At 41.2% G+C, this 288358-nt stretch overlaps 3 protein-coding genes and 1 long non-coding RNA gene across 20 annotated transcripts; 1 reads left to right on the top strand and 3 right to left on the bottom strand.

Moving 5' to 3' along the window:
* Positions 1-71921: 71921 nt before the first annotated feature.
* On the bottom strand, positions 71922-111988 carry LOC310709458. Of its 2 annotated transcripts, XR_014527532.1 has the most exons (4): positions 111909-111988; positions 75835-75988; positions 74065-74282; positions 71922-72181 (listed from the first exon to the last, which is right to left on the bottom strand). It is a non-coding gene; the product is annotated as an uncharacterized lncRNA (long non-coding RNA). The 2 variants fall into 2 exon arrangements; XR_014527533.1 differs by lacking the exon at positions 71922-72181 and having other exon boundaries at positions 73971-74282.
* On the top strand, positions 111711-221885 carry MAGI3 (membrane associated guanylate kinase, WW and PDZ domain containing 3). Of its 4 annotated transcripts, none has more exons than XM_083508753.1 (22): positions 111711-112110; positions 155172-155288; positions 160248-160367; positions 163230-163439; positions 167100-167280; positions 168688-168767; positions 169960-170017; positions 176248-176342; positions 177651-177839; positions 181277-181885; positions 183958-184004; positions 188230-188386; positions 192870-192961; positions 195065-195257; positions 197036-197224; positions 201707-201892; positions 208377-208479; positions 210365-210467; positions 212797-212940; positions 214195-214333; positions 215635-215723; positions 216885-221885. In XM_083508753.1, exons 1-21 carry the CDS (start codon positions 111777-111779, stop codon positions 215682-215684), a joined length of 3396 nt encoding a protein of 1131 aa, XP_083364879.1. In that variant the 5' UTR covers positions 111711-111776; the 3' UTR covers positions 215685-215723; positions 216885-221885. The 4 variants fall into 4 exon arrangements, with proteins under 4 accessions (XP_083364879.1, XP_083364878.1, XP_083364877.1 ...); XM_083508752.1 differs by having other exon boundaries at positions 111712-112110; positions 197033-197224; XM_083508751.1 differs by lacking the exon at positions 215635-215723 and having other exon boundaries at positions 111713-112110.
* Positions 219963-247150, bottom strand: PHTF1 (putative homeodomain transcription factor 1). Of its 13 annotated transcripts, none has more exons than XR_014527477.1 (20): positions 246952-247121; positions 246067-246142; positions 244672-244728; positions 242797-242866; positions 240876-241034; positions 238896-239061; positions 237614-237757; positions 236495-236633; positions 234954-235124; positions 233627-233704; positions 231700-231918; positions 230624-230752; positions 229923-230195; positions 228268-228399; positions 227617-227703; positions 226323-226478; positions 224739-224834; positions 224310-224435; positions 223812-223917; positions 219963-222375 (listed from the first exon to the last, which is right to left on the bottom strand). XR_014527477.1 is itself a non-coding variant. In XM_083508855.1 (19 exons), exons 2-19 carry the CDS (start codon positions 246109-246111, stop codon positions 223897-223899), a joined length of 2268 nt encoding a protein of 755 aa, XP_083364981.1. In that variant the 5' UTR covers positions 246112-246142; positions 246952-247150; the 3' UTR covers positions 222419-223896. The 13 variants fall into 13 exon arrangements, 11 of the variants coding, with proteins under 11 accessions (XP_083364981.1, XP_083364982.1, XP_083364983.1 ...); XR_014527478.1 differs by lacking the exon at positions 219963-222375 and adding an exon at positions 222419-223241; XM_083508855.1 differs by lacking the exon at positions 219963-222375 and having other exon boundaries at positions 222419-223917; positions 246952-247150.
* Positions 247151-248695: 1545 nt separating this feature from the next.
* On the bottom strand, positions 248696-280656 carry RSBN1 (round spermatid basic protein 1). The gene is made up of 7 exons (XM_083508928.1): positions 280150-280656; positions 263873-264543; positions 259086-259223; positions 258331-258473; positions 257246-257413; positions 256077-256185; positions 248696-254644 (listed from the first exon to the last, which is right to left on the bottom strand). Exons 1-7 carry the CDS (start codon positions 280595-280597, stop codon positions 254282-254284), a joined length of 2040 nt encoding a protein of 679 aa, XP_083365054.1. The 5' UTR covers positions 280598-280656; the 3' UTR covers positions 248696-254281.
* Positions 280657-288358: the final 7702 nt, after the last annotated feature.

The raw sequence follows: 288358 nt of genomic DNA, 5'->3' as shown, positions 1-288358 counted from the left end.
ATTTCCCCTGCGGTTCATCATTGTGGAACAAAAACATAAAGCATACTTTGTACATGTTTTTCATGTGTAACCTTTGGAAGTACTTCTTGTAAACTGCAACCTATAATGTTTGGTATGTTTAAGGTACATTACCACTCTCTTAAGAGCTGAGAAACATTGCATAGTGGGCTTTTCCACATTGTGATGCATCTTTTAACAAAAGCTTAACTGTTTCATATTTTACACTTGGCGAATAGCACAAATCATAATCTTCGCCTGGAATTTGTTGAAAACCCTTAGCAACTAGTCTTGCTTTGTACCTTACAACTTCATTTTTGTCATTCATTTTAACTATAAACCCATTTTGAATCAATAAGTCTCATATCTGGGGTTTGTGGTACGAGAGACCAAGTGTTATGCTCTTTTAAAGAAGCTATCTCAGAGTTCATAGCTTTATACCAATTTACAGCTTGGTGCTTAGGTAAATTCTGAACATCATTGTAGCTTTTTGGCTCAAAAACCACCTTATTGGCATACACAGTATTAAAATGTTCATCTGCAAAACGTTGTGGCTTCTGCCTCTTTCTATCTGAACGTCTCAGTCCGGAAGGAGAGTCAGACTCCTCAGACTTAATGGGACTCAGTGAACTACTAGTTTCAGGTTGTAAATTATCACTGTCAGACTGAAGAGGTGCCTGTAGGCTAAGCTCACGGTCAGAAAACTCAAGAGAATCTAACCTCCCCTCAGATGCCTGTGACTTTAAATCATCAAACAAATTATCAGATTCAACAGGCTTTTTGTCTTTTTCTATTAATTCAGAATCACCATTTCCTCCTGCTGCTGCTTCCTCTTCTTCCTCAGTATCATTTATACCATCAGTATCTTGGAAAACAGCAACCCCATTCCAATTTACAGTTTGTATGGTGCTTCTGGTAATATGAAATTTGCCAGTTGCTGGTATGTAAATTCTGTACGCCCCCTGCTGGTAGCCCATTAATTTTCCCTGAACACTACGTTCACCCAATTTCTGCTTAGCGGGATAATGCATAATTACATCTGAACCCCAAATGCGTAGGTATTTCAGATTAGGGCGTTTTTTAAACAACTTCTCATAGGGGGTGACATCTAAACCAGAATGATAACTGCGATTTCTAACATAACAAAAAGCATGGAGTGCTTCAGCCCCAAACGCTTTGGGCAGATTAGCATCGTGCAGATAAGTTTTAACCCCTGCCTGCAAGTCACGCTGCACAACTTCAACAAGCCCATTTTGCCAGGGACTTCGGGGGCAAGATAACTCATGAGTAGTCCCCTGCGCTTCCAGGAATTTCTCAAAATCCTCAGAAACAAATTCCCCGCCCCGGTCAGAAAACAGGTTCTTAATTGGTTTGTTAAAGTGCGTTTTTACCCAGTTGCAAAAAACCTTGTACTTCTCAAATGCTTGGGACTTCTCAGCTATTGCATAAGTCCAACAATATCTACTATACTGGTCTATCAGAGTAAGCCAGTACTTAGAACCTCCTAATGATGGTGGGAGTGGCCCAACTAAATCACAGTGTACACGCTCAAATGCCTCAGTTACTTTTCTATCTGAGCACCTGCCCTTGCGTGCAACCTTAATCTTATTCTTGCAACAGGATAGACACTGCATAAAGAATTTGCATGGTTTTAAGTTGAGGCCATTGACAATATTCTTTGTCTTAATTACATCAGCAAAATTCAGGTGTCCCAGAATTCTGTGCGCCACGTGGATACACCCAGAAGGTGGCCTTACATTCCTCAACTCCTGGCTTGACTGTGCTGCTCTGCAATTTATAGGCGATTGGGAGTAGGTGCGAAAATACAGTCTATATAAACCATCAGATTCCCGGGCATACAATAGACGTTTGTTCCCCTCAAAAAACTCACACATTGACTTTAAGAAACGCACAGTTATCCCTTGATGAGCAAAGCACCTTACTGATAATAAATTGTCCACTGACGGGCAGTAAATGCAGTTCGCTATTGTAATGTTCAAAGAGTCAAGTTTAACGGTACCCCTGCCAAGCGACTGCAGGACTTGTGAATTGGCTAAATGTACATTACCAATTTCCTCTTCGAAAGAAATAAACAAGCTTCGATCATTGCAGATATTTTGCGATGCTCCTGAGTCGATAACAAAAGACTTCCACTTGGCGTCTTTAATTCTTTTACGATCTTTAGAACGAGCGTGAAAAGCTCGCGGCTCGTTTCTGTCTCTACTATACGATGCCTGCTGCTGGGCTGACGACCGTGATTGACTAACAGAAACAGACTTGGGAGTACTTTTCTTTCTTTTGGATCTGCAGTCCCTTGCAAAATGTCCTTGCTTATTGCAGAACCAACAACGCTTTGCAGCTTTAAATGCAGTTGTATCACCACAGGTTTGCATATGGTGTTCCTCATTCTTTCTGGAAACAGGAGTGCTTATGGCACAAGCCTCCCTTCTATCCAACTCGCCCATTAATCTTGCCGTTACCCCTTCCACAGTTAATTGTGCTGGTGGAACGGCAGATATCTGGCTAGCTATACCATCAAAGTCCTCATTAAGGGAACAAAGGATGATAAAAACATACTGAATATCAGGTACCTCCATGTCCCTTCGAATTAATTCGCCGCGTATTGCCTCCAGACGTCTCAAGTGTGCTGCCAAATCTCCACCAGGCTGCAACTTCGTCTGGTACAACTGCTTGAAAAACGTCAATGCAGACGCTGACTCTTTTCTAACATGCACTGCTGCAAGACTGTCCCACATTTCTTTGGCAGTTTTCTTATTTCTTATATAGACTACTTGCTGGTCGCTGACTGCCAAAATAATTATCGCCCTGGCTTTTGCATCTCCTTTCGACCAAGCATTTGTTACAGGGTTAGGAGGGTCATCAGTTACATAGGTCCATACTTCTCTAGAGGTCAAAAGCGCCTCCACCCGAAAAGACCATAAACTATAGTTCTCATCTGTTAGCTGTGGGAAGACCAGAGCCTTCTCAGCTTCAGGAACCCGGTCAACCATTCTGGAACTCTTCCAGACCCACAAAAACTACGCTAACAGGAGAAGGAGTTTTCAAACCTTTCTCAGAGTCCAAAAATATGCAGTCATCCACTCAGCAGCTGGGCCCATAACCAAAGATGTTGGCTTTTTTGCAGTATGGTAGCGCTGCAGAGAGCTTGCTGGGGAGATCATGCATTAAAAAGAAAGGACTCAAAAATAACTTAAAGAAGGTTTTAATAAGAAAAACAAAAACTCCATTTACACTAAATACATTAACAAACAAACATGACCCAACCACCAACCCATCCCCCAGGGTAATGGGAGAGCTAGATGCTGCTCCTTATATACTCTACCCAAATGCTGACACACCTTAATCAAATACAACTCAGCAGCACCTGCTATGTTACACAGCTGTAAAGCTGGGTCTCGTTATCTTGCTCTGGCCCTTGCTCTGGCCCCTTAAAGACATACACATGGAGTGGAACAATGATGAACCTTTACATTTAAAGAAACCATTCAACACCATCTACCTATGGTAACTAAGGAATTATAATGCAGTGCATGTTGGCTCACTAATTGAACTTCTGATATCTCTGAACTTGGACTTTTTATTCCTGGGGTTTGTTGTTTTGTTTTTACAAGTTTTTACAATTCAATAAGCTTTCTCCCACTAGTTCACACAGTCGGAGAGGTCGCCTTAGCGGCAGATTTTTTTTAAAAGTCAGTACCGGTTACAGTTCTGTCTTACTAGCTCCTGGGAATTAAAATAACAGGCAGCCTTGTAGAGGAGCCACTGTAGTGTGAAATGCACAAGGCCAACCCATAATAAAACAGTGCTTTTCTCCAGCAACTGTGAACAAGAATAAGCAGACCCTTGCAACTCTTCAGAGCAATCACATGACAAGGCAGAGCAGCTTTTTGAATGAGGATGAAACCAGCCAGCTTCCCCCATGGAAGGATGACCTTTAAAGGTTCAGCGTGAATGGCAACAGTATAGAATGGCTTCTGACTCCAAGGAACTGACGGGGCGAGGCATTCGTCAGGGGTTAGTTGCCAGCAGCCACTCCATTACAGAAAAGTCATAATGCAATGCAGCATTCTGACTTCAGCTGCTCCAGGGAAGGCAATTTCTTGACATTTCAGGGCAGCAAGAAAGCAGTCTTCATCCTTGCAGACTTTGCCAGCATTGCTTTCATCTCCGTTTTCCCAGCTTCACAAAGGCAGTGCTTAATTTCTGAAATAAAAGGAGGCAGTGCTTGAGGCTGCCTGGAAGGAAGGTGGTCATCCATCATCTATAAAAAGCACACACTTTCCCCACAATGTGATGGCACAGGTATAATGCCAAACCATATTTTGGTGCTAGGCAGATCAGCCTGGCAGATTGCCAGGCTGCCTCTCCTTCATGTGTGTCAGTTGCCCTCTTCTTTCCTTTCCTAGTTTGAGGGAGACCACAATTTACCATATCATCTGAGCTGGCAAAATATTGTTCACAAACCATGATCAAACCTTGGTTTACAGGGCCGGTGCAAACCAGTTTGCCAGCTAGATTAAATGACAAATTGTGGCTAGATTCAAAACAGAAAGGGAGGGAGGGGATTGCTGGAGGGCAGATGAAGTGGAGAGTGTGCAAGCTTAAGACTTAGGTATGTAATGTCTAACCATGGTTTGTTGTTACATCAGAACCATCCCTCAGAATGTAATAATAATAATAATAATAATAATAATAATAATAATAATAATAATAATTTATTATTTATACCCCGCCCATCTGGCTGGGCCTCCCCAGCCACTCTGGGCGGCTTCCATAGAAACCAAAAATACAGTAAAATATCACACGTTAAAAACTTCCCTGAACAGGGCTGCCTTAAGATGTCTTCTGAATGTCAGGTAGTTGTTTATCGCTTTGACATCTGCTGGAAGGGCGTTCCACAAGGCGGGCGCCACTACCGAGAAGGCCCTCCGCCTGGTTCCCTGTAGCTTTGCTTCTCGCAATGAGGGAACCGCCAGAAGGTCCTCGGCGCTGGACCTCAGTGTCTGGGCATAACGATGGGGGTGGAGACGCTCCTTCAGGTATACTGGACCGAGGCCGTTTAGGGCTTTAAAGGTCAGCACCAACACTTTGAATTGTGCTCGGAAACGTACTGGGAGCCAATGTAGGTCTTTTAGGACTGGTGTTATATGGTCTCGGCGGCCGCCCCCAGTTACCAGTCTAGCTGCCGCATTCTGGATTAGTTGTAGTTTCCGAGTCACCTTCAAAGGTAGCCCCACGTAGAGTGCATTGCAGTAGTCCAAGCGGGAGATAACCAGAGCATGCACCACTCTGGCGAGACAGTCCGCAGGCAGATAGGGTCTCAGCCTACGTACCAGATGGAGCAGGTAAACAGCTGCCCTGGACACAGATTTGACCTGTTCAGCAGCAATATACTTCATTCAGCCTTTCAACTTCAATGCATGCAAGTTTAACAGCAAGTTAGGATTCTTTTCTTTTACAATGCTGTCTTACAACAGCAAAATTGTGTGCATATTTGAAGAGCCTTCATTTAAGCATGAAGTCACTGATACCACATCAGTGACTTTGATACTGCCAGGCACCAGTGAGAGTAAATAAAATCTTGTCTAAACCATGTCTGCTTCAATGTAGGTTATATTAATTTTTTTCAAAGCGCCTTAGCTCTCAGAAATTTAATATTGTGATGTCACTTGTAAGACAAGTAATTGGATAGGGAGATAGCTGTACAGAAAATAAGATTAAAGGAAGAATTTGATATAACGTAGGCTCTTTATTTCCTTTTCATCGTGAATCTGGCTCAGGAGGCTTGGCAAGTTGTGGTGACGTTTAAGCTCCTGCCTCTCCCCCCCCCCCCCACAGAGGGAGGGGGGGCTGGTCAAGGAAATGAATCTCGCAGAGCACCTAAAGGAAGAAAGGGCAAAAAAAGAATAGAGGGAAAAGCCCTCTTTGTTAAAATAAAACAGTAAGTCACAGGGGGGTTGTTTGGTTTGTGTTTGTTTTTCAGGCAAACTCCTCAAATCCCAAATCTTCTGAGGTCTCAGTAGCTTCCAGAGGAGAGGAATGAAAAGCCTTTGATGAGATAAGAAAGGAGCATATAGTAGCACATGTTTGAAGCGGCTGCCTTGTTCTGCTGTTAAATATTCTATAGAACCTCTTCTTAAATGCAGAAGGCAGGCTGTCAAAGCAGCAAAAAAAAGGGGGGGGAGAGTAATACTCTGGACACTGGAAAAAAAAAAGATGTTTTATCCATTTCTGTGTGAAATTTCATTAAGCCGGAAATGGCTTGGGAGAGGCTTGAACTAACTTTTTCTTCTTATGAGGGGGTTAACTGCCCTGGGTGCTGATGACAAATGAAATGCCCAGCATTCATAATCCTTCTTCCTGTCAGCCTGGAACACATCCTGTCACACATTCTGCAACATTTACAGCAGGGAGAACCCTTTCATATTGAGTGCTACCAGTAATATGTAGTAAGTAATATTACTTTTATTTTTGATTGATTATACCCTGCATTTTTACCAACAGCTACGTTTGGCAGCCTATGCAAAATCAGTGTAATATAAAGCAAGATGAAAACACAACCTTTAAGCCCAAAAGCATGGTTGAAGCGCTGTGGCCCTTTCCCACTCTTGCTCCCTAGCAACTGTGATATCCAGCAGGCTAAACTTTCTCACCTTGTGGTAGGGTAGCAGTCAACAGAACACAAACTATCCAAATTTAACTGCTTATACTAGAGGTTTTCAACATTTTTGGTCCACAGCTCCCTTGGCCAACTTCATTCTTTATGCGGCACCCCTGTGGGGCTCGGGAGCCTAGTTATCTCACCCCTTGCCTACAGAGCTGGCAGCCTCTCACCCTTTTTCAAACGTCCTGCCTTGTGGAGTATTCCCTCAGCCTCCTCTTCTCTCCCCTCTCCTTGAGAGTCCTCTGGGCAGCCGCAGTTGCCCCCCCCCCGGTCTCTGAGCTGCCTCCCCACCCCAAAGAAAGGTGCAACCTCAAACTGCCCTACACGGGCCTGGGAAGCATCCCCTGGCCAGCCCCAGAGGTACCATTTGCGTGGTGATCTTGTAGCCACGGCTGCTGCAACAAACAGCTATGCAAGCCTTTGGGAGGCAGAGACACATGAGGGTATCAGAGGAGGGAAGGAAGGCAAGAGGGCCAGAGGCAAACTAAGGCCTGGGGGGCGGATCCGGCCCAATCGCCTTCTAAATCTGGCCCGCGGATGGTCCAGGAATCGGTGTGTTTTTACATGAGTAGAATGTGTCCTTTTATTTAAAATGCATTTCTGGGTTATTTGTGGCACCTGCCTGTTGTTTTTGCATGAGTAGAATGTGTGCTTTTATTTAAAATGCATCTCTGGGTTATTTTTGGGGCACAGGAATTTGTTCATTCCCCCCCCCAATATAATCCGGCCCCCCACAAGGTCTGAGGGTCAGTGGACCACCCCCCTGCTGAAAACGTTTGCTGACCACTGGTTTAGAAGGCTGTGGCCATTCAAGAATATTTTAAAGATGAAGAAAGGTCCCGGGTGCAGATTCTTTGGGGTGCTGTCCAGCCCTATAGAGCCTTACTGTTTTCCTGTGTGTGCTAAGCTTAAATACATAGTGTGAAAGAAATGCATTGTCTGGTTTCATAATATACTGTTTTGTATTAGCAAGAAATATACACCTGATGTATATGTTTGTAGCTGAGATTTACCACCCTAACTTGGGGATTGCAAGTCACCTGGCCAGAGGTTATATCTGCTCAGTAACTTGCTTTGGCTTCCAAATCAGGGAAGGATTTCACACAAAGGATGAACAGATCAAGGTATGATCTCAGGATACAAAGGGAACGTCCTTATACAGTTATAACTAAAGGTAGGGGAAGTAGATTGTGTTTATTGCTAAGTTTGTTTTGACTGATGTTTTGCTCCATGCAAAAATTGCTCGTATACTAGTAACCTTCCTGTGTCTTTTGAAGAACCTTTTTTGTTTATAAAAAGAATTCAGTACACTTTTATCTTCATTTCATTAAAATGCTTGTGGTCTCCAATTGTACACCACCCATATTTGAAGCCAAGTCCCAAAGCTTCTGTGCTGTTTGGTGGGAGGCGGGGTGCAGGAAAACAAAGAATTTCCACTTAGTAGCAACATGTTCTTAAATGGAGAGCGTGGGCAAGCAGAGGAGCGCACACTTTTGTGGCTGGATCTCCCTCCCCATTGCAACACAGGACCCAGGGAAGCTGGTGTATTGTGACACATAGTAAACATCCCTGTAGTTACACACTGCAAGGAAAAGTTAGTAATGGTGGACTAGGAGTCTTTTATTATTTGTTTGCAGGGAGAGTATATGACATTGGCTAGTTAAGGAACATTCAGTTCAAATTGTTGGTGTGGAGGTTAGATGATGGTATGTTAAATCACGGGTTCTCCCACACTTTTCACTGCATTTCCCCCTCACTTTTCTTACTGCAAAAAGACTGATCTTTTGGAGAAGCTGATTTTGCACAAGACCTCCCAAGCAACTATAATTACACAACCTGGTAAAGTATATTTTGGACTCCTACCTTTGAAAAAAACAGCATTCAGAAAGTGCCCCAAGCTTTTTCTTTTCAAAAGAAGCTTGTCTGACATTACTGGTCTTCTCACCAAGCAACCCCAGTAAGCTTCTGAGGAATTAGATACTTCCCCAGAACACAGTATAAAAATAACTGGCCTATAAAATATGACTGCGGTATCCTTAGCAGGCTTTTAAAACAGTGGTTTTATGCAGCATTCATTTGTTTATTTTATTTCATCAATGGATGACTTCCCACTCAACATCTCAAATAGATGTTAACAAGAAAAACATCAACAATAAAACTGTATATAGAATAATTTCATAGATAAAAATGTTTTATTACATTGATTATATAAAAACAATTTCTAATCAACTACAGATACAGGCAAGAATAAAAACAATCTCTATCTTAAAGGGTTGTTGAAAAAGGAAGCTCTTCAATAGGCATCGAAAATAGAGACAGCACCTGCCTGGCAGGTAATGGAACAAACTGTCCCACAAACACATTTTAAAAGCCATAGAATGTTAATCAGCTGAACGTCTGGTTGAAGAGAAATGTTTTCACCTGGTGCCTAAAGATATGTAATAAAGGTGCAGGCAAGTCTCCCTGGGGAGAGCATTCCACAAACGGGGAACCACTGCCACCCTCTGAACCTCTCATGAAGGAGGCCCACAAAGAAGGGCCTCAGATTATCATTACAGGGTCCGGGTCAGTTCTTAAGGGGAGAGCCCACACCTTCAAAAGCCCATTTTGTGATACCAGAGGAATAAATTCAGAGGATGGCAGAACTATAATATTCAAAATATCTTTGTTTACATGCCTGCTACCTTTTTAAGGCACAGGTATGAAATGTTTGAGGCATGCGCCTTAAAAACACATGATGTTGAATCTGTCCTCAGAGCTGCAATATTAAGATAGATGGATAGAATCCACTGCTCTTCTCCGCTAATGCTGTTTTCATGTAAACTGCTTAATATGGTTTTTGATTACTTCTGGGCGGATTTTATTTTGTGGGATTAGAGGTGGTAAGGGCACTTTTGCCCATTATTCTTCCTCTTCTTGGTATAAATTATTTTTACCCTGTGCTCACATATCTCTCATCTTTTTGAATGCCAACAATATGTCTGTGCCAGGAAGAGTAACTCTAGATCTCTGATTATATTCTGGTCAGTGAGTGGGATGGCTTAATCTGCCTGAGCAGTTTATAGCATTGGGCATTAAACGTGCTATACGCCCACATGATGCTATTTTGAAGACAAACTCCCTTATCCTGACAAGGACCTGATTTTCGCACAGCCAGAACAGAAATTGGTTCCAACTATCCCAAGAACCTCAGAGCTGCTGTGTTTTCAGAACACAGCAGCTCTTCCTTCTGGGGGAACTTTTGCGGATGGTCTATTCTGTGAACCTCCCTGAAATCAGTAAATGTTTATGTGCCATATTAAGCCATATTTTCCAAATAAGGGGACACTTTGGATTAGCAGAGACTAAGAAACTAGGAAAAGACTCCTGTACCCACAAGGATAGGATTAAATTCATAGCTTAATCCCTGAATTTGTTTTCTATACAGGGGCTCAAATCCAAAACACAAAAATTAGCAATAAAGGTTGAAATAGTTCCAGCTGTGTGCAGGATGTCATTTCCTCAGCCAGTTTTCCCCTTCATCTGGATTTACGATGTATATAGGCAACCTGGCTGGAGGGTATCTTCTCATTTAAGAAATTAATTAAGAAATTAAGGCTGCAATCCTATGCCCACTTATTAGCAAGTAAATCTCCCACTGAACTGAGGAGTAATATTTTGAGTAAACATACATAGGATTGCAGTGTAAATACAGGATTTGGCAATCCATAAAATCTGAATGAATGGGTATGGAACTCCCTGCCAGATTGAGGAAGTGGGAAAAGGAGAGTCCTACACTCCCATGGATTATTTCTCTCTGCTGTAGTTTCTGCCTGTGCAGAAGAGATCATAACTTGCCTGCCCATGAAAAAGGGATTGAGGTATTAAAAATGCATTCAGAATCGTGAGATGCTTGGATTGCTGCAGCAACAGAGACCAGATAAGTCTATCTAGGTGTAGAGAAGCCTGCTGAGAGCTCTACTGATGCTCTGATAGTAATCCAGGCAGCTGCGTATCTTCAAAAGGTTGAACTCTATATGAGAAGCTTTTGCTTCAGCAGGAGACAAGACAGGCATGGACAGAATGAAGGTGCTGGCAGGTCACAAATGCTCATTTTGAAGGGGGGAAACCACCAAGAGCAGCTTTCCCACCCCCACCCACTCTATATACACACACTTCTTTTTTCTCTTCTGCTTTTGGTTCAGAGCCTTGAGGGCAAATAATGTGCTTTTCTCTTTCTCTGCTTCCAGTCATGTGCTCCTCTTTTTAAAATTAATGCTAGAGAGAATCGGGCTTTTATTAACAATGTCCCTACTTCAGAATTCAATGGAACATTGAATGTGTCTGTTTCTAGTTTAAACACTAGCAAAAATGGAGATAAGCAAAGCAGCAGCATGGGAAAGAGTTCTCCGATTTGCCTTACCTTCTGCCTACCTTGTACACCCATGTGAGACATTCTCTGTTCTCATAAGCACAACACTGCAATAGAACACCCAGATTCCTACCTCACCCAGATTCCAGAAGCTTTAGATGGAAGTGCATATATCTGTGAGTGCTGTGGGAAACTGCAGTCCTATATACACTTACCTGGGAGTAAGTCCCAATGATCATGTTGTGAGTTTGCTGGATTTCATCTTCTATTGCGCCTCGTTGCTCCTGCGGTTTTAATATTTATCATTACATTAGTATTGCTTTGATGTGTTCTGCCCTGAGAGTTTTTAACTGAAGGGTAACACACACATATCCAAAAAATAAATAAATGAAGGATCCCTATGAAATTAGGGCCTCTTCGAATGCAGACAGAATGCCATGAAAATAATGCAACTGTACAGGTGCTGTCAATCATGTGAGCCTTTCCCACCCAATCACTGCTTCCCTGGGAGAGTAACTATTAAGTGAGAAAGATTCGTGTAAATTAGCCTGGACTCTGCCCATGTGATGGCTTTATTTACACTACACACAGGCATTGGATCACATTATGAGAAAGCAGCACTTATGATGCTGATAGTTTAATGAACGTGTGCATGAGAGAGAGAGAGAGAGAGAGAGAGAGAGAGAGAGAGAGAGAGAGAGAGCATATAGAGCAGGGGTGACCGACTGTGACTCTCCAGGTGCTACTGAACTACAACTTCCACCAGCCAAAGTCAACATGGCCGATGGCTAGGGATGATGGGAGTTATAGGCCAGCAATATCTGAAAGGAGGGATAGACTTCTGGTCTAACAGTAAGCAGCACCCCTTAATTAGAAACATTTTTATTTATATCAATTGTACCCATCAGTGCAAGGCTTTCCACTTGTGCAATGGAATCCCCCCCCATCTTCTCCCCCTGTTAACCTGCTAAATCAGTTTTCCCAACCCTCTGGAGAACATTTTGGGAGGGTCAGGGGAGTATGAGGGGAAAATGAGAGGGGACGTTCTGTTGCACAAGCAGAAATCCTTGCACTCCAACAGGTTAGTTGGAGACTACCCTTCTTTTTGCTGAATCATTCATAGCGCTCCTTCTCTGCATTATGCTTTCACTTTCATACTCCTCACTTTGCTGGAAACCTTTTCTGCGCTTGTCGGGTCTCTAACGACCAGACTGCCTCTCTGCATAAGCTCCATGTGTACATATCCTCCATCTCTTCTGTTCTTCACAGCCAGCTACAATAATAGCTCAGCTGAGGACCTTAGCAAAGCGGAGCTCTTTGTATTCCAATGGGAAACATAAGCTGTTTGATATTTATTACCAAAGCTCCAGCTGAGGAGGTGCAGCCTGATCAGTGTGGGCCATTCTGCTTTATGTCAGATGAATATGGAAATGTTGAATTTTCTCTGCAAGGGTTTGGGTTTTATTGGAAATTATTAGGCATTTATTACAATGTTCAAGATTTTGTTTTCCTGCAAGAACCTTAAAAGGTCATTTAAAATGGAGAACCTTTGTCGCAAGTAGAAGCTAATGTTCTAGTGAAGGCTAGTTCTAATAAGCCTTATTAAATAAGGGCTCTGGCTTGGTGAAGAAGAGCCTGGCTAATGAATAAGCTGTAGCTAAAACACCCAGAAGCAGCCATTACAACAAAGCCTTTCCTCTTATTTCGAATAGTTTTCATGCTTTAGGACAGGGGTGGCTACTCTGTGGCCCTCCAGATGTTATTCATTTTATCCAGTTACTCATGGCAGGAAATTCACAAACAATGAAACATCTAAAACATGTAAACACCTAAAAACATGTTGCTGAATTACAACCCTCATCAGCTGCAGATTGCATGGCCAATGGGCAGGGATTTTGGGAATTGTAGTTCAGTCACAGCCTTCCAGAGCAGGGGTAGGCAACCTAAGGTCTGTGGGCTAGATGCCGCCCAATCGCCTTCTAAATCTGGCCCGCAGACGGTCTAGGAATCAGTGTGTTTTTAGATGAGTAGAATGTGTCCTTTTACAGTGGTGCCTCGGGTTAAGTTCTTAATTCGTTCCGGAGGTCCGTTCTTAACCTGAAACTGTTCTTAACCTGGTTCCAGTTACAGATAGGTAGCCGTGTTGGTCTGCCATAGTCAAAATAAAAAAATTCCTTCCAGTAGCACCTTAAAGACCAACTAAGTTAGTTCTTGGTATGAGCTTTCGTGTGCATGCACACTTCTTCAGATACCTGAAGAAGTATCTGAAGAAGTGTGCATGCACACGAAAGCTCATACCAAGAACTAACTTAGTTGGTCTTTAAGGTGCTACTGGAAGGAATTTTTTTATTTTGTTCTTAAGCTGTAGCACCACTTTAGATAATGGGGCCTCCTGCTGCTGCCGTGCCGCCGGACCACGATTTCTGTTCTCATCCTGAAGCAAAGTTCTTAACCCGAGGTACTATTTCTGAGTTAGCGGAGTCTGTAACCTGAAGCGTATGTAACTTGAAGCGTATGTAACCTGAGGTACCATTGTATTTAAAATGCATCTCTGGGTTGTTTGTGGGACATAGGAATTCGTTCACCCCACCCCCCAAAATATATAGTCTGGCCCACCACATGGTCTGAGGGACAGTGGACCTGCCCACAGCTGAAAAAGGTTGCTGACACCTGTTCCAGAGGGCCACAGTTTAGCCACCACTCGTTTAGAAATATATCTACTTTTAATGCCCAAGTAGAAGCCACATTTTTCTGAGGGTTCAGTGGATGGTGTTCTGTAGCCACCTTCCTATTACTGCTTCATTGATTCCTTTTGTTTCTTAAATGCAGTTCAATATTTTCTCCTCAGAGCAGTAGAACGATTCTTTGCTTAGTTCATTACAGATACTAGAGAAGTGCCTGTCATTTCCCCAGTTAAGTGCATCTCCCAGGGTGTGGGAGAACAGCAGGCTACCAAAAACATTGATTTCATAAACTCATGACTTTTATTTTAGTTTCTTCACTGAATGAAGTACTTAGTGATGTACAAAACAAAGTAATTCATGCCAGTTGACCCAACTATATAAGCATATCTAAACTCCAAACTTGTATATTGGTTTTATACCACTTTCGCCATCATGGCTTCCCCCAGAGAATCCTGGGGACTGTAGTTTGACACAAGATTTGAAAATTATGTAAGAGATCTCTAGGCTTCTCCCTTGCAGAACTACAATTCCCAAGATTCCAGAGAAAATGGCTGTTAGATAAATTTAAATCTCTAGTCTGGACATACTCAAAAGGCACTTCCAGACCATCATGGTTTGGGAGATGGGATTGAAACACATACTGGCAAGTTGGGTTGCACAATTAAAGTGGCTATGGCACTTTTGCCCAACAAACCTTCTTGCAAAAATATCACACTTGTTACAGAAAGTGATGGGGAAAAGCAGTGCAATAAAAATTGCTAGAGGCAGCATCATATGCCCTCTGCAAACAAATCATAATGAATCCTAAATAAACAGAGGACATTGAATAACCTTCCTGCATAATTTGTGCAAACAAATCAAAATTATTGCTCAATAAAGAGATTGTCTGGAAGTGAGGACAGTCACATGCTAAGTGCAGCTATTAGGGGCTTAGTTGTATGATGGAAAAGTTAAGAAGACACCAGTCAGATATACAGAAAATAATTCTCAAACAAGAACAGAACAGCAACAGGAAGCTTCTGACTCTACCCAGATACAATTAAAGTCCAACGCAACTTTGTGGCTAAGACATGTAAATGACACCTTGGTAGGACTTCTACGTACAAAGGGCATAGTCATCTTTGGCCTATGTTGATCATGTGATTTGAGCTTGAACTATACAGTGGTACCTCGGGTTAAGTACTTAATTCGTTCCAGAGATCCGTACTTAACCTGAAACTGTTCTTAACCTGAAGCACCACTTTAGCTAATGGGGCTTCCTGCTGCTGCCGTGCCGCTGGAGCACATATTCTGTTCTCATCCTAAAGCAAAGTTCTTAACCCGAGGTAATATTTCTGGGTTAGCGGAGTCTGTAACCTGAAGCGTATGTAACCCGAGGTACCACTGTACTGGTGCAGCAGTTAGGAATATGTGTCAACCTGATTGAATTTGTGTAATCCTGATGTATTGCACTTTTAAGTTTAAAAAAGGGAAAGGAGGAGCCTGGAGTTCATATGCTCGGTGGTCGTGGGCTATTTGTTCTTTTTTGGGGGGGTGTTCTGGTTTCTATTTTGCACATTTAATTAGTGATAGAGGTGCAGACCTCTCCCCCCCTCCCCCGTGGGACAACCCAGAATGAGTGTGCCTGCAGTATTATCTTGTAACTTTAGATTGGAGGAAGTTTATGCATATGTATTGCTTTAACAGATAACAGCTATGTATATAAAGCAGGCCCCACCCTTTTGGGCTTTGCTCAGCTTTTGGAGAGTGATTCCACTGAGACTTTATTGCTAGCAATAAAAACCCCTTTGTTAATCCTCAACACTGCTGGAGTTTTTCCTTTCAGCCCAGAGATTTATTTTGCTACAAGCTAAGCCAAGGTTTGGCTGAGCACATTGTCCAAAGACAGGCTCATGCTTAAACTCTCTCCTTGCTACCATGAGCTGTAGCCAAGGTTTGTTAGGAAAGAGAACGCTTAACCATGAACCCAGGATTGGACAACACACTAAGCCAAATCTTGTCTTCACTCAGCACAGGGCAGAAGTAAAAACAAACAAATAAGGGAGTAGCAAAATGGCTGCATTCTCCCCTCTGGGAGCCCCCATATGACTGTACAATCCTGGTAAACCATACAGTGGTATCTCGGGTTAAGTACTTAATTCGTTTCGGAGGTCCGTACTTAACCTGAAACTGTTTTTAACCTGAAGCACCACTTTAGCTAATGGGGCCTCCTGCTGCTGCTGCGCCGCCGGAGCACAATTTCTGTTCTCATCCTGAAGCAAAGTTCTTAACCTGAAGCACTATTGCTGGGTTAGCGGCATCTGTAACCTGAACCGTATGTAACCTGAAGCGTATGTAACCCGAGGTACCACTGTAGTTCCTTTTGTGAGAGGAAAATATATGAATTCCAATGGAACCACGTGTGGCAGTGAAGAACAGAAGAATTGGCTGGGTGCCTGGATTCAAAATGTGGGGCTTGCACCCACAGAGCCCCAGCAGCAGAGTATTAAACTCACAAAAATAAGCAAGACAGTAAAGTGCTAGGAATATAGGTCCCTTAAAACTATTTATCCTGTTCAGCTGAACACAGCAGCTCACCTCTTTCTGCCCCTCTTGCAATGAGCAGACCACACATTGTTGTGGTAAGAATTTACTTCTAAACCACCTCTTAATGATTCATGCTAAAATGAGGGTAAAGCACCTTAAAGAAAAACTCAACCAAGAGAGATATACAAGCTCAGCGTCCAATAGGGACCCAATTTATTGAGAGATAAGCAACAGTGACAGCTACCCCAAACCAGGTGTTCAATGAACCACCAGTTAGGAGAACTGCCCTGAAGGCACATTTTAACAAAGCTTTTATAGGGTCTTTTAAACATCATACATCATAATAGCTCATTATCTCATAGAATGCATACATCAAGAGAGGGCACAGGTCAAGGGGTGAGAAGTGTCTTCCTCTCCTTCATTATCTTCTTCCCTTCGTTTAGCTTGTGAATCTCCAGACTCTGGCCCTTCAGATATCATGCTTAACCCACTTATCTTCTATTTTCTTTGACAACCAGACCTTCAGAATTAACCTTAACCTTGCATTCCTATAGCTTCCCACATCTTGAGGAATCTCAAAGAGGGTACAGCCTGTAGCCTAAACATCCTAGCCATTTGTGCCCTTCAGCTATGCACGCAGTATGCAGAAAGAGATAGACCAGGAATTTAGCAGTTCAGACGTTCACAGAGTATAGAAATACAGGAATAAAAGAATCAAACCATTCACTGATACATAGCTTATATAGAGAGAATAAATGCATTTTCTAAAAGATATATAATTCTACTAAGTGGCTACAGCAAAATTCTATAATATTGTTAAGCAAGTTTAAAATGATTTACTTAAGAGATTCAGTGTTTCAGACATGCATGTTCCATGCAGCAGCAAGTATAAGTTCCAAACTTACATGTGTAAGCTCAGGAGCAAGCTTACACATGTCCTCCATGATGGAGAGAGGGAGACCGGGGCTTAAACTAATTGAGTCTTTTGGGGGGGGGGATTTGATATCCCGCCTTTCACTCCCTTTAAGGAGTCTCAAAGTGGCTAACATTGCCCTTTCCCTTCCTCCCCCACAACAAACACTCTGTGAGGTGAGTGGGGCTGAGAGACTTCAAAGAAGTGTGACTGGCCCAAGGTCACCCAGCAGCTGCATGTGGAGGAGCGGATTGCTCTTAACCACTACACCACACTGGCTCTCTAATTGAGTCTTTCTAGTGATACAGCTCCATGGTCCTTAACCCCTTCATGCACTAGCTAGCAGTTGTGCATAGTTATCTCCCACAACTTTATCATCTGCAATCTCCCACAACTTTATCATCTGCAATCTCCCACAACTTTATCATCTGAATCAGGCCCATCTAAGCAAAAGGAGTGTCTGTAAGGTTGTTCTCACCACCTATAGAAAGCATAGAGTGTCTATGTGTGTGAAAGAGGGTGTGCATGTTTCTTTCCAAAACAAGAGCTCTGTACACATGATCTGTGTATTTTAAATTTTCCTAACACTGCAAGGCAAACTACTAGGTACTTACGTAGATAATTATCCTGCTGTGTTTTGCTTGAAACTCTATTTTGGTGTTTATTCTTGGGTGCTAGTTCATTTAGGAATCCATAGTGAGACTGTTTCTCTTTTCACCCCACCCCTACAAGAAGATTTCCAAAGATTACAGTGGTACCTCGGGTTAAGAACTTAATTCGTTCCGAAAGTCCGTTCTTAACCTGAAACTGTTCTTAACCTGAGGTACCACTTTAGCTAATGGGGCCTCCTGCTCCTCCTGCTGCCACTGCGCTGCCACTGCATAATTTCTGTTCTCATCCTGAAGCAAAGTTCTTAACCCGAGGTACTGTTTCTGTGTTAGCGGAGTCTGTAACCTGAAGCATCTATAACCCGAGGTACCACTGTACTTGAGTTGAAGTGCTGAAGTAAAGAAAAGCACCTTCCCATCTATATATAGAAGTATCTGCTCTACTCTTGGCATTCTTGACTAATTACTCAAAACATGTTCCAAAATGCACAATGCAAATAAATAAGGTAGCCTGGAAAGGTCTAATTCAATACTAAGATACAAAATATGCCTACCTGCTCATGCTACCAATTGTCATTGTTATGTCCTATTGGGGAAGAAGAATACATTGTTTTGCCATCCAAATGAAGTGCTAGAGCTGGTTGCTGATAATTTGGTGGACTGTTGTGCTAATGAGTTGCTGTCTTTAATAACAATTCTCCATGAAACGATAACCAGTCACCATGTTTTGTTCATCCCCCACCCATTTTTTTTAAAAATCCAAAGAACAAATAAGTATATTGGGTTGTATTTAATGTAGTGCTAAACAAAATCTCTCAGTGCAAGTATTTCTGCTTGCATGATGGAATGTTCTTCCCCTCTCTTCTCACTGTGTGCCCTCTAAACCTGTTCTAAAGCTTCCCCCAAACCTCTGGAGCAGATTTGGGGATGGTATGGGGTGCATGCAGGGGGAGGAGACATTGTACTAATGCTAATCCTTGCACTAGCACTGTGGTAGGACCATCAGATTGACTCCAACTCACATAGAGATCCTCCACTAATACCCAAGCCTACTTGTTACAGAAGTTCCCTATGAGTATAGGAAGAAGCTGGAGGGGGTGCTATGTCTCAGGGGATGAGGCTAAAGTCGTTTATGCACAGTCCTGTTTTACTTAGGTCCCCTCTTCAAGTAATAAAACCTGAAGACTGCTGAACACACACAAAGACATTGGGCAACTGGAACTCTCTAAGTAAGGGGTCTATCAGATTAGCAGCAGCAAAAAGAGGATGTAATTAATGAGGTGGAAACCAGGAGGAACAGACGTCAAAAGGGGTTGGGGTAGTGATAAAGAACACCCACACCTCTAGACTTTGTGCTACTGTTCCATTTCCTTTTTAAATAAATGCATTGCAAAATAGGTAAGGGATAAAATTCTACAGTAGCGTGGGAAATGCAGGCTGATTAAAGCAAGGCAGGTGGCGTCATGCTGAGCCCCCATAAAATGTGAGGTAATGAGACATGGCCTCCCACTTTAACTATCTGGAAGAATCCTGCGTGTGTTCCAGGATTGCTCCACACCAGCACAGAATTTAGTGCTTAGGAACAGAGGTCAACATTCTAAGGGTTCTTCCAGACTGACTATTTTTGGGTGGGATTCAGTCGCATTCCAGCAAATTCAGGTTGTGCCATTATAGTTGGCAGGTCTTGCACAACAAACTCACTTCCCCAAAAGAACAGACTTTTTGCAAAATGGAAAGTGATGGGAAGATGCACTGGGAAGTGTGGGATAACACTTGCTATGATGCAGTCATCTAATCTCCCTGAAACAAATCAGAATGAGCAGGTTGTCTTGAACTTCCTTCAGTGTTTCAGATTTCAGACAGTAGGGGATGGAGACAAATTCCTAGCACACATAAGGCTTGAAAATATGTTGTTAAAATCTAGAGCAGACAAGAGGGAGTAGAGCTTGTTGCGTTGCTGTTCATCATTATCTGCTTCTCCCAATTGTTACCAGAAAGGAGAATCATTTAAGTACACATTCCCAACTTAAAATGCAGCTACGGCTTTCTTTTTCTCAATTTGGATCAAAGCTGGCTTGGGGAAAAACACATCAAAATGCAGTATTTCATAAGAAATAACAGGATAGAAAGAGGATAGATATAGATTGTGGCTACTGTCCTTTGTACACCACTTCCCAAACCAGGGCTGGATGCACAATAAATAGGAATGTGTACACAGCCTAAGTGAATAAATGCAGATTTCCTTTATGCGCATGGAATCTGGATTATTTCCTTCGAACATGACTTATTTTTATTCTATTTCTTTAAAGATCATCTCTGTTTCAGGGCTCCCAAGCATGAGAGTTAAAATTGGTACAATTTATTGTATGCAAGGGAGTTCCTGGCTATCGTTGCATGAAGACGAAAGTTGAGACTGAATAATAATTTGTGCTCTTTATTGGTGTATCTGCATGGGCTGTCTAGATCTTGTGAGATCATAGAATCTTAGAGTTTGAAGGGACCCAAGGGTCATCTAGTCCTGACACAGGCTTTCCTCTAGAACAGAGAGAGAGAGAGAGAGGCCAGCAAACTCAAGAACTTGTAGTTTGAGAAAGAGAAGAGAGGAGTGGGTGGGGATAGGGAGCTTTGTCACTGGTCCATGAAAAGATAGGCAAGAAGAAATTTTGCTATGGCCCAGTAAGGACAACTCATGCAAAACGTTTCTGTCACTATAATGAATTGGAAATCTTGATAATCACAACTAAACATCTGGAGTGCATTGCATTTGATTATGGGATGAAGGATGACCATATGTCGATTTTTCAGCATGACTTTAAATTTGGTTAGAAAGATGGAAGAGAGAAGTCTTTTCTGGTTGAATATGTAGTAATAGTACCTACAGGATACTAGACACTGCACATATAAAAACATTTATGAAATTCAGGATGAGACCTCTGAAATGTCGGCCTTTGAGATCTTGCAACAATTATTGTAGGAACACACAGTGACAGGGCTGGTGGTACTGTCAGCCTGTCACCTGCTCCTTTGTGTTAATTCATTAGATCATCACTATGTGCAGCTGTTTATAACAACAGCCTCTAGATCTCTTGCTTGAAGGCTTCTTTTTCCTAAGCTGCGAAATATTTTATGTACTCCATTCAGTACAGAAAAGGTATTTCTGTACTAAGCTTCTCCTTCTCTTTCTTCTTTAATAACTTCAAGAGGTCAAATAACACCCAGATTCCCAGTCATATCTAAGATTCTGCGGTTGAAATTGCCCAGACCCTCATCTACTACTACACAATGGAAACTGGATATTTAATAGCTCCAGGCAGCTCTGAGCCAAGGTCTTGTTGCTTCAACATACACAAGATTCGGCTGCCGGCATCAGCGACTGAGCAGCTGGAGGGATGCTCTTTTCCTCAGCATGACATTGATAAATGACTTGCAGGAATGCTTAACTAGGTTTGGAGTATTTGTCTTGTGATCTGGACTTTATGCACAGCAATTCTGCATGGATTCTAGCAAGCAGCATTAAATACGTACGATTGATTGATTGATTGATTGATTGATTGATTCCCCACCTTTCCCCCTGATGGGACTCAAGGCAGCTTGCAGATAAAAACTAGATTTGCTAAAACGTAACAACAAAAAACCCTATCATTAAAAATGATTAAACTTTAATAGAATTAAACTATATACATATATAGGTAAGGGAAAGGTACATATACATATACATATACATATACATATACATATACATATACATAATCTATTTAAATCTATTTAAAACATACAAGTAAATCTAATTAAAACATACAAGTAAAAACAGCACAGCACTAACTCTTTAATTAAAAGCATTTGATTCGCAAAAGCCTGTTCGAACCTGCCTGCGGAAGGACAAGGAGGGAGCCAGGGTAGCTTCTCCAGGGAGGGAGTTCCAGAATCTGGGAGCAGCCACCAATAAGGCTCCCTGCATCCCCTAACTGTGCCTGTGAGGGTGGTGGGACCGAGAGAAGGGCCTCCCCGAAGATCTCAAAACCTGGCCAAGTTCATACAAGGGAATACAATCTTTCAGATAGCTTAGACCTAAGCCATGTAGGGGTTTATAGGTCATAACCAGCACTTTGAATTGTGCCTAGAAACAGACCAATAGCCACTGCCAGTGGGGCTATTCTAATAAGGGAGTCATATGCTCCCTATAACCAGCCCCAGTCAGCAATTTGGCTGCAGCTCTTTGAGCCAGTTGAAGTTTCTGAGCACTTTTCAAAGTTAGCTGCGCATAGAACACATTACAGTAATCCAAACATAATGTAACTAAGGCATGTATCACTGTGGCTGGATGCGTACAAACACACACAATAAGGAAGCTTTATTGTATCCAACTTAGATACTACAGTGGACATGGGGCTAACCCCAAATTAAAATTTGCAGCAGAGGTCTTGCAAAATCATAATATTTGCTTTGTTGAATGGTGAGAATTCTAGATCAGTTCTGTTTTTATAATAATATGCCACTAGGTTCTAAAGCCATATCCGTTCTTCCCCTTCCCTGAAGTAAACAGCATGTCCTTAGAGTACCACCTTAGGGTGCTTCTTGGTGGCCAGGTACAAAGAAGTATTCAACATCTGTTGTCTTCACTGCTTTCACTCCAATGACAACAGTGCTGCTGTTCAACTCCTACACAATCAAGGTGTTGGCAGTACAGGGCTCACTGCTGAAGGCCATTCCTCAGGACAAGCAAATGTTGATGCCCATGTGTTTGAAACTCTTAGAGAACTGTTCCTCCTCACTCCCAGGTAGATGAACTCCAGACTGGTCCAATTGTCCTCCCAGTTCTGTGCAGTTTTCAGGAGAGAGTATGAATGAGAGTGTTTTGAATATACATATATTGTCTCCTGTCCTCCTAAATATGGTTCAGTGAATTTCTCTAAAATATGACTGCATGCATTCTACCTATATGTGTATTTGAGGAATAGTCATGTGTAACGTGGGCCTTTCAAATGAGGTAATCAGTTGCTAAGAGAGACACAAACTACTCCACAACAACTTGTCAAGGGGATGGAGGCAGGATGTTTTCCTCCAGCTGTTGCAGTGTTGATTGATGCTGTTGGGAGCCAGTGCAATACCTTCCTGCTGTCCCTTCAGCTCACTTGTCACATGTCATGGTCTATTTCCTCTTTCCTTCTTTTGCTGTTTCTGTCTTCCAACCTAGAATGAGTCCTTCCAGTTGAAGTGCAAGCCTTTATGTTTTCACTAACTGCACAACACTCAAAGCCCCTTTCCCCCACCACCTTTGATTTAGGACTGCTTTCCAAAGAGACCCACTTGGTCAGAGTTTTGGGGGAGGGGCAGGTTACAGGCTGGGGTGTTGTTGTTTTTTAAAGAAGGCATTAGCAGTCCAGGATTTGAATGATGGCCTGTGTCAACAGATGCTATTGATGCCCTGGGACACAGATTCTTAAGTACAAGTTCATATGACTGTTCTAAAATATATCTTCAAAAGGATTGCATCAGAAATTCTTTTGGCATTAGAGCTGCTTCAATGCAGATGAATGTTCCCAGTGTATCCCACATAATGGATAGCATGTGTGCAAAGCTTTTCATACCTTCCTCTCTCTGGGATAAAAAAAGGAGAAGAAGATACAACATAAAAGAATTACCCTTTTATTTATGCTCTGCAAAATCTGCATCAGCACTATTGCTATAGGCTCCTCTGCACGGACAAATGTATTCTTTTCCCGAGAAGGGAATGACTCGAATCTTTTCTTGACTGGAACAATTTACCTTTTGTGCAATTTGGAAATGGCTGCAAGGAGGACATTAGTTAAAATGGTCAAATTATGATGCTCTGCTTTCCCGAAGCCTTTCATAAGGTACCATTACTTCTCCAGCCTAGGTATTGGCAAGGGGCTGAGAGCAGCAGGAAGGAGAACAGAGGAATAGTGGTCTCCAGCTGAATAAGCAGATACGGTGAATGAATGTAAGAGCCCTGGTGGAACAAACCAAAGTCCCATACGGTCCAACATTCTGTTCAAACAGTGGCCAACTGGATGATGTCCTCAGGAAGTCCACAAATGTGACATGCAGACAATAGCCAGTGTGGTGTAGTGGTTAAGAGTGGTAGTCACGTAGTCTGGGGAACCGGGTTTGCGTCTCCGCTCCTCCACATGCAGCTGCTGGGTGACCTTGGGCCAGTCACACTTCTCTGAAGTCTCTCAGCCCCACTCACCTCACAGAGTGTTTGTTGTGGGGGAGGAAGGGAAAGGAGAATGTTAGCCGCTTTGAGACTCCTGAAGGGGAGTGAAAGGCGGGATATCAAATCCAAACTCCTCCTCTTCTTCTTCTTCTTCTTCTTCTTCTTCTTCTTCTTCTTCGCATGCTATTTCTGATCATGGAGGTAGTATAAAACCATAATGGCTAGTAGCCATTGAGCCATAGACATCTTCTATAAATTTGTCCAACTTTATTTTAAAGCCATCTAAGCTATTGGCCATCACTGCTGGCAGGAACAGCCTAAAGCAGGAGGTGAGGATATGTATGGGGCTGGAAACAAGGTTGGCCGAATTACAAAAGCAACTCAAACCATCATTTTCAGTTACAGTATTTTGGAGAGAGATTCCACTGAAGCAGCATGCCTCCTGGAGTTGCATTCCAGCATCCCTTGAAACACTCCAATACATCACAGGGTATATAGATATTTTTTTTGCAGAGAGGAGGCAACGAACTATACTGGACCAAGACTGAATGTGTATCTGTAAAGGCTGGCCACTTTGGCAAAGAGCTCAGCCCAAAATGTTTTTCAACAGGCCTGCTGCCATGGGGAATCATGCTCCTTGCTTGAGGGGGGGAAAAGGTTATAAGAGAGATCTGGTATTTGTATCACTATCATGGGATAGTCTCCATTTATTCAAGATTTGTGTATGTCACATGACCACATGGTAGCTATTGAAGTGGGAAATATAGCTGGTGGTGCAGAATTCAGCTGTCTGAGAACTTCAGTCTTTGATATTTAAATAAAAATGAAGTTTGTAGCTCTCATGCCTTCCTGGGGCTTTTTGAATAAGGAGGTCATGTCAGTGAATAATATGAGGTTTCTAAAAGTACCCCACTGTCCAGAAATGTTGTTATTCACAATATTCTGGGTGCTATTCAGAAATTCTACCATTCATGGAAAGTCTCAGCCAGCATTACCATATGAAAACTCTCAATTAAAAAAAAAACCTCATAGAAATATTCTGATGTCCTTTTTCTAGTTTAAGAAAGACATTGAAATATTAATGGCCTGCAGTCTCTTTGTGAATTACTCTTACATTCTACTAAAATACATTGTTCTGCTTATAATAGAAGAACAAAGGGAAATCATAAGAAATCTATCTTGATGCTTTTAGAATGTACCGGTAATCAAAGAATAAATATCTGGGGTTTATTTTTATTTTTTTACTTCAACTGAAGTGCAAGATTGTGCCAGAAAGGTTTGGGGCAATCCCATTACCAACCAGAAAATCTGTCTGTGATTGATGGGCATGAAACAGGAGCATAAACCTTTTATGGGCCATCTGTAGCCATGAAATCTCCACAGTGTTACCTGAAGATGAATGCAGAACTCAATGTGTGGGGTTCAGAACTGCTGCATGCTAAAATTTGCAGGGTGAAGAGGGTGCACAAACACAGAGAGACATCTTGTCAAGTAACTCCCTCTCAAATCCTTGCTTGGGTGAGGGTCTCTTGTTGCAGACTTTGCATCCATCCGTGCCCTTTAACTGACTCCAATATTTCCACAACCTAAGCTGTGCCGGTCCCTCTGTACCACAGTTAATCTGTGCCTTATGGCATCTAATTCTCTTGGTATAAATAGACACAAGTGAGAGTCATTTCTCAAAAGTAGAGGCTTGGTGATAAATGTCTGTTATACACTAGGTTATAAGTTGCATATGGAAGCTGTACAGCCATATCCTGCCCACGTTCACTTAAACCATGCTTATATTCCACCATATTCAGTGGGGTTTGCTCCCAAGTATGTGCGCATAGGATTGCAGTCTTGATACATTTACACATTTATAGACTGGATGCATAGAGGAGTACATGGGAAGATCCACTGATGGTCTGCTCTCTTCTAAATAGTATGTGTGTTAAGGCATGCTGTAGGCATGGCCCCATGGGTCTTGGCCAACATGGGTCTTGGCCAACATGGCTCTCACCTTTTGTAATGTAGAGAACGAATGGTGTAGGCAGGCATAATAGCTTCATCAACATGGAACTATAGGGTCTTTCAATGACATTGTATTTTCTCTGTCTAAAATTTACTTAGGAACAAATCCCCCCCCCTTCAATGTTCTCTCATTATTTCCCCCTTCCTTCTCTCAACCCTATATTTCAAGTGTAGAAGCATTTCCCTTCCCTATGTTCTGAAGTGGCAGTGACTGACCAATAACCTAACCATCACAGTAGATAGGTGGATTAAGCTATTGACCCAGTGTGCAACAACTGTGAAAATGGTGAATTCTGTGTTAAGGATCATTAGGGAAATGATTGAAAATAAGACTGTCAATATCATAATGCCATTGTACAGATCTATGTCGAGACGGCACCTGGTATTCTGTGTATGGTTCTGGCTGTCTCACCTTTAAAATGATATCGTTGAGATGGGGACAGCTAAGAAAAGAACAACCAACTCCCCTATGAGGAAAGGTTACAGCATTTACTACCAGACATTACTGAAACCTAGTGTGATGAGATGTGGAAATTGAGGGGTACAACCTGCTCAGAAGGAACAGATCAGACGTGGAAGGGGGGAGAGAGAGTAGCATTAAAGATTTGTACATTTGTGAAGAGATCCATGGCTTGCAGGCTAAATACAGATTGAGGGTATATGGGTAAAAACTTTAGGAGATAGAAACAACAGGGACCCTACTCTGCGTGTCTGCTACAGATCTCCAAGCCAGACTCAGGACTTGGATGATGCATTCCTAGAGCCAGTGGCGGAGCATATCTAAATAGCACCTGGGTTGGGCCTTAGGGCGCAACCCCAAAAGGAGTGGGGCACAGAGGGAGCCTGCTGCAGAACGTGTGCAGGGGCACATGCATGCCCCAGTCCAGGAGAGTGGGCGGCAGCATTGCCATCCACTCTCCGCCAGAGCTGCCATCCGGCTGCAGGAAAGCAGGAACTTCCTCGCACACCACAGCCTCTCTCCACCCCTGGTCAGCCTTGACCCAGGGAAAGAGGAGCCTTGGCCAGGTGCATCGCAACCGCTCTCCTTCCTTGGATTGACCTAGGGAAGGAGGAACTTCGGCCGGGCTCACTGGGCACCGCAGCCGCATCTGCCCCCAGGTCAGCCTTGACCCAGGGAAGGAGTAGCCTCAGCCAGGTGCGCCACAGCCGCTCTCCAGAGTTGCAGCTGGGCATGCTGGGTGCTGCAGCTGTTCTCCGCCCCTGGGTCAGGATTGGGCATGCCAGGTGGGGGCAGAACACGAAGAGGGTGATCTTCACCCTCCATGCTCTCCAGCCCCCACCACTGGCAGGGGGGGCTCTGTGGGGGGGGCGCCTCCCCAGATTGTGCGCCCTGGGAAACAGCCCCCATGGCCCCCCCATGCTACACCACTGCCTAGAGCACATTACCAAACATTCAAAAAGGTAGTAGGGGACTTCAACTACCCTGATATCTGTTGGAACTCTAAATCTGCCAAGAATGTAAAGTCCAACAAATTCCTCATTATAAATGAGTGGCCAACAGTTGCAAGGAGAAGGTGAGGCAGGCCAAGCTCAGACTGAAGTCAGGCTTGCAAGAGAGGTTTAAAATAATCAAAAGGTTTGTTTGGCAATGTTCGAAACAAGAAGAAGGGGCAAGTAGTAAGTCCCTTGCATGGAGAAGGTGGAGAGATGCTGTTTGGGGGCAGGAGGGGGAGAGACCCAAGTAATGACTGGTAAGTTTGACATTGATATCAGGAAAGGTCCTAGAGCAGATGATTAAACAGATGGTCTGTGAGCACTTAGAAAAGGATTCTGTGATTACCAAGGCCCAGCATGGCTTCCTCAAAACAAGTCATGCCAGAAGAATCTCATTTCTTTTTTCGATAGAGTTACAAGCTTGGTGGATCATGGGAATGCTGTGGATGTAGCATATCTATTATCTGAGGCTTTTCTGTTGGTGTAAAAAAATTAAATGCATGGTGTGGAGAAAATGAATCATTTGTCTCCCTCTTTCGTAGCACTGTTGGGTGCCATCCAGTGAAGCTGAATGTTAGAAGAGTCACGACAGACCAAACTTTGTGGGTGTCTTTAACCTCCTGCTCTTTCCATAGCAGTCCATTATACTACATAAAAAGGTAAAGGGACCCCTGACCATTAGGTCCAGTCGTGGCTGACTCTGGGGTTGTGGCACTCATCTCGCTTTATTGGCCGAGGGAGCTTGCGTACAGCTTCCGGGTCATGTGGCCAGCATGACTAAGCCACTTCTCGTAAACCAGAGCAGCGCACGGAAACGCCGTTTACCTTCCCACCGGAGCGCTACCTATTTATCTACTTGCACTTTGACGTGCTTTCGAACTGCTAGGTGGGCAGGAGCTGGGACAGAGCAACGGGAGCTCACCCCGTCACGGGGATTCGAACCGCCAACCTTCTGATTGGCAAGTCCTAGGCTCTGTGGTTTAACCCACAGCGCCACCCACTTCCCATTATACTACATACTAGCACTCAATTCTAGTACTTATATGTGGATACTTATCCTCACACAAGAGAGCTTTATCAGCAGAGGGAAGCCTAAAATTTGCAGAGTTAACAAAACATATTTGGGAGGAGGGGAGCTATCCCCAAAACAGTTCAGTGAGAATTGAGTATGCCCAGTGGGCATGGAATGCTGGCTGAGCTTTTGTGGGTACAGATGTGTGTGGAATGGAATATCCTGGAAAGGGGCATGGCTGGCTGGAATCCCAAACAGAAGGACACCCCACTGCAACCTTTTGCTTCATGTCCCACATTGTTATCTGACTTAAAAGTCTTCTAGCCTTCCCATACCAATGATTCTTTTATATACAGTATACCTGTATCCTGCTCCCACAGCTTGTTTACTTCTGGCCTGCCACCCTCCTTTGTCAGAGCCTGCTAGATTTTTAGTCTCCTTATCCACACACAAAAAAACACACACACAAAATAAGCCTTGAATTGTTGCACAGTTAGAGAACTCCAGCTCCCAGAGTGATGTAGATTGCCATGAGAATTGCAATCCTCTTTTGAGATGCTCCGGCAGAGAAATCAGTAAAGAGATTTCAAGGCCGTACCCTCGGCTCCACACACACTTTCATAAGAAGGATGGATGCTGTGTGTGTGTGTGTGTGTGTGTGTGTGTGTGTGTGTGTGTGCGCCTGCGTATCCATCTGTTGGCACCCAGTAGTAACAGACTAAAGCAAGCAAGCACTTTTTGTACATCTTTTTTTCTAAAGATAAGGGCTAAGTTTGCAATAAGCACTGTTTTTCAGCATGGCAGAATTCTGTAGCTCTCTGTAGATTGTGGTTAAGTAACTGTGAAGATAAGGACAGCTAAACCAGAGAATGAAATACAAGACACACCAAGTCCAGAGTACATGGAGGACAAAAGGTGGAGGAGCCAGATTTCAAGAGATCTGTTGCAAGAAGGGGAGTGACTTTCTGAATGGAATGGAATTTGCCATGTTTTGTATTATGGTATGTGGGTATCAGACCCTAACAAGCACCAATGATCCTCCTAGAACAGGCATAGGCAACATCAGCCCTCCAGATGTTTTGGGGACTACAATTCCCATCATCCCTGACCACTGGTTCTGCTAGCTAGGGATCATGGGAGTTGTAGGCCAAAAACATCTGGAGGGCCGAGGTTGCCTATGCCTGTACTAGAATCTCTCCTCGAGCACTGGTGTGACAGTGGGATAGGCACTGCTCCAGAATTCTGCTCCAGAATTCAACCAACAAGCCTCAACTTACTGGGAAAAGAACACTGCCGTCCTATGAATAGTTGTTCTGGATCACTGAAATCCATATGATAGTTCAAAAGGAAGCGACAATCGCTTGAAAAAATAGCATAGCTCCTTAAATTAGAATTTTAATTAAGGTGGCACACTTAAACTTACATACTTAGATTTAAATCTCATTGAAGTCCATTTAGCATTGGGGGGGGGGGTAAGTTTCAGATCATCATATATGTGAAATATAGAAATGTTTTTATTTGGAAAGATTTAATATGTGAGACCAAGAGCTTGCCCTTCTCTTTCATTCCTACATACATTTATATAGCTATCCCTATTTGTAGGACTGCTACTGTTTAGAACACCAGAATGAGGATTAGTTCCATCTGCTCAATAAGCCTAAGACCTGGTGCCCTCCATATGTTTCAGACTAAATCATGGGAGCATCAGCTCCAGCCATGACCAGCCCCTGGACCATCCAAAAGTGCTCTGCAGAATGGCTCTTTGAGATTGCAGTGGAGCCATAAAGTAGTTATTTCCCATCTTTACCAGTGCTTGGTTATGTAACCTAACAAGTGTTCAGTCAACTTCGGAATGACTTGACACCTGCACTCTAGCCATCTCCCAGCCTCCTACGTTGTCTGCAAGCAACAGCGAGAGCTGTGCAACACTGGAGAGGATCTTGAGGAGCAATCATGTTGATAGCCCTCCTCATCTCACCGGCCAAAATGTGAGACCAAGGCTTTGACAAAATCACTGTTTCTATCCACTGGAAAATCCCCCAGGGTGGAAAATCAATTAGTCTCCAGGGTGGTCCCCCACTCCTGCAAGGTGGGGCTGCTACCAAATGTCCAAACTTTACTAGGAAGTGATCCAGTTTTGGCAATGGGGTAGAGAGACACCCCCTCCCATTATATTCAGGCCACCCTTTTCCTCTTTAGTCATGCCAGGCAAGAATCAAGAGAACTGATGGTAGGTCAGATACTTGATTTCAAAAACCAGGACAAGATGGTGCTCTGGACACCTCCAGATTTGCATAAAATGTGGTGTTGAGGTCATTGGGGGTAGGAGTAATTTTGCTCACAAAGTGTTTTGCAAATTTGTCACAACAGGTTTCTGAGGATGCAGACATTACCTTCAGGCCTTCACTACCCTTGACAGCTAGCCACAAAGTAATCTTTTCTTCACCGCCACCACATGGTAGGTACAATTATGCTCTTACCAATGCTCAGTTGTACTCACTTCAGTTTTGCTTCAGCTGCCATCTGGTCTGCTCCAGCATTTGGAACTTAGCAGAAAAGAATTCAAGTGGACAGGGCACTCAGGGGTTATTGTGTCAATAGCCCTCTCCATCTTGCAGTTCTAAAGGAGAAGTCAGATACCTCAGTGTTCAGAAATCTCTTGTAGATGCATCAGAATCATGAGGCTAGATTCAAAAGAGAACAGTGCCCCTGTTGTGCAGAAGAGGGCTTTATAGCAGGTGTCGTTTGTATGAGAAGCCACACCGGCCAAATTTCTCCCCTCTGTACAACTATTAAAGGTGCAGAGAAGCTCTGTCATTTGGCATTTAGATATCATTTTTTAAAAATAATGTAAGCATTTTGTAATTGAGATTTTGTATGTCATAATTTCCAAACTCTTCACAGCTTTAAGGGGGGGAAACCTTTTGAAAAATGGAAAGAAAAGCTGGTTCTCTTATTGACTTGAGTGGAACAGATATAGTTGGTGAAACTAACTTTTTTAAAAACTGCAGAAGGTGCATGGGCAATGTGTTTATTGTTAATTATGACCTTGGCAATGTTGTTTAAATGCAACCCTGATATCTAGACTTAGTATTAAAGCTACATCACAGCTCATGTGACTCTACATACATTTGTATGCTTTTTCTCAGATCTACTCATTAATGTTCCTATTAACTATGCACAAGTACTACCAGGTGCGGCTATCATTATAAGTTGCCATTTACATATGTTTTTATTTCAGCTGTGACTTGCCATTAAAAGCCTATAATTAAGATAATTAGTACAAAAAGATTTATCTTGTAAGCAGCCTACATTTCAATTAGTTTTTTTTTTAAATTTGCAGATGAAAATTTTAAACTTAAGCTACAATTTGTATATAGAATGACAAAATGTTACTAGTGCCAAGTGTTTAGCTATCCAATTAATTTAAGGGATTTGCAGGAGAGCCTCCCCCGCCCCCATCCCTTAATCCACTCAGTTGGTGATCCTGCTGAAGCATTCTGGAGCAGCAGTATAAATTCCCCAGCTGTGGAAGCTCACAGTTGCTGGGGCCCTCCAGAGAGTATATTGGACTCTGTAGAAGCCAGTGCCCTTCAGGATACTCAGCAAACAGAAAGGATGAGCTATGTTGCTGTAGCAACGGGGTTGTTAAGTGCTAAATCACACTTGTCAGGACCGTCCTGATAAAACCAACACGTAGATTCCTTGCAAGGCTGTTGCTCTGCCATGCTATCTTGATTCAATCATTCAAACTCTTCCTAGTAATGTGCAGAAGACAGTTATTGCTTTAGGAAATGATTCCTTACTGCATCAGCAGTGGGGGTTTCTCCATTAGGGTGAATGAGGCACTGATCCACCACCCTTGGTCTGCCCTCAGCCAGCCCCACATGACTACCTTATTTCTTATAACCCCTCCAGAGGGTGGCACTGCCTGTTAGCTTCCTCCTTAGTCTCAGTTTTGCCCTGGTAGTATTCAGCAGAGAGGAGGACAAAACTACAATTAGTTGGTTCTGCCTGTCATTGGTTCTGGCGCCACTTACTGATGGTTTCTCTGCCTTCTACCCTACTGGTCCAATGGGCACCAGCCTCACTGTCAGCAGGGTAAGCACAAGTGGTCTGTTTTTCGTGGTGGTACATATGGGCATTATTTTGCATCACAATCATTTTGTTCTTTTGTTCCCTGAGTATCATCAGGCATTATTTTCTTGAGCCTGATATGGAGTGAGCCTCTGGAGTTCGATCATGTACAGTGGTACCTCGGGTTAAGTACTTAATTCGTTCCAGAGCTCTGTTCTTAACCTGAAACTGTTCTTAACCTGAAGCACCACTTTAGCTAATGGGGCCTCCTGCTGCCGCCGCACCGTTGGAGCTTGATTTCTGTTCTCATCCTGAAGCAAAGTTCTTAACCTGAAGCACTATTTCTGGGTTAGCGGAGTCTGTAACCTGAAGCGTATGTAACCTGAAGCGTATGTAACCCAAGGTATCACTGTATTTGGGAGATGTTGAGTTCAGAATAAGTTTGGCCCAACTCATAGCCACGGACATGCCTTAGACCTGGTGTTTACCTCTACGGATGTTGGTGATCTGACACTAAGCAAAAGCGAAACAAAAGAAGTGCCGTGGTCAGATCACTCCCTGGTATAACTGGACTTCTCCGCGACCCTTCCCCTCTGCAGGGAGGTGGCGGGGTATAAATAATAAATTATTATTATTATTATTATTAATATTATTATTATTAGAACATAAAGCTGGTGGTCAGCTGGGTGAAACACAATGCTTTTTTATGTGGCAAGAGGAAGACAAAGAAGTGTGGAAGGTGGAGGAAGAGCACACAATGCTCCATTTCTCATATAGAGCTCACAGATGGGAGACTACCTGGGAACTACACCTATGTCACCTTCCGTACCATAACAGAAGAAGGTTGGGTTGTAAATATAACATTAACCATGCCCCATTCTGGCATCCATTTTGCCAAAGGATGCATATTCACCATCATCCATATCATCAATACATCTAGATCATGGGTAGGCAAACTAAGGCTCGGGGGTCTGATCCGGCCCAATCGCCTTCTAAATCCAGTCCACTGACAGTCCGGGAATCAGTGTGTTTTTACATCAGTAGAATGTGTCCTTTTATTTACAATGCATCTCCGGCTTATTTGTGGGGCCTGCCTGGTATTTTTATATGAGTAGAATGTGTGCTTTTATTTAAAATGCACCTCGGGTTATTTGTGGGGCATAGGAATTCATTCATATATATTTTTTTTTCAAAATATAGTCCGGCCCCCCACAAGGTCTGAGGGACAGTGGACTGGCCCCCTGCTGAAAAAGTTTGCTGACCCCTGATCTAGATTGTGCTGAATTGTGGTGACTGTAATTTGATCCATCTGGAGTCACAAATTTCATGAGAAAAAATAACCCTCGGGTAAATACTGCTGCAGTTTTTAAGTAACAGCTAATGGGACTTTGGTGTGTTTGAAAATTATCTCTTAATATCTTGGCATTGGATAATGTATTGGGGTTTTCTATGCAGCATTCTTCTTTCACACATCTGGTTCCAAGCGTGGCAAATCCGTTTTTCCAGGCCCCGCACACTTTGATGGGCTACAGGCAATTTGCAAAAAGCTGTCTTCTATTTAATGCTTCGGAAGGCCATTTAGTTAATTTTACAACACATTGGGGAAGGCTGCTAGCTCAGCTGCAAAGATGCAACACATTTCACAACGCTACTGGACCAGAAAGAAGGAAGAAAGCCAAGCCACTTCCTGGAATGATGTTTCATGCCGTCCCAAAGCTTTCACTATTGTTTTTATCTGTTCTGAGGTGGTTATTAGTTTATTTTTTAAAATCCGGTCTGCCCTGGCCAGAAACATTTGAGAAAAGTTTAATGCAGTATTTGTCAAATATTTGTACTCTTGATCTGTGAGCTGTTATAGAAGTGATTTATCCCAAATTGTAAATCAGAACCCATCCCAGATGGATGATCCAGGCAAAGTTCTAGAATTCTGTAACAGATCTAGTTTGGGCTGTTTCCTGCAGGTAGAAGAATCTTTGTCTGTTCTTATTTCTCAACCTTTCAAGGTAGCATTCCTTGATATCTCTTGGGGATAAGCTGCCCTTTAACTCTCAGATTTTAAAATATCAGTAGGATTCCTTAAACAGACTTGCAGTCCCCAGGGCAAAGTAGAAGTTAAAATTATAAACACAACCAGCTATTTCCAGAAGTAGGTTGCGTAACTCTAGTATAAAACCAAGGATCTAATTTTTGTGCTGAAATTAGTAATCGGGCATTAGCTTGCATTAGCCAGTTGTGAAGTCCAGTCCCTTTGTGATAGTGAAAATCTTATTACAGTATATGCATTTATTAACACTAATTTGTTTGATAAAATTTGCTGAAGTTATGTAATTCAGGCATTATGTAGGTTGATGAACGCATGGGTATTTTTTTAAAAAAACACCTTTTAGCTTATGATTAATTCTACCAGTTTTGACCTTTTTAAAAAACCTCTTCACAGCATGCTTTGCTGTGTTGACTCTCTGTCAATGAGAAGCTGTAGTGCTGCCCCTCCGCCTGGTCCTGCCGCCCATATTAAGACTCTGAACAAACCAATATCTGGCTTTTCATTTACCACCTTCAAAGGCAACTGAAAAACAGAACAGAAAACATTGTAGGATGTATTGTTATGAGTTGTGGGTGCCAGGGTTTGTGAGTGCCAGATTCCCCTAAATTGCTGGGTGTGTTAGAATTTAATCAGCACTTGACGTGTTAATGCTGTGATCCCCTCTGTCATAGGCTTGGGTTGTATATACAGTCATACCTCGGGTTGAATGTGCTTCAGGTTGAGCGTTTTCGGGTTGCGCTCCGCGGCAACCTGGAAGTAACAGAGCATGTTACTTCCGGGTTTCGCCGCTTGTGCATGCGCAGACACTCAAAATGACATCATGCTCATGCGCGGAAGCGGCAAAATGCGACACGCGCAGACGCGCCATCACGCCTTACGTTCCACTCAGGATGCGAACGGGGCTCCAGAATGGATCCCGTTCGCATCCCGAGGTACCACTGTATATGTAAATAAATCATGTACACTAACAATACCGCATTCTCCACTGTGCCTCATTTCCAAAGGAAACACAAACTCTGGGTAAGCCTAGGAACCCATGGAATATCACACTGCTTGGGCAGTGGGATGACTGTGATATGCAACATAGCATGACTACACACACACACACACAGAGAGAGAGAGAGAGAGAGAGAGAGAGAGAGAGAGAGAGAGGTACCTCTAGTTACGAACTTAATTCGTTCCGGAAGTGCATTCTTAACCTGAAATTGTTCTTAACTAGAGCCGTGCTTTCGCTAATGGGGCCTCGTGCTGCCGCTGCATCACCGGCACATGATTTCCATTCTCATACTGGAGCAAAGTTCTCAACTTGAGATATCTCTTGCAGGTTAGCGGAGTTTGTAACCTGAAGTGTTTGTAACCTGAGGCGTTTGTAACTCGAAGTACCACTGTATTACCCTGCCTAGGCTGCACTCAGGAAAAGGGCCCCTGTTGCCCTGCCGTAGTTATATTACAGAACAGCAGGCTAGTGGTGCAACCTTAAATTGTATAGTTAGTTAAATTATCTTAAGGCTCATGTTAAGCATAGCCTCACAGAGCCATCCGGCATGGAAGAAACCCACACAAGGCTCTCCAGAAATGTAGAGTTTGTATCTGAGGATAGCTTTCCACACATCTGATATTCACTGTTGCAGTAAAGAGCAGTTTTAATCACCCCTCTGGCAAAGTCCATTTTCTCGAGCCGGAAGCATAACTATATTCTAATTGAGAACCAATTTATTAATTTGTAGCATATTGCAGTGGATTGCACTTGCTTATTCAAATTGTAATTGCACGAGACATTCACAGGTTCTGCTGTTTAGTTTATGGTTGCACAAACAAAATGGCAATAGTGTACATAATTTAATTTAACTCTGATCATCCAGCTTGGTTTGCCAGAATATGCTGAGAGATGCCTCTCTAGAATCCCCTGCAGCATTGCAAAGAATACTGGGCCACTGTGTCCTGCGGTAATTTGTGGTGCTCCAGTCAGACTGAAAAGGAGCAGGTGGTTAATGCAGCATGGAGAAGGCGCAAATGTAGAGCAAAGTAGTTTTGAGAAAATAGGGTAGAAGCACCTTAACAATATTGCAGTATATCACGGGGCACTACTTCCTATTACAGAGGAGGTATCAAAGCCTGTCCAGTCTAGAATCAGATAGCACCAACTTTAGGTCATTCATACTGATGACACTCGTATCAGATAGGATGTTAATATACCCATTGTACAGACTTAAGCCAAGACTGAATGATGTGCCCAAAGAAAACAAACCAGAAAAATGTGTTTCTGCCTATTACATTTATATGTCACCCATTAACTCTTTCATTAATTCATGCTTCCTGCTTTCCCGGACCAGTAAAAACCATCTAGGGCAGAAAGCCTTTTCCTGGATCATTTTCCTTGGCAGGAAAGAGTATCAATTTAAAACCAGCACAAAACCTGTTAGGGGAAAATAAACTAGGTGCAAGAGTTTAAAAAAATCTGGGTGACATTCAACTCTATCTGTCAGGTTGCAGAACTTTGGGGTTTTCTTCTCCCTCCCTTCCCCCACCCTGTTGTGCTTCCCCAAATCTACTTTGAACAGTCCTCCAACCCTCCAGAGAATATTTGGGAGGCATGTAGGGGGCTGCAGTGGGGTGGAGAGGAAGGAGAAATCCTGTGGTGTGAGCTGGTGCCCTGTGCCTATTGTCACAATTTTACATAAACTACTTTGTGAGGCCTGCCTGGAAAATGGTGTATTAAATACCATGAATAGAATTAACTAAAAGGTACTGTAAATTAAAAGATCCTAGACATGTGAGGTAAAAGGAAAACGATTAACATTAAATGCATTGCTTAATTACGTGTGGTGTAGAAGGCATAATGTAAGTTGTGTGACAAGCGGCAAAGTTCTCAAATGACCCTGTGTTGCCCCCCATTGTTCTATGGTTTTCTGCCCATGTGGATGGTGCTGAGGTTGTCTCTTCAATTCCCTGAGCTTTGTGTTTTGTGTTTTTGTGGCACAGTTTAATCTGGGAACATGTGAAGTAACAATTAAGGCAGGTTCCTCTAACTACGGCAGGGCACATTTTATTCACTGTTGCAAGCACAACCTTGTCTCCAGTCCACACACAGTTTGGATTAGGGAGCAAGTGTTCCAAGAAGGACTGACTTCTAACATCTCTCTTCTGGAAACTATCCAGTTCTGGGGAGACGCAGCTTCCATTCATATTAGCAGATGAACAATCTAATTTTACAAGGCTTCGCTTCATTTTTGTTGTTGCTGGTTATTGATATACAGGCATGTCGATCCAAAGCTTTAGTTTCTCAAAGGAAATGTAGCGTTGCTGTGCCAAATTGGGAAATGACACTTTCTAGCACTTCCCTCCCCAGCACCACCTTCTATCATCTTTCTTTGAATTCTCCAGGATGTGTAATTAGCACATCTGCCTTGAGAGAACAACCTAGGCTATTAGCTACGATGTGCCAAGTGCATCCACTTATATGAGAGTGGAGGGAGAAGAGACTTTTTAATCTGCTTATAGAAGGAAAACTTGGCTCTTTCACAGTAGATTTTGCCAACCAAATCTCAGGTTATTCTGGCTGCCTCTGCCTTCATAAACACTCACACATTAGCAATTGCAAAGTTTTTTATCCACTGCTAAAAGGGCATGAATTATGCAGCAGCAAGATACATTAGTTAGCAGTGTGTTGGACAGTGTTGCCTAGCTCAGGGGTATCTCTTTTAAAAATGAAATCTAGCTTTCAGTGTTCCTGTACAAGGCTGGCATAGCTTCACAGAGCCTTCCAGCAGGGAAGAAACCCACACAAGGCTCTCCAGAAATTTAGAGTTTGTATTTGTGCAACTCCCCTTGTGAGTGATTGTATTTGAGATTTATTGTGCTGTGTCTCCAATTTTCCTTGTATTTTCCTTCAGTAATGCTTTGGACACCTTCCTTTTCAAATTACAGAGGGTAACAGTTTCCTGAATGTCCAGTGGTGCTCCTAGGTTCTCCATTAAGGTGGAGCAGCATTGGAAACATCTACAGCAGGGTTGGAACATCTGAAGGGAAAAGGCGGATTTCATGATAGGGATCAGTAGGAAAGGGACTGAAAATAACGCTGCCAATATCACAAGGTCATTATAAAAATCTCTGGTGAAGTCATCACACTTGGGACAGTATGTACAATTCTGCTTACTGCACCTCAAAAAGGATATTATAAAGTTAGAAGATGTTCAGAAAGGGGCAACCAGAATTATTAAGGAACTGAGGCAACTCCTCTTTGAGGAAAGGTTACAACATTTGAGGGGTTAGGTTTGGGGAAGGAAGGCAAGTAAGTGGTGGCATGATAGAGGTGTGTAAAATTATGCATGATGTGGAGAACATGGCTAGAGAGGTTTTCTCCCTTTCCCATAATACTGTTCCTTTTAAAGGAAGGGGCTGGCGCTGTTGATATTTTTATGGTAATTATCAGTATGTTTTAATAGATATTATATACTGTTTGAATCCTATTAATGTTTAATTGTTTTTTCATGATTTTTTTTTACTCTGTTTTTAGCTGCTCCTTTCTTACCTGTGAATTGCCTTGGGTCTCTGACAGGGAAAAAGGCAGAGTACAAATAAACATGATATCAATAATGTTAGGATGCCATAGAATTGTAGAGTTGGAAGGGACCATGAGGTCATCTGGTCCAACTCCCTGCAATGCAAGAATCTCTTGCCCAAGCTGGGGCTCAAATCCACAACCCTGACTGAGATGATGAATGAATGAATGAATGAATGAATGAATGAATGAATGAATAAAAGAACCAGAGGATATCTGATGAAGCTGAATGCTGGAAGATTCAGGACACACAAAATAAAATTCTTCTTCAGTAATTCACTGCCACAAGTTGTAGATATGGCCATGCATTTGAATGGCTTTAAAAATGGCTTTAGACATAATTATGGAGGATAAGACCATTAATGACTACTAGTCATGCTGTCCATGTGGTAATTTTAGTATCAGAGGCAGTATTCCTCTGAATACCAGTTGTTCATCATCGTGGGTACAGAGAGCGCTGTTGCCCTTAGGTCTTGCTTAGGGGCTTCTCATAGGGATCTGGTTGACCACTGTGGGAACAGAAGCCTGGATCAGCTGGACCCTTGGCCTGATCCTGCAGGGCACTTCTTGTGGCTAAAACTACCGGTAATTCAAAATGCAGGAATCTTGCATAGATGTACTTTTTGCCATCTCAGTTCATCATCATTCAGGGTATCCCTTGTGTGTCTTTCCTATGGAATATTTCCCCATACATTGTTGCTGAAATATATGAGAAGAGCTCACAGAAATTGCTTCCCAAGTGATTACCATTCTATAGGATCTTTTAATAAGAGCTATTCCGGTAACTCCAAGTGGAGGTGGTAACTGATGTGTAGAAGCTAAGATTCCTATTAAGTGCATCTTTCGTGGAGCATCATTTATCAGGTTAAGGAAAGGAAGCAAGATGACTCCATTTCTGTCGCTCCCTTCTGGTTTCTATAAACTGTAGTAGTAGGTTATAAATGAGCAGCTGGGAAAGAATTTTACATAGTTTTATTTTCTTTTAGTGCTACCCTGATCTATGAGCCATCACAAGCAAAGCCCTTCCCAAGAAGCTATAATAAATCATAAATATTTATGGCATTTAATCACAAAGCAGCAATGGTGCAGGAGAAATAATATTCAATCCTGTTATGATGCAGTCGGCATACAGCCCAGCTAGATTGGAACTGCTTTTTTTATATTCTCGGCTTTGAATAGGTCTTCCATAGTCCTTGCCTCCAAGACATCTAATCCCTCTTTGCAAATAAGGAATATGTAGTGGAAGTCTGTCAAACAAAGAAAATGAGTATGTGCTGCAGTGTGGAAAAGGGAGAGTCCCTTTAGGAGTGGTGGACAGAACTTGGAATGCAAGACACCAATGAATCTCACCTCCATTTAAAAAACAGAGCTGTGACTGCCATATCTAGAAGGTGTCTAGCATAAAATAAAATGAAATACTATTAATAAACATTTCAGCATCTGGCAAGCAGGTATTCCCCCACCCATTTTTCAAGACTAAGTGAAAATGATGCACTTTGTTAGTGGTGAAAAGCTTTTTTAGGTACAGCTAGTAGCATCATAAGTCAGGTGATCCCATCAATCCCATCAAAAGCATTTCAGTTCCATCTCATAGTAGTCAAAAGGCTGAGTCAAAGTGACAAAAGAGTTCAGTAAGGGATTATTGAAGTTTAGCAGGAAATGTCTGTGCGTCATTGTAGAGCTGAAGGCATTTTGAATTTATAAAATAGGGGGTGGAGGAACTTTCCAGATCTGCCAAAATAGAAAACAGCATTTCATTCTTTCAGGCCCAATGCAGTCCGTAGGGAAAATATTTATTTCTTTATTTTATATCCCGACTTTCTCCCAGTGAAGGACCCAAAGCAACTCACAGCACAGACTAAAACAAATGCAACTAAAAGCAAACAATATGAATATGTTTTTTTAAAAAAACAAAACTAAATACGTAACCCTATCAAAAACAGCACTCAAAACACTTAAAATCATGAAAAAGTACACACAGACACATAAAGGCCTAAAGGAAACACCAGAATTACTACACAGAAGAGCATATATAACACATCTTAGGCACAAGCCCCAATTTGTGGGCTGCAAGCACAAGTGAAAGCTGTGTGTCCTGTAATGGACGATTCCAGTCCCCTCTTTGGGTTGCCTAAGAGGAACAAGGCCAATCAAGGAAGAGGAAGGAAAGGAGGTGCCCACGTCGAATCTAAAAATCTGTGTGCATGCGCTCTCTTTCTCTCCCAGCCTAAGGGCTGATCAGCAGTTCTGGAAGCTGAGAATGCAAACTCCTAGCTGGATTATTGCAGGGTGAGGAACCACAGACCAGGACGCTAAGCCCCTTTTCCTGGACCGTAAGGCTCTCCCCAGGCAACCCCCCCTCACTGGTTGTGCCTTGCACCCCAAGTGTTTTTTGCCTGACTGGAATGTGTCCTTGAACTCTTATTGTTTCTTGCTTGTTTGGATGGAGGTTAGAGCAGAGTGTGTGACCCTATGTAGAAAATAGCCTACTGTATAACAGTTTAAAATTTAACTTTTTACTTTTCCTACTACTATTACATCTGGACTCACCCACCACAAGCATGTAGCCCTCAGAAGGTTGCAACCCTCAGGCTGAAAACTTCCCCACCGCTGGTTTATTGCAATTTGTTTGCCCTGTATGTGATGCTGTGAAGGCACTTGTACTCTTGACTGCAAAGTCCTACTGTGACAAAATCTGAACACCACTGTAGCTTCTTCTGACTTAATGCCATGGGACTCATAGCCCTGTGTTTGTACTGTGGAAGGGACTTGTGCAGATAAATGCATTTAAGTCTGAGAAGTGCCAGGAAGCTAAGGAGATGGGAACAACAGGAGATGCCTTGGGGTCATCCAGAAGAGTGGAAAGGGACACGTTTTAAATGCTTGTTAGACAATAAAAAGTCAGACTGCACCAGGGAACCTGTCAGCCCTGAAACAGGTGTCTGAAAAATCAGCTGTTGCAATATCACAGCTAGATTCAGTCTGATGTTTGTGCATTTTCAGGCAGCACAATGTGAAGCTTGGGGCATTTCATTCATCTCATGTAAATAGCAGTTCATCAGATTAAAATATCTGTGGGAAAGTTTTTTGAAACCCAAAGTACATTTCTTCCGCATCGCAAGAGCAGAATTCTTAATCCTGTTTTCCTCTCTTGGCAGGGCATCTCTTGTTAGTGACTTAGCCTAGCATACAAGATCACAATCAACATGTCATCCTTTCATCTTCAGAAGGAGGGTCTTGTTTAGAGAATACCCACCCATGATGAGTGTTTCGTTAGGGCTGTGTATAGACACCTGTGACTGCAACCCTACAGTCGCGGCACACCAACCAGTGTGCCGCATCCTCCAAGCCAGTCTACCACCTTCTGGTGTGGTGGAGGATGCCATCCCTTCACCAGTGTTCAACTGCATGTTCAGTCAGGCTGCACATGGAAATGGGGAGGAGAACCACCATCTTGTCTTTTGCCTTAGTATTGTTCTGGTCCTGGGCATAAGGCAGCTGAATAGAGGACACTGAAAGCTAATTTATACTGAGTCAGACCACTGGCCTATCTAGCTCAGCATGGTCTACTTTGACTACTAGTGGCTATCTAGGGTTTCAGACAGGGAGCCTTTCCCATCCCTACTTGGAGATGCATGGGATTGAACTCACAACTGCCTGTATGCAAAGGAATTGTTCTACCATTAAGTTAACACCCCTTCCCGTGACATTGAGGCCACAACTTCAAAAGGGAGTTACAGTGGTACCTCGGGTTAAGAACTTAATTTGTTCTGGAGGTCCGTTCTTAACCTGAAACTGTTCTTAACCTGAGGTACCACTTTAGCTAATGGGGCCTCCCACTGCCGCATGATTTCTGTTCTCATCCTGAAGCAAAGTTCTTAACCCGAGGTACTATTTCTGGGTTGGTGGAGTCTGTAACCTGAAGCGTCTGTAACCTGAAGTGTCTGTAACCCGAGGTACCACTGTAGACCCATTTAAGAGGGAGTTGGATAAATCCATGAAAGTTGGGTCTATCAATCGCTGTTAGTTATAATGGTGATATGGAACCTCCAGAATCAAAGGAAGAACCCTGAATACCAGTCACTAGTGGGGCTGGCCCTGCCATTAGGCAAGAGTGAGGCAGTTGCCTCAGATAGCAGATGCTGGACAGTGGGAGGCAGTGACAGCTCTCCCCACCCTACCGCCATTGCTTTTGTTTTGTTTTTTAATCATATTTATTAAAATTTCCAATAATAACAGAATAGAAAAGATAGAAAAGATAAAGAAAAGAAAGAAATAAAGAGGCCAACTTTAAACCCTTGTTTTCATAACCTTCTTTCTGGGACTCCCTCCTCCCCCTCCCGACTGTATTCCCCTTTCCCTAAGTTGGTTCCACAAGCTCTCATTCCCAATTTAAACCTAATGTGTTGTACCTATTAGCCAATTTAAATTACAATCTTAACATCACTTAACAAAATAGAAAAAGAAAAAAGATTTCCCCCCCAAGATCTACCCCGTTTCCTTCCACGAATTCCCCCTTTTTTTCCAAAACATGTTAAATCAAAATACCAAAATTATATAGAAAGATAAAAGATAGAAGAAAATTCAAAAAATTGGTTACATAGCTTTTGGATTCTAGAATTCCCCCTCCCTTCCCCGGTTTAGATTCCCCATGTCCATCAGTCTATATGTTGTCGGCCTGGAGGTCTCAAGTCCACAGCCAAGTTTTTCTCAATCTATCTTGCCGGTTTTCTTTAAATTTGCTTGTTTTAATGATGTTTAACTTCAAAAATCCAGTCTGATAGAGGCCTTTAGTTTTCCTTGGTCCTTGTTGCTCCTCCCATTGTTCTTTCCGTGACGTAGTTGGTCCTTTGCTCTTTTGTTTCTTGCTTTCTCAGGTTTCTGTCTTGTTCAGCTGCAAAACCATTCTTATTCCGAAATCTAGTATCTCTACAGAGGTTTGTTATTCAGGAACAAAAACTTACGTCCAGTTCCTTCCTTGCTTCAATAGAAAAATTCTATTGTATTGTGATCACCTCTGTAGACAAAATAATATTTCAGTTTTGCTGCTTTCCCAGGAGATAAGACCTGTGCACATCCCGGAGTAGTTTTCCACATACGCCACTTGTAATGTCACGAAACCCCTCTAGGGGGGTTGCAGTAACTTTGTGTCCTCTAATCCAAAAGTCAAGTTGTTGTTTCTTTCCCCCCCCCCGACATTTTGTATCCATATTTATGTCCAATTGTAACAGAATTAACCAGCAGAATACTTGTAACAAAGTCCTCTTTATATTCTCAAGATTTGACAGCTACTTTGACAGCTGTCAAATTCTCCGTCTCTCCCACCAGGTTCTCCGAATCGCCCCGGTTCCCAGGGGGGGGGTTGCCTTTTCCCTCTCACCCTCGACTTTTCTCCTCCAGCACAATTCTTATAGTATCCCATCGTGGAATTGATCATTTTTGTCAGCAATAAACTTCTGAAACGATCTTGGTTTCCCAGTCCTTGTTTTAGCGTGTTTACAATCAGGGGGGGGACTGACTTCCTTTTTAGATCCCCCCCGCTTGTACCGAATCCGAAAAAAAAAATATCTTTTTTTTCTCCTTTTATGCCCGGTTACCCAATTACTCACGGGTTGTTGTTAAATGTCCGAATTTCCAATGGAAGAAGCCAGCGCTCTCCAACGAATGGCATGCGGCTGCGCTCGGCAGGGGAAGCGATAGACTCACAGTACCACGCCACTCCCCGGCACCCGATCTGTAGCCTTTAAAAAGGCTCCTTCACGAGTCGGGAGGGCGCTAACGGTACCAGCCGAGTCCCCATGTCCACGGGCTCCGTGCCCGTGGTTTTTAAGGGTCCCCGCGTCGCCGGCGCGGTAGGACCCAGCCCCTGCCGAGCAGACTCCCTCCGGAGCTCGGAGGGAGTCCGCCATTCGGCGATGGCGCCAACCCGGAAGTTTGCCTACCGCCATTGCTTTTGAACCAACTGCCCCTTCTCTTCTGTTGGGCGACAGAGCTATGTTTGCTTTGCATCCAGCCCTGTGCTCCCTCATAGCTGTCAATTTTTCCCTTTTCTTGCGAGGAATCCTATTCGGAATAAGGGAATTTCCCTTTTAAAAAGGGAAACATTGACAGCTATGTGCTCCCTGGCATCCTCAAGTGCAGTGGAGGGTGTTGTCCCATTTCCAGTGTTAGAGTGAATTATTTTATTAAACCTGTATCCCACCCTTCCTCCTAAAAAGCCCAGGATGCCAAACATCAAAACTGTACTATATATATATATATATGAATTTAAATCAATTTACAAACATGTAAAAGCAGTTACTTGCCCCTACAATTATTAATTTAATGGTTGCCACAGCCAGTTTCTATCAGCCATAAAATGTCTGGGGTGAACAAGAATGTTTTTAAATTTATCCTGAATGGCAATAATGAGAGAGACAGATGCATCTCACCAGGGTGGGCTTTCCACAAATAGGGAATCACCACCAAAGGCAGCACCACCAACAGGGTCTCTCCTGCAGAAGGCCTGAGATGGTTGATGTTGGGGAAGTTGCTCCTTTAGATACTTGGGTCCTAAGCCATTTAGGGCAGGCTTCCTCAACCTTGGCCCTCCAGATGTTTTGAGAATACAATTCCCATTATCCCTGACTACTGGTCCTGCTAGCTAGGGATCATAGGAGTTGTAGGCCAAAAACATCTGGAGGGCCAAGGTTGAGGAAGCCTGATTTAGGGCTTTGAATGCTAGTATTAATATCCTAACTTGGCTCAGTAGCTCACTCGGAGCCAGTACAGACTTTTCAGGAGTGGTGACACAAGGTCCCATCAGCCTGCCCAACTTGCCAACATCGCAGCTGCATTCTCCACTGATGCCTGCCTCCAGACTGCCTTCAAGGGCAGCCCTAAATACATCACCGTAGTCTCAGCAAGAGGTCATTGGATCTTGGACAACTGAGGCCAGGCTGTAGACTGAGGTTCAGTCTGGTAAAGTTCTATATGTGCAATAGGCATGTCCCATTTTGTCTTTTGCTTCAGGCAACAATGTCTATCAACAAATGAGAAGTCTTGCTGTCATGCATTACTTATGGGCTTTCCAGAGTCAATGAGCCTGGATAGCTCAATTGGTTAGAGTATGGTGCTGATAACACCAGTGTTGCAGATTTGATCCCCATATGGGACAGCTGCGTATTCCTGCATTGCAGGGGGTTGGACGTTGTTGGACTACAACTCCCATCATCCCTGAGCTCTGGCTTGATGGGAGTGATGGGAGTTGTAGTTCAACAACATCTGGGGACCCATAGGCTGAGAAAGGCTGGACTAGAGGATCCTCATAGTCCCTTCCAACTCTAAAATTCTATAATTCTATGTGATATGGCTGCTATGAGAAACAAGATGCTGCGATTTATGGACCAGAATCCAACCTGGTTGCTTTTATTTTCTTATCAAAAACTTTTGATAGAGAAGGTGAGCGAGAGGTCAAAGTGTGCCCAGAATAGTGGATTAAATTCCTGTTCCCTTACAGCTTTGGGAAACTCCTTTTCAGCTTCCCTCCTATTCCAGCAACTCCGTTTTTGGCTTTGAAATCTTTTGCTACAGTACAAACTGGAAACCCTGGCAAGTGAGTATTGCTCGCCAGGGATAGTGATCTGAGTAAAGCTAAAAGTAAAGCAGCTCCTCTCTGAGCTGATGCCCAAAGACATTTTCCGAGCGGTATGATTGCTGCCAATTTGGGAAAGCCTGCATCACTGTAGAAAGCAATTTGCTTTTAAATTTACGATGCATTGCATTATGATGCCAAGTAATGGAATGTGAAATAAGTTTCTTAAAAACCTTTTCTTTTCCGTGCACATGCGTGCAAGAATGCAGGAAGGGAAAATACAATACATTTGGGTAATTATCTGAGTCAGAATGTTCTTGTTGTTGGCAGGTTCGAGGGAAACAGGCTGGTGGCTCCTTTCCAAAATATTTGGCTCTGCCGCATGTTTGGGAAGGCAGGGAAGGGAAGGGATGGAGAAAAGACACTTTCCAGGCATTGCAGAAACTCACCGAATCTACTGGCCACTCCAAGCCAAGTGACTACAATATGCTTAGAGGCTAAACCTCCAATACTGGGATACCCCAAAAAGTCTGTTGTCAACTATAGATGTGTGCTGCTGTAAGCACCACAAACCAAAATTACATAAAATAGAAGTGAGTTAGGATGCAATGAAGACGTGCCTGCCTTTTGCCAAACGAGGGCCTTGGAGATCCTCGTTCTAAGTAGCCATTGCTGATTATCTTGCTGTCAGATCTCTGCTCACTCAAATAGGCCATGGCAGAGCTTGGCCACTGGGCTGCTGACTGCATCAAGAGTCACTTATCCCCAGACACAGTGATCACTCAGTTTGATCCATCCTGAGATTAATTATCTTCTCTTTGCCAACCTTATTTAATGGTTGGGATTAAACAACCTGGTCGGAATTGAACAGCCTTTTTAACTGTGGGGTCTAGAGAACATTTTAGTATGAAACGGGAAAGGGGACAAACATACGAAGAGATACAAATGCTTTTAAAGACCTGATGCCCCAAATGAACGTTATTATTGTCACGCTGATGCTCGAGTTTGCCTCTGTGCAGCTGAAACTGTAACCCACCACTTCAAATCCAAGGTGCTTTATGATGCAAGCACAAACAAAATACAGCAGTATTCAAATTCACACCATGCAAACCAGAGAGTGATGGATGAATAGACTGTAATCCAAGAAATTCCTTTCATCTTCTTAAAAAAAAATCTCCAGATTGATGCATGTACACTGTTTCATTTAAGACACAGCACTTGCAGGCTTTGGAATAGAGTTAATATCTTTATTGAGTTCTGTGGACTTACATGCCAGTCTGCTCTGGGCAAGTTGCAAAGAGAGCACAGTCAGTCTATTTTCCTTCAAGGTACTGAGAAGGGATGGAAGGATCTGCCAATTTCAGTCCTTTCAGTTTCTCATTTTTCTAATCTCAAATTCAGCTCACGTTTCTGCAGCAATTGTGATTTATTTTTTTAGAAACCTCATGAAAATTATTCAGCATGTTAATTTCTCCTAATAAACACGTTTTAATGTGCAGTTTTGACAAATGTACACATTTTTGCATAAGTTTCTCTAATAAAATGCGTTTTTGTGTTATCATCACTAATATATTTTTGTAAAACATTTTTGTAAACATACATATTCTTGTAAAACATTTTTGTAAACATTTGTTGGGGAATGCATCACAAAATTTGGAAAAGTGCAAATTTTGAAGGATGACTGTTTAGGTAAGTGCAAATTTGATAAATTCGGCTTTAAATGCAAATAGAATCAAATTTCTCCCCCCATCCCTATTCCTGAGTTTCTCTCTACTTAGTTATACTGCTTATTGTACAACTTTCCTCTCTCTTTTTTCCACTAGTGTTTTTCAGACTGTGTTCTGTGGAAATCTGGATTCTATGGACATGTGTCTCAGGGAGATCAGTAATGGTGGATAAACTTCTCAACATAATATATGCATCAGCAACTAAATATCTGGCATATGTCCCCTTGGAGAAAAGCAGCTAGGCTTTCCAGAGCGATGCAGACTTCCACAAATTGGCAGCAATCATGCTACTTAGAAAATGTATTTGAGCATCAGCTCTGAGAGGAGCTGCTTTACTTTGAGCTTTTCTCAGATCACCATCCCCGGCTCACCTGCCAGAGTTTCCAGTTTATACATTAGCAAAAGATTTCAAAGCCAAAGATAGAAGAGCGGGAACAGGAAGGAAGCTGAACAGAAGTTTGCCAAAGCTGTAAGGGAACAGGAATTTAGTCCAGTATTCTGGGCGCACATTGACCTCTCACCCAGGAGGCCAACTCCTGGAGAGCTGACTCAGAGGTGTGGTTGGACTGGAGATGTTTTTATGCAGGCTTCCAGGCATCATCAGAAATAAAGTTTGTTAACCATTAACTCATCTTGTAGTAAGTTTCTACTTAAACAGCGAAAAGCAACACACCCAAAACAGCAGCTTGCCCGCTATAGCTGGTCTTGCCCTGCAATGTGCAACCATAGGGAAATGTTGTGTGGATTCTGGGATGTGCACTCAGGATTACAGTGGTACCTCGGGTTACATACACTTCAGGTTACAGACTCTGCTAACCCAGAAATAGTGCTTCAGATTAAGAACTTTGCTTCAGGATGAGAACTGAAATCGTGCTCCGGTGGCGGCAGTGGGAGGCCTCAGGTTAAGAACCTGAGTACCTCAGGTTAAGAACAGTTTCAGGTTAAGAACGGACCTCCAGAACGAATTAAGTTCTTAACCCGAGGTAGCACTGTAGCTGCACATTCCAATCCAGAGCATGTCCTCTACAATGTGCGACTTAGCGGGCTGGTATGGAAAAGGCCTCTTGAAGGGAGAAAGTTTGAAAATCAGTGATTTTCACGTGTTGGATTGGGAGTCATCTGTCAGTTCTAAAAGGTCTGGGGATGCTCATCAGGCAGTTGTATAACTAAACTAATGCGAAAAGCATAGAGAAAGTGAGCCTTGTGTTGGGTGTCAAGAAAACGGGTGGGAGATCAGCTTGTGTTTATGTACCATACTGTTTATTCATGTGTCACTAATGAGAGCAGGCAAAAAAACTTGTGGCTCTCCGATTAACCAACTTTTGGGGTCTGCACACTTGTAATATTTTCTTTGTAACCTGAGAAATTTAGGAAAGCTACTTGGTGCTTTGAAAGACAAGCACAGATGAAGAGAATTACATTCCCAACAAATCCCATCTTCTTTGTCCCAACCCCATTTTTATATACTAGTATAAAATCTGATATCAAAATTGTCCCGTATTTAGCACACTCTGGACTGTTGTAGTGCCTATAGAATTAGGAAATAGCTCCTTCATGATCACTGTTGACTCCCCAGATTTTCGCTCCTGTGTACAAAGTTGGAAGCAAACAAATGCACAATTGCAGATACCCCTTGATTTTATCTGCCTCATATTCAAGTACCTGTGCAGTACATTTTCCACTTATCACACTGGCTGTTCTAAATTCTCTTGATAGAAACACTGACTTTATTTCTGTCACACAGTAATGGAACAGTGACCATGTTCTGAACTCCAGGGAACTTCTTTGTGCAGGGAGCAAGATGGATGTACTCTTCAAATTTAAGAAACTCACAGACATCCCATAGCAGAGAGCCAGACTTGGCTGGAGGCTTGTTCTGGGTCTAGGATTGTCTTTATACACACACATATATATATATATATATATATATATATATATATATATATATATATATATATATATATATATTTGCTTTCGTAGATTTTCACGGGTACAGGAATGCAGGTTTTGGTGTCTTCGGGTGTCTTCCCGTGTAAGAGTTGGGGTGTCTAGGCGACGTTTCGACGAGGTCTCACTCGTCATCTTCAGGCTGGTGCTTTCGGCTTCTTGTTACTGGAACAGAGCAGGATCTCAGTGTTTGAGTTCCTATAAATACTGTTGAGGGGGTGTGGTGTATAGCCTCCAACGTTCTGGGCAGAGAGGAAGTTCCCAGGTTAGTGTGCCTTTTCTTCTTTTGTTCATTAATTACTTGAGGGATATCTTGAGTGATTTCTTGAGTGATATTCTGAGTACCACTTAGGAGGGTCATTAGGTGTGGATTAGTTGCTAAAGCTTTCGTGTCTTGACCTCTTGAGCTTGTGAAGAGTTTTTCTGAGAAGATGGCTGTACTGCACTTAGTTGTGCTCTGGCTTGGCTTCGTGTATAGGGGCGAGCTGTGGTTTTGTGCCCTGTGCCAGCCAGATCTGTGTAGGGATTGCAGGGGGGTGCAGCATCCGGAGGTGCCACTATGGTTTGGCTACTGGATGGTGTCTGTAATTTATCTGTGGAGAGGGTCTGGGTTTGGGTCTGGTGTGGTTGATTGGAGATGGCGTTCTGTGTGCCTCTGGTTCTGGTGTCGGTTTTTGTGGGGAGGGCTAATTTCCAGATGTCTGGCAGGCGGGACGTGTCGTCACGCTTGTTCATGTTGTGAGGGTGTTTCTCTATCTCGATGGCTTCCATGATTATTCTCTTGTGGTGATGTTCCATGTTAAAGAGCAATTTGGAATCTGCAAAATTAATTTCGTGTCCTGTTTCTTTCATGTGTTGGTAAAGAGAGGAAGTTTTTTCTTCTTTTTTGACGGCATTCTTGTGTTCTGCGATACGTGCATTTATCCTCAGAAACCCCAAAGATAAAATCCAGTTAGAAAACCAAGGGGTCTATGAAATACCCTGCAAAGTCTGCCCAGCCACGTACATTGGACAAACAAACAGACGAATAAATGCACGTATCGCAGAACACAAGAATGCCGTCAAAAAAGAAGAAAAAACTTCCTCTCTTTACCAACACATGAAAGAAACAGGACACGAAATTAATTTTGCAGATTCCAAATTGCTCTTTAACATGGAACATCACCACAAGAGAATAATCATGGAAGCCATCGAGATAGAGAAACACCCTCACAACATGAACAAGCGTGACGACACGTCCCGCCTGCCAGACATCTGGAAATTAGCCCTCCCCACAAAAACCGACACCAGAACCAGAGGCACACAGAACACCATCTCCAATCAACCACACCAGACCCAAACCCAGACCCTCTCCACAGATAAATTACAGACACCATCCAGTAGCCAAACCATAGTGGCACCTCCGGATGCTGCACCCCCCTGCAATCCCTACACAGATCTGGCTGGCACAGGGCACAAAACCACAGCTCGCCCCTATACACGAAGCCAAGCCAGAGCACAACTAAGTGCAGTACAGCCATCTTCTCAGAAAAACTCTTCACAAGCTCAAGAGGTCAAGACACGAAAGCTTTAGCAACTAATCCACACCTAATGACCCTCCTAAGTGGTACTCAGAATATCACTCAAGAAATCACTCAAGATATCCCTCAAGTAATTAATGAACAAAAGAAGAAAAGGCACACTAACCTGGGAACTTCCTCTCTGCCCAGAACGTTGGAGGCTATACACCACACCCCCTCAACAGTATTTATAGGAACTCAAACACTGAGATCCTGCTCTGTTCCAGTAACAAGAAGCCGAAAGCACCAGCCTGAAGATGACGAGTGAGACCTCGTCGAAACGTCGCCTAGACACCCCAACTCTTACACGGGAAGACACCCGAAGACACCAAAACCTGCATATATGTATATATATATACACACACACACACACACACAAACAAACACATACACATATATACATGGGCGTAGCCAGGGTTTTTGTTTGGGGGGCAGAACCAATGTGATTAGTCAGTTACCGGTAAGTATTTCTATTGTTTTACTTGTTATTGGGGGTGGGCAGCTGGCCCCTGCCCCCCCCCCCGGCCTACGCCCATGCATATATAGTATACGTTACATACACATTTTGTTTCAGGGCCTTCTAGGTAATGAAAAACAAACAAACCAAGGGTGTAGTCCAGCCACAACTACGCACTTGCATTTAAATGTCTTTAATTTATGTGCTTAAATCTCTCTCATTTGAATCAATGGGACTTAAAAGTGCTTAGCCTTGGCTGGACTGTGCTCTCTCCTCTCCCCTCCCCCCCCCCCCCCGCCATGGCCCTTCGTACTAAAATGTCACAGAGACATCCTGTTCTCATGAAATGGAAGGGTGTGTGATCTTTCTGTACAGGTTGCAGGCATGCTGCACATGGGGATAATTTAAAAATAAAAATAAAAAGGGCAAATGTCTTTGCCAGGATTTATTTTAAAGGAAAAACCTCTCACAGAATGGCCTGGGGTTATGGGTACAGAGTGACATAGTTGGTATTCATCATAATTTTTCCTTCCTTTCTGATTATAAAATTCTACTAAGGGCTGCTGCTGAAATCGGTGGAGCAAGATACCATTCCACCTTTAAAACAGCCAGAAACATAAATTTAGAATAGCTTTCAGAATATAATTTTTCAAAAAGGCACAGGCATTGGGGAGGAGTGTGCCTGTTTCATGTCCATAGGTATCTAGTCTAAACAGGAGTGGGGGCTAGAGTTGAGGGGGAAGATCACATTTTCCCAGTGTATGAATACTGAATTTTTTTGGGGTGGGGGGTGGGGGTGGAAAACTGCAGTCTCACCACAGCGCTTAACTTAGGAGAGGCATTTGGAGTATCCGAATTGTGCAATGAAGCTGTTGTCTGGAAAGGCCCTTATTTTTAATTAGATTAGGAATTCCTATCTAATAAGCTGTGCATTTTTATCCACAAAACAAATGCATATCTGCCATGAATCCATGTCGTGAGATGGAGCTGAAATGTTGCTAAAATACTAATCACACAGCAGTAGGTTGCAGAGGACGGAGTCTGTTGTGGCTGAGAGCCCTTCTCACCATGCGCTGCTCAATGAGCTCTTTGTACATTTTTTGTTGTTGCCATGTTCTTGTTTAATTAGAAAACATTTTCTTTGCTTTTAAGATTTTACAGTAATTACAGCCATTTATTCCAGCTGCGCATCCCTGCAGATTGCTAAGCGCCAGCCCACCCTGCATTCAATATGCAGACACACTACGTGATTACCGTGTCTGAGCCAAGAGGGGATCCTTAATTAGGGCTTTCCAGAAAGTACACAGCTTTCCTTTTCTTTCCCATGTAGCTTTGCCAATGAACCCTTAACCCACAGTAGCAAAATATATTCTTATTTCTGCATTATGCTTACTTTTAAGGTTTCACAATAGCTGCAGCAGCGTTTTCCATCCTTGCAAACCGTAAAAGGCTGGTTTATTCTGCATTCAGTATACACAGAGCAATCCTCAATAACAGTTTACACAGTTCTTCTAATTGCTGCTTCTGTTCAGCAATATAGCTCTTCCACATTAAGGGGGCATCTGGGTGGTCACTGGGAGCTACTTCAAATGAGGTGCATGGATAACTTTTCTGACTTCCCTGAAGAAATTAGCATCCAGTCTGCACATCTGTTCTCATATGGCTTCTTGTAACTTTAAATCCCAATGCACACCTGGCTCTCCACCCCAACACTAAGGTCTTCTTCAAAGTGCCCCAAATATTTAAGGTGAGATTGGTGGCAGTGTCTTCTTGGTGGTGGTGCCAAACTTGTAGAATCCTCTCCCTAGGGAACCTTACCTGATGCAGTCTTTGATGTCTTTTTAGTACTAGGTATTTTTAATTTCCCCATAGCTTTTAATTCTTGGATCTGTGGTGGAACTTAAACTGTTGTTATCCTGTTGCTTTCTTATACAGTGGTACCTCAGGTTACATATGCTTCAGGTTACATACGCTTCAGGTTACAGACTCCGCTAACCCAGAAATAGTGCTTCAGGTTAAGAACTTTGCTTCAGGATGAGAACAGAAATCATGCTCTGGAGGCACGGCAGCAGCAGGAGGCCCCATTAGCTAAAGTGGTGCTTCAGGTTAAGAACAGTTTCAGGTTAAGAATGGACCTCCGGAACGAATTAAGTACTTAACCCGAGGTACCACTGTACTCATCCCATTGTTAATCAGCTTGCTCTTTTTGTGTTTTACATAAAAGGGGAGGATGTAAGACTACAAAATAACTTTAATAACCAGCCAACCTGGTAACACGTAAGCTTCAGGATCTGTACAAATATGCAGAATAGTAGTAGTAGCAGTAATTGTTATTATGTTTACCATCGTCATCATCATTATTATTATATTTGTATCCCACCCATCTCACTGGGTTGCCCCAAGAGTTCACATATGGCAATATGTTTTGCTAATAACATGAGCAACAATAGATGGGGTCCTCAGATCAGGATTAAACCGCTCCCTATGTCACCTGTGCAGAACAAGTTGCTAATTCCTACTTTGGAACTTCCAAGGCGAGAGATGCATTTCTTTCTTTCTTTCTTTTTCTAGAACAGATGTAGCATTCTCTGATCTCCCATTAATTTGCTATGAAGTCTCCTGCTCAAGCGAGTGTCTACATACTTTGATTAAATATCACTTTCTCCCACTGATCCTGGGAACCTGATTCATGGCACCATGCAGGGTTTGACATGAACCTGCAGTTAATTATCCGCACTTGCTAAAAAATAATTGGACAGCCTAAAGTTCTGATCACCATAATTGCAGCCTAATGAATTTATGTGTCAGCCTGTTGTGTATGACTTCAGCTTCCCTAGTAAATATCAAATACCATTTCTCATTCAGTCTCTATGTTCGTTATGTCATTGCTGCCTGACGTTGAGCTATATTTAGCAAAGACTGCTAAGAAGTCTTTGGACCATCTTTTCCTTTCACTAATTCTTTCTGTGCTGTCATTCAATACATAAATGTGACTCAGATCGTAAGAATACAGTGGTACCTTAGGTTAAGTACTTAATTCGTTCCAGAGGTCCGTACTTAACCTGAAACTGTTCTTAACCTGAAGCACCACTTTAGCTAATGGGGCCTCCAGCTGCTGCTGCGCCGCCGGAGCCCGATTTCTGTTCTCATCCTGAAGCAAAGTTCTTAACCTGAAGCACTATTTCTGGGTTAGCGGAGTCTGTAACCTGAAGCATATGTAACCTGAAGCATATGTAACCTGAGGTACCACTGTAATACTTTGTTCATTGAGAATTCCTCTGTTTAAGTGAAGGTTTATACATTTTAGACCCATTTAGTTCATTAGCCATTGAAGAATGCTTCCATAATTGTTCATGAAAGAAGTTCACTGCGACGTCAAGAAAGTTTACATCCCAGTAAGTATGATTACAGCAACAGTCCTAAGACAAAACAAAAGCTGGTGGACAGATGGATCCAGACACACTTTGTTCTTTTCCTCTTTCGTAGTTGTAATGAACCTTTCATCCTCAGATGTTACTGCTTGCTAGTTCTGATTTGTGTTGTAGTTCAGCAACATTTGGAGAACCAAATGTTCCCTATCCTTGGGCTAGCCTGATACATGGATACAGATGTTATGGTGACATGTTTTGGGGGTGTACTATACCAGGCATTCAAACAAGAACAATGATATGATATACAGGCCAGCTTTTCCCATCTTTATCCACTGGCAAAAAGGAGGTTTTGCATCAAACAAAGAGGACACCAGAGTGCATAAAATCCACAACTGGTAATTTATATGTATAGGTGCAGGTTTTGAAATAATTACTAAGATTTAAATAGAAGAACAAAACATCTCACCACAATGGGGAAGGCAACAGGTGACTTGTATGCCTGCTCAGTCTGCTGACCAGGTGCTACTAAACCCAAATTACAGTGGTGCCGCGCAAGACGAAATTAATCCGTTCCGCGAGTCTCTTCGTCTTGCAGTTTTTTCGTCTTGCGAAGCACGGCTATTAGCGGCTTAGCGGCTATTAGCGGCTTAGCGGCTATTAACGGATTAACGGCTTAGCGGCTATTAACGGCTTAGCGGCTTTAAGAAAAAGGAAACAAACTCGCAAGAACTCGCAAGACATTTCTTCTTGCGAAGCAAGCCCATAGGGAAATTCGCCTTGCGGAACGACTCAAAAAACGGAAAACTCTTTCGTCTTGCGCGAGGCATTCGTCTTGCGAGGTACCACTGTAGACCCAAAAGTATTCAAGCAGAGGACACCTTCAAATTAGAGGACTGGGAGTATGTGGGGACCACTCATGGGTGTTGTAGTCCAAAGCATCTGGAGGACATCAGGTTGGGGAAGCTTGGTCTAGGCTACAGAGCCTTTTAAGAAGTCTAAAGTATACTATGTTATGATATAAGGCAATGTTTGAGTCAGGGGTTCCTAAACTGGTCTGCAGACCACCAGTGGTCCACATGCTTCATCCAGGTGATCCACAGAGTGTCTGTGGATTTGTGGTCGAAAATAGGAGATGGCACATCCATTGCATTAAATATTCATACTGATTTTTAATTGTATTTTTTATTGTTCCATTTTTTTAATGCTGTATTGCTTTTTTAATTCTATGGAATTCACAGTGTAATGCAATAAAATAAAATACATAAGAAATAAATGAAGTAATAAATATCAAATTAAAAATCATACAACATCAAGCCCACTACACTACAGTTGCTACGACAGACAAACAAATCATCTGCCAAGGTGCTCAGCAATTTCCAAGTGGTCCATGCAGAGGGGTGGAGTTTGGGAACCATTGGCTTAAGGAATTAAATACATGAGGGGATAAATCATGTTTGATCTTCTTACCAGTTTTCTTTCTTTTTCCAACTATTTACAGCTTCATCATTATGACAGGCTGTATATACTTTTTCCTGTAGGGGATGCAGGTGGAGCTGTGGTCTAGACCACTGAGCCTCTTGGGCTTGCCAATCGAAAGGCCAGCAGTTCACTGACTTTCTCGACCTGAAGCAAGATGAGCGCCACATCCCATAGTCGCCTTTGACTGAACTTAACCGTCCAGGGGTCCTTTACCTTTAAAAAGGTAAAGGGACCCCTGACCATTAGGTCCAGTCATGACCGACTCTGGGGTTGCGGCGCTCATCTCGCTTTACTGGCCGAGGGAGCCGGCGTACAGCTTCCGGGTCACGTGGCCAACATGACTAAGACGCTTCTGGGCAGAGCAGCACACGGAAATGCCGTTTCCCTTCCCGCCGGAGCGGTACCTATTTATCTACTTGCACTTTGACGTGCTTTCGAACTGCTAGGTTGGCAAGAGACCTTTTACCTTTACCTTTACTTTTTTCCTGTGCTTCTTTTTTTGTCCATTGAACAATTCATCCTTATACATTCTTTCTCAATCTTTGCCAACTGACCTCTTGATGCCATTTGATGTCGTGACTCATTTAGGTGCCATTGGATCAACTACTCTGACATCACAGAGGGCCTGGGCAATCTTGGATTAGGCCACTGTGTGCTGAAGGGTGGGATTAGTGGACATTAGAATTGGAATTCCAACACCCCTGAGCAAGCTTAATTAATTGTACTGCATAGGTTTTTTCATAGACTGCACAGAATTTTGAGTAACACCTTTTTGGTGTAGATAAGTAGGATAGTTGCAGCCTGTCAATAGTGCTTGGCAGACAACTGAACACTTGCTGTTTATGTTATGTGGTCCCATTTTTCATGTGCGATTTTTATTTATAACCAGCCAAAATACTCGTCGTTAACCTGATTTAGGGTGGTTTCACATTAACGTTGGTCTATTACCATAAAATATTTTTTAAACTAACATTGTGTGCAATTCATATGGAACCAAAAGACTACTATACTATATCTTGATGGTCACTGGAAATCCTAATTAATTGCCCAATGATGCCATTTTCAAAGGACATAGGCTGTTAGGTGAAGGCACAGAGGGAACCATGACAATCAGCTACAATTTATTGTTAGAGAAATGGATAATTGGAAACTGCATGACAGCGTCAGCCACACAGAAAGGATGCAATGATTTACAGCAGTGAATGTGATGGTCCTACAGATCTTCGACAGTTTGTCTTGTGACAGTGCATTTGTCTCCAGACAGCTGTGTTTTGTATAAATGTTTTTGGGTCATCAGATTGTGTTTGACACTATCAGCCTCTTTGTCAGCTTGGCATGGTGCCTGAACTCCTGCTGCAGAGCCTCTTTCCTAGAGCCTCAGTCATCTAAAGATTCAACGAGTTGCACAGCAATCTTTTTGGATGCATACACACCAAGAATCCTGGGGAATGTAGTGTGCCACTCACAGTGGTACAATTCCCAGCAGCTTCCGCACAATACAGTTTTCAGGATTCTTTGGGAGAACTCATGTGCTTTAAATGTGCTTTTAGCTGCATGTTGTGTACACAGTTGTAGCCTTCCTTAAGCAGGTTGTAAGCAAGATCCTAATGCTGGGTTGTCCCTTGTGAATGCAAGCCAATCTGGCCATTATTTTTCTCTGACAAGGTAGCACTGCCTGTTTTCTAGGCCTATCATAGACAGCTATTCATTTATTTATTGCCATATGTCTTGCCTGTATCTAATGAGCTTGTCTAAGTACACACACAGGAGCTTTAAATAAATAAATAAGCAGCTTGTTAACAGTGTCAAGCTAAATGGGCTCCAGAATTAAAAGTGCTCTGTCTCATTGTGACTCTCTCTTTTCTTTCCTCCAGAATGAATGAAGAGACAGCGCCTTAAAAGACTTTTAAGGGCGAGATGCACCTAAAAAAACCCATCAGTAAACTCCCACAAAAGGACTTCCACTTGTGCAATGGGGCTTCCACCCCACCTTCTTCCCTGTAGTCCCCAGAATTGGCTGTGGGGGTGTTGGAAGACATCTTTCCCAATACGCCCCCCCCCCCAAAATTCTGGAGCCAAGATCAAGAAAAATGCAGGAGGGGCAGGGTTGTGGGAGAGAAAGTAGAGATCAACATAGAGTTGCTTTTCCCCCTCTGGCTATCACATGTTCATCAGTAAGTCTCATTCCACCTTGATGCAAAATTCTGTTGGGAAGAGTATGCAAGTTTTAATAAGTCCTGGGAAGCAGTGAATCAGATATCGGATATTCCATGTACTTTTTCGCTTCATTCTCAGTGTGCTTGAAAACAGTAAGTGATTGATTTAGTATGATAATCCTTCCCCAGATTACAGCGATGGAAAATCAACAAGGTTTTGTTTAAAATTCTGAAAGCCAAACGATTTCCCTTTTTAAAAAAGTGTGTTGCAGATGCGGATAAATTCACCTCAAAGGATGATGGCCCTTTCTCCCCACCCTGTGTGTCCTTTTGGAATTTTTAATATCTACTCTGATAATGAAAAAAAGTTATATGAACTTGAAAGTGCTTAGGCAACATTTCTGAACTCCACTGAAAAGTCAGCCCAATAGAATAGAATAAGATGGGACCTTTCATGTGGGCCCATCACCTCAAGGACAGCCTAAAGTGCAGTGATCATAAATCAAAGAAGTTGTATATCTATGGGGAGAACAAAACAGAAGCTCAGCTAGAGTTGCTAAGAATCTAACTTTCTGTTTCTCCTGCAGCAATTCAAAGATACAAATTATAAAACTGAGTGCAGATAGCTGTGCGTGCACCTTATTACTATTTTTTGCTCAGGAAATGTGCAAAAGCACACAGGCAGTTGTAAATTTACTTGTGCGGTTTTCTGGTTTTGTTCAAATCTGAGGGATCAAAAGAAATATATATATATATAGAAAAAGCTAAGCTCCTGGTGTATCCTTACTAGCACACTGGAAAAGAAGTGAAAGCAAGCATACGCTTTTTAGACTTCTGCCTAATATATCTGGTCTAGACATTTTTAATGTGGATTGCTTGTGAGGTTTTCTGGTTTTGTGTGAATATGAGGGATTAAAAGGAGAAGGGAACCATTCAGGAGCACACCAGAAATATGCACAGCTGAAAAGGAAATGAAAGTTTTGAGGAAGTGGGCATGGAAAGAAAAGTAGTAGAAAATGGCAATTGATCTACCCCTCTCCAAACACCAAAATGGGTAATCTGTGGCCCTGAGTGGAGTGGTTTGGAGCTCAATTTCCCCCAATTTATCAGATTATCCTCATATTGGGTAAAACCAAATTTGCAGGGGGAAAGCATGAAGAGTGTTGTTGTTTGAGGGTAACATCATGTGGACTACACAAATTAAATGGGAGCACAAACAACTGTCAATGCACAGTAAACTCCAGTGTGGAAAAGCCCTATGTCTGATCGTATTGAGCATTTGTTCTGATTAGCTTGTGTGACAGTTACACAATGAGCATTCATCCTGATAGACTTGTGCAATGTTTATATGCCTTCCTGTTAATAATTTGTATGAAAGAAAGAAAGAAAGAAAGAAAGAAAGAAAGAAAGAAAGAGATGATGTTTTGGTGGTCTGTGCTTAGTGTCCTGGGTTTTCATGAGAGCCAGTGTGGTGTAGTGGTTAAAAGCAGTGGACTCGTAATCTGGTGAACTGGGTTCAATTCCCCGCTCCTCCACATGAAGCTGCTGGGTGACCTTGGGCTAGTCATACTTCTCTGAAGTCTCTCAGCCTCACTCACCTCTCAGAGTGTTTGTTGTGGGGGAGGAAGGAAAAGGAGATTGTTAGCCGCTTTGAGACTCCTTAGGGTAGTGATAAAGCGGGATATCAAATCCAAACTCTTCATGGAGGAAGTGGAATTCACAGCTCAGGTTTTGCCAAAGACTTTTATTTTCAGATTAGAATGGTACATAAGGCAAGTCAGCGGTTGCAAGGATCAGCAGCTACATGACAAGTCAAAGACAGGGCAAGGCACAAGTCACCTGCACTTGCCTTTTGAAGGGTGGGGTAGGCATAGCATTCAGTCCAGCAAGCACTTAGTCTTGAGACTGGGAAGCAAGCAAGCACTCCTTCTATTAGGCTGGCTTGGTGATGTTTGTGCATGCCAGCTCTGATGTCTCCATGTCCTAGGCAACAAAGGTGGTAGGGTGATGCTGGCACAGTATCAGATTTCCTCTCAGCTGCCTCCTCTAAGGCAGGTGTGCACCTGTGTAAAAGGGAAAGGTGCTGGATGCAGCTTCTTGGTTGGAAAAGCTGAGGGCAGGGATCTAGAAGGAAGGTAATGGGAGAAACCTAGGTCCACCTCCATCCTGCTGGAGCCCTCCCTGGGAGTCAGGGTCCTGCAGATCTGATTCCCCAATCTCTTCCAACTCCTCAGGGCCTAACTCCACCCCACCCCCATGACAACTCCAGGGGGACTCATGACAGGGCTGAATAGTCTTTGGTATATAGCCTAGGGACTGGAGGAGCTCTACATTGTTGGTACATTATCATTGCTATTGTTATTGTTAATTCATTTATATTGTGTTCATATGCCAGACATCCAGGGGATACCTGGTAGTTGAGGGCTATAGGCCTAGGAACTCAGAGACTTAGACTGCCATTGGTGCGTGCTGAATTTCATGTATTGATTGGAATTTCCTAGCCAAATATTTGGGTGTAGGCCTCTAATCTTGTTCATGATTTGCTAAAATGTGACCTCCTTTTGAGGCTGAATGGGTTGTAAGATGAACTCATTGAATTTCAGTGTCTGATCTTGTTACACAGAGACTTGTAATTGTTTTAATGGGGTTTTGAATAAAGCTGCTGAAAATACTCTTTTAAGGGAAGAACATTACTAATCAGTCAGTCAGAATGACTGACACTAGCCAGCCATTCTTTTCGCCTGACTAGATTGGCTGGCTTCCATTCAACACTGTGTATTGTTGCTTGTTTTCATGTTTCCTACCAAAAGGCCACCTACGGCTCCCATGCAAAATTATGCACGTTCATTAACCTCATTAAATCCAAAAAGATTAGTCAGCTCAGCTATGCCTCAACCACAGAGCTTTTAGGCAACATCTAAGGCTCGTAGTTATGTGGTTTGGAAAGTGATTTTCTAATGCCTAAACTTCAAAGGAATTTTTGAAATCTACAGTGTAAGGGAGACAGCCCAATGCTAATCCACTGGAGTGCTGCTTAATGGTCTGTTTAATTTTTGTCTTGATAGGTCTTTAATAAGCTGCTCAGCTTGAAGGCTGCCTTCATGGAAGCATTGCATTGGTTCAGAATTGCCTTCAGGCATTGCATCCTCATACACCATTCCACTCAATCTCCCTATGCATTTGGAAGATTGGAAGTCATCCTTTTCAAGGATAGCTTTGTACTGCTATGGTGTGGAGTGGGGCAGACTGGAATGTCTAAATAATTTCCAAAGGGTCATAATTCTCAGCACCTTGCAAAATCTAATGACAGAAAGAAACATCTGGAGCCACATTGCAGCATTAAATATTTGAGTTCCTGTTTAATTTTAGTAACTTCAGCCCACCTTAACCAATCCACCTTAAGAAAGCAATGCCTTACTGACACATAGTATTGTCATATAAAGCTTAGAGCAGGCTTTCTGCCAACTTGGACATTTTATTCTAAGCTATGCTGACTGTAGCAAAGATGAAGGCAAAAATGGAGAGGATAAAGATGTGCATGGCATTCATTGTTTTAAGTCTCCTGTGGCAAAATCCATTGAGTTAAATTTTAGGATAGCTGTCATAGCATATTAGCCACTATCTGGCCTGTAATTAGTTGAGCTCATATTGGGAAAGGATGGGTTAATGCCACACACAAGGCTAGTAAGGCTGCTAAGTTACAACCTCTTGGTCGCATGCTACATTTCCTAAATTATTATGAAAGGGCTATTCATGGTGCACTGGTGGATCTATAATTGCAGACCCACAATATAACTGCATGGCTGGTCTTCCTACAATTGTTGGCTGGATCAATATGTATGCAAACACATTTGATGTGCATTGACCTTAATTGACTCTTCAGCTCGCTGTTGCTTAAGGCTGTTGAGAGGCTGAAGCCAATATATGGAATAGTTGAACTCTGTAAAGGAGGGCATTTATTCCTAATCTTAGGATGGGCACCCCCAAACTCGGCCCTCAGCCCTCCAGATGTTTTGGGACTACAACTCCCATCATCCCTAGCTAATCGGACCAGTGGTCAGGGATGATGAGAATTGTAGTCCCAAAACATCTGGAGGGCCGAGTTTGGGGGTGCCTGTCTTAGGGACAGAGAACATCTATAGGAGAGGCCTGTTGGCTGTCTGGTGCAACAATGAGAACTAGACATTTAAATAAGCAACCTTCTGAGAATATTAACTAAACTTGACCAAGACAATTTGCATAACAATGCCAGATCCAGATGCAGATCCACAAACAACTTTTAGTCTTCCAGGGTAGCAGAGCAGTAGACAGCAACAGTTACTTCCTGTCACCACACTTGATTGAACTGCTCAACTTTTCCTCTTGGCTGATACCTTGTAAAATTAGAGTCCTGCTTCCTAGGGCAGGTATAGCAGGTGAAAATGCTGTATTTGAGCAACAGCTCAAATAAGGGTTGCAGGGAATTGTAACTATTAGGTTATTAGGAGTTATGAGGGATTTTGAGGAAAGAGTGATAACAACACAGGCAGCATCCTAATGCTGTGTTGTAAATTTATGGTGTGACTGTACAGTATATGGCATATTTTGTATGGTTCTGGTTGCCCATCTCAAAAAGCATCTCGCTGTGTGATCAGAAAATGATCTTGACTTGCAATACCACAAGGTAGCATCACTGAGGTTGGGCAAATAACATGTGAGTTGTGTTTTGGCAATGTTGTCAAACACTGAGGTTCAGCGCCGAGGGCCTTCTGGTGGTTCCCTCACTGCGTGAAGCAAAGTTACAGGGAACCAGGCAGAGGGCCTTCTCGGTAGTGGCGCCTGCCCTATGGAACGCCCTCCCATCAGATGTCAAAGAAATAAACAATTATCTGACATTTAGAAAACATCTGAAGGCAGCCCTGTTTAGGGAAGTTTTTAATGACTGATGTTTTAATGTATTTTTAATCTCTTGTTGGAAGCCTCCCAGAGTGGCTGGGGAAACCTAGCCAGATGGGCAGGGTATAAATAAATTATTAATATTAATATTAATATTAATATATTTGCTTCTAACATAAAACACAGACATGAATGCTCTTAAAATGTCATTTGTACACCTCTGAATCAACTGCAAATTTATTCTCCCTTTGGCCTTCCTCCGTGCTTCAGGTGGAGTGTCTGCTTTTTAGAGACCCTTTAAAGTGCTGCTAGCAAGCTTACGCACGAAACACTTGTTCAGCAAAAACCCTATCAGTCTCCTTTTTTAAGCTGAAAAAGCTACTCCAGAGAGATAGAGAGAGAGAAGTGGAAGCACAATATCAGAAGCACCAGCTAATCAGGGCTATGCTGTACATAGTCATTTGTGCTGGAGATCCTTTGCTCCTGAGGTTGATGTGAAGAAGCTTGTATGTCCAACTAAGATGGGATATCTGTGGTTTTACCATGGACATCATTCTAATGATTTACATCTCTGCTCAGCTTTCCTCCCCAATAAATAGGCAGTGCTAAATACTTGATACAAAGGATTTTGTCCACATACTGAAATAAATCCTCCTAACTTGGCAACCACCATTCCTGGTTGAGAACACATTATTTGTCCCCTTTGCTTCTTCCCCAAAAGGCAACCACAGACCATTTCAGCAGAAACTGCACAGCACCATAGAGCAGTCTTACAGTATCTTCTGCAAAAGTGTTTTGACACAGATAGTAACTGAAGGGGCACAAATTGCTCCTTAGTTTTTACTGCAAAGCTTCTGAAAATGGCTAAAGATAGAATCAGTATCTTAAAGTACCAAGAGAGAGCATCTTATAGTCTGGCTCAGAAAGGGCAGAAGCCGAGTGCTGATTAGTGCCAGCTACTGAGTTTATGAATGAAATTCCCTGTATAGTGTTCAGTAAAAGAAAGGCTATAAGGGCAGTCAGCTATGCTATATATGCAATAGCCTTAGCATACTGCAGTTGCTTGCTATTTCAGCTGTCCTAGGAAGGGAGGAATAACATTCTGCAGATACAAAAGAGGGTGATATGATAGCAGCAACAGCATTTTTAAAAACCAAATGGCGAACTAGGATGAGATGTGGTGTGATATCCAAAAATATTTGGCTCCCATTTCTCTAAACCTGAGTGTTAAGTCATGCTGATAAGGTATCTGCCCACAGTAGAAAAACAGGCTCCAGCTTCTCAAAAATTGGACTTTCTTGTATTTTAAGCCCAGGGAAATCTTTCCCCTGCCTAAACATTTATAAAATACTGGGAAGACAAGCTAATGGTAGGGTTTCCTTACTTTGCAAAGCTGAGCCCAAAGACTCAGAGCTTTGAGCCACACACTATTTGGCCTGAGGAGGTAGTGCTTGACCTTGTTTCAGAAAGTGCTTGAGAGCAACTCAATTAAGAGAGCTCTTGCAGAACAATGCATATGCTCCCATCACGTATGACATTGCTGGAACCAGGCTCTCTGTGCCTATTTTACTCCCAGGCAGTAACAAATGTTCCAAGTAGCTCTGTAAAGTGGAGACAAAACCTGAGTCCTAGTAACAGCTGTTACATGCTAGAAATTGGGGGTGGGGTGGAGAAGGTAGATGGGGATAAATGTTTCTTTCTTTATAAATCAGAATTGGCCACAGCTTTAGACACATGCCCAAAGAGGCCAAGATTCTGCATTAGTCGTGTCTGGTGTAGGTGGCTCCATTAACGGTGCCAGAGCTGATGGCTGGCACAGTCATGCTAGCTGTTGCAAAAGTCAAGACACAATTAGATGAGCTTGTGAGGCACGGTAACAGAACTGTCCTCTTGTGGATGCTCACTCAGAGGGGCTTATCCACACTTCCTCTTGACCTGTTGCTCCCCCTGCCCCCCCCCCCGGGGAAACTTCCCTTTAGCACTCAATCACAGCAAAGGGCAATTTGGGCTTTCTCTGGATTGATGTTTACTCTGATTTGGAGCTAAAGAGCAGGTTATCCTGGGAAGGGAGTTGGCCAAGGAAGAAACTGGTCAGCCCTGTGCTTGGAAAGTGAAGAAGCAAAAGTATGGATGAGCCCACAAGTGCTCTCAGCAGAGTGGGAAAAGATCACTGCATAAGACCTTGAAGTGCTGCTGTCAGACAGAGCAGACAGAATTATGTAGGCGCTCCTCCAGGTGACCTGATTATTGACCCTGATTTGCTTGCACAAAGCTTGTGAAAAGTTAGGCTATGGCTGTGTACACATTACTGCTTACAGTGGCACCTCGGGTTACAGGCGCTTCAGGTTACAGACTCCGCTAACCCAGAAAGAGTACCTCAGGTTAAGAACTTTGCTTCAGGATGAGAACAGAAATCGTACGGTGGCGGCGCAGCAGCAGCGGGAGGCCCCATTAGCTAAAGTGGTGCTTCAGGTTAAAAACAGTTTCAGGTTAAGAACGGACCTCCAGAACGAATTAAGTTATTAACCGGAGGTACCACTGTACTCTGGTTCCAGTGCATTCCCACTGCTCATTTTTGAATCTGTGTACACACACAGCTACCCGGGTCCCAGCGCTATACTGTAGTTTCTAGTGAAATACTGTGTTTTGATGCAGTTCTCTCCAAGCTAGTTTCAATCCAACTTGAGCACCGTATCCTTATTTAAGTCACACTGAATCCCAGGTGTGTACATGTGAGAAGCCTGCCTTGCTTCCAGATTTTGGGGGGGCAGGGAAATCAACCTGGCAGTTCCATCTGTTGAAGACATCCCTGCCCGGTCTCCAGCCATTAGTATGAGCGTACAGCAGGTGACTTCAGTACTGATGTACACAGTGAAGGGCAAATTCTTTTTTTAAACTGTGTTATTTTGCTTCTTTGATATTAACAATAACAACAATAAACAATGACATCCAAGGAGGTAGTTATTTTAAGAATATTGTAAGAATTGGGGTGTATGGGGTGTTAGGGGAAAGGTAGTACCTCTGGAGAGTGACATGCCATGCTCCTTCTGGAGTAGTTTGCCCATTTTTGGTCCCCACCCTGCACTCAGCTCTCACCTGTGGCTCCTAGAAGCTGTCAGCATGTGACAGCGGCCACACCCCAGGAACAGCTTCAACTGACCAGCTAAACCAGGAGAGGGTGGCTGATAGATCTCACATTCTCAGGGCCTTCCCTTTCATGCAAAGACATGCTTTGGCGGATTGAGCAGATGAGATGAATAGGGGCCCAAAGGTCAAGAAGGCATTTTCTGCACATGCTGTAGAAGGAAGTGAGGGGCAGATGGGGCCCAATAACCTGGGAAGGTAGCCCATCTAGGAGAAGTAAAACTCTGACACATTGTGGCATATCTTTGGGAGAAGAAAAGGTTAAGGAGGAAAGCCTACACAAATCCAGAGTGGAGTCCCAAAGATGCTTGAATAGCAACTTGTAACCGCCTTCCAGCAACTCCTGCACCCAAGCTGATGCCAAAGGTATTGCTCTGCTTTCCTTTAGACCACATCAGCAAGGCCAAGAGGTGGGTCTTGTTGTATGGGCAGCCCAGAACCTCCATACACACTGACCAGGCTTGCGCCCAGGGGTCACTTAGTTCCTGCTATCACAGCAGTTTGACTTCACCCCCAGAGGCACACTCCATTGTCTCTCGAGACAGATGGACAAGGTGCCATCCAACCGTATTAGGGACTCCACTTCACTTCCTCAAGGGCAAAATGACTAGCAACAGTATGAAACTATATTATAAACTTTTTTCAAATTTTAAAAATTAAATAGTAAAAGCAAGAAACTGAGGGGTGGAGAATTTCCAGGATGCAGCCTAGGAATCCTGAGGCCACTTCTGGACAATGGGTTGTATTCAATGAAGTCTTACTCAGAGTAGACCCATTGAAGTTAATGAACATAAGTTATATTAACTTCAGTGGGTCTACTCTGAGCAGGACTAACATTGACTTGTGAGTACGGTAGATCTTCCTGTTGGAGTAGCCAAACCATTCATCCGTCTTTGTCAATGTGTGTCAAAGCCACAGGTCACTGCAGTGATCTGACATGGATCTTTGGCATAGATCCTCTGAATAGGATTTTCCAACCTCCTTATTGAACATTCAGACGGATTTGTTACAGAAAGTTTAGGCAACAGTGCATCAAGCAAGTGTTACCCCATGCATTTTCATGTTACTTTCATTATAGCAAAAAGTCCAATATTTTGGGAAGTGGATTTGTAGTGCAATAACTCCCAATCAACTCTAATTGTGTGACCTGAATTTGCTGGTATGTGATTCGATTCCATCACAAAATAGCAACAGTATGGAAGCTCCGTAAGTCTCAGTTTCCCACCCATACAACGACAAATAGGTTACTTCTAGTTTGTAAGATTGTTGTGAGGGTGAATGACATACAAACGTTATAGCAGTGTATGATGACATGTGCTTTGGAATTGGTTAATAATACTTCTCCTCCAGGAATATTACTGCTCAAGTGGATCCCTCCCCGCAAAATACCTTTTGATAGAAATTACCATTTTCAGCAAAGGCAGGGCTTTTTTTTCAGGGGGATCTCACAGGAATTGCCATTCTAAGAGAACGAGGGAGGTGTTCAAGGAGAGTTCCGGCACCTCTTTTTCTAGAAAAATAAAACTGAGCATAGGTATATGCATGGAGATGAGGTGAGAAATTGTGTATTTGGGAATATAGAAGGAAATAATCCACGTGCAACATATGACAATTAAAAAATTATCCCCATATTCCTAAAAAAAAAGAATAGGGAACCTGTTTTGGGAGGGTGTATAGGATGTGATAAAATAAATGTGGCAGAGTTACTGTATCGAATTAAAACACATATCTTTTCATCAGTAACACTTGACCAGCCCTTAACATTTACCGGAGCCAATAACAAGTGATTGCATGAACATGCCATCTCTGTTCAAGACTCTTAATGGCTGATTAGCAGTTGCACTGTACCATGACCTGAGTTAAAGCTAGTTCTGCATCTTGCCTTCAACGTAAAAGCATCATTTTAACAGGCCAACATGTAGGTATAGAGGGAAGCTATGGTATTCCATTCAGAAGCATGTAACTGTAATGGAAAAATTAAGTAGCAGAAGTTAGTAAGTTCAGCTAAATAATTTATTCCCTGGTATAGTATCAGCTGAAAAATCTGTTAGTAATAAAAACACATATGGAGAAGCAAGTGCACATGAATTTTTGATTGGCCCCGAGCATCCTTTAGAATATACCTAGCCTTCACTGCCTAGGAAGCAAGCAAATGCAGCGGTGGGAATGCATATAGGGGTTTATTTTCTTGTCTTTTAAAAGGAAGAAATTAAAACAAGCTGTTCCTGCTCAGGGCTCCTGTAAATGGCAGTGCTGCCATGCTGCCAATGGGTTGTTTTAGGCATGCTTCAGTGGTGACCTTTAAACAGCTAGTGAGGTCAAGTGTGTCCTTTTTAATCGGTCACTGGGAATCTTATGCATCTACAGCAACATTTGTGTGTGTGTGTGTTGCATGGGGGGGGCTTTTAAAAAAATGCTTCCAAGACAATTTTGCATCTTTAAGACTGCTGTAGTGCACCTCTCTTACCACCTTTAAGAGCACTTTAAATTGATTATACAACATATGTTCAATAAAACCACCCATATGACAGAAATTTCAAGAGATTTCCACTTGGTGTGACTGTGGCTCCTTCTGATAACTTCTGGAGACAGACACTACATTAAATTAACTGCTTGACATGGAGAATACAGGGCAACACTTTCTCCACACCAAATGGATGTGTGCATAGTATATATATTTTCCGTATACACAATTATATATATTAATATGCTACAGGCAGATGTAATGTTAGAGAAAAATAAATGAAAGTTCCTCTGCATTCTAAAAGGTGACAACTGCTGCCTTGGCACTTACTTCTCACCAGTATATTTTGAGATGGGGAAAAAGCATCTCTCACTCCCTCGTATTTGAGACATATTCTAGGGCTGGGGGTAGGGGTATGATCTGGGGGGAAATTCTCTGGTTCAAATCTCATTTCTGTCAAAAATTTAGTAAGACTGTAATCCTAATGCCACTCAGCTGGGAGTAAGCTACCAGCAAATTCATTAGGATTTACTTCTGAGTAGATTGCACTATCGTTTACTACAGCGCTTCAAATGTGCTATAAAGGTATACTATATACGTAGCCCAAGTAAGCACAAAGGAGGCATTACAGGTAGTGTCAAATAAAATGAGTTAACACATCTTTAATATTGTTTCTGCACATCCAAAACTACTGCAAATATTCTCCAGTTCTGCCAGAAATTTACAATTTGGGATTTTGTTTTAATATTGACATACTCAGATACAAACACTTTGCAAAAGCCGTATATGCTTAACTACAGTTCCATATTGGTAAGGTTGACATAAGTATAGTATGATCATGTATCATGCATGTTTATTCAGAATTAAGTCCCAGCATGTTCAATGAAGATTACTCTTAGGTTGCAATCCTAGATTGAGCAAACCCCACTGAACACACTGGGAATTTTATTTCTGAGTAAATATGTTTAGGATTGTGTTGCAATAGTAACCTCCAGAAAACTCTTGTAAATAAGAGACACACACTCTCTCTCTCTCTCTCTCTCTCTCTCTCTATATATATATATATATATATATAACACCTTGCAAAAACAGACAAAAATTATGTGACTTTACATTTTCTAGTAACCAGGCCTTTGGAAACTAAACAGTATATATATTTTTTAAAAAAAATATGTTGACAAAATACCATTTTCAGAAAATCTCAGGTTGAGCAGGAAAAAATGGATTAAAAATGAAGTCCTGAAGGGTTGGTAATGAAGATTATTTTTTATACATGTTCCATTTTCAATCCTTATAAGGATACTTGAAAGTAGTTTTCATTCAAGATACATTTTAATTGGTTGCTGCTAGAATTTTGTTTCTCCTAGAATAGAACATTTGTAAGTTCAGACTATCCACTTTAATTAAATAAAGTGCTCTAAAAGCATGGATTTTGTGGCTGCAGCCTATGCAGCCTATTGAAGATGGAGTACTTGGATTAGAGCCAATTTAGTCTTCCCAACAGAAAACTGGCATTTGGATCAGACTGCCCATGAAATTAGAAATATGGGGTTTTGCATTGTGCCTTTATCTTCTTTCTTATCTATCCCTGCTACCTTATCCCTGGCAGTGCCAGAGCTTCATGCAGAGAGGAAAATGGCACATTTCAGTTGTGTTGTATAAAGTTACAACCTTTTCCCCTGTCTTCAGTGCTGCTTTGAAAAGATGCATAAAAAGAACATACTAAATGGCTGTGGCTTTTCCTTATAGGAAAATGCAGTGATGGGGGAAACTCTCCATTTATCAGCCTATTATCCATTAAAGGCACTGGAGTTTCCCCCACTCTAGTGACACCCCATTAGACTAATATGGGTAATAGCCTTCATGCCCCGTTGAATTTTTTAAAAAATGGCAACTTGCTTGTGCACTACAGTAGAAGTGACCAGGCTTGAACAAGAACAAACCCCCCAGGATCATGGAAATTTGTTGTTATTGCCACTTCTTGTGTAGCTGCCTAGCACAAGGAGTTATTCCCTGTGCTTGATATGTGATGATGAGTGAGGAAAGGTCAGTATTTACTTCTCTCTCTCTCTCTCTCTCTTGTCACTGAGTAAAATTGTCTTCCATAAACACGGTTTTAACATTGGGTCCATAAGTGATTTTGGAGGCCAGTTCTGGATCCACACCTCCTTCCACAGTGGGGACAGTCCTGGTGAGGGTTTGCCAAGCGTGCCTTCCTCTTAGCATGTTTCTCCCTTTTGTCCTGAGTTCAAGCATCTTCAGAGCCCATGACACCTTCGGTAAAGGCTGTTCTCCAATTGGAGCACTCGCAGGCCAGCCATGAATCTGTATAAAGAAGACCAATGACAGTGTGAAGAGTCCTTAACAGTCTTTGTATGGTATTGTTATATCTTTGTGGGGTGCCCTGGCTCCCTTTCTAATTTCTGGACTCTGCTTCTAATTTCTGGGTGCCAGAGGTAGAATCTTGCATGTTAAAATATCAGCCAGTCTGGCTTCCTAATGAAGTAATCACATGGAGAGATAGGCCATTAAAATAACACAAAAGGGATGGGTGATGGCCTATTAAGAAAGCCATCATAAAGCTAAGGCTGTACCAGCTGGAAAATGGGTGAAGCCCTCCCTGAGGTCAGAGTTAAGTAGAAGAAAGGCCAGTAGTAGAGTTTTCAGGAGTGCAGTTTTGCCTTACGTAAGCTGAAACAGTTTGCAAACTGGAGAAAGGGGGGTGGGGTTATCAGAACAATGTGGACTGTCAGTTTGAATCCATGAGTGTGGCCATGAACCTCCATCCTAGATTCAGGTTGTATATATGTGTAAATAAACCATATATCATAAAGACACCACAGTCTCTGCTGTGTCTCATTTCCAAAGGAAACACAAAACCTGAGTAGGTGCCTGAACTCCTAGCTGTAGTAATCCTAGCACACCTCATGAAACCAGAGAGAAAACGGTATCTTGAACTCTGTGATATTAAGTATTTTTTTTAAAAAAAGAACACACAGTAAAGTTCCTCTAAAATCTTATTCTTGCAACATTTAAGCAGTTCTAGAAGGAAGCTGTTCTGCTTTCCAGTAATGCTAAAGTAAGAACTGTTGCAGAGCTCAGTGTTTGAATCAGAGGTTCAAATCTCAGAATGGGCCGGAGGTAAAAATATATATATGGACAGGAATTCCTGAATGACACATACAACAGGAACTTTTAAAGTATGGTGTTTCTTTATTGCTCAAGAAAGGAAGCTAATTTGCAGGAGGGGAGGGAGACATCAATTCAACCACATGATTGCAATTATGGAGTGACTGAAGCTTAACCACATGGTCATATTGACTGTGTGGGAACCTTTACTCACACAAGCATCACCCAGAAATCCGGATGGTGTATCACCTGATTGTGCCCAGCTCTGAATCCCAATGTTGCTCAGTTACCAGCTATAACGATAGGAGCCCCTGGCCATATGGTACTAATGAGTTGTGCTCCAGACATATGGCTGCAATGGGGAAAGATATGAATCATCTCTAAGTGTGAGTTGACTGTTAAAGGGGGTGGGTGGGAGAGTATACATCCTTGACTACTCCACAAACATAATTTGTTTTAATTAATTTTGCTACAAGCTTTTCAGCATTTGGAATCCACTAGAGGGAATAATGTGTTTTAAGCTTGATAATGCTGAGTTTTATAGGGCCAGTGCAGTTCCATCTGGAGAAAAATGGTTGACAGCCACATCTGTGACAATGTGGACTGTGGCGGTTTTTTTGTTAGAGACTATGACGTGCAATGGAAAGTGTGTTTTCAAAAGTAATATGAAAGAAGTGTCATAATGACAATGATGTATATTTCAAAAAAGCAAGCATCATTATTTGTAAGGAACAAATTAATGAAACAGAAGGAAAGCTAAGCCAGTATTCAGAAGTTGGAGAGAGAGAAAGTCTCTTTTACAGGTAATCTACCCCACTATAGGTGTTTCCGTGCGCTGCTCTGGTTCGCCAGAAGCATCTTAGTCATGCTGGCCACATGACCCGGAAGTTGTACGCTGGCTCCCTCGGCCAATAAAGCGAGATGAGCTCCGCAACCCCAGAGTTGGTCACGACTGGACCTAATGGTCAGGGGTCCCTTTACCTTTACCCTATTATATGTTTACAGAGTTGGTGGTGGTGGTGGCATCTGTCTTTCTCAGGAGACAATGGAAGAGTGCACCTTCAGGGGTGAAGACAAACCTGACTTTCAGTCTCCAGGCGCTGAGGTCATCCGCAAGACATTCCCACGTGGTGGGTTTGATGTTGCCAGCCCTCGTGTCTCATTTGCGGACATCTTTGGAACACAGAGTCGGTCTGCCAATGGGCCCAGTGCTGGAAGCCAGCTACCCGTAGAGAACATCCTTGGAGACCCTGCCATCTTCCATTCTGTGGACATGACCAAGTCAGCATAGTTATCACTGAGAGAACAATGTGAACATGCTGAGAATGTGGGCTTGGGAGAGCACCTCTTTGAGACTCTGTAAAAACAACTTCTCAGGGCAGCATACAACAAAACTAAAAACAAATTTAAAATACCTACAATAAAGCAGATTAACAGTAAAACATAAGAATTCGAAGATTACTTTTACACCACATTACCTGAATTTATAGAACTGTGGCCTTTTGATCACCATGCCATGCTAAATTTTAAATAGTGGGGGAAAGCTGTATGGAAGAATACCACGCCAAATTTTGTTATGTGAAATTACAATGCAAACGCCTATGATTTTCTAAGTTAACTGGATTGCTAACAGATTTTTTTCCTGGAAGCAAATAACAGGGACATGAGCACTAAACTTCCACAAGATTTTGCTGGTTTTCCAGAAGTGGCTTTTAGACCATTTGAATAATCACATAATATTTGAAATTTAACAGGTAACAAACATTGGGAAGATGGAATATTGTGCTGTCTATAGAAAGTGTGTGATCTGCTTTCCATTTGGACCAGAGCCTCCAACAAAATTGACTTTTATCTGATTTATATGACCTCTAGTTTCCTGCTGCCCACTATGAATTCCTGCATATGCCAACTCTCACATGTGCAGCATGTGCAGTTTTTAAGTCTACATATGTGACTGGGTGGGGGGACTATGTTGTTGTTTTATGACAAAAAGGGTGTTTTATGACAAAAGATGAGAGTGAATGCACCATTTTGTGGTGGGACACAAAAATTATAATTTATATTTGGTGGTTGTGATGGGTGCATACAACCAGGCAATGGGTAAGAAATTCATATGTGCAGCAATTCAGGTAGCCATCTGAGAGTCACAGAATTTCTCGGTTATTTCAAAATAAGATGGACACTGAATTGATAGAAAGCAGAACAACTTCTCCCTCCTCTGAATTTATCATTCCTATTTTTTGAGATTTTTGCAATCAAATAATCTCACCCAATCTGCCTCACAGCCTTCCCATTTAACAATCAACTTCTTTATATTGGGCAATACAAGCTAAGTGAAGTTTACTTGTCCCATAATACCCACTGCCACATTCTGATATATTTTGCAAATTGTAAAGCAGCACTTTAAAAAGGTTTAATTTTCAAGGCAATTGGTTTGATGGATGAGCTCATCTGCAATACCTAAGAATCAACCATAATAAAATTACAGAAGATGGATTGTAAAACTGGTCAGTTAAGAAGCCAGGCATAAGCAGCTAGGATAGTTAAGCACGGAGCTTGGGTATTTCTGTTGGTGTTATTCTGGTTTTTGTTGTATATGTTCAGAACCTAGATTCTCTTATAATTCTCAATATTCTGTACAGTAGCGTGTATCTTAGAAAGAAATATAGGACATGGAATTATTTACAGAAGACTAAACCCAGGAGACAATACAGCATTACCCTGCCACAAACATATGCATCAGCTGATGAAGCAAGAAGCTTCTTGGTATCCCTGATTATCTGCTTGCAAAAGTATGTTTTCTTTTTAAGCAAAGCAGATTTATTTTCTTCCTTGCGTCTTATACTTACAAAAATTGACATCTACATCTATCAACGTAGAGAAGAGAGCTTCATTTCCACTCCAGTGCACTGTTCTTCACACTATGGAGAATCCTTGCAGCCAATACAGAAGAGTCAGACTGTTATCTGTACATGAAGCTGGAATCAATCTTGGCTCCCCCCTCTTAAAAACAAAAAAAAGCCTCAGCTTTCCAAGACAAATTAATTCTGACATCTTAATTATAAGCTCAGCAGAAAGGTTGGTGCGAGATTCATGAGCATTGAAGATTATCATTATATTGTCATTATTTGCTAATGACTGCAAGTGACTCCAGCACAGAATGGCAATTTATAACCATAAAAAAACTCTGGAAATGCATATTATATTCTATTTGTTCCAAAGGAGTTCTTTTGCTATTATGCTGATAACAAATAACAGAAGCGACAATACTGCTTTGACATTGTTGCTTTACAGGCATGAAACACGTTTTTGTTGTGGCAGCAGTCTAGAAAATATCTGTCAAGTGCTTGGTTATTTTTATACCAAATTGTAAATAGGGCATATTTTTGAGAACCAAATTAAGGAGACATCTCTCATTGCAGAGCTACTTCTCAGTTGACACAAACAGGTCTTAGCATCTGCATGAAACCAATGTCTGAGGCCATGATCTGGACCTAAGTGCTCAGGCCATTATCTTTCAAAAATGTGCTGAGGGTATTGCTAGCCATAGACTGTATGTGGCAGAAACAGGTGGAAGTCATTGCTGGAGACCTTACAGTTGTTTCCCACTTAGGAGGTCACTGTAGCAAATAGGCACATCGATGTTAGCAATCCCTGCAAAAATGGACTGTTACTCCACAGATGGCTTGTGTGGACACCAAAAGGAGATCCCACCACGTAGCTATGAAAGAAATGAGGAGGGCAAGCAGCAATGGAACAGGATTCAAACACTCTGCTCAAAGGCAACGTGGGCCAAATGTGGACTTCTCCAGCATTATTTCACATTAAGTACGCAGCCAAAAGAGATGTGGCAGATTAACCAGAGATGAAGATGGATTACGGTGCAACAAAAGGTCACCGAAAGCAGTTAGAAGTTTATTGTTACTATTATGCTCCCTCCATGCTTCTTCCCAGTAGATGCACCTACAGATAAAGAAAAAAAAATCCTCTGGAAGATGAGCCATTTGGCGAGCACTCCAGGTGAGAGTGTATACACTCATTGGAAAGGAGTACATGGCTGGAGGCTGTACTAAGGAGGCAAGTTTACAGAGGTGGAGGCATTTGTACTTACAAAATGATGCAAAAACTGGTGACTAAATGCATGGAAGGCCTGTGTTATGTGGCTGATATCCAATTGAGTAATGCTCAGTGCAGACCTCTTTATTGCAGTAGGTATGCTCAGCTTATGACTAATATTAGATATCACCCTGAATTGTCAACTGTTCTTTGAAAGAGGGAATTGGAGTAGATGCGTTTTTTGTAATCTAAGGCAGGGGGAGATGCTGCACCCATTGAAATTCTTTCTTCTTCACAGTTATTAATGGCACAAGCAGACAAGTCATACTTGTATGTAGCTACTTTAACAGTAAAGGTATATGTGCAGTAACTACTGGAAACTGGAAGCTTGCCATAGTAGGGTTGAGGTTCAAGGGAGAGGAACCTGGTGCCTTCCAGTTATTATTGGACTCCCAATATCAATCAGCCCCAAGCAGCACGCTGATTGATCAGGGGTGGTGGGAGGTGAGGTCTGGCAGCATCTGGAGGGTCATGGGTTGCCCACCTCTTCTCTAGATCACCTGTCTCCAATGCAGCAACCAGGTTCCATATTGCCTTTCCTCTCCCCTTCTGCTGGGACCTGGATGGAAGCAATGCCCATCAGCAGGAATTTTGGCTTGAAGGGGTTAATTCCTGCCAAGTGCTTGTGTTAACTAGGTATTCCAATTCAGCCCTGGAGATGCTTGACTGAAAAGCTATCAGGGCAACAAACATGCTCTCTCATCTTTCTCTACTAATGGGCTCTTCACTGTACTAGAGCACAGTTTAAAAAAAAATCTGACAGTATCTCTGAAAATAAGCAAAGCATTCCTTTCCTAATTATTCAATGGGCTGCATCAAGTAAACATTAATAATTTAATCAATGTACTTTTGAGCTGCTTTTCTGTGCTGAATTGCGTTAGAACAGCCAGAATACTGAAAGAGCTCCCAAGGGTTATCCTCCAAGCTTTGTATTTAAGAACATGTTTCTTGCAGTGAAGGCCACATCCCAAAAGACCAGCTCATGACCATTTGACCTCCCTCTTGTGATGGTGCAATACCTCTACGGTAACTATAGTTCACTGAACCTTCCCTTTATCTAGTTCCACAGTAGCAGGAAGAAACAATTTATTAATCCACTTCTGGGCTGGCCCCCACTGGTAAGTGTCCCAGCGACAACAGTGGAACTCTGAACTTCAATAAAGGGCTTAGCAAATGAAGTAGATAATTGCTCTTCCAAATAATGACTATGTGTTACAAAGTGTGGGGATATTCTTGGAGCCTTCTGCCTATATATTCTTTAAATCTTATCCTTCAAATAACAACAACAACAAACCCTTTATCAAGGAATATTCTGGGATGCTAATTGAATTGGATAATATTCTATGTTTTGCCCTCTAGATGAGGACAATGATGCATTTAATTGAATGATTAAACACTGAATTATTAATAGAATTAACTGGTCTGAAGGAACTCAACAATGATACATATGCCACACTGCTCACAGACTAAGGACAAGGTGGAAACTAAGGTCATATTCTATCATGTTAGCAGAGAAGAACAGCGTTAGTAAGACTGAACAATTTCATAATAAGATCTAAACTGAGAGTAAGTAGTGACTTAAGAGAGAGGTTCAAATGTCATCTTTTTTTTCTTAAAAACTCACCAGGTGGACTAGGATAGACACAAGTCTCTTAGTACCTCATCATATGGCGATACCAGAAGTTTGCTTTACATGACTGTTACATGGACTGTGAAGGCCTAATTCTCACTGAAATAGTAAACTTATATTCTGGGTTGTACCACTATTGTACCACTAATGCAGATATATAAAGATAGATAGATGCTAGATAGATAGATAGATAGATAGATAGATAGATAGATAGATAGATAGATAGATAGATAGATATAGATAGATAGAGGATAGATAACCAGCATGTCTAGGTTAAAGATTCATGTTCTAGCCTAGTCAATGTAGTGTCTTCCAGTGGCCCATACCAGCAACTGGATTCTTTCTGTGTGCCTTGCACAGCCACTCAGAGGAGCAGCTCACAGAGTATGTGGAGGGACTGGTAGGCTCCTTCCTACTCCAAGCCAGAGTGGAGAGGCACAATTTTTGTGTGCCCCCCCCCCCCGGGCCTGGGCCCTTGGTGGGGGTCAAGTTGGCCAACCCCTAGGTACTCCCCTGCTCAGATGTAAAGTGATTAAATGCAAATGACAACAGGACTCATTTATCTACCATTCATAGCTGTGAAGAAATAGAAGAAACTTGCATGTTATGGTGTCACAGTGGTGCAAGTTTCAGAAAAGCTGGGCCTCCCAAAATGTTCTGATCCACAAACTGTTGGTATTTGACCCATATTGTGATGGGTTACCCTGAGTGTGTCATCTGTAATTGCTGCAGACATGCACATGGTGACTAGAATGCATGAAGATATGTTGAGTGGGACATAGAATCATAGAATTGTAGTGCTAGAAGTGGCCCTGAGGGTAAAGCATCCATGACAGATGACCATCCAAACTCTGCTTAAAAACCTCCAAGGGAGGAGAGTTCACCACCTTCCGAGGGAGTCCATTTCACTGTCAAACAGCTCTTACTGTCAGAATTGGTAATAGTTCAGAAAAGAGCAGTGAATATATATTTCAAGGTTGTTTAATATAAAAGCCATTTTCACTGCAGTTGAAAATGTAAAAATCATTAAAGTAATGGAATGTTGCTAGCTATGTTCTATAGTTATTCCTCTTGGTATCAATTATCCCAGTCACACAATTTCCTATAAAGGTACATGATTAAAATGCCGTTGTTGTTATTATTATTATTTATTTCATTTCACCCTAGATAGCAATAAAAGTACTAAGAGCTGTATTCAAGTAGCTTATTCATTTGCAAGCTTGATAATAACAGGTAGGAAAGCAAAATAAACTTTGCATGATAAACATTTGAGAGCCGTGGGAATTGTCACCCTGTTTCCTTCATGATTTTTTTATTTTCATTTTTATTTTTGAGCAAGTAGGATTACTGATTGGTTCTGTGGCATAATCATCAGCCCAAAAGCCAATGTTTCCTGGTTCTGGAAGGATTTTTTTTTCCTTCTTCAAATTATTGTCTTTCATCAGAGGAGATTTCCTTGATATATGTAGATGCAATTGGAACAAACCATTTTGACCTGATCATCAATACACTTGGAGGATAAATTTGTTCATACTATGAGGTGTGTGTTTTGACAGCAAAGTGTAAGACTTTGCTTAATTGTGGTTCATAAGAGGGTAAGAAGAGCCCTGCTATATTGGACGATAAAGGGCCACAAAGTTCAGCATACTGTTCTCACAGTGGTCTAACAGATGTGTATAGAAGCCCACCAACAAGATGTGAGTCCAACCGCACTGCCGCCCTTGTGTTCTGCAGTGCAGGGGTGGGGGTGGGGATTTGGTGCTCTGGAGTTCCAAAGCCAGGACTTAAGTAGGCAGCAGGCACTGCTAAAGGGAGGGGGTCCTCCCTTTCCTTTCAAAGAGAGCCAGTGTGGTGTAGTGGTTAAGAGCGGTGGACTCGTAATCTGGTGAACCGGGTTCGATTCCCCGCTCCTCCACATGCAGCTGCTGGGTGACCTTGGGCTAGTCACACTTCTTTGGAGTCTCTCAGCCCCACTCACCTCACAGAATGTTTGTTGTGGGGGAGGAAGGGAAAGGAGAATGTTAGCCGCTTTGTGACTCCTTAGGGTAGTGATAAAGCGGGATATCAAATCCAAACCCTTCTTCTTCTTCTCCTATCTACTACATGCTCAGCCAAATTGAGCAGCTTCAGGTGCACGAGAGAGCTCCCTGCAGAGAGCTGTCTCACACACCTGGATCAAGCAGGATTGCCCTCCTGTTGCACTGACTGATGGGGAAGGAATCCTGCTTAGCACTGCAGGCTGCCTTGACATGCTTTGCAAAAGCACTATTTTAAACAGCTTGCACTTCTCCTTTAAGGCAGTGGGCCAACGGCAGCAGGGTGGTGTAGGAGACTCTTCTGAATGCCCAGTTGCATTATTTTTTTTTACCTCAGAAACCTCACTGTTGATGGTGTTAGCGGCAAAAAGATAAACATAAAGGCAGGCAAAGTTTTGGGGTGGATGGAGGCCCTCCTCATTCCCCAGGCTGATATTTTGTTGAGCATCTAGCAGCTAGGGATGGGGCCTGTATGCATCTGTGTGCATGTGAGACTGCGGGGTGATTTTACGTCCTCAGAAGTGCACTAGGTGCTCCCAACCTTGCACCAAGCCCTGGATCAGGTTACATCTGGGGATGAGGCAGCAAGATGTGCCTGCAATGAGCCTGAAATGTGGCTGTCCACACCCAGAGTCCAAGAGTCTTATTTGCCAAGATAGGAAGTGAGGAAGTGCCCAGCTACAAACAAGGATTCACCAGGAGTAGAGGTTTCAAAAATAAGACCCTCCTCTCAGAGAGACCCCTGGAGAGATGGGTGTTGATAGGAACCAGATGAAGTTGGCTGGTAGTTCCAGCAGCTCTAGCTCAACCCCCTCCCCAAGGTGCTGGCCTGGAAGAGCTACTGGAACAATGTCTATGTCCCAGTCACTTGCCTACTATTAGATCTCCTGTCTATGACAAACCTGGCCATGTTTACTCAGGAGCCCAGTAAGAACAGGACAGGTGGCTACACCCACTGCTGGCTTGTGAACCCCCCCCCCCCAAAGGTGAATATCTGCCCTACAGTCTATTGCAACATGCAGGGATTGCATGGCAGACTTGGATGTGTTCTTTTGCTGAGAGTGGCGCATGGGTTCCCAAAAGGTAGAAAGTTTTGAAAAACACTGCCTTAGGACATGCATGTTCTACTGCAAGAAGCAGCTGTCAGGTTCAGACACTGCAGCTTGAAAATACTTTGAAACCAGCAAAATAACTCAGAGGAAATTACAAACAAACAGCACCATAAAAAAACCCCTGCCACTTCTAAATGTTTGTTCTTCAGCATAAGAGGAGCCATATACTGCTACTCATTGGAGGGGATAGAACTTAACATTCATCCTATTACAGTGCTATGGAATAAATAGTTTCAGCAATACAAGTGGGTGTTGGTTGCAAATTAACAATTGATTACATATAAAACACTTTCTCCTAATAAAATGGAATAGCTAATTGATGTATTTTCAGCCGCTTTTTATCTTCTCAGCTCCATTTCAAACCCTTGCTTTGGTTTGCTCTTCTTGAAAGACTAGCAATTATTTTGCAGCAATAAAAAAAAATCAATTGGCAAATTAGAACCATAGTTTGCCTTCAATCCTTCAGTGTTTCTATTCTCTGCCAACTGGAACCGCTCATTTGGAAGGGCTGAACAGATATTGAAATTTCTCCACTTCGTCACTGGCTTCAATATATGCAGTTCATGGGAATGGGAAAGTGGTGACTCCTTGAAGAGGCAACCAGGGCTTATTGCAGGGTTCTCCCCTATATACAGTGGTACCTCGGGTTAAGAACTTAATTTGTTCTGGAGGTCCGTTCTTAACCTGAAACTGTTCTTAACCTGAAGCACCACTTTAGCTAATGGGGCCTCCCACTGCTGCTGTGCCGCTGCTGCTCGATTTCTGTTCTCATCCTGAAGCAAAGTTCTTAACCCAAGATACTATTTCTGGGGTAGCGGAGTCTGTAACCTGAAGTGTCTGTAACCTGAAGTGTCTGTAACCCGAGGTACCACTGTACATGAGAAATTTCAATGATTTCTTGATTCATGTATGGACAATGTGTGGGCATATTTTACTATCCGCAATGTGCCCAAAGAGAACCAAGGACTACTTGTATTCAAAGACAAACTTTTTATGTGAACTAGTCCAAAGAGCTGCAGAGGTTCAAGTCTTTGAAGAATGAATAGTAATGATTATCAATCAAGATATGAGAATATATTGAAATAACTTGGAAGTCTTTTCTCTCTGGGACAGCAGACAGGGACAGCAATATTTCTGCTCCCAAGTTCAAAGGACCCTCAAAACCATAGGTGGGTCCAGAGGCCATGACCCTCACTTACAGATCTGAGAGAGAAGAAACCTCATACCAACATATTCTCCATATTCTTTTTGTCCATAAGAGAAATGTGGTTTGGGCCATACAAGATCTAAGCTTCATAAAGAAGACACACTTGCATGCAGATATGCATCAGTAGGAGACTGTCCATTTGACAGAGTCGTGGTTTTTCATATCTATTTTATATGTTTGCCTAAGACCAGGGTGTGCATTTGGCAGCCCTCAAACTTATTTCATGCAGCCCTCACTAATTTAAAAAGCGCTCTGTAAGTTATCAAAGCAGCCCCTAGCAAGAGTGAACTTCCTTCCCTCCGTGGCCTGCTGGGAAGAGAAGAGAGTGAGAGGGGGATGGCCAAAAGCGAGAGAGAGAAAAGCTGCAACCCCATCCACTTGTGGCTGCGACTCTGCTATTGGCTTTGAACCTGTCCACTGGCAGCATGTGGTCCCTGACAGTTTATCTCCAAGGGAATGCGACCCGTGACAGAGACAAGTTAGCCATTCCTACCTAAGACCAATCTACTGCTAGATCCCAAATCTTGCTGCAAAATCTGGTCCATAGACCAGTGGTTCTCAAAGGGTGTAGCAGGAGAGGATGACAAGTGTGGTGGGAAGATTCAAGGACAATCAAAGAAACATTTAAACATTTCAGTGTAGCGTGGTAGAATATCATTATTTATTTATTTTGCCGAAAATGGAAATCTGAGAGCAAGAGCACCAGGTGATACTGAAGACAATCCTAGTTGTAATCTAGAATCGCTGTTTGAACTGAGTGCTGGAGAAGACTCATCTAATTCGACACCAGTAGCAGGACCCAGCAAACCTTCCCCCCAAAAAAGTTTAGTCAAGAATATGTGGATAGCTATCTGAGTTTTGGTTTCACATGGACTGGAGATGAAAATGTCCCTCAATCTATGTGTTTGATCTGTGGTGAGGAGCCTTTCCAATTCCAATATGTCCCCAAACAAGATGAAAAGACATTTTGTTGTCACACATGGAAATCTGGCAAACAATAATGTTCAATATTTTGAAGGGCTTTGGAAAAGCAGAAATGCCAACGGTCATATTTTGAAATGCTATTAAGAGTCTCAGATAAGATGCAAATTATATCTTACCAAGCGGCTGAATTGATTGCTTAACAGACAAAACCACATACAATAGCTGAAAAATTGATTAAGCCTGCCTGCAGCTTGATTGTGAAAATGTTGTTTGGTGGTAATGCTGAGTGACAAGTTATGGATATTCGTTTGTCTGATTATATAATTCACAGAAGAATAGTTACCATATATATCAGCTAATATTGAGAAGCCTGTTTCCGAAACGAAGAAAAATTCTAAATTTGCCATTTAAGTTAGTGAAGCTACCGACTTTAGTGGAAAAGCACAGTTGCTTGCCTATGTCAGATTCATCCACAATGATGAAAGAATTACACAATTTCTACTTTACAACAAACAAGTAAAACACATTAGAGGACAATATATTTTCTAAACCATGTCTGAGGGTTGGTTTTTTTGGGGGGGGGTGTGATTTCCTGGGATTCTTGTATTGGAATTTGTACGGATGAAGTGCCATGTATGACAGGCAATGTGAAAAGCTTGGTGGCACTCATCAAACAGAAAAATCCAGATGTAATATCAACTCACTGTTTTTTTTACGCAGAGAGTCATTAATCTCTAAGACCCTTGAAGCTGATGTGAAGTTGGTTCTCAATCAGACTGTGCTCCCTGAATTTCATCAAAGCAAATCCACTAAAAACATGCAACTCTGCAAAGAAATGGAATCAAAGTATCAATGCCTAATCCTGCACTCTGAGGATCACTGGCTGTCCCACGGAAAAGTTTTAAATCAGATGTTGAAACTGAAGATTGAATAAAGAGAGTTTTTGGAACAAGAAGAGAATACGTTGTACCACCAGCTGGGTGACAATGACTGGCATGCAAAGCTGGCATATTTGGCCAATATCTTTACCTGGTTGGATGGGCTGCAATGACAATATTCTCACAGATACAGACAAACCATAGCTGTCAACTTTCAGATTTGAAAATAAGGGATCAGCAGCCTCACCTGTCTCGGGGACAGTCTACGGGATATCTAACAATCCGGGATAGCAGCGGGAAGCAGCAGTAAATGGCGCTAGAATAAGGGGGTTTCCCACAAAAAAAGGGAAGGTTGACAGCTATGAGACAAACTGCATTTTTAAAAAGCTTCAGCTCTGGAGTAGAAGAGCAATGCAACATAACCTCGAAATGTTCCCACTGGTAAAAAGTTTTAAGGCGAGCAATGAATTGTATGGCCTCATACAGGAACATATTGCAACACTAGTAGGAAAGAGTGATCATTACTTCTAATTGTTGTCTACATAAAATTTTGACTGGGTTAGAGACCCCTTTGCGGATTGCAGCTGTTCAGGACTGACATTGAATGAGGAGGAGGAAGTGTTCTGCATTTTGAGTGATTGCACCTTGAAAATGAAACACGGGACTGAACTCTTTTTGGATATACAATCAGAAGCAGTATCTATGCCTCTCTTCAAGAGCATTGACTATTGTTCTACAGTTCTCCGTGGCATATTGTTGTGAACAGGGATTTTCAACTCTGACGAATATGAAAGATAAGAAAAGAGACTTTTTGTGTTGATGAGGAAATGAGCTTTCCTGGCAAAAGCAAGCTCACACCACACCTCTCATTGAGTTTGAATACATACTTAAGGTACATATATGAGAGGCTCATTTATAGTTAGATTTTGGGAAGGATTCATGTTCTTATGTAGCTGCATTGTTTTATAGTTTACTTTCTGGATGTCCTATGATCATATTACAAAATAGTTGTGTTCTGTGTTCTAAATAAAGCACTGCTACGAGTTGTTTCTTCTTGTTTTATTCTGAAAGTGTGCCCCAAGGGGGGGGGGGAGTTTGAGAACCGCTGCCAGAGACTTCTATGAAGGAAAATGATATAAGTCCAAATGTACAAAGTTATTCAGAATCTTCATCTTCTGGATTCTAATTTTTGGGATTGCCCAGTTTGTTTCACTGGCTTCACTGAATTTCTGATATTTGGCATATATTCAGATGTCCCTCTTGTAATATACATCGGACTCTGCTGCACTGTAACTTTTGTGAAAGTGCTGTGATAGCTATGCACATATATGTCCTGTTTATTTCATTTAGTTTAATGAAATGTGTGAAATGTGATAATGTGCAAAGCAGCTGCCAACATGGTGCCCTCCAGATGTTGTCGAGTTCCAAACTCCAGCAGCCTCAGCCAGTTTGACCAGTGGTTGGGGATGACAGGAGTAGTAATCTATCAATACATGGAATGCATCACATTGGCTGCTCCTGTTGAAAGCTTTTGCCCACATAATTTCTTGACAATCGGAATGAATTCTAGGCAGGGACGTTAAGGAACTAGAACACGTGGCCTCCCATCGGGACCGTGTAGTGGATTACAGCTCTTGGGAAGAAATGAGCATTTACTTAAAGGTTCACATGATCCATTCCTAATCTCTGTGAATATGACAACGAAACCTGACAAGTCTGCCGAAGACTCCTTGAATCCCATTAATGATGTAAAACCAGTGACATGGCTCAACTGCTTAAAATGCAAGCCAGCTTCAGGTAGATACTGCTGGAAAATAGGCCATCTCTGAGAAGGAAGCTGGAAAAGAGGATTTTAGGAAATGATGATCAGAGACTGGAAAATATAAGCATTCTTATTTAGTGTATTATTCATGTATGCAAACCTGAAATTGGCAGGCTTGTCCTTTAGTTTCTAGAGGTCTCTTGTCAGAGGCAGGGACAGAACTATCTTCGTTTAATACATATATGACCACTACACCATTAGTCTGCAATGCAAATGAGATTTGAACTAATGATGGAAAAGATTGGGTTCACAGGGTTGATTTGTTTGTTTGTTTTGCTTTTGTGAACAGGAAGATTAAAAGAATACCAAGTTCAGAAGATCCATGCAAATAACAATAACTGCAGCCTTTATGCCATGATTTAGCAAAATGAAAGCTCTCCAACTACGTTTCCCCCTTAAAGAGACAATGAGACATATTGCTTTGAAAATGTTAAGTGCAAAGAAAGACATTGACTCCTGCTGCAACCACTCTATGATGACTTGCATCTGAGACTCTGCTGTCAGCTTCTGCCAGCTTTTATTGATGCAATATTGACAAAGGACAGAGGTACAGTTCGGGGTTAGCGAAACCAGCCCCCACTAGGGGCCCAGGTCCAAGAAGGGGCACAAAATCACCCCAGAAATCTGTCTCCAGTTATATATATATGAGTTTAGACAAGAGCTGGGAGCTGAGCAGTAGGAGAAATGGAAAGGCACTATGAAGGCAGACCGCTGGAGACAATGGATTGTATGACGTATATATATGTGTGGTCATGTGACGCCACTGTAGTGGTAAGATTAAATGCAAGGAATGTTATGCGGGGCGGGGGGGAGAGATCAGTATAACTCTTTGCCAGCAGCACAAGGGACCCTAGGTACACCTCTGACAAAGGATTGATCCAGTTCCTGAAAATGCATTTTTTAAAAGGCTTGATTCTCAAAGTTGGACTAAAATACCTGCACCCATATTGCTGAGGAGATGAGAAGGGGCACTGAACTGCTACAATGAAAGTTTACAGCTATGTGGCAGAAAGGACTTATATTGCTAAGGAAAAACACCTGCAGAAGGAAGAGAAGTGCTGGCAGATTGAACCATGGCTAATGAGATTAAATTGATGAAAAGCATATATTAACACAGGAGATCAAGAAAGCTGTAAGAGTTAAAATGTGGGGAATGTTTTGGCAAGGTAGCTGCAGAATTGTCTATACCCTAGGCAGTAAATATTCATAAGCAGGCAAGGTAAGGCATTCATGCATATTTAATCATTATGATCCTTGCATACAGCATGTGTCATGGCCTGTGAGGGAACAGATTGCTTGCTGGGACTCTTCCCTCTGCAATACACAGTCTTAGGATTTGCCTAGAGTAAGGCAAGGACAAATATTTGTTTGTTTGTTTATTACATTTAGATCCCACCCTTCCTCCCAAAGGAGCCCTGGGCAGCAAACAAAATGTGATCAAACATCTTTAGAACAATACCAATACAGATGCAGACAGGGAAAGATCTCAACCTTAAACAGGTGCTGAAAAGACAACAGTGATGGTTCCTGTCTAAATATTCAAGGGGAGGAAATTCCAAAGGGTAGGCGCCCAATTCCTACATTGTGCAGAACAGACTTCCTGATACAGTGTTTCCCAACCGGTGTTCCGCGGCACACTAGTGTGCCGCCGGAAGTTGCCTAGTGTGCCGTGGGAGGGAGGCGGGCGAGTCGGGCTAATCCTCCGACGAGCTCCACCTCCAGACCCATTGCTCAAATCCTTTAACCCAGGAGGGCGGGGAGGGGGGGGGGGAGAAAGAGAAAAAAGAAAGGGTGGAAAAAAAGAAGGGGAAGAGAAAATATTTTTTTAAAAAAAGGAAAGAGAGGGAAAAAAGCGAGGGATGGAGGAAGGGGAATAAACAGAAGGGGAGGACAATGAAGAGGGGCGGGACTTGGCAGGCAGCAGATAACTGGGGAGGGGGGCGCGGCTGGCGGCGGCTCAAGGCAGGAAGGGAGGAGCTGCCTCACGGAGAGTCTTGGGCTGCAGAGATTTCCCGTTCAGGAGCGCGGGAGGCCACGCCGTGGATGGGAATCTCCTCCTCCTCTTCCTCCTCCTCCTCCAGGAGAGAGGGTGGTCCGCCCCACCGAGTCGGGCCTGCTCAAGCGTGGGAGCCTATAGTTAGAGCTCAGCTCCTTTTCTTGCCTTCCCCGCCCCCCCCACGGAGCACATTTTCCTTGCCCCCCCCAACCCCCGCATGTAGAATAGAAGCCCTCCAGCCTCCACGGTGCACAAACTCTCCCCTCTGCAACGAAGCGCTTTGTTGCATATCTTTGGTGAGGTTTTTAGGCAGTCTTGGTGCACCTTAAATCAGCGCTAATTGCGCCTGGATGCAGTATTTACTTCCGAGTAGGCCCCCTTCTCCCCCCCCCCCCCGGTAGCACCTGACGTTGCTATTCGTATCATCAGGTTTGTTTGTTGATAATTTAATTGTTTTAAAAGCATCATGCTAAAGAGCTCTCTCCCACCCCCAGACCCTTGGGCAAAACAGAAACACACACATACACAAACACAGAGATTGAGCCCTGCAGGTTTTATGAAATGAATAGATTCTGAATGCCTGTTTCAGTGGCTTGTCCGCCTTAGGCTGCTGGGCCAGACACCTGTTACACGGTGCAGTCCGTAAGCTGTGAGCGCTGCTACCTGCCGCCGAGACCACGTAACGACAGTCTTGAAAGACCTACATTGGCTCCCAGTACCTTTCCGAGCACAATTCAAAGTGTTGGTGCTGACCTTTAAAGCCCTAAGCAGTTTCGGTCCAGTATACCTGAAGTAGCGTCTCCGCCACCATCGTTCAGCCCAGACACTGAGATCCAGTGCCAAGGGCCTTCTGGCAATTCCCTCACTGTGAAAAGTGAGGTTACAGGGAACCAGGCAGAGGGCCTTCTCGGTAGTGGCGCCCGCCCTGTGGAATGCCCTCCCATCAGACATCAAAGAGATAACCATTACCTTCTATGCTGTTACTATTTTTTAATTTTTTTTTACATAAGTAAAAAGTGACCTTTCCCCATCTGGCATGGTGGTGTGCCTCGAGATTTTTTTCATGAAACAAGTGTGCCTTTGCCCAAAAAAAGGTTGGGAAACACTGTCCTGATATGATGGTACCTGTAGGAGGCCCTCAACCTGATTGTGTAGTGAATGATTGGGTACATAAGGGGGTGAGATGATCTTTCAGGTTTCCTGGTTCCAAAATGTTGTTGTTTAGTCGTTTAGTCGTGTCCAACTCTTCATGATCCCATGGACCAGAGCACGCCAGGCACTCCTGTCTTCCACTGCCTCCCACAGTTTGGTCAAACTTATGCTGGTAGCTTCGAGAACACTGTCCAATCATCTCGTCCTCTGTCGTCCCCTTCTTCTTGTGCCCTCCACCTTTCCCAACACCAGGGTCTTTTCCAGGGAGTCTTCTCTTCTCATGAGGTGGCCAAAGTATTGGAGCCTCAGCTTCACGATCTGTCCTTCCAGTGAGCAGTCAGGGCTGATTTCCTTAAGAATGGATAGGTTTGATCTTGCAGTCCATGGGACTCTCAAGAGTCTCCTCCAGCACCATAATTCAAAAGCATCAATTCTTTGGTGATCAGCCTTCTTTATGGTCCAGCTCTCACTTCCATACATCACTACTGGGAAAACCATAGCTTTAACTATACGGACCTTTGTTGGCAAGGTGATGTCTCTGCTTTTTAAGATGCTGTCTAGGTTTGTCATTGGGTTCCAATATATATAGCACTTTATGCAGCAAAAACCAGCACCTTGAACTTAACCTGGTTGCTAATTGGCAGACATTTCAAGTATTTCAACAGTGAGGTAGTGTGTTGGTGATTTCTTGCCCCACTGAGCAGTCAAGTTGCCACATTTTGCACCAGCTGCAGCTTCTGGACCAACTGCAAGGGCAGCCCCACATAAAGCACATTGTATTAATCCAGCCTGGAGGCTACCAGCAGACAGGTTATCCTGATCCAGAAATGACTGTAGCTGCCTTACCAGTCAAAGCTGGTTGAAGGCACTCCTTAGCCACAGAAGTTACCTGGGGCTCTAGCGAGAAAGATGGATGCAGGAACATCCTCATGCTATGAACCTGCTTTTTCAAAGGAAGTATGACTATTTGTCACACATTCACAACTTTATTAACACCTCGTAAATGCCAGCTGCAATAAATTTCCACAAAATATGCAACCACAAACTAAACATGGAAGTTTAGAACAAAAACTTCTATAATATGAATTGAGAGGAGCAGGTGCATAAATTATAACCAAAAAGGAAGGATAGAGGTATAAAATAGGTGGGGAGATACCATTTAAGAGCACAGTTTATACTGTTATAGCAGGCACCCCCAAACTTGGCCCTCCAGCTGTTTTGGGACTACAACTCCCATCATCCCTAGCTAACAGGAACTGTGGTCAGGGATGATGGGAACTGTAGTCCCAAAACAGCTGGAGGCCCGAGTCTGGGATGCCTGCATAGGAATGTTCAGCTTTTCTAGTTTTACGAAATGAACTTTCGATATGATGAAAAGTTTTGTGTAACATGAAGTTTTGTGCCACATTTTAGGAAAGATACCAACAATTTGGAACAGGTTCAGAAGAATGCAGAAAGCTGGGAATGTGGAAGCAAGTCTTACAAAGAACTGGGGTATCAGGGCCCAGGAGTCAGATGCCTCTTCATTGGGTAATGGAGGCTAGGACTCCAAAGCTGACAGGGAAGGGCACCAGAAATAGTGCTATGAGGTGGTCAGGCCAGTGCTTGGCAGAAAGCCCGGGCATGTGGCATTTCCTTCCTCTGACTTAGGGACTCCAGGAGAGCCAGGAAGACCTGAGACTTCCCTACTCTGCTGCCATTGGAGGTTCCTGGGGAAAGGTGGGCTCCTTTAAGTAAATAAGCATTTTGCAACACAGGTGCTGCTAGCAATTAGGCTGCATCTGCTGCTGCTATGTAAGAGCTCAGTTTCCACTTCTTCCTTGCTGCGGCAATTTCCTGGAACCTTGTGGAACCTTACTTTTTCTCTCGGCTCTATCTTCCTTTACAATCAGTTTGAGACTTTCTTGCTGTGCCGAAAAGAAGTACATGAATATGTTTAGCTTGAAGAAGAGAAAACGGGAGGCATAATAGCACTTTTCAAATCGCCGAAGGGCTCTCTTGCAGACGTCTGAGCTGGCTGCTCCAAGTTCAGACTGCATGGCACTCACAAGCCACTATTGAGTTCCTATACTGATAATTTAGTAGCTCTCACCACTATAACTAAGCCAAGTTTTACTGCTTGTGCAGCTGTATGGAAAAGCACATGAATCTGACCTTCGGAGAGTAAACTGGTTTTAACTTACCAAATTTGTGGTATTTTTCTATACTAGGGGAAGAGGGGCATATTTTAAAGGTCTAACAGTTTATATTTCTGTGCATATCTTGTGATTTAAAATCTCTGCTGAGGTTCTCTCACCAGTGAGTAGTTGCCCCAACCTTGGATCTTAACACCCAGGAATTCTCCTTTTATACCTATTTTTTTCCTTGTCACCAACAGTTTTCTTCTTTTGTGTTCTAATGAATGCAAATAAATTGTGACAGAGCTTGCTGTTGCAATGGTTTTCCTCACTTTCATGTGTTCATAGAAGCCACGGACATCTGTAAAGCATTATTGTTTATTTCAATGAACAAAGTGAAGCAGCTTCTGTGCCTCCTGCAATCCAGAAGTCCCCTGCCAACCTTAAATGGTGTGATTTTTGTAAGGGGCAGGATAGCCATGTCCAGATCATGGGAGGTATCCTGTACTTTCTACTGCACTCTAGTAAGTAGGGATGGAGGAGAAAATTCAGTTTGGTTTGAGTCAAACAGCAGGGAAATAGCTCAGTTGTTAAAGCATGTTGTTAATGCCAAGGTTGTGGGTTTGATCCCTGTATGGGACTGCTGCATATTCCTAAATTGCAGGGGGTTGGACTAGATGATCCTTACGGTCCCTTCCAACTCTGATTCTATGAATCCACACTTCCCAGAACAATGTGCAAACTGCAAAACATCCATCATTAGAAATATGCACTTCTACAGGAGGTTTTGCAATGCAGTTAGTTCTAAGGTTTAAAAGAAGCTGTCCAAATTGAATATATCGGAGGAAAGTTTGCATACAATTGTATACATTCATGAAAATGACATACGGAAATGCATGTTTATGCACTGGGGAAATTGCTTGTAAAAATGGGTACAAGCAGCATTCTGTGAAAATGTGTATTTTACAAAGCATTAAAATACTGATAGTTTTTTTTGGTTAAGATTTTTGTTTTTAAAAAATGCAAATTGGTGCAGAAATGTGGAGAACTGAAGGATGGAAAAAAGGAGGAACAGAGAGAAACTGAAATTGACACATTCATCAATCCCTAGCAGTAGATGCATATTTTCTTATCTGAACACTGCAGAGATAAAGGAAAGCTGCAAGTGGTAGAATTTTCCCTTCTGTGCAGCTGTTAAAACTACAGCCCACTTCATCTCTTTTGGAAATCCCACGAAAGACGTTTAAACAAAGCAGACACAGATCATACTCATGTCCAAAGGAAAATAATACAAAGAGAGATGAGAACAAACAAAAACACAATGTCAAGGTGAAGTGAGGCAACTGGCAACGTAGAGATGCCTGGAGTGGAAATGTACGTGGATTATTGGTGGGCAAAGTCAACTTGTAGATTAGTTGCTTAACACAGCGCTGGCTGTGTGAGATGAATAAAGGTTCTTTTATTTGGCGAGAGAGTATCTAGAAGATTTCTCCTGGAACAAGGTGAATGTGTGGGGGGTGGGGAAGGAGCTGCATGCTAACTTATTTACTTTTCTGGCTACAGACCTTCTTTAAGCAAGGGTCTTATTGGCTTATTTCTAGTATCCTGAGACTGCAGATGGTGACTGCCCATCAGACATGAGGATTTTGTTCTTCTTTGCTGAAATCCTTAGGATTTTGTTGTTGCCTGTTGGAAGCAGATAAAGGGTCACCAAACAACCGGAACTTCAAGTACTAACTGAACTGCATTTCTTTTGGTTAAAATTAAATCTATAAATGTACTTGAGACCAGTCCATGGTTGTATTACAGGGGGCAGAGTGACCCAATCCCCATACTTTTTGGGATTATCCACTTTGATGATGGTTTTATAAGGGGTGCAGAAGGACAATTATTTGGCTAAACTGGAGGGAATCGGAGCTTACGGATTTCCTTAATACCCTGCCTACCTCTTGCTCTTTAATAAAGCACTGCCCACATTTATTTGTGTATTTTTCAGTATTGACCAGTAACCTTGCCTGGCACCATCACTTTCAAAAATGTTTGGTTCATCGTTTTTCAAAAAACTCACATATCTCAGGCTATAGTTGGGTTTCTGCTTCATTCATTTTGACAAGCCATTTAATTCCTCCTTTTAAGCTGTGGCATAGCACATGCCCCAACAACAAGTCAAAGCCTCACTGATAGGGAGATGTCAAACAGTCACTGCAATTTCTATTATCTGACTCTGCATGGTGAACACTACTGAAGCTGGCAAAGTGGCTCAGGAGAGCTTACAGATTTATTGACTGAACTGTTTATGATTACAACAGTTTACAAGATGACAGGATACTTAAAAGAACATTGTTATATTGTCTGAAAGAGGCTGATATTACTCATTTAGAGTTGATACTGTACTTGTTAATCACTGTGAAAGTATGCAAAACTTCATATTGGATACAAATGTGTCTGATTGGTTTAAGAAGCTAATGAGCCGTAGAACTTAAAACTGACGTCTGGGATCCAGCTCAGGTACAAGCACATTGAGAAATGGATAATGTTTGCAATGTGCCGGAACAACAAACTTCAAGACAATATTTTCACCGTAGGATATACATTCCTTCATATATTTAACTAAAGGCTACTAAAAAAGATTGTTTCCCCAAGTTCGAACAGTCTATTGGCTGCACACCAGCAGCATAATCATATGGGGGTGGGGGTAGACAGTATGTTTGAGTCTCTGACCCCTAAGTATGGGTTGTTAAGGTAACAAAGGAGGGCCAGAGGGTAAATGGGTGGGTCCCCCTCCCTTGGCTGTTTGGTCGTTGGAAAAATGAGTTGAGGTGTGTGAGTAAGAAGCTGGAAGCAGACTGCAGGCTGGGCAACTGAGAAAGAGCCATGCCAGATTTCTGCTTGAATCCAAGGCTGTGGCTATGGGAGAAGTAAGCCCCCCTTTGGGTGCTAATGCTGTGAGCATTGCTGCACTGCTGTCCTACTTGCAGGCATCTATAGGAAGCTATGTAGCCACTATGAGAATAATACACTAGCCTAGATGGGCCTTAGGTATGACCCAGCAGGGTGGGTCTGATGTTCATGGGTGCTAACCCAGTGGTTCCCAATTAGCTAAGTGCTGCGGACTCCCTGTTTTTCAAAAGCCAAGCCATGGACTCCTTTTCAAAATTTTGATATCTCTGTAGTAGTTTTTTGTTAGGTGAATGGTGCCTAGGACCTCCTGGGTGGTTTGCATGGAGCCCCTAGAGTCTGTGGACCATCAGTTGGGAACCACTGCCCTAACCCATTGGCTCTCTGCTATGGTCCAATTTTGGACTGAAGCACACATGTCGGTTTGCATGGGTTGGGGAACCCCTCCCATTAGACCTATAAAGCTCTATGCAGCTCAGGATCGCAGTACTTCAAAGGCCACCTCTTGCTTTATGAATGGACCCCAGACCTTGAGATCAACAGCTGACTCCCTTCTCATCCTTTGGTAGGTGGCAGCACAAGACCAGGCCTTTTCAGTGGTGGCCCTCAACTTGTGGAATGCTCTCCCCAGGGAGGCATGTCTAGTACCTTCTTTATCTATTTTTAGGTACCAGGCAAAGATTTTTATTTTTACCCAGGCTTTTGGCCCTTAATTTGAATGGCAGCAACGGGACGCAGGTGGTGCTGTGGTCTAAACCACTGAGCCTCTTGGGCTTGCCGATCAGAAGGTCGGCGGTTTGAATCGCCATGACAGAGTGAGCTCCTGTTGCTCTGTTCCAGCTCCTGCCAACCTAGCAGTTTGAAAGCATACCAGTGCAAGTAGATAAATAGGTACCGCTGTGGTGGGAAGGTAAACGGTGTTTCCGTGCTCTCTGGTTTCCGTCACAGTGTTTCGTTGCACCAGAAGCAGTTTACTCATGCTGGCTACATGACCAGGAAAGCTGTCTGTGGACAAACACCAGCTCCCTCGGCCTGAAAGCGAGATGAGCACCGCAACCCCATAGTCACCTTTGACTGGACTTAACCATCCAGGGGTCCTTTACCTTTACCAGAATGGTGGCATTGTGGCTTCTGTAAGTCCAGTCTTGTATCTACTTCACTTCTGACAGTTTCTAAGGTGCAGGAATTTCATCACTAGTAAATCTTGCAGAATGACTGCTTTAGGCAGTCCCAGCATTCTTAGTCTTTGTTCTCCCTGTGCCTCTCCCTCCATAGGGTGCTTCCTGTGCATTAAGAAGTAAACAAGTTGGAGAGGAAGGGGTAGACAAATTGCCTTTCTTTTGCAATGAGTGGTATGTGTATCACCCTTCCCCCCAAAGTGCGTCTCTTACACTCAAACTTGTATTTCAAGTTTTTGTAGGTCCTGAGGAATACATGTTAAATCTAAAAAAACAAAAGCTGTATACATATTACTGGCTGAAAGCACAGCTAGGTCATTCTTTTTCTCAGTTTGGATAAAAGCTGGTTTGGAGGAAAATGCATCAAAGCACAGTATTTTGTAAGAAAAAAACAATTGACATGGATGACAGATGGTGTGGGTGCAGCACTTCCCAAATTAGTGGCAGGAGTGCAGTGGATGGTTAAATGGGAATCCCTAGATCAGGCATAGGCAAACTCGGCCCTCCAGATGTTTTTTGGGACTACAACTCCCATCATCCCTGACCACTGGTCCTGTTAGCTAGGGATCATGGGAGTTGTAGTCCGAAAACATTTGGGGGGCTGAGTTTGCCTATGCCTGCCCTAGATGAAGCCCCAACTCATCTTCTGAATGCTATATTGGATGGTGTCCATGAAGACACACCTTCTGGCCACTAATAGTCTTCCCTTCCACCAGGTAAGAGAATCTTTTGTAATATGGTGACCTGAGTGAGGCCAAACTTTGGCATCCTCAAATGGATTTTCCCCATTATTGATCTTCTCAGTTTTGTGCCCCCTGTGCAGGGGAACCGCCCACCCCACCCAATATCTGGCACTGGCTTCCACTCCTGCCTCACACCTTTTAAATCTTACATACTTTTATTAAAACTTTTTGGGGATACGTGTAACTATTGTCCAGACTTTTATTCCAAGTTATGGTTAACAGTTATTTATGAACTGCCCCTTAAGAATATTATGCATGCTGTTTTAAATAGGAAAACAAATGTTCAAGTGTCTTTATATGCCAGAACGCATGCTATTCTTGGTTATATTAACTGGCACCCAAATGCCAGTGATGTTTCTAAAAGACTCACAGATGGCAGTTTTTGTATCTGTTAGTACGAGCTGATGCAGAGGTCTAATGTCTTGTCAGTTTCTACATGGAACCTGTAGAGAATGAAGCTCCGTCAGCCCAAACTGACACAGATCATCATTAAGACTTTGCATTTATATTCCAAACTCTCTTGAGGTTCATGAAATCTGTGGCAAGGATCTGTGGATGTGACACTCAACTCTGCAATGAAACTACTTTATTTTGCATTTTAAAGTTATAATCTTCAATTATCTTTATGCTAGGGTCATATGCTGCTCTGGAAAACCCTTCCAAAAACTAATCTTTACAGAATACGTAATGTCTAGCTTTGAACTGCCCTTCTCCCTCATTACGCTAGCTTTTCAGTTTATTGAACATTATTTGCTCAATGAACACATCTGTTTTGCTTGGCTTTTTTGAATGAATTCTAATTTCGATGCTACTGTTTTTAATAGTTGTCTTGAACTGCTATTTTTAAATGAAATGTTGAAAAGGTAATTATGTTGTTGTTTTTTACATTCTTTTGGTGTCAATTGTTTTGAATATCTTTCTGGTAACAAAGCAGTATATAAATTGAAATGCTAATCAAATATTGTTCAGTAGGAATGTGGGCAGAAACATATAGGCAGAGTACCAGCAAAACATTGTAGAGGTTGGGTATGGGGAGCTTTATTGACATGAATTTAGGAGCTTCAAGTGCTGGAATAGTATTGTGTTATGTTCTTTGTAAAGACACTCTTCATTTCCACCAGGGGAGCAATGTGTGCAGGCACTTAATGCTTTCTTGCTAAAATCTCCAGCACCCTTATTTTCTTTTAACATTTGGTTAGATCCAGAGAAATCCAAAGTCTCTTTTGCAGCAGGACTAGGGAAGGGGAAATGGATAGAGGTATCCCTCTGTCACCCCTGCACCGGCTTCTCATTGGCTGCTGTTCCCTCTGTAGTGATGCTTCCTGCCAAATGTGCAGATGTGTGGAAAGCCACCAGTGGGATCCCAGCCAGTGGAGCCATCAGGAAGCCCTATAAATGATTTTTCCAGGGATGGTGAGAAGGAGGGCCTGAGCCAGCCTGGAATCTGCTGCCGTCATATGACAGCATTGGGCTCAGTGTAGTCCCAGTCACTGCCCTAGCCCCATGCTACTGCCGGTCGATGTACACAATACTGAGCTTTATGGAATAATGGTCTGAGGTAGCTTCCTTTGATAAGTGAAACACAGGTGCAGACTTCAGGAACATATGCAAAACACATTGTATGAAAACAGAACATTGCATATATATATGCTTCATATGCCTTATGTCTGCAATCCCGTTGTTTAGTCGTTTAGTTGTGTCCGACTCTTCGTGACCCCATGGACCAGAGCACGCCAGGCACTCCTGTCTTCCACTGCCTCCCGCAGTTTGGCCAAACTCATGCTGGTAGCTTCGAGAACCCTATCCAACCATCTCGTCCTCTGTCTTCCCCTTCTCCTTGTGATCTTTCCCAACATCAGGGTCCTTTCCAGGGAGTCTTCTCTTCTCATGAGGTGGCCAAAGTATTGGAGCCTCAGCTTCACAATCTGTCCTTCCAGTGAGCACTCAGGGCTGATTTCCTTAAGAATGGATGCGTTTGATCTCCTTGCAGTCCATGGGACTCTCAAGAGTCTCCTCCAACACCATAATTCAAAAGCATCAATTCTTCGGCGATCAGCCTTCTTTATGGTCCAGAAGGCTGATCGCCGAAGAATTGAATCGTGTACAACTGCATGGAAACACCTGGTCTACAAATGTTGCCACTTGTGTGTGTACTGACCATGGGCATTATGAAGGCCCAGACCCGTACTCCGCTATATATAGGAGCTTGCCACCAAGCAGAATTGGCCCAGATTGTGTTCTGTATCACTGCTTTTTGCTAGCCCTTGGATAAAAATCTCCCAATGATGCTAACAGCAGGAATACTATGATAATGCAAGAAATATGCCAGAAAGCCACATATTACATAGTCTCTGTCTTGTATTTAGAATGGGGTAATATTTGATGTCTTTCTCCCTCCGCCTTTTAAAATGCTTGTTTATTGTCATTTTTCTTTGCTGGGCTCCTGTGTCTTTGACAGCTGAATGACAAGCAGACATACAGGAACTGAAGCTTTCTCAGTCACTGCAGCTGCATATCAGGAAAGCTTCATGGCTGTTAAAGGCACAGAAGCATTGCAAAGAAGAAGGAAAGCATTGGCACCCTACATGATTGTGAATTAAAATAATTGAAAATGTCAGGCAGCATTAATCCAGCAAACCCTGTTGGCACAGTGGGGCTTTCTGCCCTCTCTTCTCTCCCCATGCACCCCAAACTTATAGGGGGTGTTGGGGAAGCCCCCAGAACAGCACAAAGGGGGAGGGGGATCATTCCCTCTTGCAGATGCTTGCGCAGACAGAACATTTGTAATAGTGCGACGTTCAATTGCCGCCTCTGAATTCTTTAAAGTATCTCGGTTATTATAAGAGGGAAAATAGGCTAGGGGCGACAACCGGATTAACTTGAGATGTTGCAATAATATGAGAATGGTAGCCAGATATTTTCCTGAAGGATATAAACTTGCTTCCTCTCCTAACCTGATTGGATCCTGGGTAACAGTCCAGGCCAACTCCCCTTTGCACCAGGCTTGGGGAAGGGAGATTGGGCAGAGGTGAACAGTCTATTCTTTCATTTAGGAATTGGAACTTCCATCCCTGGGTTGTTGGCAGAGAAGTATGTTCACCAAGGCCATGTGATAATTTTCTATACAGTCACAGAATGGTGGAGACAAAAGGAAATAAAGGATCACTTTATAAACAGAGCTGGGGAAAGCACAGGGAAGCCACTTGCTTGGAGCAGAGAGACAGGTGGCTCCTACCCCTATGTTTCAGATCAAATGTTAAGAAGCTGCTCCACTTGTTAACAAGATCTATTCTTTTTGTTCCTGTTCCTTTCTTCCTCACCTCTCTTGCTTTTCACTCGGGCACATCAAAAATGGTACTTCTAGGGAAGCTGAAGAGGTGTGAGAAATTTATTTTGGAAAGGATTGTTGTTTTTATTTTAATAGTCCTTCTTTAATATTTGTAAAGCTTCCCCCCATCTTGCCTTGCAAAAAGCTAATCACAACATTGTCATTAGATGCTTCGTCTCATGATGCATTTTCTATCTTTAGATTTTTTTTCCTTTGTCCCAGCTATGTAATAAACAAACTGTTTCCCTGCCTACTGAAGAGATCTATTGACCTGAACCTGCATCTTCCTCTAATTATAATACCAATAAAGAATGCATTTTTGGGAGTAGAGTTTGAACATGTATTGAATACTGATAGCCACTGTGAATGCAGCAATTTATTTTTCTTTGTGCTGCCCTTTCAACTAAATACATTTGTTTTCAGGTGTGATGGAGCTCTAACTCCCTGAGATTTTACGCATTGGCAACATGTAAATACATAATTCTTCGCTCTGCAGTGCATTAGGTAGCCAGATAGCTAAGATGCACACATTCCTCCTGGTTATCTTCAGATGAGCTCAGATATTTTACATGCTTGCGAGGTGAAACAAGGAAATCAGCATAGGAGGAGGAAAGTCTGCATATCTTCTGCCAACAATGGCAGAGAGTCAGATTAATGCTGGCAGCCTGTTTTCAAAACAATATTCTGTTTTTGTTACAGCAGTGGAGCTGAAATGAGGGAAGCCAAAACCATTGCACCATGCATAAGGTGCAAGGTACAAGACTGTGTTGGAGATGAGTTTGCAGACAGTATTTAAGCTGATGCAATGACAGCTGTCCATAAAGATACCTGTGAGCAATATAAATCTTTTAGTTTGTTCAACATCAAAAATCAGTGAATTATTTCTGAGGACCCTGAAGCATGAATACACTTTCAAGGACTTATTCATGACATTGTCAAATCTACTCACATATTTTGTCAGAAGTGAATCAGATTAGCCCTAATATTTCAAGAATTAATCTGCTGACTAAGCCTTACAAAGCTACGGTGCTTTTTTTTTACAAAACTGCTTTATTATCTCCAGCTAAATCCACCAGAAAGTTTTGGTTCATCTTGGAGATCATATTTCACCTTGTATATCTTGGAGAAATCAGAACAAATATAGAAATCTGGAAATAAAATATTCCCTGCGTAGAGGATTGAAGTCTATGGAACTGCTTGCCCCCTTTGCTCCATTAATCTGTATTTGCTCACCATCAGGAAACGAAGGAAACCTTTGATTTGGGGGAGCTGTTTACCGGGTATTTATTTTGGGGGCCATTGGGTATTGTGCATATTTTAGAAAATAAAAAGGAAACCACCAAAAAGAAACTGACATCCAAGAAATAGCACAGTCTTCAGTAATCTGCATTCTACGACATCTGGAGAGAAGGAAAACTTGACCAATGGTTGTAGCTCAGCTGTTTCATAATATTTTCTGCCATTTATAATCATCTCTGGTTACTAGTCAATGGCAGAGAGATGACGCAATCCTGCTTGACTTTGTTCTCTGGCCTGTTTACCTACCTGTTTAACTGTTAAAGGTAAAGGCAAAGGGACCCTTGACCACTAGGTCCAGTCGTGACCGACTCTGGGGTTGCGGCGCTCATCTCGCTTTATTGGCCAAGGGAGCTGGCGTACAGCTTCCAGGTCATGTGGCCAGCATGACTAAGCCGCTTCTGGCGAACCAGAGCAACACACGGAAACACCATTTCCCTTCCCGCCGGAGCGGTACCTATTTATCTACTTGCACTTTGATGTGCTTTCGAACTGCTAGGTCAGCAGGAGCAGGGGCAGAGCAACGGGAGCTCACCCCGTGGCGGGGATTCGAACCACCGACCTTCTAATCGGCAAGTCCTAGGCTCTGTGGTTAAACCCACAACACCACCTGCATTCTATTGCCTTCATTTGGAGCAAGAGTGGCTAACCTTCCAACACATTTTCTTTGGCCTTCCAATACCCCACTGGCTTTGGCAGAAGTGGCAGATTAAGTATTTTCTAAAAAAAAACAATAGATGCCCCTCTGGGGTGGATGTCTCCGTCACTGTCATCAGACTGAGCACTTGATCTATGGGGAGGGGCTGATAACCACCTTCTCAGCTAACATGTGTGAACCAGAAGAAATGAGGGAGGCTCTGTGCCTGTGTATGTGTGGTGTGCATGTGTTAGCAATGGTGAGTCTGACAATCCACCCCTGCCCCCATACAGCTGCCGGTGGATTGGTGAATGCAGCCCTTAAACCAAAGAAAGGTTAGCCACTTCTGCTTCACAGTGTAGTGAATATGGATCTTAACTGGGATTAGGGAAATATTTGTTATATGCCACCAAGCTGCATAAGTTGGGCTGGGTGCATTTCATTTTCCCTGTGAAGTTTTGTGCTTTTCATTTTTTTCTATAAGACAGCTGTTTTTGAAAATTGAAGTTGTTAACTTTTTGCAGTGGTGGGGGGGCAGCGGTGCAAGCAGTTAGCCTTGCCTGGGGTGCAAAACAGCCTGACACTGGGTTCAGACAACATACTAAGAAGTGGGAACTTGGAAGAGGGAGGTAACTTGCAAAAGCCTTTGTGAGGCCTCTCCCCGTTTAGTCCCCCAATCTTGCTCTGATCTTAAATCCTGCTGCCTAGGCTGTACAACTCTGTTCCCTATTGGGAACAGGATTGCACAGCCAATGCAGGATTAAGCCCTGTGCCCTGGCCCATCAGCTGACATCACCAGTTTGGAGGAAATGGCCACATGTGGCAAACTGAATCCCCTAGCGAGCCAAGATTAGCCCAAACGACAGACCAAACTTTGTGGGTCTCTCTAACCTCCTGCTCTCTCCATAGCAGTCCATTATACTACAGTGGTACCTCGGGTTACATACGCTTCAGGTTACAGACTCCGCTAACCCAGAAATAGTACCTCGGGTTAAGAACTTTGCTTCAGGATGAGAACAGAAATCGGGCTCCGGCGGTGCGGCGGCAGCAGGAGGCCCCATTAGCTAAAGTGGTGTTTCAGGTTAAGAACAGTTTCAGATTAAGAACGGACCTCCGGAACGAATTAAGTACTTAACCTGAGGTACCACTGTACTGTGATATGCAAACCTGAGCAGTAAAAAAAAAAAACATTTCTGTGAATATAGTTCACTATTCCTTTATTTTTATATGACAGCTTCCATGTAAAGTATTAGATTTCTGGTCTAAAATTACTTGCTAGTGCACCTCTAATGTCCAAAACTCTTAATACTACAACATTTCAGTCTTCTCACTTCTGCCATGTAGGTGTGAAGAAAGCATATATTTTTTGTGACAGTTATTTTCACATTTGTTGGCAGCCAGCCAAATCCACTTGAATGCAGTGAGCCAAACCCGCCTTCGGAGTAACATCATAGATTCAGGGAGGAATTACAACATGAATGTATTTGACTCATTGTGACCACCCGCTCCGACACACTCATTTATTTCCCCCCCCTAGCTGCCCATGCAAGTTTTAAACATTGTTATTTCCTCCTTTCGAGCAGCCCTTATAAAATGATTTTACTACAAGATTAAAATATCATTACAATCTTTAGGCACCTTGTTATGGCAATATTATATGAGGTGAAGAAATGAAGGCACTGCATAGGTACAAAGCATTGCGTGCCTTGGAAAACAGAAAGACATTATGTACCAGTTCGTCATGGATAAGGTTTTATAGCCATTTCCAAACTAACAAGAAATTAGACATTTTCTAAATCTGCCTGGATTTATCAACCATGTAAAAGAGCTCAGGGTTCAAAGCTGTTATTGGAGAGTCTATTGTTGTGTAATAAAACAAGAATATTGGGACATGAAGTTCAAAAGACGGTCATTGAAACAAAAACTATCCTTGTTTTACAGCAGAGAATGCAGCTCCTTTGGGATTTAAGGCAGCTACCTGCTCTTCCTGTTGAGATCTACAAAGGAATGCAAGTGTTTGAACTATCTTATGTCACACCCTTTTATGCTTGCAAACAATAGTGCCATTGAGCCTTCCTGATACATTGAGCTGAACCATTGTGTGTATTCTTAAAGCACATGATGTTTCTAAAAGAGTTCTAGTTGACTATTTCAGCCTTGAGAGGCAAATGTATGCAGGCAGCCACAAGCCAAAGGTCCTACATCTAAGAAAAGAAATAGAACTCAAAGTACGCTAAAAGAAAATGTTATTGAGCTGGATCGAAAAATAGTAACGGAGAGAGGACCTAAATAAATGAACGGCAGAATGCATCATAAGAATTTAAAATAGGGGAAAGAGAGGTTTTCTGAAAGATGATTTTTCATATTCACATGTATCAAACTGAAATCAGTGGAAGGGACAAAGAAGCTATCATCCCGCTCATGTTGTACGACAATACCATCCACCTCCCACACACCCTTCAATCTCCTTGTTCAACTCAGACAGCAGTAGGCACAGGCAGACTTGTTGCTGTACAATAGGAAAATGGCTATGGAGCTCTAGATGACTCAAACCCATGAGTCAAGCCACGCAGTGTTGCTAACACTTCTACCAGTCAACGCTCCAGTGTCTTTGAGAGCAGCTTGATTTGCAAACATTAGCAGATGACAGTGCTCATCTCCATGCTGCGAAACATGTTCTAATCTAATATCTGCTGTTCAGGCACGGGAGTAAACCAGGCTGACTTTGCTGTTAGGTTAGCAACCCTAGTCATGCCTGCAAGGGAAGGCAGCCCAACACACCTTCCCAGGAGAACTTCCTTCCTAGCACCAAAAATTGCAATCAGAGAGAACCTACCTACTGAGGCTTTCCAAGGAACCTGCAACCACACACCATCCAACATTGGGTTTCTTCATATATTGTGGTAAATGATAGTTAATAGCTTACTGTGAATGCTCAGACCCTCCCACTTTACTCCTCCCCACTAGTGAACAGAAGTAACAAACAAGGGTCCCTGGCTTATTGTTATGTCTGAACTGGGGGTCATGGTTTGCTTTGCTCCAAATAAACCATGATCTGAAGCCAAGGTTTGTTCTTGGCTTATGATTAATTATGGTGATATGCAGGGAGTTTTTCAGCTGGAACTCAGTTCTGGCCCTTCTCAGGTGGGCACCATTGCCATTAGAAGAGAATAAGGGAGGTGTTCATGGTGAGTTCTGGCACCTTTTTCTAGAAAAATAGCATTGGTGATATGCATACACAGCAATAGTGTCAGTAATTGTAACTATTGAGGAAGGGACCCACATGTTAGAGGACATTCGGCACAGAAACATGTGTGTATACCTTTAAGAAGTTTCTGGGATTAATTGGCTGCAGGTGACCGTTGCTATAAAGGAAAAAAGTTGAGTTTTGTTGCTTGCCTGCAGGAATAACATCCACCAGAGTTTGTGTTTATTTGCTTAGTAATAAAGCTTTCGTTTTTGTTTGGGGTTTTACACCTATGTCTCCTGGAGTCCATCTGTCCTCTGCCACCGGCTGGAAATTCCCCTCCAACACCACACAGAGGAAAATATTCCTTCCTGACCCCCAATGGTCAAGAGCTGAGGTACCAAATAGAACACTAGCTATTAATTAATTGGTTCAGTTTATTAGCTGACCGTTAACTAATTAAAAATCACAATTACAATAAACAGATTAATAGGCTTTTTATAAATGTATCCAAGGCAGTGAGGGATGTTTTCCGTTAAAGAAAGGCCATGTCAGATTTTAAACTTCTAAAAGACATTTAAAATTATTTCCAACTAAATGTGTTAATAGTCCATTTGTAGGCATTAATAGGCAGCCACCCACATACCCCCTATTGTTTCCTGTCAAAACCTGGAACCAATAGATGTTTGAATGGTTCCTAGGCAACTACTTCCAAGTTCCCCTCATCTCTCCCCCCTCTTCAATGATTAAATCACCTGAGGCAAGCTATCACTGGGTTAAGTGTTGAACTAGTGGTGACAGACACCGTGTCTCTTGCTCCTATTGAGTAAGCCTATTAGTAGTGAACTCAACAGACCACTTCCAATTGTTTTTGGTGACAGGGAATCTCCAAGCTGAGGGCTGTTCATGATTGGGGAGGGTCTGTTGGAAGATGAGATGCTCCATTCCCATCAATCTCAACTCTAGGCTTACCTGCTGATGTTTAAGGCTGCATACACATGATACATTTAAAGCACATGTCCCCCTCCCCAAATTATTCTGGGAAGTATACTCTGCCCCTCAGAGTTGCAATTCCTAGCACTCTTAAACTACAGATCCCAGTATGCGTCGAGGAGAAAAATGTGTTTTAATTGTATGGTACTGGGTTTTCTAGTAAGAGCCATTGGCTGCTACTGTTGAGTGATCAAAGAAGGAAGATGAACCCTCACCTTTATTGGTTACCCTTATGAGGCAAGCATATGGTTGGGGATTGGCTGGCTGCCACAGGTGATTGCAAGAGCCTGGGCTAGAGGTAATTAGCCTGTCAGTAATTGCATACTTGCATAGTACTGACTTGAGGTGCCTCAGCCTTCATCACCTTCTGGAGGTTGCCACTAAGGCTGGGAATTTCCCTCTCCCTTTGATAGCTCTGCTTCAGTGACTGACAGGTCACACTAATGATCTGCCAATTGCTGTGTGCAGCTATGGTGCAACCATAACATGGTTAATTTCCCTGCTTCACTCAAACACACACAACCAGATCTGATTATTCTTCATATTATATTTTCCATTTTCCTTCTCCAAAGCTCCAATTATTAAAATATGGGATTAAACATGTTCTTTTCTCATAATTTCATTTCATATAGCTGTGATGATTTATCCCCACAGTCTTTAGAATGGGAAATAACATAGAAAACCCAACAGAAGAAGATGCATTGGCACTATGCTCACATGTGTGTGTGTGTGTGTGTTTGTTAAAGGGAACTGACTGAGCGAGGGCAATGTGGAGAGATACTGGCCATCAAATTGTGTCCAGGCCTTTCTAGGGACAGTCTCACAGTCTTAGAGTAGTAGTTAGATCCATGGAGATATGGGATGGACTTTTCTCATGAAAGCACTAGAACCAGAAAACATGACACAAATGTAATGTAACCCTTTAGATATACAGTGCTACCTCAGGTTACATATGCTTCAGGTTACAGACTCCGCTAACCCAGAAATAGTACCTCAGGTTAAGAACTTTGCTTCAGGATGAGAACAGAAATTGCATGGTGGCAGCGTGGCAGCAGCAGGAGGCCCCATTAGCTAAAGTGGTGCTTCAGGTTAAGAACAGTTTCAGGTTAAGAACGGACCTTCAGAACAAATTAAGTACTTAACCCGAGGTACCACTGTAACTCCACATCGAATGCAAATAACAAGCTACAAGACAAACATGGCCCTTTTAAAGTACAGAATCCAGCATTTACACTGAAGTACAAATTTAATCAATTGAATGCATGTCCATAGCACCACTGAGAAAGTTTCCTAGTTAAATTTGAAAAATGTTTGTTCTGTTTTACAGTTTAAAGCTGAACTGAAATGTCATGGTAAAATATTGTATTGAGGGTCCATGTTTAAGATCCAGTTCAGACATAACTCTAAATTATGATTTAGCATTCGGAAAGCAAGTAGGTATGAACCTTCCTGATTCCACACACAGTGGGAGACAGTTCATAGATTCTGTTTTTCTGTTACATCCAAATACAGGATACTTTGTTTTATTCAAGCCAGTTAAATAACAAACTAAGATAAAACTTGTGCCTGTTTAGCAGACAACAAAAAATACTGCAAAACTCCTTTCTTATATGGTACCGTGACTATTGATCATGAATCTGAGAACTATGTAGGGTAGCTTTGAGCAAGTGACACTCACAAAATACCTATTTTAAATGGTAATTACAAATGACCCACCTCTCAAGATGGCTGTGTTGGTGAAAAGGTGCAGAGAAGAATGGTATTCTTCTCAAGAAGTAAATCCCACTGTGCTCGCTGGGGCTTGAAACTCATAAAGCACTTTGCACATTAAAAGCCAATTAATAAAAAGTGTCTGCCATATGTCTGGAATGGAGATCCACATAAGAAAAGTTATATTTAAAATTTGAAAACCCTAATTAATTTCAGGCAATACCTCCTGTAATACCAATACATAAAATTCTACCTAGCTTCATGTGAACGTGCCTGAGATCATTGTGGGAGCCCTATCAGGTACCTTCACTGTTGTGGTTATGGTGAATGCCAACTATACACTGGGCCTTGTCAGTGGTAGGACACCAATCGTGGAATACTTTTTCAGAAAGGCTTGCCTGTTGCTTATATTGTTATCTTGCCAGTACCATGTAAAGATGTTTTTTTAGCTGCATAAGCATTTTGTATAAGATTTTTTTGTTCATTTTACTGGTTTTCTGTTCCAATTCTTAAAAGTTTGTTTTCTTTTATTACTATTGTATTTTTATTGCCATTTTGTTTAATAAGCCACCTGGGAGCAATTTTGAAGGTATTATTTATGAGATACATTTATTTTCCACCATTCAGCAAAAAGTCCCAGGTTGTGTTATATCACAATAAAACAGGAAAATTCAATACAAAAATAATCAATGCATCAAGTAAAACAATTAACAGAGGCTGAACAATAAACAAGAGTTTTCAAAAGCCTGGGTAAAAAAGGAAAACTTTTGTTTTGTCTTCTGAATACTACCAAAGTTGGAGCTAGGTGCACACAGGCAGAAAGTTATGGAATCCAGAAGCTGCTACTGAGAAGTGGATGTGGAACGTGGGGCAAGACCAAGACACTTCACTTCTGAAGAAGCCTGCTAGCAGATTTTTGCTGTCACTGTTTTCCCTGCTTCATTGTTAATATTGGGTGATAACTGAGGGAAGGAGTTGGGGAGATTTACATAGCAGCCTTTTCCAATCTAGTGCGCTCTAGGTGCCTGTTGGACTCCAACTCCCATCAGCCTTAGCCAGCATGAACAACAGTCAGAGATGATGGGAGCTGGAGTCCAGCAACACCTGGAGAGCACCAGGTAAGGAAATGACTGTACATAGGAAGCTACTCCCTAGCAGGCCAGAGTAAACAAGGTAAAGAATAATTAATGCAAAGGCACGTTATACTGAGGTGGATTAGTAGAGCTGGACTTGGAATGGTTTTAGCGTCTTGTATTGCAAGTCCTGCTGCTCTCATGTGCTTTGTGCCTGACTTGAGTTTCTTGCTATAGAAAAAAGTGCAGGTATCAAACAAAGGCCTGTTGCTGTGACACTCCTGGGAATGGCAATGGGCTTGAAATGTTGTGGCAGTCAAGCAAGGAGTCGCAATTTCATAAAATAAATATTGAAGGTTGTGGCAGTGAGGTGTGTGTACAGAAAATCTTACATCTTATGTTCCTTTCTTTCTCTCCTATGCTAATCAAATATATCTGAAGAAAAATATTGCAATCTGTACTTTTATTAGAGAGCTGTTAACACAACAGTGGTTCTTATGGAATTGCATTTGGTTTAATAGGGAAAACGGAGAGAAGGGGACATGTAGCTGGTGATAGGCAGAAATGTACAAAGGTTAAGTTTCAGAAACTGGCAGTGCAATCGTAGCCCCATTCACTTGCAAGTAAGTCCAGCATAATTAAATAAGACTTACTTCTCACAGAATCGTAGAATTGGAAGGTACCCCAAGAGTCATCTATTCCTACCCCCTGCAATGGAGGAATCTCAACTAAAGCATCCATGACATGTGGCCACCCAATCGGTTTAAAAACCTCCAATGAAGGAGAGTCCATCACTTTCTAAGGAAGTCTATTCCACTGGCAAACAACTCCTGCTACCTTAAAAGTTGTTCCTGGTGATTAGTTAGAATCTCCTTTGAATCCAATGGTATGCGTCCTGCCCTCTGGAGCAGCAGAAAAGAAGCTTGCTCCATCTTCCATGTGACAGCCTTTCAGATATTTGAAGATGACTATCATATCTCAGTCCGTTCTTCTGCAGGCTAAACATACCCAACTCCCTCAACAGTTCCTCATAAGGCTTGCTTTCCAGACCCTTGATCATCTTCAAGCTCTCTGCTCTCTCTTCTGATGGTTCTTTATCTTGAGACTTACTTCCTACTTTGGGCTTTACTGTAATCGTGGTAAGCATCCGATATAGTATGAAAAGGAAGCTAGTATGGCTTTTGCCCATTCAATGCTTAAGTCACTGTCCTTGTTCTTAATGGGAACAGGGTACCTTTGAGCACCTTCTGTATTGTTTTTCACAATTTATGTGTGCAAATATTCAGAGGCTAAATTGCTATGCATGCTTGGGGTTAAGCCCCACTCTACACCGAATAATTTTCAAGTAAGCACGCATCTGCTCAGGCTCACAGTGTGCAAAGCTGAGAACATGGATTTGGCAGTAAATTCCATTGGCACGTGAGAATTTCAAGTAAAAGTACTTTGGATTTGTTATGAAATAGCTAAGGTCAAATACAAGGACTTATGACTGCACCATTCAAAGCAGCCCACACCACTTTCCCTTGGCACCAGAGCTGGGGGGGGGGGTCAGAGGTCAGTAGCATCAGGCAACTGTTGAGGTCCCAGCAATTTGGGAGGGCCCCTCAGCCACGCATAAGTAGCTGACACTTTGGAGCAGAAGACACCACTGCTGACAGCAGGGGCACCTACTCCTTTCTCTCTCTACCCAAAGTGGGACTGAGTGGGTGTCAGTTTATAGGAGCAGCCACCTTGACTCTCCCTCTGGTCTGTGGTGGGAGTTGGGCCCAGCTCTGCAGCCCAGAGGTGAGCAGGATAGCAGAAGTCACTGTTCCTCAGAAGTTACTGCTCCATCTCCTGCACACAAGGTTGGACCCCCCTCCATGCTCAACATAACTTTGCCCCCCCCCCCCAAAAAGCTCATCAACTTTTCTGACCAGATTCTCACCGTTGCAGCACTTCATGCACCTGACAAAGTAGACTGCAGCTTACGCTGCAATGCCTTTTTAATGATTCATTAAGGTGCCACCATACTATTTGCTGCTGTTCTTTCATGCCTGGCTGCCTGCTCTGGAGAAGCCAAGAAGGCAGCTGCCTCTGACTGCTGCCTCGGTTCACTTGGGTCTCTTCCTCTAGACGGCAGGATGGGCCCGATCCAGAATGCCCAGAGGGAGAAGACGAAAGGCAGTGGCGAGGCGGCCTCTGCCTCCGCCTCCCGGGAGCCACCTCGACTTCTCCCTCTGGGCATACTGGTGGAGAGGAAGACCACGAGGGGCTCCGGCCGTGTCTGCCGAAATTGCAAACACGCTTCGCAGGTACTGCGAACTTCGACGGAAAAGCAGCTTCAGGTCGGAGTTTGCGGAGCGGCTCTGAGGCAAGGCCGAGGGTTCCATCGCTTCGCGCCTCCCCTTCCCCGCCGAAGTTCTTGCCGCAAACCCCTCCCCCCTCTCCCCGGTCCCTGAAAGTTCTTATCTCCTGACGTCAACCCACTTGGCCCCACCCCCCGGAATGTCGGGCGGGGCTTAAGACAACGGCGGGGAGGGGAAGGGAGGAGGCGAAAGAGGTGTGTCCAAGGGGAGGAGGGGGCGTGCTCCTGCCGCCGCCGCCGCCGCCGCGCTGAGGGCGCCAGTTGGGAGGCAGTCGCGGCCGGTGGTGGCCGAAGGAGGCGCGAGGGCGCGCGCGCGGGAGGTTGGGCTGGCCGGCCGGCCGCGAGGGGAGCTCGGCGGGACCGGGGAGCGGGCAGAGCGCGCGCGCGGAGGGGCGCCCATGGTGTGGCCTCATGTCTAAGACGCTGCGGAGGAAGCGCCACTGGCTGAGCAAGGTGCAGGAGTGCGCCGTGTCCTGGGGGGGCGGCCCCGGCCCGGACCCCGACCTCCTGCGCGGGGGCGCCGAGCGCGGAGAGTTCCCTTACCTCGGGGGCCGCCTGCCGACGCTGGCCGAGTCCGGAGGCGGCGGCGGGAGTGGCCCCGTCTTGCTCTCGGGGAAGCCCCCCGCCCCGGGGGACGTGCTTCTGGAGGTGAACGGCACCCCGGTGAGCGGCCTCACGCACCGAGACACCCTGGCCGTCATCCGCCACTTCAGGGAGCCGGTGCGCCTCAAGACCGTGCGGCCAGGTCAGTCCGTCCGTCGGTCGCGAGAAACGTCCGCTGCGCGCGAGGGGGGGGAGAGGTTAGGAGGCTTCTTTATTTCTCTGCCCCCCCCCCACCGTACCCTTTTAACCTCTCGGTGGGAGGGAGAGCCTGGCCTCTCGAGTCGCCGCCCTCGGCTCCACCCAGGCGCACCTGCCCCTCTTCAAACATCCCCCCCCCCGCCTCGCCTTAGGTCCCTTCCTGGTCTCCTCCATTGTAAGGTTCACCTTTGCAAACCTTGTTCATCTCGCAGCCACCCTGTTTTCCTTTCTTTTGCTCTTTTCTCCCGCCCAAAACACAGTGCCCTGTCGCCCTCCAGCCTCTACTCTGGGCAGTGTCCTCCTCGCCATTGCCTGTTCTGCCAAAGTACGCTTTCCTCCATCCGTTCTCTCCCTTTCCTCCCCCCTTACTTATGTTTTCCTCCTTCGTGTTGGCGCATCTAGCTTTCCTAACCTGCGCTCGTCTTGCCGCCTTATCACGAAGCTATCTTTCTGTCATATCTCCTACCCTTCAGGGCACACATCGCCCTACCTGTGTCACCCGACTTCGGTACTTCCTGGAGCACTAATCTCTGCCTGCCCATTTTTCCTTGGCATATTTGGCCTCCCTGTGTCTTATGTATTCCTTGCCTTCTGTACAGCTGCCTTCCACCACTGTTTTCCCACTAAGGCAAACCTGACCCTGACATATCTTCTCTCTCCAAGCCCCCCCTCCACATCTGCTAAATCCCTTCCCTGAGCAGACTTGGCCCTTCCTGTTTACTCCAGTATCCACCTTCCGCCCCAGTATTAGTGTCATTATTCAAAAGCTTCCATTTGCAAGACCTGCTTTAACCTGGAGAGGGGCTGGCAAGCTTTGTGGTAGCAAAGAACCTTAGCTGGGTTTGTATGTGATTTGTTCCAGTAAGGTCTCCTGCTTTGCACAGTGTTAGATATGGTTGTCATCCTAGTAGTTTCAAGGTGTCTGACTTTCATTACAGCGGATTAATTATTCTTTTACAAATAACAATATTGCTAATGGCAGAATAGTAGGAAATCTTTGACTTTTGGCATAGTTACTTGTAACCTTGGTGTTTAACAATAAAGGTTTTTTATGCACTATCTTGGCAATCTATGTTGAGGAAAGAATCATTATAACTATTTAAACATTGCATAGGCTGGGGTTTGCCATAATGCATGATTCTTATGTGTTTGTGTTTCTGTGCCATTCATTCTCAATGGAAGGGGGAAGCTTTTAGTTGCATGTATATTTGGGGGAGGGAGCTGTTGTAATTGTTCTTCATGCTTGAGCAAACAGGTTCTTGCATGTTGTATCTGTGATGCAGACCCTGCAGCTCTTTTCAGTGGAACAGATTCATGTTACAATACACTCCTAGCCTTACATTTGATTTCTAACATTGTTGAACTGATTTTCATCTATGAGTGAAATTGTGATTAACCTTTTGTTTCAGCCTTCCCTGTGGCATTCATAATCCAGTGATTCCTCCGCAAAGCTAGTTGTTTGTATATTGCTGTGTGAGAGAATAAAGTTTATAGAGCACTGAGGTTTACTGAAAGCTAATGTTACTCTTGGGGAAGATTAGTGAATGAGCATTATTAAAAGCCATCATTTAGGCTAGTTGTGGGCTTGTTCACTTTCTCTTCATATAAAATTAGTATTTCTGTATGGCAGAAACATGAACAGCAGAGAGAGGCAAGAAAGGTGATTTCCTTTTCTTTGGTCAGTTTTCTGAAAGGACTGTTCATGACGCATCTGGTCATACCTGTTTAAAGCACTCTTATATCCAGAGGTACCACTGTAGTTCTTATAAGCAAAGGTAAATCCAGATGCCAGAGTTTAGCAGTTTGTTTTTAGGACAGCCTTTCATCATGGGTTTTTCTGTATTTTCAGCTGTGTTATTTTGTCTTAAAATTCCTCCTGCTGTATGGGGAGCAATACTTGACTGCATTCAGATTATGCCCCACAAGCTGTTATAGTTCCTATGAATATTTGCCATCACATAACAGTGATATTTTGGCCTGAGGAACAAAACATATCAAGCATAGGTTTTGGTATGAAAACTTATCTGTGCTGTTAGTGTTATAAATTACTCTGATCTTCTTGTGTTTTGCAATTGTTCACACTTCAAGGTTTTTTACAGTTAACATACTCCTTTCTAGAATTAGAGAAAGTTTACAATATCTAAAATAAGTGCTTGTATTGTCTGTGTGGAATAGAGTATGAATGTAACATATGAATGTAACAGTGTCTCTAGGGCAACAAGATAATTCTTTATTTTGTTTAAGTTTGAACGTGTTATACCGAATTTAATGTGTGGTTTTGAATGCTTAATGTTGTACTTAAAGAATGTGCAGCTTTCTGTTCTTTATTTAAGACTTACACAGGAAATGGGATTATTTTACTTAATAGTTTTTATAATAGCTTATGAAATAAAGCTTTCTGCTTATGTTTGTCTTCAGTTTGACATAGCAAAATATAGTAGTAGAGGCTAACCTTGAAGTAAGATGATTTGTGGTGATTATTTTCAGATCTATGGCAGCATATGTACATCAGTACATAATCAGTATGTAAATTGATAGTGAAATAGTATAGTTTTCAGTAGAAGAGGACATAAAGGAAAACTTGGGAGACTGATAAAATTACTATTACTCCCCAAGTGTTCTGTCTAAGCTTTTTTCCTAGAGTGCTTGCTTCATGAAAGAAATTGAAATTTGAAAGTAAAAGCTTATAGTCATGTAGTAGAAATGTCCTGGCTTTCAGCACCAGAAATTTATACAAAATGTAAAAAATACCCTTTGCTAACATGAAGTGAAGTAAGCATTAGTTATGCAATTACATAATTATATTTGTGTATGGCCTGGAACCTAGTGCAAAGTATTTGCAGTGATTCATAAGACTGTCTTGCATTTCTGTCAACTTCATTTTTCTAATGGAAGTCTCATCTTGCCATGGTGGTGTTAATTTGTGTATATATAGGAGATATCAAATAATTGTGTTAATTATTTAGCTTCCTTGCCAGTATGCATTTCAAATGTCAAGTTATTGCTAAGCACTGTTACTTGCAATCATAGAGTCTGATGATTTACAATTGTAAATTTGAAGCTAATTATAGCTGTTCTAGTACAGCACAAATATGAATATTAAGTAGACAATTATGATGAACTTTTGTTACGTGACACAACTCAATTTTGGCAAAATGTACCTCCTGTGTGCTTTTCATTTATACCTAGTATCTATTTCTATAGCTGTCTTGCCACATATATTAATTTACTTGGGAAATAATAGCAAAGTAACTTCAACTGTTAACTTTTCAGCTTCAAAAAAGATGTTTTCACTGGCCTATAGAAATGTGTATATAAGTTCCTGTTAAAGTGTATGGCTGAATATGGAAAAGTTGGGCTGCAAGTATTAACCTTAATTATTTCCAAGTAAGAATTGTGTTTGGCTTTGGTTTTGCTACAGAGGCCTTCTGTAGATTTTCTTGTAGCTGTTTGACACTTCTGATTGCTTTCCAATACAGTATAAGAGAGTGAAGTATTCATTTTAACCTAATAATCAGGCTGTTTTCTAACTCCTTTCCTTTTTATTGTGGAAATGAGTGAAACTTCAGAAAATATGAAGCAGCGGTAGAATATAATGGTTGGGTGTGGGAAACCCAAGTTCAATTTGCTACTCTGCCATCAGTCAATCAGCTTCTTGGCACATAAGAACACATTTTGATAAATAACGGGCTTCACAGGGTAAAGTGAGACAGAGACTCAGATTAGGTTACAATATAACCTTGAGGTGGTGAGAAGCAGAGATCTAAATGAACTGACCTGCTTCATATACAGCATGCATTAGAAGATGGACCCACTTGTATAGAAATGTATTCAGGTGGCTTAAGGGCCAAGCTAGGTTAGGACAGCAGATTCATATGCTTCAAACATATGTCTTCAGAGAAGGAGAGCAGGGGATGTGGACTGTTGGAGCTAAGCTTTAGGTAAGGTAAAGGTTTCCTCATTTTATCCACACCCCTCTTTTTCTGTTTTCTGAATCTTGCATACAATACCTTTTCCTTTTGTTGCACTGTCTAACAAACAATTTAGCCCAGGGTGGTCCAATATTTCATACCAAGTGGGCCAGAAGAGTACTTTGACATGGAACCCGCAGTCTGCACACTGCTTTGTCACATGGCAGGGGAGTGAGTCCAAAATTCGAGCCCCTCCCCTCCCCCAGCCCTTGAGCTGCTTTCCCAAAGCTAGCTAAGCAAGATGTTGGGCTTTAGGAAAGGAGGTACAAGGCTCTGGCAGGATCCCAAAGCTCTCCTACCTCCTTCCCAAAGCTGGGGAAGCACTAACTAGGCTTTGGAAAGGAGGCAGGGGGAGTCTAGGATTTTGTCAAGAGTCATCATACCTTCTTCCCAAAGCCCAGTGCCTCAGAGCTGGGGCATCAAATGTTGCCAAAGGCTGCCAAAAAAAAGGCCTTGAGGGCCATGCATTGGACCACCCTGATTTAGCATTTTCTGTTCAACTCAAGAAAGATTTTTCTGTGGAAACCGATGCTGGCTTGCTTCAGTATGTTTTATCTGTTATTGGCTATGCAGAAAAACCTTTTGAGTTTCACTTTTAACATCACCTGGCAGGATTATAGTCAATGCTATGTTATTTGTTTGGTAGTGTCTATCTATGACATTTTGTACAGTTGAGAGGAGTTGTATTTGTTTTGGCTGTGGAATTGACTTGGTTTTGTATTCCTGGGTTCTGCAAATGTTGTGACTCCTGTGCAAAAAACTAATTATTGCCACACAATAAGCATTCCAAGGCCTGTTCTGTGATCCTGTGGATCAGTGGAGTTCAAATCTTTTACTCTCACTGGACTCTTTTTACCCTGAATTATCTCCCTTGCAACCTTCACACATTGATGAGATGGGGAAGTTGATGAATATGTTTCTAGGCCACATTTGTCTTGTGTGACATTCCAGCCAGGCTGTTATTAGCTGTTACCTTGCATGGAGAATATGCACTAAATGTTATCCTGTGGATGAATGTTTCTTGGAAAGATGGAAATGATGCATAAACTGCTTTCCTGATTCCCCAAGGTGCCTGGGAACTCAATTAAAATTGAGTTGCTTTGGATTCTGCATAGGAGCTCTATTGAAATGAGATTGTGGTTAGATTTGATCACAAATTAAGGGTGTTTTACATTTTTTTTCTATTTAGATCATTTGGGGGAAGAAATTGTTTCCATTCATATTATGAAGATTCGTGCAAATCATTGGTTAGGTCACACATCACATGCAACATAGTTTAAAACAATCTATGTTCCTCACAGATGCTGCCACACCAAAAGAAGCTGGAGGCTGCTGTCCAACCCCTGGTTGGTGATTTGTTTCTCTCTAAAAAAGGTGCATGTGGTAACCAAGGTTTGTTCTTGGTTTATAGTACATGGCTTGTTTGGAGAGGAACCAGGAGCCAGATTCAGACAACACAACAAACCAGACTCTGGTACAGGCACAGCTGGGGAGCAGTGCTGCAGTAACTTTTGAGCAGTGTGCATCAACATGCTGACCAATCACATTAAATCATCATTAGTTTTAGACCACTTCGTGTGGTATGCGAGCCAGGGCTTTCTATAACATACATTCAAGAGAGCTTGATTTCATTTATTAGAGACCTGTATCCAATAAGCTTCAACACACATCACCACTTTTTAAATAAGTTCCTTCTAAGTGTCCTGCCTGTCTTGCTCCCATTCCAGCTTCTTGCATGACACTGATAGTTCCCAGTTACTTGTTTGATACAGAGCTATATGAGCAGTCTGAATAAGAAACCGAATAATATATGCCTCCAACACAATATATATATAATTCCATGACCTTTGTGTTGCATCAGTACAGTTGCTGGTCTTGTCCTTGTAACACACTTCGGCTTGTGGTGGTCCCAGACCACATTTACAAGGAACTTGGGTTTTATATCCCTGAATATGATTTGGGCCCCTCCAAATCCACACTACTGTCCAATACAAGACTTCATTTTTGTGCAAAATGAATTATCATCATCATCATCATCATTTTCAGTAATACAGGGAACTTGTGTTACAAATGCTCAAAAAAACTTCGGGCTATCACAAATTATAAACTGACACAAAGAGGAGTCCCCTTCTAGAAAACATTTAGCAAGAAAGTAGATTGCTCTTACCATGGTTTTATCTAGGAGCATGTATTTTGAATGGACATATAAAATATGAGGTCTTATTATTAGAATTTGATTTAAATTATTATTTAAAGTGTTTTTCACTACTCTCATCAGTGATGTCTTGCTCCATTATTGCTATACAGCAGGAGTGGTCAGTTTGTGGGTGAAGAGTTACAGATGGCTAAAGAACAGTATAACTTGCCTTTTAAATCTATTTTCTTAGCCTCAACAGTGGCAAAAGCTGTGTGAAGACCAGACACACGACAGGCTTCTTTAGTTGTAATGAATGTTTGTGAAGGAAGGAAGTTGTTATGGCTTGATTAAAGATTGGTCATGGAGTTCCAAATTCTCAGTTTTGTGGACGGAAGTTCCACCCACGTACATGCCTTGTAGTGTTCCTTTTATTGTTACACATGGTTTGCTGAAGTGTTCTTCTCAGGCAGCAGGCCTATCTGCAGACTCAGTTCTCTACTCCACACAGTCATGGAGAACTGAGGCAATCTATTCAGATTCTTTGACTCTGTTGGCTGACCGTCGTCTTTAAAAGACAGTTTGTATTACTGGAGAAAACAATTAATTCTCCTGCAATAGTGTATGATGCAATGTGGCCTAGCTACTACAGTGCCATTAACTTCACTATGTCTACCTAGCCACCTAGTGTGGGGGGTGGGGGGGTTTGAGGGGGAGATACAGCATTAAAAATATACAACTTCGCAAGTTCATCATGGGGGCTATGTTCTACAGAGTAGGGAAGGAGAAGTGGAGTCACTGGGGTTGTTTCTTAGGGAGAGTAGTGACCCCAAAGAGCTGAACATTCTCTGATCAAAAGATGGATGTGGGGAGTCCTGAATGTGAGGAGGGAGAACTTGAGGCAGTTGATGCTGTAGATTGCTGGTCTTAAGGGGCCTTAACTTTAAGCATGTTCTGCCTGCTAAGAACAATCTGATGTAATACATCTGTGAAAGATTGTGATAATTCCTTGTCTTCTAGCACCCTCTGTTCTCAAGAAAAATCATTGCTCTCTCCTAAGCAGCAGTGTGAATTTGTAGATTCATCAGGTACTGCATATTAAGGCCAAACTACAGAGAGGATGTGATTTAGCGTAGGAAAGGCACCCCTCTTCCTCTATTCTCCTGAAATGGCTCTTCCCCATTATAAAGGCTGTTAGGCTGCCATTATGCATTTGCATGCAACATGCAGTTTAGCTCTCAGTATGGGCAACAGTGGCATCTGTAACACCTGTTATTCTTTAAAAACTACCCAATGAGGGCAGGGTGGTCTATACATGCAGCAGAATGTGGGGGTAGAATCCTCAGGTAGCATAAATAGAATGCACCAGTTTAGGCAGCATTTCTGAGTACTCTGCATTAAATATTAGGGCTTCTGGGAAACAGGCTCTAACCCAGCCAGCTGTTTTTGCTGTTGTTGCTTGCACAAGACTGTTTTATGTGGTGGCACACTCTTAATTACTCTCACATCTGAAATGGTACACTCCATCCATAACTTAGGCACTCTTACCAACTCATTTTATATCTGCAGTCTTTTTATTTCTAGGTGATTACAGTTTGAAGGTGAACTGCAGTGTGCTTGTCCCCAGTTACAGTACACCATATTGTCCATAATCTTGAATTTTAAAATAAGTAACTGCATCACTTTTCTCAAATAGCTATTCTGACCATTTTGACACTAGGGGTACTTCCAGGCAGGGACTTAATTTGCAAACAAGTCAATTAGATATTGGAAATGGAATGTTGGCAACTTTTTTGTTGTTGTTTAAAAAGACTGGATTTCCCCAAGAAAGGGTAAATTTCAAGTAAATGGAGGGAAATATGGGCTAGCATTTTGATGCCAGTGTCATCATTTGCATGCTGCAAAAAAAAAAAAAAAAAGTGTGAGGAGCACCGTTCTCACAATAAACACCTTTTGCAGAAAGAGCCTGGCAGTTTAACCTTTTTAAGTTACCTTTTTACAGGTGCTATATAAATATCAATCAAGTGCTGAATGTTGGGAGTTCCCCCAGGTCTGTGGATATTTGTCCGTTATACATGGATATGGCTGTTTTAGCCACATAAGTACCCATGCTTAGAATGAATTTGCTGTTAGCATGAATTAGCTGTGGGAAATAGGATCTGGTTATCAGGCCATATCCAGAATTCCCTCACCTTGTAGACCAGGCATAGGCAAACTTGGGCCTCCAGGTGTTTTGGGACTACAATTCCCATCATCCCTGACCACCGGTCCTGTTAGCTAGGGATCATGGGAGTTTAGTCCCAAAACATCTGGAGGGCCGAGGTTGCCTATGCCTGTTGTAGACCAATTTGACAAGTGGGTGAAGCTGCCCACTTGTTAATCACTTAATGACATAGGATGACCCATAGAAACCCTTTTGCTTTGTGGGATGCAGCTTGATTCTTCTACATTTCAGCTCTGGCTTCAAGTTTCCTGCACCTGATGTTGGAAAGGCAGGTGTGGTTTGTGCCAAGTGGCTTGGCAGGCCAGAGGTTCCTCACCCCTTGCATAAATGATTACTATGATGCATTTGGTCCGTTTTATACTCTGGTAGTTGGCACAGGAAAACAGCACATTATTTTAGGTTATCTCGAGTTAAAGAACTCTACAATTTATTCACTTTGAATGTGCCAATTTTCAAATAAGCTTAATGATTGTTTTTAAAATCTTGCTAAAATTTTAATTCTGTGATGTTAAAATGCAGTGTGACCACTTTACATTGTCTATTTTGTTCTTGTAGTGAATTGCTCTTTCAAATTAGCTGTTACAATAACAGACGGACTGTTGATATGACATTTTATCAATTAACACTGTCACGTGAAAATGTGGAGTTGTTAGAATCACTTAGTATGGCAGTTTGCACTGTTTCTGGTTCAAGGAAATGTGTGGTGAAGTTCTGTATGCAACAGTTTCCAGAAATGTCCTTGGAAAGTTTGACTATTTAGGCAGAATTTTCCTGTTGTCCAGTTAAGCTTCTCACTGCTATGCAAGCGCTTATACGGGCATAATTAGTTGGACACTGTCCTACAGCAGCAACATCAAAAGCAGAATAAACTTGAAAATCCACAGTTGGACCGCGCCTTTTTTGGAGCCAACCAAAGTGTCACAGAAGTGTGGCAAGTTTTGAATTTTCCAGAAATCTTAATCAGTAAAGATGTTGAAGAAAGCAGCAAGTTAGGGGGTGGGGAAGTAGGATGCAGCCAAGAGGCAAGATTGTAGATTGTGGGCTGTTATTGGGTTATGTTTGGATGGTGTGCAGGAAGTTAAAAGAATCAGGTGAAGCTGAGTTGCATAATATTGCCTAGTAGGTGAAGGGGGATATAACCTCCAAATGAATGTAATAGTCATTGTGATAGAATAGGGTTAACACCACTGAGTGACGTTGGCCAGTGGGCAGGAAGGCAGAGTTCTTTGCAAAAGGGCATTCAGACAGATCAATCTTGGCCCTACAAGGGTGGGGAGATAAGGATCTGATCTTTTGACCAGAAAATGTTGCTCACCCCTGTTGCAGAAAGTAAGTGTAGTGGCAGCAGCTCCTTCTACAGCCTCCCTAGCTACCCATTAATTGCATCACTCCTGCTGCTCTTCCACACTAGCTGTGCAGAGATGACACCAATCAAGATGTGGTAGCAGCAGGGAATATTAGCATGATGTCATAGAAACCAGCCTACTCTCTCTCCCAGTCACAATTCACAAGCATGCTGTCTGGAAGCATTCATTAGTTCCCCTGCACAGGCCTCTTATGGCTCAGGGGAGCAGCAGCTGAGCAGACACCTGCAGTCTCAAACTGCTGTGCTTCTCAGATTTGGTTCTAATCCCTAGCAGCATAAACACAGTCATCAAACAAGTCTTTGGTTTCTAGTGTTTTTGAAGCCAGGACAAGGAAGGAAGGAATTTTTGTTCAAATTGCAACAGTTGGCCAGCACCATAGTTAAATTGCCACGAGACTAGATGGTGCAGAAATCTTTAAATAAATAAATGTAGAACCCATAGGCAAAGGAGCATGTTGAATAACTCATCTGGGATAAACAAGTTTAATACTTGTTAAAACTCAGGCTGATGTTGAGATGTGTGATGATGTCAGCTGCCCTATCTCTTTTGGGAGTGGAGTCTAGAAAAATTCTTCCCAGTCTGCTCCACTGTGCAGACAATAGGCTGATTTCTAAGCCTAGGGTTTACAGGTATTCTTAGCTCCTCCCCATGCAAAAGAGGCAGGAGCTGGGGAAAAGTTTAGACTGAAAAATAGCCATCCATCATCTATGTTGTGGAGCAGGCTTCTTAGGACTCCATTCTAGTAAGACATGAGACAGCTGAACTCATCATGTTTGTCAAACTCCTCTCCTTCAGTTTTGAGTTTGACTTTGCACTGAATATTAGTCTGGATTACTGGAACAAATAAGGTAATGCAGTTTTAAAAGTTTGTTTTTCACTTCTGTTCAGCCCACTTAGCAGCTGTTAGCATTCCTTAGTAGAATACTTCAATGCAATGCTTTTGCAAACATTATGTAATGTAATGTTAATCCATCTTTATTTTAACTTTAAGTATTTACATACTACACATCAGAAAGATCACAAAGTGGTTTACAGTAACGGTCAGGCAACAAAGTTAAAAATACAGTATGTAAAACAGATAAGGCACTATTAAATGTCAACAAATATAAATAGGACACTAAATAATCCCATAAATTGAAGCAGACCAAACAAATCTACCATATGCTTAGGTGAATAAAAAAAATTTTAAGGTGCTGACAGAAGTTTAACAAGGATGTAGCTTTCAGTGCCCCTAGGGAAAGGAAATTCCATAGCTAGGGTGGCACTATTGAGAAGGCCCAATCTTGAATCCCCACTATAATTTCTGCTCCTTTTACTGATGTGCAAATAAACCATCACATTGGTGATGCAGACAAAAAGCCTTAGTGTGTATGGTATTGCAAACCTCCCTTTGAAATTTGAGAATAGACCATAAACATGTAAAATCTTATGCAAATGCTTGGGTGTCTTTAATATAGCTATTGATATTTCAGTCTCTTAATGTTTGGCAACCCCATATTTGAGTTTCTTGCTTCTTTTCAGGAATGTGAGTCAAATATGCTAGTGTTTTTCCCCTCTAATAAGTAGAGGTGTATGTATCTATCCATATGAAAGTTCATAAATGACTTTGTTAAGATTAATTCACTGAACATACAATTTGACTAGGAAGCTTGTAGAAATTCTTTTTAGTAAGCACCATTGACTTTTAAATGTTTGGAAGATTGTAGTATTTCAATAGAGTGTGATCATCTGTATATTGAGTTCCCCTTTAGATATAGTTTGGAAATTTCAACAGGTACAGAACACAGCTGTTTGATTACAGAAAGTGGTAAAATCTGTTACCACATTTCACCATTTTAAAAAACAAACAAACTTGCATCTAGTTTGTTTTTGAAACCCACTTCAAAGACTGTCACTAGTATAAACTCTCCCTTCCAAAATAGCCTTGTTTCATTCTTATGAATGCCTGATTGTCATTTTTAAGCAGCAGGATATTTACTGTAGTGGTCTAGGAACTTTGGAATGCACTCTTTTCAAAAAGTAGGTGAACTATAATTTCTCTGAGTCAAAAGGAAGCCATTAGAAGAAGCATTGCCATGTAGGCTTATTAAGCAGACCACATTGTGTTTAGCGTGCTAATTAACATTCTTGCATATCAAAAGACTTCTCAGATAAAAGTTTTAATGTCTTTCATTCTGCCAAGGTAAATAACTGCAAAAAAAGCCCTGGCATTTTGACAGATAACTTTTAGATAGAATCTGTTCTGCTCCCTCACCATCCTAAGACTATTTGTTCTTACTTCCATCATTTATATTACTTCTGTTTACTATCTACACAAAGCCAAATATCAAAGAATATTGTAAATAGCCATAGTTAAGATGTTTTAAATATACTAATTACACACAGGTAAAGAGTAATCTTCTATAAAAAAAAATTAGGGAAGGGATCTGGGGTGATTTTAATCAAAGTTATAAGTGAAAAGTTCCCTGCTCTGACTTACCATCAGTCCTAATAGTAAAGGGACTAAAAACAAGGTCTCCTGCAGATCTGAATGGATAATATGGCAGTGGGTTACTCGGGCACACAATTTATATATTGTTATTTAGCAAAGAATACACTCAGCCCCGGGCATGACTGCCTTCCTCCTATGGGCAGAGGATTGATTACCAACTGTTTTGACTGTCTGACTGCTGGAACAAAGGTTCACAGAGAAGTGTAACAATTTTCTTCTTGTTAAGAAGGCTTCCAAAGTGACCACCAGGTCTTTTATTTAGAAATAAAGTGTGGCTTCTCATGCAAATGTATTTTTTCATCCATTCAGAGTAGCAGAATGCAGTATCGGACTCTTAAAGTCATCATCTATATGTATGTATAATCTCTATCACATTTTAAGTGTGTGTGTGTATTAAATGAAAGGGGATTTTGTTACCATTGCTGTCTAGTAGTTGAACTAGAGAAATTGCTTTCGAAACATGGGATTCTTATACTTTCTACTAAGCTGCTTAAATATTATTTGATATATTGGTACGTTTGTGTGCTGTTGCCAGGCTTCCTTCCTTCTCTCTCTAGGAGTCTGTTGTTGGCATTCGTTTGTCTCAAGAGACAATCAAGTGTGCCTTTGGGGGTGAAGTCAAACCGCTGGAGAATCACTGCACCTGTTGTGACTGCAGAGACCAATAACTCATAACTATTGCTTACTATGTTGTTTTTGCTGCATTAGCAGTACTGAAGTCCCCTTCCTTGGGCGCAAGCTTGGGCGATGTGTATGGAGGTCGTGAGCTGCCCAGAAGACAAGACTCCCCTCTTGACCTCACTGAAGTGGTTCAGAGGAAAGCAGAGCAATACAATACATTTGGCACCAGCTTGGCTGAAGCAGTTGATGGAAGGAGACGTTCCATAATGCCATCCAACCACCTTAGGGACTCCACTCTGGATTTGTGTAGGGTTTACTCCTTAGTGTTTTCTTCTCCCAGACATGTCCCACAAGGCAGTGGGTATGGATTTTTCCTCAGCGTTTACTCCCGAAGCCTTTCTAATGAATGTTTATAGCTGCAAGGAGGTGGAGGTTTAAGAGGTTTAGGATCAGTTTTCCTTCTCCTAGGTGGGCTACCTTCCCAGGTTGATGAGCCCCTTCTGCCCCTCATTTCTCTCTACAGCACGTGTAGTAACCACCTTGTTGGCCATTGGACCCACCCACTATTGGTCTTGTCTACCTACTCTGCTGCAGCCTGTCTTCGTATGCAGGGAAAGTCCCTAACTCACTGAATGTTTGAGACCCATTGACTCCCTCAACTGATTTAGCTGACTAGTCAAAGCCATTTCCCAGGCTGTGGCCACTGTCATATGCTGACAGTTTCTAGGAGCCACAGATGCAGGGTAGAGACCAAAGGTGGACAAACTACTCCAGAAGGAGCATGATGTGTCCCCCATCAGAGGTGCTACCCCTCTCCTAACATACCACCAGACATCCCTATATATTTCAGAAACCCTGTGGAATAACTTTAAGTAGCATTTTCTTAAACCTTATATAGATTATATAATGCAGACAATAAAGCAAGTTTCTCATCTTATTGAGAATGAATCGTTATTTCATATATTTCTTTTTGAAATATGAGTAAGATGGGGAAAAGGATTGTTCAAACAAGTGATTTGCTTTTTGAAAGCTGAGTGTAAAACATATTAAAATCCAACAAATGTTATGTTCGCAAACAAAGGTGCTGTTGAAAGATGATAAGCTGCTGCAAAGATAATACATGCTAAGTTTGAGTATGTTCTTAATTGACTCATTAAAATTGTATGAATGGATATAAATAAAGAAGCAAATATGCTGAAGATTGCATGGGACTGTAAGAAGTTGTGTATATGTCTGCATCTTTTTCCAATCGTAGCTATAGCAGTTTGGAGGTGGCATTGGGGGCTGCAGGGTTAGGGGGAATCAGCAAAAGTCTCCTTCCCCCTCTGGCTGTGGGATCTGTCCACTGGATAAAACCCTTTAATGTATTAAAATAGCTTTCCCATAGGTGGAAGTAGTCTGTATCAAATTCTGTTGCAGGCCCTTAATCTTGCCCTAAAAACTTCTTTTTTCTGCTGCTTTTGACCAAGGATTTCAATTGGGCTGCTATATTTTTGATGCTGTTTTGCTTCTAACTATTTTTTTGTGATTTTTTGTTTTAACTATTGTTGATTGATAGTATATATTATATTTCTGGCTTTAAATTTGTCTTCTATACTGTTAATGTTTGGGAAGATTCCTTGGGAGGGTTTGCACCTAAAACGCAGTTTATAAATAACCTAAATTTAATGATAAATAGCCCTTAGTATTTAATGTTGGTTCCGGTTGTGTTGTGGTTGTAAGCACTAAAGCACTCTGTAAAGGAAATCATATTGGAGATTCCAGGCAGCTTATTTTGGGTTGTGCTGGCCTCAGAGGATCTCCTGGTATTGCATGCTTTTGTGTTGTAGTTTTTAGAGCCATATCATTTGGAAGCGTAACACAAACAAATAGAACTCTTAACTCTTACCTAGGAGTAAGTACCATTGAAATTGGTGAGCATTACACCTGAGTAGACATTAAAAAGGATCCTGAGAGTTTCTTGGGGTTTCAAAAAAAAGCAATTTCACATTCATTTTATTGGCCACACTTTGAGACAAGTGTGGAAAAAAATAGATTACAGGGCACTACTTTCAATAGCTTTCAGTGGTTGGCTTGTGTTAGTGTTCTGCCATATATCCAAAGACTTGGCTGCTTTTCAAATGACTTTGCTGTACTCGACAATATTTTCAGATGACTGCATTGATGTGAAACTAAATTGTGGTGCAGCAAACTTGTAAATGCAAGCCTTTAATGTGTGTCCCAACAGACCAAACTACTCCAACTGGTTTTTAATAGTTTTCTGGTAAACCACTAGGCTGGGATATTTTAGTTGTTACAAGCTAATTGTTCTGGATATGTCATTCTGGAAGCTTTTGATTTTCAGAGTGCACATATCTGAATTTTCTTGTTCTTGTTTAAGGTGGTCTGTCTAACACACTCACAAATTAACAGCCCACTCTAATGAAGCTGAATGTTAGAAAATTCAGGACAGACAAAAGAAAGCACTGTTTCATGTATGAAACTATGGAATTTGCTCTCACAAGAAGTACTGATGGCCACCAGATGGCTTTAAAAGAGGATTAGTCAAATTCATGGGGGATCAATGGCTGCAAACCATGATGACTATGTTCTGGATTAGATGGGCCACAAACATAATCCAGCAGGCTCTTCCTTCTTCCTTCCTTTAATAACTCACTGAGTGTTTGAGACCCATTGACTACCCTCACCTGATTTAGCCGAACAGTCAAAGCCATTTCCCAGGCTGTGGCCACTGTCGTATGCTGACACAGTTTCTAGGAGCCACAGATGAGAGTTGTGTGTAGGGTGGGGAGCAAAGGTGGAGAAACTACCCCAGAAGAAGCATGTTGTGTCCCCCATCAGAGGTGCTACCCCTCTCCTAACATGCTGTACCAGACATCCTTATATATTTTAGAAGCCCTTTGGAATAATTTTAAGCAGCATTTTCTTAACCCTTATATTGATTATATAATGCAGACAATAAAGCAAGTTTCCATGTTTCCCATTTTATTGAGGATGTATTGGGGCTATTTCAGATATACATAGTAGCACTAGATACATAGTAGCACTACGTGGCACTCTACGTGGGGCTGCCCTTGAGACTGACCCAGAAACTCCAGCGGGTGCAGAATGCCACGGCGAGACTCCTTATGGGGTCTTCGCTGCGAGATCACATTCATCCGGTACTATACCAACTGCACTGGCTCCCGGTGGAGTACAGGATCAGGTTTAAGGTGCTGGTTTTAACCTTTAAAGCCCTATACGGCCTAGGACCCTCGTACCTATGGGACCGCCTCTACTGGTATGCCCCACAGAGGAACCTACGGTCTGCAAATAAAAACATCCTAAAGGTCCCAGGCCTCAGAGAGGTTAGGCTGGCCTCAACTAGAGCCAGGGCTTTCTCGGCTGCGGCACCAATCTGGTGGAACGCTCTGTCACAAGAGACTAGGGCCCTGCGGGACCTGACATCTTTCCGCAAGGCCTGCAAGACAGAGTTGTTCCACCAGGCCTTTGGTCAGGGCCCAGCCTGACTCCCTCCTCTGGCAACCTGCACAGAACTTTGCTTAACGGTTGCCATTAATTTGATTTTAATTAATTGTTATAATGAAATGTTTTAGAATGTTAGATTATTTGATTGTTTGATTATTTGATTGTTGTTAGCCGCCCTGAGCCCAGCTTTGGCTGGGGAGGGCGGGATATAAATAAAATTTATTATTATTATTATTATTATTATTATTATTATTATTATTATTATAAGTCAACATGCATTTGCATCACACCTAAAATCATCCTTGAGATACAAAAAAAAGCACACATCCAGCCACAGAAGTTATTAGCCTGGAAAACATTTCTTTTACTAGTCGCTTCTCCCATGCTGGCCACAGGAGGAAAAGCCCCCCCCCTTCTGTATGGGCACAGGTGCTAGTAGGCTCTTAGGAAGCTAGTAGAAAACAGCCAACTACTAAGTGGACTAGTGGAGGACTGAACCAATCCTAGTAGCCACTGAAGGTCTGGGTGGATTGTGGAGAAAGATTATTTCCTTCCTCTGCCAGCCCAGAAATCAATTATGCTAGGAGAAAAGGAATAGAGCAACCTGTGCTTCCTTCACCAGCATGTTCACTCATTGCTAGAATTCCTGGTTGCGTATACCTTCCAAGCTACTGCTTAAATACAAGGCTGCTGACAAACAACTGGCTAGTTGCTTAATTTATTTTACTTTTAAAATATTTATACTCTGCCTTTCGGGGTAAAATTCAAGGCAGCTTACATAGTTTAAAGTTTCTGCTTCAACAATAATACAGTAATAATAATAAAAAGAACAGAACTAAAAAGCCCAGAATGTCAGCTGTAATGTAATGCAATCCTGTGCATTTCAAATGAAGAACTGAATGATTTTACAAAAACTCTTAGCATTTAAAAATACCTTTAATTGCTAGTCTGAGCTCAGAACCCTATCAAAGAACAGGTTGCAGGGGGAATCTACCCCTTACCTGTATGGTGCTTAATCCTCTTCCCCAGGATCTGGAAGCCTTGGGAATTCATGATAGCTCCCAACTATCAAAGATGAAATCACCGGCCCCACCTTCACAAGTGTTCCTTTAGACCACTTGTCCTGCTTCCTGCAGAATTTGTTGTGGATGAACTGTAAAACCTGCTTAAGCTTCATCATAATTTAATCACTTGATAGAGTTGAGAAATGAAGTCTCTGTGGTTAATGAATTTTTGGAATTTTGACTGAAGCAGCTGTAGATTGATAGAAAATGTGTTCTCAGACCTGTGAAAGTCTTCCCCACAACAACCTCACAATGTCTATGACAGCAGTGTCTCACACTGAATGTAACTGACCTATAGAAAGGACTCTGTGAACTGAGAACAGAGATGTTCTCGTCTATGAAAATCCTGCAATAAAAACTATTTTTTTTTAAAAAAGAAAAAGTTAGTCTGCCGCCTAAAGTAGGAGACTAGGGACTCAGCTACATTAGTAAAGAAACCATTTGAATGTGCTATAAACATGCAACATCAGATGGTGCCAGAGGGCAGGAAAGTTTTATATGCGATTTCCCATAGCGTTTTATTCTATTTTGTTAAAATGATCTAATTTCTGACTTATTTATAGTATTTCCCCCCCCCCCCCTTGTGTATAGATCCACTCCTCTCAGGACCAGCAAATCTGAGGGAGGGGGGAGGGAGCTGGATCACTTACAGTTGGCATGTCTGTCTTCGGAGACAATGGAGTAGTGTACCTTTGGAGGTGGGGGGAATTAAAACTGTTGGAAGGTTACAGTGCCTGCTGTGGCTGTAGAGACCGAGATGGGAGAGACATGTTTTACCATTAACCATGAAAAATTGACATTTGGATCTATTAAAACAGATGTCAGCTCATCCTAACTATCTTTGAATTGTTTAACCAGTTCATTCTATTCAAATAAGGTGAATTAATTCTTGGAGGAGATTTAAATATCACAATTAACAATGAATTAGCTACAACTAGTAATGATAAAAAAATTAAAAAATCTGATTCTGTGCTGTTGCTAATACCTATTATATTTCAGTTCATGAACACTTGGCGATTTCTGCACCCATTAGAAAGTGATTTCACTTTTTCTTCTGAAAGTGATTTTTAAAATTTCCAAAATAAATTTTATTTCTGATGATCTCATATAAACCCTTAAATCAACCAGAATTGTCCACTAGAATTGACCACCGCAGACTCTAATTAAAGATTTAAAGTAATCCAGAAACATGATTTCACTTGGAAATCCATTATTACTTCAAAATGCCCGCTCATGGTGCACTGTGGCATCCCAATCTGTTCTACCTTCATGAAAGTCTCTCTCCCATCCTCATAGGGCTCTCTTATGCAATTTCTTTATTATTTCTCCCCCTTTCTTATCTGTTCATATTCCCTATGACTGAATGTAAATATTAATATCTAAGAAATTATCAAATTGGTTCTTCATTTACATAGAGAGGCCTACTTTTACCCAGTCTAATTAGTAGAGTGGGAGTTCTCATACTTTCTATGTACAGAGCTCCCTTGCGACAACTGAAAAGTAATTCTACTGATATCTAATACATCTATGGAAAGTGCTAAATATATTTGCCACAGCATTTTCCTTGTGGCAAGAACTTCCATAACTCTAATTCCCTCAAGCTAAGTACAGAATTTGTTCTAGAGGTACTCCACCTCTACATTTTAGGAAGGATTTGCTGATCCAGAGGCTCTGAGTAGAGATGGTGTTTTCTATTATATTTTTTAAAAATAAACAGGTGTTTAAAAATACCTAAATAGTTGGAAAGCATAATATAGCTATCATTTTTAGGTGATTTTATATCTAATGATCAGTCACTGAAATAATATTTTGCATGTTAAACATACACACTCTATCTGTAATAATATTACACAAGGAGAGTTAGTCAGTTAAACGTTTGTACCTAGCTTTGAGATTGCATATATTGGAACATAGAATATCTTGTTTTTGTGAATATAAGAGTTACAGTGAACTCTCTCCTAGAAGAAGAATAACTGAAAAACTGAATCAGACATCAGTGGAGCAAGTTATTAAAGCCAAGAGGATTAACATCCAGTTGATTTCCTGTAAAACTGGAGCGCTATTGGGAAATAGCCTAACCCTAAAGTTTTAGGTTTGCACAAAGTAATTTCCTCCTAATGCATGTACTTTAGAGGAATTTATAAATCCTGTTATATAAGAGAGGAGCAGAGTCCCATTTTAATCCAGTAGAATCATGCTTAATAGCTTGTTTCATTTTTTTATTGATCTAAATAATTTGGAAGAAAATAGCTCATCAGACATACTAGTGAGAAGATAAAACCCTATTATACAATTTTACTGATCTATCTTTCAGTGAGATTAGGTTGTAAACTCATTAGTGAAGGGACTTCTCTTTGCCTTTGTGTAGAGAATTCAACTACAAGCATATGTCATTTTCCATTTCCTTACCTACTTGCGGTAGATACCAGTGAAAGGTAGTTGGCAAAGGATTTTGGGTTCCAAAGCCCTGACTGGGTTTTAAAAGACATCTAAAAATGAGCAGGAATGACCTTTATTGGCAAGGAGTTCCAAAGAGCAAGGTCTGTCACACTAAAAGTTCAACCCCTAGTACAACCCTAGGGGTATGTGGAGCTACTAAAAGTGCTGCACCAGAAGCGCTCAGTGATTGAGGCTGAGCCTAAGGAATCAAGTGGTCCTTATGGTACTTTGGGACTAAATTGTTTATTGTTATTCTCCATTCCAGGAGGGTGTTGCTGCATTCCTACTGAAGGTCAGCCATTTGTATCTTCAATGAGTGTGTGTGTGTGTGTACATAATTAAAATGCGCAAATCTCTGTGAAATGCAGGCTTCTGTAAATAGAGCTTGTTTACAAAATACCTAATCCAGTGGATTTATTTTTTCTCATAGTTAGGGTAATGATAAGTATTTTTTATACAACGAAGGTGCCAAAATATATCAGCTCTGCTGAATCACTAGATGTTTATCAAAATATCAGTGACAAAGTGATTTTAGTATGTTGTGTTATGTTATGTCTACCTTATGTCACATTAACATATGGCAGTGAATACATGACATTCTTGTGCATGATTTCGAGTTTAGCAGCCAAAAAATCCCTTTAAATGTTTGAGTCTAACTTAGAGATGTGGTTATGAAAAAAGAGACACAATCATCTTATTAAATTTTGACTGGTTAAAATGTATGCAAAGCTTGCAGTGGTCTTTCCCTTTTCTCCTTACCCTAAATATTCCAGGGTGCCTGAACTTTACCTTAATCAGAATCTGAATCCCCAACTGGATGTTAAGCTCTGTGCATTAGAAAAGTCATCCTGCTAAAGCTGATATTAGTGGGTGAGCCACTTAACCAGCTTACAATGCACTTAAAGGGCTACATGCTGCATATGTATATATAGGATTGGTTTGTGCTGAAAATATATAGACTACTGCTGTCCAGTTCCATAAATTGTGTACCTTAAAGTACTGCAGGTATTTGTAACTTTTGAAAAGACCATAGTTACAGCTCCAAAGGAGTGTTAAGGGAACAACACAAGATATGCTTCAGAATGTAAAAAAAATATATCAGAAGTGAATAGGCATTCTTTGGCTCTCCTAAAGGGGAGGTGAACAAAGTATCTTCCTCTTTAGCTCATAATGCATCATACAAATTCTGTACAGGTTAGTTTTATACAATATTCCTTGTCCAGTAAAAATACACTGTGTCTATTTCAAAACACTGTTTACCATCAGGGCTGTTAAGCTTATATGATGAAACAGGATATATTCTATTTATTTATTTTTTTAAATTACAGTAACTATTTCAATCTTTTTTAAAGCAAAAACATAAACATTTTGTTCTGCTGCAAATATTTCAAGACATAAAAGCTTTTACAATCCAGGAATGAATTCACCAGATGCCAAAGACTCAGGTCAATAAAAGCTAGTTCTCCAAAATATTTGTTAGCTTTTAAGGTACCACAAAACCCGGCAATTTTAATAATATATTTGGCTGACATACAAACAAGCAGAATATGTTTTAGTGCTGACTTCGTAGAGAGATTTTGTCTGCCAGTTTTTCCTGAGATTATTATTTTACTGATAGATCCTCAAGAGCATTAAGAGATGAACAAACCTTGCCATATGTTAATCGGTATGCAGTAGATAAGGGATTCTTTGGGCATTACTATTTTTGCTTAGGTTTTGATGCCCTAAATCAGCATTCCTGAACCTGATGCCTTCCAAAGGTTTTGGACTACAGCTCATATACCCCAGGCATTATAGGACTGTATTAAGTGCTTTATGGAACCTCTTTTGATATCACTATTAGTTAATTATGGAAAAACAATTCCTCAGCATTGCTAAAGAGCTCTAGTAGGGAAACAACCAAAGTAAATTATTGACATTTCCATTTCAAATAGCTTTGGACGTCTTGTTCTCCCCCCCCCCCCAAAAAAAGATCAAATTGTCACTTTTAAGTGCAGTAGTGATACCCTTCATTCAGTTCTGCTTTAAATGTAGCTCTTGACTACCATAGATGCTCCCATAATTTGCTATGAAAGTAGCATTTGTTCTGCAATGATGATAAATTGAGGTAATCAACTGAGATGTGTGTTGTTCTTTTCATGAAATGGAAGCACAATAGAGATAATTACTTTGTAGAAAAATATTTCTATTATTCCTGCATAATACTGTTAATATTGTTTGGAAAATATCCTACTATTGACTTCAGATATCCTCCAGGCTTCTAAAAATTATTCATTTAATATATTTAAATACTGAGTTTTTAATCAATCAATCAATCAATCAATCAATCACATAGCATAAAACACAATCAAACATTGAGGTATCTAAATATGTTTTGTGTGCAGAAGAGAAGGCTCTGTAGCTCATGATAGAATATTTGGCTTTCATGAAGAAAACCCTAGGTTCATTCCCTGGCATTTCCAGGTAGGTCTGAATTTGTCAAGAGTTGCTGCCATAGTATAGACAATACTGAGCTACATGGGCCTCACTATAAGGCAGCTTCCCAGGTTCATAATCAAGTTCTTCAATTTCCACACTTATCTGTAGCCAGCGGGATTTCCCTTCAGCCATCTGGCTTACCCAGCAATTTACTCAATCTGTACATTTAATAAATAAATAAATTTCTATAACACCCTTCCTCCAAGGAACACAGGGCAGTTTACAATACAAGCCCCCTCCAAAAAACAAAAAAACAACAAAGTAAGAAGCAAAAATAATAACTCCCCTTCCAGTTTAAAAGGCCATGGGAGAAGAGGAATGTTTTTGCCTGGCAAATAAAGATATGTAACAGAGGTGCCAAATGAGCCTCCCTAAGGAGAGAATTCCATAAATGGGGAGCCCACAGTAAAAGGCCATTCCTGTGTTGCCACCCTTCGGACTCCTCACAGAGGTGGCACACAAAGAAGGGGCTCAGATGATAATTGCCTCAGATGATAATCACAGGGTCCAGGTTAGTTCATATAGGGAGAGGCATTCCTTGAGGCATTGTGGTCTTGAGCCATTTAACCAGGCAGAGGGCCTGCTTGGTAGTGGCGTCCGCCCTACTACGGAAACTACAGTAATTGGCAGCCAGTGCAGTCAGACCAGGACCAGTATAATATGCTTAATGCAATTTGCCCCAGGGAGTAACCTGGTCACTGAATTCAGCAGCAGCTGAAGTTTCTGAACCATCTTCAGAGGTAGCCTACTACACATTGTGGTAACCTTACCTAAAGGTGACGAGAACATTGATGACAAAAGTTATGCTATCCTTATCCAGATATAGGTACACTTGTGCCACCAGTCAAAGCTAATGAAAGGCACTACGCACCGCCAAAGTCATTTGAGCATCAAGCGACAGCAATTAATCCAGAAGTATCCCCAGAGTATTTCAGAGAGAGTATAACCCCATCAAGAGCAGGCAACCTCCGGTCTAGCCACCCGGCCTAGGGAACCACCCACTAACAGTGCCTCAGTTTTATTTGGAATGAGCTTCCATTTATTGGCTCTCATCCAGTCCATTACTGAGGCAAGACAACAGTGTGCTGTATCCACTGCCACACCTGCAGATTTAAAGGAAAAGAACAGCTGTGTGTTAAACAGCACAAAATGAAACCCTGAGGAACTCCACATTGAAGGTTCTACAGGGCTAAACAGCAGTACCCAAACATCACCCTCTGGAAATGATCATCTAAGTAGGATTGGAACTACCTGAAATTTGAGTCTTGAGCACATTTATTTGTATCAACTTTTGGAACCATGTCCTATGGTACAGTAAAGAGTTAACCATTTTTTCCACCACCGATAATTTGTGACACTGGTCACTTATAGTTGTAATTAAGTAGTGAACTATTTTTTCTGAGGACTATTGACCAAGGTTTCCAGATTTCTATGTACCGTACGTTTTCAGACATACACATGCTGGTTTTTTTTTTTTTTTTACTCTGGACAAAAAGTAGCTTGGGCCCAGGTTACACAAAATATATTCTCATATACCAGTGGTTTCCAAAAGGTATGGTATGCCACACTGGTGTGGCAGGAGAGGATGGCATGTATGGCAGCAAGATTCAAGGACAATCAAAGAAACATTTCATGTAGTATAGTATAGTCAATAAAAAAATTATTTGCAGAATATTGATAGATATCTTTGCAAAATCAAGCACTGCTAGGAGTTGTTTCTTTTTGTTTTCCAGCATATTTCTTATCAATAAAAAAATCAGTGTGGCATAAGCAATTTTTTATTCTGAAAGTCTGGTCTAAAGAAAAGAGTTTGGGAACCACTGCCCTATACAATTCTGCCCAGGTACTAAAATCCTCAGGTGAGCAGTGGTGGAGGAAGGGGGGTTCCGGCCACCCTGGGTGTCATCACTGAGGGGAGTGACAAAATGACAAAAATATGAGTTTTAAAAAACAAAAATAAATTGGGCTCAAACTTTTTAGTTCAGTCAACAAGCGTAACGAAACGCGGCTGGCACTGGGCGCCAGCACTTACCGTGGGGCCTGCAGCATGCCCGAGCCACGCGTCTCTCCTGGGAGTGACGTGGTGGATTGGGCACCAGCAGGTTCCGCACTGCCTGAAACTGCAGTGTGGGGCTTGCATCTGCCCTCCGCCTCTCCCTCAGCTGCCCTACAGCTGAGGGGGAGGCGGCGGAGAGGCTCCACACAGCACCCCCCGCCCCCATGCCTGGCTTGCCTCACTCCCTGCTGCAGGATGTGCAGACCTCACCCGGCACCTGAGCAGCTAGCTACGCCGCTGCAGTTGAGTACCTTCTTTTGGTCCAGTCAACATCGGAAACACAGTTGGCTGTGACATGAGAGAAAGCCTATATTGTGGGCTCCCTCTTTGTTATCCTTCCCTCTTTGTTATCCAGACTAAGACCTCCTTACTCAGATAAGCCTTTGAAAATTAAAGTGCAGGTGATGCTGATCACTGGGCTGTTGGGTTCTTTGTCATGGGCTACAAAATGAATGTGTGCAATGGTCAGTATGGATACTGCTGATCTGAATATTAGAATGTCTTTCCCAGGAAATTCAAGTGAGTTTTTCCAGTTCAAAATGGCTAACTGTAGAGTGAATTTCCCCTTTCTCCTTGCTTCCAAATTCTTTGTTCTGGAAATAACATATACCTGGAAGCAATATTAGTCTACCATCTGCTCCCCCGAACATCGGAACCCAGTTTTGGACAGTGAACTGACTTCCGTAATTCTTAACTAATCATGTATGTATTTGCTGCCTTTTGCCAGCTTAGGCAAGGCAAAGACTGATGCCTTTATAGCCTAGTACAGAAATAGTCTCTTTCCATTTACAGATGAGAACTGTGAACATCATTTTCTTTTTAATGCAGTATTGTGAATTTTAAATGGCAAACCATGTCTAACATGATTTGGTTTTCATACTCATGACAGACAGATATTTTAGCATTCTTTTCATAAAAGGTTGGTATCCACAGGGGTCTGTAGTGGGAGTTCTATCTGAGAGTTCTTGGAGCTTTGAGGAAAAGTGAAGAGACTGGGGAGCTTCTCCCACAACGACAAAGCCAGAAATAGCCAAAATGCAAATGGGTTTTGCTAAAAGAACTCAAGCCATTGCCCAATGCAAGTGATGTTCTATCTAGAAAACTCTAATATTCCTAGAAAAATTATACATTGGGTCCTTTTCTTATTCTCTGTGGTGTTCCTCTGTCCCATCACATCTATTCAGGTTACTTCGCAAATATGATGGATTTTAAAAATGAGAGATGTTGGAAAACAGATGTTGTATCACTGTAGTACCCAGCAGTGTACTAACAACTGCTTAGTTAACAGTTTTTGGCAGCCAGGCACACATGTAACACAATAAGCACAGCATGGGGAAATAAAAAGAATTTTCTGAGCTTCAGAACATTGGCAGCAAACATAAAGTCAAACATCTGTGTGGGCAAAGTGCTGATTATGTTAGTCATACTGAGGTCAGAGGGACTGCCATAGAAATTTTTAACCATGTAAGATAAAAATTGTGTTTATTTGAGGTTCCTTTTATTCTCTTATGTTTATTTGTTATTGTTAGCAATGTGGTTGATGTTTTGATGTGTGATGTGTATAAAAAATAAACATTAGAAACTATACATGTGCTTAACTGCTAAATGAGGGTGGTTTGTCTAGCTTCTAATGTAGCTATGAGGAAATGAAAGGGCAAGAGCCATTTAATGTTTAACTTTGCTATTGTAGCAATGCAGTACAAAACACTACGCCTACATGTTTTGTGTGACTGATAGTCATTTATGTTAGCGTCCCTAGTTATAAAATTCAATAAAACGTCATCATATTTACCACTGCTGGCACTATTTGTCTGCATTTTCACCCAAAGCCTTAATTTTTCTCTTAGCTCAGTTGAATTAAGGATTTGAATAAAAAAATGAGCATCTGTTGGCATCCATTTCCCTTTAAAATGAAAAATCTAAAAGAAACTTTTAGAATATATGCTACAATATTTTTAGTGTTTTTTTTGGGGGGGGGAATTTTATTTCCATAAGCCTTGAGGCTGTAGCCCTACATGTGGGAAAGACAACATGTTCCTCCATGGTGAAGAAGAGAGGAAAACAGGTGTTTCTCTTTGTTTCCTGTTTGCACCTTCTGCAAAAGCCCAGTGTGAGGGCTAACACCCTTTGCTTTGTAGAGCACAATACAGATGCATAAATAATTAATTTGTATACCAACCTTCATTCATAGATCTCAGGGCACTTCACAACATAAAAATATAAGATAAAAACACAAAATCCATAATAAAAACAAGAACAAGAAAACCAAATTCCCCCTCCCTGACCCTCAAGTTTACCCTGATGCAGCACCAAGTTGTCGTCTTTGGTGATCACTCATAGCCAGTAAAATTGTCTTCCATGAAAATAACCTTAATGGTGTGTACATAAATTACTGCGGATGCCAATTCTGGACCCACACGTCCTTCCATAGTGGGGGCATAGTTTTCTGGGCAGGAGTTGATCACAGTGAGGATTTGCGAAACATGCCTTCCTCTTAGCAGTTTCTCGTCCTGAGCTTGTGCTTCTTCAAAGTCCATGACGCCTTTGGTAGAGGCTATTCTCCAATTGGAGTGCCTGATGCAAGTACCCAGGTGGGCACAACTGGGTGAGACCAACTGTATCCTGCTCACCCACCCAGGTCTCAGTGATCAGCCTCCTCAGCCACAATCAGATCATGGATGAGGGAGGTCTTATTCCGACTCTACCTGGCTTTGAACAACAGCAGCTGCAGACCCAAGGATTGGCTGATAGGACAACAGTAATTCTCTAAGTTGGAAGGGGGGCTGGCGCAAGCCACAATCACCAACTGCCTGTCCCGTGTGTCTGTGACCCAGCCTGTCCCACCTCCCATACCTCCCCCTACTCTTATGATTGCCCCTCCTGCTCTTCCCCACTACTCTCTTCCCAGCCACATCCTACGCCCCTTTATTTAAATAAAAAACAAAGCCAAACCAAAATTTTAAACTGACAAATTAAAAGCTGTTTAAAAACAATTTCAAACAGTTGGGGCAGTGAAACCAATAACAGAGGCAGTAAAACCAGTAACTCAACAGGAGCCTCTAGACACCGCCCCAACCCAAGAGCCTTGTGGCTGAGGAGGGTTGCTCTCTGCCATCAGGTCAGAAGTTACCAGCGGCAGAGCTGGTATTCACTGCTTTGTAGTCAGTGACATAAATGGCATGGAAGTGGATTTTTTTTATTCTATGTATAAGAACACACACAAACTGCCATCATAAAATAATACCAATGCAGCATACAATAAAGTAATATAAAATTATAGAATTGTAAAATACAGAACAACTGACCTATACGGAATCAAATTAATTGTCTAAAAACACTTGCAGAAACAAATGTTTTCAGCAGGTGGAGAAGCTGGAGTTTCTGAACCAACCTCAAGAGTAAAAGGTAAAGGTAAAGGGACCCCTGACCATTAGGTCCAGTCATGACCGACTCTGGGGTTGCGGCGTTCATCTCGCTTTACTGGCCGAGGGAGCTGGCGTACAGCTTCCAGGTCATGTGGCCAGCATGACTAAGCCGCTTCTGGCAAACCAGAACAGCACACGAAACACCGTTTACCTTCCCGCCGGAGCGGTACTTATTTATCTACTTGCACTTTGATGTGCTTTCAAACCGCTAGGTTGGCAGGAAACCTCAAGAGTAGCCCCATGTAAAGCACATTGTAATAGTCCAGTTTTAAAGTTACCAAAGCCTGCATCACTGTGGCGCTGCTATTTTTCTCAAGAACAGCTGTAGCTTGTATACCAGTTCAATTTCTTTTTGGTGGGGGGGAGGGACCACTCTTGGCCACTGAGTGATTTGGATGTTACAGAGAATATTGTTAGCATACTGGTGACATGCTGCTCCAAATCTCCTAATGACCACTAGTTTCAGGTAGGTGCTAAAATCATTAGGAGCAAGATAGTGCCCAAAGGACTCCATAGCACAGATCCATGGGGACCACTCTCTCTGAACATTGATGCATATTGGAACATAACCTCTAAAATACAGGGCCACCAGCTCCCATCCAAACAGCTGGTCCAGGAGGATACCATGGTTGAGGATATTGAATGCTGCTGATGTCCTGAGTAAAAGAATTAGTCCTCTATACCTTGTCATATTTACAGAAAGGTATACTCCATCCATCCACAAGTTCCCATAATGCCTTACAAAATACTAGTACCCATCAAAAATCAAATCCTGTTCCTGTCATGAAGCCTTGAGTTGCTTGGGGCTGATTGTGTAGATAACATGAGTGAGAGTAAAATGTAATATGTAATAAGTAGGTTGATTATGACAACTGCCATTATTTTGTATCTGGTTCTTTGTTTTGTCAGTGGGGTAGATATTATATCTGGAATATATGTCAATAGTTTTTTCCTTTCATAAAAACTTCTAATAAAGTGTGTGTCACGCTCTCCCAATCTTTTTGGTGATAATCTCAATAGACTTGAATACTTTTTCTTAGGCTACTACATTTGCTAGTGTTTTTAACATTAATTTTTAAGTTAATGGTATTTTTCTTGTATCTTTGAATCATGCTTTTAAACAAGGGTTCACAAATTTTGGCCGGCCTTGCTAGCAAACCAAAAGTTGGTTATCTGCAGGATCCCCCCTCACCCAATGAGCAGGGATCCCATTCTCGATCTTGTGCTGTAGCTTTGAATGGAAGGGCAGTTCTTCCCAATATTATAAACAAGCCCCATCCCTCCTCCTCAGGTCACCTTGCAGGATTTGTGAGGCACAGAGCCAAAATATATCCCAGGCTTCATCCAGATGTGGAAAAGGAAGGGTTCCCAAGAAGGCTCATCTTGCTTGCCAAAGCCTGGCTGGCTCCTTTTGTTATGTTGAATGAGATTCTTAAACTTTGTTTTTAAGTAAACTAGTTTGCCTCAGAAAAACTGGCATGAAATGTTTATCTTGAGTTTTTCTGGGGCTTTTTAACACAATCTGAAAGCCTTGGCTTTGTCAATATGTATATTATGGGAAAGTGGTGTCTGCTATTTCTCATTATGTACTCTGTTCAGGCTAAATCTAAGATCTTGGTAATTGCAGATGTGATGGTAAACCTCTGTCTGAATTGTATAGACTGCAAATGGGGATTGAACTATTTCATCTTAATTGTCAGGGGCAAGACCATTCTTGGAAGTACAGATTGGAAATAATGAAACTTGGCTTGTACATTAGCGCAGGGAAAGGGTGGGGAAGTGTTTATGAAGTCATTCTATCTTTCTCTGAATATTTTGAATTGCTTTCCCATAGCAGAAAATGCTGGTCACCATGCTACTGACTGAATATTACTTTCCATCTGTTCTTCAGAATGCAGTTACAACTGCCTCATCTTAAGGTAGAAATGGTTCTGCAGCCCTGGCTTTTTTATTTTGTATTTGAAGAAGTCAAATGTCCCTGGCAAGCTTTCATACAGTATTGTAACATCTGTTTGCTTTCTTGACCATAATTTTTCTTTGTGATCTCTGTGTAGTCTCACAGTTAAGTTCTTGGGACTTAAATTATTTAGCCAAGAAGGCAACATTGGTATACCTCTCATCTAGTGAAGGCTTACCTGCACCTGCTCTGATGGATGGGTTGTGCACCTTCCAGCATAGCTTCTCTTCTGTCTATCCCTAACATCTTTGAGAAAACTTCAGATGTGAGTGTTCTCACTGAGATGCTCTTTAACTAGTTTTTTTATTACATATTTTTAAAATACCTTAAAGTAGGAGAGATTATTTCCTTCCTCACTTGTAGTGGATGAGAGGTTCTTTGTAAAATAGTGTTTTGGGTGTATAGATGTGTTTAGAAAGAAGGCCCCCCCACTTTGGATTGCCATTAATGTTGAATTTTGTGTCTACTACCAAAAGTTAACTAAACAATTTTCAAAACCTGGCTCTGGGTTCTCCTTTAGGAGAAGGTTTTACAGGCTACTACTAAGTGTAGATCCTCTCTGAATTCAAGCAAGCTGATGCAAATCCTTGTCTCACTCAGTTTCAGGATACTCAAAGCTCATACATTAATAAGTCTGAAGCCAAGCCCATATCAAATTAGAGTCATAATTTACAAGGTTTGGGAATTTTGCTCTGTGATGACACCTGTGGACATTTTGAATTCCTGGAAAATACTAGATTTAATTCTTAAAAGTGCTATCTGGAAGTTTAGCAATACCAGGGTGTCTTGACTGTCCCAACCAACTTTAAGATAACATGTTTTTGAAGTATATTTGGCATGCTGTGATTTGCTTCTGAAAAAGACACTGTACTTTCTGTATCTTTTAGATATGCTCACGTGAAGAAAGTTCCAGAGAAATTCAAAGAGAGGATCATGTTCATATTTACAAAAAAAATATAGAAATGCTTCCGTTGTATATATTAGTAATAAAGATGCACAGTATTGCTTATAATAATGATGATGATGATAACAATAATAATAATTTTATTATTTATACCCCGCTCATCTGGCTAGGTTTCCCCAGCCGCTCTGGGCAGCTTACAGTACATTAAAAATTGTAAAAATTAGACATTAAAAATTTCCCGATAAAGGGTTGCCTTCAGATGTCTTCTAAAAGTCAGATAGTTGCTTATTTCCTTCACATCTGATGGGAGGGCGTTCCACAGGGCGGGCGCCACTGAGAAGGCCCTCTGCCTGGTTCCCTGTAAGGCCCTCGGCGCTGGACCTCAGTGTCCAGGCTGAACGATGGGGGTGGAGACTCTCCTCAAGGTATACTGGGCCAAGGCCATTTAGGGCTTTAAAGGTCAGCACCTTTAGTCTCACTGTAAGCATAGTAAAAACTGAAACATTTGTGTGCAGCATCCTAAGCTGAACTTTCAGTGGTATTTTTTTCAGCAAACATCCTTTAACTGGAACTGAGTAAGTGTAAAATTTCTTAATGACTGATATCCAAAATGTTGCAGCATTTTATCCTCAAAATAGAATTTTAGTTTGAAGACTGAATAATTTAGGAAAGAAAAAAGTCCCAGTGAAAGTAGCATACAAGTGCAGTATAGATGCCTACTACAACCAATTCACTTCTGTGCCAAATATTTTCTTATTTGTGTTTAAATGTTTATGTAAATTGGAAGTGAGCTTCCATACAGAATATAATCTACCCTGTCTGATCAAACTGCCACTTTGTATGAATTACAGTTTGTATTATTATACAAAAGCTGGCATGTACTTGGTCAAATAGCTAATTCAATTTTTAATTTATGACTCACTATTTAACTTTGAGCAGGAACAACTGATCTGCTTTCAATCTATGCGCTGTGTGTGTGTGTGTGTGTGTGTGTGTGTGTATGTGTATGTATAGCACTGGAACAAGTTTACAGAGCAATCAAAAACCCCAATCTGCCATGCTGGAGGGGGTTTATGTGGAGCAGAGGTGTCCCTCTGTCCAGCTTTATCCAGCAGATATATGAGCTTGGGGCAGGAGTACTGAGGGAGGTTAAACCTTTTCCCCAGCACTATTTTCCATATGAAAACTGGCCCCTGCTGCTATTTGCTTCATCAGAGCAAAATTATGTCCTCTCCCTTGCTGTTGCTATTTGCAGCACCAGGAAAGTTGACCCAGATGAACTTAAGAAGCAGCCTTAAACAATCTGAGAAATACACAGATTGTGTAGGACGAATTTTGCTTAATATGGATATTTGTGTCTGAAATCTCTACTAATTTTTTCCTTGAGCTTTCCCCTCCCAGTCCACTCCTGCCAGTGATTTTTCTTTTCTTTTTGCAGGGGCAGGGTAGACTTCAAATTATGTATAGTATGCTTTTAATAGGAAAGGGGTTCTGTAATTCAAAAGCCTTTAGGGAAATTTTATCAAATGATGTTGAAGCAAAGCAAAATAGAATATAGTAGAAGACTGATAACTGCTTGAATCTGAGCTGCTTAAATCCAAAGACTGTTTGAAATCCAGTCTTCTAGAGCACTGGCTCCCAAACTGTTTCCCCAATGGACCACTTGAAAATAACTGATGATCTTGGCGGTCCGCTTTATGATTTTTCTGCCTGTTATAGCAATTGCGTTGCATTGTGCAATATGTGATTTTTAATTGCATTTTATTGCTTCTTTTATTTTTTATATATTGTATTTTCTCACATTACACTGTGCATTCCATAGAATTCAAATTGTAATACAATACAAGCAGTAAAATATAATTAAAATTAAATATGAATATTTAATGAGGAAATGCCACTAACCACCTGAATGAAGCTCATGAACCACTGGTGGTCCACAGATTTGGGATGCTCTATTCTAGAGCTTATATTGCATTGATTTGCAGTGACTGAAATGCAAATAGGTTTGGGAGGGTTTTTTGGTTTTGTTTCCTCTAGGGTGCTTTGGCAAAGAGTGAATTTTAACACATTTCCATCACAATAAAATATTTATGGGCGCAAGCTGTGTGTGCCTAAGGCAGCAGTACAGAGGATGAAAGAAAATACCATTAGAACTGCCATTAGGCATCCAACCATGTATTACAACTAAAGTTTTTGTAAAGTTTTGCTACTGCTATGTTTAGGAAAGTTAAAAAAAATAATAATCAGTATATCTCTTAGTAATTAACTCTATCTGGAACTTTTGAGAAATGTGCACCTAACCAGATACAAACTGTGCTAAACAATTCCAAAGCACTATTGTTTAGAACAAGGATAGCTAACCTGTGGCCCTCCGGATGTTGCCAAATTATAGCTCCCATCCCTGGCCATTGGACATGCTATCTGGGGCTGATGGAAACATCTGGAGGACCACAGGTTAGCCACCTCTTCATTAGAAGCTTTCATGTCACCACCAGCAAACTGTTTCTTCCCCACAAACCCCAGTACACTTCACTTTAGTTATTAACAGCTTATTCAGCCCTGAGAGAAAGCACTTTATTGTTGCCTAGCAACTAAATAGTCCTCTTTTTCCGAGGAAACCTAGACGTTTCCTTACCTTCTGCAATAAAATTTGTCTGTATCTAGGGAGATTGCCAGTTGAGTACTGATGAGGACCCACAACCTAGGAGGTGTTGAAGACAAAAGCAAGGAGACTCTTGATAATTTGAGAGTTTGTGAGAGGAGAGGAAGGATTTTGTGGATGGTAGCCTGGGCTCTTTTTCAGGACACCTTACTGAAAATTATTATTATTGTGATACAGAAGTTAATAATAAGCAGCAAACAACTTTCTCAGTCCATTTTTATGTTCAAATGAAATCCTTTTGTTTTATTTACTTAAATTACTTTGCTTAATTCTTTAACAACAATCTATGAGTTAGCTTCTACATGTTTCTAATCATCAATGTATTTTGCTTTTGTGTTTGTTGTGTATTGAGCTGCTCTTTTGGAGAAATATAAAATAAAATAATTGATATAAATGGCGGGGGGGGGGGGAATCCAGAGGGGTAGTTGCTGTGTTACGCCCAGTTCTCTAAATTTATATTCTACCTACCTGAACTTCATAGTGAGTTTACGTAATATATGTAAACTGGTGGCCAGTTGTCTGGTTTGAGGCGCTTATATTTGTGAGCTCTGCTTCTAAGCATTTATCTCCAAGGTCACCCAGTGAATCCACATAATTACACATCCTCTGCACCACCTCCCACTGGGGGGAAACACTTCAGAATGATATTCTTCCACTTTGGAAAGTCTGTTATAACCACTAGATGCCACTGTAGTGCACACAGTGACAAAATACAAGCATTAAAAAAACATAGCTTCTAAAAGGCTGCTTTCCCCTTCAGAATTCTCTGAGAGGAGCACAGGTAAGGAGTAGGAACAACTATTCATTTCTAATTGTGGATGTTTAAATTAGTACCTTACAATACATCAAAAAATAAAACAAAAAACAATACAGCAAAACAACCAGAAAAACTTTTTTCTGTAACTTTCTAACCTCTAATAAATATCATTTAATAAATAAATAAATAAATTAGTGAGTTAATACAAATTTTCACCAATGTAGAATACAAATTATGGAAAGAAACTAAAGAGTCCATCTTTGTACAAACTCATCCTTAGGGTTAGACAGTTTTGAGGTATCTGTTTCAGCCACGACAAGGAAAACTGCTCTGAAAGGATCATATTATGCAGGGAATTCACTTAGCTATTATTTTAAGTTCTTAACAGATGATGGTAGTGAGATGGTTTCTGAGATCCTTATGAGATTGAGTAGCTTCCCACTTCCATGGCAAACTTATTTGAAGTATCTCTTCCAGAAAGGAAGGTGAAAATGGTTGTACTGTGTGTCCTAAAGGAGTATTTAGGAATGTGTACATAGCAGCTGGTGAATGTATGTACACACTGTGTTCAGAGGAAGGATCATGATGTAGCAAAAGAGCTGGAACTGCAAAAGAGACTGCCTAGTCTGGATCTGGGAAAGCAGCCAGCTGGGACCAGGTACCTCTTTTTGTACAAGGTTGCTTAGGGGGTGACATTGGCATGAGAAATTTCTGTGGATGTCCTTTCCTGCAGAGGTCAGGTGATGACTGGACAGAAGGACTATTCTGTGATATGCCCAGATTATGGAACCTCCTTCTAAGGACAATCTGCCTGGTGGACTTTGGACACCAGGCAAAATTTCTCCTCAAGCCATTTGTAAATGTAATTTATTGAATGTCACTTATTTTCTTTGCCTCTAATATGTTTGTGTGACTGCCTTAGGGAGTCTTCTTCTGTTCCTGTTTTATAATTATATATAATGGAAACTTCTTTTCACTTAATAACTGTATGGTGATATTATTGTCTATATTGGAGGTGAAAGTAGGACACAATTCCCACTGCCATTTGTCCAGGCTGCCTGGAAAAGGTACTCTGCCACTGTTTTTCAGTAATTGAGGCACTCTGTTGTAGCTGGGTATCAATCCTTTCTTTGTTCCCTTACTTCCTTTACTTACACTTGCCATCTCCTACCCACAAGGGAGCTTGCTGCAGACTTCAGATTGTCAGGGAGGAAATATTTATGAAACATTAATAGAATAGACCTACAGTGCTTATGTGAAAGCCAACCAGGTTTCTACCCCACCAGTCTCCCTACCCACATTGGCAAGTGTACTTGAGAAACATGAGGGAATTTGCAAGGAGGGTTGGCAGTCAGCAAGCTGATTTTGAGTTGAGTCCAGAGTTGATTGATTTGAGAGCTTGAATTTGCCCTTCTGATCCAATTGCTTCCTTGCAAATAATATGAAATATGAAATTTAAAACAGATTATCTCTCTATATAACAACACTGCTAATTTGAAAGACACTGTTTGGTTGGTGTCTTTTTACTCATTCATTTCTTCTGCCTGGTTTTTATCAGCCAGTTGGCTTTTTTGGGTTTTTATTTTTAATAGCTGCTACATTTGCAATCGTTGCTGATATTCAAGTATTCTGTAACTCTTAATAAGTCAATGTTGGCTTTTTTTGCCTACAGTTGTATATTAAGTTGAACACCTCATTGGCCACAGTTGCATCTCACACTCACCAAACCATGGCTTAATGTGAATGCACTGGCTCCCAAGTGACCCCAGCTAAGCCACGGTTTGATTTAGTGTTATATTAGCCTTTGTTGTCTACACAGTACAATAGCACAGGGGTTCTAGTCCACCCCTTGCTGATGAAGGAATTTAATAAAGTTGGCTGATCACTTTTGAATATAATTCTCTAGTTTTAACTCTATGATTCTAAACCAGAGTAGTAAACCAAACTCATACTCCCAGTTTCATAGAAATTTTCTATAGCTGAAATCTGTTTTAAATGTGCATGAATCTGTTTAAATCCTGATTAGTGTTTACGCTAGCATAACTTTGGTTGTGTTTTGATGTTGGGTTCTGAAGGTCATTTGGAACAACTTCCCTGTAACTCTACTGTGATGCTAACTCTGATCTAACATTGGTAGATTAATTAATTCTACCAGTATAATGAAAGGACGGGGAGAGAAAAACCTGACAATTTATTTCTTAATTGAAACTGCTTGCCCTAGCTACTTGTGCAGTAAATTCCATTTCTAGGGGAAACTTAAAAAGTAAGAAACTGGTATTAAGTGCCAGACTATGCTAAATGGGAGAAGAAAGTCGCCTACGCATCAGAGTAGGTGCTTGTAGCCCCTTAAGTACTACTTAAGGGTTCAGCTGTCTTTTTTTTAGTTAAGGCTTTTTAGGATTTGTTTAGTGAAATTGGAAATGGGTCAAGGTGAGTGAAGAATGAAAATGTATAGCTACTATAGTCTTACATTCTGTGGCAGTTAAAAGTGAAAGGATCAATACATAATTTACGTGTGGCACAAGGGTAAGGCATTTATATAATAGTCTATGGCTGGGCTTCTTGCACCTTTTGTAAAGCACCTGAAGGGGTCATCCTGAAAGAGAATGCATTGATAAATGACATTGATCTGACAGTATTGTATTTCTTGTGTTCTTAAGACATAAGCAACAGCAGTGGTGTCAGGTTTTAACAATGTATTTAGTTCGTCAAGCATAGTTGTGACGCGCTTCTCTGTCAAGGGTGGTTGTGCAGTATGCTCCTTATAAACAAATCTTTAGTAAACGGAAAATATTTCTGATTGCAAAGTTTCATGAAGCTAATAAATTTGCAGTTAATAAATATGCAATTATCTAGTTATGTATGGCATCTTCTTCTTAATTTTAGTAACTTGAGAGTCCTCAGTCTGCATGAATTAAAGATTCATAATGGATGTGTGACTTCTACTTGCTTGAGCTTTTTCATGCTCTGATAGTACTTAGGATGCAACTAGATATGGTGTAGGACAGGGGTCAGCAACCTAAGGCCCATGGGCCGGAAGCAGCCCACAGAGGTCGTTTGACCAGCCTACAAGCTGCTCCCGAACTGAGTTGCCTGCTTGCGCACTGTGCTAAACTGGCGCAGCATGGTGCGGGGAGTCACGCACTGCAGACGCCGGAAATCGTGCGTGCGATCCAGCCCACGGAGGGATCTCCGTGGGACCGATCCGACCCAGGCAAGATAAGCCTTGCCAACCCCTGGTGTAGGAGATACCTTACAAGAATTGCCTGTGACTTTAAAAGATATAAATAGTAACTATTTAGGAAGGGCATTGTATTGAGACTGTGCAACTGGGGGGTGAATTAACCCCTTTCCCCATACGGTATCCCTGATTTGCAGCCACCACTCAAAATTCAGTTTTGTATCATGTGGGAGATGTAAGAATAGTTGCTTGATATCTGTAAGCAACTTTGACAGTAGGATATTTTCTCAGAGACTAATGAATGCAAAAGGGTCTCCTCCTCACCCAGCACCGTTGTTTTGATTTGATTCCTCTCCCCTGGCAGGTGCTATAATAAAAAATAAAATAAAAACTGTGGGCACTGTTAACCTTGCATCACACTTTGTTTGGCTTTTAGACTCCCTAAATAAAACATTTAACAATTCAATGCAGACCCATTAATGGGCAGATTGAAAAGGGAACACAGCACACATTGAGTCAAAGTTTGTGATGGAAATTCCCCTATAAAGTTAGCTGATAAAATTCTTGATTAGGTCTCGTTTAGACTTAAATGATAACATTCTTGATAATTCCACATCTTCCACCAATGAGCCCCACAGATCTTCTTCATTATATATATGTGTGGATTTGTCCAAACAATATACATTATAGCTACTAGACTATAGTGCTTGGATTCAGAGATTCTCATCTTCCTGATTGAATGAGTTTTTCCTCTGTAGCTTGAAGTGAATCTTTAGATCCATCTGTGGGTGTAGCCAGGATTTATATTAGGGGGGCAGGATCAATGTTAGGGGAGGAAGAACTGCACTATCTGCAACATGATTGGTCAGTTAATTAATTTTTTTTTTATTTACTTGATTTGGGGGGACAGCTGCCTTCCTGCCCTCCCCTGTACCACATGCATTGGGAACCTTTTTGAGCCCTAGAGCCACATTCCCTTCTGGGCAGGCTTCCAGGAGCAATGCGCCGTGGGTAGGTCCCAGAGACAAAAGTGGGCAGAGCAGTGAACATAAATTTTACCTTTCTGTAGTACCATAGTTTTTACATGCCCCCCACCCTCCATTCAGGGAAGCTGGAGGCTTTACTGTACACATTCCAGCCAGATGAAAACAGAAAACGGGGGTGCAAAGCAGAGCCAGTGAAGACTGTGACCAGGGGAGAGGGGATGTGGCCACTGGAATAGAGTTCTTCTTCCCTTGCTTAGTGCCATGAGAATGAGTTCCATCCTGTTCTCTTCTCTCTGGCACTAATTCAAGAAGATGACAGCCTTCTGCCTCATCTAAACTTGAACAAGCTGCAGTTAATCTTAACTACGGGTTGCTCGGAATAATAGTTTGAAGTTGGCTTGTTTCCACTAACCATAGTTAGTTTGTCTAGGCTGATAGACACGGAAAACTGGTTAATCTAAAATGTAAACTAAAGCTTTCGTTCTCATCCTCGTAGTCACACTAGAAGGGGGTGGGCACAAATCCAAGGCTACTTGCAGCTCATTAATGTAATAATAAGTTGTGATTTGCTACTGTGTCCAAACCAGCCTTTTCTATCTATATTTTGTACGCAAAAACATATTTTTTGGAACTTGGATTTTAATGAAACATAGTTTATGTCCTCTTTAGTTAATAGCTTGGCAAAGTAAGATCCACTTGATAATGGGTGTTTTGGACTGATTGCAGTTGAAAAGTAGTTTTTCCTGTCTTTGAATCCTGGCAAAGGTCTAATTCACACTCAACTGTCAGCATCGTAGCATGCTCCCTCACTGTCAAATACTGTAGCTTTGCTTCAACAGGGCATGCTCAGAGCCTTCACATGCTAATTTCGTAAAGTAGAACTAGAGTTGTAGTAGTTGTCAAATAAAGGAGAACTTTGACCTTTTCTTTTCTTTTCTTAATTCTTGAAATACATTAATCTAAACACCTTTTTAATTAATATTTTGATAAGAGATTCAAAACAAGCCTATTTCCTGCATGTACTGTTGAGTTCTAAACTCAGGATAATGACTTTGTGCGACCTACTTCTCACAATATGGTTGTTATTCATCATTTAGCTTGTCATTACATAAAGGCAACTGGTGCATAATTGAATGGACTTGGTAGCATATGTGCTCTGAGTTGTGTTTATACAAAGCAAAGATGACAAAAAAAACCCCTGTTTTCTGCAAGGTTTGGGATGGATTGCCAAAATAAAATGTTTTACCATTCTAAAAGTGTTAAGGAATTAAAAAGCTGTGCGTTTAAAAAACCTTAAATGTCTTTAAAAAAATTTATTCTATAAAAACCAGGAGTGTTGTGGCATAGCAAACTGCAGCAATTGCTTTAGAAGCAGCAGTATTGATTGAGGCTATGTAGCTCCTGATTTGTTAACTTTTTTCTTTCTTCAAAATCTTTGTAAATTCCCACCCAATTTGAGTCATGTCCAAGGCGCTGAACTGTGATGGCTCTTCATAAAAAAGACAGTGCAGGAGTCATCTAGATGCTCCAAAATGAAAGAGTCACTTTGCCTAGGAGTTCTATCCTGGATCCATTTGCTACAAATGCTTATAAGAATCTGAGTTAATACCATTAAGGCAGATGAACTTTTTGTGGATTAAAAAAATATTACTTTGGACCAGCTGCAAAGGCTGTTCCTGCTACTGAAGGCACATAGAATGTTTTCCATCTTAGGGAAATCTTAATGTGAACGTTTTTATTAGGTTGCTAATATGGATTTAAAATGCTATATGGGGTATGATGAAATTTTTATACAGTGGTGCCCCGCAAGACAAATGCCTCGCAAGACGAAAAACTCGCTAGACGAAAGGGTTTTCCGTTTTTGCGTTGCTTCGCTAGACGAATTTCCCTATGGGCTTGCTTCACAAGATGAAAACGCCTTGCGCTTTTTTTTTAAAGCCGCTTGAAGAGGCGCAGTTGCGACGGACCGTGCTTCGCAAGACGAAAAGACTCGCGGAACGAATTCTTTTCGTCTTGTGAGGCACCACTGTATTTTCACCATATTCGTCACCAAAAAAAGTCTCCCATAGTGGCTTACAATAATAAAAAATAAGATGATCCCTGCCCTCAGGCTTAAAACCTAATTTTAAAAAAACACAGCACAAAAGGAAGAAGGGAAAAAGCAAACCCAGACACTGCATTCATTCTTTTAGTTACAAAATTCTTAAATCTAGCCAGGAGGGACAAAGGAAGCTTCCTGCAGTTACTCCCTCTCTGACTAATGGATGGGACAAGGTTGCCCCTTGGCCCTCTGGCTGAGGACAGCGTGTGTTGCCCTTCAGATCTGTAGACTACGTTCTGGATAGGTTTACATTCCCCGTGAAAGAGCAGGTACATGGACGGGAAGTTCTCTCTTCATCACTTTCTCTGTATGATGGTGGCAGTTGTTAAGAGTGGCTTTTTAAAAAGTTTTCTTTCCTAGGGCTTTGGGCTGTTGTTTCTGATTCTGTTACCTCCAGACTAGATATTACAATGTTATCTATGTGGGTGTTTGAGAGAGAGAGAAAGAGAGAGTTGAGTCACTGTGCTCAATTTTGGCCACACCAAATTGTGTCCCTTGCATGGTTTACCAAACGGAAGCACAGTTTGGGGGCTGAAAAGGTTAGTAAGGTTAGTCACCTCAGCGCTAAATTATGAAAATGTGCATTATTTCCTCTCGCTAAGATTAAACTTGACATAGCACACTCAAGCCACTACACCACACTGACTCTGGTTATTATTATCCAGTTAGGACTTAACACTAAGCCATAATGTTTGGTTTAGTAAGCCATTGTATTTTGTAGGTATTTTATATTTTATGTGAACCGCCCTGAGACCTTTGGATATAGGGCGGCTAAATGAATGAATGAATGAATGAATGGTACTAATAATAGCTGCATGCTGGTACACACAGTCCAAGCACTTCTTGTTATGTACTGAAGTTCTCACCCTGGACCAGCTGGGGGATACTGTAGATAGTTCAGGTCCACATATGCAAATAAGGGATCGAAAGTGATGTTCAGTGATTGGATAGTTACAGAAAATGGTTACTGTTGCATTTTAGTGGAGCTCTATATAAGCAGGCTGGCTGGACCCTTCAGTTCAGTTCTGTTCTGTTCTGGCCTGTGAATAAACAAGAGCTGTTTGAAGAATCGCTTTGTCATCTGATATGTTCACCCACAACTTAAAACAGAAGTTCTACCTTGCATGCGTAGGGACACAATCTGAGTAGAAGTCTTAGCATGATGCCTTAAATCATGGGCTGTTCTTGTTTAACCACTTTAGTTTATTATAGTAAAAAAACTTGATACCAAGTTTGAACATCACACTAAGATTTCTCTGTCATGGTTTGTTTATACTCATTCAAGTGAGGATCAAAGCAAGAGTTTTTTGGGCTGTATGCTAAGGTTACCAGGTGTTTGTTTCCCCCCCAATGAATCTGGGGACACTTTTCAACTTCCATGGACTTTGTATGGGGACTGATTTGTAAATCCGGGGACATTTGATAACCAAGCTGTATGCACTACCACACAGATCATGCATGGTATAACCTACTAAACAACACTTCATTGTGTAGCTTTATTTGCAAATACAGCTAAAATGGACTGTATAGAAAAGACAGAAAATATTCTTATATAAGACTAAGCACTAAACCTTGTTTAAAGTCCCTGAAGCAGCTAATTATTTTACTGTTCTCAAGCTGCTTTCAGATGTTTTATTTCCCTTCACTGTCTTGTCTGCTTTTCTTCTGTTTCCCTTCAGGGTTTTATTGTAACAGCTTTTGTTGTTCCTGAATTATCCTTAGAAAATGGCTGCACCCTACGAAGCAGAACACTTGGAAATTGATTTTTCTATCCACAGGGGTTGGGTTGGTTTTATTTATTTATTTATTTATTTATTTTGAGAGTATAGAATATTCTACCGCAGTTCCCTTTTTTAGTTTGTAAGAATAGGGAATATGCTGCAAATCAACCTGTACCTCCATGTTTTATTTTGTACACACACAGTTGAACTGTTTACAAAGCTGCATATGCCCTAGCAAAATGTCCTAATACTGAACTGTAACAAATTTGTATATCTGACAAGGAGATGGATGAGCCACTTGAACAAATGTTGACAAATCAGTCTTTTAGTAGCCAGTAAACATAAGAAAATCTCTGTCTTTTGTTGAAATACTTACATTTTTTATTATTTTAGCAGGCACTTGGTTTACTTCCACTATGAGAGAGATGATGATAGATAGATAGATAGATAGATAGATAGATAGATAGATAGATAGGCTAGGCTCCATCCATTGCCACATTTGTTTGAGACAATCATTCAAGTCTGAACCTGTTTCCATGTTTGGGAACAACAGATGGCTGAAGAAATGACGACGACGATGACGATTTTATCATTTATACCCCGCCCATCTGGCTGGGTCTCCCCTGCCATTCTGGGCAGCCCACAGCACACAAGAAATTGTAAAATGTTAGACATCAAAATTTTCCCAATACAGTTTGTTGCTAGGGGAACTCTTCCTTCTATTCTGTCTGTCCTCTACAGCTGTTTTATATAGAAGATAGGAATTTTGAGGGCCACAGGTTCCCCATCTGCCACAGGGAGTATGGCTATTGATATCTGCAAAAGCATGGTTGGTTGCACCAACATTGAAAGTATTGGTGTTTCCAATTATTTTGTTCAAAGTCTCTTCTATCTGAGATGCGCTTTCTTATAAATTATGGGTCCTTGGTGTTTTAATGTAATTCATTAGTAGAATTACAGATTACGGTATTCTAAGATGCTCTGTTCTTGTCTTACAGGCAAAGTCATCAACAAAGATTTGCGTCACTATCTAAGTCTGCAGTTCCAGAAAGGTTCAATTGATCATAAACTACAGCAGGTGATCAGAGATAATCTCTACTTGAGAACAATCCCATGTAAGTGTTTTAACGTACCGACATAACTATTTTGTTAAACATTCAATATCTGAAATGAACTCCATAAAGAATACATACCATATGTATAGGCCGCAGCCATCTTATTCAACAGTATGAAATGAAATGAAAAGGTAATAGGTTTATTTGTTTTAAGATATATGTATACCATCTCTTCCTGAACCATTTTTTAAGCCATTGAAAATTATAAAATATATTATATATAAAAAGCTGGATCTTTATCTCTGCCGCTTCCTGTGAGCCAAGTTTGAGAGATGGGCTTATTTATCTGCAATGCTGAAGTATCTTGGTTTTCTATCTCACCTATTTCTTTATTAGTCTTTTCTTATTAAACCATTTATTATGCCATTCTTAGACTTTCTGTGTGTGTAAAATAACAAACCAGTGTTAATAACAAGAAGAACCATATGCTATATTAGATCACACGATTTCCATACTTGCATCTTTCTTAATCAGCATTTCTTCATTGTAATAGATCTTCATTCTAATAGATTATAGTAAACACAAGAAACTTGATTAATAGATTAACAGTTCTTCATTATAATAGATTATAGTAATTTTTGTAGCTATGTAAAACTTTAAACAGAATGTTTATATACAGGTTTGCTTAAATAGCTTCCATATTCCTTTTACTCCAGTACCATAAAATATAGTGCCCTTCTCTACTGAGACACTTTTTTTTGTTTATGCTCTGTTGGTAGCAAGTTTTGTTTTTTAATTCTCAGCACCGCGCTCCCCCGATGTCGTTCCAGAGCCTTTAAAAAGGCTCTTTCTGCGGTAAAGGGGGGGCGCTTTTGGTGCCCACCGAATCTCCTCGTTCACAGGCTTCCGCGCCTGTGATTTTAGGGGTCCCCCGCTTGCCGTAGCGGGGCAGACCCGAACTCGCAGGGCAGTCCTTCTCCGGAGCTCGGAAAAAGGACCGCCATTAGCGCTGGCGCCGACCGGAAGTCCTAGACTTTCACAAATCATTAATACATTAAGGAGGAAAAAATCAAAATGAATGTAATGTTATGGACATCTAATATAAAACAATAAAATCACTACGTAAGTCTCCTTCATAGTGCCTAATAATCTATGAGTTTGTATCAATACCCCACCATGCACAATTTTTAAAGAGATTATTCTCTGACATTAATATTGGTTAACTTGCTCATGAATGTGGTTTCTAAAACTCCTGAGACTTTTCATTTTCTACTGGCAAGCCAGGATTTCCCCCATTTATAGGTTAAGGCAATCCTTACTGTCATGAGATGGGTAATTATTTCTAAAATATTTAATAATACCATGAATCTTGCAAAGCAACAACATAAAAAACCTGCCAACAGGTCATATGGAATGGTATTCATATGAAGTTCCAATATTAATTTCCAAAGTACTACATTTTTAATACTTCCTCCAAATAAGATATATGTCTCTCCCAGACATGTCTTTAAAGAATGTTATCAGGACCTGCATAGATTTTGCTTGCTCTACACAGAGCCAAATACTATTTAGATAGTGGGTGATATCCATTTAAGTCGTGGTCTTTAATCATCCATTGATTTCAGTGCATCTACTCGTGAGTATGACAAGCATTGAATCTCAACTAGTATCTTAATTTTTCTCTCTTAAACTTTGGTATCTTTTACTTAAAGTTATTAAACAATAAAGATTGAAATCAACCAACATTAATTAGTACTCCTTTGTATTAACAACACAAAAAATCTGCTGAAAAATGCTATTGTCTGAGTAAACTAAATGTATATTGGCCTCAAAGTAATATTTTGAATCTGCTGTGTTTTGGAAGCCTAACTTTAAACTATTTGAATGTCTTGAATTAGTTCATTGAACTGGAAAAAAACCTTGAGGCTGTGTTTAAGTTTGTTCTTCAAATACTTCCCCTCAGTTCAGAAATCTCAGTAGATCAAAAGACTTATTTAATAGATGCAGGTGAGAAACATGACAAAACACGAAAGGAAAGTCAATTTTGCTCAAACTGCAATATTATTGAGGTAATAAATTGTATTGGAATTACTGCCTATCAGTTTATATAACAGAAAATCTTTTTTTAATCCACCCTTGTTATAAAATTGCTATTTACTGGATTGAGCTGGAGGACATTCAGTGAACAGGGTGATGTCTCCCTCTGGATGTGATAAGCAGGGTCTTCAAAGCCTTTTGCCTCCTCTTCCTGCAGGTTCCTCCTCCCTCCAGCTGGTTAGCACAGATCTTTTTGCTTTCCGTGGAGAATTTTTTGTCTTCCTTTGTTTTTTGGTCTCCTTCATCTCCTTATTCATCACTTCCTTTCCTTTGTGTGCTCTTTAAAAAAAAGTTTATTATATCTTCGCCCTTTGTCCTTGTCCCAATTCCCATTCAGCCAGATATTCCTGGGGTAGCTTTCAATTGCCAAGGAGTGACTATCTCCCACAAATGCTTACCATCAGACTCTGTTATGCCACTACAAAAAACCAACAACCCATAATTCCCTATAAAGTCATTTTTACAGAAGTGACAAAGCACCTGAATAAGAGTTGGTCGGTCTTATAAGTGACATAGGTAACCTCAGTGTTTTTGATACTTAAAAAGGTAAAGGTAAAGGTGCCCCTGACCATTAGGTCCAGTTGTGGCCGACTCTGGGGTTGCGGCGCTCATCTCGCTTTATTGGCCGAGGGAACCGGGGTACAGCTTCTGGGTCATGTGGCCAGCATGACTAACCCACTTCTGGCGAACCAGAGCAGCGCATGGAAACGCCGTTTACCTTCCCGCCGGAGCGGTACCTATTTATCTACTTGCACTTTGACATGCTTTCAAACTGCTAGGTTGGCAGGAGCAGGGACTGAGCAACGGGAGCTCACCCTGTTGCGGGGATTCGAACCACTGACCTCCTGATTGGCAAGTCCTAGGCTCTGTGGTTTAACCCACAGCGCCACCTGAGTCCAACTTTGATACTTACACCTTTCCAAATAGGTTAATTTCCCTAAATAGATGGCAATAAGATTTTAATCAGATGTTTACATTTTACTTTTAGTTACACAAATAATTTATGCTGAAATATAATGTCCTAACATGTTAATGCTTATAATTTCCTAAATATTGGTCAGGTGTGACTGCTATTGCTTATGTAGCCAATACAGCACTGCACATAAACAAGAGGAAAGTAATGACAGGCTTGGAAGAGACTTCCAGCTATAGGGGGCAACATAACTGAAACTGAAATTTGAGGTACTTTTGCCCTTGCTCTAAAGCATGACATCAAAAGCTCCTGCAGTCAGAAATGCTAAATTTGTTCACAGCAAAAAGTGTGATGGGATGTAACTGGATGCACCAGCAATAAAATTATATAATTCCAATAGGCCGGTTCCTAACCAGTGTTAAACCATATTACAAACTTTTCACGGCTTACCGTGAAGGAGGAGTTGCTAAAATCACTCCCATCCTGTGGCACTTCCTTTCATGATTCGTTTCAAGAGAAACAAAATACAAGTCCTAGTTCACATGTAATGCTAAACTAATGCTGTCATTTGTTTCTTCCCCAGTCGATAAAGGAAGGAGTGGGATGGGCACAATTTAAGCAGTGTGCACCAGCCTGTTTCTCAGATATGGCAAGCCATAGTTTGTAACTATGGTTTACTGTGAAACGCAAACTACGCTACTGTGCTCAGAATCTTAGTTTTTTTTACTTTCAGTTACCGTATTTTTCGCCCCATAGGAAGCACTTTTTCCCCTCCAAAAATGAAGGGGAAATCTGGGTGCGTCCTATGGGGCGAATGCAGGCTTTCGCTGAAGCCTGGAGAGCGAGAGGGGTCGGTGCGCACCGACCCCTCTCGCTCTCCAGGCTTCAGGAAGCTCTGCGCAACCCTCGGGAGACCGGCTCCGAGGGTTGCTCAGAGCTGCCTGCAGTCCCCGGCTCAGCACAGCTCTGCGCGGCCATCGGGAGCGGGGCGCTAAGTCCCGCCCCGCTCCGGATGGCGGCGCAGAGCTGCCTGCAGTCCCGGGATCAGCGCAGCTCTGCGCCTCCATCCGGAGCGGGGCGCTAAGTCCCGCCCCGCTCCAGATGGCGGGGCAGAGCTGCCTGCCGTCCCGGGACAGCAGGCAGATCTGCGCCTCCATCCGGAGCGGGGCGCTAAGTCCCGCCCTGCTCCAGACGGCGGGGCAGAGCTGCCTACCGTCCCAGGACTGCAGGCAGATCTGCGTCGCCATCCGGAGCGGGGCGCTAAGTCCCGCCCCGCTCCAGATGGCGGCGCAGAGCTGCCTGCAGTCCCGGGATCAGCGCACTTCTCCCCATCGCCAGCCCCACAAGCTCGGGGGACAGCGGGGAGGCAGAGCGTGCCTTCCCACTGTTCCCCGACCTGGTTCTTCCAGCCCCGCACCTGGGGGGGAATAATTTTTTTTTCTTTATTTCCCCCCCAAAAAACTAGGTGCATCCTATGGGCCGGAGCGTCCTATGGGGTGCAAAATACGGTATATAAAAACTGTTTTAAAACTCATTCAAAAGCTTAGCTGATAGTAGTCAATTGCAAATTCCAAACTCTGTTATCCCTTCAGTGCACCAGCAGCTGAATTCAAATGTGTATGGCCCCCTAGGCTAAAGGAGTTGGCAATCCCTGTTCTCAAGGGAGAGTTTGGAGAGAGAAAAGTGCATTAGTGCTAAAATGTGAAAGAATATTCAAATAGCCATTTTTTTAATGCACGCATGCATTCATTTCATAGCAGTAGATTGCATAAAATCATGTTGGTTCTTTTGTTAAAATATATTAATGCTACATAATTTATTGCCCTAGTTCCACAAACTAGAGTGCTTTTGAATGAGAATTTTCTGATTATGATCTTGCTGAGGCGACAGCCTTGTATGCAGCATAATTTTTTTTTTTTTTTTGTCAAGTTCTGGTACAAGCCGAGTGTTTTGTAAACCAACAGTGCTAGGAAATTTTACAGCTGTTCTTCCGTCTTTCTTTCCCCTAGGCACTACAAGAGCTCCCAGAGATGGGGAGGTCCCTGGGGTGGACTATAATTTTATACCTGTTGAACAATTTAAGGCACTAGAAGAAAGTGGAGCCTTGCTAGAAAGTGGAACATATGATGGTATGTTAAAAAACTTAAAATCAATTCACCAGCTTGATTCCCATATTTTGTAAGATGCAATAATATATTATTTTGTTTACAGTTTAATTCTTCCATGACAAATCCTGTTTTTATATGCTGCTTTTGAATATTACAGTTATTTTATATTCCAGAGGAATGATTTTTGTTTTTTAAAAAGTACTGTTAATTTAGATTATTAAAAACAAGGTTCCGTCCCCTTAAATAAGTTTAATTCTCTAGTTTCCAAGGAGAAAACATGGTATGAGAGTCTAGATTTCTACAGGGTGATTGGTACCAATCCCTCTCTCCTGTGCTTGCAGGCACCTCTGTAAATGACATATAATGGTACACTGCTCTTGCTCTTAGCCATGAGCACTACTGTCATTCAGTGATGCTTTTCTGCATCATTATTAAGAATAGGGCAGATCTGCTAAAATGTGGTGCTGACTTTCCTAATGTGGAGACAGAGAATGCTACAGCCAGGCACCCAGAAATGACAAAGTATATTGTTGCATTGTTAGGAAAATACTCTAATCCTAAATGTCAGTGAGAACAAAATCTAGCATGTGGTTTAAAAGGGGCTTCTCAATTTTTTAGCATGTTCACTGGCCTGGTTTGAATGAGAGACACATGAGACTTTTGCTCATGTGTCTTCAATTAACCACGGTTACTGTTATGTGCAAACTGGGAAGCTACAACTCCAAGATTTGGAACATGCCAGGATCTTAAGCCATGTTTCTGAAGTTGGTTTAAGATCTGAACCATAGTTTCCCTGTTTGGACATAATGGGAAAATAGTGTTAATTGAAGATCTCCATATATCAGGCTGAGAAAGGAAGGAAGGTAATTGTGCGCCCAGCACAAGGCTTGTTCATATCTTGTTTATTAAGCCGAGATATAATATGAATGCAGCAACTGAGTGTACACTCTTGATTTTTTGTTTTGCTTAATGAGTGCAGTGTATTTGCATATGCACAAATAGAGCAGTTACACATAATTTGAAAACTGGTCTTAAACTCTTAAACTGCCATTTAAGCTCTTAAATGTTTAAAGAATCCTCTAAATTTAAGACACTGGTTTTGTGTAAATATTTGTACTGATAAGCTTCATAAATTGGCTTCCTTTTCAACATTTTTCTAAATGACAGTTTCTAATCAGGTAACAGCATTTGCCAAAACATTAACTTTCTCTGCCTTGCCAGCACCATTTTGCCTTGCCAGCATAAGCTGATAATGACATTTGGTATGGATTTCTAAAATATTTTGCAAGGGCAAATGCTTAGTTTCAAAACGTAGCTGGAGTCCTGGCAATCTCTTCTGTATTACACAAGGTTCCCATATTCAAATCATATGATTAATTAAGGACTGAAAAGCAGTTTGTTTAAATTTTTGTTCCAGAGCACTTGTTTTATTGGAAAATACTGCTGGAATCCCTCAAGTGAGGCAGCATATTAAAATAGAAGTATTTTTAGGTGTAATTCAATATTCAGCTAATAGCTTTATTTGGAGAACATGCTGCCATTTGAAAGCATGGGACTAAACTTCCAGCAGTGTAATATCGCCTTTGTGTAAATTGCTGTTACATATTTCTCCATAAAAATAAATTTGCTCTTGACTTCCCTTTGCCAAAAATTGCAGATTGTTCTAGATCAGTTAATTATCATGTGCTATGTGTTAAAATGAAATTGGTTTTCATTTTCATTGTTGCTCTTGCAGGTCTCATTCTGGGGCATTAGTGAATACAAAGTAAAATAACAAGTCCCTTATTTTTTAGAAGGCCCATATAGAGCAACCACTTTTGGTTTCATACTTACTCTGTTGGTATGTTTGAAAATTATAGTATATCACCATTCATGGTGACTTCATGCAAAGTAGAATATGCTACTTAATCTCTGTATTCTATAGAAACACACAAGTACTTAGAGAATTAAGCACATGGACAATGGAAGCTTATAGTCTACCTCTAGCTTTTAAGTGTATTGGGGAGGGGCTTCTATTAGAACAGGGGTGGGGAGGGCTTTCCCCCTGGAGACCCACATTCCTTTGGAGGTAACCTGTCAGGGACCCTCAAGCCAACAGTGGGCAGGACCACAGTCAAAATAGAGCATGTTCACTACCCTCCTCTCACATACACGCACACTGCCCCATTGATCCATTCACAGCCACATATAAGCAAACCCCATCAACCATGGGGATTCCAGTGGGTAGAATCTTTCTATATTTAAAGTGAGGGTATCACCCCACTTCATGTGTAGAGGTCAAGATTGCCTCACTATGCTTCTCTAACTGTATAGAGTCCCATAGCAAACGCAAAAAGTGTGTGACATATACATCTCCTTCAGATCTCTGTAAATACACATCAGGGAGCTCTGGCCCATTTAGGATACCAAGGTGATATATAGATGTTCAAAATTGGGAGTATGTCATCCACACAATTTCCTGCGGAAAACAATGGTGTACACCAGCATCAAGCATGCCTGTAAAGTGACCATTATGAAAACATATCTGAAAAACGTGGTACACAGAAGCTTATTAAGACTTACATTTTTTATTTCAGATTATTATTTCTAATTCATGTCATGATTTTTAAGGATACAAAGAGTCTTTTTTTGAATATTGTATGTAAGTAATTGTAGAGCTTATAATACCCCCACAAAAACCTTGGTTAACATCCTAAACTGAGAATGTATGCAAGCAAATTATATTAATTAAATATAAATTAGCTGAGCTTTAGACTAGTGCTGAAATTAAAATTTGGCAATTAATGCTGAATGAGGTACCTCTGAAAAAGAATGCCTCAGAAATCCTTATTATAATTCCTAATTAATGCTCATATGTTTTCTTTCTTGTACATACAAAAAAAGGAAATTTCTATGGTACCCCTAAACCTCCAGCCGAGCCAAGCCCATTTCAACCAGATCCAGTAGACCAAGTGCTTTTTGATAATGATTTTGATCCAGAATCTCAAAGAAAAAGAACCACATCAGTCAGCAAGATGCAAAAAATGGACAGTTCATTTCCTGAAGAAGAGGAGGAGGAAGAAAAGGAAGCAGTTAATGGTAGTGGAGGCACAGGTCAGTACATTTCAATATTTAAACATCAAATTAAATTCAGTGCTTTTATCTGTAGTTTATCTTCTCAATTTTATTTTTATTTGTATAGGCTCACCTGTTCCTGCAACACAGGGCAAATTATAAAATTAGCAGTGGGGAATCTGTGGCCCTCCATATGATGCTCAATTACCACTGCTGTCGTCTCTGAGCATTGGTCATGCTGGCTAGAGTTGATGGTAGCTGAAGCCCAAGAACATCTGGAGGATCACATGTTCCCCATTCCTAAAGGCCCAGCATCCAAAAGTATATGAAGGGAAAATGACCAGGGGGTAGGGCTGGGCGATAACTGCTTTCCAACATCGTAATATACCGCCAGCTAAACATTGTGGTATGGCGGTATATCACAATGTTGGAAAGGAGGTGGGAAGGAAGAAGGCAGTTGCCGGTCACAGTGCGCAGCTTCTGCCTCTTCCAAAGTGCCTCCTCCTCCAATGCCCACCGTCGCCCGTGTCAAGGCAGCAACAGATGAGGCAGATGCGCAAACAGAGCACCCACCTCGCTGCTGACTCGTGCAAGCGGGTTGGGGGCTCCATAAAACGGCTTGGCTGAGGCAAGGACAGTGGTGCGCTCCTCAGCCAAGCAGTTTACAGAAGCGAGAAAGGAACAAGCTTATCGGCGCCTCACTGATGGACCTTGTTTCTCCCTCTGTGGCGATATGAGGGCAGAGTGTGATGACTGTTTCACTCAGCTATATATTCTGAGTCCCTCTGCCTCCAGCGCCCAGTTGTAGCTTGTTTCTCCTTCGGTGTGCTGATAGCAGAGGGACTCAGGAGGTGGTGGTTTCATCCATGATGTACCGCTGAGTGAAGCCATCATTGCTGTCTGCCCTTCATACCAGATCTGGGCGATATATGGACAAACCAGCAGGGGCTGGTTTGAAAAGGATTCTTCCCCAAACAGTATAGTTTGCCCCATGATCCAAATCTTCATCCTTTCTTACTCTGTTGTTAGCTCAATTATATTGCAAGCAAGCAAGCAAGCAAGCAAGCAAGCAAAGAAAGAAAGAAAGAAAGAAAGAGAGAGAGAGAGAGAGATAGGAATCTGGTTGTTTTACCCTGAGGTTGCTTAATGTTTCCAGCTTGCCATGTTACTTGGTGTAGTATTTTACTCCAAGAATTGTGAACCATGTAATCACTTTTATTCTTTACAATTATAACTGCCATTGGTGAGTACAGTGGTACATCAGTTCTTGAACAAAATCCGTTCGGCTTCTGAAACGTTTGAAAACAGAGTCGTAGCTTCTTACACTCAGCAGAAGCCGTGTCACACATTCGGGTTCCGAAAAACATTCAAAAACGGAAGCATTTACTTCTAGGTTTTCGGCATTCGAGAACCGAAACGTACAACAATAGAGGCATTCGGGAACTGAGGTTCCACTGTAACGCTTTTGTAATTGAGGAGTTTACTTAAAAAGATGGGCAAAGTAATAATTCTTTGTGGGACCCAAACTTCAGGCATCCTTTGGCTATTTTTTCAGGCTGCTGCCAACAGAGCATAATAGATAATACAATGTTTGATTCAGATATCATGGCCAAATTATGTTTTGTTACCATGTGTACGTTCTGTCTCCCTTGTGCATGCTGTTTTCCTCTATTTTGTAACACGTAGTAACCATGCTTTTCCATGGTATGTGAGCCCACAGCATGTTATTGATAGTCAGATGTTTGGCTATGATATCTGAATTGGAGCAATTATTCTTGGTTGCAGGGTTTGAGTTAAGAACTTGACCACAAATACATTTGAATGAAGTCTCATTTAATATACTGAAAGTAATTTGTGAAACTTTCTGGTTGCAAGCTTTTTTTTTCCTTTTTGGAGAGAAAAAGAACTTTGTTGACATTCTCTTGGAATTTCAAGATACAAAACTACTAACATGGCGAGGCTCACATGTCTCATAGAATCATGGAATTATAGGGTTGGAAGGGACCCTGGGGGTCATCTAGTTCAACCCCCTTCAATGCAGGAAACCGTAATTTAGTGTGATGTGAACAAGCTGCAGTGAGCCTTAGGTTTTAAATAATCCATAGTTAATGTAAATCATAGTTTGTCCATTCAGATGAAATGAAAGACTATGGTTAAACAAAAGCAGAAGGGAAAACTTCAAATGTGTCTTCCTTCAGAGTTGCCGTGAAGCCAGAAGCTTTCTGTGGGTTGCTCATGTCTATTTGTATGGCAGTCATATCTTTAAGGTACACCCTCAGAGGTTTTCCCAATCATTTCTCATGATCTTAGATTCAGCAAGGAGAGAGACTCTTTATTTTTTTCCTTGTAGGTCTCCTAGAAGTTGTAGGACTGCCAGAAAATAATAGCTAGAGTGACTTGCAGTGATCATTCCACATGCATCTTTGTTTGCAAATCGTCTTTAGTCTTTAATTTTCAAGGTGACTGCATGAATCAGATTATTATAAAGAGAATAAGATGACCTTTAAGTAGCATTGTGATGTAGCTTCTGAGCTATAAAAGCTTTGGGGCTTGATTTACTGAACTCATTAAAGCATAGACATCCTAAACTCTGTATTTAATGCCGCATCATTGTTTCAGGGTATGCTAGAGCTTTAGAGTCCAAATTTGCTCCATTTGCTCCACACGCATGTTCTGAGATGCATCCTAGGGCACCTGGAGCGGTATCCAATCCCCTCATTCCATTAGTGCAATATTTTACACTTGCACAATGGAATCTTCCTCCCCTCTCTTCAGGCACACCCTGCACCTTCTCCAAATATGCTCTAGAGTGTTTGGATTGTGCAGGGAAATGGGGAGGGGAGTTTCATTGCACAAGTAAAATCCTTATTTTAGTGGAGTAAGAGAATTAGCACTGCTTCGGATACAAACTTTATAGTTTACATGGGTACATAATGTGAAACTGTTTGCAGATCACTGGCAAACAACATTGGGAGAGGGAATAACAATTTCTAAAGGAACAGCACTTGGCAGAAATAGATATGCAAAGTCTTCATGTAGCTTTGGTTTCTCATCTGCTGCCTAGATCTTGATTAGCCTAGTCATCCTTGGAACTTTGATTTTGCATGCATGCAAATGAGGAACCTGTGAGAAAATATTTGTAAAATAAGGTGATACTTGAAAATACCTATGTTGGTTTATAGGCCTGCACTGTTCATCTTTAAAAGTAAATTTAGAAAGTTAAATTTCCAAATAGGGCATGGCATCCAGTTTTTACTGTCTTAAAGGGTAAATTTACCAAATCCTTTGATATTCTCCTGCATAAGTCAGAGCACTTCCACGCATCTGAATATAGCATCCAAAGTTTGGGCCAGAGGCCTTGCTAAATGTACCAGCCGATAAACTGCAGAACTGAAGTCATTGACATTTCCTTCATTATGATCGTGTACCATGTTTGGTTACATGTGAGAGAGAACATGCACATTTTCTAATAAATAGTGAAAATATTCTATCGTAAAAGAAATGCAATGATAGATCTAGTCAGTCATATCTGCAGTATTGAGATTTCACGTATATAAAGTTTGCAGTAGCAAACATTAGGATAACAATATGGATGCAATTTTATGTTTGACATTTGCTTTATAACCAAGCAAAGAAGGTGCCTTTGTGTGCAAGTCAGCATGAAGATATGACAAAACTAACAAGTTTCCTTTTAAACAGCTGTAGAAAGCAAAGAAAGACATTCAGATTCTTCTGACTGGATGAAGCCTGTTCCTAGTTACAGTCAGACAAGTAGCTCGATGGATTTCAGAAACTATTTATCAAGGGAAGAAAACCTAGAGCCTCTACCCAAGAACTGGGAGATGGCATACACAGACACAGGCATGATCTACTTCATTGAGTGAGTACAAGTTCGGTACGCTTGTGTGCAATTTAGGATTGATTGAACTGACTAAAGGTTTTTTGTTTGTTTAAGAGGATATTATTTTTGCCTGTTAATTTGCCTGTTAAAGGGCTACCAGTCCTTACAAGTTAGGGCACAATCTTCCCCCTGCTGATGGTGCCTTGTAGAGCAGATGGGCTACTCCCACATCCACAACCCTACTACTCATGGAAGCCCAAATGTAGGGGGGCTGATCACTGTATACTGGCACAGTGATTAGTCCCTGTTGGGCCTGATGCCATTATATGATGGCAGTGAAACTGACTCAAGACCCAGCAGAATCTGAGAGAGCTCAGCCTCATTTTAGGACTTTCCACTGGCCCCTTCCTTTGGACCACCCATGGGTTCAGTGGCTGACAAGCAAGTTAATCAGTGAAACTTACAAAAATAATTTAAAGCTTTCATTCTTAAAGTTGCATCTTCTTAGTACAAGTATTAGCCTGTCTGCCAATTTAGAGATAGTAAGGTCACCCCAGATCTTCCATACGGCCTTCAGTTATGTAAATATTTTGAGAACACAGTGCTGCACTTTGAAAAATAGAACTCTACCTTTTCTGGCCTTTATGGTATAAAATTGCACCATTCCATATCTTTAATGACACAAGAGATTATGTATCTTTACATAGGTATAAGTTCTTAAAAGCAAGATGAATAGAGTATGTTTTTATGTCTGTTTCCAAGAGAGCCAGAAGGGACATGTGTATTTTTGTTTCAGTAGGTCTGTTTGTTCTCTGCTGAACTTACACATACACCCACGCAGTTTCATGGAACCACTAGATTCATCATGCATTGAATGCTGAGTTACCAGCATTTTTTGACAACTGTAACCTAGGTTAACCTTCACGTAAAAGATGCCTGCTGTTTTGTAGTAATAACAGCATGAACTGTGACCATGAAACATAAACCTGAAACCATTTGTGGCTGATTATTATTCCATTCCTTGCGTGAATTGTTACTTCACAACTATACAAAAGAACATGATTCAAACATGTTGAAATGTATCATTTTCCCTCTTTGGCCTCTTCATCACAAATAACATTGGTGGCATTTTTCAAAGAATTACAAAACACAGTTGCGTTTTGCAGTTAGTTTTCTATTTTGGAATATTTGTATAAGTGGGAATTAATTCCTTAGGAATCTTTTTTCCACAAAACCTATCTTCATACAAGCTCCAGTTCCACAAATGGAGCAACTGTGTGCCATAGATCTTTTGCTCTCAGTTAGCACTTTGCTGTGAGAGATATTGCCTATGTGATTGCATGTTTGTGTAACCCACATCTATGTTAGACTACGTAATAGGGAAGAATCTGTATGTGATGGGGACTTTTGTAAACAATCTTTAACTAGATCCTTTGTGTCCCACAGTCACAACACCAAAACTACTACCTGGCTGGATCCTCGCCTTTGTAAAAAAGCCAAAGCTCCTGAAGACTGTGAAGATGGAGGTGAGAAACTCAGAATCTTGTTTCTTACGTAGGGTTCAGTTCAGCTCTGGTTGAAATTGCAAAAGTACTATTGGTTTTAATGCCCATACAAGTAAACTGCACATTTAAATATAATTTGTCAGAAAAGTTATCTTACCCACAAATTAAAGCTATCTAGCAACTTGGTTCTAGCTAATCATCCTAGTGTAGTTTGTAATAAGAGAAGGCTGTGAAAAACCTGGGCTTCAGAGCATTGATGCAGTTCTGGGTAATGGTAAAGGTACCCCTGACTTAGTTCCAGTCGCGAATGACTCTAGGATTGTGGTGCTCATCTCGCTGTATAGGCCGAGACAGCTTCCGGGTCATGTGGCCAGCATGACTAAGCCATATCTGGCGAACCAAAGCAGTGCATGGAAACGCCGTTTACCTTCCCACCGGAGTGGAACCTATTTATCTACTTGCACTTTGACATGTTTTTGAACTGCTAGGAGGACAGGAGCAGGGACCAAGCAACGGGAGCTCACCCCGTCGCGGGGATTCAAACCGCCGACCTTCTGGTTGGCAAACCCTAGGCTCTGTGGTTTAGACCACAGCACCACCCGCATCCCTGATAGTAGATAGGAGTTTAAAATTGTTATTCAAAACAAAACAAGAAAGTTCTGTGTAGTCTCAGGCATTACGGATATGTACAAAGATAATCCAGGCACAATAAAAGGAGCTTCAGCATTTTCTAAGCCAAGCTTAGTCCTGTAGGCAAAGGCATAACTGGTTAGTTGATTGTTAACACCTTTGGCAACATCAGAGGGAAGTGGTAATGTAGCAGCTGTGTTTACCTCCTCCATTAACATATAAATGCAACATTTTCTAGCATAAAAGGATGGCATACAAGTGAAATGTGTAAGCAGGAGGTACGTGAGGGTGGCCTTATGTCATGATAAATTATTTTAAAGCGAGACTACAAGAACTGCTTTTGTTCTAGAATGAGGTTTTTTTAATCCTACAATGAAATGTGTGAGGAAATGTAGCATGCCCAACCACAGTTATTTCAGTATTTGCAAGTAAGAAATGTGAGAAATAGGTCTGCAATACGAAATCCCATTGGATAAATGGAAGTAGATAAAGCAAAAATAAATAAATAATCCACAGCAAACTATTGGTATTTAAATGTAAATATACTCTACAATTGTTCTCCATTGTTCTTTTCCAATTACAGAGCTTCCATATGGTTGGGAGAAAATAGAAGATCCTCAGTATGGAACATACTACGTTGAGTAAGTTTTCTCACGCTTCTTCAAAGCTCAATTTTATAATCTCATAGAGAAACATAGCATGATATGTAAGTAAGTGCAAAGTTCTACTTTTTGTTGTTGTTGTTGTTGTTGTTGTTGTTGTTATTTCTAGCCCGCCCATCTGGCTGGGTTTCCCCAGCCACTCTGGTTGGCTTTCAGCATAACATTAAAAACAGAATAAAACTTCAAACATTAAAAACTTCCCTAAGTTTTATTGTGCTTAAAAACCATGATTAGGAGGCCAATATTTAGTTAATGTTTCCACTTATCTCCCAGAAGAATTGAGTAACACCTGCACATACATAGTATGCATTCATGTTCCATAGATGGATAGATATATACATTCCTACAGCAAGTGAAGCAGTAGTGTGTTCTTAGCTTTCTGTCCACAACTGAGTGCCTGTTTTGTTTTGTTTTTTTAACAAATTCCCTACTTTGTCAATAGTACATGGGACAGAGATGGGAAACTTCCAGTGTGGGGGCTAAATTGTTTATTTGTTTAGTTTATTTAAAGGCATTTCTAAACTGCTTGTTATTTAAATATCTCTGAATGGTCTACAAAAATATAGCAAAAGCAATATTGGAAAAGCAAAGTCAGCTAAGGAGAATACCCTAGATTTTGGCATTGAAAGCCACTGAAAAATCAGGCAAGAATAACAGGGTTGCTTCAGTACATCTGAAACTCTCCAAAGCACATTTTGATTCTCTGAAACATGATCTTTCTCAAAATAGCTTAAATATCTCTTATAACTATCCTTATAGTTCTGCATGTTTCTATTTAAATACAAAACACTACACCTTACTATCTTGCAATTGTTATACAACAAGCACCCTGGATAAAGCATGGCTTATTTTAGCACAGATCGTGAGATGCTTTTATTGTGTCCTTGATTCAATATCTCCACTGCACTGTAAGTAACAAACAAAAATCAAAGCTACATGACGTATTAGGACTACCCAGGTCACTCTTCCTCAGCACTTAATGCCCGGTTTTAAAGTAATCTGTTCTGGAAAATTGATTGTGAGTTTTATGTAGAAATGCTGGCATTTTAGTCTTATTACAGTTAATATTTCCTCCTCAAGCTCTAGTTTGACTTCCTTATAAAAGTGCTCCTCTATAACAGCATTCAGGATAATTAGAGGCTACTTTATTTCATACAGGAAAAAGAAACGTGTTTTCCGTAATATGTCCATAAATTCCTGTGTTTAGAAGTGCAGATGTGAGTCTGGAAGGTTCTAAAGTTTGAGCAGAAACCAATTTTTGGAGGAAGATTAGTGTTTGGTAAATTGAATTATTGCACTAATTATTGCACTGCACTTCAGAGAACATCACAAGGCCTTCCATGATAGAGAGATAAGTGTGTGTGTATGTGTGATTCAAAAATGGAATTGCTACTAGTATTATTAATATAAACACATACACATAGAAAGCTGCCTTGTGCTAAATCAAACCATTGGTCCATCTAGCTCAGTATGGTCTACACTGACTGGCAGTGACTCTCAGGATTTCAGCCAGGAGTTTCACCAGCCATACCTGGGGATGCTAGAGATTTAACCTGGGACCTTCTGCATGCAAGGCAGATGCTCTACCGCTGACCTATGGCCCTTCCCTGATCTAGTCCTGTCATTGGCATAACAGAGTTCTCTGTCTCCTCAAATATGTAGTACAGTCATACCTCGGGTTGAATGTGCTTCGGGTTGAGCACGTTCGAGTTACGCTCCGCGGCAACCCGGAAGTAACGGAGCGCGTTACTTCCGGGTTTCGCCGCTCTTGCATGCTCAGACGCTCAAAATGACAGCATGCGCTGTTGCGGCAAAACGCGACCCGCGCATGCGCTGTCGCGGCTTATGTTGCATTCAGGATGTGAACGGGGCTCCGGAACGGATCCCGTTCGCTTCCCGAGGTACCAATGTAATGTAAAATGCAGGTAATAATGAGGCAGTTCTGGCATGTTTTGTTGGATCCTTTTTCTTAAACATTATCCTAGAGGGTATTCCAAAACGTTAGTGGACAAATCTATAGATTTGTCATAAGGTTTAACTCTGATATTGATTCTTAATGTCATTCAGAAATAATAAACGGATGCAATTCAAGCAAGGTTGGTCACTGTCAGTCCTATTAGATATGCTATATAAGTGCAGAAAAACCTTTTAAAGAGATGTCATTTTGCATGGCTGTAGTTGTGTTCAACAAGTATCTGGCATGAAATATATTGCTCTGGGAAGAATCCTGCAAATCTCAACTTCCAGTTGAAGGAGTTCTGTTTATACAGGGTTTTCATAGATGTAAGCTTGGTGACATGTGTATGTCAGATTGCGGATCTTGGCCACACATGGCTGAAGAACAAACAACTTCCTCTGATTTAGGATATACTTATATTATATGTTGCATAGGAATTCAAGGGCTGTAAGCAGCAAATGAGATATACATTGGAGAGGTTGATCTTTTAATAGGCTCTCCCGGGATGTTTTGAAAGCTCTGATTATACTCTGATGCCTTTTTAAGCATAGCAAGCTTTAAGTTATGAATTACTATCTTTAGACCAGATTATTTTGTGTCTTATTTTGATGCTAGCTATCAGAGGTAACACAGCAGCAGTTGTCTGTTATGAACAATATCTGCCAATGACATAGATATAGATTTAATTTTTATTGTAGGATTCAGAGAAGTTATGGTTGAGTAGATAGAGTGTTGACTTACATTTCATGTCCTCACTCTGTCATGAGCCCTGTGGAGATGTCACAAAGGTGATGGGCGAATCCTGAAGAGGTGAGGGAATGAGGGAACTAGATGACCCAAAGGACGAGAAATTAAGAATGTCAGAGCTGGCGGAGGGGGCCAGTGATCAATAGAGTCAGGAGTTTGATTCTGGTGAAGGTTCAAGCAGGTTGTCAGAGAAATGTCTCACCCCTGTGATATCAGTCAGGCACCTCCTATAGGGTCTATGTGGCTGCCAGTTCCTCCTATCAGTAAGGAGCCTCCTCCAGGAGAGTAAGTTGGATACTGAACTGGCACCTCTGACACCAAGCACATTGAAACAAACCCCACAGGACCAACCACTAGCAGATGTGCCCATTTGCTTGCCTAGAGCACAAACAACTGTTGTTTGCCATGCTAAGTCTTGTGCTCACCTTATCTTCAAAAAGAAGAGGCAGGGTGTGTGCAGCTTGTTGGATCAATGTTTCAGGTTGTAGTTAGCCATGCAGTTCACCTGCTGTACCTTTAATTCTTGCCTTGACTATGTACTTCTCAAATATACCACGGTATGCATTTAAGAATTTGGCAGAACATAATCCTGAGTTTGAGTTCTTCATCTGGCAATGAATTCCAGGACACATTCAGCCACAAGGCTCACTTTGTCAGTTCATTCTCTCTTAACCTACCTCACACAGTTGTATGGACAAATCGAACTGCTGTGTGTTTGTCACCATGTGGTCTTTGGAGGAAGGATGAGATATGAATGGGAGCAATAAATGGGAACTAGAAAACAGTGTCTGGTTATTCATTTATTTGGCTTTCATGGCACCTTTTGAGGAAGCTGTGATTAAATTTCTATAACATTTGTTTTACTAATGAAAGCATGTGATCTACACTCCTAAATATATGACTGGAATAGTTCATCTGCAGTCAATAGTTCTTTTTTTTTTAAGTACTAGGATTTCTCAACCTGAATGCTTATAGGAAAAGGTCACAAGAGTTTTATTATCTTTAATTACAGAGAAGTGTTCTGATGTAATACCTTCCAATGTTATATATTTAATGTGTCAGGATAATTATATATATATTTAATGAGCACATGGTATGCTACGGGTACAAAGTAGCATGAAAATGCCTCTACTTAAGAAATATGGGACTTGATTCCCAGACTGGTAGAGATTGATTCTAATCTGCAGTAACTTGAATAGAAGCCAATAAAAGCTAGCCATAACTGTTCCAGACAAAGATTATTATTGCTGTCAATGACACTTATAATTATCTGCATTGGTTCTTTAGCACAGTACAATTGCATCTTGTGCACATTTAACTTGCAAGATTTCAACCACACTCAATTAAAGATAAGCTGGTTGAAATTGTGCAAGTTAAATCCAAGCAAGGTGAAGCTCTTAAAAACTCTTTTGTGCTGGGTCCCTTTGGCGTTACCTAGTGTGGAAAGAGCTTTTAAGCACTCCACCCTGCTTCCAAGGTCCACTCACCGCACTGGCTGTGTGATTTTTTGCGAGGCCACCCATGTTGCTGAAAGAGTATTCCCAGCCTCCTAGAGCTGTCACAATGAGTTGGCCTTGCTCCCCAAGCAAAGCAGAATCTGCTTGGGTTACTTGGTGCAGAAACAGCTTTTAAGCTCTCCATCATGCTTGCTGGGCAAAGCCCGCTTGGTGTACAAGCTCTGGGAATACTGGCAATTCCTTCTGTCTCCCCCTCACCCACGAGTCATTGGGTGACTCCAAGTGTTTGGGCATATGTGGTTTTCATGTATATGTGGAACCCTTGGAACAAAACCCCTGTGTAAGATGCTATCGTAGTGTAATAATTTTAGTGTGCATTCAGATACTGCTAAGTAGTAAACTTTGAATTTTGCAAACCACTAGCTGTTTTCTCTTGTATTACTTCATTAAGGCTTCCAAAGTATCATAATGAGATTCAGCCCGCTTCCTAGTCAAAACTTACATTTCTTTAAAAACCTGAAGAAGCAGATATTAAACTTGAAGTCAATATTGGTTTATTCATTTTATTTACATTTTATCATTACAATAACTAATAGAGAAAAGAAAATATAACTGAACAATTTCACAGCTTCCTATATCACAGCTTTTAAGATAACAAACAATAAAGACAAACATGTAAGCCATGTATGAGTTAAATGTCTGAGTCCTTTTATAAATGACCATGTGTTCAAAAGGGTCTTGATTCTTGCTTTTGTCTTTTGATATACGGAATAAACAAAAACAATAAAAAGTGAATTTATCTCTGTTAGCTTAGCCTTGAGTTTTTTAAACAAGACTCATAAGTTTCTCATCCATCAGTACTGTCCACACTCAGTTATAGCAGTTATTAAGCACAATACCTAAGAGAGTAATCCACTAATAGACTATTTCTAACTGAGCTGCAATAATCAGGAACAGTATCAGCTCTTTGTAGAATAAATCTTGATTAGGACCATCAAAAATGCTTAATAGAGCTAGAGGGAGAGTCGTTACCCATGTCATCCGTAAAATGCACACTATTTTAGAATGGACAGAAACCAAAAAGACATGTACTGCCAGACATAGCCACTACATCTGAATAAATGACACCCACACCCACATATTGACAATTCTAAAGGGGTGATCTACAAACAATTTTAAATTTTCTCTAATTTGACAGTGATGTAATTGGTTTCTTGATCCACATTGCAGATCCACCTTATTTCTCATCCTTGCTTTCTTTCCCCCATGAATAAATCTATTTAACAACAACTGCCAGTCTTAAACTGGAATAAGTTTGGAACCAGCAGGGTTTGGAATAAGAAAGGGAAGCGTAGCAAAAAAGAAATTTTAACAGTTGCAATGTCCCCCCTAGCCATGATTGGTTTAACCTCAGCCAGGATTTAAGATTCTTCCTGATTTGACTTAGCAGTGGTGCAGAATTGACTCTTGTTAAGTGCGACAAGTTATTGGTTAAGTAAACTCTGAGATATTTAATCTCCCAGGGACATAACATGAAGCCTAATAGGTGTCTGATCTGATGCTGCATCATCAGATTCACTCTCACATAAAGTATGTCAGACTTAAAAATGGTTAACTGCAACCCTGCTATAGTGCCATAATTTCAAAGTGTAGCAAATGCTTCCAGTAGTGCTACTAAAGGGTCTTTAAATAAAAGTTCCATATCATCAGCGAAAGGACTAACGTGCTGTATTCCGTTTATTACCCCCCCCCCCTTTTTTTAGGGCTGTTGATTAACAATAGCTAAAGAAGAGAGCAAACACAAGGGAAACTTGGACAGTCTTATTCCATGCCTTAGTATATTACAAACTCTTCTGAGCTTGACCAGTTCACCCTAACTTTGGCTCATGATTGCTAATACTCGATATTTGCTTCTCATTGTTGATTCCAGAAACAAAAATAATTGTTCTATAGGGGAATGGGCCACTTGGGTGGGCCTTTTTATGAAGTATTTTATGAAAAATATTTCACAATTAAATTTTCACTGATGTCTTGTATATTTTTTTCAGTCATATTAACCAGAAAACCCAGTTTGAAAATCCAGTTTTGGAAGCCAAACGGAAAAAACAGCTAGGACAGACGGATGGAGGCCCTTCAAATCCAGGTATTGGGTTCAATGGCAGCTTTTAGGAGATTCTGCTGAAATCTGCAGTAAATTAATCAAGAACTACATGTTGAACATAGCCATGTTAGCTTTCATTATCACACAGGGAAAGAATTGTCAGTTAATTTTAACAGATATTTCAAAATATATTTTCAAACCATTAAGTACTACTTTATTAATCTCACCAATGAGTGGTTTGTGTTTATTTTTGTAGCTTACTAATATTTTTTCCATCTTATAGTGCACTTTATGTGCAATACTATGTGCCTAAGGGCCATTAGCAGGCAGGCCACCAAGCTTTTGTTGGTGAATGCAGGATGTGCCATCTGCTGCTATTACTGCTGCTTGAAAGTGAAGCTGAGGCTTCCTTTGGTTTCCCATTCAAAGATCCCTCATTCTAAACCCCCCTCAGTTGGGGCTGTTGGGAGTTGGAGTCCAACATTATCTGGAGGTCCCCATTTGTATATAGAAGCTTTGTCCTACATTGAGTTTCCTACAGACATGATGTGTGTGTAAAATGTTTAAAGACAAATAATAATTACATTTTCAACACACATCCTGACAATTTGCAAAATATGCAAATGACACTGCCTCCATTTGAAGGCTTTATGTTTTATACACACGTTGTCATAGGTGTGCATTAGTACCCCATAAGACAGTATTGCTGTGCTGTATATTTAAAACAATCTCTGCAGTTGAAACAAATTGGTGGTCTTATAGCTGCATAATGAGCTTAAGGCATCCTAAAACCATTTGTTGTAATCAGCTTGGCCACTCCATAGTGTGGATGGACAGACAGTGATTTGGCTATCTGGACACAGGATGAAGATGGAGCAGCAAGTGTGTGGCTTCGGGTCCTCTGGTCCCTGCCTTCAGTTCTAATCACAGCATTTGATAAACAGTTATGGCCTAGCCATACTGCTGGCAACAAACATAAGATAACTGGAACAGTCATAATCTCCAGTTGTCTTTTGTGTTAACATGAAACTCAAAAGGTTCTTTTCTTTCTTAACATTATCCTTTTAACCAGATAAAGGCAAATCCATACTTAGCTTGGCTCCCCCCCCCCCCGAACTGGAGCTGCTATTTCATTGGTTATGACTTCACATTTGATTTCTGCTATGAAGATTTATTTCTAATCTTATTCCAAATGTTATATTTTCCCCTGCATCTCCTTCGTTGCTTTTATTTGACTATTCTTGCAGTCATTTTCCTTGTTAAATTGTGTGTTACTGCTGTATTAGCTAGCTTTAGCTGCAGCCCCAATTATTGAATGACTATATGGGAAACCCTTTTGCTTGGCTGCAGAACCAGTGAAGTCTCTCTTCACCCGAGACCCATCCCAGTTGATAGGAGCACTCATACGGACATCATTGAAGAAAAGCAATATGGGCTTTGGTTTCACAATCATTGGTGGAGACAGACCAGATGAGTTTCTGCAGGTGAAGAATGTACTGAAAGATGGACCAGCTGCACAGGATGGCAAAATTGCACCAGGTGAATTAAGGGTCCCTCCCCCTCCATATTTATTTTGCAGTTTGGACAAATGGTGATACAAAGATTATGAAAACAGATGGTTCTGACAATTCAGTGATGGTACTGTTGAAGTTTGCTGCTGTGTGTTTCAAAAGTTTCATTAACAGTGAAAATGAAGTAACAAAGTGTTTAAAGGATGCTCCTGTCTTCTGTATTGCATCTCCTTATCTAGCTATGTTGGCTGCCATTACTCTCTTCTGTTCAAAAGACTAAAGTAGATTTAAAACGATTAACATTTGTGCTTTTCAGTCTTTTATTCTTTTGGCTCTTCGGACTCCAGTTTAAGACCAGGATAGGTTGCAGCTGCTGTAGATTCCTTCAGGATTTTCTAAATTTAGTTGCTACATTCTTAGCCATGCATGACATAACATCAGGCTTATTGCATGCTATTCTGGTGGTGCAGGAGTTCTTGTGCGAGATTTTGCTAATCGGTTTTTTGTGTCTTTGGCCATTTTGCAGATGTTTAATACATGTTTAAAATGAATGTAGAGAACCACAAAATAAGTAGTTGAACATTGGTGCATTCTGTTACGAAGGACATCCAGTGCTCCAGATAATTTATTTGTTTCACAATTACATAAGAATCACTTTTTTAAAAAAATGTATAAATGCCTCTCTATATAGTTGACCAGTAAACACAGGTTCAGAATCTTTAGAACCAGTTCATTCATTGAATAGTCATAATTTTGTAAGTACAGCCACAGATTGTGTACAGTTGCATCTAACACTCATTTAATTTGCATGATTTTAACCATACATTGTTGAAAGCAGGCTGGTTGGTATTGTGCAAGATAAATCCAAGCCAGGTGGAGAGCTTAAAAGCTCTTTTTGCACCGGGCTCACTTGGAGTTACCTGGCACATAAAAAACTTTTAAGCTCTCCACCTTGCCTGTTTGTTCCAAAGTGGTTTGGGGAGGGCGGAAGTCCAGTGTAGAGCATAATGATCATCATTATCGCCATCATCATTATCACCTTTTTCCTGGTTGTTCCAAAGTTCTTGGGTGTGGTGTGGCATCATTATTATCAATATCATCACCTTTTTCCTGCTTTTTCCCAATGGGCAGGGCAGGGCAGAGGCGTTATCATCGTCATCATTACCATTATGACTTACCAGTACTACTATCATCATTATTAGCTCCTTTTCCTTGATTGTTACCAAGTTGTTTTGTTTGATAGGGAGGGGCATTTCAGAGGCATTTTTATCCTCATCACCTTTTCCTCCTGCCAGGAGGGATTGTTCCCAAGTTGTTTGGGGAGGAGAGAACACAGTGCAAAGGCGAAAACATTAATTTTGTTATAATCTCCTCATACACCCCTAATTTTGAGAAGCATATATATGACATTCTGCCTCTAATATCACACTTACTATTGGCCATTATTGTTCAGCTGCTATTCTGGTGAGTTGACTTTTATGTATTTTAGGTGTATTGTATTCTTTTCTATTCCATAAAGATTTTTAAAAAAATACTTGCCAGCTATCATTAAGGGGTCATTAGTTTTTGTTTTCTTGACTATGCATGGTATGGCTGGCTGTAGCTATTGAATATGTTTTCTGGATTCAGTTATGTTCTAATTTGCTGTCGAACTTACAGCAGCACACCAGGAGCAGACGGCATAAGTACCAAGACTTAATAGTGTCTGGAAAAGCAGGAAGATTTTTCAAACTTTTAATCCATTTGTTCATATTTGAACAATTTTTTGTTCCTGTGTCTTTTCTTGCAGGTTGTATTAGGTTGTATCTAGTGTTAGTCCTACTTGGAGTAGACCCCTTGAAATTATGGACACTACTAACGTAGGTCCATTAATTTCAATGTATCTACTCTAAGTAGAACTTAGAGGGATATAATAGCTTAGTTGGTAGAGCATGAGATTTGGTAGAGCCAAGGTCGTGGGTTTGAGTCCCACATTGGGCAAAAGATTCCTGCCTTGCAGGGAGTTGGACTAAATGGCCCTCACACTCCCTTCCAACTCTACAATTCTTTGATTCTTTCGGAAGCAGCAGCCATTTTGTGTTAGGCCACACCCTTGGTGACAGTCATTTGTGACTGGTACCCTCAGAATTTTCTCAACATTTCATATATGCCCACCAACCCAAAAAGCTTTCTTCTCTTGTGGCAATGACAGTGCCCTCTAGAGATAGATATCTATTGAGAGTTGTACTCTTCATTTGTACAATTTAGGACTTGCTTGTCGTCTGTGTAATGTTCTGATCAGTCTTACATAAAGGTCTTCCTGCTACATAGTTTTTAGAAATCATTTGGGGAGAGTAAACATATGAACACCTTGCCTTAAACATGTATTTCATTGTAAAAGAAAATATTCCATAATGCGTTTTTTTCATTTGTTTGGAAATAAACTTTAAAAAGCTTTGGAGAAAAATGAGGAACCCCCCCCCCCATTCCTGCCCCCTTAGACCTTCACATCTGTGATCCAGGCTTTTCTCTTTCTGCTTGAAAGCTTGGTTTTCTCTGTTTTTGCTCAGAGCAGAGTGACTACCTTCCTAGAGTTCTCTTCTGACCACCACAAAAACAGCAGTTTATGGAATGTTCTCTTTGAGTCACTCTCCACATTGAACATTAGCACCTTTTGTCTTTTTTCTCAGGCAGGTTCTTCCTTTTCATGCTGTTGCTTTCATATTTTGTTTAGAAGGTTGTGGCCCTCATTTCTAGTCTCTATAATCTCTTTTCCTTACTTCCACACACATCTAATTACTGGGCAGATGTCTTAGATTGTTAGATCTGAATTGTGTGAAATTCCATTGCAATAAGTCATAGATACAAAAAGCCAGTAAGAATTCATTTGGTTTACTGGCTTGCTTACAACGAATGCTGTTTGTGAAGTTGTCCATCATCAGACTGGGTATGATAGCATTTATCAGACTTTACTAATCTGATTTTTCTTGTGTAGAGTTGAAAGATGCATGTTCTCCATACTTGCTTTTGTGTTCTTAAAAGGCAAAATTATTTATGAAATAAGTTTAATATGAAAAAAAACTTGTAGGACTTTTTTCAGTGACAATACATGGAAGCTAGAAGAGTAGTCTATTTCTTTTGAACTGTGTTAGAATGTATGAAGTAAACTAAGCTATATGCTTACATGTACACTGCTTCCATTTTGAAACCCACTGATTCCCTTTTGAAATTGCAAGAGTCTGCTGCAGATTAAGCTTTATATATTTAGAACTGTGTGATCTTATCAGAGCCAAAACACAGATTACATGCAAGAGAAATCCTGCCTTGTGCTGCAAATGAGCAAAAGGAAATAATGCTATCTTTCTTCGCTAGTATTTTGAGTATTTTCCAGTTTTCTTCGTTAGAGAGATTACTAACCTCCTGATCATGCTAAGGTATGGGAATAATGTTTATTTGTATTAACAGTGTCCTGTTTGCTTTTAACAGGTGATGTCATTGTGGACATAAATGGCACGTGTGTCTTGGGCCATACCCATGCTGATGTTGTCCAGATGTTTCAATTGGTTCCTGTCAACCAGTATGTGAACATGACTCTGTGTCGTGGATACCCTCTTCCTGATGAAAATGAGGACCCTGTTGTAGATATTGTTACAGCCACTCCTGTCTTAAATGGTCAGCAAATAGTAAAAGGTGATACTTGTATGATCAACCAAGAGTTAATACCTGGAACAATGGTTTTGGACCAGAATGGAAAGCCAGGGCATATCTTACTCAATGGACGCTTGAATGGCCCTTCCACAGACCTCAACGAACAGAGGGCCTCAGTGTCTTCTTCAGGATGCTCTCAAGCAGAACTGGTCACAATTCCTCTGATCAAGGGACCTAAAGGTTTTGGATTTGCAATAGCTGACAGCCCTGTAGGGCAGAAGGTGAAGATGATTTTAGATAGCCAGTGGTGCCATGGTCTTCAGAAAGGGGATATAATTAAAGAGATTTATCATCAGAATGTGCAGAACTTAACTCACCTTCAGGTGGTAGAAGTACTGAAGCAGTTTCCAGTTGGAGCAGAAGTGCCACTGCTTATCCTAAGGGGAGGTAGGTAATGACATTTTTATGTATTTTAAAATATCTGTCACTTTTAAGCACTATGTAATGGCGTAAATGTAAGTTTATCACTCTTTTGCACTGTGTATTTTTATATTTATGGGTGATAATAAAAGTAGAAAATATCATGCTCTCTCTTTTCATTTTTTAAAAAAAGATACTATGAATTGTGAAACACTGTAAGATCTTTTTTTCAACATACACTGTCTTAATACATGTTGATGGTTTAAATCAGTGTGGTTTTGACAGGTTCATTCTACCTTGAAAATGAAGTGCAGTTGTCCAAGCACAGACAAAATCCTGCTTCTCAGGAGCCAACATGCGAAATTTGATTATGCAATCTTAAGAGGTGTCCAAATGTATAGTGAACAAACAGCTTTCCAAAATATATTGCAGATATAATACATGAAAGGTGAATACTTGAGTGCTGCCAGATAAGAACTTCACTTGTGGTTTCCTGGTTTGCCTTTCATTTGTCTTGATCCACTGTCTGTCCTTTCTGGTTGCTTATTCTGGCTTCTTAACTCCACCTTGCCAAGGGACACATAATCAAGTGTTAAGCATAAGTAGTGTAAGCTTTATTTTACTGATGGGCTCTGCATTGTCATAAAGTACTATTTGTGATATCAGTTTGTACAACTGGGCTATTAAATGACTAACCTTGCCAGGTCACTACATCTCTAAGAGATCTTGGTTAAAGTGGCTAAATAATACAAATCCCTCTATTGATCTTGTATATATTTATATACAAATTTTGGGGCAGTTCAGATTTGGAATTGCCCTCCGTGTGAAAACTGACTGATAGGATTCACTTTTCCTGTGGTAAGGAAAATTCCTTTTTTGCAAGATGTTTTGGCCATCTGTTATATGGTTAGCCTAGGTACTAATGTTAACTATAGATCGTTGTCCCCTCCACCTTTGGGTGGGTGGGTGGGTGGGTGGTGAAGGCAGAGGAAACACTCCAGTGGAAATATCAATTTCTATTTATTGTGTTTTTCAGAGGTTTAGCTGCATTGCAGCAAAAACATCTGAGAGTCCCATGACTTCTTAAAGACTAAGAAATTCATGGACTAAAGTTCACGTCATTAGATACTTCAAATAAAGTGGACTCTAGTCTACAAAAGCTTATAACTTAATAGGTTTGTTCATATTAAAGGTGGCACAATATTCTTTTTTCTTCCTGTACTATACCTGTAAGCTTTTCTTTCTGTTGGAAAGCTGATATGCTCCCTGTCCCTCTTCAGCTCAATGGTTGATTACTAAGAAGATAAACACATTTTTATTGTATTTAATTGTATGAGGCACCTAGAACATTTAAAATAAATGTTGGAATAAAAGGATTTGGAATTCCCCTGTGAGAATGGAAAATATATGTATTAATTTATATCACTGTGTCTGGGGCAGATGAACTTGTTCCATGGTTCTTGGAACAAATTGAAAGATGCTGATTTACTGAAAACAACCTGTTTATAATGCCATCTGTTTGTAGGTTCACTGATTCTTATGTCTCTTTTCAAAATGTTCCGGAAGTTGGGATTAATTGCTACCTAAAGTGCAATTAAGCCATGTTACTGTTGACCTCTTTTTGGAATCTACTTTGTTATCTGAGCTATACTGTCATTGTTCAACTTATAATACTAGCCGGACACCTGAATTTACTGCAGAATTCATTAACTATTGTGATTTTAGTACTAGGCTTTTAGAAGGCTTTTTTGTGAGGAGAACAAATTAAGTTATAGAATGGATTTTTCTATAATGTAAAATTAACCAAAACAGAGGATGTATCTTCAAGTTCTTGGAAAGAACTTGTGCTGTTCTTTATCATCTTAAAAACTGCAGTAGAAATAAGACCTCTTTGGTAGGGATGTGTAAGGTTATAGGTGGCCTGCTCACTAGAAACCTAGAACACTTTCTCCTTGGCAAGTTTACAAGTGGATTTGTGAATGCTTGGACAAGACCTCTAGAATACAGATTTCTAACCCGCCAGATTAGTATACCGGATATAGAAAACTGTAGAATATAGTGGTGTGATGGGTTATATTAATATTTATTCTCTATTTTAGGCCCTTCCTCACCTACTAAAAGTTCCAATGTTGTGAGTATTGATAATGTGAGTATTGATCAGAGTTGTTTGAAATGACTGCAATTTTTTTGTTCATAAAGTAAGTTGATGATAATTCAGATTAGCTCTTTTAGAGCCCTCCAGGCAGGGCTGTTTTAAGCATATGCGGTGCCGGGGTGCAAAGATCCGCCCGGCACCACCACCCCGTTGCCCAGTCCCAGGTGCACAGGAGGGCAGAGCTGGCCGCCCGCCTGCCTCACTGTCTCGCTGGCTTGGTCGCCCCCAAACTCACAGCACAGAGCCGCCCGCAGAAGAGCCCACTGCGGTGCTCCGACCGACAGGCGGGCTCTTCCCTGGACTCAACTCTCAGGCCCTGGACTCTCGGCCTGGCGCCCCTGAAAGCCCGGCATCTGGGTGTCCCGCACCCCTAGCACCAATGGGTAAGACGGACCTGCCTCCAGGTTCCTTTTGAGGTATAAGTTTTGCTCTCACTTCCACATAAGAATGGTGTGCAGTGAAAAACATCTCTCTCTTCTCAGGATTTGTGGTGGAAGACTGATGTAAAATTTAAGTTGTACAATAGCTGCTAACCTCCACTGGTCTTTCTTAAATTTGGATGAAATTATTTATATATCTCCCTTAACTTTTGTAAAGGACAACTTATTCTTAAATTTCTGAGTGTAATAAAAATCCCCCTCCATCGGCTTACTTTCTGGTATTAATTTGAGAGGAGAATGAATTTTGCTTGTTGCCTCAACTGCATTAAGTAGCTCCCAAACTCTGTTGTTCATTGGAGTAGATGATAGCAAAGGAAAGGCTGTGTAGATTGAATAGAATCAATGAGCTGCCTTTCTGCATTAGAAAACAACCTTTACTTTGTTGTTTTCCTTTCCAAGATAGGGAATAGGAAAAGGCCTAACAAAGGTAAGGACAAAGTTTAAAACAGTTGTATCGCTAAAACAATTTTTGTGACTATTAGTGCTGAGCCACGTGAAAAAGAGATTTTGAACCCTTCTTGAACTCTTTACAGTGCACAGTGGTAACTCTTACTTTAAAAATTCTGGGTACACATATTAGGCCTGGCAATATCAGTATATCGCCCAGGACCGGTATGAAGGGCAGAGCGCAATGGCAGCTCCACTCAGCAATATATTGCTGGTGAAACCACCACCATTCCTAAGTCCCTCTGCCTCCAGTGCACTGAGGGAAAAACAGACTGCAGTGACAGCTGAGACAGTTTCACCCCTCACCATTTGGGGCCAATACAGCTTCTTTCAACATCACAGTTTATCGCCAAACCACAATATTTCATCACAGTGTTGAAAACCTAACATCGCCCAGCCCTAACACATATAAAATATATGTCAGCATCCTAGTAGAAGAGTGTGGTCTGATAACTCATGCAAGCACTATCCAGCTTGATTACCCTCCAAGATTAATCCAAAAAAGAGTTATGAGCACTTCTTTTATCTTTCAGTGTACCATGTATATTAATCTTCATTGTTTTTTTTACCTGTCTCTGAATCTCATTTGTGTGCAAACTGATAAGATGTGATGTTGAAACACATACTTCATATTTGCTTTGCTTTAGTCTTCAGTTTATGGATTTCAGTAGGATATGCATGCATGCACAAGCACACATTTTTCTTTGCTTTTTTTAATGAAAGTGCTGAATGAGACATGAAAAAGTGTTCCTCTCAAGTATAGTTTAAGTAGGGAGACTGGGTTGTTCCATAATTGTCATGACTCTATTTTTTATTGTTACCACTCCTGGCAAAATACTCATCCAGTGAAGGGTATGATTGAATTTCACAAAAATCAATATCTTTCAGGTTGATGAAATGTACTTTTTTCTTATATCTACTCAGAAATTAGAGTAAGAAGCATTGAAAGATTACTTTCATGAACGGTACTTGATAGGGCCTTTTCTCTCATACTCAAAAAAGTAATTTCAGAGTTATGATGAACAAAAAACATGTTTTTGTCCTCTTATGTGAATGCATTTGGTTCATTTTCTATTAGCACAAGAATACTGTTCGGCAACTATTTTTAAAACTAGGAAATCATGTACAGTAAATGATTAGAAGAATCACTAATTTTATTTGAGTAAAGCTCTGAAGAACAGGAACACACTAGCTGATGTACTAAGGTCACTTTTTGAAATCTTTGGAGGAATGCATTAAAATGCACAGACAGTTTTAACTTCACTAAACATAAACTGAATGCTTAGTGACATCTACTTTGTCAGCTAATTGGTTTTAAAAGGGCAAATTCTTATGCTTATAAACATGTGGAAAGTTTCCAACTGTAAAATCCTTCGGGGATTTTCTCTTGGCAGCCATGAATCTATTCAAATGCTTCTGCAGATGAATATGTGCTCGTTTGCAGACATGTTTCAGGCTTTGTCTCAATCTAGAACAAACATCTTAAAATCAACTAGTTTTATGAAACACTGAAAACATACATTTGATCTGGAGCAGCCATTTTTGCTGTCACTTCTGCATAGAGTGAAGAGGAATTTTAGAGGGCTTTTACTTTCAGCTGTTTAATTCCTTGTGAATGATTTCCCCTTGTTATTCAGGGGGAACACCTGCAACTGTAGCAGCTATTCACACAAGTATACTGTACAAAGAAACAAACTGCCATAGATTGCATGTAGATTAGTTAAATGCAAATGTCAACATTACAACCCACTGTAACCAACCCACATTTTTCCCTTATAGAAACTATCAGTATTGTAACTGGTTTCATTTACTATATAATGCTTTAAAATATTGCAACAGTTTAACACCTGTTATTTCAGTAATTCATAAATTCATAAAGTAGCTCAGTACTATTATTTCCCTTGTATTATAGTTGGGGGGCTGAGGCAGAGAAAATACTAGTTTGCCTAAGGCCATATAGTGAGCTCAGGGCTAAAGGGAGATTTGGGAACTTCCTAACTCACAACTATGCTGCATCAAATGCCCCTATTGTGGTGAGGGCATGACAAAACATTACAGGATAAGGACAGGGTAATCTTTGACAGGCATAATCCTTCTGGGTTTTCCTCCAATCCTCTGGAGCAGATTCAAAGCTGGGGGCACATGAGGAGAGGAGATGGAGGGGAAGTTATATTGTGCAAATGAAGCCCTTTCACAAAAGGGACAACTTCCGTGGGTTGCAACCCATTATTGTGGTATTTTGCCCATGGTTTCCCCACTTGCCATTTCATTCTCACAACTCTGTGTGGTAGGTTAGGCTGAGAAAAATGCCATCCAGTGAGCTTCAGTGGCACATACTTTCTGAGCTTGTAGCATAGGTTTTATGTAAAGAGAGTAAAGCAGAAGTAGATTTGATGTGATGAATTTTTTAGGGACATTGGTAAGTGGAATCTTAAGGGGCTTATGGCCACGTGATGTTCTCTGAAGTTATCATTTCCCCCCCCACTGTTTTTACTGCTTTCACCTCATGAGTTAACTACAGTGGTACCTCGGGTTAAGTACTTAATTCGTTCCAGGGCCCATTCTTAACCTGAAACTGTTCTTAACCTGAAGCACCACTTTAGCTAATGGGGCCTCCTGCTGCTGCCATTCTGCTGGAGCACGATTTCTCTTCTCATCCTGAAGCAAAGTTATTAACCTGAGGTACTATTTCTGGGTTAGTGGAGTCTGTAACCTGAAGCGTATGTAACCTGAAGTGTATGTAACCCGAGGTACCACTGTACTCATATTTAAAGTTTCAAATCAAGGCCATAAACTAAACAACTTGCAAGTTTCAGATCAAGACCATAAACTAGGGGTCACCAACCTAAGGCCCGTGGGCCGGAAGTGGCCCATGGAGGTCATTTGACTGGCCCCCGAGCTGCCCCCGAACTGAGCTGCCTGCTCTCCCGCTGTGCTAAACTGGCACACTGCAGTGCGGGGACTCACTTCTGCAATGTCAAAAATCGCGTCCGCACACGCACCGACGCTGAAAATCGCGGGTGCGCACGCAATCCGCCCAATGGAGGGATCTCCGCGGGACCGATCCGGCCCAGGCAAGATAAACCTTGCTGACCCCTGCCATAAACTAAATAACTTGCAGTTCTAGATTAACATTTAATTAGAAAATGCTTTCAAATACCACAAGCAGGAATAATCCTTTTAGAAAGCATTAATTGAAGCGTGCTTGTTATGAGCTGAGTTGTTACGGTGCTCATTACTGCTTCTCCCACTTGTTTAAGCAAGTTGGTATATTCTTGCAACTCTGTACAAGTGTATATTTCTGGTTTCTCTCTCCCCACCCTCTGCAGAAACTAGATAAGCAAGAAAATTCAGGAAGCCAAGAGACCATCTGTGAGTCAGCCCCACAACCCATGCCTTTTCCACCCAGTGTTCTAAGGTCAGCGTCCCCAAAGCTAGACCCTTCAGAAGTCTACCTGAAGTCTAAAACATTGTTTGAAGAAAAACGTGAGTACATAGACTTAAGATACATATTGCAGCAAAGCTACCGGAAATGCATTCTGATCTGAGAATTGTCAAGAATTGTCAAGCTCAGTCCTAAAAGGAGGTGCAGTAGAAAATAGTAGCTCTAAACATTAACAGAGTGCTTTTCTCTCCCAATAAATACAGAGGTAAAGTAGTTTCTCAGAATAGGTGATTAAGTTCCAGAGTCACTTACTGACCATGTACACTTGAGCAAAAGCTCCTGTTTTATAAATTAGGGCACTGCTTTTACCACCAGATACCCCATTTAACTGAAACAAATTTTAAAGGACCTAAGACCCCCTGTCCCCAAATGAGAAACACCAGAAGCACCCAGATGACAGCCATTTTATCTGAATCAATAACTGCATACACATTTTTCAGTTCAGGAGTTTAATTGTGTGATCCGTGGAAGATGTAGGTAAGCAAACAAAGATGTGAGTGGGGAAGTAGGCTGCAGTTGCCAATCAGCCCAAGAAAGCAAAGGGAAGAAGAGGGAACTAAATAGCAGGAGCTCACACAATGAAGCAACAAATCATTGAAGAGACAATGAAATAAAATACTAGCACTGACAAGAAAAAAGTAACTTAGAACAAGTACTAAAATATTCAGAGGAGATGGTGTTGCAGAGAAATCCAAGACCACACTGCAGCCAGGAGAACTTTCTTGAGTAACTTCTCCAGCCATCTTGTTACAGCAGACAGCGGCTTTGAGCAACCAGCAGCATTATTTAATGCTGTTTGTATTTGTTTTCAAAGTAGCTATTTTGCCCATCATTTATTGAAATGTCCAATGTCTAGTGTGAAAAATGCCAAGTTGCTTCAGGCCTTTGAAAAGTAAGAAGAAGCTAGATGTGGATTTTTAGTAACCCATTGCAGATTCACTATCATCCCTAATGTATAGGTGATTAGGAAGTTATGACAAGAAAGTATATGACATAGGAAAGAAAGCTGACTTATGGGCAGAAGCTGGCCCTGGTAGTGGAGGAGATATGGATGGTCCAAAAGGAGGCAGATTTTCCAGGCTTCAGTATGTTAAAAACAGGATGAAGGATCCTAACATTGGCTTCACCGGGACCCTTAACTTCTCATTAAACTACTAGATGCCTGCTGGGACTCTTTAGGTATCTTATTGGACCACCCGACCATAACAGCTGAGAAGTCTTAACACACTCTAGCTAAAGCTCATCAGGAATAGGAAATAAATGTTGCCCTCACTGTAATAGCGTTACAGAACTGAACCTAAAGCTAAACTATTATAGGCTCTGGTGCGTCACTTCTAGTTCCTAGACATTGCAATTCAGCATCTGACAAAGAGGACTTTAGCCAGTGAAAACTTATGTAATAATAAAGTAAGATGTTTGAAAACACTTATTTCAATTTAGCAAGAGGTGTATTTTGTATTTTATTGTATCTTTGTTTATTATTGTTGCTTTAAAACAGCTTGTACGAACAGATGCAATTATATGGCTGGTTGGCTGCCTGCCTCTGTTTTTAAATTTCATACTAAAACATTAGAAAAGACAAGATGCATCACAAGCATATATGCAATGAATTTCAGTAGAGTTTAAAATCCTTGCATATAGATAAGATCAGGGATATGATACAAACTGAGTGAAGAGAAGGTTCTTTTTGTACAAATTATAAAATTAGTTTGGTCACCATATAGTCACCGTTTCTCTAAACCACCTGAGCTTTGACCTTAAAATTTATTCCTCTGGTAGCTATAGAGCAGGCATAGGCAAACTTGGCCTTTCAGATGTTTTGGGACTACAACTCCCATCATCCCTAGCTAACAGGACCAGTGGTAAGGGATGATGGGAGTTATAGTCCCAAAACATCTGGAGGGCCGAGTTTGCCTATGCTTACTATAGAGGGTTGGAACACATGTGACGATTACCTTTCCTGACCACAGACACATATAGCTTCTTCAGAAGAAGGGTGTCTCATAATGCCGTTAATATTGTACTCTTTCTCTCAGTAGGTATGATACTAATGCAAATATCTTAACACTACCCCTCAGAAACTTATTAGCCAGCAATGATTTTCATATGTGAAGTAGGGGAGATCAGTAGTCAGCTTCTGACATTGACCTAGTTACTGTTTTGTAACTCATTACGATTTTGTTGGATTTCTCATTTCTATTCCATCTTCAGCAGTGTTTTTCCTAATTTTGTCAATAGAAGTTTGATTATAGAACTCTACCAGTTCTGTCCTTAAGATGTGTTTTCATCCGGATTGCATATTATCAGAAGGCATCTGAAGGCAGCCCTGTTTAGGGAAGATTTTAATATTGAATTAATATTGAATTTAATATTGATGAATTATTGTATTTTAATATTTTGCTGGAAGCCGCCCAGAGGAAGCAGCCAGATGGGCAGGGTATAAATAATAATAATAATAATAATTATTATTATTATTATTATTATTATTATGTGATTGACAAATTTCTTTTGACAATTAAAACCAATTTTAACTATAAACTGTGAATTAAAATGATAGCTGAAATGTGGTGCTTCAACACCACAATCTAGTGCAACTTGTAAATATTTATGGGGAAACATTGGATTTACAATATTTTATATCCTGCTGTTAACAGTAATAATTAAAATAAAAATACAATAATAAAATCACAAAGGCACAACTCTTCAGGATCCTTCCCACAGGATAGTCCAACTGGAGCAGAAATAGGCATCTGGTGTTATCTTTGTCTGCCTCTCTCATAGTTCCTTCCCAGAGGGCAGCTGGTGGTAGATGATCACGGGAGGGGACAACCTAGCTGAAGCAGGTTCCGTTATATTCTCTTTGACCACCCAGTGGTCCATATTCAAATCGTAGTTATTTTACATTTTAAAAGATGTACATAAATTGATATGGTCTTTTTTCATGCCACTTCACACTCCCTATGTATAGAGATAATATCAGTCAGTGTAAGAAAAAGTCTCAATGAAGCTGGCTCAGAATATTCAGCTGTCACAAGCTGGGAAGTATGAACTCCCATTAAAATGTGTGGCAATTATATGAAGACAGCTACAGAAATAATAGTTATCCTGGATTAATACAAATATATGTATCATATTCCTACAAGGAATTACATAATTTTAATGACAGTAAATTCCGGAAAGCTTGTGAATAACCTTGATAAGTTTTCCTTGAAGATAGTCCTATCTGAAGCCTAGTCTTTCGGTTGTTTACTAGCATATCTTGCCCACACTTACCTAGGTAAGTTATTTGTGATTTAAAGACAGAGAACTTTTTAAAAAAAAATCTGCCCAGTCACCTGGAAGCAGTCTTTGTCAGAGGCAGCCAGATCACTGGCTTTTCAATAGCTTATGACTAGAATTTTCAGAGGTTAGCCATGTTGGCTTGCTGCAGCAAAAACAATGCAGACTAACTAATGTATTATGTCATAAACTTTTGTGGATTACCGTTCACTTCTCTAGTCCACAAAAGCTTGTGCCATAATACTTTTTTTAGTCTGTAACGTGCTGCAAAACACTGTTCCCTACCAGCTGAAGAAATTTGCTTACGGTAAAATTTGTTAAAAGGTTAAATCTGAACCTGAACCCGCTTCACTTGTCTGACTTAAAATTTGTTTTTGATCTACATAATTTGGCTAAGTGGGAAAGTTTTGACAGAGTTGGTAAAGTGTGCCCCAAGAGTTTGGTTTTAAGCTGGTTCTTAGGTAGATTCTTATAACTGCTAAAATTTGTTTCAATTACCAGCACCAGTTTTGACCTTTTGGAATGCCTAAGTGCCATTTACTAACTTTGTGAAAAGGATAAAGTATTCGTCTAAAAGCTAATACCTATCTTTTTTTGTTTCAAATATCATCTTCACCAGAGCCTACCATAGTTACACTCTCTGAGGTCTTGTTCTCTTCCCAGATTTTACTAAGGGAAGTATTGGGAGCAAGAGTCAGGATTGTACACTCCCTCCCCTGTCCATCTTACCATGGGAGAAGCGAATGAACCCAGAAAGTTGTTTGGCCATTCACTTGTCTCCATGATGAGAGGAGCAGGGGGAGGAAGCAGATGAGTCCAAGGCCCACTCCCAGGTAACAGTCTGAAGGGTGTAATAACATCTAAATAGGGCCTAAAACTAAAGTTACCCAAATCTCCTTGTAACTCACATTATTCTGAACTTTTCTTTTGATTTTTCTGAGGCTTTAACAGAGTATTTGTAAATAGTTTGCAGCCATTTTAACCCAATCTGCCATTTTAACCCATGGCAGTTTAGTTCACTGAGTGGATTAGTTGGGGCTGGAGTGTTTTTCAGTATGTATATTTTTGTATGTATATTCAGCAGCTGGGGTGTTAGTCTAATTCATGATTTAATACTGCAGGTGTCTTAACATTTTAAATACTTTCAGAAATTAGCATTTCTTTTTTCATTTTTGCTTATGCTTTTTTGCAATATGCAAGCATGGCCCAATGCAAACATAACTCTCCCCATCTTATCTTAACTAGCTCCAAATACAAAAGATTTGGATGTTTTTCTTCGAAAGCAAGAGTCTGGCTTTGGCTTCCGTGTTCTTGGAGGAGATGGTCCAGATCAGTCAGTGAGTAAAGACATTAGCTATTGTAAATCCTATTTGTCCTTAATATTGTCTTCGCTAATCCACAGTTATAAAGTAACTAATTTATCAGTACCTCAGTTGCAATTTGTTTATGCCACTGATAGAATATTTTGCTCTTTTTCATGTTAGTGCAACTGTGCTTGAACAGAATTTTTACAGAAGTTCTGATAATCAGTGGCTAAAATTTTAAAAGAAATACTTTTACCTATGGCTTGATTCATTGATAGGGCACTCATTAAACCTCTGAAGATGATTTGGGGTGAGAACTATTGGCTTTCTCCATATGAAAGCCATTAAATTTCCAGGCCCTAAAGTCTTGGACACATTTTTTATCGAAGCAGTCAGAAGAAGGGTATCTGTACCACTGTGTGTAAAAGACTTCTGGAAGGAGTTTTATCATTTACCAATCACAAAGCAGAAGATAGCTTTTCAAGTAAAACTGAGCAGTGAAATTGAGAAAACAATGCAATCCTCACTGAGGTGATATTTATCAACTTTAGCAATAGATGAGAGACAATATGAACAGACATGCTAAGGTCAAATTTGAATAAGGCGAAAATCATTTATCCAGGCAGACAACTGCCAATAAGTACATAATATATTTAACGATTAGCATGTTGTTTATTTATTTGCAAAAGCCAATTTTCTTTGAAAATATATAAAAAAATTATCATTACAAAAGCTGTGTCATGATTAAATTGCAGTACTAATACAACTAACAGCTACACTGAAAATGTGATGGGTTTAAATTTCAGATGGAGTGTGAAGTCTTGAAGGGCCAAATTGCATGATTCAATTAAAGGCCTGTTTGTTGGCAATCCACATCTCCCAGTAAAGTTGAATTTATGCATATACTTGTAGTGAAGTCATTATGTTTCACACTGCCCCTTTCCTTACAAGTGGCAACCAGTGGAGCTGGAGCAGGGAAATGCTGAGTGGAAGGACATCATCTGTATGCTTTAGCTAAACTTTACCAGTCTTGGCCCTTTTTATTTGACAAATTCTGAAGCATTCCTTGTTTCCTCTAGTTGGACACCCCTGCTCTTGCTCTGCATGGGAACACCCAAACGTGCTTATTGTTGGGCTGCTTCCTACATTAGGGCCGGGATCCATAGAGCCCAGTACGTGAGCAGAAATAACTTCAGTGCGTTTGTGTGGGAGGAGTTGGGGTTGTTTGTTTTCTGAATGCATGTCCTCCATGTTGCATTAGACACTGGTCTGGAAGGTCTGATGCTCAGGAACAGTTTTGCATTGGGTGTAAGGGGCTGCAGTGGGAAAGGGAAGCTAGAAAATCCATAATGCACCCACAGAACACCCCACATGATCCTTCTTCAGTATAAAAAGACCCTTCTGCATCGGAGAGGGTGACTACAATGTTTCATCCTGTCATTTCTAGGCTTGTAAGTGGTGATAAAGGCAAGTAAGCAGAGCTGTGAATCAAAACTCCCATTGATCAAGTTTGTTTTTAGTTTGACATCCTCTGCCACATCCCATGGGATTAAGCGTAGATAACTGAGTTAAAAACGTAGTACTCCCAATTGTATTGACTGGACCACCATGTCTTTCCCTATCCATAGCCACTATCTAAGCTAACTTAGCTTAAAGCACGTTAACAGTTTCTGAAAGCTTCAAGACTCAGTCTTTTCAGGGAAAGGGTATTCCATAATGGAGATGCAGCAACTGTGAACATCTCTACGTGTTCTTGAAGTCTTGATGGTACATAGATTGTAAAATTGAATGGGTATTCTAGGCTGAGGTCTTGATAGTTCATTCTTACATTATCTAAGACTCTAATGCACTAGTGTAATGTGCTTAGAGTGACACATCCCAGACAGAAAGTAGGTTGTTGCATTTTGCACCAGCTGATGCTTCTGTACTTCAAAGCAGCCATAGAGGACATAGTTTTGCAATGCGAGATGCAGATGTTACTTTTCCTGGTACTTTCGTTTTTGTTAAAACTGATTACACACGCATTCACTCTTAAGTGTTGTGGGAACATGGGATTTTGGGGTGAACCCAGAACAATTAAATATTGTGATGTATGTGCATTCCTTATCCTGCATAACTCTTCTGCTTTGCTGTTAGATCTACATTGGAGCCATCATCCCACTGGGTGCAGCAGAAAAAGATGGTAGACTCCGTGCTGCTGACGAGCTGGTATGCATTGATGGTATCCTGGTCAAAGGGAAATCACACAAGCAGGTTCTGGATTTAATGACTAGTGCTGCACGAAATGGCCAGGTGCTGCTGACTGTCCGCAGAAAGATCTTCTTTGGTGGTATGTGCCACATCTGTCAAGCCTGTCTGTTGCACTTGGTATTGCCTCCTGTCCTGGCAGTGATTTAGTGCCAAAGTGTGTTTCCATGTCTCTTACAGGGATGATCCACTCTTCTTATGATCAATTTTATGTAATTTATGAGAAAGAAATCAAAGTGATGAAGTGAAAACGACCATGTATCGATGTAAGATACTAATAGATTCTTAATGCTGCAGAATTAATACCACAATTGAGGTTTTAAAGAAATTCATACTCAGGGTTTTTTAAAGTAGTCCCACATTAGCTTTCAGTATAGAAATATGATATATTTAATATTGATTCGCTTTTGGGAAGCTTCACATCATTTAAGAGACTGATAGTAGGGCTTGCTGAACTAGCCTGAGTGGGAATTGCATTCCTCTAGTCAGCTTCCAGCCTGTTTTTTAAAAAGACCTCCCATGAGAAGCTCACTTATTTCTTTGCCTACCCAGCCATTCTCGTATCTGGTACATTAAAAGTACTTCTGAATATTGCTATATGCAATGTATATGCATTCAAATCTTTTTTTTTTAAAAAAAAAGAAATCCAGTTGATGGAGGTGGCTAGGAATGCCAGCAATTTGCCATGTGGACTGTTGCCTTCCTTATGGCAACGGTATTTTTTTCTTACTGGTGGTGATGGTGGCAGTTACTGTTATGTTGTTGCAACTGGTATTATGGCTCTAGATGAGGGTCATGGCTTAGAACAGAAACAGAAGGCTGATCTCCCACTGAATTCACAACTAGAAGTCATTGGAGGTTGGGAGTGGTATGGTTAGCGGGATCAGCTCATATTGTCCATCGACATGGGCCACTCCATTATGCAAAAGTTGGGTTTTCAGCAGCATCTTGCTGGTTCCTGCCCTCCAACTCCAAATACCTGGAAGCTGTTAATGTATTAATATTATGATATGTTTTGATTCCTGTTATGGAGACAATCAGCAATAAGAAAAGGAAAAGAAAGATAATAGGCAGCTTTTCTGTCTCCTGTTTAGAATGTGGATGTGTTAAGTAACAAATAGGTTTATATTGTACCTGGTAGCTGCTCTCAGCCTCTCTTACAGAATGAGAAGATCAGTTTGACTGAGAATGTGGGGAGGCCATCTGAAAAGTATGAATGGATTGACCAAAGAAAAGCACTTTTTGTCTTTGAACCTCAGCCTGTATGACCAGCCTAGATTTTGACAGAGCTGCATGTACCTTACAGTACTAGTGCTTATTGTTTCAGTGAGATTACTTAAAGAAAAAGAAATCTTAAGTTGCTCATGAATGGGACCCATTCAAAAGGCACAATAATTTGCTGGCAGTTCCCTTGTTTCCAGGACTCAGGGGCACATGAGATCATTGCTCTTATAAAGATTACATTTCTGGAGAGCACTTTATGCAATATCAGCCCTGATTATGATTTTCCAAATGAATAAAAAATTGTTTAAAATAACCTCTTGGCATTCTCTGTGCTAAAAACTGGGGCAATGCCTACTATAGTATTTTTACAAGCACAGTTTGCTGCTGATTTAAACATGGAGAAACACTTCTAAACACATAATTAATGTTTATATTGTTAGTTGTAACATAGCATATGTTCTTTAATTGTTTAATGATCTGAAATATTAATGTGTTGGGGTGCACTTTTGAATCCAGTTTTTGCTTTTAGCTTTTCAATGTATTGGTTGCATGTAAATGTTGTTAATACATCTAGCTACATACTGAGCATCATTCCTGATTCCTTCCTCTGCCTATTTCTGTGGTGTTCAATAGTAGATAAACAACTAGAAGAAGAATCATCACCCCAAGTTCCCATTTCCTCGCAGAACGGCTCTCCTAGGCTAAACCGAGTAGAGCTACACACCAAGCAATTCCCAGAAGCCTATGATGTTGTGCTGCAACGGAAGGAGAATGAAGGATTTGGCTTTGTGATTCTTACCTCGAAAAACAAGCCACCACCTGGTGGTAAGTACTAAAAATTTGGTTGTCTGCCTTGCTTATCAAGGGAGTTGGGCTGGAGTTGCATCCTTCCATTGTCTGAACTATTTAACATTTACTCCCCAAATAATTTAAGGCTTTACCTCAAGAGTGGGGAACTTCTGGCCTAGAGGCTGAGCCCAACCCTCCAGGCCTTTTTATATGGCCCTTGAGACTCTTCCTATGCCACATCTCCTCCCCAGACTCAACCCCTCTTTCTAGACCAAGCCCCTCACCAGCCCTGCATTGCACCTTCCTGGCCTGTTTTTCCTTTGCCCGTAATGTGTCCCTGGACCATGATAAGGTGTGAATGGAGGATGGGGAAGCAGTCAAAGTGGTATACAAAGGTGTAATTTGCAGTCATTGCTCTGCTCACTTTTGCTTCTGACGCCACCCACCACTGACATGCAGCTGCCAGAAGGTTGTCCTAAAGGGAATATGGCTCTCAGGCTGAAGAGGGTTTCCCACTCCTTCCTTACAGTCATTCCTTACCTAAAAACAATGGGTGGATGGGTAGGAAGCCCTCAGCAGTTTCTCAAGTTTGTAAAAGGGCCCATGAGTCAAAACATGTTGGCAACCCCTGTTCTGTAGCATACACAGCCTAAAAGTTCTTTCCTCTGAAGTAATACATTTGTTGTGATTGTACAACCAGTGCTGTCAACTGGAAAGAAATAATGGTTATAGCTGTTGTCATCTATGTTGTGGTAATATCCATAACTGACTATTTCATGTTGCGTTAGGGGCTACCCCTTGAAGGTACCTCCGAAACTTGATTTTGTACAAAAACAAGCAGCTGGCCTTGTTGTCTGACCCTGGTTATTCAGAGCATATCTTCCTAGTTTTAAGAAAAAGCTGTACTAGTTTCCTGTGTCTTTCTGGGCTTAATTTGGGGTGCTTAGTAGGGCCCCTGTTGCATGGGACTGAGGTATCCCAAGGAGTTTCCCCTTCTTTATGGTAATTTGGTAAGGCTCTTTTTCATGCATCTCAGTTTACTGAGTTAATCCATGTGGTGACCAATGATCTGGCCTTTTCTGTTGTGGCACCTGATTTTGGAATGCCTTCTCTGGTGGCAGTCCTCCTAAAACCAATCCCGATGAATATTCTTTATCAGGTGAAAACATTTTAATTGCTTAGGCCCATGGCATTTTAACTTGGAAATGTTTAATCAGTTTACTGTTCTTAGTATTGTTTTAGCCTGCTGGTTGTTTTTATAGTTATCCATCTTAAAACCCTATGTAAATTAAATGCAGTCTCAGAAAGCTAGTTGTGCCTCAGACATAGATTTGTGGCATATATAATATAGATGGAAGATTTTTGCAATGTTTCTTTTTTGGGGGGAAAGCATAGTGTGTTGCATTTAACAACAAATATGACATAACTCAGGAAAACCAATCAAGCTGGAGTCCATGTGTGCAATAGTGGGTTTGTATCCTTACTTGACACTTGAACAAAGATACTCTTGTCAGTAAAACTGACTGTAGATATCTTAACATGTTGGATATGTTTAGACTTGATCAGATCAGATCTGATGTATAGTGAATGTGAAGAGTTTCACCTGTTTTATTAATATTAAGCTTCTGTTAAAGGCAAAAGAGTAGGTAAGCCTAGCATTTTCTGGTCAAATGTCAACCAAAAATACATTTAGAAACCTTATTTTTCTAGTACCAAAACAATAAAATGTTCATTTCATGTTCATTAAGAATATATTTAAAAACAAATTCTCAGCTATATTCTCCTGAACACCTTCAGATTTTCCCTACTTCATATGAATAACTACGACAAAAAAATCGATATATTTCCCAGAATATTGTTTTAGTAATATTTGTTCATAAAATTAAAACAAAATACAGATAATGAAATTGCAGATTTGTTTAAACTCATCCAATTTATTTTTTGTTAAAAATGTTCATTTCTGGATTCCTTTTGGGTACATTGACCATTAATCCTACTCTGTTATTTTCTCAATAGCTGTTCTTTTGGTTGCTGTTAATGGAGTGATTTTTTAAAATGTGAGAGGGAGAGAGGGAAAGAGACACTTAGCATTATTTTCATAGTTGACTCTTTCCCCACTTAGTTGCACAGAAAAAAGGCAAGAATATAATGGTTATTTTCAGATTGTTTTGTCTGAGACTATGCTTTTAAGAATGATTTATATGTAAACTGTTTTCTCACAGTACACTTCATGAAGTAGCAAGGAGCAGAGTAAAAAATAGCTATTGCAATGGTACTAGGTCAGTACTTGGAGAGTCATCCTCTTTTTTAAAAGGCAGTTGCTATGGAAACTATTAGAACTGGAGCTGTCACCCTCTGATGCTGTTGAGTTGATTATGTGCCCTGTGTTAGAAATATGAAATACTATTTTCATGCTGCCTAATCAGTACTTAGACCACATCAGAAAGGAAATTGTTTTTGGTAACTAAGCCATTTTTTCTGTGTAATCCTGATGCTGCATAATGCTAAACATTCTTGTTCCTCCCTGTAAAAAAAACCAAAACCAAAACCCAGACCCAGACCCAATGGAAGTAGTATCGTTTGGCACAGAAAATGGGGAGCTTTGGTAGAAAGTTCTGGAAGATAATGAACATTTTTTCCCAACATCATAAAGACAATAATAGCAGCCCTAGGGTTTGTGGAATACTTTAAAAGTATTGTTTGTTTCATTACAATTTGCACTTTGATACTTTTTTACAACTGAAAGTTAGCCCACTCTGTGTTACCTTCAGTTAAAAGTCTTAACAGTAGTAGCGATTTTGCAGTGTGTAGTATGTTTATATTGACACATTATTCTTTCATTTATAGCCACAATATGACATTAATTAGATTAAAACTGAGAAGAAATTTTAAAAACAACAACATGGTAGACATCAAATAGAGTTAAAAACTAGAAGCCATATCTGTCATCTTCTTTGTGACAGCCATTTCATTAATTACAAGCCTGAATAAGATAATCTCAAATTGCTGGTGGCTTTCTGAAACTGCATGAGATTTACTGTCATAGTTTGAAATGCCATTTGGTAATTTTGCTAAGTACAGCTCAGCACACCTCTGTCCCATCTGTTTCCTTCATGTGATGCATAGTTTAGAATAAAGCACCAGTTCTATACAAAGCAGTTCAGACTTCCAGGTACCACGCAAGGTTTGGAGTGATTCTAGTTTACTTGGTATGTAAGATGTCACCCAGGGTGCTAACAACATGTGTGGGGAAAAAGCAGCAGGCATAAAAAATTGATGGATACTTGGGATCTTGGGAATGGAATCATAACAAAAACTGCCTATATGTGCAGTGTTGTGTGAGCAGCTAATCACAGAGGGAATATGAGCAGCTGCAAGGATCTAGGCAGAATTCAGTCTCTTTCTGCTTTAGACCTTCAGGGTTTCAGAAAAGTAAAATAATGGCAGAATAAACAGATGCATGTAGATTTAATAATTTCCCCCCACAGACCCATAAGCTGAGCAGGAGGGCACCTCAGAATCACTTGATGATATATTACAAAATAATTGGAGAGCTAATAAGATCACCCCCCAAAAAAAACCTGGAGAATAGTAAATAATAGTTAAGCGGTTAAAGGGAAGATCTAGTAAGATAAAGTTGCCAGACAGGAGATTTCAAATTCAATGGGCAGTTTCCCTATTTCCACCACACGGCAGTGGGAATCTTGCTCCCCTTTGTGTAGCTGACCAACAAGTGAATAAGAAAAGAGAACCTTACTTCATTCAATGTGGCAGCCTTATTCAAGCCTTATTCAAGTTTTATATCTAGGGGGAAACATAGCACTGTATAGACCCCCATGAGTGGGGCGGCCCAGAGATGTTGCATCTTAAATATTATTATGAGGTCTTGGAATTAAAACAATTGACTTGAATTATTAAAGACTCAATGGATATCCCCTGGGTTCAGTTGGAACTGGGCCCTTTTGAACCAGCCCTACATGCATTCCCCTTCCTTTGCCCGACATGGTTGCAGCTAAGAAAGCTTTTGAACCCCTTTCTAAAAGCAACCTTTAACATGGGGAAGGTTTTCCATCTGTGTGAAAGACATATCTTAGTATAACTGATCAATAGGTGAAATACCAGGCGTAGAGTCGACAGATAAATTGAACTACCCAGCAGTACTTTTTTCATCCACAACAGCTGAATGAACTTCGTCACTCATTAGACCAATGAGTTCATCACAAACTGCCTTTTTCTGAAATATCAAATATCATTTAAACAACACCAACAAAACTAACCCTCTCTTTTTCATTTTTGCCCCAACTTTGCTGGTTCCTTAACCACGTGCTTAATCTGCATTTTGGGTAATCCAGCACTGCCTATAACCCCAATCCTTCCAGAAGGTACAGACTTTTTAGATTCCTGGTTCGTAGACTAAGCATTGTGTGCTCATACAGTGGTTTGTGTAAATAATGACTAACAGTGCCCATATAACAGTGTGTAATAGAGACATTGATATGACTTTTGTTCATTCTTCAGTGATTCCGCATAAAATTGGGCGTGTCATTGAAGGGAGTCCAGCTGATCACTGTGGAAAACTGAAAGTAGGAGATAGAATATCAGCAGTGAATGGCCAGTCAATCGTAGACCTCTCACATGAAAACATTGTGCAGTTAATCAAAGATGCAGGGAACACTGTCACACTCACTGTTGTTGCTGAAGAAGGTAAGAATGTTATTGTTGTACTTTCTAGATACAATAAAATTCAGCTGCCACATGGTCACAATCTGGATCTTTTCAGCTGCTTTCATTATTACCTACAGTCATACCTCATGTCACGGACGCTTCAGGTTATGTGTTTTCAGGTTGCGGACTGTGGGAAACCCGGAAGTACCAGAATGGGTTACTTCCAGTTCTTGCCGCATGCGCAGAAGCACTAAATCACGCTTGTGCAGAATTGCCAAATCACGCATGCGCAGACACGGCGTTTCAGGATGTCAACACTGCGGGTTGTGGGCGTGCCTCCATCTTGGATTACGTCCACAACCCAAGGTTCCACTGTATCTGAATGAATTGAATGGGTTTGGGATTGAAGGGTCATGTATTCCACTGGTTTCATTCCTATCTGGACAGTCAATTCCAGAAAGTGGTATGAAAGAACTTCTGATGGTCCCTGTGGCATGTCCTGCAGGGTTCTTTATTGTCCCCAGTGCTGTTCAACATCTACATGAAGCTGCTTAATTAAGTCTTTTAGGGATTTGCATTGAGATGTCATTAGCAGACCGGTGACACCTAGCTCCCTTTCTCCTTTTCTTCAGAATGGGATGGGACAGTGGAGATACTGAATCATAGTCCAGAGTCAGTAATGAACTGGATCAGGGTCATCAAAGTGCAACTCAATCCAACTAAGACAGAGGTGCTTTTTGTAGGTGGTGTAGGCCAGGGAGGTAGTGATCAACCTGTTTCAGATGGAGTTGCACTTCGTGCTCCTACCCAGACCAGTATTACATGTAGATTCAGGTAGCATCTGTGGCATGCATATGTCACAGTTCTTAAATGGTCATATTAGGTGTCAGTCCATTTTCGGGCAAAGGACTTGACCATTACCTAAAAAGCATCTAGCAGTTTGGAGACTGATTGCCTGGAGCTTTCTATCCCATGAGTCTTCCCAAACCTTACTATCTCCATTGAAGGCCCTCCTCTAACCCCACCACCACCATTTTGAAATTAGATGGGTTGTGGTTGCTTGCACTTGAAATTTCCCCACCAAAGAAACTTGCCTTTGCATCTGGCAAAATTTTCATTTACCCAGACATTAGCCAAGTCCTTACAAAATGAGTGAAAATCAGGGCAAGGAAGATTTTAAAGTACTACATGGGTAAGTAGGAGTGGGAAATGAGCCACTTATCTGCTGTCAGTCCCCACCAAGTAACTTTTATCCCTCTAGCAGAGGCTACTTCATCGAGTCCAACTTTGGGGGAGGGGGTAGAGAATGAGGTAAGAATAGGGCTGTGTTTTTAATTTTTTCCCATCTCACTTTGCAGGGATTGGGTGGCAATCTCCTCCTGTCACATCTAACTTCTCCCTTCAAACCAGCCAGGCTGATGCAAAATACTGTACATCAAAACAATATTATTCTGAAATCCCATCTGCTGATGTAGCATTGTCCCCATATAGTATTTTCCCTACACAAACAGCTCAGTATAAATATGTAAAATCTAATCACTTGAAAAGAAGCTCTTCTCTAGCTCAGTTTACTGGTATGCTTTTTTCCAGACTACTGCCTGTGCATGTAATTAAACTTGCTATTGATATTTTGCCAGAAAGATGGCTTTCTACAATACTGAATAATAATCACCTAAAACCAACCTGCCACAATATTGATTCCACTGATTTCACATGTTATGACTTGTGACAGAATATCAAAGACATAATTTATCTACTTGTCAAGGCTTTTATACTTACAACATCCATTATTTTCAAGGAAAGGCTTTCACATTTCCCCCCACTCCCAATTTCATTTTTTTTATATTAAAGGGGAGAGAATGGTTACTCAGTGAAGATGACATTGAGATTCTTCTTGTTATTGTTCCTGCCCTTCATCCTAAGGCCCCCAGGGCAGGTTACAACCATTTAAAATACAACATTAAAAACAGTTTAAAACAACTCATGGTAGTCTTTTTTGTCTTTGGGTTTGAATCTTTTCCACCACAATCTGCTATTTTCTCTAAATGCTTGAGAAGTGAGCCAACTGCAGAAATTTAGAGATGTACCCAATTTTCTGTTCCCTGGAGTTTTGCAGATAAAATTGAAGGTAAAATGAGGACCCAAGAATACATAAAGAAGAAAAAAATAACTGATTGCAAAATAAAGACTAGGCAGTTGGACATCTACATGGTTCAGAGGATACTTTCTTGTGGGTTACATAAGTTAATGATTTATAGAAAATTGCTTAATATAAAGTTGAGTTCAGGTAGGTGTACTTGAAATACGTGCAAGTGTCCAGATCACAAAATATTTGGTGGTTACAACTACATCACTGAGGAAGGAGCTAGTGTTCATGCCAGTGTGGTTAAAGAGCAGAATTGAAGAAGCTATTGGGCTTCTTTCAAAAAATAGAAGTTTTGTCCAAATGAAAAGAAAAAGGAACTCAAACTTTTGTGGGGTGGTGAGTACAAACAAACAAACAAAGCTAAAAAAAATTAAAAATGAGGAATGCATTTCTGAAAACATTAAGACCAATGGCAAGAGGCTCTTTAAATATATTCATAGCAGACGGTCTAGGGTAGGCTTGCCTTATGTCCAAAAAGCCCAGACATGTCCTCTTTTGGGGGACCTACATCCCCATGGGGGGGGGTTGCATTTTATAGGAAATGCCTGGGTTTGTGGGGAGCTTTATTTTATTTTATTTTTAAACTGTGCCCCAGAAGTGGAAGCGTTCGCTTTGGCCAGAGGTGAACGTGTGCGAGGCCCGCATGCTACCAGCGTCACTACCAGGCCTGCGTGACTCTTTCCCAGCCTGGGCTGGCAGCAGCCACTAAGGAAGCCACCACCACTGCTACTTCCCCTTCCTGCTCCATTTGGGCCACCTAGAGCCCAAAGTCTGTGAGTAGCGCCAGGGCTGGGAGCGCTAGAGCGAGGGACTCATGACAAGAGCTGGGACTGGGGTTACCAGAGCCCAGCAAGTGCTTGGAGCTGGCCCTCTACCTCTTCCCTGTTGGGGGATTAGTGCAGTTGGCAGTGGCAGGTGGCGGTGGCCCTGCTAGCAATCTCACAAATAAAAAAGCTCAAAAAAATTCCAAAAAAGCTGAATAGCTTTTGTTTAGCTGCTGGTCGCCTGGATTTTTACTTCTTGAACACTAGTCTAAGGAGGTGGTTGGACCTTTGGATGTCAAGAGATTCAGATGTGTGCTAAAGGAGGATAAATAGATTGCAGAGAAGCTGAATGAATTCTTTGCATCTTTCTTTGCAGGAAAGGAATCTGAGGAACAGAGGCAAATAGTTGTGACAAGATATGAAGTTTTAGCCTAATGGACAAAATAAAAACTGACAAGTCACCAGATCCAGAGGGCAGCAGCCAGAGAGTTCTCAAAGAACTCAACTGTGAAATGGTTGATCTTCCAACAAAAATAAGTAGCTTGTCCCTAAGATCAGCCTCCATACCTGAAAAATGCAAACTAGCCAACATAACACCAATTTTAAAAATGAATCCAGGGAGATCCTGTAAATTATAGGCAGGTTAAGTTAACATCTGTCGTGGGAAAACTGGCAGAAAGTATTGTTAAGGATTAACTAACCAAGCATATAGAAGAAGGCTTGCTGAAGCAGAGCCAGTGTGGCTTCTGCAAGGGCAAGTCCCATATCACAAACCTATTAGAGTTTTTTGAGAGTGCCAACAAGCATTAGTGAAATGGTTAACATAGTGCAGGCATCCCCAACCTTGGGCCCTCCAGATGTTTTGGATTACAATTCCCATCATCCCTGACCACTGGTCCGGTTAGCTAGGGGTCATGGGAGTTGTAGGCCAAAACATCTGGAGGGCTGAAGGTTGGGGATGCCTGGCATCGTGTATTTCAGTTTTCAAAACGCTTTTGACAAGGTAGTTCACCAAAGATTCCTAAGTAAGCATAGCAGCCATGGAATAAGAGGACCTTGTGATCAGGAATTGGTTCAGTAGTAGGAATAAACTGCTGGAGTGGAGGGTGCACTGCTACAGTGAGAACAGGGTGCTGAACCAGATGGGCTATTGGCCTGATATAGCAGGCTCTTCTTATGTCCTGTTTCATAAGGATGATCTAGACCTCCATCCATTAACTGATCAGTAGGACTATAATCAAAGAAAGAAAAACAGCTTTTGAACCTGCATCACCATAGCATACTAACTACTACTGGCTTTGCTTTTCCCTGTTGTTTCCATTAGTTGAAACATCCTAAACTAGAAATTAAAAACCCACTATTAAACTCTTTTTAGCATCTAGAAATGCCCACATGTAACTTTCTCTGTTTTTTGTTCCCATAGTCTCTTTAATTTAAAGAAAAACAAATTGTGCTTCATGCTCCACAAAGCATTATGTTAGCATTTTGCTCAAAACAGAAGCTTGTCAGCCCCAGTCATGTAGAAAGTAGAAATGCAGGCGGAAGAGGATGAGCAGTGGAGAGGGGAATGAGTACAGACAGATGGCCTTTTCCCTACCTGTGCTTATTAATTAAAACTCTTGAGTGTAAAACAGGAGAAAATGTTGACATTTGTCTTTATGGGGGCGGGGATATTCAAGGCATTTCATAGTAATAAGGCCAAGCAATTCTGTGCTGAACTCTATAGGGTTTTCTTGCATGGCTGGGAAAATGGAACCTAATGTAGAAATCTGTGTTAAGGAATAGTGTTAAGGCCATTAATCTTACCACAAAGTATTACAGATGTGAATGAATTCACATTAAAGGAGGGAAAGCATTAACTTGGCACACCTAGTGTAATTAGATTAAAAGTTATCAAAGCCTTTTTGCTTCTTCCAAGATTTACCAGTTCATACTGGGCTAAAATCCGTTCTTTAAGGTTTTTCACTGAGGAAGATTGTTTTGTTAGAATATGCTTTGTTCCTTTCTGAGTGGCACCTTATGTTTCAGAAAGCATTTGTTTTTGTAAGTGTGGTTGGGCTTACTGTGAGCATCTAATCCACGGAAAAGGAATCCAGATGTTGCTGGATTCCAGTGCCCATCATCCCTCGCCATTTGCCATACTGGCTGGGGCTGATGGGAGTTGGAATCCAACAACATTTGGAAGATTTTGCCACCCCTCATCTAATCACTGTGTATGCTGTGTTGGAGGTAGAGGCACCAGTAAGGCCTTATTCAGACAATTCTGCTAAGATTCAAAATTTGGTCTTATGTCTGTAGCATTTGGAGGCAGCCTGATCTGCTTTGGATCTATTCTGCAGTTCCATTTTGATTCATTATTCATGTCCAAATCAGATCTGTTAAAACTGAACCTATTTTGTCTCCATTTAATATAATGTGGAATTTTAAGAACTGCTGCAACTTATTTTATTCCTTTTCACATAAGTAGATGAAATTTGCAGACAAGCCCCTCCAGAGTCCTTAAGCCTGCCAATAGTCAAGCAGATCCATCCAGGGGTTTTCATGTAGGGAAGTGCACAGATTGCTCCTGCGCATGCACAAAGCGGCGAACCCGGAAGTAAACACGTCCAGGTTTTCTGCGTTCATAACCTGAAAAAACGCAAGGTGAAGCAAACGCAACTCGAGGTATGACTGTAAATAACATTTTGTCACCATTTTTTCAGCCTGGGAAGAAGTTATCTGTCAAACTGCAGATAACTCAATAAAGAACCTTATCAGTTCCTTGGCAGTTCACAGACACCTTTCATCCTTCCTTCCAACTGAAGATATATGAGCAATTATACTTCCAATTAAATTGAATTCCAAGTCCTCTTCATGTTATTCAGTTCACTTTGTAAATAATAAAGGATGGGGAAGAGTCAGCTCTAAGTTTCCTTCATAAACCTGCAAAATAGAGCTTTCCTCCCTCTTTCCTTTTTTTACAGAGACAGTTCCGTTTGATGTTATATTCCATATTTATAATCCAATTTCTTCCATCCTTGCTTGTACAAATATAATTTGGACTAACATTCAGAGGAGGGTTGCCGAATCATAAATGTAGGGGAGAAAACTTTAAATAAATAAACCATAGGCTCCCTCCCCGCACCGTCTTTTGGACCGAATGAAGTCTTATCTCAAGTTCAAACCTTAAAGTCTTTGCAGTTGGTTTGTTCCACAGTTTGTGATCTCATCTCTTCTAGCACATGTCTGTACTTTGGTCCAATTAAGCTCTAATTAACAGGAGAACCTCTGCTTCTTAATGGCGGCATTGGAGGGTTTTCAGCAGGCAAGGTGCTTTTATACTCAGTGCCTCCTTGGCCCTTGCATTCCATGCTGGAGTGATAGCCAGGTACCAAGATGAACTGCAAGTGAAGCCTGTTCTCCCTGTCCCTGGGGGTAATTTGCAAGGATAATTACCCTCAAGCATTCTTGTTTTTCCTTCGCCAACAATCTCCCACTGTTCTGGGGATTGCCTCCATTAAGGCAGAGCAGAACCAGAAGCCACAAAAATAGTACATTTGACATATTTTTTCCTTTTTTAAATACTGTTGAAATGTGCAGGGTACTTCTAATCTCTCTCTTCTGTCTTGATCAGAGCACCGTGGTCCCCCATCAGGAACAAACTCTGCCAAGCAGAGTCCAGCCCTACAGCATCGGCCGATGGGAACAGTGCCAGCCAGCACTTTGCCTTCTGACAGGTACAAATACTTTTGTTTTTTTCTTATTTTTAGGCACCTTAGAAAAAAGGGAGGCAAGAAGGTAACTCTTTTTGTCTTTTCTATCTATGGTCAAAACAAGTTAATTTTCTGGGACGCTTTAACTCAGGAATTGATCTAGTCCCAGTGCAGAGGACTTGTTCTCCTTTGGTTTCTTGAGGGTTATGTTTACACCAAGGGTGGGAAACCTTTTTTGCTCCAGGAGACACAGATCCCAGCATCATGGGCCAAATGAATTGGCATGAATTAGCACTGGAGAAGCAAGCCCTGTTATATAAAATATGAAGTACCACATTTTTCCATCTATTGGACGCCCCCTTGTAGAAGACCCCCCTATTTTGGGGGACTCAATTTTAGGAAAATGAGGGGAGATGGCCTAAAGTTGTTGAGCCTCCCCCCCCCCACAGCTGCAGGCAGGAAACACTCCATAGATTGCGCTCCCCCAGTGCCGCCGCGCGCGGGAAACGACCAACGGAGCGCCCACTGCATGCAGCAGCATTAGGGGAAGTTGCGTTCCCACCAACGAGCAGCTTCTCCCCCCCCCCCCCCGTGTAGCTGCGGGCAGGAAACACCCCCCAGATCGCTCCCCGCTTGCTGCGGCACTGGGGGAAGCCGCACTCCCGCCAACAAGCTGACTGGCGGCGCAGCGCTCCCCACCCCCTTGCCACTATCCATGTATTGGATGACCCCAGTTTTTTGATGTGGTTTTTGAGTCAAAAAACCTTATCCGATACATGGAAAAATATGGTATGTATGTTGCTTCATGCTTGTTTTTCTTCATTGGGTGAATTATGCCTAGGAAAGCAGGGAAACTCATGACAGTCTCCTGGGTCAGCCATATAACCCAAGACACCTCCTCTAGTTCTTTTCCTGCCCAGGATGGAACTTTTTCTTCCAGTTATTCTTCAATCTCTGCAGGCTGCCCCCCACATTGCTTCTCTGAATCAAACTCTCCCCTTTGTTCAAAATCATTGTCAGTCTCCCTCCCCACAACTTTATATTTTAAAGAAAACCTCTTCTCTTCCCCCCCCCCGCCCTGCCCCCTTTCTGGCTTTGCTTTTTCTGTTGTCTTTCCTCCCTTCCCCAGGGCTCTATTTAGAAGGCAGGCAAAAGCTGCAATAAAAAAAGACAACGGTATGTTAGGATTGTTAAGCAGAACACTATTGTCACTAAGAAGCCTCCAACATGGCCACTCGGAGACTTCCAGGAACCATTTGGTTTCAGCACCTCCCTACATTGGTTGCATGTTCCTGTTTTCAGCAGGGAACAGGATCACTCACTGTAGGTAGCAGGATTTAATCTCCATTCATCAACCCATGAGTGGAGATTAAAGGCTGGTGTAAGATTAGGGACATAAAAGGGAAGAGGGGGAGACCCTCAAAAGGCTTTGCAAGACTCCCTCTCCCTCCTGCTCTAAGTCTCCATCTCACTCTGATCTTAAAGGGAGCATTTTGCAAGCAAAGGCAGAGCATGGAAAAACTCTTCCCCATCCCCTTCAAAGCACTGCAGAGAATCAGTATTGCCAAAGCCGCTGTCCTGCCAGCTGATGACGCCATGGATGCTCTGCAGTTTTCATTTAGAACTATTTCAGATTTCAGCAGTGGCATGTAGGACATGATTACATTGCCACTGAAGGCCACAATTGTTGTTGTTGGTATCCATCTGTCTTGAGAGATGTATTTATATCTAATGGTTTTCATTTTTCTTTCAAGCTGCCCAGAGAACCTTAGTTATTGACCAGGATTATTATTATTATTATTATTATTATTATTATTATTATTATTATTATTTATTACCCTGCCCATCTGACTGGGTTGCCCCAGTTTATATAAATAAACAAACATCCCTCTGCTTCCTTTAATTTCAGGAGTGCTATGGAAGCTGATACTGCAAAAGAACAATGCAACAGTTTCAAGCACTTCTCGTCATCGGAAGGTGTTTCATCTGTCACAGGGAGCAAGCTATCTCAGGTATAAACTCTTCTCTGGAGAACAGCTCTGTTAAACTGGTATCTGTTGTTTGAGGCCGAAACTTCCCATAGCAAATATAGGGATAGGTAAGACTTTGTGTCACAGTCACTGCAGTGGATACTCTGCAAATGCTATAAAAGCAACAAAATTCATGAAACTCCTTGCTTTGAACTCCAAGGAAATCTAACAAGAACTTTTTGGCAGAACTGTTCAACAGTGGAACAGACTCCCTTGGTAGATTGTGAACTCTCCTTCCTTGGAGGTTCTTAAGCAGAGGTTGGATGGTCATCTGTCATGGATGCTTTAGTTGAGATTCCTCCATTGCAAGGGGTTGGACTAGATTAACCTCGAGGTCCCTTCCAACTCTACGATTCTGTTATTCTATGTTACCATCACGTCTAACTGTATAAATGTCAAGTGCTTCATGTACCGTATTGGAGCTTAGAAATTAAAGAGGCAGCAGCCACATTTTGTGCAGAACGTAATTCCACATAGTTGATTGGAATATTTAAAGTGCAGGAACTCCACTGGTGGTTTTGAGGGTGTAGATGGGCTAATTTGGAAGCAGACCCCATAGAATGTATTGTTCTGAATTCAGGAGCCACCTGGTGGCTGCCATGTGCAGTGCCTGTAACAGTGCAATACACTGACGGTACCAGAGTTCACCAGTCTTCATAGGTTTGGGGGCACATTTGGAAACCTGACAAACTGCCCTGGGCACCATAAACACATACGAACAGCCACTCTGCAGCTGTGCATCCCACAACTGTGCATGGCCACATTTAACAAAATGTAGTGTTTAAAAATAAACCACAACTTGCAGAAGAATTCCTCTAGCATTACAGTAAGGCTCAGGTGCTTCATAAGACAATACAGGACTAGGACAACATGGGACATGTTTGCTGGTCCTAGGCACTCCATCCTCCACATCAGGATTTGGGCCTGAAAAAAACAAGCAAAAGTGTGGGTGCATGGGTGGTAAGTTGTAAGAAAGCACAATTTGTGACATTGCACAGCATCATTTATGTTAAACTGTCAACCTTAGCTTTTTGTTCCTCAGCTTTGTAGAGCTTGAGCCAACATGAGGCAGTCTGAACTCTGGACTTAAACTAGCAGGGTTTTTTAAATCATTTAATCTTCAGGTGACTAGAATTAATATGAAGTGGGAAATTGGGATATTATTGGAAGATCTAGTAGTCTGTTTAAGGATGGAGTGCTCTACTTTACATAAAGCTTACTTGCTGGGTTACATCTGTGGTAGAAGCCTTGGCTACTTTTGATAAAGAACTTAAAATGTCACTGCAACTTCAGTTTATCCCTAACTGGTTAAGCTAGAATAGTTGTATTTCCAGGGACTCATCATAATTTTCTCACTAAATCCTCATACTTCTAAAAGTAACAGAAGGGGGGAGAGGAGGCATAGAGTTGTGCAGAGTTTCTGGCCTAGACTTTGGTGCTAAAGAAATGGGAAAGAGCACGTTTGCATCCTTTTTTGGAAGAACTTATGTTGGCCTTGTAAGTTTTAAAGTAAATAGAGTCTACATGTAGAATTAGTTGAGGAATTACTAAATCTGCACCAGAGGATTAGGAGAAACACTAGAATATACGTAGGGGATATGGGGTGAGGAGAGGGGGGAAACGTTCCGTTGCACAAGCAGAAATCCTTGTGCCGACAGACTGTTCACTTAGCACTTCATTTGATTCCACCCAATATGACTAAATAAGCATTGAGCTATATTGCATATCCCTGTCAATGGCTAATGCTGGCACAAATATATGCATGCATATCAGCTAATATACAGGGCAAACACTTTTAAATGCTACATCTGCAGCATGGAGACCAAAGTCGGGTAAGCACTTTGCAGCAGCCCCTATATGGGGCTTGGCTCTCAGTCAAAATAAAAATCAGGATGATCTTTAGGAAAGCCACTTTCCATTTGCAATCTTATGTTAAGATCTTCCTGAGTCAACTTTTTCTCCCTGAGCTTGTACTTGAGGAGAGATCAGGATCTGTCTTAGGCTCACTTTCTTCCACAGTTTCTTCACTGTATGGAGAAGTAAAGAACAGAAGTGGGAGACCCCAAATTCATGATCTCACTGAGTGAAGAAATTTAAGCTTGTGCCTGAGCGCTTCCTGGGTGCATTGCTGAAGGGGTGTGTGTGTGTGTGTGTGTGTGTGTGTGTGTGTGTGTGTACATTGCCTGATATGTGAACTTCATTTCTGCTTAGATCATCCTTTGAATTTAAGAAATTGAAGCTTTCTCTAACAATATAGTAAGGAAGGTCTCTTTCCAATGTGATCTAAGTCTGCTCTATGTTTTCTGCTCAGATCCCTGGATGTTATCCTGTAGAATTGGAGAGAGGTCCTCGAGGTTTCGGATTTAGCCTTCGTGGAGGAAAGGAGTATAACATGGGGTTGTTTATTCTTCGGCTTGCTGAAGATGGCCCTGCCATTAAAGATGGGAGAATTCATGTGAGTATCTAAATAGGTGTTTATTTGGGGTGGGGGTGGGCTTAATCACCTAAGATTCTTAAAGACTAAATTGCTTGGTGTTTCAGGCCCTGTTGTTGTTATTATTGTTATTATTATACAGAATAAGTATTGTCATTGCCACTCTACCTTGTTTGCATCAACTCCCAAATAGTTACCAGAGTATTTGCTGAGACTCTTCAGCAAAGATAGCCAATGTGGCAGTCTCCAGTTGTTGGCCAGGTAGTTGTAGTCCAACTGCATCTGGAGACCACCATTTTGACTGTCCCTGCTCTATATGCCCATCTGCCCAGAGTAACCTCATTGGTCAGCTGGTAACACTGAGAAAAATGAAGACTTTATTTACAGTTCTTCCCTGCTGGTTGCAGTTTTGAACAGACTCTTTCTCAAGACTCTACAGTGTTCACTGAGATGTATACTATAAACAAATTTAATGATGTAAATTTTATTACTGCAGTATACCACTTTTCATTTTAGAATCAATTTGCAAACCATAAAAATATATCTGCAAGGATGTTTCTAGTGGCCCACGGTATATTTTGTTTATAGGAACCTAGATGCAGCTGTGCTGCTTGTGGTATATGGCTGTTAAGGCGTTGCTTCCACACTTTTTATTGCAGAAGTCTAAGGGAGTGATGAATTTGCCTGTAATTGGACAAAATACACATTAGCTAATAATGTGAGTTGTTTCTGTTTTTCAAGCAAGAAACTGCTCCAAACGACTAGAATGTGATGCTGCTTCCCCACCTTAAATGAAACCTGTTCCCTCCCCCTTTTACTCCCTGAGTTGTCAGGCTCCATCCAGCCCTGCATTGTGTGGAATGACTGCGCCTTGTATGTAACAGTGGCATCTGCTGGTCAGTTAACAACACTGCAATATACACTTTGTAATTCTTGGGTTGCATTTCACACCTCAGTGACAACCCTTCCATCTCTCCCCGCCCCCAGTTCCACGGCTGGCTTTTAGCATTGTCCTTCAGCAGTCATATGTAGGTGCCAGCTCAAAGAACATAAAGCTGTTTTGAAGTTATCTAGAGGGCAGGTCAGTACCTGGAATTCCAGGTGATAATTGGGATGATATTCATGGGTGGTGCTGTGAGTTCAGCAGATTTTATGACAGTATGAATATTGTTAGCCACTTTGAATTGAATATGCGACAAAACAGGATTTGCTTATGTATAAGGCAAGAATTTGAAGTGCCCTTTGTGTTTAATATGGATGCTTTTCTTTCCTCAGGTTGGGGACCAGATTGTTGAGATCAATGGGGAGCCAACCCAAGGAATCACCCATACCCGAGCCATTGAATTGATTCAGTCTGGAGGAAATAAAGTTCTCCTCCTTTTGCGACCAGGAACCGGCTTAATACCAGATCATGGTAATATGGTACTTCTGTCCTGTTTATGGATCTGATGAATGAGAGGGAGTGACTGTCTTAGCCTGTTCTGTATGTTGCAGATGCTGCTGTTCTTCAGTGTTAGAAGAGCATTAACTCTGCTATCTTCTCCAGAGACAAGGTCAAGCAGACTTACATCTATATCTGCTTTCATACCTGAAGGCAGATCAGAGTTTCATGAGAGCTTTGTTTGCCAGAGTCAGCTAGTTGCCTAGAAATAATCTTCCCCATTTCCCGCTCCTTCTGTGCTGACTGTATGCTCTTTTTCTTCCTTGTCTTCCTGTATCACTTAGAGGAAAATGAGGTATATCCCCAAGGCCCAGGCATTGTTCTCCCTCCTCACCAAACCCTCAGCTATCCCCAAGAGAAACAGTGATGTAGGTCCTTTGCCATCCACACCCACGAGTCCTTGAAGTCTTTGCAGAGGTGATACAGGCAGACACACAGAGAGAGGGAATTGACATGAATAATGTAGAGGCATTAAATTCCCTCAGTCAAAGGTAAATAATGTTCAAATGCACTAGAGCAAGGATAGCCAATGTGGTGCCTTCCAGATAGTGTACAACTGCCAGTACCCCTTCAGTATAGCCCAGTAGTCAGGGATCGTGAAAGCTGTAGTCTTACAAGCTCTGGACTTTACCTGGTTAGGGAAGGCAGCACTAGAGAAAAAGAAACATGTTGGGTACTATATTTGGAAGGACTGATAAAAGACACAGAAGTCTCAGGCCCCGGGGGATCTTGTGAGATCAGTCTATTTCCCCATGAGTGGACCCCTTTGTTTCATTCCTTTACAGGAATTTGTGCCAAATAGCCTCTGAAAGTGACGTCAGTCAACGGGTTATATTGAGCTGTATTAGTCTGAAAGTAACTTTCCACAAGAGTGGAGCAGTTTGCAACAGACTTCGCCCCTTAACTGAATAACCCTAAGAAAATTGAGGTGATCTCTTTTGGGTGCAAACACTCTAAACAGACACGGGAACTTGAGAAAGTGGCTAAGGGGGGTAGGGACACTTCAGCATCTTTCAGCACTTTCTCTCAAGACACACATACAAGAGCAATGAAGGGTCTGTTCATTTAAGACACTGTGACTACCAGGCTTCCTTGGTGGAGCATACTCAAGCAGGTCTTGCAAACACAGGACAGTAAGGAACAGCGTGATTCTTTTTATTCTCACTATGCCAGCTCTTGCACTCTGCTTGTGAATCGTACATTTCTGATGAAGTCTTTTGCTGTGTGCTGTGATTTTGGTATATAGTCCTGGGCTTTTTCTCTTCCTCCCTCAGGTTTGGCTCCTTCCAGTTTGTGCTCCTACGTGAAACCTGAGCAGCATTAAAGCTTTCAGTGCTTTTCTTGGTCTTTCCTTAAAGACTTGGTAAATCTGCATGTCTTGTGATTGACCTCTTTTTATTTGCTTCAAACAGTAGTTTTTCGCTCTCCTTGTTTTCAGTTTTCTTTTGGCATGTATTGCTTAAGTGTAGTCTATCACTGATGCAGAAGAATAAATTTTAGGAGTCCTGCATTTCACAAGTCTTACCAGCTAAATAAATCCCAAAGCCTTTCCATGTGTCAGCAGAGATCATTGTCCTTCCTAGCACATCCTCCAAATCAGTGATTTTTCCCAACTGTTCTATGTAACATGCACTATGGTGGTTACTCTCTCTTGAGAAAAACAGCAGAGGGCAGCATGAAAACACAGACAAACAAACAAAAAGAGGTAAAGCCTCAAAACAGTGCAAAGGTATGTAGGGTACTCTAAAGAAAGATGGGAAATACTCAGCACATTTCAGTTTCAACTTTCCTCGGGGTCAAAGACTATAACTGGTTAAAGGCATCACGCTTTGTTGAAGTTCTCTACTCATTTATAGTATTTGCCTCTGAGAAAGGTTGAAATCAAGCTGCATTGGACATTTTGTTTCTTTTATTAAAATTGTGTATTTTATGATTTCATGGTTTTATTGTATACCACCATGAATTATTATTATTATTATTTGAATTGGTGGCTTATGAATATTGTTATAAGCTACATTGAATTAAATGTGCCCTACATACTCAGCACCATTTTGAAGATTTGTGTCCCTTTCATTTATTCTCTCTCCAGCCCATTCTGCAAACCCCATGCATACACTTCCCTAGACCCTGTGGGAGAAATTCTTACCCTGAAATGTAAAGGAATAATAAGACTCTTGTTTTAAATACCATGCAGTGTTGTGGTTAACAGGAAAGTGAGTTAATGTAGATTGCAGTTTTTTGTTGTTGTAGTGGAAGAGTTGAGCATGCACAGAAATCAGGTTTGCAAAGCAGGGATGTGCACATATGAGGGATATGCAGCACTTGTTAAATACAGTTATTAGCAAAAGAATACATGACCTGCAGTCTGTAAAACCTAATTTGTCGTCTTGCCATATAGAGACATAAGTTGGTTTTTCATTGTACGAGTTGTTGTGTTTTCACATAGCTTAAAACTGGAAGGGCTTTAAATGTCAAGAACACATCCTTATTGCTTAGTGCCATATTTGTCCTTGTTCTGATGCAGGTGATCTGGATAGTTTGAATCCAACGTCCTCAAGTGTAACACACGGTGAACAGACACCACTTCCCTCATCTTCACATTCTGCTTCCACATCTGAAGCATCTCATTTGCCAGGACCAGAAGAAGCTTTAGTGAAAGTCCAGACGCCTGAGAAACTGGAAGAACTGAAGAAAACTGTGCCTGAAAAGAAAAGCACTTTAATGGAAAACCACTTGGAGATTAAGAATGCAACTTCTGCACAAAAGAATGTGAACAAGCGGGACCACCCCTCCAGTCCAGGTGATAAGGTGGTACACAGTACTGCACAGTTGGCAGTGGGCAATGCAACCAGCAGAGGCAGATCAGCCAGCCCAAAAAAGTTGAGCAATAGTACTTCCAAAGGCCATAATCAAGCACCATGCAACAGCCCTCGAATGGGTGAACCTAAAAAGACCACCAAGGGTTGCTTAGACCAGCCAGAAAGTCCCAAAAGACGCGAAAACAAGCACCCGGGAACCACTGAGAGTGCAGATATTGGGAAAGTCCCTGTCAAGGAAAAGAGAGGCAGATCTGCTAGTCCCCAGAAATATCCAAAGAAAGAAAGAAGCAGAGATAATCCGAACACAGAGCAAAGATTAACAGAATTTAAAAGTGGAACACCTGTTAGTGAAAAGCACACAACTGTGCTACCAACAGAAAAAGTGAAATTAGGAGGCATAAAAGAAGTCACAAAGCAAAACATATCTGGGAAGGATGAGAAATGCCCTTCAGAGACAGCACATTACAAGTCAGAGGAGCAGTCTCTTCCACTTTCTGAGGCTAATCAACTTAGAAAGAAAACACTGGAAGATGAAAAAATCAAAAGCTCTAACCAATTAAAAATGGCAGGTCTTCCTGATGATTCAGTACTTTCTGGAGATAACAACACTAGGCTTGAAGCAGAAGAGCCTGTTGTCCTGAACAAATACAGAGACAATGACCTGGAGTCAGCTGATAAAACCAAAGAGGATGGAATTTTCAAAACTGAGAGCAGATCTCCTGTGAAGAAAGCTATAACTCCTGGACCTTGGAAGGTACCAAGTGCAAGCAGAGTCACAAAAGCAACAGGTGTGACTGACAAACGGGTTTGACTGACAAACTTTTTTAGAACATATTTTAATCAGGTTTCTAATGTGGCCACTTAAAACAGTTTTTCTTTTCACAAAACTGTCATTTTTTCAGACACTGTGATGAACAGAAAGTACATTTGATTGGAAGTTAAATTAGGCTGCATGAAGGACCTTTCGGATTGCATATATGAAACTCTTCAAAAGCTGCTGTCCTTTGGTCCCTTTGAAGGTGGTGTCCTGCTGCTCCTGATGTTGCACTGCTAAGGCTTTCTGATAGTATTGTGAGATAATGAACAAAATTATTTAATGCCTATTATCAGTGTAATCATGACTCACTACTCTTGTTCTTGTGCCAAGTTATCTACTGTATCCTGTTGAATCTTCTGCATTTTCCACTGCCACAGAAAAGGGAAAAAAAAGTTTGAAAATGAGTATTTACTCAAGCATGCTGCATGTTTACATAGGGAATATTTCTGAGTTCTCGCTGCTCAAGCAAGAAGTTAGATGTGCTTGGTTTTCTTGGCTCTCTGGAGTCAGGGAGCAAACATGCCCCCAATGCCTTTTTTCACAAAGCTCTCTCCCACCCTCCTCAAACCTGTCAATACCAGCATAATAACTTTAAACAGGACAGTGCCCCTTTATATGTGCTTTTTTTGTCATTTGCTCTCTTCACTACCTTGTTTGAGTTGTCCATTCCAACTTTAAAATATGTGATACAAATTTAAATCCGAAAGCTGAGTAGTTTTAAAATCACAACAGTTCTCTTAATTTCAGCATGATTATATTGAAGTAAGTGGCTTCAGGATTGCCACGAAATTATATCCTGATTATTATTTTTTAACAAGCACTTTTAACATTAGTTATTAAACATGCAGAGTGTGCATATGCTTTCAAGCTTACTGCCATGCTGTTTGTCAGCATCTCCCATCTGTTGTTTGTTTTTTTGCTTAATGCCGTCTAAACACTTGAATATTTCCTGCCTTGGCTCAAAATTCAAGATCTTAAAACACAACAGAGTAAACCAATCCACCAAAGTCAAATTCTCAAGAATTGTCCTTGCTTATCACTATTACTAGAAGACCTTACTTTGTTTTCCATTTTTTTACGTACCTCTCTTACTTCTGTGTGAGTGTAAATATGATAGTGAGGAATGTTAACAGTGGAGCACATTTGCACCTCAGACGTGTAGTTAATAGTGATGGGATTTGAGGAGATGGCAAGCTGCAAGAATGGAGACTTTGAATTTTACATCATTCTAGCAATGGATTTGGCAGCCTCTGGATGAGCTTTTGTGAGTTTGATCCCTCTCAGCAAAGAGTTTGATCCATGCCCCTTATGTTACCCCAAATTAAAGATTTCCACATTTTGTCAGGGAGCTTCCTCTTCCAGTAGGCTGTTTAATTGTATTACACTTCTTTCTTCCAGCTTTCAAGTCTTGTTCTCTAGTTTTATTTTTTTAACAAGACTTTTTTCTGGTTCCACCCAGGCAACTCGTATTTTATTCTTTCCCCTTTCTTCTCAAACTTATTTTCTTTCCTTCATCCATTAGTTTCTCTTCCAGTCCTTTTTTTACATGTTCTGTTAGTTACAGTGTATAAGTGATGATTTCTCAAACATGCAGAATGTTTTGTAATGGAACTTTCATTGCGTGTGTGTGTGTGTGTGTGTGTGTTCGTGTGTTCGTTTTGGGAATGTCTTAATGCAATGTCTGGTTAATAAGTTCTGCAAGTTCTTTAGTGTTTTAAGCTTGTTTTGCTTTTTGCGTGGGAGTGTGTTTGAGATGGGACAAAACAAGTTCCTTCCAGCATAGCAGCACTGTGGCAAATGGATGTCTGCAAATTAAGGACACGTCGTTAATATTGCCTTTTAAGAACTCTACTACTGCTAACATTCTTCTCCCTTCCTCTCCCCTCTATTTTGTGAAATCCCTATCTACTAAAGAAAAAAATGCACAGTACTATTTTTCTTGCACAGTAATGTCCAAGCATTTAAAAAAAATAAATCTAATGGTGGCATTCCTGTTTTGCTGACATATTAACCCTTTCTTTTTATCAGTTGCACTCTACTTTAGGCAGTCTGGCAGTCAGTTTTACTGCTTTGTTGAACTGAATGAGACAAGCTTCTCTACTTCCTTTGCATGTGTAGTTCTTTGCATGTGCAGTAACTACTGTTACTGTGGCACTTCCCCTGAGCCAGTAGGAATAAGAGAAAAGTCATTCCCATTGCTGTTTGGAAATATTTATCTGTATAGAGCCCATCTATCTACCATTTCTGTTCGATTTTCACTTTTGCATGATACTGCTCAGCCTTATTCTGGAGAACAGCTGAAGTTGGCATTGTGTCATAGTAACTACAGGCTTGCCACTGAGGGCTTTAGCGATGTCACTTTCAGAAGATTATTGCTTTGCATTCAACTCGATTGCTGACATACCCTTTTCACCTAGCCCTGCTGGGTCTGAATGATTTGAGTGTGATGGGAAATAGATTGGTGAAGATATCTAGGATAGTGGTAATCCTGTGAACTCTTGAAATGGACTTTGATTGCTGAAGAATGAAATTCCTTAGATGCTGTCTGTGTGAGATATGATTTCACTGAAGCCTGGAATACTTCAAGAGGTGTACTTGCTTGGTGCTATTGTTACTGGTTTTGTATGACTATCCCTGTGTGGTTGCTGTGCTTATCCTGCTAGCTTGATCAGAAGCAACTGACATAAGTGACATCCAATTGCCCATTTAAAAGCACTAGGTCTCTAGAAAGCTGTTGATTAGCCCTTTCCTCACCACCACCTCTCAAGCTGACCATTGCAATGACAGTGAAAATGCTTGAGAAGGAAAAGTTGAAAGCATAAACGTACCTGTAATCAGAGCCTCAATAGGATGCCTGATGGCACTGGTCAGAATGGGAAATTGAAAGGTGCAAGGTTGTCTGTTGTGCAATAGTCCTGCACTTTCATGATGGATTTACTCATGTGGCACCCAGAAACATATACTGGTGTGATGATGCACATTTAAGTTAGGTTAGAACATCTGTTCACCTTTTTAAAAAATTGTGCAAGGTGTATGTATGTTGGCTGTAAATTTACAGTATCTTACAGTTCCACATGGGTTTGTGCTTTTTATTTTTAAATGGTGTTTTCCCATCCCAGCAATATCTGTGTTGCTTATTAATTTCCCTGAGTTTTTAAAAATTTAATGTGGCTCAAATGAATTCCTGTTTTGAACAGGAGGTTTTTAAAAGCCCTATATTCTTTGGACTTGGTTTTCCTAAGCATTTCTGTGGTGTGATGCTACCAAGACAAACCAGCTCTTGAGGAAATTGTTTTTTAAAAGACTAACAGCTGGTTAAACTCTTAATATAAAGAAAATTGTTTTTTGAAGTGTCTTTTGTTCTCTCATTTAAGAACTCAAGTTGCTGTAGGACGTATGTGCAAATATTGTAGAAAATTACTGTGAAAATATTTAATACTTGAGTTAGCCTATGTAGTTTAAATACCTTGACAAACATCATGAAACATCCCTTCAAGATTCTCTTATACTCTGTCACAGAATAGTGTTGAATGAAAACTGCAGAAATATCAAGATGACTTAGTAAAACTAAAATGGTTCCCCCCTCCATTATTCAGCAAGTAATCATTATCCATATGCAATTTAACCTTTAATGGCGTGACCTAATTTGTTGTCCTCTGTTTGATGTGAGCCCTTCTACCCAGAGACTTTGTATCTGTACTTAACTGCATAAAATGACTTTAGCAATGTGGCCTTGGAATGTTGAGAAACCTATGGTTGTACTGGATGTAAATGTTTATATATTGTACAGCACCTTTATATATACTTCTAAGGTTCTGATTAGAAAGAGACCTGTAAATCGCTCATTATTTTTTATATAGATACATTAAAAAGAGACTCTAGTTCATGGCTTCTGGAGTACTGTACTTTATGAAAATATCACCTCTTCAGTATTTTATGCATTAGAACAAGGGTATATAACTTTTTTCAGGCCAAGGGCTGCATTGGCCCCAGCTAACACTGTAAACGTGGGCATGACCATTTTTCAAAAGGGGGAAATTTTGGAGATCACAAAACTGTTTGGCATTGCAGAATCAAATTATGTAGAGGAAGAGAAATGGTTGGGAGGGATTGCAGGGCCACAAAAAACTATTGGGCAGAGTCAGACTGTGTTACCCACCTGCTACATTATAACTCTAGATTGGATGTAAAAGATCATGAACAGCAGGAAGGTACAAGTTCAAAAATTCTAAAATACATAGGCTCAATAGCATTGCTCATGCTTCTGCTTGTGTAGAAACATCTCAAAGATTTAATTTTACTTTTCTCACAGCTGTAGCACAATGTAAAATTAACCTTCCACCTGCAGCCAACACATCTCTCACAAATGGCCCCTTTACCTGTAAATACAGTGGTGGTTGTCAGAAAAGAACATAGCAAAACTTCAGTGTTTACATTACTTGTTTTATTCATCCAGATTACTAACATTTAGTTGGACTTGAATATTGTATGACAATAAACAGTTCATACAAAGCTGTTTGTATAAACAGTATCATATACAAAGTATATCTTGCTTAAGATGCTACAGGCAGTGCTGATTTTAAAAATATTCAACTATTCCATATATACTAGTGACAGCAACCAACCACTCAGTGATAATTTGGTAAGCCCTTTTAGATTTACTTCACATATTTGTATATGGATTCGGGAATAAAATTATAGTATCACAAATAGAAAAACATAGAAATATGGGTTTGCTGCATGTACATTCAGAAGCTGCCATGTAGGTTCTAAATATTTATGTATGGTAAACCATATATATACCATATGTGAAAATCAGTACAGCTATAGAAAATTTTCTTGTGTGAAGCAGTCCACAGCCCTAATACTTACCCTACTTGGGAAGGATTGTGTGTAAAGTTCTTTAATCAATAGCTCCCTGCAGTGGGAATATTTTCAGGTCCAACCCACTTTCTGTGCAGCTAAATGCCAGCAATGGGTGTTGTAATCTATCCCAGCAGAAATTTGGTTCTAATTGCCTCTTAAATACTGTAGAATATCTGCTCTCTCTGGAAGCATATAAACATTGCTGTATTCTCTCATGGAGAGATTGCTTTGCTTGTTCAGATCAGTCTGAGTTCACATAATGAGTTATTTGAAGAATGCTAATCATATAAAAACTATCATCTCTCCTGGTGTGTGTGGCAGGCCTACTGTAAGCCACCTTCTGGAGCTGTTTGTGTGTTCCTAAGCAACCGCTGCATGCCTGGAGATAAAAATCCATCACCACAAGTTGAGTATATAATTTCCTTCTCTTATAAATCAACATCAGTAGGCAAGGCCTCCAGCAGCTTCTGCTGCTAAGTCTAGTGCCATTCAAGAAAATTTTATTGGAGGCACTTTAAAGTAGGTCAAGAGCAAGCTACCAAAAGGAGGTGATTCTGCCAAAAACAAGCACCTCTCTGAACTTAGAACATAGCACCATGCTCAGCCACCTCATTTTAAAAACATGTCCCTTAACATGTTCGTAGTATGCATTAAGTTCTGTTTCCCTTACAGATGACTTAACAGCAAGCCTTTTCAGGTCGGAAAATGACTGGCTTGATGCTGTGGTTTTGTTTATGCAACAAATATCTGTTGTATGATTTCATACTACTGCACTCCATGGGAGCTGCAGGTTTGTCAGATAACTTTATTCTAAGAAGCCCGTTTACTAAGGTTTATTTAACCATTTCTTCAAGCCATGGCCTCACTGAGAATAAAATTAATTTATTCTGGTCTTGATGGAATGTATGAAAAACATAAGATGTGAAGACTACTAAAATGAGAGAAGCACCTTCAAATGGCATTCCAAGCCCATGCAGGACTGCTGATAACTCTTGTGGCACTGGACAAGGGCCCAAGCTTCTTTCTTCTTCAACTCACGGTTTGATTTTCCACAACTAAAAAATTAAGTAGGCATTGTATCAGGAGAGTAGCTTAACAATTGAATTTTTAAAAATCAATCTAAAAAACAGTAGTTTCATAGTTCAAAACTAAGCCTTTTAAAGCATATACAAGCAACTGTCAGATCATTGTTCATTTGCAGGCTACACACATGAAGAAGCAGAAACCAATGATTTAAACTGAGCAGCCTTCTCTGATTTGGTTTGGTTTGTTTTCAAACTGAAGGTCCAGAATCGTAAGGCCCAATTGCTGGTTTCATTGGTAACAGTATCTGTTGCAGCATCACCAAGCCCATAGGAAGGGAAGGCTGACTTCAGTGTATGAACTTGAGCACAGAAAAACACCAAACTGAACTAGCCACTCTGCATGCAGACACATCAATACTTACTCTAATGTTGAATCCCAGTAGATCACTTATAACACCAGAGACTGCAGACAGGATCACCACACGAGTAATGTTGTAGATTAAGGGATTCATTGTCAGGCCATACAGTCTAAATGGAGTATCTAACTCCTGCCATCAGAAAAGAAAAGTTAACGGGCTAGTTTTGCTCAGGAACATAGGCAGTTGCTTTACGTGGAGTCAGACCAGTGGACCATCTAGGTCAGAACTGTCCACACTGACCCTTCAGGGTTTCAGACAGCAACATTTTCCATCCCTACCTAGAAATGCCAAGCATTGAAACTGAGACGTTCATGCAAAGTATGTGCTCTGCTCCTTCCCAAATGGGCACCACAAAAATACCCTTCAAATGGTCAAACATCATTTTATCAAGTATTAACTAGGCAAAGAGTTACATAGTTCTGAACTGCTCACCTTCAGGAGTTTGGTAGAAAGTTTTAAAATGTTGTTCACCAGTGTGAGCTGTTCTTTCTTGTTTGGCTTCTTCTCCATCTTAAGATATAAGTTTATCTGCAACAGATTTAAAAAAACAACAGTTCACATCTTTTATTGATCCAAGTCTGTCCTTCACCTATAGGAGGGATAGGAGGCATGCTCAGCATAAGCAACGTTCCTTCACCCATCCTTAGCCTTAGGCACTATTAACTGAAGTAACTTAATACTTGCCCTAAGCAAAGCAGCAGAAACACAGGCCCCAACAAGGAGCTTTAAAATACACACACACACCTAGATGCAGTCCACAAAATGCTTGAAGTTACCCCCCCCCTCAAAAAAAATCAACCGTTTGCCTGCATACCAAAGGCGGGTCAGCAAATTACAATACGCCCTAGCACCAAAATGAGAGACAAGCTAGTCTCTCTGCCAGAAACATGGGTACTTCAGAGAAAAGGAGATGATAAGAGTTAGAAGACAGGTGTCTAAACAAAACCTGGCTGCAAAGACAGGTGCTTCACGAAGGGTATGTTTTAAGAGTCCATGTAGCAGGAAAAGTAGATTTGTAGCTTGGAAAGGGGGCAGGAATACAAGGAATTGGATACAGCATCATTTATATCCTGCCTTTTGTTATAGAACTAAAGGCAGCATACATCTGGTACCCAAGGGCTCACCCATCCTGGCACTGACAAGACCCAGACCTGCTTAGCTTCAGCAAGGCAGTAGCCTCATGAGCCTTCAGACCATGCACTGGATCTGAAAGATGAAAATTAAACACTGAGATTTTGTTACATTTTAAATGTGCAAGTGTGGCACTTTGTAACCATTAACAAAATGACCCCAATATCTTCAAGCACCTGGCTTGAAAACCAGCTTGTTCTTCAAAACTAATAAAATCATTTTATATAGATTTAAGTTGGTAAGTAACAGACTACTTGTGAACTGTGCAAAGATCTAGATGTATGAATATTTATGTCAGGAGTTCAGCCTACACTCGAGTAGGACCCTGGCAGAGAAACATGCCCAAGTGGCATGTTTTCTCCCTCCTGGTCGATCGTTTGCGAGCTTCAAAAGCTTGCTTCAGCCTGAACATCACAGCGATCGATGCCAAGCGACACCGGCACACTTAGGGATCTGCAGAGTTTGCACAACTTGCGTGACAGACCTCAGCAACTCAACATTTTGGCTAATCTACTTTATTTACATATAAACACACACAGAGCATTGCAACATGGCTCCCTCTCTCTCTAGCATCAGACAGCAAAGACAGCAAAGACAGCAAAGAGAAAAAGAACAAAGGACAATAGTCCCACTTCACGGAACACAGCAACACAAACATCCTGTCTTCGTCACTTCCCACTCTGTGGAATCAAAACATACACTATCATGTGATAGACAAAAATCCCATGACTGCAATCATGGAGCAGGAATTCTAACAATTTACAGGCATGAATGGCAAACTGAAAGAGGCAAATAATTTCTAGTGAACAGACCCCAGGTTATCAATTTTAGTTTATGTATTTGATAGCCTAATATCACAAGAAGGGTATGTGTTAGGCAAAATACCTGCTCAGTGAGTAGAATTGAAATATTACTATATTTCTTGTTGGTCTCAGAGCCCAGGGATGCCAATCGCAACAAGAAGAGAAGCAGGGCTATTTCCCAGATTAGGAATTCCCAGTTGTAAGCATCATTCAAGAATGTCTTGTGACCTTTTAAAACCTGTGGAAAGAAACACAACAGAATCAGCAAACTGCCCTTTACTAGCTGTAACAGCTGCTATAGCCCTGCATAGTTGAAGCACCAATCAGCTGATTATGGGCTCTTCAAAGCACCAAACGGCACTTTGCAAGGTGAAAGGAGCTTCCAAAGAGCCCTGGTCTGCTCTTTGCAAGCCCCTGGAAGGATCAACTGACTACAGAGTTCCCAGGGAGCTGATAGGCACTGACTTCAACCTCTGTTTTCTGCTAGGATGAGCTGTACTATGGTGTTCCGCCATGGCGTAGTTATTAGCAATCCCAGCTGACTGGTAGTACATTGGTAAGGAAGGCTTGGTGTCACCACTGGGAGTGCATTGCCACCTTAAGGCTCCCACTTGTGTTTTTTAAAATATTTTTTTTATTAAAGATTTCTTAGTTTACGAAAAAACGTGCATTGTCTCTTTTTTCAAGATGCATTTTGTACAGATCAGTTTTATTTGTTGTGAGACATTAGTGTTACATACAGTGTTGGGTTAGGAAGAAAAGACGGGGGAATGGTGAGTGGGGCAGGGTCGGGTGGCAAGGCTCCTACTTGTTCACGGGCAACTGTGTCTCCCTGACATCACATAAACTTTCAGGGTGCAACAAGTGGCCGTGGTCTGGGGGAAACTGCCTCTTGGGCTAACAAGATGTGTGTTGGGCCTAGTTAGGCACAGAGGCCAGAGATTCCCCATGCCTGCTCTATAAAGGTCTCTACTCTGGGGAGAGGAAATGTACCAAATCAAAAAGGAATTTTAGCTATAAACCTACTTTTTTAAAAAAGAGAGAGAGAATTGTTTTTATCCTGTTATTCAGTCAAAGAATTCCTCTGGAACAGCTTACATATCACTGGGGGGGGGGAGGGACTCCTGGCCATTGGATTACAATTTTTTAAAGTTTTGTTTGAAAAAATGTTTGAAAATTAGGAAGAAACAAGCAAATTCAGGTCCAGCTTTTTAGTTCAAGTTCTTTAAATGGACAATTTTCAAACTCTTCCCTTTGAGGTGGAACTCTCCTCACGTTGCACTGTACACCCAAATTCAGATGCTTGTATTAGTACTGTATTGATATATAAATTTGATTATCAGCATTGTATCTTCAAATAATTATTGAGATCTTACCTGTGCACAGCATATGAAAGCAATGGAAAGAGCCAATAAGAAGATGGAAGATACAACCACATCAACAGATCGCTGTGGGCCTCGCCTCTGCCACAACAAAAAAATTGAATTATAAAAGCAGGAAAGTGTGCAAGAAAGAGCGCAACAGAAACAGTTCTATTTGATTCAGCATTTGCTAATTTTAGTGCTATTGTTATTGTGAGCTGCTTTGAGCTCAACATTGTTGAGAAAATTGTACATTTTCTATCAACATAATCATAAAAACACAATAGCATATAAAGCAATAAACAACTCAACAAACAATGCAGTTCAAAACTGACTCATAATTCAAAGCTATCAAAAATTGCTGCTAAGCACCAGCCCATTGCCAGCTGATGCCTTCTGTCCGGGAAGAGACTTCTTCACCGAGTGCAACATGCAATCCCTTGTGGCAGGTCGTTTCTTAGATTTTGCCACAAGGGAGATGGGGCTGATCTCACTCAGTGCTTGGTGGAACAAGCACTCACTTGAAAACAGCCACACAGTCCTAGGCAGCAGGCTCTTTCATGGTTTTTGTACAAAGGAGGCAGGGCTAGTCTCACTCCTTTGAAAACATACAGTAGCAATTGGAATCTTCTGTTTAGGCTGAGATGCCAATGCTTTTAGACGTACCTTTAGGTAGGAGCGGAGTGATAGCCAGATCTTAATGTTTTCAACTTTCTTGAGTCTAAAGTGAGGGATTTCATACTTCCTGGCTTTCCGAGCAGAAGTGATATGGCTAAAAAGTTTTGCAAACAAAAACCGCTGTAAAAGAAAAGTAAGTTTCTGTCATAACAAACTGCACTTTGCTGTCACTTGGGACTCACAACCAGTTCCTCCTCTTACCATTACTGCAGTCAGGTTAATAAACAATATGCTAAGGAACCCTTCAATAACATTTCTCGAGGTTAGGAAACACATTACTGCAAGGTGTCAAATGAGGAGGAAAACATAATCCATTTAGACTCTTTCCACAAGCTGCCACTTGCATGCAGAGGGGAAAGATGCAACCCAGTAACATCACACTCATTTTGTGATACTAGAGGCTATCTGGGAGAAAGGAAGTGAAGGAGACCATCAACCATAACATCATTCTGGACAGCCTAGAGGGGTTGGGAGCTGGGGGCACTGTTATACAGTGGTTCCGCTCCTTCCTCCTGGGCCGTGTTCAGAAAGTGGGGGGGATGAGTGTTCAGACCCCTGGGCTCTCACTTGTGGGGTGCCTCAGGGTTCTGTCCTCTCCCCCATGCTTTTCAACATTTACATGCGGCCGCTGTGAGAGATCATCAGGGGGTTTGGGCTGGGTGTTCATCAGTATGCAGATGATACCCAGCTCTACCTCTCTTTCAAATCAGAACCAGTGAAGGCAGTGAAGGTCCTGTGTGAGTATCTGGAGGCGGTTGGAGGATGGATGGTGGCTAACAGATTGGGGTTGAATCCTGACAAGACAGAAGTACTGTTTTGGGGGGACAGGAGGCGGGCGGGTGTGGAGGACTCCCTGTTCCTGAATGGGGTAACTGCCCCTGAAGGACCAGGTGCGCAGCCTGGGAGTCATTTTGGACTTACAGCTGTCCATGGAGGCACAGGTCAATTCTGTGTCCAGGGCAGCTGTTTACCAGCTCCATCTGGTACGCAGGCTGAGACCCTATCAGCCCGTGAACTGTCTTGCCAGAGTGGTGCATGCTCTAGTTATCTCTTGCTTGGACTACTGCAATGTGCTCTATGTGGGACTACCTTTGAAGGTGACTCGGAAACTACAACTAGTGCAGAATGCGGCAGCTAGACTGGTGACTGAGAGTGGCCGCAGGGACCACACAGTCTTGAAAGAACTACATTGGCTCCCAGTACGTTTCTGAGCACAATTCAAAGCGTCTCCACCCCCATCATTCTACCCAGACACTGAGGTCCAGCACCAAGGGCCTTCTGGCGGTTCCCTCGCTGTGAGAAGTCAAGTTACAGGGAACCAGGCAAAGCACCTTCTCAGTAGTGGCACCCGCCCTGTGGAATGTCCTCCCATTAGATGTCAAAGAGAAAAACAACTACTCGACTTTTAGAAGACATGTGAAGGCAGCCCTGTTTAGGGAAGCTTTTAATGTTTAACAGACTATTGTATTTTAATATTTTGTTGGAAGCAGCCCAGAGTGGCTGGGAAAACCCAGCCAGATGGGCAAGGTATAAATTATTATTATTATTATTATTATTATTATTATTATTATTATTATTATTATGCTGGTGCCATGGCATTTCTGCCCTACTAGTTGCCCCAAAGCTTGATTGTTCAGACCAACCTGTTTATATGTTCTCTCGGCAACACACATCATGAAGAAAAACATCCAGGTGAGGCACAGGCGCTCAAGGAAGATGATTGCCGAAAGGGCGACGACCGGAGGGATGGTGGGAGCCCCGCAAAAGATATATAAAAGTTCTTTTAGAGAAAGGGACCATAACTGTTCCAGGGTCTTGGAGTGGAAGAGTCGATAGAGAAATGGAAGGAAAGCTAAGCCAATGGTAACAGTATTTCCCAGCCACTGGTAACCAGCTCCTTGCTGATAGGCATTGACCTATTGGTTAGGGAAACCAAGAGCAAAATTTCACAGCCTGCAAGAAAGGTTTCATTGTAACAGTTAACCCCCCCCCCAAAAAAAAAAATTCTCCCCATAGCAATTTCCAGAATGGTAGCAGCATTAATCTGTTTGGGGGGGGGCAGTGTCTTGTGGCACCTTGAAAATGAACACATATATTATGGTAAGCTTTTGTTGACCACATTTCTCCTTACAATTAAATGGCTGCTGCAGTCTCCCCCAGCCTTGGGTGTCCATATCACAGTCCACCTGTCATGTTTCAGCAGAAGTTGCTAAGGTGGGGGACAACTTGGAGCAATTTTAATTGTTTGTATAAAGCAATGATAGCATCTTAAACCTGACCCAAAATGCACAGAAAATAAATGTCACGTTTTTCCTCCCAAAATACACAATGACATAACCCTTACCTTGCTCATGATGATCCCACTGATCTCCAGCACAGACATGTCCACCTTCTTGCACTCATTCCGCTCCCAGATGAGGGCACTCACTTTGGTAGAGGCTGGGTTTATGTTCTGTAGCCAGAACAAGTGGTTCTGAGGAAGAAAACGCATCTTGGAGCCACATTCTGGAAAATCTGTCTCTAACATGGGGAAAAATAGCTTCAAAACAGTAGCTTTAGTGACACATTAGCAAACACTTTGCCACTAAGACGTCAAACTTCACTGCTCAAGAGATGGACCTTATTTGAATATGCATGAACACCCTTCAAGGCCCCAGGCACTATCCTTCCTGCACACTTTGGATGCCATCATTGCCTATAATAACGTACAGATGGCTTTAACATTATGCAGGTTGAAGGGCTAAGTAATTCTGAGAACAAGAAGCTTTCACCAGATCTATGAGGCCCTATAAGCTGAGTCTCCTCAAAATCTTTTTTGCGCAATCAAGACACAATTGTTTTATCACTTGCTGCTTTGAATCAGCATGGCTTCCACCAATAGTACCACATTTTCTGAGCACTTGAAGGACACAATATACTTATGCTTTCCCAGAGAGTGCATTTATTTCATATGCAAACTGTACTAATGTCACAGGTACATATCAGAAATTTTCCCCAATTTGACAAACAAAACTCCTTTCACTTTGAAGAATTTCTTTAGTAGGAGGCTTAGGGAATATAACTCTCCAATGCCCCACAGCCATTGCTGAGACTTTGTCACTTGAAAGATGACTGCCATGCACCAAGATTCAAGTCTCCCACGCCATTTATGGAAATCTCCCTTGTATCGTTGAGGCCATCTAGCAGAATGTGCCTAAGCTAACACTCTGTTTTCTGCTGAGTGGGAATACTCCAGAACGGAACCACAAACCCAACTACACTCCCAGATAAGTGGCAAAGAGAAGTGACTTTTGTGCACAGAAACTCCTGACAAAGGAGTTTCATGCCCTGTTGCTTGAGGGGGAGATTTTGGCAGTTTGACTCTAGCTTTTCATTCACTTAATTTACAGCAATGGGGAAAACACTTCACATGTTACAGACCTGCTGGAAAACATCCTCCTTCAGATCACGTTTGCTTCCCTTTGCTTCTTTTCCTTTGGCTCCCTCGCTGTCACTGGTGTAGGAGGAGCGGTACTCAGGCCCGTGAAGCAAATCATCCCACAGCATATCTTCTGTCTCAGAGTCATGGCGGGTGCTGGATGAGTCTCTGTGGGATGCACTGCCACTCCGAGATCCACTACTATGATAGGATCTGGACTCCTACAAGGAAACATCATGCCAACTGATTCAGCTGAGACCAGTCACTAAATGGCCACTTCAATGAGGCCCAAATTGCCCCTGTACACTAGCCTATACAATGCTTTACTGATTTAAGCTGCAACACTGCAAACAAGCCCAATCCTATTCCTAGCAAGAAAAATGTACAGATTCCTCCTCTGTTTAGAATTGTCTGCCATATGTTTTCACTGGGTCTGCTAGCTTAGCATTTTCTACAAAGTCCCCCTGCAAAGGGAATCATATAACCGTGCCCTCCAGGGACCAGAGAATCATGCTGAACTCATGTACTTACACTGAATAGGGTGCTGATAGCAAGCATAAGTATTCTCAGTGGTAAGAAAGGGCATGCATTTCAATCACAGATTGCAGAAATGCACACCAGGCAACTGCTACAATCACTAGCTTCTCAAGTGGTGTACTTGTGACTGAAAACACTCTCCTCCTCTTCTTCAAGTATCCTGGAAAAATCACATGTTTTCCCAAACTGGCTGCTGACAAGGTTTTGGTGAGGATAAAATGAAAGCCAGGGGGAGACAGACATGGGCACTACCACAAAGTACAAATGTAATAGACAAATGTGTCCTATACTCATCCAGAAGCATTGCAATATGTAATGCAGGACCCTAGAGACGAGCTAAGATGAATAGGGAGACTACACCTACTCAGAATTTAATTTTGCAACAGAAAAAATAGTGTTAGATAAACCAGTTTATGTGCTAGTTTTCTGCTTTAATAGATTCATTGGAGCTCCAGTGCACCAGTGAAGTCAACATTTTTATGACTTGCCAGTGCTGGAAGGCAGGTAAGAAAATTTTCTCCAGATTGGTAGAGATTTAAATTTTATTTCATACAGAAATAAATTTGGTTTTAGAAAGGAAAGAGCAACATATCTGCTTTAACACAAGAGATCAGTGTCCAAAGAACACCAGTCACAGAGCACTGTGTGATATTTTGGGGTGAATTTTATTGTCAGTGGAGAGCTTTAACAAAATGCAGTTTCTCAGTAGAAACAAATTTTTAAGCAGTGAAAACAAGAGATCCCCACTGTTGAAGAGTCAATGAAAAAAGCCATTCAAAGTTCAACAAAATTCTCTCATTTCTCCACTCTGATGCTATATAAAATGTCATGATTTCCCTTTTCACCCCCAAAACTAAGTGGGCTATACACCTTAGAATCTTGTATTCCTAAAAATAAACTGGCCAGTTCTTTGTTTGCTTTTAAATAGAAGTGGTACATCACAGAAGAACATTTTACCGTTACAACAAGAATGCATTCTGAGTCTCACATTGGGTATAGCAAAGCATGATGAATATTTGAGTCAGCTATAGCTTTGCCTAGAGATATTTAGCAAAAAAATGCAATACTCAAGTAAGGAGCACATATTTATTCCCATTCTGCTGACTATGAACTGCTCAATGTGCCTTTTCAGACAATGCAAGGAGCAGACATTGAGATAAAGTAGTATGTTTCAACTGGAAACAGGTGTCATTCATTTCATTTTCCATCATCACCTACCCAATTAAAGTTGCACTGAAAGGGTCATGTCATTTAATAAAAAAACATCAGCAACTACTTCCTCGCATAGGGCTAAAGATAACCCCAAATTCAAAAAGGGTCATTATCTGCATCCAGGCTCTTCAACTTATGTGACATACTGTTAATAATCTAAACTTTTGGGTAAACTGGTACCTCATGAGTAACTGTTACATCCAGTTCCGATTCCTGTATGCTGTCAGAGTCTTGCATAGATTTCGCAACCTCCTTGATCTGCCTCAGATCACAAAAGACAGTAAGTGCAGAACTTTTACATGTGGGAATGAACATACTATTTCTTATCTTCCCATTTCTCTTGTCCAAAATGTGTGTGTGCTTGCACACACCCCTACATAAACATAACCAGAGGTGGCGGCTTAGTCCTAATCTTGCTCCTTCACCACCTTACTTTGCCATTTCTTCTTGCCTTCCAACTTGCAGAAAGTGAAGTGGGGTCTTTATGCGAGTTCTAGAATGCTGGAAAATCAGGGTTCTAAAACCCATGGGGAGCCACCATAGATACATACATCTTGTCATCCATACTTCTGAAGTGTACAATGAAAAGGCAAGAGTAGCTAACAGCATTGATATATCAAATGGTACTTTTGCATTACTTGCTTGTGCATAAGGCTCCAATAGCTGGGATTTTTAATTTTAAAAATGGAGGTGTATGAAGTCATCTAAATAGCCAAATGATTTCTCTTAAGCCTATGACAACTGCAAACTCTAGCTGCCACTTAGGAGACCATCACCTCCTGTTTTTCTGCTGCCACTGCAGGCACCTTGATGTTATATAAGAAGAGGGACCTTCTTATATAACTTTTCTGAACAGTTATTTCCTTTCATCAACAGCAAACGAGTTTTGCTTTAAAATTAACTTTAGATAGCTAGAAATGTGAAGCCTCTAATCTTGAACTACTTACTTCTATCCTTAACATCTGAAAATACTGTTATCTATGAAGTACTTTTTAATAGATTTATTTTTATCTTCATGTCTAAAATCCTTACGCTTTATTTTCTTTAAGTACCATTAAACTCATGTTTCGTTCTGGGTTTACTCTAGAACAAGCAAAACTACTGAGTCTACAGGGATAGTGAGCCAGAAAAGGCCTTGGGTACCAAAACAGAAAGTCGTCATCCTAGATGTCAGTGTCAGTTCTGTGATTCTATTTTATATTTTGTTATGTCAATCTAGAACGCAAACCGTACTAATACATTAAATATACTAGAAAAAGTGGCTTACATTTTATGTCAATTTGAAATAAGCATTATTCATTTCCTTTCCAGGCATTCCCAAGTACTGAGGAGTTGAAATATATTTAACAACGTGGCAGCATTTAATCCAGGGCTTTAGGATCAAATAAAATTTAACAGCTTATTTTCTAGCTGCTTCTGATCAAAGATGACACCCAACCCGGGTCTGTGGAAGTGGAGTAATTACTTCTCTAAGACAGCAATCACTGTTACAGAAACTGTAACTTACCTGTGATACTGATTGGTTTGGAGAAACAGAATTAGTAACAGAAGGTTTCCTGCTCTGATTTTCACTAGGGGCACCTTCTACACTTCTGCGCAACAAAATGTTCTGACTCACAGCATCTGTATCCTCCTCACTTGACAGCTCATCAGAAACCCCAGAGCGCCTGGCATTAACCTGAAAAGAGTACAAGTTAGAATGAAAGCTAGTCAACATCATGCAGATCGAACTCGTCATGTTCATGTAGCATAATCTGTGTAATAGTTACCAGTAAGTAGAAAACTGCTTGTTAATAGTACCAACTAAACACTACAGTGGTACCTCGGGTCACATACGCTTCAGGTCACAGATTCCGCTAACCCAGAAATAGTACCTCGGGTTAAGAACTTTGCTTCAGGATGAGAACAGAAATTAGCTCGCCAGATGCAGCTTCGTCACGCTGGCCACGTGACCCGGAAGTGTCTGCGGACAGCGCTGGCCCACGGCCTCTTAAGTGAGATGGGCGCACAACCCTAGAATCATAGAATCATAGAGTTGGAAGAGACCACAAGGGCCATCGAGTCCAACCCCCTGCCAAGCAGGAAACACCATCAGAGCACTCCTGACATATGGTTGTCAAGCCTCTGCTTAAAGACCTCCAAAGAAGGAGACTCCACCACACTCCTGGGCAGCAAATTCCACTGTCGAACAGCTCTTAGAGTCGGACACGACTGGCCCGTACGGGCAGGGGTACCTTTACCTTTTTAAGTAACAAGAATAAGGTAAAGGGACCCCTGACCATTAGGTCCAGTCATGGACGACTCTGGGGTTGTGACGCTCATCTCGCTTTACTGGCTGAGGGAGCCGGCGTACAGCTTTCGGGTCATGTGGCCAGCATGACTAAGCTGTTTCTGGTGAACCAGAGTAGCGCACAGAAACGCCGTTTACCTTCCCACCAGAGCAGTACCTATTTATCTACTTGCACTTTGACATGCTTTCGAACTGTTAGGTTGGCAGGAGCAGGGACCTAGCAACGGGAGCTCACCCTGTCGCAGGGATTCGAACCACCGACCTTCTGATTGGCAAGCCCTAGGCTCTGTGGTTTAACCCACAGTGCCACCAGTGTCCCTAGTAATAAGAATATGTGGTAACAAAAACAATTCTTCATCCAAAGTAGCCTCCTAGATGATTTTGCAACAGGGGGAAGTCTCAATCCAAAAGCAGGGGCCGAAGGGCGTTTGATGGCAGCCTCAATCTAATCTCTTCCCTTGAGGGAATTTACAGATTTAAACTCCACAGAAGAAAAAAAGACTTTGCATGGTTTTTGACTTTCTGAGCAATATATAGGCAGGATGAAACTGCTTTGCCAAGTATATTATTTCCATGATTAAATAAATGGCTAATCATTTTAATGATCCATGCTTGCAGCAACGAAGTACATTTTACAAAGCTGTATTCCATGCTTTCTGAAATATGCGGGGGATTGTGATATATATCATTGTTCCTACAAAACCCATTTGACATTTGCATCTGGAAAACTAAAGCATCAAACTCAAATCATGTCTTACCAGGGGTTTTTCTGCACTAGGTAAGACCGCTTCCTTGGACCGCTGCAAGCTATGCTCAGATCTGGAAATCCGGCGTTTCACACCACTGCTATGTTCTGTTTCAGTCCCTTTATCCGCTACCCGTCTTCCCCGTCTAATCCTAAGGAAGGAAATGCTATAGATAGCATGTCTTCTTTCTACACATTTTTAAAGTGAAGTTGAGATGCTTCATAGGAAGTGATCCATACATGAAATAATAAAAATAATAATAAAATCAAGAAATGGCAGAGGGATTACAGAATTATCCATTTCTTTTTCTATCAAAAGAATAAACAAACACATTCACTGGCTTCTTTCTTTCTTTCTTTCTTTCTTTCTTTCTTTCTTTCTTTTTCTTGGAACTAAAAGAAAGTGTTCCAAAGTTTCAAACCCCTGGAGAAGGCATGGGCAACAGGCCAGACATAATTATGTACAAGAGAAATTTCCCATTGCTATTTTAAAATCTACTGAAAAGAGGACTCTTAAAAAAGATGAACAAAACAATTTCTCTGTCTGACTGAAAACCAGTTGGGAGAGTATTAATTCCTCTCAATAACACCTCATCTTTTATCCCAAAGAGAACGTAGAAAAACAATGCAACTCTCTCCATTTCAGAAGCAAATCACAGTGTGGTACAGGTAGCTAGAGTATTAGAGAATCACTGGGGAGATGAAGGTTTCAATCCTTGCTGAGCCATGAAGGGCCTTGGGACTGCCACAGCCTAATCTATCTGACAGGGTGGTTGCAAAGTATGAAGGCAGGGATGGGGCTTTTTTTCCAGCCGGAACTCACCAGAGCACAGTTCCAGCACCTCTTAGGCGTGCGCCATTGCCATTAGAAGAGAACAAGGGAGGTGTTTTTCTAGAAAAATAGCACTGGGTAGGGGAGAACCATTTGTGATCTCTTGAGCGTCATGCTTGTCATGCCTATGCAAGGCCAACTTACATCATTTAAATAAAAACAACTAAATCGCCTACAAAAGACAACATTCCATAAAATTAGAATATGATGTAACAGAGGCAAGGTCAGCAGATAGAAAAATATTAGATAAAAATATATATAATTGCTACCTCCGGAACAAGCCAACACTACCAACCGTACCCCTCCCTGCTCCTTCTCCGCAATACTGAGTCAAAGAAGCTGCTGATTCTGGATGAAAACTCTGACGGCTCCTCAGATCTGCTGAGTTTGTCTAAGGAAGAGTATGGAACGCTGCCATCGCCTCCTGCAAATTTTCGCATTTTCCTACATTAGAAAAAATGTTTTAGCAACAGATCAGAGTTTTGTAAGATGGCCAAACTCTCACTCCTTGCAGAATCCTTGACACATATTACAGAGGTGGAAGACAAACATTACCAGTGTGAACTTAGTGTGTGTGGCTGTGTGGGCATGGGTAGAGTCAGATAAACACATGGGAGAATGAGTGGAGATAATCCATTGTGATCATAATGAACTGATTATATATGAAATCTTCTTTTCCTCTCTCTCTCTCTCTCTCTCTGCCTTCTCCCAGCAGTAGATTGAAATGGCTGAGACAATACCAAGGGTCTAGCCATGTACTGCTGAATCTGGCATTTCTGTGGAACCATAAAAATACCAGATTTCCTTCCAGTGTTCTTAAAAAGAAATACTTGCAAAGGAGCATGATGTGCTCTTAGGAATTCCCAGTTCCAAGAAGTATTGGTAATGCCACTGTGACTGGAATGATGAACATTGTTTGGTCTGTATATGCCCTATCGCAGTACACATCACTCCTCACCTATATGATCCTATCTCATTTCCTTCCAACAATTCCCAGTCCTACTGAACTTGGAAGCAGGGTGGGTTCAAAGAGAATTCTAAATCCCCAACAATGCCTGTAATAGCAGTAAGAACTGAAAATACAAATGCACTGCTTCATTCAAGAAATGACATAGATACATCCACCCTAGAGTTGGAATCAAATCACAACAAGTGTAGAGGCCGACCCTATGACCTCTGCTGGGAGTCTCAGCCAACATGGAAGGGAGAATTTATATAACACATACACTTAAGGACACAAAAAGGTGACATTTAAGTACAGTGGTACCTTGGTTCTCAAACTTAATCCATTCCAGAAGTCCGTTCAACTTCCAAAACCATTCAAAAACCAAGACCCGGCTTCCAATTGGCTACAGGAGCTTCCTGGACTCAAGCGGAAGCCGCGTCGGATGTTCAGCTTCCAAAAAATGTTCACAAACTGGAACACTTACTTCTGGGTCTGCAGCGTTCGAGAGCCAATTTGTTTGTCAGCTAAGCCATTCGTGAACTAAGGTACCACTGTAGTGTCTAACCATATGTTCTAATTCCAGCAAGCACCTTAAAAACTGAGACCCTTTCCAATCTACTGACTTTGCTCTCTCACCTCCTTCTCCGGCCAACACCGCTTCCATCAATTCCTGATGGCTTCGATAACTGTGTAGATACTATTTGACAGTGTACAGTCCCCAACAGCATCATAAGGCACAATGGTCCAATAATTTCACTTGCACTCACAACTGGCATCATGTAGTACAACACAATTGCTATGACTGATGAAAAAAAATGTAAGTAAGTTGTCTGCCAGGCAAACCTTTGTTTTAGTAACACAACATAAAAACACCTCTTTGTTAATGCTGGGGGCCATAATCAAGTGACTACTACTACTAATAATAATAATACTTTATATACCAACCATCTAACTGGGTTGAAGATTTAGAAGACTAGTGACTATCTACAGGGAGCTCTCTCACACATCCAAAGCCAGCACTTAGCAGGATCTCTCTCCCCACCGCAGTTGATGCAAAAGGGGGCCAATCCTGCTTGGTCCAAGCACATGGAAGAGCTCTCTCTAGGAAACTCTCACACCTGAACTTGCTCATTTTGGCAGAGCACACAACAGATAACACGCTGCTGCTAAAGGGATGGTTTCATCCTTCAAAAGGAAGGGGGAAAACTTCCTTTACTAGCTTCTCTCTAGCCAACTAAACATGAATGCTTCTGCAAGGCAAAGCAGTGACTACTTTTCAAGTGGGAATGGGCAGCATAGATACTTGCATAGAGGGGAAGTCCCTAACTCACCGAAGGTTTGAGACCCATTGGCTACCCTCACCTGGTTAGCTGGTCATAATGTGGTTTCTATATTATACCTCTAATGTGGCCTGTTCTCCCAACTTCTTAACTTCTAGTTGTTTCTGAAATGTAGGGTATGATAGCAGATCTTGTAAATCTGTAAGATCATTTCCTAACAAAATGGGAGTAATTACCTGATATAATTCTAATTGTTCTTGAATCATTTGCAATGTCCATATAGGAACTTTATATGTGAAATCACATCCTATAATCTTAGCTATACCACAAAACATCTATTAATATATCTTACCACAGGCTGTACAAATTGTGTAGCAATTAAAATTTAATCATAGCCAGTTCTAACATATATGCATTCACATGGCACATAATATAACAAGCTTATATTCTCAATTAAGTCTCAAACAAACAGCACACAGCTTTGGAATTGTTTAATGGAAAAGCAAATACCTGACAACATGCTCTCCACAAAAGTGTTTACTTAAACCTTTAATCTAGCTGGGATAAGCACTCTGAAGCATTACTATCAGTGGAATCCCTGAATGGAGTTGAGTCTGGTACAAAGACAATATTTAGGAAAAAGACTCCCAACTAAATAAAGATTCCTTCTAATTCATAATTCCCACCATGGCTGGTGTATTATTAAGACGGATAATTTACAACAAAATTATTTGCATGACTTTTCTCTCACTTTGAAAAGAACTGGATAAATGATGAAAATCAGGTAACAATGTGTTTATCAAGTGCTGTTGCAGTCCACACAACAAAGCTTCTGTTCTGCGATCATAAGGTTACCCCATGACCAGCTTTGATCTTTCTTCCTCATTGGATCAAAGTCCATTTAAAGCTGGTCAGTGATGGCAAAGAGGAAAGTGAAAGGAAACAAAAAATGTAAATAGAAGGGAAATGATACGAAGGGGAGATAGAAATGAGGAGAGTGTTGCAAAGCAAGCTCAAGAGTGAGCAGACAAGAATCCTAGACTGTTATTTCTACCAGGTCAAGTCTGTGAAGAGGAGCTAAAGGGACAGATTCTCTCTCAAAATCACTTCTTTCCCAAAATGTTAAGGAGCAAATGTACCACCAAGCTGCAAAAGTGAAGAATGACTTAGGACTGATTCCTGACTTCTTGATGTTTTGTTGCAAAAGTCGTCCTCCAACTATTTGCCTGAAGCAGGTCTGTTAAATTTGATGGATCAGATTGATTACACCATCCTAAAATAGGTCATCTTGGTTTTCTCTTTAAGCTACTCTAACATAATCTCAAGCTTTACTCACCTTGTAGGAGGTAGAGCGCTAGCAGCCATGTAAAAATACGCCAGGAAGTTACTTGTATCCACCACTGGCTAAAAAAGGGGAAGAAAAGAACCCGCACAAGCCCTTTTCTTGTCAGAGATGTCCAAGGGATTTCAGGTTTAGCTTTGGCAAATGTGGAACCTAGAAAGCATACGTGAAAAACACAGCTAGTTTATCTGGGAATTAAGGGGAAATGCATTTGACTTTTTTCTTCCCTTACTCAGTCCAAGACTCCCTGTAAAACTGTGGATGTAGGAAAATATTTGCAAAACTTCACGGCCGCTCAGGACTAGTTCTTACAAATAGATAAAGTGTGAAACCTGCACCAGGGAAGTATCATTTCAGACTGCAAGCTCATGTAACTGAATAATTGTTGCTAAAGGGTAGCATTTCTGCAGTTAACCCTCCCTCCCACACTGTAATCTCTAGGAAGATCACCCACCCTCCAGCAATTGGGAGAGTGAACATGTGCCATGTCGACCATTGGCATGCAACCCCTGGAGGGTTGGCCAAATGGGAATGCAGCTCTTAAATAAAAATTTTAAAAGTTCCCTGCTCCTGCTATAGACAGCAAGATGTAAAGTGTAAACCTCTTCTGCTAGCACAGTTTAGAATGCTCTCCTGCAGTTCTAATCCTATCTGAAAGGGTGGTTCCAGGATATAGTATTGGCAGGCTGTTGTTGACCTGCTTAGCCAACGGGGTCCCTGAAGGGTTCCATCTTACTCTATTCAACATCTAGATTAACTTCCTCCAGCGTAGTACCCTCCATATGTTTTGGACTACAATACTTATCATTGGTCATGTATTGGTCATGCTGGCTGGGGCTGAGGGTTAATTGGCATTCAAAATATCTAGAGGCCACCGGGCTGTGGAAGGCTGATCTACATGAAGTGGGAGCTCACACTGGGATTGCATGCCATCAACATGCTGATTTCACCCACATTTCCCTTTCCATTACATCAGAATAGATGCAAGCTAACAAAGCGAGGCTTCATCAAAGCTATTATCAGTAAGTAGGAAAACAAAGATATGATTAGGTGTTTAGTCTGTTCTGGTTGAGGTCTTCACACCCCTTGAAGAAACAGATCTTTATGAGTGTGCTCCTGAACACAGCATTGCTGCTGGATTGTCAAAATACCGGCTGGGGCTAGAAGAGTTTTTGCACAGGTTTGGCTGGTGCACTAGGAGTGCCATTTCCTGGAGAAAGCCTATCTGCCCACTGCTACACATGCATTTGTCACTTCTAGATTACGGTAGTTTACTGCACTCTACATAGGGTTGCCCTTGAGAAGTGTTTGGAAAGTGCAGCTGATGCAAAATGGAGCAGCCCGGCCATTATTTGTCACTTGAACAAGATTGGAGTAATACACTTTAGAAAGCAATTTATACTGGCTGCCAATTGGCTTGCGGAACCAATTCAGACCACTGGTTATTACTTATAAATCTGAAAACAGTTTGGGACCAGTTTACTTACAGGGCAATTTTCTCCCAACCTAATCCAGCCTGTACATTGCATTCATCACTGGTCCTATTGACTTCAGAAGTGCAGAGATGCTGCAAAATTAATTTTTTACTGTGCCTGCATCTTTCTACACTACTGGTCCCACCACTCCTTTCGGTTTTCATCAAATCATGATTTCAACACACTTTTTGATTGTGTTGCGCTTTTATGATTTCTCCCCTGCTATTATTTGCTTACTATTTTTATTTTATTTTATTAATTATTATAAGCAGCTTTTTTGGCCACTGGTCCGAAAGGTGGGACAGAAATTTGTGGATACATAAAATTAAAACTGTACTAAATGTCACACCTATCCAAAAGATGAAATAATTACCTGACCTCCCAGACTCATGTAAAATAGTGATGATGAGCACAAATGCAGTTATTCACACAATACCTACCTCTGATTAAATCAACATCTATAAGATCAGGCTGAATGCGGCCTTTCTTTTTGGGTTTGTTTTTGAAGCCCTATAAATTTAATCATAAAGAATGAGTAGATTTTGTGGTGAATATAAGAGGCTGTCTACTTGTATCTCCTAGTTCTAATCTCATTAGCAAAGAGACTGGCTTATAAATAATCATTCATGTCCTCTGGCTATTTGAATTCCTTACACTTACACATGTATATGCAGCACAGAGGCTGTGTACTGTCACAGGACTTCTGAGATAAGGTTATTTATTTATCTAGCTCTTTATTTTTTAAAAGCAAATTTTAAGCTCGCCCTTTATATAAAAATATGAAAATATGAGAGAATGTGTATTTAAAGGTACACAGACCCGAGAACATTGGGGTGGGAGTCATGGGGCATGAAATAAGGTTTTTTGTGCCTTGTTTCCTACAGTACCTCAAGCCTATCATATTTTACAACCTGCTGTCCCCTTCCATGCAATGTCCAAAACCATCCAGAACTTTTCTGCAAAATTTCAGCACTACTGTAGATAAAAAACTAGTAATTAAACACTTAAAGAAATTCTGGTTGCCTATTTATGCTTAATCTGCAAAATAACTAGAGGTAAATAATACAGTTCTTCAATGAATCAGTTTGTATTTGTGAGTGCAAAGGACAACTCTCTGTCAACAGCAGTGAAATATAAATAAAAATATGAAATATGTAATAGATGCACTCATGTCCTGCTTGCAGGCTTTCTATGAGCATCTGGTTGGCCCCTCAGAGAACTGGATGCTGAACTAGATGGCACTTTGGTCGGATCCAGCAGAGTTTTCATTATGTTCATATGATTCCCCCAGGGAAATATACCACATATACATTTTTGTTAGGCTCTTCAGGCCAACAGTCATATAGCTGAAATTTAGGGTTGCCATATTTCAGTGAACATCTGGACAGAAAAGTTGTTGACTTTTTTTGGCCATTTTTATGGAAAATCGGCGAAAACTACACTGCTGACATGGGTTGCCATACGTTCAGATTCTCCTGGACATTTCCCAAATTTCCACCCGGACACTGCTAACAACCAAATTATTCCAGATATGTCCAGGAAATTCCAGATGTATGGCAACCCTATGAAATTGTACAGTTGCAGCTAGTACTTTGTTGTGCATTAATATTATGGTGTGGGCAGGATTTCTGCTTTGCCAGTGGCTGGACTAGATGACCCTTGGGGTTCCTTCTAATTCTACAATTCTATGATTCCATTGTATTTCAAAAAGACTAAAGTAAAGGCAATTTCAATCTTTAGCTAATCTGCCAATGATATGCAAATCTCTCAGTCACAGGTTATTTAACCGAGTACAATTATTCAAAACAAAAGAAGCCAGGACAAGATAAAACCATGAGAAAATGGGCAAACTCCCATGAAACAGTCTTCATATCATTCTCGTCCAGATCAGTTCCTTTATTGTGATTCCTTTCTGTCAGAATGAAACATACCTAGTTTGGCAGTTCTTCAGCATAGTACAGCTTCTTTCTAGTTTCTCATAACACTATAATCTGAACCTAGAGCTCCACTGACCCTTTGGGATCAAATTCCCAGCAAGCACAGACTTCATCACTTATGGCAATGAGGCTGCATCCGCACAGCTGTCTTCAATGTTGCAGTGAACTGGAAAGCCATTGCTTTCCATGTAGAAAGCTTGTGTGCACCTTCAGAACTTCCTAAACCACAAGTAGCCCTTGAATCAGATCAGGGCAACTGTAATTAGGAAATATCACATGCTACACAATCCTCTTGGGCATGCTTATTTCACATGCGTATCTATTTGTCAAGATGCAATGTACTTTTGAGTTCTGTCATTTCACAAAAGAGATTTTTACCTTCATCTCAGTTTGTTCTATAGATTTTTCCCATATCTGCTGATCATAGGCTCCAATCTGAAAAAGAGTTGTGTTAGTTAAAGAGGAGTCTAGGGAACTAAACTGCTTCCTGTATTCTACTTCCATCTCCAAATTCAAAATATTAACAATACAGACATTAAGTAATTTATCAAGTTATTAACCCGGGATCCCACTGTTTAAAACTATGGACATGAAAAGAATTGAGGGAATGCGGGGGGCAAACTGCATGTTTTAATATTTATTCCATGCCACCCCAATATCCACAAGTGAGATTCCAGGGGCCCAGGCACTTACCCAGGGTTCATATTTCCACAGTAGAGACAGTGGTGTCTTCATGATGTATAGTTTATTTACACATACAAGCGTTTGTTAATTTGGGGTTTTCTTCAGCTGTACGCCATAATCATCACAATTATAACAAATAAAGGCTTGACATATCTCGCTTTGCATGTCATGAGTCTATCTCATATATTAGTTTCACCTTTTAAGTTAAATTACTGAAATAAATGAACTTTTCCACGATATTCTAATTTTTTGAGTTTCACCTATATATACAACCTGAGCCTACAATACAGGGGCTTCCAGCATTACACTACAAGAGGGTCCTGGTTCTCCCATGACCACAGTTGTGGATCCCATCAGAAATAAACTATGGCCCTCTTTCCCCCTGTCCCAGCTTGCTGCTTACAGATTTGACACCTTTTCCCTCAGATTTGTATCAGGCAAAACCATAATCCTAATCCTTCTACCACTACTGGCCTTTGTCTCTGCTAACTATCTCTCAGTGGAAGGAGGTAGAAGAGGCCCCACCCTGCCTTTGCCTAATGACATGGCCATTCTCAGCAACTGAATCCCTGCTGCATCCAGTGCGAGGCTTAGTTAAATTCTAATGCTTTCCTGGTTCCAGAAATTTAGGGGAGTATTGCCATTTCCAAAACTTAAACAATATAGTACTAACTTATGAAGAAAGCCTCCAAAAGCCTTTAAATATTTTATAAGTTAAAGGAAATGCTGACTCAAGGGGAATTGGAATTCATCATATATCAAAGAAGATAATCAAGGAAAATGCATACATAATTATACTTTATGCATAATAATTTTCACACACCCATCTTAAGAAATCAATCTATGCCTAGGTAAGCATGTATAGGATTGCAGCCTGAAGCACAGAAACTATCTACAATAACTTTGTAGCAGGCACCAAAAAAATGTAGTCTGCCGTACCATGTCCAAAACAAACATGAATATTCTTTAAAACCCTCCCCCTTCCCCCTCTTCAGGTACAGTTTTAATTACAACCTACAGAATGGGGGAAACCCACATGCATCTGTACAACGGACGAAAGTAATTACAAAAATAAGCCTCGAGACTGACCTTTTTTTGGTACCAAGCAATGGCATCTTCACCATTTGAGGCCATCTGGCATCTCCAAAATCAATAATCAAATTACCTGAATAAAACAAAGAGAGTTCATTATCCAAGCCTAGGATGTTAAGCATCATCCAGGAGACAACCCGAGGGTGGCATCAGAAGCCGGTGCCCTTGGCCAACTTGGTCCAAGGCCAGCCAAGAACAGTCCAGCTGGGCTGGTGGCTCTAATCTTTTCTGTTGCATAAACGATATGCAGGTGTTGCTTTTAGAAGAACAGCAGATTGTTTTAATTTTCCAACCCGTTTTAAATCACAATCCTCCCGGGTTGCTGCTGCTTGTATTTTTAACGGAAAACTTAAAAACTTTTACGGATGGATTCGGCTTAGGAATCACCGCCGTGATGGCACAGGGATGCTCCGGTGCAAACAAAAGAAACCTCTTCTCGGGAGGGTTTTGAGATGCGCATTCCCGAGACAATATTGAGAATTAATCAGGTTGCTGCGCATTCCCGAGCCAATATTGAGAATCGATCAGGTTGCGACGCAGCCCTTCCCAGCCTTTTCTTCCCCTTTGCACGCGGGGAGCCGCAATCTTCAGCCAACCCAACCACTCCTCTGTTTAAAACCTCTTTTTTCCACACGCGGCTGCAGAGCTCCCTTTTTCCTCTTCTCCATCCCTCCTTCGCCTCACCTCGTCGACGCCCAGCCCTATCCCCCCCGCATCCCTTCCCTGCCCCTCCGAGCCTCACCCTTTACCCCACCCCGCAGCACACTCACTCTGCCTCTCTCCTACCCCAGGAGCCCGCAGCCGCCCGTTTCCACCCTAATCCCGCGGTCCTCCCCCCGCCGAGGCCTAGCGCTTGCCCTCCGCCGCTCAGTGGCTTCTCACCGTTACCATGGAAACGCGGAGCGGCGCCTCCAGGGGAGAGACCAGGCTCCCGGCCCGATCGGGGGAAAGGCCGCAGCCGACATCTTTGCTCAGGGCGAGGCAGCGCCAGCCGAGCGCTGCTGCCCCCGCTGATCTTCTCTTCGCCGTTCGGCAAAAGGGACGTCGGCAGCAAGGCAGCGGCAGCCGAACGCCGAATCCAGGATCAGCAGACGCGGGCGGGGGTGAAGCGCAAAGTTGTGCGTTAAATGCAAGAGGGGCGAATGGCCCCGTGACAGCGGGGAAAGGAGGGGCAGTGGGGCACTGGCCAGTTGGGGGGGGTAGGGAGCGAGATAAAGGAAGCGGAGTCAACATCTGGACTCCGCCAGGTTCCTTGTTGGTGCACAGCACAAATTAGTTATACAGGCAGATGCAGTAAGTTAATCATCATCAGTTGTCTGCATAAAAAAAAGTTGATCTGTTAACTTAAATACCACTCTGTAATTGCAAAAAAGTTGTAGCTGTTGACATTCTGATGGGTTTTTAAAAAATGTATTTACTGTAAAGGGACCCCTGACCATTAGGTCCAGTTGTGGCCGACTCTGGGGTTGCGGCGCTCATCTCGCTTTACTGGCCAAGGGAGCCGGCGTACAGCTTCCGGGTCATGTGGCCAGCATGACTAAGCCGCTTCTGGCGAACCAGAGCAGCGCAAGGAAACGCTGTTTACCTTCCCGCCAGAGCAGTACCTATTTATCTACTTGCACTTTGACATGCTTTCGAACTGCTAGGTTGTACTTAGAAGCAAACGATGCTTGCATGTAGCGGCCGGGGAAAATATCCGCGTCATAGGCACATGGCTCTTAGTTCCACAGCCCTAAGCAGCCCATCCTGTAAGCATTTACATGACTACTTCGTATCTAACCCAGTGATGCACCTCTGACAATTCTCCGTTTTGGCAAATAGGACTCTGAAGATCATGCAAGCACAGCTGTTATAAGTGCCTGATCAATGCAGTTGGTCAGACTACGTGAGATTTTTAAAAACCAATCCCTACAGTAGCTCTATACGTTCCATATAGGCTCCTCAATGCTGTTCCTGGCACTGCTTTCGGCTTAAGGGTTGCACGCAGATAATCTGGGAAGTTCACCTCTTTAGCAGTGTTGAGGCAGGTGGACAGTTCCATTCCTCCACTGGCAGGTGTAGATAGCACAGGTCATGATTTCCCCCGTAGTAAGTGGGAAGCGTAAAGGGTAGAGACACTTTAACTACTGCATTATCTCTTGCGCTTCAAATGTATACAGTATAGGAAGATTGCAAGGTTGTGATGACCATTCTATTCCTTCCCCTCCCCCCCCCCAAAAGCCACATTGAAAAGCAAACATTGTGCTCTTCAGATTTATATAAAAAATTTGAATGTGTCAAATGTACCTACATCTCAGCACAGAAGGATTCAGCTGTATTTACCCTACCCTCCCATATTGCTTGTTTCCAATATGACTGTCAGTGGAACAATCTAGTTCAGGACTAATTTGCAGCCAGTAATAAGTTCTAAAGTATAATGGTTTATTCCACCCTGTCAGCACCAGTTTTAGGTTCCCCTGCACAGGGCGCTGAGCCAAGGGGAGAAAAATTGAGCAGATCTGTTAACAGAAGATTCACTTGGGGACACCAAATTTTGGGCTCACACAAGGCACCATATTACAAAAGATTATCAAAGTCCATCCCTGCCCCTGCCCAATATTCTAACAGTCTTTCTGCCAAACAGCAGTTTTCATTAAGGACAAATCAGACTTCTGTTTATTAAAAAAATACTTTACAGGGGGAAAATCTATGCATTCCATTGTACTATTTGTTTGTTTTACAAAGAAATAACTTTAACAGTTTGATACGCTTGTACAGTCAGCTACTAAAAGAAATGCACTGCGTTAGAGGATTATTCACAGAGAGGCTTAAAATTTTCCCATCAGTTTACACTATTATAAAAACCTCTTTAAAACACTTGCTAAATGTCAATAAATATACTAAGGCCACACAAAGCCAAAAAGAAAAAGAAAAAACAGTCTTCCAGACAATTGTACATATCCTCTATATGCAAAGACCTTAGATATATTAAAACCACAGAAAAATATATTGGCTGCCAATCAAAACTGAATTTAATCACAAAACACTACACAAATCTATTTTATACAACATGTAAAGATAAGTATTTGCTTAGACAGAATTGAAAGTGCTATATTAAGAGAAGCCCCTTCTCAACTACATGTGCTGTTGGGTCCTAAAACTATTATGTATATCAATGGAAGGCCATAACATTATTGGAAAGTTGTTTATTGGACCAACATAAAATTTATCTACAGTACAAAGCTTTCAGGAACTGAAGCAACCCCACTCATAGCAACCTTCAAACACAACCAATATGGCTATAAATACTCAGCATTTATAAAAGAAATGAGAGTGCAATCCTGCCAACATTAAACACATTTAGTTTCACAGATTCCAATGGAAAGTCCAGCTTATCTCCCAATTAAAAAAAAATCAAAGGAACTTAAAAGTGCTTAACCTTGGCTAGATTGTGCCCCAGGTGAAAAGAGCTTACTGCTCATAATATAGTCAAGCATGTGAATGGCAGCATGAGAAAACATTTATGTCCATCCATAGGCTCTTAGGAGTAAATGAACTCTCCCATCTCTTGACAAGCAGCTACATCCTCACATGTAGGAAAACTACCAACAAAACAAGAGCCCTTTTAATGTTTGGGAAAATCTGTGTGATAAATGTAAGTGTCCCTTAAATATAAAGAACCCTGCACATGTTCCATCTTCATGGAAGAGAACATGTCAGTTATTTACAAAATATATTTTTGCTCATAAATATTTGGGGTGGGGTGTGAAATGCCTATTCCACTTATTTCTTAATCTTACTTTTGCTGCTTTGCTAAATGGATCAGTGGCCCAATACAACCATTCACTGAACACAAATTAATGTTGTTCTTTGGTCCTTAAGGAACAGTGGGATATTTATTCAACATGGAGAGATTCAGAAACTTTAGACAACCGTATTTGTGAAACTGCTAGTAGCTAGCAGATTCTTTACAGTTTTGAGACAATATATATCAAAGAATAACTGGTTTTCAGTTATAGAAATTGGACAGAGAAAAGTCTTCCCAGCTGTAAAATTACCTGTAATAAATAAATCTAAAGATGATTCTGCCTTTGAACTCCTTTTCCACTTTGTAACTAAGTTTTACTCAAGAGTAGACCTTAGAAATTACTGTTATGTTCATTAATTTCAGTGGGCCTACTCCAAGTAAAACATAGCTCTATAGTTTATAACATTGCATTTCTTGTTAAGCGAATTTTATTTGCACATCTTGGCATTCAATAATCAATTAAGTTGGCATCAGAAATTTCTGAACAATGCAAGATGTTACTTCCCAGTATCTTCCTGCAAGTTCACTTCTAAAAATACCTTATTTCTCTGAGAGCTAAAGGTTATATGTTCACCAAATAAACAGTTATTTGGATATGAACCTAGTCATCTGTCACTCCTATTTTTCAGGTTCGTAGTAGTCGTCATTGTTCTTATTGCAAATGTTTAAACTAGCCTTCCTTTGCCCAAATCAGGTAAATTTATCACCATGCTAATCCTACATGGCATGTCTCTTATTTAAAAAAGGGAGACCAAGGCAGAGATCCTGAGGGCCATACATGCACTGTGTGGAGCAGCCTGTTCTCCCACTGCAGCCCCTCATTCCCCCAGAAATTGGAGACTATCTAGAATACAGTCCAAAGCTTCAGCAGCGAAATCAACAAAGTCTCGGTGTGTGAACAGAACTCTTTGGTACTTGACCCTAGAATTTAGAAGTAATGACAATTTGTGCTTCTGAACCATTTTGAAAAGTATTTTTGTAAAAGATAATGGGTTGGATCCAGATTTGTTCCTCTGACAGCTGAAGGAAACTAGAATAAAGAGCACTGGAGGAAGAAGGGCATTTTTTCCTTCACCACCTCCCACATTGTTCCAGAGGGTCTCCCTGTCTTCCAGAGAAAATTTTCAGGGGGCTACAGTAGGAAGATGGCATTGGTGTAAATCACCTCCCTGCCCCCCTCTACCCTGCTTCCTCCAGCACAAGAAGAACCCAGTGGAGCATTAATTCTCAATCCAAACCAATATAGTTAAAATGAAATTAAGATAAGTGAACATGACAGAAAGAATTATCTTTAAATGTCTGAAATATATTCAAAATGCTACTACATACAACACAGCATAATTCAACACTAACATATTGAACTGGAAAAGCACAGAACATCATTCCAAGATTCTCCATCTCCATTGGGTGCAGAGAGACATAAGAGGCCATGAAAGATTGATCCATATTCCTTTTGCAGGGTATAAATCCATTTGAAAGCAAGCTTCTGTTGTACTTTATGCCCACTGCTATAATTTAATGTGTACAAAAAACTTTTTATGAATGGTATTGAACTAACTTTTACTCTGAGTAGACCCACTGAAATTCATGAACATAACTAAGTTAACCCCATTAATTTTAATGGGTCTACTCTAGGTGGGATTCACCTGACAAGTCTCATTAGACTTCTGCTTGTGCAACAGGACTTCCCTCCCATGCCCACCCAAATTGGCTCAGAGATCTGGAATACCCCTAGAACAGGACATAGGGAAGATAAGGGGAGTCATTCTGTCTGACAAGCTAAATAGCTTGCTCAGACAGAACATTTGCAATAGTGCATGTGACATTGAATTCCACCTTACGTTTCCATTTTAATTCTGTCTGGTCCTAAACTACCACTTAAGCCACTTTCACACGTAATGCTTGTAAGTGCATAATGCACAAAGTGCATGTACTGGAAAAAGCCTATGCATAAGTTAGACTCATGCACTTTAACCTCCCTGATGTCCAGGAGAAAGACTTCACTGGCATTTAGTTTCACTTTCCTATTTTATCAGCATGTGTGAACCAGCTACCACTGTTCAACAACTAAGCATGGCTGTATGTTGGCATTCCTGGTTAGCATAGGATGCTAAACTCATATTTTTTTAAAAACAAAAAGCAAACTTAGCAGAAATTCTCCTGGCTGCATAGAGGGCAGAATACAATCTAGAAGCTTAGAAAGGGTCACAGAAGTTTGTCCATGTATTAATTATTTTTTGTTACGTGGGAATGGTGTTTCTGTGAGTACACATTGTTAGAATTTGTTTGTTTAAATTCTGTCGAAATTTTATTTGGGGACAAAGAGATACTGTAACAGTTTTCCCTTCAACTGTAAGAACTTTTTTTTTTTTAATTCCAGTTCCTGAGTGATTATACACAGTGCTGTTTTCATGCTAAGTTGTAAAGACCAGTGTTATATTTGTTGATATAGCTATGTGCAATGCATGGGTAAAGGGAAATCAGTGCTTGGAAGACTAGTAAAATGGATGGAAGAGAAATGCAAAAATAAAGATGGAATTAGTCAAATATAAATCATGCACTGAAACTTGTATTGCCTGTGAAGAATTTTACTTTGCAGAGCCTATTAAAGCTTATGAAAATTCTTCTGGACAAGAGTAAAAAAGTGGAAAAAGCCAGAGTACACAGGGGTTATCATCTGAACCAGTATTGGTCAATCTAGAATTTTGTTAAAAGCTACACTCCTGCATTTAAAAAATTACCTTTTGTAAAAAGGTTTTCATCCTAACACCTTATTTACACAGATTACTTAACAATTCATCACCACTCCAATCTGAAAATTCATTTTAAGTTGAAATATTTTCTATTTGTCTTCAGTCTGCACCGAAGACAATACATATACATGTATATATCAGGAGTAATACAAGTTCTATCTAAATCACTGCAATATTTTCTGATCATTTTGCTATTGGTTTAAAACTGTCCTCTGTGCAGAGGTACTAATATGCATATAATCTACACAAAATAATATTGCACAAAGTAATTGCTATTAGAAACAGATTAATATTTGCAGTTCTTTTCAAAAAGATTGATAAAGGTGTGTTGAAATAAACACAGCTGCTTTCTTACTTGCATTGATGTAGTGCTGCAGATCTCTCTCCTACCCCACAAGTACGGAGTTGTTTATTAACAACTATGATTACACCTTAACAAAGGTTATACCCTACATGTGAAGGGCCCATCTCTTCTAGTACCAGAAATAAATGTAATTCAGCATACAAATAATGAATGAAAGTTGACTATAGTTAACATTGGGAACTATTGTATGAGTGCTAAACAATCTTGCTAACGTTACTGAACATACTAGTGAGTGTCATTTAACCTTTCAACATAGCACTAGGGTACCCAAGAGTTACATGTGGAAATAGCAGTACACATGAGATTTCCTGTGAAACAGCAATATAGAATTCTTGAGAATAAAGGCAACCAATTTATACTGTGAAGCCTACTCTACTGGATTAAGTGCATCAATGAAAAGGAACATATGGTTTCCACCTCAGGTGCTTGCTGTGAATTGAACAAGCCACCAAGTTGGTTAGAATATTGTAAAGCCTTAAAGTGCTCTAAGATGGCAATTTCCTCAGGGAGACTGCCAACAGTTACTTTCATTTGACACTAGTATTACATTTTGCAGTCAGGGAAGATATAAAAAGTAATATTCCCACAAACATTAAAAGCAGAGGTATGGGAAGTGTCACATCAGGTATTACAATTCAACAAGATCACACTCTGCAACTAATCTCAGATATCAGCTTCTTTGTGAAGGTGCTGATAAGCAATTAGGATTAATCTACACTGCTGGTAACTTGAGCTTTCTCTAGGCTTTCAAAGTCTCTCTCTCACAAATGTCACTGATCATTAAAAGTGCTGTGCTTTCTCTTTCATTCAAGCCACTAATCAAATGGGAGAGTCACTTTGTGACTCCTCCACAGAAACCAACACTTTTATGCTGAAAGCTAAAGATAAAATAGACGGAGGGATATCAGATTTACTAAATGTTAAATACTTAATGTTCCTGAAGGAGGGGGAAAACATTTGTAGAGATGTTGAATGACAAAGAAAAATGTAGTCCACTACTACATGCTGTACTAAGGAAGTAAAATACAACTCTAACTTTGCATAATCTGTGTAAAAAAGATATGCTTGACATTTTGGAATGTCACCTTTCTTTATAGAATTATAGGCAAGATTTCTCCAATAAAACATAACCCAGTTATAAAACTATAACTTCACATCAAAATTTTAAAAAGCCGTTTAAAAATGTATATGGTTATGTACATATCACACAAGAGAGCACATATGACCATCCTGTGGCTTGTGTTGCTGATCGGATTCTAGTTTAAAAACTGGAAGGGGCTGAGCCAGCTTATCTTGTTGCAGAACAAGTCACGACAGAGATGAAAACAATGATGGTGACGCCACTGTTGCTGTCTGTACTTCTGTTCCTACTTCTTCAGACTCCTTTTTCACAAGCACACATTGATCTTCACCTTCTGATTTAGTCTCATCACAGATGCTAGTGTCCATATTTGAAATGCTTTCTGTACTTTGAGAATTCTCCCCTGAAGGATGGTATTGTTTGAGTCTTATATGCCAAGCTAAGCTGCAGACAGCTGACACCGTCTTGAACTGATGAATGACATTTCTAGGGATGAAGTAGATGTCATTGTCACATAGCTGGATTCTAGCATAGCGAATCCCTTCTCGCCTCATTTGGTTTAGCTTAGCTTCATCGACCCATTGAACACACTGAAGGAGAAAAGAAGTTAGAGGTAAACCAGATGCCAGGCCCAAAGTGGGCATTTAGTGTGCAGTGCACATATTCTGCCCTCCAGCCTTTAATTATTTATTAGCCACAATAAAAAGGGAAAGTCTCAAAATGGCACAAATACCAACAGTCTGGAATTGGAGCTGCTGCTGCTAAACTAATGAGCCAAGTACAACATTTGGTGCAACTTAAAAGATGTGCTTATATATTCAGGTAGCAAAAGCAAACAGTGAAATCCCCATGACTGTCAGAGAAAAGCTACTCAGAAACATGCAGCATTTAATCATGGCTAATATATCTATACTTTATACTAGGTTCAAGCAAATAGTGAACTGTTAAAACTTCCAACTCATAAGTTTGTGACAGCCACATCACAGGGAAGCTGTGAAACAAAAGGAAATGCAAACTTCCTACAAATAATCTTACTTGACTGATCAAAACAACTTCTTGATTAGCTCAAGGGTTTTCTGTTCTCAACACTATTTAAAAACTGTACCCCACTTTTCAAAGTTATTTTTCAAAGTGCTTTACTTTGAAGAGAACACACATACAGACAAAATCAAATTATAAAAATGCAAAAATATTAAAACCAATTTTAAGGTACCTTAGGTAATTTTAAAGTATTCAAAATATAAAAGTGGGGGAGAGAGTGAACTTGTAGAATTCTCTCCTGCATGAGTTATGACAACTATGGTGCCACGAGTGAGAAGACCCTGCCCCTAGTAACCACCAATTGCATTTTTGCTAGTGCAGGACCTCTGATACCAGTCTTAAGGCTTGGGCAAATTCATATAGTTCTATTCCCACAATGTCTCACTACAGTCAGTGAAAACCTGCAGGAACCAAGGACATACACACACAAAGTATGTCTTGTCCACTAACAGGGTAGAACCTTTAACAGAAGTTTAAACTGCACTTAAGGGAAAGGAATCCAGTATCATCACTTCTGCAAAATCCAGATGACAGTGCAGGTTTGGCCAGTGTTGTGGAACAGAAATTTTGGAACAAATGCCTGAATATGCATTTCATATGTGGGAATTTCATGTGGAAAGAAAGGCCGCAAGTAATGGTAAGGTATGTCTATGAAGCACTGGTATGAGGCACTGTTGAGGCAATGTCCCCAATACTGTTCAACACACTCTGGTCAATGTGGCTCTGGTAACTGTATGATCTTGCTTTTGGCAGGGGAATGAACTACAATTGAAGGTGCTTCCACTTGCAATCCAATCAAATGTTTGTCAAAACGTAACATTATCTGGTTAAAAAAGGGCATGTTTGTTTTCCAGATCTGTATACTATATTCTGGAAATGTGATTTCACAGGGAAAATACAAGCAGTAAGGGGGGATAGGCAACTAACATCATGCTTTGAAGCAACATGCAAAGTATACATTTCAACAAATGAGCCGACTACCTGCGACACTGGAGGTTCATGTAGATCCAACTGAAGCCTCTGAACTACATCTGTGAAATCCTCAGCATGAAAACAAACTACATCTTTGGTTATACGAGGCTGGTCACTCCTAGAAAAATGAAGACTTTTCCAGTGAGAATGTGCTAGTAGACATCTTGAGAATTATACGTGGGGCCCATTTGTTTTCTAAATGTATGGTAAAGGTAAAGTAAAGGACCCCTGGATGTTAAGTTCAATCAAAGGTGACTATGGGGTGTGGCGCTCATCTCACTTCAGGCCAAGGGAACCAGCGTTTGTCCACAGACAGCTTTCTGGGTCACGCTGTCAGCATGACTAAACCACTTCTGGTGCAACAGGACACCGTGATGAGTGCCAGAGCACACGGAAACGCCATTTAATTTCCTGCCACAGTGGTACCTATTTATCTACTTGCACTGGTATGCTTTTGAATTGCTAGGTTGGCAGAAGCTGGGAAAGAGCAACAGGAGCTCACCCAATTGCATGGATTCAAACCACCAACCTTCTGATCGGCAAGGCTCAGTGATTTAGACCTGCTCCATCTAAATGTATAACCGTGTCAGGGACCCACTAATCCCCCAAATCCCCCTAATTCTATAATGAACTAAGCTATGGTATGGTAGAGAGCCAGTGTGGTGTAGTGGTTAAGAGCGATAGACTCGTAATCTGGGGAACAGAGTTCGCGTCTCCACTCCTCACATGCAGCTGCTGGGTGACCTTGGGCCAGTCACACTTCTTTGAAGTCTCTCAGCCCCACTCACCTCACAGGGTGTTTGTTGTGGGGGAGGAAGGGAAAGGAGAATGTTAGCCGCTTTGAGACTCCTGACTTCTTCTTCTTCTATGATCAGCAGGGCTCTGGGTAGACTGGGAATTCTCCATTTTCCCCAGAGGTCCACAGAAAACAAAAACTCAGTTTCACTTTGTTTCTATGGTGGTTCAAAGTTTAACTCAGGGTAGTTTATTATGACAAGACTGGAGAGCCCCTGGTCTATAGCAATTTGCTTAGTACAAATGAAATATTCCTGACAAATATTGGTTTGTTGGTTTTTAAATGTTCTGTTTTCCTGAATATTCTAGTGCAGCATACTAGACAGCTTTCTGAATGATCTGCTCAATTCCAAGCATATTCTGACTTGCTACACCACACTTACCATTCACCAAACTGTACAGCTTTCAACACTCCAACAGCAGCTGTACTCTGCCAGTCAAATCCTTGCCCAACATGATCAGCATGGGCTCTTGTTCTGTCTTCAAAGAGAACTTCACGGGGTTCACTGGTCCGAGGTAGATACTGGAGGTTTTTTATTTCATTCATTGATCTATGAAGTGGGGAGAAGAGAAAGAAGGCTGTTAGAACTATGCAGTGGGGATATTGACATCTTAAAACAAAAAAGCTTCCCCAGCTCTACTATAGAGGCAGTCATGTGATATTCAGAGATTTAGCTACAGTTTTACAGTTTTACCTAGAATAAAAACAAACGATAGCAACAAATCTCACTGATGTTTTTTAAATCAAGGGCTCTGCATAACCTCTGTAGCACTTCAAGATTTTAATAACTCAAATATAAAATGGAATCCTGATTACAGGAAGACTTCTAAAATGTGTTCAAGTGAAGACACTTACAAGCCCCAATCAAACCTCACACTTAAGTGCAGCAAGGTCAGGGGTCAGTGAACATAGCCAAATGCCTCTAATAATATTTCAATTTAACAGTACCCAAAGAAGCTTAGAAAGTCATTAATATGGTGGCACTTTAAAAAGTCAACCATTTAATAAGATATAGAATTGTAATGCTCTACCTCTACACAAATATTATGCTGGTGTGTCCAGCTGTATTGCTATTAAGGGACATTACATCTCATAATTTGTACTTAGGTGCTTAAGCTGGAATATACTGCTACCCATTTCCTGGAGGAAGAAAAGGTTTTTAAAAGCTCCACATACTCTGCAATGTATACAGTTTGAACTTCAAAACAATGGCACCATCAGTATACATGGCATTTTACCAAACAGAGGCAAGTCCCTGCCTGAAGGAGTTAAGAATACATGGCACTGAGGTGACTAAGAGAAAAGAACATGACTACATTCTGCAGTGCATAGTTAAATTTCAGTATGGGAAAAGCTGGTACTAATTATATGATCAGCTGAGAGATCAGAATCAGTAAAGAGTTTTGTGAACTCAACTGTACGGCAAGCATTAAAACTTTCCTGTAAAATAAATTTAAGGAGTATTACCTCCGCCGTTTGAATGGTGACTTTGGCATATCAGCTGTTGGGATCATCTGTTCTCCTGGTCTTACCCACATTATGGGGCCATCATCACTTTGTGACCTGCATTGAAGTCTGAGGCTAGAAAGAGTACCCCAAGGTAAAGTCATCTGTATAAAGCAAAAGAAATCCAAATCAGGTGGTCAGCAAGAAAAAATGCTACTGAACAGAGGCTCAGCTTCCTTATTGAAAAGAAACCTACACACACACAGAGAGAGAGATGTGTTTATAAAACCAGGATTATACTACATGGATATAATCATATATACACAAAATATGTCATATATATTCCACTCAGTCATGTGAAAACAGTGGGGTGGAGTGGGAAACCTCAGGCGTGAGGGCCGAATGCAAGACACACCTTCACCAGCTCTGCTTTGAGTCCTCCTCAAATGATCTTGCCTGGTTAGAATGTGTTATTGGGCTGTGGTAACATCTCTTGCTTAGTTGGATTTGTGGGGGTAAAACAACTCTGAATTTTGATACACGGAATGAAGCCTACTGTACAAAAGATAGGAACCACATCCTTTCACCCCTGGCCATGACCACCACTGTCATGTGCACCCCCTCCCCACAAAAGAAGCCCCATTATGGAATGCCTCAGGCTGAGGAAAGTTCCCCGGTCCTGTAGTAGGCAGACTCATGTATTCATTATTATGCTTAACCATTCTGTGATTAATAATATGTTACAGGTTCTCATATGCAATAAAGTTAATTCTTACACGAAGAAATGGAGATTCTTCCAACATATCAAGAAATTCTGGGAAATAGTCTCCAACTTCTTCATCTACTGCTCCAACAAGACTGATCTGCCTCATCGGACCTGCTCTGTAGGTTCCACAGCAGTATGTTCGACTGACCTGTACAAATAAAGCAAAAATGTGTTTTTACTCCATACCATAGCATATACTTGATATAGTGTACTATGTTATTGTGAAGTCTAAACGAGTACTGGAATTGACTGAATATAGTGAAGAAATAAACACTTGGATGTGCGAGTGAATTTCTTCTTTTTGTAGGCAATTGGTTACAAAGCAGGTTGGGCCCTTCTGAGCATAGATCATACAGCATTCATCTGCAGGGAAGAGCCATTACCACCCTGCATGAGGGAACCACCAAAACATCTAGAGAAAACTGAAGAACCGTGGACAGTCTTAAAGAATGCAAACAATTTGAACTAAAGGTGACAATCAAATGGAGAAGAACTGAAGAAAAAATTCCCCTGGTAGGTATCAAAACAAGTTGATTAGGCAGGTGCCCTGAACTGACATTATACCACCCTGAACAATACCGAAAAGGAAACAAAAGTTGAAACACATCTGTACATCCAAGTTTTTGTATTTCACCCAAAAGGCTGTAACAAAAAGGATTCTAAGTGGAAAACTAGTGTAAGCCATATAAGCAAATAATTTCCTAAAGTCATCTCTTGTCAAGGAAACATATTTATTATTAGTAGTAGTAGTAGTAGTAGTAGTAGTAATTGTGTATCCAAATACTAAAAAGTGGCTTTCTTAAATTTACCTGTGGTGGAGAAAGATAGCTACCCAATTGGCATCCTAAGAGACAAGGTTGATGAAGCATAGCAGTAAATAAACATTTAAGCTACTTTGGGAGCAATCCTATGCATCTCGGTGTACAGGCTATTGTGGAATTCCCCTGCTGTCTCCTCCCCACCGCCACCATGAGCAGAAAGGGAGGTCCACTCCAGGCACCTCCATTGCAAAGTTTCCCCACTATGGATTCGTCTGCCACCATCTTCCGAAGATTTTTATGTAGAGTAAATTAACAGTTCATTGTAAACACCAAAGGTATGTTGTTCTAACTATGTATAGTAGAGGGGAAAGGAAGGAAGAATCTGTGTGAAAGCTCAATGCCCTTACACCTTCAGAGTGGCATTTAAGCAGCTCTGAAGTCTAAACTGGATTTCATTCAGAAGCATACAGAATTACAGAATCGTAGAGTTGGAAGGGATGCATTACATACCATATTGGCCCAAATATGAGCCGCACCTGAATATAAGCCACACTTTTCAAATTCAAGGGGGAAAAGAAGAAAAAGACAATACCTGAATATCAGCCGCTCCCTTAAAATTCCACAGGCACTCACACCTGTTCTGTTTTACCATATGTCTGTTTCAGCAGCGATATCGTAAAAGCCAGTTTTTGTAAGGTCGCAAATTTAAGCCGCACTTTAACTTTTCGTGGTTGGAATTTGGGAAAAAGTGAGGCTTACATTCAGGCAAATACGGTAATATTTTGCACTTGGGTTCAAATGTTTAAATAAAATGTGCATACATTTTTCACCTGTTGTGAAGGAAACATGCACATTTTAACTGAAGTTTATCCCAGAACAAAGGCAATAATAAAGAATGGATCTTTCCCCTGCATACAAGCATGTGTTTTGCCCATAGGGATAATTTAACCATCTATGTACCCTTCACAATTGATCTCAAGACTGAACATTCTGTATTCTGATATTGATACCAGAGTGCAAGTAGTATTAAAAAAAAATTAAAAAATTAAATGTACATTAATCATTCTTTATCAGACAGTCACAGAGGCAGTGTACAACCAACAAAACAAAAGGCAAGCTTAAAACAAGTAGAGGAATCCTACCACCGAATGAGGCTGATCTGGAATTCCAAGATACTTAAGCAATGTCCTGAACATCAGCTTTCATTTGAAAACAAAACAAAACAAAACAAGAAACTTGCAGAGAAGATATTGACTGCAATAAAAAACTTTACAGTCATACCTCAGGTTAAAGTAGCTTCAGGTTAAATCTTTTCAGGTTGCGTCCCCCGGCGACCCGGAAGTAACTGAATGGGTTACTTCCGGGTTTCACCGCTGGCACAGACGCTCAAAATGACGTCACACAAATGCACAGAAGCAGCGAATTGTGACCTGCGCAGACGCGGGTTGCGTTCTGCTCAGGATGCGAACAGGGCTCCGGAACGGATCCCCTTCGCATCCAGAGGTACCACTGTACTTGGCAAACATCCTTCTAGACTAGCCTAAGAGGACGTAGACTTAGGCTAAGACCTATATTACCAAGGTTATAGCTTCAGAAAGGGAAGAGAAACCTTGAAGCCAAGCCAAGAAACATACTAGTGTGGAAGGAACTGTTGGAAGGAACACATGGAAGTTGGATGATGCTGAACAAGGCTGTGGAGAATAAATGACCGGTACAGGATGGATGTTCACACACAGCAACAATAGCAGTAAATGCACCTATTGTTCCTTTTTCTTAATTGAATTTGCAGAAATTTGAACAAGTTTACTTAACTGAGTTACAAAGTAAAAAAAATTAGTGTTGAGCTGAAAACCTTCTTCTGACAGTTCAAAATAGGTCCATATCACATGACTTTTAGACCAGCACACCTAAAAGAGCATGAAAATTTGGGGACACATGTCTGTCCCCCCAGAACACCTGTTGTCTCAATTGCAATTGGACAGTCTAGAAAGCACTTTAAAAACCTGTATGTTTCAGTGCCAAAAGATCAATATGCACTTTCCACTGAAACCAATGAAATGTCAGAACAGAGCTGGTTAACCTGTGGCACTTCATATGCTGCTGAACTACAGCTCCCATAATAATAATTTTCTGACTTGGGCAATTTTAGAATATACATATATAGCATTAGGATCAAAGTACATTAGAGCTAGGGAGTCTCTCAAAACAATTATGTCAGTTAGAAAAATATGGAATATAATGTCTAATAAAAATAAAATTGATCAATTTACTCATGGCTAAATTGACTTTGTGGGGAAACCCAATTTTATAAATTGAGGGAAAGATGGTAATATGGAAAAATTGCACAGAAGCAAGCATACTGACTTTGAACCAACTGACAGATGAGAAAGATGAATTTTAAACATTCTTTTAAGAGACAACTCTATCAGCCCAATGGAAATATTTGCAGCTGCAACACATGGTAACAACTTTGTTTGGACCAGCAGCTTTTACAGCTTCTGAGGTACCAGAGATATTAGAACTGATCAAATACTTTGAAACTAAAAAGCCTGCGAGTCCTTTTTATAGTTATTTGCTATCAATGAATCAATTCGAAACACAGATTTTAAGAAATGAGTGGAACAAAGAATTGGATGTTCCTGTATTACCTAGATAGTGGGAAAGTGTTTCAGCTTCCTTAGTAAAGGTGTCTATGGATCTGAAATTATAACTTATGCAACAGAAAATGTTTACAATCTACTGGACTCCATTATGTTTATATAGAAAAAGACTGTCTAAACCAGCATGTTGTTTGATATGTAATAAACATAATGCTTCTTTAAAACACATTGACAATCACTAAGTTTTCAGAGAAAGTATTGGATTGTATAAACATGACTGTGCAGAATTGGTTAGAATTTTCAGAGGTAAATATTCTACTGAATTATGTACCTACTATATGAAATTTGACAAGTAGACAATATAAATGGATTTTTTGTGCCCTTACTAAAAAGGTAAAGGATCCCTAGACAGTCAAGTCCAGTCAAAGGTGACTATGGGGTGCGGCACTCAACTTGCTTCAGGCCGAGGGAGCCAGCATTTGTCCACAAACAGCTTTCCAGGTCGTGTCACCAGCATGACTAAACCACTTCTGGTGCAACGGAACATCGTGACAGAAGCCAGAATGCACAGAAACACCATTTACCTTCCCGCTGCAGCAGTACCTATTTATCTACTTACACTAGTATGCTTTTGAACAGAGCAACAGGAGCACACCACCGTCATGCAGATTGGAACTGCCAACCTTCCAACCAGCAAGCCAAAAGGCTCAGTGGTTTAGACCTTATTATGGCCAAGAGACTGATACTGATGCACTGGAAGGATAAATCTATGGCCTCTTTTAGTCAATGGATTAAGGATATGGCAACACTTGCAACTTATGGATTGCTTATAGTTATAGACTTTGTATGGACAAGTATAAAGATATTTGGAACATGTTTATAAAAAACATAGGTTATAAATAATCTCATATATATATATATATATATATATATATATATATAACATTTATATACCTATATACTAGACAAGCATATATGGAGTTATAGCTGCTTGAATATATAGTGATATAATATATGTTCACCCACCTTTACTTCTTTTTTATTATTATTTTATTATTATTTCCAGTATATTTTGTTCAATTGAAATATTCTCAATAATAATAATAACAACTCATGTTTGTTCAATGACAGGCTGGAAATGGGAAAGTAGGAAACTATGGTTCAAAAAGGCTGTGTACTAGTTGGAGTGGTAAGGCATTCAGAAGCAGCCTAGATAGCACAAAATCTACATGGCTTTAAATTGCAGGGACTATCATCCTATATACAGACAAAGTTATAGGTTTGTTATTGAAGGAAAGGTAGTTGGAAGGCAGTAGCTGACAGAATTGTCTAGATTTTGGTTCGTGTTTCTGCCCTAGCGCTCCTTTGTGAGTTTCTCAGGTGAATGATATGCTTAGTTTCCAATACTCTTGGGTCTTTAGGATGACATCTCTTACCTGAGCATGAAAGTTTGAAATGGTGGTTGTTTCAATATCCTTCTTGCCAAGGATTTCCATTTTCACTGGAGTGTTAGGAAAATTAAAAGCAAAGTAATCCAAGAAGTCTGGCAAGTAGGCAGCTGCCCCATGAACTATAGCTAGAGCATAGTATGCTGCATTTTTCTCATTTTCACTGAATGTCAAAGCAAGAAACTCTTCTGCAAATCTCTCCATCTCCACTGGAGACAAAAATGAGAGTTCATCCATGTAGGCATGAAGAACCAGAGCTCCTCCATTTGACTGACGCTCTTCATGAATAAAGTTACTAAATTTAGTGCCTGTTTTTAAGAAGCTGCTGCGAACAGAATGCTCCTGGTGTGTAGTAAATGGAGACTGCACCCCCTGGGGTATCCTATATTCCTGCACGCCCAAATTCAACTGACATAGCTGCTCATCTTTTAGGTACCTAAAAGATTCCTTATTTTCTTCCAAGTTATCACTCTCCCCTGGAGTCAAAATCTCTTTGTTGATACGGGTAAGACCAGCACACACAGTCTGCACTTCTTTATTATACATTTTCAGATGCCTCCCCCTCATATCTTCTCTGTGTTTCTTTTTCTTCTTTTTCTTTATTTTCTTTACAATAAGACTGTCAGCTCTCTGGGTCTTGCCATTTTCATCTCGGCTTTCTAGAAATAATAAGAAAATTAGAATTCTATTGTTGCACCATAAAAATAGTCAAGAACATTAGGAAGAAAAGCCCTGACCCACCTCCCGGACACTCAGTGTGAAAATCTTCACAGTTTTCAGTGCTTGGATATATCAGGTTGGGAATTTGGGTCTCAGAAAGAGAACATATTATCACACCTTCAAGACTAACAAACTTAATATGTCCTAAGTGTAAGGTACCGTGAGACTTTTTTTGCTGGAATAGACTAACCTCTGAAAAGATTTTCAGTAAGTTGGGGGGGGGGGTTACTGCATTGCTTTACCTTTGAAAATCAAGACAGTAGGTTTACAGAAAAAAATGAGCTACTTTCTGCATTATTAAGTGCTCCTGTACGTGATTTATACAACACATAGCAGTTCAAGAAGGATTTGTTTACACATTTATCTGTTAGTTATACAGTAGTATGCCAAGCCTATTTGAGAATTGTGAGCAGGGCTGTTTTGATGCTGTAATTCTATAACAGGCATAGGCAAACTCGGCCCTCCAGATGTTCTGGGACTACAGCTCCCACAATCCCTAGCTAACAGGACCAGTGGTCAGGGATGATGGGAATTGTTGTCCCAAAACATCTGGAGGGCCGAGTTTGCCTATGCCTGTTCTAGAATGGAAAATTCAGATAAAATAAGCTGAGCTTGAGAAGTGATGAGCAATTGCTGGTAAACTTTCAAAAGGTAAAGGTAAAGGGACCCCTGACCATTAGGTCCAGTTGTGACCGACTCTGGGGTTGCGGCACTCATCTCGCTTTATTGGCTGAGGGAGCTGGCATACAGTTTCCAGGTCATGTGGCCAGCATGACTAAGCCACTTCTGGCAAACCAGAGCAGCACACAGAAACGGCGTTTACCTTCCCGCCAGAGTATTTATCTACTTGCACTTTTTGACGTGCTTTCAAACTGCTAGGTTGGCAGGAGCAGGGACCGAGCAACGGGAGCTCACAAAAAGGTAGAGTGGTGCTAAAAGATTTCTAGTGCCTGGAGGTAGTGCTTCAGTACTTTATATAGCATCTCATCCCTCCTATGACCAGCAAACCCAGAACTAAGCATAATAGTAAACAATTAAGCAAGCACAATGGCTCCTGGCAGTCTCCAGGTTAGCTTATTGTTTATTGCAGTGTGGTGGACTCAATTAAAAGTAATGGATTTGCCATTTAACTCACTTCACAGCCTGGGATCGGGATACCTGAAGGAGCGTCTCCACCCACATCGCTCTGCCTGGACACTGAGATCCAGCGCCGAGGGCCTTCTGGCGGTTCCCTCACTGCGAGAAGCAAAGCTTCAGGGAACCAGGCAGAGGGCCTTCTCGGTAGTGGCGCCCGCCCTGTGGAACGCTCTCCCATCAGATGTCAAAGATATAAACAACTATCTGACATTTAGAAGACAGCCCTGTTTAGGGAAGTTTTTAATGTGTGACATTTTAATGTATTTTTAATCTTTGTTGGAAGCCGCCCAGGGTGGCTGGGGAAACCCAGCCAGATGGGCAGGGTACAAATAATATATTATTATTATTATACCTTAGGAGCTACACACAGAGAGAGATCTTCAACAAGGACCCTTCTTTGGGTGCCCCCATCATAGGCGTAGCCGGGGGGGCAGGGGGGGCAGCTGTCCCTCCCCAAATCAATAAAATTCAATAAAAATACATAGTAAACTGAAGTTCTGCCCCCCCAACAAAAGGCCTGCCCCACCAAAAAAATCATGGCCATGCCCATGGCCCCCATATCTGAGGCATGGTGGGCTTCATGAGAAAGAGATTAATAAGTGGTGACATCTCAACTGTGGAAAGCTCTTCCTGCTTCACTTAGCATGTCCCTTAATACTTACATTGCCAATTTTTTATAATTTTTATAATTTTCAAAAAAATATTGTTTCTACTGCCTAGAGTTGGTTCTTAATTCTGCTAGCTACTTTTATGCTGCTCCTTGATATTGTGGTGCTTTATAATCTTGTTTTGTTAGTTTTTGTAACCAGAGCTGGACTGGATGCAGAAAATACAAGCAGTCCTTATTATCAGTACAAGAAATCAGCCTATGCATCTTGTATATATGTACCCTGGCAGACAGGATAGGAAAAGTGCATTTGCACAATAAAACAGACCAAGGCAGCCCAGGCGTGCAGAATGTTTCTTCATGCCAGACTTGGACAGCAACAGAAGACAGAACAAAAAAGGACATCGTCACTATTTCTCATGTTTGAAGTTTTTGCACTTCAAATTTCCTAGAAAGCCCACACCATTGACCATTATTAATTTATTGTTCCCTCCAAGTCCTGAAAAAAAAGGAAGGAAGGATAGAGAAGCAGAATTCTGTGGAGGCATTATGCAAAACCAAAAGACAGTCACTAGAAGGATTACAGAGACAAATACAAGAGGCAAATAACTCTATTTGTTATTTGACAGACTTTCTATAACACTGATTGGTACAGTTCATCCTGGAATGAATTAGTATTGTATTTGGTTTGAACACTTGAAGCTGTGTGCTTCTGAAGTTTAACTTGCCCAAGATCAAAAAAAGTTGCTGAAGCTTCCAGCAACGAACTAAAGTTACATAATTCTCTAAGTAGGCAGAAGAGTGGTCTAGAAATAAGTCAAACAGTAATAAAGGGGCTCCCCATCCCACACGTTAAGTTGCTGAAAAAGAAAAAAGATTGAGGGACGACTAGGAATGGATTGCTGTGTGGCCAGTTCTGGTACTGAAAAGAAAACTTTGGACTAAGCATATACTCAGAGGCACCACTTTCCTTAATTTTAAATGCATGTCTGTCCCTCACAAGCCACTATTTTGCACTTGGCCTCAGCTGGTAGATCTCAAGTAGTGTGCTCTACAGAGTTCTACAGAGTAGTTCTACAGAGTCTGCTCATTTCCTGCCTTAAACTGCTAGAAAGGGATTTTATTTTATTTTGTTTTATTTTATTTCAGAAGAGTACTTTACAGACATAATCAGATTATAGTCCATCAGGTAAAATAGAAGACAACAAATAAAGAAAGCTTTTTCTGTTCAACACTACTTTGAAGAACATTCACAAGCTCAGAAACATTTACAGGGAATATGACAGTGAGAACCTATTAACCCAATATTCAAACAGCTAGTTTTTTCGGCAGGATGTGAATGCGAGCTTTACACATACCTCAGCACTGTTGGAACTTGTAACAAAGTAACACAGTATCTAGAAAGTTTGTGGGAGGGACAATCAGCCTTAGGCTGCAGTCCTAAATGTATTTACTTGAAATTAAGTCTAGTTTATTACAAAGGGGCATATTGTTGAGCAGAAGTGGTTAGGAATAGACTGTTGCAGCTACATTAGGAGCTTACTGCCAAGCTAGATAAGACACCTCTTGTCATGTCTAGTTTGGACCTTAAGAGACAGGTACTTATAATCCTGTTCTTTAAATAAACATAATTTAAAAATGGAACACAATCCAGAGAATATTAGGTGAATCCAGGTGGCAATCCAACATCCATTTACTAGAAAATAAGACCTATAAAACCAATGCTACAATCCTATGTACACTAAAGTAAGCCTGAATGAATTTAATGGTCACTACTTCTGTGTAAACAGCCATCTATAGGATCATGCATTATATTCTCAATGGGATGGAATGATCCTGGGAAATTTAGTTTACACATCCTCCAGTACTATACAGATACGAATGGGGAAAATCCTGTGCATTAATGGGGAAGAAAAAGCCAGTGGTGTGGCCTCACAGGCAATATGATCAAATGTGCCGCCAACAGAAACTATGAATGCATGCAAGCAATTGGCACCAATAATGAAAAGCAGCGTGACAAGCCAGATACTACAAGTTAATTCATATGCACAAAATACGGTACTACATATGCCAGTTAGAGGATATGATCACTTTGGGGAATTTTCTAGTGGCAAAAGATGGCAATCCTGCATAGATCGAAGTATGTCCGCTCTAGAAAAAAACCAACCTGGCCTGAATGGTATTTAACAACTACTGTTCAGTTGCAAACACCCGCTTTTTTGCCAAGGCACTTGAGAGAGTTGTAGCAGCGCAACTGCAGAATTCTTGGAGAAAACAGATTATCTAAACCCATTCTAATCCGGATTCAAGCTCAGGTTTGGGACTGAATCAGTTTTGGAAGTCTTCATTAATTACCCTAATCAAGAGGAGACGGAAACCATGACTCTGCTGCTAGTGTTCAATCCCCTAGCAGCTTTTGACATTATTAAGAATAGCATTTATGGAAGGTGGGTATCAGGGCACAGTTCCAGAAGATGCCATTAGATGAATTCTTCTCACCCCCTTGTTCTTGAGCTATGGGATGCTGCAGGGCATTGTCTCCAATGTTATTTAATGTCTTTATGAAGCTTCTGGGAGCAGTCATTAGGATTGAAGTGTCACCAGTATACTAATGATACCAAACTATTTCTCCGTAGTACCTGAACTGAGAATGGCTGAGCAGGCCTTGGATGCAATGGTGGGCTAGATGAGAACTAAGTCCAAATCCTGGCAAGATGGAGGCTCTATGGGAGAGTGGTTCCTGAGCCCCAGGAGCGGGTAAGTTCCTGTTCTGGATTGGGTCATGTTTCCCTGAAGGAGCAAGGGCATGCTTTGGGGGTGTTCCTAGTTCTAGCTCTGTCACTAGTGCCACAACTGTCACCTGTGAGTTTTTATCAGCTTCGGCTGGTAAGACAACTGTGGTTGTCATTAGATTGGAATAGTGTACGTAGGAATATACTTGAACTTGGTCTAAAGCTTAACTGGGCTTAATGCGGCCCGCTGGTCTCCTGGGGTAAAATCTTAAAAAATAAAGCTCAACAACTTCAATCCTAAAAAAAGCTCATGCTCACTTCATCAAATCTGGTCCTCTTTCAAAAAGGTTTGGACACCCCTGAGTGCAGCTAATGTAGATCACAGTAGCGAGGTTGCTTGAGGGGGCAAACTACCACCAGCATAACATACTTTATTTACATGATTTGAAGTGGCTGCCTGATACCACACCAAGTTCAAGGTACTGGTACTAACGTAAAAGGCCCTATACTACTCAGGACCAATTTACTTTAGAAATCATCTTATCCTTTATATAATCAGTAAGTCACTGAATTCTGTGGAAGAGTTTCTCCCTCAGTTCCCAAAATATTAGACGTTTGCTCCACAGCAACTGAGAGCAGGGCTTTCATTATGGCTGCTCCTGATTTGTGGAACCTCATTCCTGTAGATATGACAGGCACCCACTATTCCTATTTTTCAATAGGCTTTTCCAGCTGGATTTGAAAGTCTCTGCCTTGGATGTTCATTTTGTATTGTTTTTATACCTATCAATTATTTTTGTACTTTAAAAAAAACAAACTATTTTTTTCTTTTTTTGTGATATGTTTGTAAATTGCCTTGATGCATGTTGAAGTCAATTCATAAATAAATAAAATTCCCAAATCCCTGTGCAGTGTGCGTGCAGATTCATTTGGAGAAGCTGCTAGACAGAAAGAGAGCAAGTAAGCAAGAGGAAGCAGCTAGGGAATATAGAGCGCCAGCACAACCAAGAAAGACACCATACACAACTACAATAGTTATTTTAGGCACCACTGATTATTTGTTGCACTGCCTTAAGTCAAAATGATTTATCATCAGTCACAACGAGTCCCTGAATACAGCAAGTACCACTCAAATAGCCTCCTGAATTCATCTCGCTGAGATCAAAGCTCAATAAGTTGCTATGACAGGTTTCAGAAATGCTGAGTAAAAAGGAAGCCATAATTATATACTCCTAACAACTTAATGCCCCAGCAGCTAACAATGTCTTATTTTGTAACACACCTATAAATTGCTTATTCTGGATCCTTATAACAACAACAAAAAATCAAATCATGCTTCATAGCTGAATGAGCATTTTAAAGACCCTTCAAAAGGCTATTCTGCTTTAAGAGGAAGGGCTCTTATAAGAAAAAAGGCAGCTCTGTAATGTTACTTTGTTGGTGTTACTGTTTGTAAAGTAACATGTTGCAATATAATAGACAATTATAAAGAAGAGATCCAGAAAAGTGATACCAATTAGGAAAAAAACCTCATTTTGGGGGGGGGGGGGAGTAACCTGATGGATTTTCAACAAAATTGAGCAAGCAAAATATACTGACAGGATCATACTGCACCCAAGGGATCAAATATCTAGGATTCAGACATCTGAAGATTTAAACAACTGAGCAGCAATGGATTGAGAAGTCCCCTACCCCATCAAGAGATATGAAAAATTAAGGTATTAAAAATTGAAGCAGACCATCATATTGCAGAATTTTAAGTCTTAAGCTCTCTCCTTGGAGATTTTATATTAAAGTGAAATGTACTGTACAGTGCTATCATAAGAATTAATAGCAAAAATAGCTAACAAGCGATTGTATCTAGATATTAATGTGAACTAATCATTCCAGTAAGTTTCAAGATGCCTACTGAAATTATAGCCTTTGGGTATACAGCAAACCTCAACAATTTCAAAGCCCATCTGGTCCACACAAAAGGTATCAAAAGTAGTGGCTTATCCAGGTAGATATTTTTGTATCAGCATTGATCAGTGAAGCTGACTAGCAACTGGCAGACTCCCATGTTTTAAAGTCACAGAGACAATGGCTCAGGATGGAACTCAGAAGCACTGAGTGGCACTATTTCTGAAAGTATTCATGTAGCTGTCCAATTGTTGTTGGCTTCCAACTCCTGTGACCACCACCAGCAAGGCCAATGGTAATTGTTGATGGAGGTTGGAGCCCAGCAATATCCTAGGGCCCATGCAATTAAGACAAGAGATGCCGAGATTCTGGATCTCATGCAGACTCAGAACCTGCATTCTACTTATTTGCTACTCCCAACTACATCAGCACCAATGTATCATCAAATTAGACTGTCTCTGGCCCCTTTCACCAGCAGTAAGCCATGCCAGCTTGCTGAAGCTACACAGTGTAGGCTGAATTTTCTCACCCAGATTCTGTGCTTTGCTTCATCCCCAAGTTTCACCTTTGATGGTAAGCTTCAATAGTTATCAATAGGAAGCTTTCCACAAAACCTGACCTATTTTACCAGTGGATTCTTTTACTAGGATTCGTTAACTACCAGTTGAACATAGCAAGTCAAAATCATCCCTAGAAAAAAGGATTTTCAGAAAAAATGTAAATAAATGCTTTTTTACTTATTTCAGACTGTGATTACCATGTGTGTGGACTTATTGGCTGCATTCATACATAGTGCCAACCTATGGTTTGTTCAACATATTATCTCATGCACAAGCCATGTCTTGTTTCTCCAGAATTCAGTTTGTTTTTCATCAGCTCTTGCCACAAGCCCCTGCAACTTAATCAAGGCTGCTGGATTCCAACGTAACACCAACATACTGTATTTTAAAAACAATTATTGGCTTATAAGGGAACTGCAAACCATAGCTTCACATGGTAGTTATTTGCAAACAAAGCTATTGTGTGGCTGATTTACAAGTGTGCCCATGTTTGTAATGGTCTTGGCATTATGCTCAGTACATAAATTACCCTTACTGTCTGACTACAGGATTCCTGTGAGGACCAAGCACTAAGGCTTGGTTCACAAATAGCGCTAAACTAAACTATAGCACAAACCACCAAATATGCAGGCCCTGGGAAAGGAGGCTGTAGCTGCTTTGCTCCTCTCCGCTGGTCATTCATTCTGCTGCTGCACTAAACTACCATATTTTTTGCACCATAACACTCACTTTTTTCCTCCTAAAAAGTAAGGGGAAATGTCTGTGCGTGTTATGGAGGAAATGCCTACGGGTGGCATGCCTATGGATTTTCCTCCTCTAAAAACTATGTGCGTGTTATGGTCGGGTGCGTGTTATAGAGCGAAAAATACGGTACATCACAGTCTGAATTGACACGTCATTCAAACCCAAGCTTGTGGTTTAACTCTCTCCAGACAGCTTTACATTTTTATGCATATAGGAAGAAAAAGTATCTGTGCACTCCCTAATGAATTTAGACTTCATTGGCTGTTATAGATGACTATTGGTTTTTATTTTATATATTGTAAAACCTGGAATGTCATGAACCATGTGCATTGGTCACCCATTATTCCACTATCTCACATGTTTGGTTGGGGAGATGGTTAATGTTGTAAAATGCAAAAACAATTTAAAAAACAAAAAAACCTAAGGCTGTATTATGTTCCTTAAGTTTAAGCAAGCATCTAACACTTTTCCAACCTATAGACACACCTATCCCCATTAAATGTATAGCCTCACTGACAGTGTTAGAAACTCAAGGTATATAAAGGTAAAGGTAAAGGTACCCCTGCCCGTACGGGTCAGTCTTGCCAGACTCTAGGGTTGTGCGCTCATCTCACTCTATAGGCCGAGAGCCAGCGCTGTCCGCAGACACTTCAGGGTCACGTGGCCAGCGTGACAAGCTGCATTTGGCGAGCCAGCGCAGCACACGGAACGCCGTTTACCCTCCCGCTGATAAGCGGTCCTTATTTATCTACTTGCACCCGGGGGCGCTTTCGAACTGCTAGGTTGGCAGGCGCTGGGACCGAACGACGGGAGCGCACCCCGCCGCGGGGATTCGAACCGCCGACCATGCAATCGGCAAGTCCTAGGCGCTGAGGTTTTACCCACATAAGCTAGGCATCAAAAGGCACCTTAAACCTTGGCTAAAGTCAACAAAACGGAATGTCTAGGCACCATGTCTAGGCATCTCTAGGAGAGATGAATATTTTTTATTATTTTTATTCATTTTATTTCTATTCTGCTTTATATTTTAAAGAAAAAATCTCAAAGCAGTTTACAACACATTAAAAATCAAATAAAACAATCCAGAATAAAACAAATTCAAACTTCAAGGAAAATATTTCAGATCATTCTGTAAGTTACATTTTGTTTTCTCCATATTATTTACCTACCTAATTTATGCAGCTGCCCCATAGCAGAAGTACTCTAGGAAGCCAGTGTGGTGTAGTGGTAAGAGCATGAGACTTGAACCTGGGAGATCAGGGTTCAAATCTCCACTTGGTCATAAAGATCACTGAGTAACCTTGGGCCAGTCACAGCCTCTTAACTTAGCTGACAGGGTCATTGTAGGGATTAACTGAGGAGTGGGGTGAACCTTGTACCCCTTGGAGAAAAAGATGAGATATAAATTCAATAAATAAGCCCTTCTGCTTACCTGCTTAAGAAAGCTGGAGGGTGAAGCCAAACGGAGATGTCAGTTGCCAACCTGGCATCCAAAGTTCTCCACATGGTCACAACTGAACCCACACCACCACACCAGTCACAAAACTCACTTGGTGCCTGAGGAATTTCTAGCACTGCACATGAGGCAACTACCATACTGAAGCAACACATGTCTGAGTCTGATCAGTGTCTAGATAGAAGACCACATGGGAAACCCGTGTATACCACTTTGAGTTCTATGAGGGGGAAATGGTGAAATAGAAATCATAGAATTGTAGAGTTGGAAGAGACCATGAGAGTCATCTAGTCCAACCCCCTGCAATGCAGGAATTTTTTGCCCAAACGACAACCCTGAAATTAAGTATCTTGTGCTCTACCAACTGAGCTATTATATCCCACTAAGATCTACTCATAGTAGACCCACTGAAATTAATGGGTCTAAGTTAGGAATGTCGATTAATTTCAATACGTCTGCTCCAAGTAGGATTAGCACTAGTACTAGATACAACCTATAGTAATTTGTTTTTAATGCCTTCCTTTTTTTCTAAAAATTAAAACATACTAATTATGGGACATCTGAAGAGTTATCTGAATGTGGACATAATTATATACATGCATCCTAGAAACAGTCACCTGAAAAAGTTACACTTTTGAGACTACTCAGACTGACATTGTATATATGTATTACTTTTCTACCCCAGCTTTCTTCAAATGCTCTAAGGGCAGCTCACACAAAAAAATACAATGAAAATACAAATGTTTTTAACAAAACATTTACAACAGCATGGCAGTGGATATACACAGGATACAAATTAAAATTACACTAAGGTTTTCAAAGGCCTGAGTCTTCTTAGAGTGTCAAAATATATCCATCTTACATTACTAATCTTATCAAACTGAATTTTTAGCAACTGAAAGCTTTCTATAGAAAGTACAGCAATGGAAAATTTCACATTAAATATCACTGGTGGGGCTCTCCCAATGCTAGCACAGAATGGAGGACTCTGATATGCCTTATGCCTTAAAGGTAAAGGTACCCCTGACCATTAGGTCCAGTCGCAGACGACTCTGGGGTTGCACGCTCATCTTGCTCTATAGGCCAAGGGAGCTGGCATTTGTCCGCAGACAGCTTCTGGGTCATATGGCCAGCATGACTAAGCTGCTTCTAGCGAACCAGAGCAGTGCATGGAAATGCCATTTACCTTCCCGCCGAAGCAGTGCCTATTTATCTACTTGCACTTTGACGTGCTTTCAAACTGCTAGGTGAGCAGGAGCTGGGACCAAACAATGGGAGCTCACCCCATCGTGGGGATTCAAACTGCCTACCTTCCGATTGGCAAGCCCTAGGCTCTGTGGTTTAGACCACAGCGCCACCTGTGTCTCGCCTTATGCCTTACATAACTGAAATCCCATGGTTGCTTGAAAGTTGGTCCTATTTATTTAAATGAGTTTGCTTCTAAGTAGGATGCCTTATGCCTTACACAACTGAAATCCCATTTTAAACATCCTACTTAGAAGCAAGCTCATTTAAATAAATTGGACTAACTTTCAAGCCACCGTGGGTTGAATTTAGCTGCTCGTATGTCATGTATTATTAATGAAGTATTGCTTTAAAGAAAACTAAATGGAACTTTATTGAACAATTGACTGATTCACCATAACACTAAACCATGTTTAGCAATATGTGAACAAGGCTGAAGTGTTTCAGAACAGTTTTCAGCCCACACTCCACCCCTTCCTGTGCTGTCCATGGTTTGAAGCTGGCAAACAATTTGTTTGTAGTAAGCCATGTTAGCAGATAATGCTATGCCAATATTTAAAACTGAAAGTAAACTTAGCATAAATTGTCTTCGTAGTCTCACAGGAGGGGAGGGTGAACATAAACTTGATGCTTCACTCATGGTCACTCATTCATGTAGCACTACATTATGGTTTAGCATTACATGTAAACCAGTTCAACTTAGCCACTACTGACATTTTCAAAAAGTGTTCAAAAAGTGTTCACACACTGTTCTGACATTACTGGAAAAGTTTTTCAACCTTACTAGAAGTTACTATTTGTTTTAGGAAATCCAGACATCTAGGATTTCACTAGTCCCATAGAACATATTGTCTATTGCATTTGAAGTCACAGGATGATGGGACATTAGAATCTGCCTTACACAAAGTCAAACTATTGGTCCATTCAGGTCTCCATATTGTCTACACCAACTAGTAGCAGCTCCTCAAGGTTTCAGACAGGGAACATTCCCTCCTTGAAGAAGCCAGAGCTTGCACCTGGAACCTTTTGCATGCAAAGCATATGTTCTACCCACTGAGCTACACTCCACTAGTGTGTTGATCTTTACAAACTTCATGGCAGCTATTTTATACACAGCCAAAGTTTGCCATATTTGGCAAGTATCTTATAAGTATATATTTATTCCCCATATCACAAAAAGCCAGGTGTAGGGGTGCTTGATACATTACTGCTTTACTGCCTGTAACTGACTACAAACTACTATAATCTTGGTACAGGCTTCCATGGAGACACCAATTCCACAGTGCCCAAGCTTTTCCAGTTCCAGGAAACTGTATGAAGTTGCATGAATATAGGCATCCAAGCAACCATGTAGGAAAACCTCTCCATTTAGTAAATTACTGAACTTTTACTACATGTAAGAATGTGTGGCAGGAATATGTTCAGCATTGTACTGCATTTAAAATTACACTGTCATTTTAGTAATACAGAACTAGGCAACTATATGGTAGAAACCTTATCTGGTGGCTCATTGGTCATCTGGTGACTCATACTATGTGTAAAAGTGATCTGCAATGCATCAGGTAACAGCAAATAGTTTTGATACATGCCTACTCTTCTTCCCTCTGCTCTCAAGAAGGTCCACCACCTTAGAATTCCACAAATAAATGGCACACACCCACACCCCAAACTCTTTGAGAAAGGATTCTATACAGACTCATCTTTCATCTTGATTCTTAACATAAGTGTCCTGGTTTTTCTGTTCTCAAAAAGGTTTCCAACTATATACCGTATTTCCACCAAATTAGAGAAGACTAAACTACTAGTACTTTCATAAAACCCTGCATCAGGGAATATTCTGGTCTTTGAGGTAACAGAAGGTTGCACTAGTGAAGTTGACAGCACTTTTTCCATGTTCTTTAGCTATAGCTATTGGTTTGGAAGGCTTATGTACTGCCATGAAATCACTATTATTTCTGGCACCCAGCTACTTCATCTGCTGTTCGCTCAGGAACAGCTGCTTCTTAGCCTTCTCAGAAGAGAAACTATCTGCACCTCTGGTATAATCCAGTTCTTATCATTCTTACGATTGGCCACAAGCGTTTCTGAGTGGTTATATAAAAAGTAGTGTGTTATGCAGGTACACACAAGAGCCAGGACTGTTGAATGTACATGACACCCAACTTGGGCTTGCTGCCATGTATTATAGAATGAGCCATAATTATCAGTAAATGCAGAACTAGGACAAGGTAGCCCTACTACAGCTCAATTACCTTTGCATGAAAAGAGCCTGTGCTTTAAAAATCTTTAGCAAACAAAGGCGAGACTGTGTGTAGCATTCAAAGTGATGGTACAAAAATAAAAAGGTTTTATTATATAACTCTGTCATCAAGGAAGTGTAAGTGTTTTTCTTCAGCCAAAGGCCTAAGTAACACACATCAATAGAGCAAAATATTAGGCTCTTCTCTCTCTTTTTCACTGAAGAATGTCCTCTGAATAACAGTTTCAACTAAGTTCAGTACGCATTACAATGCTTCTTTCTCACAGTAAGTGCATTCTAACCACAGTGAATATGAGGGATTCTAATTTTTCACTGAAAGGTAATTCTAAACACATTAAGCAGAGTTCTAAGGAACTAATGTGATGAATTTCATTCCCCCCCCCCCGCTACTTTTGACACATAAACTAAGAGGTCTAATCGTGCACTTACACAGTTACCCAAATACTACTTGCAAGCCACAAGTGGGATTTCACTACTGATGTTATTCCACATTGGTTTGTCCTACTAAATAAATCACAGAAGAGCAATAATTAAAATATTCTCAGTCTAGTATACAGCAAGCAAAATTTGTGGATTATATCCTGTTCACTACAGGAAAAATAAATGGAAACAGCCTTACCTTACATTAGTACTGACTTTCTTTAACTGTTCACTGTACACAAGTGTTTCAAGTTTCAAAATCTTCTTCATAATATGTTCTTAACATAGCAAGAATCTTGGTCACTCAAATATTCTCCTGAAGAACAGGCGTACAATAAATTTTCTTGATACCAGCACTGATAGGCATCAAGTGAAATTGTTCTTCTGCCATCGTGATATTTAACAGACTTACTGTTCAAGTGTTCATTTATCCAAATCTTATATGCTTAAATATGGTGTTGCTTCATTAGCAGGGAAAAACAACAAAGAAGGTTTTTGCCTCCATGTCTATAATAAATGTCACAGCATAGCTGACAACTGCCTAGGTTAAAAGTCATCATTACACTACAATACTATAGTGTCCTATAATAATAGCTCTGCTACTGTTTCATTTATCAATATGTCATTAGTGTCATAATATGGTTAGTAACTACCATGCTGTATTCCAAACTAGAAATCTCAAGTTTCTGTTTGAGATTTGGTAGCTATCCTTAGACTGCAATACTAAGCACAAAAGTAAAGCCTACTGAACAACTGGATCATACATCTGAGTAAACATGTATAGGAGTGTTAAACAAATTCTGCCTAAAGTGATACAGCACCATGGCTACCTTCAGTCGCTAGAATTGTACTACGAGCATTAGGCCCCACTATTCTATTAGATACGCAGGGATTTTTCAGAGATACTCACAAACATATCACAAGCAGATCACATGTACTGAAGAGATCAAAAGTTTCTACTAAAGCAATTCCAAAACTAGATATGCAACTGTTAGTACCACAGACTTCTGAAGAATAGCCAACTGTCTAAAAGAGGGTAAGCTATCTAGAAGCAGGGCAGTTCAAAAACCCACTCATCTCTTTTTTAAAAGGAAAAATATTGTAAGAGTTAGAGACATTAAATATATACACTTTAAGCATTCCAAAAGACTCAGGTATGCTCACATGAAAGTTTCAGAAGTCTGCACAATAACATGTTTATGCTCCCAACAAGCATGTAAGACTTTAATATGCAGCATCCCTAATTAAACAATTTAGCTACTGACTTTTTCAAAAGTTGCAAAACTAGAAAAAACTGTTCAATGAATCAAAAACAAAATGTTCAGATCAAGACTTTTTGTAAGTGTAAAAATAATATTGCAATATTATGTTCTGGACACCTACCCCACTAACACTAGTCCAAAAACAGCCATTTTGTACCAATATATGTACTTGTTGGACTTCTTGGGTTAATGAGTGTTCAGTCCTCTTAAGAACCATGTTTCTTAAGTGTGTGTGTGTGTGTGTGTGTGTGTTTTTTTACATACCAGCTTTTCTTCCAAAGAGCTCAATGTGGTGTACCTGGTTCTCATCCTCCCTTACCCTGTGAGGTAGCTTAGGCTAAGAGATGATGATCGGCCCAAGGTCACCCAGTGAGCTTCATGGCTGAGTGGGATTCAAACACTGGTCTCCCTGATCATACTCCAACACTCTAACCATTACGCCACACCGCCTCTTTTTAAAAAGTTCACTTTTATCTTTGTTTAAGTTCTATTTCCACAAGAGTGAGGTTTCAAGAAACACACTGCATAGAGCAATCCCACTACTACTATCCTACTGCATAATTGAAATCAGGAGCAAGCATAAAGATAAGACAGATAAGACACTGTCAAGAGAGAATGAACTTTAGCTCACCCTTTAACCCTTAACAAAACGGGCAACTAACTAAACATATCACTATGCAACATCTGGAGGAAAGCAAGAGATTAACTTAAATACGTAGTGAAGAAATGCAGCTGAGGAATGACAAGCACAAGCATTTAAAAGGCAAGAAGGAACTCTGACAGGGCCAGGCGCGCCTTAGCAAGCCAGCCTGTCGCTAGCCAACTGACAAACGAAGGTGAAGTCCTCCAACAGGTATATAAGAAGCAAACTCCGCCACCCCACCTGGCAGCTCGAACGGGCACCCTCCGCCGCCAGAACCAAATGCAGCGACCTCTGCCTTTGACTGGGCCCACTATCCCGCCGCGGATTTGAGCATGTAGAATCTAATAGCCAAGCGACGCACAGAGATGCATTTCCCCCGCTCTGGCCTCCAGGAACCGGACCTGGCAGATGCGCTGAAAGGCAGCAGGGGGGTGTCGCTAACCTCCGGCGTGGGGGCGCCACAGACCGAGGGGCGTGGGGCGCGCGACTAGCTGCCGGGCAAGGACCCCGACCCAGAAGGGAGACTCGACCCAGGGGGACCGACGCGCGCCCGCCCCCTACCAGCCCCGCCGCTCACCTCGCTTGCTGGGCCGCCCGACGGCGCCGTCGCCGGAGCTTCCCCGCCTCCCCTTGTGCAGCTTCCCCCCGGAGGAGCGGCCGGGCTCGCAGTCGGCGCTGTCCGGGCGGTGCCGGTGCCGGTGGTGATGCCGCCGCTCGCAGCGCGGGGCCTGCGCGGGGAGGCTGAGGGGGGAGAAGGTGAAGAGCCCCGCTGCGGTGGACGCTACGGAGGGCGCCGCCGACAGGCCGGGGACGGCGGCCGGCGGCAGCGGCTCCGCCTGAGCGGGCCCCACCACGAGCGGCTGCTGGCTCAGCTTGGCCCTCTTGCACCCTCCGAGCTCCCCCGGCGGGCCTTTCCGCTTCCTCCCCCCTCCCCTGGGTCTGCCCGGCCGGTCGCCAAGTGGGAGCGAAGGCGTCTCTTCCGCGCCCCGGGACACGGCGCGCACTGCAGCGACCTGCGCAGCCATTTCACCGTCTCCCTCACACACATTTAAATGGCCCGAGCGCCAGCTGCCACCGCGCAGGCGCCGCCTGGTACCCCCTGGGAATTGTGGTCCGGGCGGGCACGCCGGGAGCTGTAGTTTTCGGGGACTAAGCGCATGCTCTGCTGCGCACAGCTTGCTGGGAAAGCAAGTTTTCGTTTGGGCTCCGGGTAGTTCTCGAGGGAAAGGAGCGTGCAAAGAGTCACGCAGTGCGGGCCTAATCACGTGGACTGTCCGTTTACTTCTGAGAGGAGGAGGCGGCGGCGGCGGCGGCGTCGATGCCACCAGGGACGAAAGACAGTCGTTCAGCTTTTTGCTGTGGCTTAGGGGTTATTTTGGAACCTATTTTTAGTTGCAAGTTTGAATCCCAGAAAATAAAAAAGCAGCATTTGGTGATAAAGTATCTGAGCACATACAGAGTGCATTTCATCATTGTTAAGTAAACAGCTAACCCGCACTCCAGGAAGAAGGGAGAGGACTTATATTTCAGCAGGGTCCATTTTAGCGGTCATGATTATTTTCTGTACGTTTGTGTTACCGGTTTTTTAAGCCAGCTTCGGGAGCACGGAATTCTAGATCTAATTACTAATTTATACAATGTTCACAATAGCAAAGTTGCCCTTGAAAGTGTAACTTGTGAAATTACTAGAGGAAATAAAAGGTACATTAGATTGTATTAATTATCTGATTTGTCCAATAAGTCAGCAGCCACACACAAACATACCTCCCCCCAATCCTGCACATGTTAATTTCTTTGGAAATTTGCCCAAGTAGCAGCAGTGTAGAGAAGCTCATGGGCCTGCTGTTAAAACAAAACAAAAAAAATCTTTAAAAGTTTGAAAAGAAAACCAACTTCACAATCTCATCTTCGTAGACAAGAGGTATAACTTTGGAAGAGCCATGTAAAACACAAAGGTTAAGCTGTTAGTTGCACTTACAAAGAACCAGGATTTGTGTTGTCTGTAATTACCAGCAGGCTTCCTTTTCTTCCTGATCCTGTAAATATAAATTGGTCCAGTGAGTTTTGAAAGTGCTCTTTGATGCAAAGATAAATGTTTTTCCTCCGCAATTAGTACTGCATATAGGTGTCTGGTAACAGATGTTTAGGAAGCTGTGTTTCAACAAATAGTGCATTTGGTGCACATTTTAAGTTCTGGCCTAGTTATCTCTGCAAGTGCTGCAATCTAGGTCCTTCATCCTGAAGCTGTCAATACTCTGCTCAGGTGTATTATTTTGCCTAACTAGCAATCCCCTCATGGCAGATATTTGTTCTGCCACCATAAAGCATAAAAAGTTCCGCTCTTTTTCAGAGAACTCCAAAAAGCATTTGAACTTGGACAGCTCATACTTAATGAAGAAGCAGCAGCAGCATTCAGACTGATAAACTAGGTCACTCAAATATTTCAGCTAATCACTGCTAGAGGGAGCTCTGTTGTTTTGTATTTTATAGAAGATCAAAGTTGTTAACTTGAGTACAGTACAGTATGTACAAGGATGAGAGTCTGGCAGATAGAATTCAACTCAACTGTACATCTGCTTATAGGATATATGCTTTTTTAGACACATTACTCTCTCAGTATCATACAGGTTAAGAAATTTGCATTACTTAAGCCAAACAAAATAGAATACGGCATAGGAAGCTGCCTTATACACAGTCAGACCACTGGTCCATCTACCACAGTATTGTCTGTTCTGACTGGCAGTAGCTCTCCATGGTTTCAGACAAGGGATGTTACTATCCCTACATAGGGATGCCAGGGATTCAACTGAGACTTCCTTCATGCAAAGTACTGAGCTGTGGCACATCCAAGATGCTGTGTATGTTCTGAGACATACTTTCAGATCTCAGTCAGTGGTAGTGAGGACCAATGGTGCCCCAGATGAACTGGATATGCACCTGAGGCAAGGGTGAGCAGAAGATGGAGCCCATTCTACTAGTATATCTTCAAGTGTTTTGCAGTGCCTCAGCATTTCAGACTCACCATTGTTCTAATAATATCAACAACAAAATGACACACACATTAAACTGGACAGCCGAAATGAGGGAAGCCTAGGGTAACTAGGAACAGACTGTGAGCTTAGATCCGTTCTAGAATTCAAAACAAACCTTTGTTCTCTTAGTATATATGTCTTGCACCTGTCTCCAGTTGATGAGATAGCATGGTTCTTCTTGTAAAACAAAATAATTAAAAACAAAGTGAAGTCTGACGTCTGACTTTAAACATGTCTCACCAAAGTAGTAGTAGTAGTAGTAGTAGTAGTAGTAATACACAAAATAAATTGCATAAATAACTTAAACTACATAAGCAAAATCTCTTGAAAAAGCACTTAACAGTTGAACAGTTCCTCAAATAATCCTAGATCTAAAGTATAGGTGGGAAATCATCTGTGTATGGTGATGGTGAGTAGACCAGAGCCAATAGTAGGTGCAGTTGACCCATTTGTATGCATTCACATATCCAAAAACCATTTGACATCAAAACTAGAAGGGTTTAAAACCATTCCTCCCAGGTAAGCTTCCTTCTGGGATGATCTGCAGGCAGAAGCTGAGCAGTGGGAAAGAAGGAGCTGTGTGCTGCTGATCAGCAGGACTGGTAGCCACACTTCACCACGGCTCAGAGCAACTCTCTTCCTCTCTCTGGCTTTCCTCTCTCTGGCTCTCACAGAAATGCATCAGGCTCCAATGGAGGAATAGAGCTATTCCCCCCCCCCCCGGAACTTGCTGGGTAGGGAGGGGGGAGGAAAAGAAAGGAGAAGCAAAACTGCAAACTGGATGGGAGCCCTCTACAAAGTGCATTTGGACCACAGGTTGAAGGTTCACCATCCCAATATAATATATACTTCAATAATTTGTGGAGAGAAACCCCATGGATTAAAACAATTCAAAACACATGAAAGTACAATTTAACAAATACTATAGCATGTCAACTATCAAATATTGAAGACATGCATCTTGAATGTCAAACGTATCAAATACTTGAGTAGCTGACAAATAGACAAACTTTTCAAATGACAAATTTGAGACAACCCTACACTCAGTTGGTTAGGGTGTGCTGTGATGCGTGCTTAACTGGGATTAAGCACCTTTCAACAAAGTGGGACTTGCCTCTCAAGAAACATCTTTAGGACTGCACTATTCATGGAACACAGTTGCTAGGCATACTGCATTTTACATAAGGATTGTTTTTTAGAGGCATTTAGTTTGAGGTGATCCATATATTGCAAATATGAACCCAAATACTTTTGTGTTAAGAGGAGATAATTCTTCAAAGCAAACAAGCCCACTAATTGCTATTTGATGTACTTATGCAAACTGTAGCAGCCCCAGGCTGACAAGCAGCCACTTCCCCACCTTCCAAATGAAATACAAAAGTAGTCTGAACTGGAAATGCACATTGAAAGACAAGGAACTGATATAAAGTTGCTATTTGGCTTTGGCATTCTCTCTCTCCCTTTCAAGTTTAGATTTGCATCGTTTAAAATAGGTGTGCAAATTGCCACCTCCCTGCTCGTCTGAAGCATAGTGCTTCAGTGTTTGCAGTGAGAGATGACGTTCTAGTCCTTATTGACAAAATGAAAACTTAGCAAATCACGCAATCCAGGTGGCATCCACCCAGGAGTTTTTAAAGAATTCAAATGTGAAATTGCAATAGTCTAACCAAACTATGTAACTTGTGTCTAAGATCAGTCTCCATACCTCACTGGAAAGTGGCCAATGTAACACTAATGTTTAAAAAAGAATCTTGTTAGTTTTATGTCTGTTCTGAGAAAACTGGTGGAAAGTATTGTTAAAGATAAAATAACCAAGCAGATAGAACAGGTGTGGGGAAATTTTGGCCTGCCAGATGTTGCTGAACTATAACTCTCATAATCCCTTGCCATTGGCCATGCTTGCTGGGGCTGATGGGAGATGTAGTTCAGCAACATCTGGAGGGCCAAAGGATCCCCACTCCTGCACGGCCAGGGAAAAAACAATGCTGTCCAGGGTTGTAAAGACTGCAGAGAGAATAATTGGGTGCACTCTTCCCACCTTAGATCAAATCTATGCTCTCAGGTGCCTTAAGAAAGCGGCAGAGATAGCGCAGGATAGTACGCACACCAGAAATGATCTCTTTCAGCTTCTGCCTTCTGGAAGAAGGTACAGGGTTATAAAGACTAGGACTAGCCACCTGAGAAACAGTTTCTATGCAAATGCAATTCTGGTTCTAAACGCAGCATAAGGGGTCTCTATAGTATAGTGTATTTTAAAATGGGGTTTCAGAGTTTTTAGGGGTTTATGAATGTTTTATGTAGTTTTTCAATTTCATTGTTCTGCATGGGACAATGACAATAAAGATATCGTATATTGTATATAGAACAAGTCTTGAACCAGAACCAGCATGGCTTCCATGACAATTAGTCCCTTTCACTAATCTATTAGAGTCCTCTGAGAGGGTCAACAAACATATATAGGTAATCCAGTTTACATAGTGTACCACAACTTTAAAAAAAAACTTTCAGTGCACATTGGAGCAAAACAATCTTAGTGTTAAATATATACATTCATGGAGTCTGAACTGGTAGTGACTGACTAGGAACAATACCTTGAGGTCATAGTGGATAGCTCAATTAAGATGATAACCCATTGACCCAGTGTGTGGCAGCTGTGAAAAAAGCAAATTCCATGCTAGGTATCATTAACAGAAGCACTGAAAATAAAATTGCTGGTGTCATAATACTGTTATACAAATCAATGGTGCGACAACTCTTGATGTATATTATGTGCAGTTCTGGTTGCCTCACCTCAAAAAATATATTGTAGGGTTGGGAAAAATTCAGACAAAGGCAATCCAAATGATGTGATGAAGCAACTCTCCTCTGAAGAAAGCTTATGGTGCTTGGGACTTTTTAGTTTAAAGGAAAGGCCAAGTTGAAATGATAGAAATGTTTAAAATTATGCATGGAGAAAGGAGGCGGAGAAATATTTTTCTCCTTGTAGCACTGGAATTACTCAGAGAAATTTGTACTAAAATGCTGGTGAATTTTCATGAGGGTTTTTTAAAATCGCTAAATGATGCAAAATGTGGAGAACTGAATTTAAGACTGGAGAGAAACTGAGAGAACCGAAACTGACAGATCCTTCCATCCCTATGTCTGAGTGTTGGACCTTTGAGCCCCTGGCCTGATCCAGCAGACCTTTTTATGCCTCTAGTCAATGAGGAATATACTGAACCCATAGAACGTACTGGACACCCACAGGAAACAGCACCTTTTCTTTCTTTTTTAAATAATATTTATTAGTTTTCCAACAAATTGAACACAACACTACAAAAAACCAAAAAAGAAAAAACATACAATAATACAATACAATACAAAAAAAGAAAAAAAACTGCAAAACACTAACATACAACTAACAAAACGAAACAAAAACCATTTAAAACACAGTCCAATTTCAATATATTATCTTTCTTTCGCTAATTTCCACGACCTCCTCACACCTCCCTTTTTGTATTCCACTTCTATTAATTGTTTCAGCAATTGTTTCCATCGTCCTCTGTTTTCTATCCTATAATTGTCTTAACACATTCTAACCTTATTTTTCCCTTTAATGCTCTAATAATCTATTTATACTTAATTCCTTATAACATTTCTACTAAAGCCATATAACTTCATTCCAACATCTTTCTAACATTCATTAATTTTACAGTATTTCTGTAAATAATCTTTAAACTTTTTCCAGTCTTTTTCCACCGACTCTTCTCCCTGGTCTCGGATTCTGCCAGGCATTTCCGCCAATTCCATGTAGTCCATCAACTTCATCTGCCATTCTTCCCGGGTGGGTAAATCTTGCGTCTTCCAATATTTCGTGATGAGTATTCTTGCTGTTGCATACATAAAAAAAGTTCTATCCTTCTTTAACACCAATTGGCCGACCATGCCCAGGAGAAAGGCCTCTGGTTTCTTAAGGAAGGTATATTTAAATACCTTTTTCATTTCATTATAAATCATCTCCCAGAATGCCTTAATCCTTTGGCACGTCCACTAAAGGTGAAAGAATGTACCTTCAGTCTCATTACATTTCCAACATTTATTATCAGGCAAATGATAATTTTTTTGAAGCTTAACTGGTGTCATGTACCACCTGTAAGTCATTTTCATTAAATTTTCTCTTAAGGCATTACATGCCGTAAATTTCATACCTGTGGTCCATAACCGTTCCCAGTCAGCCATCATTATGTTATGTCCAACATCTTGTGCCCATTTAATCATAGCTGATTTCACCGTTTCATCCTGAGTGTTCCATTTCAACAGCAAGTTATACATTCTTGACAAATTCTTAGGTTTTGGATCTAACAATTCTGTTTCCAATTTTGATTTTTCCACCTGGAACCCAACTTTTTTGTCCAATTTGTATGCCTCCATTATTTGATAGTAATGGAGCCAATCTCGCACTTTATTTTTCAATTTTTCAAAGCTCTGCAATTTTGTTCTCTCTCCATCTTGTTCCAGAATTTCCCAATATTTCGGCCATTTGGCCTCCATATTGAGTTTTTTCTGTGCCTTCACTTCCATTGGTGACAACATTCTTGGGGTTTTCCCCCCCCTAACAAATCCTTACATCTTATCCAAACATTAAACAATGCTTTTCTAACAATATGATTTTTAAATGCTTTGTGAGCTTTTACTTTATCATACCACAAGTATGCATGCCATCCGAATACATTATTAAAACCTTCTTGATCCAACACTTCAGTATTTTCAAGAAGCAGCCATTCTCTCAGCCAACAAAAGGCAGCTGATTCATAATAAAGTTTAAGGTCTGGCAGGGCAAATCCACCTCTTTAGCATCCGTTAGTATCTTAAATTTTATTCAAGGCTTCTTGCCCTGCCAAACAAATCTAGAAATATCCTTCTGCCACTTCTTGAAACAATCCATCTTATCCAAAATTTGCAATGTTTGGAACAAAAATAACAACTTTGGCAGCACATTCATTTTTATCACACCAATTCGGCCTAACAATGATCACTTCAAATTTTTCCATACTTCTAAATCCTTTTTCACTTCAGTCCAACATTTTTCATAATTATCCTTGAATAAGTTAACATTTTTAGCAGTCATGTTAACCCCTAAGTATTTCACTTTTTTAACCAATGTTAGTCCTGTCTCCTCCTGAAACTTCTCTCTCTCATTCATAGTTAAATTTTTCTCTAAAACCTTGGTTTTCATCTTATTCAACTTAAAGCCTGCAACCTGTCCAAATTCTTGAATCAGTTCCAATACCCTTTTGGTATTAGGTTCTGGCTCCTGTAAAGTCAATACTAAATCATCAGCAAATGCTTTCAATTTATATTGTTTAGCTCCCACCTGAATACCTTTAACCTCTTGGTCCTTTCTAATCATATTTAGCAAAACCTCTAGGACCGATATAAAAAGCAATGGAGAAATTGGGCAACCTTGTCGTGTCCCTTTTTCAATCTTAAACTCTTCTGTCATCACATTATTCACAATTAGTTTTGCCTTTTGTTCTGAATAAATTGCACCTATACCATTTTCAAAACCTTGTCCTACCCCCATCCCCTGTAAATTCTTCTTCATAAAACTCCAAGAAATATTGTCAAAGGCTTTCTCTGCATCCACAAACATCAATACTGCTTTAGTATTGATATTCACTTGTAGTTTTTCTAGAATATTAATTATATTCCTCGTATTGTCAGACAGATGTCTGCCCGGGAGAAAGCCCGCTTGGTCTGTATGAATTTCTTCTG

Source organism: Podarcis liolepis (genome assembly GCF_965112155.1).
Source record: "Podarcis liolepis genome assembly, chromosome: 6".
NCBI lineage: Eukaryota > Metazoa > Chordata > Lepidosauria > Squamata > Lacertidae > Podarcis > Podarcis liolepis.
The sequence above is the reverse complement of the archived record's forward strand: the minus strand, read 5'-3'. Positions and strand labels throughout refer to the sequence as shown.

Bases quoted from the DNA above. Each gene is read 5' to 3' on its own strand.
- MAGI3 (XM_083508750.1), top strand. From the start codon at position 111,777: ATGTCTAAGACGCTGCGGAGGAAGCGCCACTGGCTGAGCAAGGTGCAG. The intron at 112,111-155,171 runs GTCAGTCCGTCC...CTTGTCTTACAG, and splicing joins CCTCAAGACCGTGCGGCCAG to GCAAAGTCATCAACAAAGAT. The intron at 195,258-197,032 runs GTATGTGCCACA...GGTGTTCAATAG, and splicing joins CAGAAAGATCTTCTTTGGTG to TAGATAAACAACTAGAAGAA.
- PHTF1 (XM_083508848.1), bottom strand. From the start codon at position 246,111: ATGGCCTCAAATGGTGAAGATGCCATTGCTTGGTACCAAAAAAAG. The intron at 242,867-244,671 runs GTAAAAATCTCT...TTAAATTTATAG, and splicing joins TAGAACAAACTGAGATGAAG to GGCTTCAAAAACAAACCCAA. The intron at 241,035-242,796 runs GTAGGTATTGTG...TATGCTTTCTAG, and splicing joins AGATGTTGATTTAATCAGAG to GTTCCACATTTGCCAAAGCT.
- RSBN1 (XM_083508928.1), bottom strand. From the start codon at position 280,597: ATGGCTGCGCAGGTCGCTGCAGTGCGCGCCGTGTCCCGGGGCGCGGAA. The intron at 259,224-263,872 runs GTAAGAGATGTC...TTATTTGTACAG, and splicing joins TTTCAAACTTTCATGCTCAG to GTCAGTCGAACATACTGCTG. The intron at 256,186-257,245 runs GTAAGTGTGGTG...TCATTTTTCTAG, and splicing joins GCTGTACAGTTTGGTGAATG to GAGTGACCAGCCTCGTATAA.